The 288,071-nt window shown below is 39.2% G+C and overlaps 8 protein-coding genes and 1 long non-coding RNA gene across 27 annotated transcripts; 4 read left to right on the forward strand and 5 right to left on the reverse strand.

The window, feature by feature from the left end:
* Window positions 1-753: 753 nt before the first annotated feature.
* On the reverse strand, window positions 754-2,229 carry BFT (PEBP (phosphatidylethanolamine-binding protein) family protein). The gene is made up of 4 exons (XM_088951915.1): window positions 1,869-2,229; window positions 1,683-1,744; window positions 1,514-1,554; window positions 754-1,410 (listed from the first exon to the last, which is right to left on the reverse strand). Exons 1-4 carry the CDS (start codon window positions 2,067-2,069, stop codon window positions 1,193-1,195), a joined length of 522 nt encoding a protein of 173 aa, XP_088808041.1. The 5' UTR covers window positions 2,070-2,229; the 3' UTR covers window positions 754-1,192.
* Window positions 2,230-12,436: 10,207 nt separating this feature from the next.
* On the reverse strand, window positions 12,437-37,043 carry RFC2 (replication factor C 2). Its single transcript, XM_088951013.1, has 7 exons — window positions 36,676-37,043; window positions 35,947-36,053; window positions 35,756-35,857; window positions 35,333-35,528; window positions 13,153-13,281; window positions 12,866-13,060; window positions 12,437-12,758 (listed from the first exon to the last, which is right to left on the reverse strand). The coding sequence occupies exons 1-7, from the start codon at window positions 36,841-36,843 to the stop codon at window positions 12,648-12,650; spliced, it is 1,008 nt and encodes a 335-aa protein (XP_088807139.1). The 5' UTR covers window positions 36,844-37,043; the 3' UTR covers window positions 12,437-12,647.
* A 10,122-nt stretch (window positions 37,044-47,165) lies between these two features.
* LOC148848012 (E3 ubiquitin-protein ligase At4g11680-like) lies at window positions 47,166-60,987 on the forward strand. Of its 2 annotated transcripts, none has more exons than XM_088950206.1 (5): window positions 47,166-48,094; window positions 48,323-48,442; window positions 48,546-48,678; window positions 59,010-59,180; window positions 60,409-60,987. In XM_088950206.1, exons 1-5 carry the CDS (start codon window positions 47,532-47,534, stop codon window positions 60,580-60,582), a joined length of 1,161 nt encoding a protein of 386 aa, XP_088806332.1. In that variant the 5' UTR covers window positions 47,166-47,531; the 3' UTR covers window positions 60,583-60,987. The 2 variants fall into 2 exon arrangements, with proteins under 2 accessions (XP_088806332.1, XP_088806331.1); XM_088950205.1 differs by having other exon boundaries at window positions 47,223-48,094; window positions 48,320-48,442.
* A 5,141-nt stretch (window positions 60,988-66,128) lies between these two features.
* On the reverse strand, window positions 66,129-66,689 carry LOC148848013 (uncharacterized). The gene has a single exon (XM_088951299.1). It carries the CDS (start codon window positions 66,687-66,689, stop codon window positions 66,129-66,131), a length of 561 nt encoding a protein of 186 aa, XP_088807425.1.
* Window positions 66,690-84,086: 17,397 nt separating this feature from the next.
* Window positions 84,087-207,846, forward strand: LOC148848014 (DNA topoisomerase 4 subunit B (DUF810)). Of its 18 annotated transcripts, XR_016101428.1 has the most exons (28): window positions 84,148-84,561; window positions 84,646-84,764; window positions 86,659-86,929; window positions 87,152-87,218; window positions 87,297-87,447; window positions 96,977-97,138; window positions 97,222-97,320; window positions 97,588-97,794; window positions 97,887-97,988; window positions 118,113-118,343; window positions 118,778-118,858; window positions 148,090-148,176; window positions 148,267-148,452; window positions 148,563-148,721; window positions 149,258-149,350; window positions 164,362-164,433; window positions 165,628-165,745; window positions 176,657-176,829; window positions 186,166-186,250; window positions 188,727-188,861; window positions 190,060-190,141; window positions 191,563-191,607; window positions 192,471-192,577; window positions 192,703-192,780; window positions 192,857-192,952; window positions 205,607-205,702; window positions 205,814-205,997; window positions 207,291-207,846. XR_016101428.1 is itself a non-coding variant. In XM_088952502.1 (27 exons), the coding sequence occupies exons 3-27, from the start codon at window positions 84,708-84,710 to the stop codon at window positions 207,455-207,457; spliced, it is 3,210 nt and encodes a 1,069-aa protein (XP_088808628.1). In that variant the 5' UTR covers window positions 84,142-84,289; window positions 84,409-84,561; window positions 84,646-84,707; the 3' UTR covers window positions 207,458-207,846. The 18 variants fall into 18 exon arrangements, 9 of the variants coding, with proteins under 9 accessions (XP_088808624.1, XP_088808627.1, XP_088808628.1 ...); XM_088952502.1 differs by lacking the exons at window positions 190,060-190,141; window positions 191,563-191,607 and having other exon boundaries at window positions 84,142-84,289; window positions 84,409-84,561; window positions 84,646-84,710; XR_016101426.1 differs by lacking the exon at window positions 191,563-191,607.
* A 22,874-nt stretch (window positions 207,847-230,720) lies between these two features.
* Window positions 230,721-231,242, forward strand: LOC148848015 (BON1-associated protein 2-like). The gene has a single exon (XM_088951300.1). The coding sequence runs from the start codon at window positions 230,721-230,723 to the stop codon at window positions 231,240-231,242; it is 522 nt and encodes a 173-aa protein (XP_088807426.1).
* Window positions 231,243-262,232: 30,990 nt separating this feature from the next.
* Window positions 262,233-264,224, reverse strand: LOC148848016 (heat stress transcription factor B-2b-like). The gene is made up of 2 exons (XM_088949020.1): window positions 263,463-264,224; window positions 262,233-263,293 (listed from the first exon to the last, which is right to left on the reverse strand). The coding sequence occupies exons 1-2, from the start codon at window positions 263,709-263,711 to the stop codon at window positions 262,589-262,591; spliced, it is 954 nt and encodes a 317-aa protein (XP_088805146.1). The 5' UTR covers window positions 263,712-264,224; the 3' UTR covers window positions 262,233-262,588.
* LOC148848017 (uncharacterized) lies at window positions 263,255-266,026 on the forward strand. The gene is made up of 2 exons (XR_016100581.1): window positions 263,255-263,382; window positions 265,392-266,026. It is a non-coding gene; the product is annotated as an uncharacterized LOC148848017 (long non-coding RNA).
* Window positions 266,027-266,621: 595 nt separating this feature from the next.
* On the reverse strand, window positions 266,622-267,221 carry LOC148848018 (uncharacterized). Its single transcript, XM_088951301.1, has one exon. The coding sequence runs from the start codon at window positions 267,219-267,221 to the stop codon at window positions 266,622-266,624; it is 600 nt and encodes a 199-aa protein (XP_088807427.1).
* Between the last annotated feature and the right edge of the window lie 20,850 nt (window positions 267,222-288,071).

Genomic DNA, 288,071 nt, shown 5'->3' on the forward strand with positions numbered 1-288,071 from the left:
GGAGCACATGAGGTCCACTGATCTTACCATAAAGAGTTTGCAGTTACATGGATTTGATCCCACACTTCCATTTCAGAAGGACAGAGTGACTAGGGTCATCAGCTTCGTATTTTTATTTTTATTTTTATTTTTTAATGACAAAACTGAACTTTGACCAACCAATCTATTTTATTAAACTAATTTTTACATGACAAAAATACCACCTTCTCCCTTTCCCTCATCTCACAATCCACCAACAATTCAATTTGATTGAATGTATGGGCCTGTTTTTTTTTTTTTTAATCTTGCAAAGACAGTAGGTAGCTTTTTTATGACAATTTTCTAACAGGGGGTTTTTAGGGAGGTGTATAAAGTGGAGGGGTGTTTTTCCAAAAGAAACGAAGAAAGAAAAAAGGAGGGGTGTTTTTTCAAAAAATGAAAGAAAAAATGGAGGAATGTTTCAAATAATAGCCAAAAAGAAAAAATATATATATAAAAAAAAAATCCACATTAATTGAGTTCAAATCTGCACAGAATGGGCCCCAAAAACGTTCAACGGCGCATCCCAATGTAAATTGGGAACATTTTTAGAACGCATGTGGAACATTTTTAGGACGCATTTTATAGAACGGAGAAGTTGAGATCTATTCTTTACACATGGCGCCTCACAACGATCTCACGAACACATCCCAAACATCTCCCGTAAACTGGGAGATCCTTTCTCGGGTGTGTGGGTGGGGGTGGGGGGGGGGGGGGGGGGGAGGAGGCAAGATGTGAACTCACATAATCACATTAATTATATATGGAAACAAAACCCAAGTACATAGTACACCAGCCAGTACAGTACAGTATACTTCAAGGGCTCAAACCAAACCGATACAGTGTTACCAGGCTTATGATGTATCCCTGGTTTTCCACGTGGCAGTACGTGGGAAGCTTTGATAGCATCGTATCTGATTACGACTGGTGGGAAACTGGGACCGATACCCATGACGTAAACAATTAAACAAAGTAGTGATTACTGATTACTATATATATATATATATATCAACCTACGTTACGACTTACGACCAAACACAAGCCAACAAACTCACAGAGAAGAGAAATAAAGTAGTAGTGCTGACTGCTGACACTAGTGAAGAAGAATCACTTTGTCCTAATAGACTCTCTCACACCAACTATACTCTCTTTAGGCTTAGGCATCTCTTCTTCTTCATCGTCGTCTAGCTGCAGTTTCTCTCTGTGCGTTGAAGTAAACCGCAGCTACCGGGAGCCCTAGACCGTTCTCTTCCGAGAACTTCCTTGTGTTGAAGTGGTCTCTTGAAGCCGGAGGCTTCACTGTTTGCCTTCCCCTCTGCTTGAATAGAATGAAGACAAACCTGTGGATGCCGATAACTGGCTTCGGGGTCTCATACTCCACGATTTCTCTGCCTGTGATCAAGACGGATTCCATATATATATATATATATATATATATATATGAAGAAGAAATAAATCAATAAAGAAGACTTTTCAGGGAGAGAGACCCACTCACCAAAGGATGAATCGGTTGTGCCAGGAATATCCGTAACAATCCTGAAAGTTAAAGAGTTGCATATATTATTTGTTCCATAATTAGAGATGCAGCCATTAAAAGAGGTTTCACCAAAAAAAAATTGAAAGGGGATCCGGAGTAGGATTTTCAGTGCAAAATATATACAAACCAGTGAAGGTGTTCTCTCAAGTATGGACCACTGGGGCTTGGAGCATCTGGGTCTGTCATGATCTTCATCCAAGTTAACAAAAGAGAAAATTCAAAGCTAGAGTTAATGAGAGTGGTTATAATAATATAGCCAGACAAGGCCAAAACAATATTGGTAGAGCTGTGGTGATCATCAGGTGAGACTTACAAGTGTGTAGGCAGCCCTCAGATCTTCACCACCAATCTCGACTCGAGGTCTGGAGATTATGACTGAAGGCATCAACTCATGCCCATTGCAGACTTGCTTATTGGAGTAGTAGGTCACAGTCATCTTCACGCTAGGAGTGAAGAAATCTACAACCTCACCTACAACTCTCCCTACAGTCAAGGGTTCCAAAATCCTTGCCATGACAGAAACAGTGGCTAACACAATGATGACGATGAGATGGAGAGCTCTAGCTAGCTAGAGGGATTGGCCGACTGGGTAGTGGGTAGTGGCTTGATGTTGATGGTGAATTGGATATGTGAGAAACACAAGCCTTTTTATAAGCAGAAAGGATGAAAGGAACGTGGAGCTTAGCTGTGAAGCTTATATTATATTATCTGTAAATTCCAAAATTCTGTACGTAGAATGGATGAAGGGGATGTCAACAACTTGTTACGAAAGAGCAGCATGTTTGAAAGCTTTCAGACTCATCAGCTGTGTCGGTGTCAAGCTAGATGGAATGAGCCACTACAGTGTATGGCTAATGGAGTAATGGAGTTTTCTTTTTCTTTTTTTAATTTTTAATTTTGTTAGAACTGTCTCGAAGTTCCAATTGTTAACCATAAAATAATGTTTGACTTCCGAGTTAGAGAGTATAATGCAATCATATCTGGGCTCGCTCAAAGACAGTGGAGAATACAACTTTTTGTTGTCATATGGGAATATATTAATATTGTTCCTTATGGGTTCGATAGTTAGAACCCAATACCAACCTAATTTATTAACCGATTAATAGATAAATACTGCCCCTATTATTCTTTTACTAATGTTAAGGCCAGTTCTCTTCAGGTAAATACAATTAATTGGATAAGTTTTTTTATGAATAAATATATTTATTTATGTTTTTTTATTTTTTATGTTAATAAGGCAATGATCATTTTAGTTATAAAAATTTATTATTAAAAAATAATATTTTTGTCTGATTTAAATGTTGGTAAATTTCTCCTTAGGTGGGAAAATTATTTACCCACCTAAGATATGGGTATCATTTACTCGAGTAAGTGATACTTAATAAAATAAAATTTTCCTAATCCCCATATAAATCTGAAAAAAGAATATGGAATTGTTAGTCAATAGGAACCAAAATCTCATTAACCAACTTTTCTCATCATCATCATCATCATCCATACCTTATCTCATCAACCAAAATCTCATTAGCCCACTATTGTTTCAGAAAAAAGAAAACTTTTTTCTTGGAAATTAAAAAAAAAAAAAGAATAAAAAACAAAATAAAACTAGCCTAATTCTCAAAGAATCAAAGGGGGGCCAATTGGACGCAACTGTTGGGCTGGTGATGAGCCCCCTTTTCGGTCTATTGCGACACGTGTTGATTTATATATGGCATCTGCCATTTCATGTTCCAAGTGTTTGCGACACGTACGTCTTTGTTAATTGGTCCTTCTTGAGAGTTGAGACCAATGAAAGACTAATAGAATTCAACAGCCAAAATCTCGATTCTTACTTTATTCCTTTTGTATCAATAGTTATATATTCTCCATCTCTATTCTCTAACGTTGCTCCCTCAACCATCAATTTATAAGATAAAATCGAAACCACCAGAAAATCAAATTTATAACAAGGACAAAGCTAAAAGAAGAGCCTTGAAATTCATTCGAGTCGATCATAAGGCATCTCTTGTGAAGGGCACGGGTTTGAACCAGGGAAAGGCAAATTCTATACTCTGTGTGCTGATGGGCTCCATCTCTACCTTGCATGCAAGGTGGTTCACTAATACACTGATGGGTCGGATGAATTTACACAAAAAACTCTAAATCTTAAACCCTGAACCACGTACCCTAAAGCCTTAAAATCTATAAACTTTAACTAAAAAATGCATTTCGTCATATACAAATTCTTCCTATTGGGTAGAGCCAATAATTTCTCCATTACTCTTACAATTGCTTTAATATAATTGTGCATTTGGTTTGGACTGCTGACCACTTAAGTTTGAATGTTTGTGCTAACTTGTTGGTTAGATATTAGGGTTAGTACATTATAGCATGAGATTCGGGTAGGTTTGACCAAGAGGGACCTAGTTTTTGAAAAGAATACAAATACAAATATATACCGTGGAAGTATATACAAAATACATAGATTTGTACTTTACATATTTATATTTATACTCCTCCCGAACTGAGTCTTTATTGTCATGAAAGTTTCCTCACCTTGTGATTGGTTAGCCCTAAATATGTTTCTAGAGGATTCGGATCGGATTTCAAGCCCATACAAATGTAACCTAGCAGTTGTGTTCATGGCCCCACCCAGCAGCCACCCTTCTTCTTTTTCCCCTCAGGCTCAGACCTCTCTCAACCCTGCTTAATTCTTGGTGGCCACCAATATTCTATCTGATCGAACCGATTGACACAGCCCACTTGCTAGGGCCTAAACCTATAACGTAGGTCATCTTTGCAGCACATGTGAAGCATCTTTGATGTTTCCCTTCAAAATATTTATTGGTTTTCTCAATGGATTGTTTCAAGCCCCTATCTATGATACAGTATTTTCTTGAATTGTAGGGGTTATGGGGAAACCCGAAACTCTAGGGATTGAGGACAGGTTAGGGATTGTATTTCTCCACCTTGCCCTAATATGAATCCGAATTCGTCTTGATTATATTACAATACATAATATAATATAGTTTTAGGTATATTTAAAAAAAATAAATGAATAAATAAATTTGTAAGTATGCAATTAGGAATGATTGCACAATTTCAAACTATACAAAATCATAAAAGTTTCCCTTAGGCTCAATTTGAAAAATACAAATATGTATAATATAAATACATAGAAAATAAAGCAAAATATAAAGTTTGACACTCTACATATTTGCATTTATAACTCTTTCCAAACTAAGCCTTAGACAGCATATGGTTGTACTGCAAATTTATTTACATTAATATAAAACTATGGTAGTACAAATGATTTGGATGCAAATTCTAATTTGTTTTTTTTTATTTTAAATTTTACCTTCTTTTTTATTTGATTATGGTATGAATGAATTAAAATAAGACTTGAAGAAAAATAAATAAAATCTAAAACAAAATTATTTTCATTTGCACTCCAATGCATTTGTATTAATACAAATATAATCGAATTGCATTCAAGGATTTTTGGTTTGCCAAATTGGAGAGAAGTCACTGGATCCTCAGTCTATATCCAGAAATGGTGAAGCTAAGATGGACCTGGGGCCCCAGCAGGAAGTACGAGATTCTGATAACTTTTGTCAGCTGAGATGATGATAATGATGATGGACGAATATTGGATTTACACGTATAAAATCAACCTTACATGGCTGTCCTCCTCAGCCTTGTTTGTTACATGCTTATTGGCTCCACGAAGAAATTCAATGTTGCCCCGTTCCAACTTCAAGCTTCAAATCGAATAAAAATAAAAAATCCAAATAGAAAGGAAAAAAAAAAAACTTCAAATCAAGGTTTTTAAAATCGATTCGGACAACGAATCGATCAGGGGTCTAGTTCTAAGGTCGAATAGTTTGATTGTTTAAATCGAAAAGATAATTCATTCTAACAAAAAAATAAAAAATAAATAAAAATGATCAAAATCAATGAACAGTTCGAACAGTTCAATCGCCCGAATCAACAGTTTATTGATTAAATCAATATTTTTTTGACAAAATTTTCAATTTAAAAAAAAAAACCGGAACTGATCGCTTGACTAATTCCTAATTTTTTCGATCCAACCATCCGATATGATCCGATTTTAAAAACCATGCTTCAAACTTCAAACTGAACGAACGCTCAACGCTAGCTTATGAACAGAAGCTTTATGCCTTGTTGCCTCCCTCTATGCGATATGCCCCAGAAAAGCTGGTAACTTGGTACCATAAAAGCATTATATTTGATATATCTGCAACCGACCAAAACCAATACATATTTCGGGTCGAAGCTGCATTGGATTGGAACATAATTGTAAGTTGCAAGTTGCAACCCTTGTCGAAAGCATCAAATCTGATGCATTTTGAGTGAGGCTGTCAATGGGTCGGTTTGTACTTCTCAAATCGAACCTAACCAATTATGTCGGTTCTGATTTTAAGTATTTGTCTCTCGGTTCTTGTTTTTTTTTTCAATTTGATTATTTTTATTAAATATATATAATATTTTCTTCATATTATTATAATTTTTATGTGTTTTTTTAACCACTGCTGACCTGAATGATCGAATTTTTCGGCCCAAGAAATCAGTTCCGTTTCACCCTTAATCTGATCCTTAGCCAAAAACCATTGATTTGGTTAGTGACCTGTGACTCAGGCGGTCAAACCATTGATATGTTCGACCCGCTCAACGGTTTTTGGCTGTTTTTCATTTTTATTAAATTAGAACAGGCCATCCATTCAAACCGAACAGTCAAACCATCAACTTGGAAACTAGTGGCCAAAACGGTTTTGGTTATGAATCGGTTTTTAAAACCTTGATTTTTATTATACTTCATGTCTAAAATGGTAAATTTGATAAATAATATATATAATAATATTTGTTAAAAATGTTTAGTAAATTAGCATATAAAAATTTAGCATTTTACTATCATTTTTATTGAGATTATATTATCAAATTTTACATTTTAAGTTAGTATTCAAATAAATAAATATTATTTTCAAAATAGTCAGGTCTATTGAGTAAGAGCCTATAGGACCCAATAACTATTAATCAAGACAGTTGTTCTAATTCTACCTAGAATTGCCCAAACCTAACCACCCATTGATAAAGAAGGTTTAGCAAAACGCTTTAGCTGCTCTTGTGGAAGTGAGTTAGGGGTAGCAACAAGCCAAGCTTTTTACGAGTTGCTCGAATCCAATTCATTGGCTCGATTATTAAACGAGTCGAGTTTGAGCCTACTAGAGCTCGGCTCGTGAAGCTCCTGAGCATATATATATAATAATAAAATTATATAAAATAATATATATAATAAAAATATTATAATTATTAATTATAATAATTATTAATTTTTTTAATATCAAATAAAAAATATTTTTATATATAATTTTTTATTTTTATAAAATATTTTTTCTCAAAATCAAGCTCGAACTAAGTCGAGTTCGAGCTTATAAATTTTTGACTCAAACCAAATTTGAGTTCAAGATTGTAGCTCGAACCAAGCTCAACCCTAATAGTATTCGGCTTGGCTCGGCTCTAATCCACCCTTATGTGGAAGCAAGAAGGTTTAACGCTTTAGCTAAACCAATAATAAAGTTTTAACATCAGTATTTAAATATAGGGCCCACATTTTTATACTGGGGCCATAAATTTATTATGGGCATGAAACCTCATCATTGGCTTTCAGCCCGAAAGCTAATCCAAATTCCCCATTGACAGCTAAAGCATTCATTGCATAAGAAATCATTGAACCATAATGATATATTTTCTTCCAGAACCCAGGTTTACAATCACTAAAGAGATTCTGATAACCACTACAATAGGGCTGGAGCTGTCAACGGGTCGGGTCGGGTTCAAGACAGCATGACCAGTCCTGAACCGATTATTACCGAAATAGTTTTTAATGACTCAATTTATCTTTGTAGACATAAAACATAACAAAAATTATAAAGAGAAGCGGGAGAACTTCGTATATCGTTAATTACACAATTGGTCTGGAACACCTGGATCCCTAATCAATTATAATCGGAAAACAAAACTTAGAATATCGGTTTTATTGGATAGGAACCGACCCATTAGTGTAAATCAAGATTCGCTTTTGTTGGCGTTTAGAGAGAATGTGTAATTATGATTGACGTAAAATTTCATTTCAGTTTATTTTGTGTGCATTTGGATAGAGTAAAGTTTTATGTCGTGAATCAATGTAAAACCTCATCAAATGTAAAGTTTTACATCAATTATCAATGTAAATACTACATTGATAAAACCGATATAAAACTTTACACCGATCACATCACGTTTTTCAAAAATGCAATGATCACTTCTTCACGGTTTAGTATAAAACATCATCAATGTGTTTTTACACCAATAATGCTTTACACCGATTCCAAACGCAGCCTTATGTCGGCTTGCATTGAGAAATTGTAAAATTTTCCACAAGTCACAACCCTAACCCAATTTGGGGCCTTACCCACAATCCGATTCCAATGGTTTGGACTAAAAGAATAATGAGAATCATGGTTTTCAAAACCGGTCCGGACCGAACGGTCGGACTGGAAAAACTAGGAACCGGTCACTTGACCGGATCCATTTTTTCCCAAATCTGCTTTTTTCCCCAAAACTGTTGATTTTGGTCAGCAAACCGCTGAACTGGCCAATTAATTGTTCAAACTGTTAGAACGGTTTTGATCATTTTTTAAATTTTTTAATTTTTTTATTTTTTTGTCAGAATGGACTGGCCGTTCAGGTCGAACGGTTGGACCGTTCAAACCGGTAAATGGACCCCTGACCAATTCGATTTTAAAAACCATGATGAGAATCTCAATCATCCACAATTCCAAATGATGCAAGATTCAACAAAGAATCCTATAAACCTATTTGTAGAATGGCCGCTTAGAGAATCCAAAGGCAAAATGACAACAGCTCCACTCAGAAAATGTAGAGATTCCAGCATAATCAAACCACATTCTGATCTCTCCTCCCTAGGGTTGTCCAACCAAACTTTGACAAGTTGCAAGAAGAAGAAGAAGCAGCAGCAGCAGAATCTCTCTGGCTCTCTGACTCTCACCAGAAGCAGAAGGGTTCAATTCAATCTGACCTCTTCCTGCCTGCCAACTCCCTCTCCCTAGTCCCTCCCCCAAAACTGATTCTTCCATGTATCATTTTTCTAACTGATATCATTGTTCTTCTGCCCCCATCAACCAGGGCTTCAACAGATTCAACTGTCCTTGTTTGTGTTCCTGACCTTACATTGGTAAGATAAGGTTAGAGCTAAGTACCCCCAATAACCGTATGACACGTAAGGGTGGACCCACAAATGAGCCAATCAGAATGTGACAGGAACCCCCCCCCCCCCCCAAAGAAAGTAGAGAATCTGCAAATGGGTATAAAGAAATATAGAGAGTGGAGGTCATAGTCCACCATGGCTGATGCAGATGCACGTGCAAGTTATGTACTAGGCTGCCATTGGCTGAACCATACATGGAACCAGACCAGTCCCACCAGGGCTGCAACTGGTAGGGTGGGAGCTTTGAACGCTTGTAGGATAGAATTACCTTGACCTTACAACATTTCAATTGACCAAGGTAAGACGAGAGCTATCTCTGTGTTGGTAGAGTCTAAGCCTTTCTATCTGTGCCAGAGATATATTGGCCGACAAGGTAGCAAACATACATACATCTGAATCTGATAAAGCAATGCAGGATTTTCTGGATAGATGTGTTGGTTCAATTCAAGACTTCAAGTAGTGGCTGAGCTGTTGTATCAAAAGTATGGCGTGCAGACGTGCATGTCGGAGTCGGACACGCCCGTCAAGTCTTTAGGTGGTCCGGTCATCGGTGAGTTAAACTTCAAATTTCAATAGTTGTGGACATTAAATTTGACCCGCCATGGCCCGTGGCTGATCATCTAGTTCAGCCTCCGGTGTATCAAGTTTGGGTTTAGGCATGGTAGTCATGGCTGTAAATTAATATCCATTTGTCCTATAATTCCAAGTCAAACCAATTGTAACCCACCCCTTTCCAATATGATATGATCCGAAAAAACAAAATCTGATTTTATTTAAATATGTGTGTTTGTATATGCTTAAGATTTATTTTCGTAAAATTGGGTTTGATGTGCTACTCATATTTTTACTAAAGAACCATATGTTTCAAGTTTCAAACAAGTTCAGGAGTATTGACCAATCAAAGCACTCCATGAATTTTGATGAATACCCCAGATTGGTCATCTTTTTTATGATACCAATTGATTGGCTCTAAGTTTTTCGGGTATCATAGTTGAATGCATAATATATTTTTCGATCATGTTAAGTTTATTCAATATCTCATTGCAACCTGAATTCAATTGGTATATGATATAAATCCAAAATAGATAAAGATTAGATTCAAATCCAAATATAAGCTAGTCAAATTTGAATATGCCCATATCCAATTCAATCCCCCCACCCAAACACCCCAAATTTCCTACATGGAATCAACATTTATGAAGCTCTTCATCAATCAATCTAATCTATCTTGAAGCTGTCGACCAAGCATGCATAACCATATTATTCCTAATCGATTACTGAAAAACCAGGCGGACGAGGCATCACATAGTTTGACTAGAGTTGAGACTTGAGATGAATAGCCAGTACTGCAATATTATTTCTGTCAATCACCCATACTCTCTCCAGGCTGCAGGCACAAGCACAACGTCTTGGTGTTCCATTGCAGTTCATGTCATCCACCATGCATGTAACATCATTTGCTTCCTGACACTCGTTCAAGTTTACCATTGCATTCGTCCTAGCCAAAGCTGGAGGCTGGAGGCTGGAGGCCTAGGTCACTGGTGTCAAACTTCTGTATATCTGATCTACCTGCCCAACACCCCCCCCCCCGGGTCCTAGTGCTGACTACCCACGTAATTAAATAAGCCACTCAACAACGTGTGTGGGACCATGCATCAAGGTTTTAAAAACCAGATCAGATACGGAACTGTTTTGAGACTGGTTTTTGGGTCAAACAATCCGATCGTCCAATTCAAATGAATGGTCCGTTCTGATTTTAAAAATTAAAAAAATTAACAAAATAATTATCAGGATCAACAGGTCGATGCTTCAATGGTTTGACCACCCAGGTCAGTAGGTTGCTGACCAAATCAACAGTCTCTAACATGGTAACATTTGACCATGATGGTCGCCCATGCTACAATGAATCAATTTTGGTGTTTTGGACACGATAAAGTATTGGTTTTTGACATAGCTGACGCACAAAATACAAGGAATTAGAGACCAGAAAATCCACATTTCCAAAGCGTAATATCCTTTCCCCCCAATGTTTCTTCTTGGAATAAGTTGACACAAGAAACATTAAGAATAAGGGTCCACCAATGATGCTTTGAATCGCTCAATGCAAGATTTGTCGGTATCAAGCGTGTTGATACTTTGACCTTTGTTTGTACATTGGGAGAAAGATGAATGATGATGTAGGGATAAATATATTAAGCCGTTCAATGAATACTTGATAAATATTCTGACAATTTTTAAAAATGGTTTTTAATTTTTTTTAAAGGTAAAGTGAGGGTATTTTAAGGGACACGTGTCAAAAAAATGTCCAAGTACTCATTGAACACATTTACAACTTTGTGCTTACTTGATCCGGATTGGAAAAACAGGTTTGTTTAGTTAGTGTGGACAAGGTGAGTTTAAGGACAAAATAAAAATTTGCAGGTGTTGCTTTTAGGCCCAACAAGGTTGAAAAATCCTTCTAGGGGCATACTATTATGAACTATTTGCCATTGATGAGAAAATATTGGAATCTAGCGGCTGTAAATAAACATAGCAGAAACATCATACCCACCAATAAGACAAGGTTTTATTCCATAAAACGCTGTTAGCAGTGAGAACTTTAAGCTCGTTCTCAATGTACACAACCCTAGATGATCAGGTTTGGTGCAATGCTAAAATGATGACGATATCTTCTATAATCAACTTTATTGAAAGACCTCTGAATATATACACTGGTAAGAGGTGCAAGAATCTATGATTCTAATAAGTAGAAAAATAACTAAGGCCATGTTTGGTTTGCGGGAATAGGGTCTGGAATTGAAATTGGAATGGACTATTCTGATTCCAACCATTTGGTCGAGTGGAATCGGAATTTCATTCTAGGAATGGTCATTCCCTACCCCTCCCTTGGGATGAAATTTCATTCCTGTTGGTTTCAATTCTCATTTCATTTTTGTCTAAACCAAACAGATTATGGGGATAAACCATTCCAATTCCCACTCCAAAAGATTTTGATTCCAATTTTGATTTCAATTCCAACTACAAACCAAACGGACCCTAAAACCAGTAAAAACTCCTTTTGGGTAGAAGATAAAACAGAAAGGTAAGTTTCCTTGTAGAATCATGTTTCATATGGTCTAAGTCATGATGAGACGACCTGTTCAATAAGAATGGCATTCATCCTTCTTCGATCTTGACATCTTTTGAGTTTTGATCGAAAAAGGGAACCACCACAACCAGAAATCCGAGGGGCTCCCATCAGGCGCGCCCCACAGCACTGATCTGGATTTCCTGCCCACAACTCTCTACCCACCTTAAATTGAAACCATACCCCCCTAAAAGGTGACAAAATTTAATTCCATCCCCATACAGGTGTTAAAATCATTTTCCTTTGCCATCTTAAGACCTACGTGTGTTCTTGTCATGCGGCATGCTATTATCAATGTCATACATGTAGCTACTTATGCATGCACTCACACAAAATGATTGGTGGGATTCTTCCTTAATCCTTAATGGGCCATGACCATAACCGAGTATTCTTATGTCGTATATATCCAATTATCAAGGTTATATGAATTACTTGGCCATTAGTCGCCATCCTTCCCATTGTGGAGGTGTGGGTTCAAACCCGCAAATGTCTAATTCTTTGCATGCTTAGATATAATATTATACTTTGGAAAAGGTTTTCTGTCTTAACTTGGCTGCCTATAAACCACCTCCCTTCAAACAGTATGTTCAAATTTGCCCAAGAGCCAACCATGTTTAATCATAAACATACAGAAACCAAGTAATCCTTAGGATAACAAATATGCCTGGAAACAAGTCCAAACTGTAGTTAACACCTACTTATATGGCTTTAGCTGTTTCCCGAACCAGAGAAAGCTTAGCCAAGAGACCAGAGAGCTGAAGGAGTGAGCCAACTCCATCGCAGATTCTCATGTGAGCAAACCCAGTTTCCTGCAAGTACAAGCAGAAGAGGTATTGTTTGAAACAATGGCAGAACCGCAGAATGTTGCGGAGAAATTTACGACAAAATAAACATTTGACCGGCGATATATACAAACCTTCAAAAATTCCAATTTTAGATACTCAGCCATGTCGTAATTTTTTATTATCCGGAAAAGAGTTGTAATTATGTCAGTCGGGGAATAACCCAAATCATATAGTTGCTTCAGACCAGAACAGGCATCATCAAATTTCCCTTCAAGTATATTGCGCACCATATTCTTCACATGCAAAGGGTGAGGCTGGTCACAGACCTGCAAACCAATAAAATGTTAATTGGGAAGTTCCCCACGGTGCAAGTGTTGTCATCCAACAATGAGAGGTTAAAGATATTTCTAGTTCTTACCTTGAACACATTTTCTTGATTAACAAACCGGAAGCCACTATATGTAGCTTGCAAGTTGTTTAATGCTTGCCTCATGTCACCATCAGCCGTGAAAATGATGGCTTCAAGACCTTCAGGCACATAGGGAACCTTCAGTTGACACAAGAGCAGATGAAATTAATCATTTCACCATTTTGCTCAGACTAATATATCTGCTGAGTACATGAAGAAAATAAGATCATAGAAATTTAATAAAAGAAACTGCACCGGCAATTTCCTTATAGACAACATGATAAGGTCCAGGTACAAAAACTCCTTTGTTAAAAGTCCATGCTCGATTTCAAAGGAAAGAAAAGGAGAAGAGAGATTTCAACAGCACCTCACATGGTAGGAATTAAAAAAGAAAAGAAATTCATTTAGTAGTTAAACCATCAATTCATAAACCAAAAAGGAGAAAATATAAATAGGTCACATGCAATTAATTTATTTTTAAGGAACCAAAACATAGGAGACAAAGGGCCCAATTGAGGAGGTGAGCATGCAAGAACTGCATTAAACCCAGACCATGAGGTGGAGAAAGATTCACAAGTCTGATACGTGCATGCATGCAGCAGCCGAAGACCCGGTCAAAGTGGATAGCAGCAGAAGACCCGGTCATGTTAGCTCTTAGTTGGGATAAGCCTTATCCATTCAGTTTTAATTCTGTTAGAATAGATAAGTCTTCAATTCTGCTCCTAGATAAGTGCATTCTGTTTCCTAGATAAATGCATTAGATAAGTCTTCAATTTCTGTTCCTAGATAAGTGCATTCTGTTTCCTAGATAAGTGCATTCTGTTTTTTTGTTGATAAGCTCCTAAGATTAAGGGGCAGTAGTTCCTATTTCTACTCCCAGTTTGTAGCACCATAAGGCTATAAATATAGCCTGAATGAATGGAGTTGGCATTGGCTTTTCTACAAACAAACTCTCTCTCTCTCTTCTCCTTATTCTAGATCCTTCTCCCTCTTGTTAGATAACTTGAGCGTATCATTGGTATCAGAGCCGGTTCGACCATGGACACCCGTGGAAAGACGAACGCGGAGTTCCGCAATGAGGTCAATGAAACCTTAGCACGACATGAGTCGAGCTTCGACCAAATGAACACTATCTTGCAAGCAGTGTTAACTGAACTCCAAGCCCTTCGAGCCTCACGAACCACTCCCAATACCACTCCCGAGACCAACCCCTTCGCCCATGAAGAATCCTCACAGCCCCATACTTCCCGTTCAAGCTCCACCCATGACCACCCTCATCAACACGTCAAGCTGTCATTCCCAAAATTTAATGGGGATGATCCGAGCGGTTGGATTTACAAGGCGGAGCAGTATTTTGAATTTCAAAATATTGTTCCGGACCAACAGGTGCAGCTAGCTTCCTTCCATTTGGAAGGCATCGCCTTACAGTGGCACAGGTGGTTGACCAAGCATCGCGGACCGCTCACATGGGAAGAACTCTCCAAAGCGGTGTTACAACGGTTCGGCCCCACCGACTACGAGGACCCATCAGAGGCATTAACCCGCCTAAAGCAAACCACCACTGTGACGGCTTATCAAGAAGCCTTCGAGAGGCTCTCTCACCAAGTTGACGGCCTGCCCGAGAGCTTTCTCATTGGCTGTTTCATTGCAGGACTTCGTGATGACGTTCATTTAGATGTGAAGATCAAGCAGCCTCGAACTTTGATAGAGGCGATTGGAGTGGCCCGGTTAATTGAGGAACGAAATCACTTACAGCGGAGAGCTAGCCAACCGATTCGATCCCCATCAGCCATGACAACCCAGAAGGCGTCGCCCAACCCCATGGCCGGTGTACTTGGGCCTCCACCAAGCTCACGCGCGAACCAGGTTTCCAGTGCTCCTTCCTCAACATTCCGGCGACTCACCAACCAGAAGGCGCGAGAACGTCGTGAGAAGGGGCTGTGTTACTACTGTGATGAGAAGTTCACCTCCGGCCACCGTTGTGCACGTCCACAACTGTTCATGATTGAGGATCCGGAACCGGCGGACGCGAAGACTGTCGAATCAGAGGAGGAAAACCAAGAAGCCATCCCTGAAATCTCCTTCCAGTTGGTGTTGGGAGTACAGTGGCTAGAGACGCTTGGACCCGTCGAGATGGATTACAAACAACTAACCTTGACGTTCAAAAAGGAGGGACTCTCTTGCACCTTCCAAGGATTGGGACGAGCCAGCATCGAAGCCTTAACCAACAAGGAATGCAATGGGTTACAAGGTACGGGATTTTTTTTTCCAAATAGTTCCTTCACATAGCAGCGGCCAACCAGGTTTTCTTCCACCCGAGATGGACCACCTTCTCACCGAATTTTCCCATGTGTTTGAGCCGCCCACAAGCCTGCCTCCTAAACGACCACATGACCACCGGATTGCACTGCTTCCTGACAAAGGACCGGTGAGTGTGAGGCCATATCGATACCCGTATTACCAGAAGACCGAAATAGAGAAGATGGTGAAGGAGCTTTTGTAGACAGGGCTGATAAGACCAAGCAATAGCCCATTCTCATCGCCGGTTTTGCTAGTGAAGAAGGCTGATGGAGCTTGGCGGTTTTGCGTGGATTACCGAGCACTGAACGAAATCACTATTAAAAACAAGTATCCCATTCCCGTGATTGATGAATTATTAGATGAGCTCTACGGCACCAAATTTTACTCCAAACTAGATCTACGGTCGGGATACCATCAGATTCGAGTGCAAGAAGAAGACGTTCCTAAAACGGCTTTCCGAACACATGAAGGGCATTACGAGTTCTTAGTGATGCCGTTCGGCTTGACGAATGCACCTGCAACTTTTCAAAGCCTCATGAACGACCTCTTCCGCCCATACCTCCGGAAATTTATTTTGGTCTTCTTCGACGACATTCTGGTTTATTCTAAATCATGGGAAGACCACCTATCTCATTTGAGAGTTGTTCTAACTGTATTATCCTCTAACAAATTATTTGCAAAAATGTCAAAATGTCAATTTGGGGTTTCGCAGGTCGAGTACTTGGGTCATGTGATTTCAGAACAAGGCGTGTCCGTTGATCCAGCCAAAATACAAGCTGTTCTCGCATGGCCTACACCGACATCAGCAAAGGGGGTCCGTGGCTTCCTCGGGTTAGCAGGATATTACCGGAAGTTCATCCGCGACTTCGGAAGCATTGCAGCTCCCTTAACCCAACTGTTGACCAAAGGGGGATTTCAATGGAACGAGGCAGCAGAGCTGGCCTTTCAGCAATTGAAGAAGGCACTCACTTCACCGCCAATCCTACGTCTACCAGATTTCTCCCAACGGTTTGTGATTGAATGCGATGCGAGTGGAACCGGGATTGGCGCCATCCTCATCCAGCAAAACCGACCGGTGGCCTACTTCAGTGAAGCAATGAAAGGTTCAGCCTTGGCATTATCCACCTATGAGAAGGAGATGTTAGCTATTGTCAAAGCCGTTAAGAAATGGCGCCCATATCTGCTTGGGAAACCATTCACAGTCCGCACCGACCAAAAAAGTCTTAAATATTTACTCGAGCAGAGGATAACCACACCGGCACAAACGCGGTGGCTGCCAAAGATACTGGGCTACGACTATGAGATCGAGTATAAAAAAGGGGCTGAGAACCAAGGTGCGGATTCCTTGTCACGTATGGCTGAATTTCAGTTTCTTTCCATCTCTATACCACACGTAGACTGGTGGTCGACGCTACAAGAAGAGGTGAAACAAGACACCTTTTATGGGGAATTGATGAAAAAGCGACCCTCCCACAAGTTGCTTCAACGAGATGGGGTATGGTTCAAGGGGGACAAGATTTATTTGAGCCCCACCTCCACCTTGATTTCAAAGGTGGTGGCGGACTGCCACTCATCCCCTGTAGGGAGACACTTTGGGTTTCATAAGACCCTCTCTCGCATCAAGCACAGCTTCCTTTGGCCCCACATGCGTCGGACGGTGAAGGAGTTCTTGCAACAATGTGACGTATGTCAGCGCTTCAAAACAGATTGCATGAGACCAACGGGATTGCTTCAGCCATTACCAATTCCTACTCAAATGTGGACAGACATCTCCATGGACTTCATCGAAGGATTGCCTTCCTCCAATGGGTACACGGTTATCATGGTAATTGTGGATCGGTTGACAAAATATGCCCACTTCATTCCCTTAAAACACCCTGTTTTGGAGCAGCTACAGTAGTCCGAACCAGTGAAGGAAGAAGAAGATGAGGAAGAAGACAAGAGAAAGAGAGAACAGGAGGGTTTAGTCGAACTAATTAGTTTTTCATTCAGTCGACTCCCTTGTGTTTATTAGGTTCTAATTACACTTACAAAGACTAAACTGCCCTCACTTAATTGTGGGGCAAAGTACTCTAATAAAACAGCCACATAAGCAAAGTACTTAACTGACATAAGATTACTAAATTACCCTTATTCGGCTCACTCTAACACTCCCCCTCAAGCTGGAGAATATATGTCATATAATCCCAGCTTGTTACATAGATGATTCACTTTCCCTGAGTTTAGAGCTTTTGTAAACAAATCTGCCCATTGATCATTCGAGCCCACATGTTCTGTGTTTATCTCTCCAGCAAGGACCTTCTCCCTCACAAAGTGGCAATCAACCTTTATGTGCTTTGTTCTCTCATGAAATACAGGATTGGATGAGATATGGAGTGCAGCTTGGTTGTCACAATACAGTCTCATAGGTTTATCCATGTGAAACCCAATTTCTTGTAGAAGATTCCTCAACCACACTAACTCACAGGTAGTATGTGCCATGGCCCTATACTCAGCTTCAGCACTACTTCTGGCCACAACCGTCTGCTTTTTACTCTTCCACGTCACAAGATTTCCTCCAAGAAATGTGCAATAACCCGTAGTAGATCTTCTATCATTCACTGAGCCTGCCCAGTCTGCATCTGTATACCCCACTACTTCAAGTTTTCCTCCTGGTTTATACAATAGTCCACGGCCTGGAGCTCCTTTCAGATACCTCACAATTCTAAGAATTGCATCCCAGTGAGGTATACGAGGGTCCTGCATGAATTGGCTCACCACACTGACTGCAAAGGATATGTCGGGTCTCGTGATAGTTAGATAGTTCAGCTTCCCCACTAGTCGTCTATACCTTCCAGGATCTTCAAATACTTCTCCTGTATCACTGCTCAACTTAACATTTGGTTCCATAGGGGTCTCAGTCAGTTTTGCACCTAACAGTCTTGTTTCTTCCAATAGATCAAGAACATATTTTCTTTGGCACAGATTTACACCTTATTTTGACCTGGCAACCTCTATTCCCAAGAAATATTTCAATGTTCCAAGATCTTTTGTTTGGAAATGGTTTTGCAAAAATACCTTTAATTTACCAATCCCCAATTTATCACTGCCAGTAATGACAATATCATCCACATAGACCACTAATAGATAGCTGAACTTCCCAAACCAAGCACGCGGCGATTGTTTCAACCCATAAATTGCCTTTTTCAATCTGCATACCTTACCATCCTCCCCCTGAGCAACAAACCCAGGTGGTTGCTCCATATATACCTCCTCCACAAGATCACCATGGAGAAAGGCATTCTTGATATCAAGCTGAAACAGAGGCCAATCATACATAACTGCCAGGGAAATTAGTACACGAACAGAACCAATCTTAGCCACCGGAGAGAATGTCTCCATGTAGTCTACTCCATACAACTGGGAGTAACCTTTAGCAACAAGTCTGGCCTTCAGACGCTCTACACTACCATCTGGCAAGTATTTCACAGTATACACCCATTTACATCCCACAGCATGCTTACCAGGTGGGAGAGTAGTAAGTTCCCACGTTTGAGTATGTTGAAGAGCAGAAAGTTCCTCCTCCATTGCCTGCCGCCAATCAGGTGAACTGAGAGCTTCTTGGACATTGTTAGGTATGGAAATAGAGGATAAAAGGGAAACAAACTGGCGATGTGATGTAGAAAGACGAGATAATGAAACGAAATTAGAAATGGGATGGAGGGTAGAACTGCGTTTACCTTTCCGTAAGGCAATGGGTAGATCAAGGTTTGAGGGTTCAACAATAGGAGCCATGAGAGGATCCGCAGATGAGGTAGAAGCTGGAGGAGGGGCCGGTGCTGTTCGACGTGTATACACTTGCCGGATTGGTGGACGTTCGGTGGTGATCTGCATGGGATGAGGTGATGAGTCTACTCCAACAACAACATCTGGAACTGGATCACTGACAGGAAGAGGAAGAGGAAGTGCGGGTGGAGACGAGGGTGTTTCAGGACTTGAGAAGAAGGAGACTGACTCAAAAAAGGTGACATCAGGACAGACATAGCACTTCCGGGTAATGGGATTATAACACTTGTACCCTTTCTGAGTCCGTGAGTAGCCAAGGAAGACACATTTAATTGAGCGTGCATCTAGCTTGTCTATTCCAGGGCTCAGATTGTGGACAAAGCACACACAACCAAAGACACGAGGAATTAATGGGAATGGAGATAAAGTGGGAAACAAGATAGAGAAGGGGGACCGACCATGAAGAATGAAGGAGGGCATCCGATTAATGAGAAAACATGCAGTGAGTACAGCATCACTCCAAAAACGTTTAGGAACATTCATGTGGTGAAGAATAGACCGAGCAGTTTCAAGAAGCTGACGGTTCTTCCGTTCAGCTACCCCATTTTGTTGACGGGTGTATGCACATGATGTCTGATGAATAATGCCATGCTGTTCTAAATACTATTGAAATGAAGTAAGAAAGTATTCACGACCATTATCTGAACGGAGAATTTTGATTGGAACACCAAATTGTGTGTGTATTTCAGCATGGAATTTTTGAAAAATAGAAAACAATTCACTTCTTTCTTTCATTAAGTAAATCCATGTCATTCTTGAACAATCATCAATAAAGGAGACAAAATACTTGTACCCATTATAAGACTCTATTTTGATTGGACCCCAAACATCTGAATGAACCAAAGAAAAAGGACTCAACATACGACTCTCAACTCTTGGACTGAAGGACACACGATGATGTTTCCCAAACTGACATGACTCACATTGCAAAACTGACAAATGGCTCAATGACGGGACCAAAATCTTAAGAGCCTTGAGAGATGGATGTCCCAGTCGGCAATGCCATTGTAGAGGAGTAAGCGAAGTCTGAAGAGCAATTGAAGATCCACCACCGTCAAGATAGTACAGTCCACCAGCTTCATGCCCCCCACCAATCTTCTTCCCCGTCTTGAGATCCTGAAAAACACAGGTGGAAGGAAAGAAGGTAACGGAACAGTTAAGAGGTTTGGTTATTTTACTAACAGACATAAGATTGAATGGAAACTTAGGGACATATAAAACAGATGATAAGGGCACAGGAGCCATGTCAATATTACCAACACCACATATGGGAGATGAGGACCCATTGGCAAGTGTAACAGTTTGTGATGTGGAGGTTTCAGAGAGAGAAGAGAACACACCTGGAGTCCCGGTCATATGATCTGAGGCTCCAGAGTCAATAATCCAGGGAGAGGTTTTAGATGACATGCAAGCAATACCTGATTGGGCAAGTGTGGCAGTGGTATGCTGTGATGTAGTTTGAAGGAACCGTTCATACTCATCATGCGGTACGCTCACCATTTCCCTCCCAGAGGTAGATGTAGATGTGGGATGAGTTCGGTCTGCCGGTTTACTGTCACTGATATCAACCTCACCCGCTACAGCATGATTAGCCCATTTAGAGGGAGGGCCATGTAGATCATAACAGAAATTCACTGTGTGTCCCTCTCTACCACAATGAGTGCATTTCCTTGTAGAGTTATTCTTCCCTCTGCCACGGCCTCCCCCTGAGTCACGACCACCCCGACTAATCATGGAACTGCCACGGCCTCCTCGGGGAGCATGACCTCCCCCTCTTGTACTATATCCAACCCCTCGAGCTGTCACAAGTGTTGATCTATCAGACTGTGTGGAGTTCTCTGTCTGTCCCAAAGAGATTCTACGAAGCCTTGAGAATACTTCCTCAAGTGTAGGAAGAGTAGAGCCCCCCAATATTTGGGCTCTAACTGGTTCATATTCCGACTTCAGCCCCACTAAAAATCTTGTAACATCTAGTTGCTCCCTTTGCTGTTGCTGAACTTTAATATCTGGAGTAAGGGGGTGATAGACATTGAGTTCATTCCTTATATTCTTCATGTTGGCATAGTACTCTTCTAGTGTTTTGGTTCCTTGTTGTAAATCAAAATACTCCTGATAAAGTTGATACACTCTTGTTGTGTTATCTTGTCCAGAATATAGCTTCTTAGCATGCTCCCATATATCCTTAGCCGTATCAAGAAACATGAAGTTGGCACTAATTTTAGGTTCCATACTATTCCACAGCCAAGTCATGATTTGATCATCTTCTTGCTCCCAATCATCAAACCCTGGAGAGTCCTCTGATGGCTTTTCATCTCTTACATGCTTTACTTTCTTCTTTGCCTTGAGAAACACTTCCACTGATTTGGCCCATGGAACATAGTTCTCCCCATTCAGCTTAATTGAGGTCATTTGTACCCCTAGGTAGTCGGAGGAAATTACCACATTAGGTTTCTGATCATTGTAGCCATCTCCTATTGCTGCCATTGTACTCTTTCACAGTTGCCTCTAACCTTACTTCTCAGCTACAAGCTGATTGATGTTGTTCACAGTTTGATACTTCAGCACCTATTGCAGCCCCCTAAACACAACAGTGGGAGCACACACTTGTTCTTCTTTACACTACTGCTGACTTCACACACCTATGACCCACATAAGCATCACAAGCACCACAACACAACAGTAGGCCCTCTTACAACCACTCAATAAAAAAAATTGCGCATCACAAGCACCAAAACACAGTCAAACTGCTACACCTAGTTCAGATTTGTTTAACACACTTAAGAGGGCATTACACGACCACAAGGAGCTTGGCAAGGTCACTGCATTCCACCTTACACCACTCGGCCACCTACAGCAGCCCTAACACCACTCAACAACTCACAACAGCCCTACATCATTCGGCTACTGCACACACAGCCCTTTTTAGGGCAACAATGAACCTAGTTCTCTAGGTTCTAATCAGTACTAACTGATTCTTGAAGGGTTCCTACCCAGAAGTACCAGCAACACAAGAGGACTAAATAACCAACCTTCCTTTGAGAGTATCAGCCAACCATTCACTGCTGAAATCACCTTCCTTGATGAAGAAAACTGTGCGCAGCAGAGAGCAACGAACTGTGATGTCTCAAACCTAGGGCGAACCAGCTCTCTCCATTAACCAACTAGAAACGAAGAGGAGGGTGTCACGAACACAGCTAAGATGCTTTGCAAGCGGAAGCAGGTCAAAAACCTTGCTCTGATACCATGTTTTGGAGCAGCTACAGTAGTCCGAACCAGTGAAGAAGGAAGAAGAAGATGAGGAAGAAGACAAGAGAAAGAGAGAACATGAGGGTTTAGTCGAACTGATTAGTTTTTCATTCAGTCGACTCCCTTGTGTTTATTATGTTCTAATTACACTTACAAAGACTAAACTGCCCTCACTTAATTGTGGGGCAGAGTACTCTAATAAAACAGCCACATAAGCAAAGTACTTAACTGACATAAGATTACTAAATTACCCTTATTCGGCTCACTCTAACACACCCATTCACTGCCACCACAGTCGCGAAGGCATTTGTTGCCAACGTTGTCCGCCTACACGGAGTACCAACATCCATTGTTAGCGACCGTGACAAGGTATTCATCAGCTCATTCTGGCAGACACTTTTTCAGATGCATGGGACGAAATTGTGTATGAGCTCCAGTTACCACCCCCAAACCGATGGGCAAACCGAAGTTGTTAACCGGACGTTGGAGCAATACCTACGGTGCTTTGCAGGTGACCGGCCGCGAAAATGGGTAGAGTGGGTTCCTTGGGCAGAATACAGCTACAACACCTCCACTCACTCTTCCACCAAAATGACACCCTTCGAAGCAGTCTACGGAATCCCACCCCCTAGTCTCCTGACCTATGTACCGGGTACAGCTCGAGTAGGGGCAGTTGACGAATACTTGCGTGACCGGGACATCATCCTACCCGAGCTACAACATAACCTCCAGGTAGCCCGGAACCGGATGAAATGTCAAGCAGACCAGCACCGACGAGAAGTCTCGTTCGTAGCAGGTGACTTCGTGTATGTGAAGCTACAGCCTTACCGGCAGACCTCGGTGGCGTTTCGGCGTTCCATGAAGCTCGCCCCACGTTATTTTGGGCCATACTCAATCATTGAGAAGATTGGTCCAGTAGCCTACCGCTTAGCCTTGCCCCCCGGCTCTCAAATCCACAATGTGTTTCATGTCAGTTTGCTGCGGAAGCACTTGGGACCCATCACCCCTACTTCCACTCAGCTTCCTCCAATCTCGAATACTTCGACCATCCTACCCCAACCGGAAGCAATCCTGGATCGCCGTATTATTCACAAGGGCAAATACCGCCCAAAATCCGAAGTCTTGGTCAAATGGATTGGGGCGCCAGCTGAGGATGCAACCTGGGAGAATGAATGGCGCTTCAGAAAAGCTTATCCCGACTTCCTTGCGGACAAGGGTCCTTCAGGGGGGGAGGAGAATGATACGTGCATGCATGCAGCAGCCGAAGACCCGATCAAAGTGGATAGCAGCAGAAGACCCGGTCATGTTAGCTCTTAGTTGGGATAAGCCTTATCCATTCAGTTTTAATTCTGTTAGAATAGATAAGTCTTCAATTCTGCTCCTAGATAAGTGCATTCTGTTTCCTAGATAAATGCATTAGATAAGTCTTCAATTTCTGTTCCTAGATAAGTGCATTCTGTTTCCTAGATAAGTGCATTCTGTTTTTTTGTTGATAAGCTCCTAAGATTAAGGGGCAGTAGTTCCTATTTCTACTCCCAGTTTGTAGCACCATAAGGCTATAAATATAGCCTGAATGAATGGAGTTGGCATTGGCTTTTCTACAAACAAACTCTCTCTCTCTCTCTCTTCTCCTTATTCTAGATCCTTCTCCCTCTTGTTAGATAACTTGAGCGTATCAAAGTCACAAGTTGTAATTGGGTGAACGATAAACAGGATTTTGGGTCCTCCGCAGCATCACCATACCATGAGAGGAGCAAGATCCTTAGCTAGAGGCCTGAATGCCTCATTCAGTTGGTGCTAAGGTTTGCAAATTCCATAACAGCTTCACTTTCTAGAGATGTAAACAAACAGGAATTGTATTGGGGACCATATCTCCAGGGGTATTATAATTCTGTATGGCAAGGGACCAAGCTTCAATTTGAGTTCAGCAGCCAAGTGACTGGCTCTATTTAGTATTTATCTGCTTCTTTGGGATGGGTGGAAGCCTATTTTATTGCCTGTACTTTATCCTCATTTTCATTTTTTAATAAAACTCTGATTAGTTGCTAATCAAAACACTACTGATTATATTGAGGATAGGAGCTAGGCCAGCCCTAGGAATACAGAAGCATTTTATGCCATTGAATGATTGAACTAAAGAAAACCAGCCAAGAAAAACTGACATTCAACTGGACTAACAGCCAGCAGTTCTCGACATGGATTAAGATTTTCGCACATGCATCCTCCTGCCTTTGGTTAGTGTCTCCAACTTTCATGCGAATCCTTCATCAGTACCCTAATACGATTCAATAGCTTGGAGGTGAACTTTCTGGTGAAAGATATTTGGAGCAAACCTATCCCACCTAAAGTTCAAGCTTTCTATTGGGAAGTGTTCCTTGGAAAGATCAATACCTACTGCATGCTCCAAAAAAGAAGGCCCAATAAATGCCTGTCTTTTCATGTGTGCATATTATGCAAAGAAAGCGGTGAGACCATTCCCCTTTGTGTTTTTTTTTTATGAATTACCATTCCCCTTTGTGTTTGGGAGTACCTCTGCTCTCTCTTTGGTTGCAAGTTGGCTCCTCCTCGAAATGTGGTAAGTCTCTCTAGTCTAAGCTTCCTAAAGCAGCCTAAGAGAGGGAGAATTATGTGGAAGGCAGTTAAAGCAGCGGTGGCAAGGACTGTATAAGAAGAAAGGAATGAGAGAATATTTAATGAGAAAAGCATATGCAAGTAAGAGATATTGGAGAATATAAAGATTAAAATTGTGCATTGGATAAAAACGTTGGAGTTCTTTCATATATTTTTAGTTGATGATATAATAAATGGGCTCAAGAGGCACACTCATCCAAAGCAATAGACAGGGTGATCACGGAATGGAAATCTCCAGAAAACAGCAGAATAAAGCTGAATTTTGATGGAAGTTTTATGGGTAATCCAGGTTCAGCAGGCATAGGAGTCTAGGGGGTGTGTTCAGATATTCTTTAGGCAAGGTGGTGGCTACATGCTTAGGACCAGTTGGAATTGGGGACTTGATGAGAGCTGAAGATTTGGCTCTGATGCAAGGATTAAGTTCAGATGGACATGGAAGAAGATTCTAAGCTAGTTATTTTATGAACAAGATGTAGTACTTCAGTTTCCTGAGTTTACAGGCATATATTTAGGAAGATAGAAAGCCTACCAAGGAAGACGGATGTCACATTCAATTGGGTTAGAAGGACAGAAAATGGGATGGCAGACTCATTAGCTAAATAGGGGGTTCACAGACAGCAATTGTTTTCGGCCAAAGTGCAATCCAATTTATGCCATGAAACATGGGTTGTTGGAATCTTCTAACATGCGTGTATTAAGTTTTGAACTAAATCAATTAAGAAAGTTTCTTCTTTACTGATCAAGAAAAGGAAATATGATGAAGCTGGGATTTAATAAGGGTATGTTATTATACCCCAAGTTAGCAAACGGAATAGAGATAGGAATAGATTTTCTTGGTAAACAATATAGGAATAGCTTTTCTTGGTAAACAATATAGGAATAGCTTTAAGTGAATTCAATTTCTAGAATTTTAACTTAAAAATGACTGGACAAACAAGTATAGTTATGGAAAACAGCGCATTCTGGACTTCTTGCATCAGTGGCAAGGCATAGGCTTAAGTAAAAGGGGTAAAGATTATTGGTAACCTGTGCTACATGCAGTAATGTGGGGAGTTTGGGATAAAAGAAATAAACGCCCCTTTGACAATAAATTCAGGCCCCTTGAAGAGTTAATTTCAGACATTACTTACCTTTGCAACCTCTGGGCTGTCAATTCAAATCTGTTCAAAGGACTCTCAGTCAATGACCTCAATAGAGATGCTCACCCCTTTCAGTTTCTCCCTAGACAACCAGATTTTCTCAAGGATGGAGTGGTGACCCTAAACTTCGATGGAAGTGCTTTTGGAAACCCCGGCTTAGCTGGAATTGGAGGCATAGTAAGGTGTTAAAAGCTGTTATTTGTCTAAGTATAGTACCGCAGGGGTACTATTGTAATTCTACCCTTTTATTTTTTAGTTGCTGTCGCCCTAGTATATATAACAAAAAGCTGGTGCCGCCAGCAACCTTTTGAGCTCTCACATCTTTCTCCTTTCTTCTCCTCTCTCTCTTCTTTCTTCCTCTCTTCTTCTCTCCTGCATCACAGCACTGATAACATGGTATCAGAGCGGGACCATCAGATCTGAAAAGGAGAGATCGCACCAGACTTCCAGAGCTGCCGCCATCATCTACAGATCGAGTGATTGAAGATCAAGTCTCCTCACGCCTGAAATAATCTCTCTCCTTCCCTCTTTTTTTCTGGTCTTTCCTTTTCTGTGGGGTCGGCTGACCCCTGTAAAAATCTGTAGGTCGGTGAAGACCTTTTATGTGCTGCAATAGCAGTTTTATGCTGAACCAGTTTTTTATGCTGAATCTGAAGGTCAGAGTGACCTGTACTTGCTATAACAGCATCTATGCTTGATGTGTAGATCAAGAATTGACCTGTCCGCCCTGTAACAGCACCTGTATTTATCAAAAAAGGGGCCTGTCAGTACTGTAACAGCACCTGTGTTTTTCAAAAAGGGGGGTAACAGCACCTGGTGTTATCAAAAGGGGTTGTGTTTCTGAAGAAAAAAAGGGGGCTTCCTTTCTCCCTTGGTGTTAGCCTTTTTTTAAAGGTTTTGCTCCCACCTTACGGTTTTTTTGAATCTGTAACCATGAGCGGTGAAGATTCTGCTACGTCCGGTGTTTCCTCAATGCAGAATGGAATGAGTGGAGATGCGGACCTATCATTTCCCATGGCTGTTATTCCTCCCGATGGTTTAAATTATTTGGAATGGTCAAGACGGATCAAGTTGTATATAACTGCAAGGGGAAAGTTAGGTTATATAAATGGGAGAATCAAAAAACCCAATTCTGGGAGTGTTGAATATGACAGATGGAACCAGGAAAACAGCATGGTCATGTCCTAGCTTTTAGTGTCTATGCAACCCCAAATAAGAAGGAACTTTATGTGGGCTGAAACGGCAACTGAAATTTAGGAACAGGCAAAATCAACATATTCTGAGCTGTGTCACTATGCAAGGATCTATCAGTTATAGGCAAAACCATCCACTTGTAAACAAGGGGAGAAGTGTCTTTCTGTGTACTACTCAGACTTGACCTCTGTCTAGAAGGAGTTAGATCATTATCAGAGTGTGGACTAGAAGTGTGATGAAGATGCAAAGTAATACAAGAAACTTGTTTCTCAGCAGAGAGTGTTTGTTTTCCTACATGGCTTGAATCCTACATATGAATCTATCAGAGTTCAGATCCTAGGTAACAAGGATCTTCCCTCCGTCTAGGAAGTTTATGCTCTTGTACATTCAGAAGAGAAGAAGAAATTTGATGAACAGTTCTAGAAGGGATGAGTTGGGTTGATAGAAAAAGGGAGTGTGATTACAGGTGGTGGAAATACCATTAAGAGGGGGGACTCTCAAAAAAGGGCGGATGACAAAGACAAACTATGCTGTACTCATTGCTAGAAACCCCAACACACCCGAAATACATGTTGGGATCTTCATGGGGAACCGAAATGGGCTCAAGATTTGAGTAAGAAGCAAGGTTCAAATCTGAATAAAAAGTAAGGACAGCAAAGTACAAAAAAGAACACAGATGCAAATATGGCTTCTCAAGAAAATCAGCCCCCCATTACTACTATGACTCCGACTCATGCCTCTAGATTTGACCCAAGGGAGGATATTATTAATTCCTTCCGTGACCATTTAGAGCTCTATGGTAGAGTAATTCATCAAATGAATGCCCCTCCCTCAACTTCATTTGCGTCTACATCAAGTAACTTTGCCATAGTTTTCCATGTAGCATCTCAAACCCCTGACACCCCTTGGATCATGATTTTGGAGTGTCTAAACACATGATTGCTACGTCCTCTTACTTTCAAACCTACCACCTCCTTTTTGGAAGAGACAAGGTGAGACTAGCTAATGGATCATACACTACCATAGCTGGTCAAGGAACCATTTCTCTTCCTTTTAGCCTTACCTTGTCTAATGTTTTACATGTCCCGAAATTTCCCATTAATTTGTTCTCTGTTAGTAGTATTACTAATTCCTTAAACTGCTTAGTGACATTTTTCCCTTCTTACTGTGTAATCCAAGATTTGGCCTCGGGGAAGACGATTGGTAGAGGATGTATGGTGAATGGACTTTACATGCTAGAGAATAAGGCTGGTCTTCAAATCATAGAGTCTAAGAGTCAGTCTTGTAAGAGTTAGGTCTATTTATGGCATTGTCGTCTTGGTCATTTATCTTTTGAATCTTTAAAAGTGGTATTTCTAGAGTTGTTTAAGTCAGTGTCAGTTTTAGATTTTTCTTGTCAAACTTGTCAATTAAGCAGTGTAGAACTCATTTTCCTTCAAAGAATAATAAATCTGAATTTCTTTTCCACATTGTTCATTCTGATGTTTGGGGCCCTGTTACTTTACCTTCTGAGAATGGCTACAAGTATTTTATTACCATTATCGATGATTATTCTAGATATACATGGGTATATCCCATGCGAACCAAGGACAAAGTACCAAAAATTATCCAAGACTTTCAACGGATGATCTTCACCCAATTTCAAACTGAAATCTAAATCTTATAATCAAATAATGCCAAAGAATATTTTCATAGTGATCTCACGGAATTTTTTGCTTCACGTGGTTCACTTCACCGTAGTTCTAGTGCCCGAACACCACAACAAAATGGTGTGGCTAAAAGAAAGAACTGACACCTCCTTGAAGTGGCTTGGGGTTTACTAATTCATATGAATGTCCCGAAATGATTTTGGCTTGAGGATGTCCTTTGTGCTACCTATCTCATCAATCATATGCCCTATCGTTGGTAAGAGTGCAAAGCCCCACATCAACTTATTTTTCCTAAGGCTCCCCTTCTTTCCATTCCTCCTCATGTGTTTGATTGTCGTTGTTTTGTTCAAAACCTATCACCCACTCGTGGAAAATTAGATCCTCGTGCTATTCCTTGCATCTTCTTGGGGTATTCTTTCACTCAAAAGGAATACCGTTGGTTTGATCCTGTTTCTCGGAAGTCGGAAGTTTTATGTTTCCATGGACGTCTCTTTCTTTGAAAATGAGCCTTTTTTTCCCTGTTTCTCCTAAGGGGGGGTGTAGGAATGAAGAGAAACCGGTTCAGCTCCCTCCTCTTCCCGATCCTCCTCCTTTTTGTGTCTTCTTTCATCATCACAAAGGCCAACCATGTTCAAGAGCTGTGGAGAACCTAGAAATTGTACCTTCAATGCCATCAAACTCTTCGGGGGCGGATCATACTCACATAGGTATCTTGGTTCCTATCGATGTTCCCGACCCTACTGTTATTGATACTTCTGTTGCAAATGACCTTGACCTTCCAATTGCTCACCGGAAAGATGTTAGATCTTGCACCACTAAACACCCCATTTCCCACTTTGTTTCTTATGAAAACATTTCACCCCCTTTTCGGGCCTTTCACACTTCCATTGATAGTGTGCCTATCACTAAGAATGTGGCAGAAGCTCTTTCAGTACCTGAATGGACAGAAGCTATGAAGGAAGAAATTAATGCTCTACATAAAAATGGCACATGAGAACTAGTAGATCTTCCTAAGGGAAAGGATCCAATTGGATGTAAATGGGTTTTCACAGTCAAACATAGAGTTGATGGCACGGTGGAGCGGTATAAAGCTCGTTTAGTGGAAAAGAGGTTTACAAGTATATGGAGCTGATCATGTAGAAACATTTGCACCCGTTGCCAAGATGAACTCCATTAGAATCCTTTTCTCCCTTGCTGTTAATCTTGACTAGGATCTGCATCAACTCAATATCAAGAATGCCTTCCTGAATGGTGACCTTGAAGAGGAAGTTTACATGGTACAACCCCCTGGTTTTCAAGCTCAAGGTAATGAATAGTAAGTGTGCAAGTTGAAGAAATCATTATATGGGCTTAAACAATCACTGGGAGTCTGGTTCAGCAGGTTTCATGTAGTGGTTCAGTAGAAAGGATACAAGCAGTGTCAATATGATCACACATTGTTTGTGAAAAGAGGGGAAGGAAAAATTGCAACACTAATAGTATATGTTGATGATATAATTATCACTAGCGATTGGAAGGATGAAATTCAAAAGTTGAAGATTTTTCTTGCTACACAGTTTAAAATAAAGGATCTAGGTCCTCTAAGGTACTTCCTTAGAATTGAAGTTGCCCGCTCACAAAAGGGTATCTTCATTTCCCAAAGAAAGCATGTCCTAGATCTACTCCAAGATACAAGAAAATTGGGAGTGAAGCCAGTTGATTCCCCTATTGATCCTAACCACAAATTAGGTGACTACCAAGGTGAACCTATCAAGGATGTGAAACAGTTTCAGAGACTTATAGGAAGATTGTTATATCTTTCTATGACCCATCCCGACATTGCTTATGCAGTGGGTGTTCTTAGCCAATTCATGCATGCTCCCAAGACCACTCATCTTGAAGCAGCAGAAAGAGTTCTCAAATATCTTAAGAAGTTCCCAAGTGCAGGCTTGTTGTTTCAAAAGCACGGGCATTTGAAAGTTGAAGTGTACACTGATGCAGATTGGGCAGGATCCCTGAATGACGAAAAGTCAACTAGTGGCTACTGTACCTTTATAGGAGGAAATCTAGTTACCTGGAGAAGCAAAAGGCAGAATGTGGTAGATAGATCTACTGCTGAAGATGAATATTGGGTAATGGCTCGTGGAGTGGCTGAAATTATGTGGCTAAAAAATTTGTTGAGTGAGTTGGGTTTTACAGTGGACAGACCTATGACCCTATTCTATGATAACAAAGCAGCCATAAACATTGCTGCTAATCCAGTGCTACATGATAGAACTAAACACATCGAAATCGACAAACACTTTATCAGAGAAAAGGTTGTCACGGAGGAAGTGTGTACTCCTTATGTTAGCTCTAAATATCAACTTGCAGACATCTTTACAAAAGGGCTACACCACTCAAGGCATCATGATTTATGTGACAAGTTGGGCATGATTGACATCTATGTCCCAACTTGAGGGGGAGTGTTAAAAGTTGTTATTTTTCTAAGTATAGTACTATAGGGGTACAATTGTAATTCTACCCTTTTTATTTTTTAGTTGTTGTTGCCCTAGTATATATAACAAAATGCTGGCGCCACCAACAACCTTTTGAGCTCTCACATCTTTCTCCTCTCTCTCTTCTTTCTTCCTCTCTTCTTCTCTCCTACATCACAGCACTGATAACATAAGGGATGAAAGGGGTAACATATGCTGGACTTTCAGTGGTTCAATTGGACTGGCTGATTCCACAAAGGCTGAAGTGATGGCTGCTCTCACAGGAATCAGAATAATAAAAATTTGGGATCCAAAACTTAATCATTGCAGGTGACTCAGCAAATACTATAAAATGGTTAAGGAATAAGGAAAGGGACCTTGGAGATTGAGCCACTACTTGGAAGAGGCTAGGGACTACTGTTTAAATGCAAAATTAGCTTGGATTCCTAGGGAACTAAATCATATAGCAGATGGCTTAGCCAAATGTGGTGTATTTTTGGATCATTTGTATAGTGACAAGCTTCCTCCTCTATAATCTTTTGAGGTTCTTCCCCTGTTTTGTACATCTTCTCATGTACCCCATACCCCTTCTTTCTTTAATGAAATCTGGTTAAATTCCTCTCAAAAAACAACTTGTACCAACACTTTAGATGACTCTTTGGTAGGGATACAACTTGGGAAGGCTCAGATTGGGAAATTGTTAAATTTCAATGTAAACTCTTCACTCAAAAAACAACTTGTACCAACAGATCAACCAACACTTTAGATGACTCTTTGGTAGGGATACAACTTGGGAAGGCTCAGATTGGGAAATTGTTAAATTTCAATGTAAACTCTTCAAGTTGGGTAGCCATCTTGCGTCCCTACTCTTTGGTGAGGCAAGTAGTTAATAGAACTGAATTAAAATGGGGGTGATCACCCAGGAAAGTAGTCTGTAACTTGTAAGCAAAATGGTGGAAAAGGAGGATTAGGTAGTAGGAGCTAGCCTAAACATGAACATTAATAGCATTCCATTTTAACATAAATAAAATATTGACTGGTTACTGATCAGGAAAAAAAATCTTTGATCAGTAAAAAGCATAGCATCTTTAATTGTTAATAGATTTTTTTGGTAAAATAATTGTTGATAGTTTTATGACATGCAATCGGTTCATCAAATACTTAAGATATTGCATTACTGCACCTGAAATATTGAAATTAATAGATCTAATATGCTATTGTCCCCTTGGATATGATGGTTTACCATGTTTTGATATAAATATTCACAAGAACATTGATATTTTCAATTTGTATAACTGCTTAACGGTATATAAAAGTAGGAATTTAACCTGAAACTTGGTTCTTTTTTTCCTTTGTCAAATTCCATCACCTAGGCAACTAGTAACACCAACGTTGTCTTACCTTGAGAACCATGCAAAGGATACAAACGGAAATAGATAACTCTAAGTGAGTTCAATGTTTTAATTGAAAAGGAGCTGGACAAACAGTTAGCGATTCAGTTACTGGATTAAATAAACTAAAACACAAAATGAACAAAAGAAAATAATAAGAGTAGATAAAATGTATAAATATGGAGCAGAAGTATGCTCCACAAGATTTGTAAGGATTTCCAGGAAATGACATCATACCACAGATATCATTTTTCTCCAATAGAACATCGCTATTTAGAGTAGAAGAACACTATAACTTTTCTTTTCAACAGAAAACAAAATATTATGCAAAACAAAAGAAGCATGTAAGTTTGTATATATGGGCTATCTAATCCAATTTGGAAAAAAACTACAACAGGCTGCTACCATTTTTTGCTGGTTTTTTGCACACCTTTCTACTCATCATATCTCCTTTCAGGAGCTGTTTTCTGATGACATGGATTTCGTGTTTTTTTTTTTTTTTAGGGGGTGGGAGGTCTTGGCTGTACAGTTTTAGTAAACTCTTTCAGTTTTATACTGCAATAAGGTTCACTTGTTCGAAAAATGGATAGGAATTAGAGACAATAGGAAATACAACCCTCAAAGTACTTCCCCTAAAACTAATGTCTTTACAAAATTATTTCCTTGAGTATTCCACCAAAAGAAAATGTTTCTGCATGTAGAATTTTGCATCTTCATTAAAGTTCTCTTAGTAATGAAACAAATAACAAGATTCTTATATTAGTGAAGTACAAAGTACACACCATAATAGCAATATATCTTCCATTTGGTCTTGCATTCAGTAAAAGATGTCTATCATTCTAAGTCCTATTTCAACTGCCTGATCTCAAATGCATGAACTCTTTTCCAGAAACCTAGTAACCAGGGCCATATATGTGAACCATTTTTTAGCCACTTAAATATCCTATTCACTCTTGTTCATTGTAGGAGTGCAACTTTCATTAGCCCGAGTAAGAATTTTACACTGCTTCAGGCTTGAGCCTTCAGACCATGCCCATTTAAATTTGGACAAAAGCCCAACCCAAGCCCACCCAAGTTGCACCCCGTAGTTCAATGGAGCTTTGAACTTTCTCCAAACCATTGCAATTGATCTTTGTTGCATATAACCAGAAGATTATACTTGAAAATAACCTACAACTGCATCATAGCTTGGCAATTTCTTACCTGGGGAGATATTGATGTATGGAAGAATACAACCCCTGGCCAGAGGATCTGGAAACTTAATCCTGCCGGCAAGTTCTCCACTAACTCCCTTTTCAAGGCTCTAGTATCGGAAGATCGGGGTTCTCCCTTTCCGGTTAAGAAGGTCTGGAGCTCATGTATCCCCCTTAGAGTTTCCTTCTTTATTTGGGAGGCTTGCTTAAAGAGAATCAACACTTGTGATCTGATCGAGAAAAAGTCTAGAGGCAGATTATGTATCTCCCCCCATATCTCTACTCTTTGCCTCTGTGATGGAGAGACAGCTGAACACATTCTTCTCCGCTGTCCTGTCACAAGGAAGCTCTGGTGCTATTTCCTGAACTTAGTGGGTTACAGGTGGGTGTTCCCAGAGAAGGTGGTGGACCTCCTACGGCAATGGCAAGGCAAAAGACTAGAAAAAAGACGAAAACTCTACTGGAGCACGGTGACTCATGCAGTCCTGCGGGGCATTTGGGAAGAAAGGAACAATAGAATTTTTGAAAAATATAGCTATAAATGTTGAAGACCTAGCTTCCTACATTACTTTTCTCTGTAACCTTTGGGTGGCTAATTCTGAAGTATTCAAAGGTCTCTCCTTAAATGATCTTCAGAGCAACCTTTTAGCAGTCCTGCACTATACATCGACTATGAGACTTTTTTCTAGAGAGGAAGGAGTGATGACTCTAAGCTTTGATGGTAGTGCCCAAGGCTCTACAAGTAAAGCAGGAATTGGAGGTGTTATCCATGGGGAAGGGGGAATATCTGCTGGGATTTTAGTGGTCCAATTGGGAGGGCAGATGTTACAAAGGCAGAGGCCTTGGCTGCACTCACAGCCAAGATTTAGGAGAGTAGCATCAAACTGGCAGTTTGCATAGAACTTGGCAGAGGCCATTGTGAAACTCTTACAAACATGAAGATCAATGTAAATCACACAAATACAATTCCATGATTTGCTATTGTTAGTAGAAATCATCCCCATTGCAAATTATAATTTATAATTATTTCATAATTAATTTATCAAAAAAAATATTTCATAATTATAATTTATCAAAAAATCATTTCATAATTATATGAGCTTTTCTAGAAAGTGCTAATTCAGGAACTGTTAATAGAATAGGACAAAGGAGGAAAATTCTTACTTTCTCAGCCTCAACCACTACCATGAGACGACCAAGGATTTCTTGGTCTGATAGTCTTGAAAAACGAACAAGTGCACATCTACTCTGAATGGGCTCAATAATCTTAGAAGATGTATTGCATGCAAGTGCAAACCGTGTGGAATTTGAATATATTTCCATTGTCCGTCTCAAAGCCTGTTGTGCTCCAGATGTCATACTGAACTTGTTCAAGACAAATACAGCACCAGGGAAAAAATGTGATTAGACTGCAATAGAAGGCTGGCAAACAAAACCCAAGCATCTAATTCTGAAATAAATAGAATACATAGAAGCAGAGAATATCCAATTGTTTAGGAAAGTAAAGCAGAGCAAATATAAAACCTACATGAGAAACATGAAACATTTTGAATTTTCTCAAAACAAGTCATTATCATCAGCAATTACCTGTCAGCTTCATCCAAAATTATTATTTTGTGTCGCCCCGGGGGCAGTGTTACTTTCTTCTGGGCAAACATTTTAATTTTGTTTCTTACAACATCAATTCCCCTGAAATAAGAAATAATCAGTAATAAAATAATTGAGAAAAGGGATAAAACAGAATGGCTAAAAGCACCTATAGAAACAATTCATGTTACCTGTCATCTGATGCATTTAGCTCTAAAACAGCCTCCTTGCAATTTGCTCCTAATAGCTCATGTGCAAGGGCCAGTATACTTGTTGTTTTTCCAGTTCCTGGAGGACCCTGAACATTGCACAAGAAAAGGAAAAACCAAAATAAGCAAAGTTCTTTATGTTTGCATATGTACATTGAGAGAGAAACGGGGGGAGAGATTCTTTATTGTGTTTTTGGATGTTTATGGAGCTTGGATACATTAACTTAAATATTGGTGGATGTTCCCTAGGTAACTCTAGCTTATTTTGAACTGATCGGTGCCGAGGAATGGAGATTGGCGATAACTGAATTTATCCCCCCATCGGATGGTTTCATATTAACAGCTTCTTTGTACTCCAGGAAGAATCATATCCATTATTTCTTAATAACTTGAATGACCCAACTATAAATTATGAAAATGTGGGTTTAACTGCTATCAGAAACTACGATAAAGTGAGTTCGTTCACGGCGTGAAACCCAAGTCCTTCTCTATTGAGGTTGTGCAGTGTATATACAAGAAGAATTTAAACGAATGACTGGTGGGTCTACCAATTTATGGAATAAATTTATATACACATGAGAGAGAGAGAGAGAGAGAGTAAAATACATAAGAAAGGGGGGTGGGTTGAGGGAAAGTGAAGCAGGGCCACTCGCTAAGCTCCAGTGTCAATGTGGAAGTAATAGACGAATCAGAAATGGAAGATTTTCTTACAGATAAGATGAGATTAGGCATGTTCCCGTCTTTTGCAATGACTTGGAGCCTTGAGACGGCATCTTCGTTGCCAACCACGTCGGCTACTTTGGTGGGTCTATATTTCTCCACCCATGGAATCTCGTAGCTGCCATTTGATGACGAAGAAGAAGCAGCAGCAGCAGCCATTGACGAGTACCGAACAGAAACAGCTGCCAATCAATGCTAATAGAGATCAGTTCCTCTTACTCTATAGCTCTCCCGCGGAAATAAACTGCAAACCCTTGAAAATGGAGGGAAACGCAATAATGGGCAAGGCTTTCCTTTCGCTACGCTTTTTTCAGATTTACCCCTCTATGTTTATCTATTCTATTTGTGCCCCCTCTCCTGTCCAACCATAGACTGACTAGACCCTTTATGTAGATGTGGTGTCACGGGATGTCAACTGGTCGAGTTTGGCACGGATTTGCCTCAACCCTAACTTGACCATCCAGCACTCCGATTCGAACCCGACCCGATTCGATTGTACTTTCTTTTTAAACCCGAACCTGTGGGCTTTATCCGATCCCGACCCATCTTGACTCGTATAATTTTATATATATTTTTTAACATATTTTGGATACCTAAAATATATTAATTTAAGTAAGAAAATTGTTCTATAAATTCTAATATATTATTTTTTTCATTTAAAAATAAATCAAAATCAACATATAAATAAATTATAAACTTTAAACTTATAAAATTAAAAATAAAAAATCTACAAGAATACTTGGTATATATACAAAATATCATTGACCCAGTGAGTAATTCAACCAAAACCTGAACCTAATTCGAATCAAAAATCAAAACCCTAACCCAATCCTAACCCGACCCTATAGGATCAAATCAAGCCGAATTTACCATTTAATTCGATCCATTGATACTTACGTGGTAACACTAAAGCCCCCAAACTTGTGGATTGCACCGCTAGTCTGCTAGCTGCCTAGCATCCTACGCACATGCCAAACAAAACATGATTGGTAATCGGGTCGGATCTATCCAATAAAACCGAACCAATCCAACCGATTATGTCGGTTCTAATTCTATGGTTTTGTCCCTATTAATAAGTGGGTTGAACTGGTTCTTGCAGAATTAGAACTCTAAACAGATAGGTTCTGGGTTGGGATAGAGTGGCCCCAATCCTAATCCGATTATTAATTGAGACAAAATCAGACCCAAAATCGTTCTCATAGGAACCATACTGTGTTAATAGTCCGGTAGACTAAGTCCAAATTCGATATACCTGATTAATTATATTAAAAATTACATTCATATATTTATTTAATAATTTAAAATTAAAATTTTGATGATATAATCTAAATAAAATGATATTAAAATGCTAAAGTATTTATATGTTAATAAATTAAATATTTTTAACTAATATTATGTTAAATATTATCTATCATATTTACCATTTAAACATAAAATATGATAAAAATTATAAAAAAAAGAAATTTGTTTATATATATAATAAATAATTGGTTCTAGATCTGAATTGGGTCAAGACAGAAAATATCAATAAATGACCCAATTATTAATCAGAACAAAATCACATAAACATAAACAGATTTAATCGGTTCAATTTGGTTTGGTTCGGGCTGTTGGGTAGAACTGACCCATTGATAGCCATATTCTAAACCAATCTATATCCAAAATGATTATATGGTCAATAATATACAAAGATTTTTTTTTTCACAAAATAGGTTACATTTTATGGAAAAGCACAAACAGGCCCATTGCAAATTTATGGATTCCACTGCATATCTATAAACATTCAAAATGTCAAACACCCCCACTCTATGCACTTGTAAATAGGCATCAATTATGAGCTAACACTTACCCCAACTATACTTTGGGCTTAAAAATTGTGATGGGCTGAATCATCATTCTTCCTATATTTTATGTCTAAAAAGTAAGTTTATAAGAGCATATAAGATAATTATGGCTAAAAACACATTTTATGATTAAAATATCGATATTGTATGCCCGATACGGGGTGTATTGTATCGATATCAGACCTGACAGGCACAAGAACTGAATACATACTTTGCTAGTCATACGTATCAGTCCGATACCGCCATTATACCGACTCATATCATATAGAATCAATGCGTCCATACCATCGTATAAATCGCGTCTCACTTAAAAATGTTGAGGCCCGCATGATTTGAACATAGAACTAACCTTACAAAACGAACCAGGAGCATGCCTCTTCAACCACCAAACCACTTAAAACATTTTGATAAAAGGAGAAACACACTAATATTTATTACATGTCTACTAGTTTACATATAACCCAAATAAATAATATATATCAACAATTCCAACTATAAATTAAAAAGAATAATTTTTAAACTTAGTATTTTAAGAACAATGGAATAAATAATTTATCAAATTTACATATATACCAAATTTTGATTTTTTTATTTCAAGAAATTTATACAAATAAAATTATTATTAGTAGAATAATTATTTTAATACTTTAAATTTATAAATTTGCACATTATATATATGTATATTCAATTTTTTATAAATTATTAATTAATATTTTAATTTGTACTAAATAATAATGTCCTTACTATTTAAAAAATAAAAATATTATTTACAAAATATTTGAGAATATAACATAAATTGAATTGTTCAATTCCACTAGTCTACATTTATATAAAAATAAAATAATTTTATATTTTAGAAATTTTATAAAATAAAATATTAATAATGGAATAATTATTTTAGTAATTAAAGTTTATGAATTTTAATATGATATATATCTTTCAAATTTTAATAGATTTGGTATATTTTAAGTTAAGATTATATATTTTTATAAATTATTAATTAATACTTTACTTTATATTTTATAATAACATATTTATTTTTTAAAATGAAAATAACATATTTATTTTTTATAATAACATATTTACTTGAGAACTTTTTTTGTTGATTTTTTGTTAATATTAAAAAATAAAAGTAATAAAATAGAAATATTGATAAAGTAATTCAAATATAATAGTTGCATATGTTTTATGCACTGGACTTTAATAGAAAATAAAATAATAATGACTTTGTGCATGTATTAATTTCTAAGCATATATATAATATGTTTTATATTCTTGATTGATGCACTATCAATAAAATTGCATAATATCTATGCATCTCTCTACATTAGTGGTAATATATCTCTTCATATATACCATTAAAATATAAAGCTCCTATGTATTTATATATTATTTATAATTATTTTGATATTAAACTTAATATTATTAATATATTTATAGAATTTCTGTGCATTTTCCTAGTATATCCAAGCGTTTCTATATTTTTCATTTGTATCCATGCGTTTCCTAAACATATCCATATCAAATTGTCCGATACTAATACTTTGATCATTGATTTTATAAGCATATTTAGCAAGGCTTTTAAAACCATACCGGACATGGAATCATTATGGGGATCAGTTTTCGGGCCAACCGGTCCAATCGTCTGATCTGAATGGATGACCTGCTTTGACAAAAATTAAAAATAAAAAACAGCCAAAAAACATTGTTTAGGTTGACAGTTTTACGGCTCGACCGCCCAATTCACTAACCAAATCAACTGATTTTGGCAAAAAAAAACTGTCTTTGAAATAATCAAAATGAAATTATAAATTATTATTATCATTGGTAATTATAGTCATTAAATATAATTTGGTCCAATCAGATCAAATCCAATTGTCCAAATTAATAATTGGTTCAATTTTGAAGCATATTGAACAGGGGACGTGGTACGTAGAGACTCTGTTATTGCAATAGGATGCACAAGGGATGGGGACCTGAAGGAAGGTGGTGCCAACAGCCCAAAACATTTGGTTGTTAACCTGCTCATCGACAACAGAAGAGGAGAGAGAGGGCAGGGTTCAGAGGTCTGTTCACCGACAATAAAGGAGGAGAGAGAGGGCGCAGTCATGTAAAAATGGAAAAAGAAGAAGAGAGAGAGGGGGCACCCACAACAGCTGAGTGTTATTTAATAATTTAAGTGACAATTTGAGGGATAAATTTGTAAAATGCACATTTTTTAGATGTTAAATCATTTACATTGCCTGATAACTTCCTCACATTCAGAAATCTACAAAAGTAGAAAAGCAAATTTTCTTCAAAATGCTTTCAGAACTTTTTTGGAGATTTTTTTTTTGCTTTTTAGATTTATGACTTCAGATTTATTGAACACCACCTTAGCTTCACATTTGTGCGAGGGGGGCAATTCAGCTTGTCTCGAATTAGTATTTTACATTGATTTAAGTTCAGGCATCAAGCTGGGCCCATTAAAATTTTTGGCAAAAAGCCTAAACTGAACCCGCCCAAGTTGCACCCCTAAATTATGTATAAATATCATGTTAACATTTGTTTATGTATATATGTATGTATGCATATAGTTACAACAATTTTATTTTTGAAGAGCAAAAAAAATCTCAACATGATAAGTATGTCCTTTTACATTTAATAATGGTAAAACTAAATTGGCCTCAACAACTAAATGAAAAAATATATATAGAGAAGTTGTGACAACTCGAGCCCAACAAAACCCCAAGAACTTTGGATTTGGTTAAGTTTACATTTGAGGGCCCCATAGCTTGGGTTGGGTTAGGGTGTTGACCTGAAACCCGACTTGCATCCTTGTTATCTATATGCAAAATATGGATACTAAAGTTATTTTGGAGGCAAATAACAATAAAAAAAGAAACATTTAGGCATGTTTTACACTTGTTTTCATCAAATCCATGTTAAGGGTTTTATCATCCTATATATGTTACCATCAAAACCATGTTTATGGTTTCATTCCTATGAGTTATTGTTGTTTATATCCATTTATATATAACATTTAGGCACATGCCTCACATTTCTAATATCATATATTATCATATTAAATAAAAAATATGTATGATAAATAAGAAATATTTTATTCACGTCAAAAATGTAAAAAAAAAATTGAAACATATAATAATAATAACAATAATTATTGTTGTTGTTGTTGTAGGTTGGGTAGTAAGGCTATAGAGAGGGCTTTCCTTAAAAGACAGAGGATGACCGGATAGGTAATACAAGGAAAGGGTGCTTAGTGTGGGAAAAGTAAGGGAATTAGTAAAAACAGTAGGGGAGCAAAAGGTTGGGATGTAAGGATTCTCTTAGTACTCTTGAGATAATCTCATGTGGAGGGTTTCATGCCTCCCTTATTTATAGAGGAAGGGATAAGGCTATAAAGGGAGACAAGAAAATGGCAGGAAGGAATTTTCCTATCCCCCCAAAAGCGGCTGTGATTCATTAAGCATATAACGAGTAAGTAGGGTTGTTCACGGGTCGGGTTTGGGTCAGTTTATTGAGGTTTTTCCAACTGACCCGACCTGATCGGGTTACATGAGATGGAAACCGAAACCGACCCAGTGTTAAGCAAAACCGACCTGGTCAGTTTGAATCGGATTGGGTTGGTTTGGCTTCTAAGTTCATCCATGCCTCTCATGGCCCATGTGCCTGTGTGGTGCAAGTTTGGGTTGTCAAATATTTCAGTTTTTATGTAAAACTGAAATATATTTGTTTAACAGTTTTAAATATAAAATATATTTAAATAGATTAGGTTGATTTAATTTAAAATCAAAATATATTTAAATAGTTAAGTATGAACTAAGTCGGTTCAGTTCGGATCAGTTTCAGTTTTCACACAAAAAAACTAAACCCGACCCGAACCATTGGTTTATAAATTTGTACAACCCGAAATCGAACGATGCTGATAAAAACCCGACTGACTTGGATTGGATTCGTCTGGGTTAATCGGTTTGGTCGGGTTAGGCCTTCTTATGAACAGCCCTACGAGTAAGCTCACTCGTAATCATGTGGTTTAAGTGATGCTCCTTTGTTGAACATGTAACATGGTGAGTACAATGTTGTCGTCACTATTAGAGTGTCAATCTGTGCTGCCAACCTAACATGAGAGCATTAATGGGTGTGACCCTTGCTTATTAATGACATCATATATTGCATTCTTTTGCATTTGTTTGTTTGAAATAACATATTTGTAAGTTTATGCAATTTTCGATTGTAATGCCTCAGGTGATGGATATAGTGTTCATCATGTTGTGGTTGCTTTTGTATTATCATGATCCTCATTGCAAATTCTATAAGAGTGATCTACATGTACTTGTAATCACCACCATCGTCTCTCCAACACCCAATCACCTTCAACCATTTTTAACCCTTTCCAATGAGCCCTAAATTTGATTTCATTCAACAATTCAGTCATAATTATAAGTCATTCTCTAAGGTTATGTTTGGTTTGAAGGAAAAGGCAGGGAAAAGAAGGGAAAAAAAGAGAAAATTATACAAACATAGCCTAAGGAATAAACATGAAAGAGGAAACATAATCCCAATTGAAATAACTACTTTTTTTGTATTTAAATGCAACGATGTGCAACTAGATGAATTGTAAGTTTTAGGGGTACAACCATACAAGGGATTGAGCAAGGAGGCTGATTGAGTAACATTATGTGGCTTTTAAGCATTTACTCACGGGTAAAAACTTGGGCTGTGCTTGGTTTGAAAGATAAAGTAGAGAATCCTACCTTTTTCCCTTCAAACCAAACACTTTGAGTGATAGAATGATAATAAAAAGGGTCTTTGACGGGATCCAAAAGTTCAAGGGGTTTTATCACAAATGAAAGTTCAGGGATAATTGTCACTGCACCCAAAGTATATGGTAGTAATATGTAATTTACCCTATATAAGATAAAGATGATATGACATTCAAAGAATGGTGAAATATGGTTGTAAGTTTCCAATCATTCAAAGAATTATATGACATAAAAAATATATTGATAGTGTTGCTCTTTCCAATAATGTTATAAAGGCTTTATTACTCCCTAAATGGACAAATGCAATGAAAAAAGAGATAAATGTCTTACATAAAAATGATGCATGAGAGTTAGTAGGTGAATGAAATGAACCAATTTGATGTAAATGAGTGTTATTTTCAAGTAAAATATGGTTCACAAGTTTGTTTTTTTCAAGGAAACCCCTCTTTATAGCCTTACCACCCAACCCATAACAACAACAACAACAACAAACAATAATAATAATAAGGAGAAAATGACGCCCTTATGGTTCTTTTGAGAAGCTAGGATCTAGAAGATTGTGAGGTGGTGGATGATGGATGTAGCACCGATGAAGGCAATGGTGGTAAATGGTAATAAGATACACAAATTCTAGAAGACTCTTAATCAGTTGAGTTATATTTTGAATATTTGTGGATAAATTCAATATTTCGTTTTTTCCGTTAGTACTTAACTAATGATAATGGATAGTTTAAGATAATATATAAACAATTAAGGTAAAATTAAGGGTAAAATACAAAAACCTCCCTTTAGTTTTTTGACAATCATAAAAACCTCCTCTACATTTTTACTTTAACAAAAACCTCCCCTATACTTTTTAGAAAATATATAACCACCTCCGATCCTAGACAGAAAAGCCAACCTAATGTATTTGTTTTTCCAAAATGCCTATTTTTCCCTCACATCTATTTATTAAAATGTCATAAAAAACATTGTTCATTTTCTTAATTAAGAACTAGAGTCACCAACCTTTCTCGTCCATCTGGGAAGGTCAATTCACGACACATCACTCCTGGAGTAGTGGAAGCAGGGAATCATCCCATGAGCTTGCATCCTCTCTATGGGTTGGCTAGTGAGGGCCTCACCGCCAAACTGCAAGCTCTCCCTAGGATGGCTATTGGCTAGTCAACCTCACGTCTACCTTGCTCTGTCTCCACTCCAACAATTGAACAAAGTGCAAAGTAGGGCCATTGGTACTCGCAGGTTGCAACAAAAGAAAAAGGGCGGGAAAAGATCACTACAAGGAAGGCCATTGCCCATTGGAGTTAAATATATATTCCAATCTAATGGCATGAGAGTGTGTAGTTCCTCCTCTCACCAAAAAGGAAGGCGGCTCCTCCCAATCTAATTTCTCAAATCGTTCATGAAAAAGGTTGGAGTCAAAAGAAAAATGGTAAAAAAATTGGAACTATACCTGCCTAAAAAAGGTTTAAGCAAGGAAGGAATTGGGAGCAGGGATGTCTAAAACCATAAACGATGGAAAGAGAAGTAGAAGGATGAAGAATCGGAAGGTGGATTTCAAAAACGTGCGGGAGGAAATCATCTTCCTAATCCTTGTGTAGTAAAGAAAATGACTTAGAATTGAGTTCTAAATGGTTAAATCAATCTATTGCTTAACCAATCCTTCAAGCTTTGGCTACAAAAAATCTTCATCTTCTTCAACGTTGAAGGATATCCGATGATGAGTTTCTTGTGGAACCCAGGACCAATGGAGTACACATGTGGAACCCAAGATTGGAAATCTCTTCTTCTCTTAACGCCTTTCCTTGGTCCTCATTTGCATCCAAATGCTAAAACCGATAAAATTTAGAGAACAAAATGTTTGAGAGATGGAAAATCTTACTTGGTGCTTGTTCAAACCTGATGAGGGCAGATTTGACCCTCCACTGACATCATGACACATGGTATAATAGAACAGTTGGACTACATCCCAATATCACTTAGGCAATAACTTGCCTTAGCCAAAATGGGGTCCCAACTGGCGACCTGCCTCTGCTGCCGACCTATCGACCTACTTCTGCTGCCATCCTGGCAACCTGCTTCTACTGCCAACCGGGAGACCTACTTCTGCTGTTGACATGGCAACCTGCCTCTTTGCCGCTGACCTGGCGACCTACTTCTGCTGCCGACCTGGCGATCTGCCTCTGCTGCCGACTTGGCGACCTAGTGACCTGGCAATCTACTTCTCTAGAAGCTTGACAGTTGTCTCCAGACCTTTCGGGATCATGTCGTGTAACCATAGGCCTTATCCACATCCCGTCTGAATTGGAGGGAAATGGTAAGCCTTATTAACTGGCATGTTATCCTCCTTCCAAAGTGGAACAAACCCCTACATCGTGGGCCGAGGATTTTGGGAGCATTTCGCGAGACTCACAGCAGCCCAACTATATAAGGACGTCAGCCCCTAAGGCCTAGGTAGATGCGTAATTTAGTTTTCGCAGCTCTCCAGCTCTCTCACATTTAGCTATCTTAAAATCTCTAATTCGCTAACTTAAGCATCAAAGTGCCCACCCCGGGTAAAGCAACCCGGGCACTCTAACACTATTTTCTTGCAGGTCGTATCAGAGCCACCTCTCCAGCTCGTCACCACTCAGCTAGGCATCAGAGCCACCTCTCCAGCTCGTCACCATTCAGTTAGGCATCAGAGCCACCTCTCCAGCTCATCACCATTCAGTTAGGCATCAGAGCCACCTCTCCAGCTCATCACCACTTAGTTAGGCATCATAGCCACCTCTCCAACTCATCACCACTTGGTTAGGCATCATAGCCACCTCTCCAGCTCATCACCACTTAGTTAGGCATCATAGCCACCTCTCCAGCTCATCACCACTTAGTTAGGCATCAGAGCCACATCTCCAGCTCGTCACCATTCAGCTAGGCATCAGAGCCACATCTTCAGCTTGTCACCACTCAGCTAAGCATCAGAGCCACCTCTCTAGTTCGTCACCATTCAGTTATGCATTAGAGTCACCTCTCCAGCTCGTCACCACTCAATTAGGCATCACAGCCACCTCTCCAGCTCGTCACCACTCAGTTAGGCATCAAAGCCACTTCTCTAGTTTGTCACTATTTAGTTAGGCATCAGAGCCACATCTCAAACTCGTCACCACTCAGTTAGGCATCAAAGCCACTTCTCAAACTCATCATCACTCTAGCATTAAAGCCACATATCCAGCTCGTCATCATTTAGCTAGGCATCAGAGCCACCTTCCAGGTAGGAACCATTCAGCTAGGTGTCCAAGCCACATTCCAGGCAGGGATTATTCAACCAGGCATCCGAGTCACCTGTCAGTCGGGAGCTGCCAAAATGCGCATCATCAAAACCTTTGTTCCATTGTTTGCATATCGGGGGAAGAAGATGACAATAAAAAATATATTTTTTTCTACAAGTTTTAGTCACATTTTAAGATGACGTGGTGAATTGTTGTTGGAGGTTGCATGTAGGTGGACTGAAGGGTATAATGTGTCGGAGAGAGAGAGAGAGAGACGATGGCTCTAATTCTTAGTTTCTTGGAAGAAAATGAACAATATTTTAGAGAGTATTTAAATAGATAGGTATAAGGGCAAAATAGGCATTTAGAAAAACAAACACATTAGATTGGCTTTTTTGTCTAGGAATGGAGGTACTAGAATATTTTTTAAAAAGTAAAGGGGAGATTTTTGTTAAAAGTAAAATACAGAGGAGATTTTATGATTGTCAGAAAACTCAGGGGAGCTTTTTGTATTTTACCCTAAAATTAATCGATTAGCTAAACCATAAAATTATGTTTGGTTTGAAGGAAAAAATTTAAGACACTATTTCGTTTTTTCCCTTCCTTTTCCTACTTTTTCCTTCAAACCAAACACAGCCTAAGCGTACAACAAATTTGCCAAAAAAAAAATTTTGATTCACATCATATCCGGTTCAATTCGATAAGATTCGATTGCAATTCCATACATGTCCTCAAATGAAGACGTTCATCTGTCCGGAAGTGCCCATTTGATTTTGTCGTTGTTTCCACCGATCGTGAATTAACAATCGTGTTTACCTATCTTTAATTGCAGAAAGTGTATTGACTGAAATTCGGGAGAAAGGAAATTCTTATTTTACTTGCTTTATTTTTTTTGGCTTCACTTGATGAAGTCGACTCGAATCGGGCAGCAGGAGCTGTGGGATTGATTAGAGTTAGGGTTTCTGTCATCCGAAGGGAAGAGTTCGAGGATGGCAACAACGAGGTATCCGAATTCAAATCCCGATGATATTGTTGATTCGACACCGTTGCTCGGAAATTCGGACAGAAGTGGAGATGAAGATCGAAGTCGTAGGATTGGCCGGAGGCCGAGTTTACGCGGAGCTGCTCGGTTTCTCCGAAGAGCGAGCAGCCGTCGGATGTTGAGGGAGCCATCGATGCTGGTCCGAGAGACGGCGGCAGAGCAATTGGAAGAGCGACAGAGCGATTGGGCTTATTCAGGACCAGTTGTTGTTCTGGACATGGTTTGGAATATGGCTTTTGTGATTGTGGCGGTTGCGTTTCTGATCTTGAGCAGAAATGAATCCCCGTCAATGCCTTTGAGGTTGTGGATTATGGGGTATGCTGTGCAATGTATCCTGCACATGGTATGCGTCTATGCTGAGTATAGACGCCGGCACCCATCACATCGATCGACATCATTGGAGCAAGGTGGAGACGGGAGTAGTGGGAATTTGAGTACAAGCTATCGAGATGATGCAGGGGATGCTGGCGATTATACGACGGCGATGCTGCAGGATGAGGAGGGAACCGGGTATTGTCACTAACAATATTATTAGTAAGAGGAAAATCTTGCATTTCCATCCTTTGATTACAAGTTTACAACCAATTATTTTTTCTGGTAACCACTCAGACGTTGTTGGTACTGATGTGGAAGTTGGGTTGGGTAGACATCCCTAACTCAATGCAATCAAGGAATCATCACATACTATACCTTATGCAACACCATTCACTTGTTCACAGTTCACTTCCTTTGCAGCAGTGTGGCAAAACATCTGGAATCCGCAAATACAATGTTTTCATTTATATGGTGGATCATTGGGTTCTACTGGGTATCCGCTGGTGGCCAAGCCTTGACACGTGATTCTCCTCAGCTTTACTGGTTGGCATACCTCTCTATTTATGCTGTTTGAACTCGTGAAGCTTAGTTTAACTTTGACAAATGTTTCTCAATCGACCTTTTTTTTTTTGTTTTTTATTGGCAGGCTTTGTATAATTTTTCTAGCATTTGATGTCTTCTTTGTGATTTTCTGCGTTGCCTTGGCATGTGTGATTGGTATTGCTGTTTGCTGCTGTCTTCCATGTATAATTGCAGTCTTGTATGCTGTAGCAGACCAGGTATCTTACCCGATTCTTGTTCCTAGTTAGTTCCACAGATAATGCTAATATGTTGATTGTGATTTTACGTGTTCCTTATTAACTTGAAGTTTGCTTCCCCCCTGATTTGGCTAGAGTACACAAAGAAAATTGGGCAACACGATTTTGGAGTATTTAACTCAGGAAATCAATTTTCAATTATTGTGCATCTAATGAAGCCATGCAGTATGTTTAAATGGGTCATTATAACTTATGATTCGTTTCATTTCCATGAATCTTATTACCTCTGGATGTATTCAACAAGCATCTTAATTCTACAATTTTCAATAAAAATCTTGAGTGGTTTGAGGAAATTTCAGGGCATATTTGTTTATGGGGTAACGATTTGTTTTCTTGATATCCATCCCTACTTCACCACCATGAAACTTTGCAGGTTTTATCCGTGTCACATTTGATACCACCTAAGTCCTAACAAACACAAGGTGATCACTTAATCTATTTATTAGAGTGATATAGGACCATCAACTGAGAAACCCAATTTTCCTATTAGGTTTTTAATCCCATAGAACTTCAGCAACACCATGGGACATAGCCTTGTATTTTGCCTCCATACTAGACCTTGCCACAACACTGTTTCTTACTCTGCCAAGTAACAAGATTTTCTCCCACAAAGGTACAATAGCCACTAGTAGATTTTCTGTCATCCATTGAACTAGCCCAATTTGCATCAGTACAGACGTCATTGTCATATGCCCATGCTTCTTAAAAAGAAGCCCTGTTCCTAGGACTTGCTTTAAATATCTGAGCACTCTCTCCGCTACCTCTAGGTGAGCGGCCTTAAGAGCATTCATAAACTGACTGAGAACACTCACTGCATAAGCTATGCTAGCCCGAATCATGGACAAGTATAAGAGCCTCACCACAAGTCTTTGATATTGTATATCATCTTTTATTGGTTCCCCTTGACAATCACCTAGTTTGTGATTCATATCCATAGGGGTGTCATATGGTTCTGCCTCTAACTTGCCTGTATCCTTCAATAGATCTAGGATGTATTTCCTTTGGGAAATGAAGATCCCTTGTGAGCGGACAACTTTAAATCCAAGAAAGTAACGTAATGGATCCAGATCCTTCACCTCAAATTGTGTGGCTAGGAACCTTTTTAGTTTCTGTATATACGTGGCTAGGAACCTTTTGTTTGAATCCCATATTTCCATTTGTTGCGTAGCCTGATGAAATCTGCTAAACCAAGCCCTTGGAGATTGTTTAGGCCATACAAAGACTTCTTCAATTTGCACACCTTTTGTTCACTACCTCTAGCATAAAAACCAGGCGGTTGGACCATGTACACCTCTTCCTCTAAATCCCCATTTAAAAAGGCATTATTAATATCTAATTGATGAAGTTCCTAGTCCAGATTTGCAGCCAAGGAGAGTAGAACTCTAATGGAGTCCATCTTTGCAGTTGGAGCAAAGGTCTCTATATAATCTATTCCATACACTTGTGTAAATCCCTTTGCAACTAATTGGGCTTTATACATCTCTACTGTACTATCTGCCTTATGTTTTACAGAGAACATATCCATTTACATCCAATTGGTTCTTTTCCTTCATCCACTAACTCCCGTGCATCATCTTTATGTAAGGCATTTATCTCTTCTTTCATTGCATTTGTCCATTTAGGGAGCAATAAAGCCTCTATAACATTCTTGGGAAGGGCGACACTGTCAATGGCTGAAAGGAAAGGACGAAATGAGGGTGGGGTGTTTTCATAAGACAAGAAATGGGCCATGGATGGTGAATGGTATATGATCTGACACCTTTCCTCTTTGTTGTAGGAGGGTCCAAATCATTGATAGAGGTATCAATGTGAATAGGTTTAGGAATATTAATCAGAATATCAATGAGTACAACTACTCATTGTACACAAAACCTTTTATTAATACAAATATACTTTACCTTTTCTAAAAAAAAAAGAATTTTAATAGGAATAATAATACCTAGATGGGAGGGATTTGTCCCCTAAGAGTATGATGGCATTGTTGCAAAGTTGTAGGGTGTTCCACGACTTTTAAATTCATTGGCTTTGGCCTTTTTGACGTTGAAGAAAGACACATAATGGAGGAGGGTTAGGAACAAGAGATAAGAGAATCTATTTCTCCTCAAACTTACTCTCCCCCCGAGGAGGAATTGGAAAGAAAGGCTCATTCCCAAAGAAGGATACATCCATAGAAGTGAAGTATTTCTGGGACATTGGGTCAAAACATCGATATCCCTTTTGAGATGAGGGGTAACCAAGAAAAACACAACTTATAGCTTTGGGATTGAATTTACCACGATTAGGAGACAAGTAATGGACACAACATTGATAACCAAAGACAGGCATGGGTATGGGAAACAATGGTGCTTTAGGGAGGAGAAGTTGATGTGGAGCCTTATATTCCAATACCCAAGAAGGCATATAATTTATAATGTAGGCATCAACCATAACAACATCCATCCAAAACCTCTTTGCTACATGCATATGTAAAAGCATCCCTCTAGCAACTTCAAGGAGATGGCAATTCATCCCGTTTGCAGCCCTGTTCTACTGGGGGGTTTTGGCACTAGTGGTGAGAACCACAAGAAGAAAAAATTTTAGTAAGATCACCATGGAAATACTCCTTCACATTATCAGATTGGAAAATTTGGATATTGATTTGGAACTGCATAAAAACCATGTGCAGTTTGAAATTGGATATCAGGCGTATAGTTTGGTGGCGCCAGCTATATTATTTATATGTATGGCAACCTGAGGCATATAAACTGAAGAGAGAGAGAGAGAGAAGGAGGGAGATCAAAAGAAGACCAAAAGAATAGGCTGGTGGCGCCAGCTATATTATTTATATGTAGGGCAACCTGAGGCACATAAATCAGAGAGAGAGAGAGAATAGTCTGGTGGTGTCAGCTATATATGTAGGGCAACCTATGGAAGATTACATCAGTACGAAAGACACATGGACTGATCTTGGTGAAAGAATGTCATGGATAAACTACTGATAAAATAAGAAAGATGTCGTGAATGAACTGTAAAAAGGTGCCTCATCTAATGTGTATACAGTGTTTCGAAAACGCATAGTCAATGGAGCAGCCTAGGCATGCAGGTGACGTTGTAATAGGTACATCATATCTGATATTTCTTATGATATTTAACAGTGTTTAGGAAACCGGATCGGACCATCCGGTCATTCTGGCTGAACTGTGACCCAGGCATATATCTGGTTTGGTCATACCCTAGAAACTGGAATAGGTAGAAAACCGCCTAAAACCGGCTGACTGGATGGTTTAACTGGGAAATCAGCGAACCAGTCGCAGTTTTGTAAAACTGCCCAGGTCTCAAATGTGTGGAATTTTTAAAATGCAAGTGGCACGATTTGAACCCATAAGCTTTTTCCCATGCATATGGTCTTGTCACCATTAGTCCACTTCATTATTTGTGTTGGTTATGAATTTTTAATGTGCATATTGCATCAATGCACATGTATTTTAAAATGTGATTTAAGAGGTTTGAACCCTGGTCAATTACTTTAAAAATCAAATAATTAGCCATCTATCCACCACATTCAAGTATAACATTAGTTTTATAATATATTATTTATAGTATTTATGTGATCTGTGGTATATATATGTATATTTCACATCATCACATTCGACCGTCGTTGAACCTTTGACCTGTGAACCTCTCCCTATTTAATTTAGGAGATTGTCTTTATGCATGCTCACTTGCTCACTCCATCTGTAAACTGTAATAGGGACCGGGTTTCAGTTGGACCCTGACTGAATCAGACTTAATTGTCCAAAGTATTTATCGGATTGGATTGGACCTGGTCCATCTGTAATGGATTCATGTTGGGCCAATATCTGGTCCATTGACAACCCCAGTGCCCTACGTGCATGCACACGTGCGAATTGGTTACTTTGTCATCAAGTACCAGGTGTTCCGTTCCGGTAAAGTGGACACCAACAAATGTGCACCAAATTGAACTAGACTTTGATGGCTTCCAACAACTATAATGGAAGCAAGTGTATGTGTGTGTGTGTGTGTGTGTGTGTGTGTGTGTGTGTGTTGCAATCATAGACCAGCAAATGGAGTATCTGGTGCATTGACCATGCAAGGGGTGAATGGGGGTCATCTGTTTTAGGGAAATTTGTAACATAACATGGTAAGGACGGGCTAGGTGGCTTTGTGCCAACCTAATACAATGGTTTTGCTAGGCATCTTTTAAGAACAATATTCTTTTTCATTAATTAATAATAAATAAATTTCAGTCTGAAGGACCTTGCCGGTTTCCATGTTTTCATAATGAACCTTTTCTTTATGGAAGTTTAATGTTAAAAATTTGATGTCTCATTGAGTCTCTTAAGAATATTTTTTGGATCCTCTCAAGATTGTGGAATCTGGTGTACTTGCCCCATGGGGATTTTTTACTTGTGCCTCTTCAAATCTCTTAACCATCAGAAATGTTCTCCCATGCCTTGGCTTTTGTTCTTTTTAATCGAAATGTCTTGTACTGATAAAAAATGGCTATTTATTTATTTATTTATTTTTTGTGGGATACTAAAGACAAAAGTTTCTATTGATCATGAAACCAGAGGGCCAATGGCCAATACATCAACTGTTGGCACAAACCTTTCCAGCCATAGAGGCGGACTACCTTGCCATTCACCTTTGGGGCAATTTCTACTATCTAGGTAATGAGCTATCTTGACAACAGATCTGGGAATATAAACAAAAAAGACATGGTCAAACCACAATCTCTCTTCAAGTATATCACAAAAATTAGGGCAGACATCACTTGGTAAACTCAGGGAGTTATCATTCAGAGGCTTCAGTAGAATATGAGTATCTGAGCTGATTGAAATAGCTCTCTTCCCCAGATTTTAGCAAAACACAAACCCAAGAGTAAAGCATGAGCCTTCAAGAACAGAGCATTTCTAGGAATAACTTCCAAAGACGTGGCAGCCAAAAATTTCTGAGATTCGTCAAAAAGAGCAATTCCACAACCTACATACACCGTCCACTAGAAGTGAAGCAAAATATGTGTGGGGAATTCTTCTTCGGCATCAACTGGTGGCTAGATTGAGATTGACCCAGCTGAGTTGAGATCTGCTGCAATAATCTGTTTATATTTTCAATGGTATGCACAGGATTAGGAGTCTGATCATGATGGACAATTTTTTTTGGAAAGGTAAGGTAAAAATTTATTAATTATAGAAAAGAAAAGATTCCAACAACTTCCCAGTACACCTCATCGGACAGAGAGGGGAACCTCATTACCGGCTCCAAATAGACTGAGAATAAAGTGTCAAATACATTTTGATGCTTATACTCAGATCTTACAGACATCCAAGAAGCAAGTTTGCACACAGAAATCTGTACCAAATCTTCTGTGTTTTTTGCTTTGTTACAGAAAATTCAACTGTTTCTCTCAGACCAAATGGACACCAGAACAGCCATAGGTATGGTTCTCCAGATCAGCTTCCCCTTTTTCTTCAGGCCAGGCAGCTTCCAGCAACATAACAGGTCTTTGACAGAGCTGGGCATGACCCAGTCAACCCCTGCAGCTTTGAGAATGTGGTCCCAAATCTTAGCAGAAATGTGGCAGTGGATACTGAGGTGATCTATTGTCTCTGGTACAAGTCCACACAGCCCACAGTTCAGATCAGGGATCTGCAGCCCTCTCCTATCCAAATTGACTTTTGAGAGACACTTGTTTAGGGTCAAATCCCAGACAAGTTTGTCTTGGAAGGGCTGATTGAGTTCCACACCTGTTTTCTTGGGAAGCCAGCAACCCCTGTCTTACTATGCTTAGACACCATAAACTTGACTGAAAACATACCATCTGCACTCCACTTCCAACTCCAATCATCATCCAAATTTACTGAAATGCTTTGCCTCTGTAAAAATTGCATGAACTCCATAAGATGATCCAACTTCCCATCAAAAAGATTTCTCCTAAAGAGAGGACTCCAGGAGATGGAGCCACCATTCGTGTCATAAGATTCAGCAACTGAGATTTCTGGGTTTGCAGCACACTAATAGAGCAGGGGGAAAGCTTCTGCAAGAGGAGTGTCCATGCACCAGGGATCCTTCCAGAATTTTATTCTGTTTCCTCTACCAATCTTAAAGCCTAACCCAGCTGAGAAAGCAGGGAGGGACTTCAGAATTCCTTTCCAAAGAGAACAACCCCGATTTTGCAGAGGGTCCAAAGAAGTCCAATTACCACAGTCCACATCAAATTATTTGCAATTAAAATCCTCCACCAAGCATTCCTTTCAGCTCCAAATCTCCATATCCACTTACTCAGGAGGGCAGTATTAAAAGTTTTTAATTTCCTTAAACCCAGACCTCCTCTCTCTAAAGGCAAGCACACCTGATCCCACATAACAAGATGATTTTTCTTTTCATCTTCCCACCCTCTCCAAAGGAAGTTCCACTGAAGGGATTCCAATTTTTTTGCCACCTTGGATGGGATATTGGGGGGTGGGGAGAGAGAGAGAGAGAGAATAGGTGGGGAGATTAGAGAGAGTACTCTTCAAAAGTGCTACTCTACCTCCAGCAGAGAGGGATTCTGCCTTCTAAGAGACCAACTTTCTTTCCATCCGCTCGATTACAAGGGAGCCCCAGGTATTCCTGTGGAAGGTAATTAACATGACAGGCCAGCACTTCAGCTAAAGCTTCAGAGTTGTCAACCTGGTCCACAAGAAAGACTACACCGTTCCCCAGATTTACTTTCAGTCCAGTAACCACTTCAAACCAGCATAGAATACCAAGCATCAATTCCAACTGATCAGGAGCAGCATCAATAAAACAAAGAGTATCATCAGCAAATTGGAGCATGTGCACTCCCCGCCCCCCCACGGACAGATTTCAAAGCCATCCAAAATTCATCTTTGCCAGTACAAAATCAAGATATCTCCAATTGACATTGTAGAGAACAGTAATGTGGACCCCACTAAGGTGGTCCCCACTGTTCATATGTCAGCAATAAGTTATGATTAGGATTAGTTCTTTATGATAAGACTAATCCTAATCTTATAAAAGACTAGGCCTAATCTTATCATAAAGAACTAATCCTAATCATAACTTATTGCTGACATACGAACAGTGGGGGCCACCTTAGTGGGGTCCACATTACTGTTCTCTACAGACATGATCATAGGCCTTTTAAATATCCAATTTACAAATCAGACCAGGTTTTCCATCCCTTCTTCTAGAGTCAATTAGTTCATTTGCAATCAGGACACTGTCCAACATTTGTCTACCAGGAACAAATGGACAATGATTGTCAGAAATTACATTGGATAGAACCTTCTTCATCCTCTCAGCCAGCACCTTTGCCAGAATCTTATAATAGCTATTTAGGAGACTAATGGGTCTGAATCCTTTAAGTTTGTAGCTCCAACAACCTTAGGAATGAGAGAGATAAAGGTGTTATTCAGACTTCTCTGTAAGGATGCCGAGCTGTGAAAGTTCTGAAAACATTTAGTAGATCTTGCTTGATAATGTCTTAACATTTTATATAAAAGAGATTAGTCAAACCATCTGGTCCAGGGATTTCTCTGTCTCTAGATTTCTGATTGTATCCTTAGTCTCCTCCTCAGTGAAAGGCCTTTCTAAGAGAGACTCTGCTCATCTGACAGTCTCTTAAAAGGCGCATTAATTGGAAGAGGTCTGGAAGTACAAGGCTCTTTATATAAGTTTTTGTAGAAAGATGTAGCAATGGCCTTGATTTCTTCATTTGTTTCTCCTAGTCTTCCTTCACATTCCTTATTTGCTGATTTCCTTGAATCTGTTTCGGGCATTTGCGATTTTATGAAGGAAGTTTGTGTTCCTGCCCCCAACCTTCAGCCAAGTTGTTTTTCTCTCTGCTTCCATCTGATCTCATATCAAAGACTGCCTTAGCATGATTTCTCTTCAACCTTTTATATTGAGAAATAGGACCTACCTCTGCTGCTCTGTTATTCCAGATATGCCATGTAATAATAGAGAAATGCAAACATAATTTGTTTTTTTCCCCCTGTTTTGACAGAGAATTATTCCCTAACAGCTGTACCAATAAGCTTCTAAGAGAGGCATTTAGTTCATAAGAAAAACAGAAGCCCGGTTATGAACCAAACCAGATAGGGATTGCCACTGGGCAGAAAAGAATAGCATGTTCTGTGGTTTCTATGTTTTCATGGCAGAAAGACAGGAGGAGATGGTGCCAATACCACACTTGATCAGATTACCCCTTACCAGAAGACTGTTATGGATGGCTATCCACATAAAGTTCTTTGTTCTAGGTCCAGATATGTTTCCATATAGTAGCTTTACCATTAGGAATACCGACCTGTACTACACCCTGTTCTTGAGAGTTTGCAAGAAAAAATCTGACCCGACTGAGAACATGCTGTTTCTTTCACAGCTCCATACGAGTTTATCCTCAACTTCCTGATGCGGGATGTTGATTCTAGTGATTTCCATTGGAAAATAGAATTAATCTTTCCAACATCCGATATTCTATTCTGCTGTCAATGAGATTCCTTACTACGTGCACCTCAACATTAGCAGGTTGGTCCATGGGAATTTTAAACATGGGAAGAAGGACCCAAGGTTCATGTTTTAATTGCCTCATCAGTACCAACTTGCCAAAACAGACCTTTAGTGAGAAGCTCACAGCCTTTAATCAAGTTTCTCCATTCCCAAGAAATGGACTAAGGACATTGGGCATGCAAGAAGGAAGAGTTTGCATGGTATTTGGCCTTAAAAAATCTTGCTATCAGAGATTGAGAAATCTCTAAGGTTATGTTTGGTTTGAAGGAAAAAGTAGGGAAAGGTAGGTAACCTTTACAGACCTTGTATAGGTTTTCCTACTTTTCCCTTCCTTTCCCTACCTTTTCCTTCAAACCAAACATAACTTAAGAGACTATAACCTTGCTTAGATAGGAGAGCCAAATTCATATTTCTTAAATCTCTTAAGACCCAGCCCCTCCTTTTTTGATTTACATAGAGTCTTCTAACTAAATTATAACTTTTGGATCTTGAGGGAGCTTCCCCACCAAAACCTTCTTTGGGCTTTCATGATATCATCACACAGAGAGCTAGGCAAAAGGAAACATGACATGATATAGTTGGTAAGGGCACTGAGTACAGATTTTATAAGAACTTCCTTGCCTGCATAGAAAAGGAATTTATCTTCCCATCCTTGGGTCCTCTTGATAATTATCTCGAAAATAAAATTAAAGGCTTCTCTCTTGGATCTACCAATGTCTGAGGGAAGGCCGAGATACACTCCGGGAATCAATGCTCTTCTAATTTTCAAAGATTTGGAAAGCACTCGTTGAATTCCGGGAAGAGTATTGACACTAAAAGACATTTCAGTTTTGGAGAGGTTAACTTTTTGTCCTGAAGCTCTCCCATACAATTTCAAAATTGAGAGAAGAGTCTCATCCTCACTAAAGTTAGCTTTGCAAAAAATATGGCTATCATCAGCAAAGAGCAGATGCAATCATGGGGGAGCCAGCCTACAAATTTTCACCCCGTTAATCTTTTTTCTGATTCATTATGTCTCAAAACTGCAGAGAGCTTCTGAAACTAGCAGAAATAGAAAAAGAGATAGTGGGTTACCTTGTCTGATATTTTCTCTTGAAAGCACATATTCATTTGTTTTCCTGTGTGTGCGTGGCTCTCTTTCTTACCCTCCTTAGGAAAGGAAATGACAAATACAATGATGAAGCTAAATTCATTCAAGGGGATCACATTAGAATAAAAGGAAGAACAAAGCAATTGATGATTTAGTTTCCATCTTACATTATCTAATTTAGAAAGGGCTGAAATGATTAGTGAGAATTGTAATTAGATTCTCCAGTTTTGTCATTAAAGCTAGTTTCATTTGCAGTGACAGTCTTGTGATAATTATCGCTTTTTTTTAATCTTAACCATAATATGAGGAATGCTTGATTATTTATTCTTGTACATAGAAAGTTGATGTATTCCTTTTTGTGTTTTTCTTTTCTTACTAGCATATTGGGCAATGCTAGTTAAACCAATTTGGGGTTGAATTTCTATCAGTTAGTTCCAGTCTCTATTTCTGGATGCTGTGCAATGGTAAATTCACAGACCATTGCTTGGTGTAATGGTAAAATCTCAGGCTGGAAGTGTGAAAACTTTGGTTTCAATCTGAGAGTGGTCACTTGGTGCAAAAAATGCTAAAAGTTAGGACTGTATCCAGTCTACCCCTCCCAAGACCCCACATAGCTAGGACAACATTGGGTGATGGTCCTTTTTTTTTTCTTTCTAAATGCTGTGTATAATCTTATTTTTGAAAGCAGGAAGGTGCTTCCAAGGAGGATATTGACCAACTACCAAAATATAAATTCCAGAGGATTGGTAATTTTGAGAAAATTACCGGTGAGATACAAGGCCTTTTTGGAGGAATAATGACCAAGTGTGTGTCTGACACTGAAACACCAATTGAACATGTTCTCTCACTGGAAGATGCTGTAAGTTGTTTGGTTCTTATTTTGGTTATCATTGATTAAAAATCTGACTTTCACATATTGAATTATATTGGCACTTCAACATGTTAATTTGTTCTCTTGTACTAGCATCTCACTGTTCTTATATGGAAGTACTACAGCTTGTACTACAAAAATATTACAAATATTACTCATGAAAGATTCATTATAGAAGTACTTCAGAGAAGAAGATACATAGGGTTTTGGATAGCAACCCCTGCCCACATGACTTACTCACCAATTGGTATGCAGTTGCAAGTTGCAACTTGGGTCAGGCTCAAACCCAGACCCAGTTAACCATGTTGGAATTTATCTGACAGTTTTAGACCCTGGATTAAACTTGGATTGATTCTGTTGGTAAACCTGACGCAACCTGGACCTGGTAATGAATATTAATGTTTTACTTCATAATTATTCTCTTTGTATGTTTAGAACTTACATTGGACTGGTTTTGCCTACCTGACATATCTGGGCAATCAGAATTCCAAAGACAGATAAGGTGGCTGCTTCTTTCTTGGGCTTAAGTTCAGACCATTTTTTTCTCCTTCCAATTGGATTGGTTCTGCTATTTCAGTGCCATGGAAGCATGACTGGTTTTGCCTACCTGACACCAAGTGCTTCTGTCTGATGTCATGTAGAATGCCCCATATCATGCTCCCATGGCACTGAAATAGCAGGTCATTAGAAATGGAGTCTCAGTGACCCATTTAGAGTCCTTTTTTTTTTACGTTTTGATTATGATGGGTAAATACCACTTCAGAAATATCTATTCCTAGATTTAAATATCTGTATTATTTTGTTTTTTGCAACAGCTTATTTGCCTCTTTATGAATGAAATCTTAACCATTTCTTCTCAACAAAATTTAAATGACAAAGTTGCATGGTTTTAGTAGTGGCAGGTGTCAAACTGTGAGGATGTGATCTTATAATCACATGTATTTTCTTTTATTCCTTTTAGCAGTAAGGATATTCTTTTCCAAGCCTAGCACAATCCACCCCACTTATCCGGTTATGCCAACCCAGACCAACCCAACCTTATCCAACCTGGATTATCCTTTATGTGATTTATCTTATGGTCAAGAACCCTGCACTGGGTCAAGCAACATGTTCAATTTCTATATTGGGCTTTGATAGGCTCCAACCTGGATTAGCAGTAAGGACTTGCCCTAAGTTGCATTTGTAATCTAATTATGGTACATGTGGTATTCTATAGGAGTGTTGTATCTGCCTTTCGACCTATGATGATGGAGCTGAACTGCGCAAACTTCCCTGCAGTCATCATTTTCACTGTTCCTGCATAGACAAGTGGTTGTACATTAATGCTACTTGCCCCCTCTGCAAGTACAACATCATAAGGAGTGGCAATCAAGGTAGGGAAGAAGTATAGAAGGTGGGCTCTTAAGCAATTGTAGTGACATTTCCTCTTCCTATCCTCTGGTACATGTGCTTGTAGGCTGACACAAGTTCAAGTTGTGTATAATATTTTGTTCTGTAGCCTGTCTTTCTGTCTTGCATAGTTGGCATAGGGCTGGCACTTGAAATATTGATGCTGGCAGCTGCTTCAGCATAAAGGGTGTTGGTACAGGTACTATTATAGTTGTGGGTGTCTTCATTATTCATTGCTTTTGTGTTTTTAGTTTTGTGTTCTAATCCTATACCAGCTTGTGTATATGTCTTGTAACTTACAAAGGAACCAACCGGCTGGGTTAATGTGGAGGCTATTTGTTCTCTCTTTTGTTCACGGAAACGGAAATAGTCTAGTTCTTTAAATGAAAATTTATTGTTTGCACAAGTTGGAAAAGCAGATTCAAGATACATGGGAAAGAATGGGAAAGGGTAGTGATTCAGAAAACTCTTATTGAAATGATTCGTGTTTTAGTCTGTGTTTGGAAACGATGCATTTAAGTGTGAATGCAAATATGTAGTGTGTAAAATGGTCCATATAAATTGCAAAGTTGGGTTAGTTTTGCATTGACAAATTTAACTTCTTACCAAATAGACTTTTAGTTGTAATAGATGCAAACACAAATTCCAATAAAGCATATCTATTTCTTTTTCTTTTATGTTTTTTATCAAAAGCCCACTTGAATGCAAATTTACTTCTTTTTTATTGATGTACTTTTACATCTTATTATCAATGTAAATATGCATTGGAAAATGTGTTTTCTATCATTTGTCAATGCATAAATGTAATGTTGCTAAATACAGGCAAAAGTGAACCAGAGTGCAAATTTACCCTGAATCTGGATTTACACTCCATTTGCATCGTTTCCAAACGCAGCCTTAGAAGCAAGATGTGAGCACGATACATTTCTTAGAGCCTAATGCTGCGCTTCGTTGCAGTACAATTTTATTTGTACTGGTACAAATGCATGGGAGTATAAATGAAAAAAAAAATGCAAATTCTCGATTGATTTTGTTTTGGGTATTATTTTATTTTGCTTTATGTCTCAATTAACTTAACTTGCACTGCAACCAAACAAAATAAGCTAAAATTTGAAATAAAAATTGGTCAGAATTTACACTTGAATCATTTGCATCGCCATAGTTTTACATTTGTGCAAATTTATTTGCATTGCAACCAAATGCAACCTAAGAACTGTGCAATATCGGGAATTCAGGACTGGAGGTGCAAATTGGGTGGGCTAAGTCACACAAATGTGCATCTAAACAAAGTGAGATGCCACTTTTGGAGAAAAGGAATTAATAAAGCAAGGCTTAGGCCCCGTTTGGCATTGTTCTGTGGGAACACTCTTTTTGTTCCCAATGTTCTTGCAGTACAGAAGTATGTTTGGTACGCAAAAAAATGAAGAAAGAACTTATTCTAGAACAAGAACAAGGCCTGAAGAACTTAGAACACGAAGTGAGAAATGTGGTATTAAGATGTGTGGTTGGGTTTCTTATGTTAATAGGGGTATTGGTGTAATTTCAAACAATAAAAGAAAATTGTTTTATTGACCCCCCCTTCTTCTCCAGTAACAATATCCATTTACTATAACACATCACTATGTTCTTGTTTTTTTTTTCCCCTTTTTTGTGTTGTATCTTCTCTCGCAATAATGCCCTTTAAGGCATCGCAAACCCGTAACCTTATTGTAAACATGGGGTGAGCACTCAGATGCTTAAACTAGTCGAGTTAGTAGAGTAGGAGAGCAAGAGAATAAGATCTATGTTTGCATTAGATTGCACATACTTTGTAAAGGAGGGTAGAGTCCCTTTTATAGGCGTTGGGGGTCCAAATTCCGTGTTCGAGATATTTGGGGACGTCAAACCTTATCGGCTTGTTATCTTCAAGGCATGTCTCTCCCACGTTGGTCGGGATCTTCATCCAATATCTCTGAATCGTATGGAGACCGAGGTTATCCATGTTGAGTGAGCAATGTGCTACTGCCCAACTCGGAAGCAATAGGCGTGTTACTCCGGGTAAAGGTCAATCTGCCACATAGGTTGGTACTCCAGAGGCGGTTGCTTGAATCATTCGTTGCCCAGGTCAAAGGAGTGCAAGTTGGTCTTCAAGGTCCTTGACATTGACTCCCAAGGTGGAAATGTTGTTCTATTGCAGAGTGTCTGGTTGGTCTCCCTAGGTCGAGATGCGCACCCATGTGGCGTTGAGGTGTCATCAGATGGTTCGGTGTGCCACGTGCCTCTTCGTGACTAGCTAGCCAAGTTTCCCTCCATCAATTGCCCCCACTCCCGAGGTTGAGGTCGACGAGCTCGGAGAGAGAGTAGTTTGATCAGGGGCAAGTCCGGCTAGAGTTTTGACATAGGATCTTCAGTGGACCATCGGTTCAAGGTCGGATTGATCCAGTTTGTGTTGGGCCATCTAATAGATTGCGTCCTAGGCACAAGCAGACGCTACGCGAAAATTAAGCTCCGTAGACGTAAAAAATGTGCTCAACTGATTTAGCCTCTGAATACGTGCCATTGCAGTCTCTTGGCCGTTGGATCGTTCCAATCTCAAACATTTGTAGGTCGAGTTCCCCACCTATAAACAGGGCCCCTTGGGGGTCCATTTGCACCTGTTGAGAACTTTGAGCAAAGTCGGAGTGTTTGAAACCTCATGTAGATCGGTATTCTCATCGAGTCAGGTTGGTTTTAGTCACCCTTTCCTCAGTTCAGTGAGTCTTCTACCCTTCCTTTTTCTTTCTTTTAATTTTATCATGTCGGGTGGTTCGTTTGAGGGAGAGGACCGGAGGGGTGCACGTGCCAAGGTAGGGTCTTCGGCATAGAAGCGACAAGGTTCCCACAAAGAAGTCCCTGATCAATGAATTTCTAGCTGAGGAGATGCTGATCCACTTCGGACTTAGTCCTCTAGGTAGGTTTTTGTCACAACACCTAGGTCATTTTTGTTATTGTACATCATTTATGTTGATGCTTTTGCTGACCACGTGTTATACTTGCAAGAGAAGATATGGCAGATATGGACGTCGTTGAGCTCTTCACTAGGATGAAGAGCAAGAAGAAAAAGACTTCCAAAAAAGGATGCTCCCCAAGCAAGGGCCTCAAAAGTGACGTAGTCGACGGACGAGGAGGGGATCCCGTTGGTCGTCATCAAGAACAAGCCATAGGTCAAGTCTAGAAGGGAGCCTGTAGAGGGCCAAACACTCGAGGACCATTGTACCGCTCCATCGAGTAGGGAGCCTACCATCCTAGGGACCGGGACCTTAGGGAGACATTCTATCCTCGACCTAGCAATGGTGCTAGAACTAAGCAAGGTAGTCTTGATCCCTAAGGATGCCATCGAGTACCATAAGAAGTGCCCTATCGTCACTGGTAGCATCACCTTGCACCATCTCAATGTGGCAAGTACCCGAGCTCTTCCTCATGCAATGCAGTTGTTTCCTCCGGTTTGCCCTATGTTGTCATCCCTTCTCTTTTCTTTTCGTTTAGTCCAACACTTAAACACATGCCCTAATGGATTGGGCTGAGGTGAGCTTCCGCCAATGCGAGGTCTTAGAGAAGGAGGTTGAGGAGTCTGCTACTGAGATTGGGGATTTGAGGGCTGAGGTGGCTCGAGGGATGGTTGAGCAAGCGAGGTAAATGAAGAGGGTCAAGGATTTTATGGGTGAGCTGGAGCAAGTGAAGACTGAGCTCGAGGATTGTAGGTCCAAATTCTCTAATGAGCTCTACTAAGCAAAGGAGAAGGTCGTCCAGGAGTACATCACCTTGCTCGCATGCCAAGAGGCCAATGATGATTATGCTCTCTTGGCCTTTCGGTAGGGCTTCAAAGTCTGCCACATATTGGCCAAGTTCCTCTTCCCAGAGACCGGATTCAGTAGCTGGAACAGCTACAATGTCCTCGATGCTATGTTTGTTGGCAAGGAGTCAGACTCTAAACCCAAAGGGAGCAACGACGATGAGGAGGGCCATGGCAGCAGCGACAACGAGTTGGTTGAGGGGGAGGAGGCATCAAAGGTCAACGACGACCAACCTCCCACTAAAGAATGAAACTTTTACATCTTTTCTTTAGACCCCCCATGTAAATACTATGTATTCTGATCCTCCAAGCTCGATCCTTCATGCTTTTGCTTTTTTTTTGTTTGAAGTATCGATGTACTTATCTTCATTTTGCTAAGTAATGGAAATTTCTTTTGCCGACATTAATACCTCTTTGCACCCTTTTATTTTCTAAGTCCTTAGACTTTTGGGAAATATGCTAAGTTAAAAAACGTTTGTCGATGTGCTTTTATGTTGACGTGCCCCCGAGAGGTCAGCTTTTGAATTAATGAGTAGAAGTGCATAAAGAGGGTTGACCTTTGCTTCTAATTGGACCGAAGTGCTCATAGTGGGTTGGTTAGACCAAATTGCATAGTGGGTTGTCGCATGGGCCAGCTCGAAATTTTGAGTTGGTTGTTGCTAACACAGAATTTTTTTTTTGATCCTATGGGCTTGGAACCACCTCAAACTTAATACATCTTTATGCTGTTAGCATTCCACATCTAGGGGACTTGACACCCCTCCAAGGTTTCAAGTTCATAGGTCCTGACCTAATTACTCCAGTCACCTTATAGAGACCTTCCTAGTTTGGGCCAAGCTTTTTGGCTTCTAGTTTAGGCACCATGACTTTTCACAAATTGGAAATGTCTCTTGACCTTAGCGTTGTAGTACCGAGCTACCCTCTTTTGGTAGGCAGTAGTTCTAATTTGCGTTAGGTCACGAACTTCTTCTACTAAGTCCATATTAGTGTGTAGGTCACCATCGTTCTCTTCGTCATTATAGGTTTCCGACTTGAGGGTCGGTACCTCGATTTCAGTTGGGATAATGACTTCTGTCTCATACGTCAGGTTGAAGGGTGTTTTGCTAGTTGGTATCCTACTCATTGTACGATACACCCAAACACTAGGGAGCTCATCTACCCACAAGCCCTTAGCTCGGGCAAGTCAGGCTTTTAGACCTTAGAGGATTGCTTTGTTGGTCACCTCGGTTTGTTGATTTTCTTGCAGATGTGCGATCAACATGAAATTTTGCTTAATCCCCATATCACCACACCAATCTTGAAACTTGATGTCCTTGAACTGCTTCTTGTTATCTGAGATCAAGACCCGAGGCAGTCCGTATTAGCATATGATACTCTTCTAAAAGTAGGTTTGTACATTCCGACCTGTAATGGTCGCCAACAACTCATTCTCCACTGATTTGGTAAAGTATTCCACTACCACGACCAAGAACCTTCTTCGCCCGGTTGCCGGTGGGAAATGATCGAGAATGTCTATCCTCTAATGTGTAAATGGTCATGGGTTGGTGAGGTACTGTAGGTATGGTGGTGTGCCTCTAGCACCAATCATAATGTTGTACAAACTGGATTGCATCGATCTTCATGGTGGGCCAATAGTAGCCTTGTCTAAGGTTTTTCTGGGCCAGCACCTTATCCCCTATGTATTCGCCACAAAGACCTTCATGGATCTTGTGGAGAACATATTTGGCTTCATTGGATCAGAGATAGTGCAAGTACAGAAGGGTGAATGACTTCTTGTACAATTGTTCGTTGATGATAACGTAGCGAGTTGCCTTGCGATAAAGTTTTTGAGTCGCGTTCCGATCTGATGGCAATGCTCCACTCTTTAGATACTCGAAAATGGGGTCCATCCAGGATGGTTCAGCGATTTGCATAGGAGTGACTTCCTCTTCTATTGTCCTCTTTATGCTAGGACGTGGTGGATCTTCTATGTGGACTGTCCTCTTCATGTTGCCCATGGCACCGACCAACTTTGAAAGTGCATCGGTCTGGTCGTTCTTCGTCCTCAAAATCTGGTGGATGGATAATGAATTAAATTGACGTATAAGCTCTCGAACCTTTTCTAAGTACTTTGCCATCGTTGGCTCCCAAGCCTCACAATGGTCGTTCCCCTGGTTCACCACAAGCTGGGAGTTGTTGCATGCTTCCATATTCCTCATGCTAAGATCTTTAGATAATGATAGGCCGGTTATCAAAGCCTCATACTCAACTTCATTACTTGACACTTGAAATTTGAACCAAAGGGCATACTCTAACATTACCTCATTGGGCCCCAGCAGGATCAATCTAGCTTTACTACCTCCCTAGTTTGACGACTTGTCCACATGGAGGACCCAAGGTTCCTCTTCCCAATTTGGGGAAGAGCCCGTGTTGGTAGATGCTTCTGAATTGGGTTCAAGCTTGTCAAGTTCCGAGGTCAGTGAGCTGAATGTGAACTCTACCATGAAGTTTGACAGTATTTGTGTCTTGATCGTCAGTCATGGTTCAAACCGTATGTCATACTTGTTGAGCTCTATGGCCCACTTTGTTAGTCAACCCAAGACCTCAGGCTTCTGAAAAACTTGTCGAAGGGGTTGATTGGTGAGGATGACAATGGTATGAGATTGGAAATAGGGTCTCAACTTCCGAGCCGAGATGATTAGTGCGAAGGCGAGCTTTTTAATGTTCGGATATTTGGTCTCAACCGCGTGCAAGACTTTGCTTACGTAGTAGACTGGTCACTACACTTGTCAACAACCAAGAAATTTACGTGATGTGATATCGAAGGCACACTTGTTTGAGTTGAACTTTAGGTTGTATTTTCTTAAGATGGTAAAAACCTTGATTAAATCATAAATAAGAGAATTAGTTGACCTACTTTTTGCAACCATATCATCAACATAAACTTCTATTTTATTTTCAATTAAATAAAAAATTATTTTGTTTACAAGATGCTAGTAGGTCGCCTTGGCATTTTTCAAGCCAAAGGGCATAGCTTTATAACAGTATAGGTCAGTCTCGGTTACAAAGGAGGTTTTTTCTTCATCTTCAAGATCCATTTGGATTTGGTTGTAGCTGGAGTATGTTGACTCTTCCCAATGGCCTGATGACATCCCTGTAGAGAACACTGATGTGGGCCCCACTGCAGTGGTCCCCACTGTGTTCGTAGGACAATAGTATTTGTTTCAGTTATAGTAGTGTTAGTTTGAGTCAGTTCGCTAATTTGACTGTTATTTATTTCAGTTTTATTTACTTTATTTGTATGTAAGTACCAAGGGCAGATGTGTCCTTTCTTCATGTACTAAACATAAACTTATAAATATTAAGAGTGTGGCGGTGACATATCAGTTAGAATTTGTCCCTCCTTTCAACAACTTGTGTTCTATTCTATTCTCTCCCTTTTCTCTCACCTTCTCTTCTGTTTTACAAATCTAAAACCTTTTAGGATTCAAGATTGATTACAGTCTTGACCTTCTACTTGGTATCAGAGCCTATCTAGGGCTTCTCATGTGTATCTAGTCCAGTCGACCACATGAGGACTATCAAGGGCTGGAAGCCTTGAAGGAGTTTTTCGGCGGCTGAATCTTGGAGATTACCAGGAGAGGTTCGTAGCAGTAGAAGACTTGCCACAGCCTGCAGAGAGTTGGTAATCAGGAAGAGGCATCGAGAGTTAGGGTTCAGGTAACCCTAGAAGACAGTACACCGAAGACAGTAAATCAGTAAGTAAGTTTGTTTCTTTACTAATTTTTAGAGATTGCAATCAGCCGAGATAGGTTGAACCCTATCTAGAAAGAGGGGGCGAACTGTGTTCAAGTTTGCTCTAGGGTTTGGCTTGCCGAACTGTGAGTAAGTTCATGTCTAGGGTTTGATTGTTGGGCCGAACCCTTCTCTTCAAAGGTGATTAGTCTTTAGGGTTTCATAGTGCCCTACGACAAGTCCCACTTGTGCTGCCTGCTTGGAGAGTGCAGCGGAGCACCTTAGTGATTTCAGATCACTAGTTTTCTTCAAACCTACAGTTGAAACCCTAGTTTTGCTCTCATAGTACTGGGCCCTATAGTAGTGATTTCAGAAAATAGCATCTCAGATTGATTGGCGATTGGATCAAATCGGATCAAATCAGTTTTGTGTTGATATTTCTGATCGGATCAAATCATATTCAGATCGAATCAGTTTTGTGTTGGTATTTCTGATCGGATCATATTAGTTTCAGATCAGGTCAGTTTCGGATCAACTTTCAGACTTACTTCTTTGACTCTGTTTTCTGGTATAATTGTTCTAACAGTTTGTAGCCACTGAATATTGATTAAAGATGGAGTTCAAGGATCAGGAAGATAGTAGTTTTGGAAACCACAGTTATGGTAATGTATCTGAAACCGGGTTTCATATTACAACTATGAGATTTGATGGGTCAAATTATTTGGAGTGGGCACAAGCAGCCATGATGGCAATTGGAGGAGGGGGAAAATTGGGTTACCTCTTGGGAGCTGTGAAAGAACCTTCAGGAAGGACCCAACATACACCAAGTGGGTTCAAGAGAACTATTTAGTTATGGCATGGCTGTGTAATTCCATGCAGCCACATATCAGCCGAAATTACTTGTGGGCAAAGACAGTCAAAGAGATATGGGATGTTGTAAAAGAAACCTATTCCCAACCCCTTAATGTCGCCAGAGCCTATGAACTAAAGTGTGAAGTGAACAGCCTTAAACAATGAGAGAAGCCAATTTCTGTCTACTTCTTTACCTTGAAATCCTTGTGGCATGAGATTGACCATTTGGAGACCCTTGAGTGGGAGAGTCCCAAAGATGCACACTCACAGAAAACAAGTTGAGACGAATAAGGTATTTGAGTTTCTGGCTGGTTTGAATTCAGAATATGACATTGTGCGACAACAGATATTGACAAGAGATAGTGTGACCCTTTCTCAAGCATACTCCTTGATGCATAGTGAAGAAACCAGGAGGAAAGTTATGATGCAACCTCAGCCTTCTTTCCCAGCCTTGACAACTATTAAACCCAAGCCAGGGGGTGACTCAGAAAGGGATCGGAAGAAGGAAGATAAACGGGATCTGGTATGTGAACATTGTAAGAAACCCAAACACACAAAAGATACTTGTTGGAAACTACATCCTCATTTGGTCACAGCAAAACTAAGAAATAAGAAGGGTAATGCTCATATGGCAGTAAACACTGATTCAACATCCCCATCAGGTACATCCCTGGAGACTTTAGCTGCTGTTCGGGCTACCCTCATACAGTTGGAAAAGGAAGTTGGAAGTTCAGCTCAGCCATCCCAATCCCAATCATCTCCTACTACATCTGCCTTTTCACATTCAGGTACTCGAGCCTCAGCTTACCATACTTCAGCTCCAGGTAATACTGATCACTGCTAGGTAATAGATTTAGGTGCATCTGACCATATGACTAGCTTGCCATCTTTGTTTTACTTCTTATCACTTGTCCTCTAGCCGAGATAGAGTATCCATTGCTGATGGCTTTCTTGTTCCCATTTCGGGCAAGGGGGACATCAGTTATCATACACTATCTCTTTATCTTTTGTCTTGCATGTTCCTAAGCTTGATACCAACCTGCTTTCATTTAATAGTATTACCAAACACATGAACTGTTCAGTAACCTTTTTCCTTGACCGATGTGTTTTTCAGGATTTGGAGACGATGAAGGTGATTGGAACTGGCCATGAGACGAACGGGATCTATCTGCTTGGAGAGAGTCCCCGACGGGAGGAGTCAGTGGATAAAAAATCTTTTGTTTCCTAGTTTGTGAGTTCGGTTATGCCAAAGCATAACCGATTAGGTCATTTGTCTTTTAAGTCTTTGAAGAGTCTATTTCTGCATTATTTGAGTCTGTTGAATTATCAGAGTTGAGGTGTGAGAGTTGTGAGCTTGCCAAACATTGTAGAACCTCTTATTCTTTAAGTAATAAAAGGAGTAATTCCTCTTTTGATATTGTGCATACTGATGTTTGGGGGCCATATCGTATCTCTTCTATGGGTGGGTACAGATATTTTCTATTGTTTGTTGATGACCATACCCGGTTTTCTTGGGTCTATCTTATGCGTTATCGGGATGAGATTCCTGCTCTGACCCAAAACTTCCATCAGATGGTTCTCACTCAGTTTGGAACTAAAATCAAAGTCCTCAGATCTGATAATGCAAATGAATACTTTGCTCAACCATTGACCTCCTACCTTCGTAGCCATGGAGTTATTCACCAGAGCTGTTGCCCTTATACACCACAGCAGAACGGCGTTGCCGAAAGGAAAAATAGGCATATCTTAGAGGTGGCTAGAAGCATTATGTTTACCTCCAATGTACATATTCGCTTATGGGGTGATGCTATCCTCATGGCAGTTTATCTCATTAATTGACTTCCTTCTCGGGTCTTTGATATGAGAACCCCCTTTTCCCTTCTTTACCCAGACAAGGAGTTGTTCATTGTTCCCTTTAAAACCTTTGGTTGTACCTGTTTCATCCAGCTTCTCAGGCCTCATCATTCCAAGCGGTTTCAGGGAAACAGCTTGTCTCCATGGATGTCACATTCTTTGAGGAGACACCCTATTATCCTAGGGTTTCTCCTCAGGGGGAGAGCAGTAAAAGTGGGGCTGTTGGGGCTGTTTTGAGTTTCTTTCCTCAGGGGGAGAGCAGTGAGAGTGGAAGTAGGGCTGTTCCTTTACCTATTCCACCGGGTAATGAAGGTTGTAGTGGTGAGGGTGGTCAGAGGGAGCCGGAGTTGAGAGTCTATCACAGGCGATGTAGGTAGATTGATCCTAGTCTTCAGCAGTCCCGACCAACTTCAGTTCCTTCTGCGCCACCAAATCCAGAGCCTACTGAGAGACCCCTCATGGTTGTCACTTCCCCTCCCGTGGATGGCCTTGATCTCCCTATTGCCATTCGCAAAGGGAAACCACATTACACCATTTCTACAGCTCACAGCTTCTCACAGTTCCTATCTTATGATCGTCTATCACCATCTTACCGGTCCTATCTCACTTCCATTGCTGATGTCCCTATTCCAATAATAGTGCAAGAAGCCTTATCGGTTCCAGAATGGAAAGATGCAATGCAAGTCGAAATGGATGCCCTATTGAAGAATAATACTTGGACACTGGTTGACCCACCAAAAGGAAAGAAACCGGTGGGATGCAGATGGGTATTCACTGTGAAGCATAATGTTGATGGCTCTATTGAATGGTACAAAGCCCGGTTGGTTGCAAAGGGATTCACTCAGACTTATGGTATAGATTATTTGGAGACATTTGCCCCAGTAGCCAAGATGACCACCATTCGAGTTTTGTTATTTCTTGCAGCAAATTATTCTTGGCCCTTATTTCAGATGGATGTTAAAAATGCCTTTCTGAATGGAGAATTACAAGAAGAGGTTTACATGCAGTTGTCTCCTGGATTCTATGATACAGAGACAAGTAGGAAGGTTTTCCGACTGAACAAGGCATTGTATGGTTTGAAGCAGTCACCTAGAGCTTGGTTTTATAGGTTCAGATTAGCCCTTGGAAGGTTTGGTTATGTACAGGCCCAGACAGATCATACACTGTTCATCAAAAGGATGGAGTTATCTCTGACACTACTAGCAGTATACGTAGATCTTGGTGCACTACGGTACTTTTTGGGTATTGAGGTTGCTAGATCCAAGCAAGGGATCTGCTGGAGGAAATTGGAAAGTTGGGTGTTAAGTCGGCCGATACACCCATCGAACAAAATCACAAGATTAGTGCAGAGGGTGGGGACCCTCTTGAAGACAAAGTTATGTTCCAACAGTTGGTTGGAAAGCTTCTATATCTCTGCCTCACTCGGCCAGATATCAGCTATGCAGTTAGTGTTATCAGCTAGTACATGCACTCCCCTTGAACTTCTCATCTTCTTGCGGCAAAACGAATATTAGCATATTTGAAGAGATGCACGGGCAGAGGTATATTACTCAAGATCAATAATCACATGAGGGTGGAAGTCTATACAGATGCCGATTGGGCTGGAAGTGTTGATGACAGAAGATCTACCTCTAGATATTATGCCCTGGTGGGAGGTAACCTTGTCTCTTGGAGGAATAAAAAGCAGAGTGTTGTTTCCCGCTCCAGTGCTGAAGCGGAATACAAGTCAATGGCTAATGGAGTGGCTGAGATTTTATAGTTGAGGTCACTACTTGAAGAGTTGGGTATTGACTATGAAAAGCCCTTAATGCTGTATTGTGATAATCAGGCAGCTATTAATATAGCCCACAATCCAGTGCAGCATGACAGAACTAAACATATCGAAGTTGATCGACATTTTGTGCGAGAAAGGGTTATATCACAATAAGTGTGTCTTCCGTACATCACATCCAATATGCAGCTCGCGGATATCCTCACCAAGGCTATACCAAGGAAGAAGTTAGAGACAGACCTATCCAAGTTGGGCATGATAGATATCTACTCCCAACTTGAGGGGGAGTGTAGAGAACACTGATGTGGGCTCCACTGCAGTGGTCCCCACTGTGTTCATAGGACAACAGTATTTGTTTCAGTTATAGTAGTGTCAGTTTGCTAATTCAGCTGTTATTTATTTCAGTTTTATTTACTTTATTTGTTATGTAAGTACCAAGGGCAAATGTGTCCTTTCATCATGTACTAAACATAAACTTATAAATATTAAGAGAGTGCCGGCGGCAGATCAGTTAGAATCTGTCCCTCCTTTCAACAACTTGTGTTCTCTTTTATTCTCTCCCTTTTCTCTCACATTCTCTTCTGTTTTACAAACCTAAAATCTTTTAGGATTCAAGACTAATTACAGTCTTGACCTTCTACTATCCCCACTAAAATCGACCATATGCATGTTGGTAGGGACGAGATCCTCTTTCCAAAGGTCCATCTTCTCGAAGGCTTCTAAGAATAGAATATCAAGTGAGCTACCACTGTCCACTAGGATTCTCTTTACCTCAAAATCGTTAATAACCAACTTGACAACAAGGGCGTCATCATGCAGGTATTGCACTCCATGTGCGTTGTCATTAGTAAAGGAAATCACTGATTCGATGTTTGGCCTCTTCGGCGGGTTCTCCTCTTCATTGACGAGGTCTTGAACAACGGCCTTGCCAGATGACAAGCTATAATTGGCCACAATGAAGCCATCAGTAATGATGCTAGTGATCCCTTTGATCGGTTGATTGGCTTCTTGGTTCCTTGGGGGGTCTTCGGGTGGCTGGTCACTGGGTTGCTCTCTTTGCTAATCAGCAAATTAGTCTTCTCTCTTGATGAATTACCTTAGGTACCCTCCGCAAATTAACTCTTCACTCTTCAATTTTGTCCTTGAGGTTACAAAAATTCTCCATGTCGTGACCTCGCTTTCTATGGAAATGGCAATGCTGGTCCTGATTCCATTTGGATGGGTTGCTTTTCAGGTAGTCAACCGACTTGATCTCCATTAAGACCTCCCCTCTCCTCGCGTCTCAACAACGTGTAGTTCTGGTATTTCATCGGGGGAGTCTGAGATTGTCGGGACGATGACCCAGAATGCCGAGTAGGTGATTGGGAACGTTGGGTAGGGGAGTTGGAACGCCTAGATGACCTACAATCCTGCTTGCCTCGCTTCCTACCTCCTTTAGTGTGATCCTCATCCTAGTCATCTTTCTCTCTACGTCTTTTGTTGTTGCTTTCTGCTAGGTATTTTCGGGATCCGGATGCCTCTTCGACCTTGATGTACTTGCTAGCCTAATCAAGGAATTCCTCCATGGTAGGTGGGGGATTCAACTCGATCATCTAGCGCAGGTTGGAGTGTGGACGTCGTTGATCGCTGCGGTGAGTTGAACAGTAGGGTCAAGGTTCGAGACTTGAAACCTCTCTAGGTTGAACTATTTGATGTAGTCTTTGAGCGGCTGGTCTTAGTGTTGGATTACATTCATTAAACTAGAGGTGAACTTGGCAAAATGTGTGATGAACGGGTCGACAAACTGTCTCCACGTCTAAATGAAGCCTATGACCAACCTGTAGTACCACATTCGAGTTGTACCTTGGAATGTAGTCGAAAAGGTCATGCATAGGCTGGCCTCAATTGCTCTATGCAACTGCATTAGAGCCTAAAAGATCTCCACATGGTCGATAGGGTTCGTGGAACTGTCGTGGGACTCCAGTGTTGGGGCCTTGAGGTCTTTGGGTCGAGAGGCTGCTAGGATCTTGGCCATGAGGGGCGAGGCCCGAGAGAATGGGGCCACAGTCGAGTGCTAGACCTCGTTACCTCTTGGTCTCTCTCCAGGCTCATCTGAGGGTTTTCCACTCGCGGGATGAGCCGTCTCCTTACAGGCTCATGTCTAGGGCGTCTCTTGTGCTTGTTTCTGTTGGACTCAGGTGTCAATGCGGCATTGTCGATCCCAGTTGTGGTAGTCACTTTGCTAGTTTCCTCGTCGAGGATGTAGATTGTGTCTTGCACTTCAAAGGTCCAGGTCCTTGCTACAGTCACCGAAAGGTCCTCTGGACGGCATTGGTCCTCTGGGGGTTAGCCGACATGTTCATGTTTCGGCTGGTGCCAAGTTCTCCGTTCGGTGTTGCGTTTAGTGTTGTGTCGGAAATTGCTAGTTCTGAAGGGGAGCCTACGACGGCATTTGCTCGACAGTAGTGATATGTTGCTCCCAAGACTGCATGCACAAGTCCATATTCCTGATGTATCGCATGAGTTCCTGAAACTGGGCTTGGTCAACCTCGGTGGGAACTGAAGATGACTTGACCATTGGAAGTTTCCCTCAGTGGAGGTTCCTTCATTCTATAGTTTTTTGGAGATGGTGTAGACATGATCGTCGAAGTGCTTGGTTTGGTGAGAAGCTGAACTAGCTTTTCATTTAGATTTTCCTAGACGACGCCAATTGATGACGCGCAAAATCGCATGCTTCCCTATTAGAGGACAGCTTGGACAATGTGGGTTGAGGTTGGCATACCAATCTTCAAGAGTGAGAGAGAATCAAAGTGTCTGGAGGTTTCAACCTGAGGTGAGCACTCCGATGCTTAAGTCAATCGAGCTAGTAGAGCAAGAGAATGAGAGCTATGTTTGCACTAGATTGTGCGTACCTAATAAAGGAGGGTCAAGTCTCTTTCATAGGCGTTGGGGTCTAAATTCCGTGTCTGAGATATCTGAGGATGATGGACCTTATCGGCCCGTTATCTTCGGGGCACGTCTCTCCCACGTTAATGGGGATCCTCATCTAGTCTATCCGAGTCGTATGGAGTTCGGGGTTGTCCACGTTATGTGGGCGACGTCAGTCTTCAAGGTCCTCGACTTTCACTCCCGATGTGGAAAATGCTTCCCTATTGTGGGGTTTTCGGTTGGTCTCCCTAGGTCGGTGTGCCATGTAGACCTGTTCATGGGTCGGGCCGAGTTGGGCTCGGGTTGGGCTTTCACTTTGCATTAACAGATTTTTCTAAGGCTCGAGCCTGAGCTCGGCTCGACCATCGGGCCTACAACTTGGGCCCGAGCTCGAAGTCTAGCTCATGCAGCTACTATTGCTGAAGCGACTGGAGAGAGAGTAAAAAATGTATATATTAAATTATTAATATATATATATTCTATAAATATTATATATTTTATATAATATATAAAATACATATTATATATTTGATAAAATATATAATGCTGAGTTGGGTCAGGCCGGGCTTTTTTGACAAATCCCGAGCCCAGCCTGAAACAAAATCGGGCTTGCTGTTTTGGGCCCAAGGTCAGGCCCACAAGCCTAATTACATGTCCAAGCCCAACCGGAGTGCGGGCCGGGCTGGGCCAGGCCGTCGGACTACCCGGCCCATGAACAGGTCTAATGCCATGTGTCGCTTCGTTACTGACCGGCCAAATCACCCTCCCTCAGATATTGATGTAATTTCAAACAATAAAAGAAAATTGTCTTTCTCTAGAGCCCATCTCTGATCTCTCCTTCAACAACCCTCTCTCGTGGCAGAGAGATTTGACTCCCCCTTCTTCGGTAACAATCTCAATGTACCACAGCCCATCACCACGTTCCTTGTTTTTTTCCCTTTTTTGTGTGTATCTTCTCCCGCAGTAGCTCTGGCCGGTTCGTTCTTTCTTTCTTCCAATTCTGTGTTTTTGAGATGCATCGAAAATGAAATTTGCAGTTCACGTTTGCACATCTAAAATGTGAAGGTTAGAAGCATGTCAACTATAGACTGGAGTTAAGCTCTGTTTTCAATTAATTTTTCACTCAACTATAACTAGTTTTCAGACTGTCATTAATTCATTTGTAGCTTTGTTTGATATTTCGGATCAAGTACAACGGTCATTGACAGGTTTGAAATAATCAATCAACACTTGCATTCTTCACCAAAATACAATTTGAGACTTGAGTCCAGGGTAAGTGAATGCTGTGAGCCCTGTTCTCTTTGAAAACTTTTGAATGTGTATTGAGCGATGACTAGTTTATTTCAAATCCAAAGTTCTGCACCTCGAGAAGCAAATGCCTATTTTTAAGTAGTTGATCCATACAAGTGTCTCAACAAAATTTCTATCTTGACTGACAGATTCTAAGAATTCGTTAACAAATAATTCAGAGGTTGCCTTTAATTAATACACGTTTTTGTGAAACAATTTCTCAACCTCAATTGCATTATTTTGACCTCTCTAGACTCTAATTCATGTAATTGGTTTTCAGTAACTATTCCTCTCTTTTTTGATAATGTCTATTTATAATCTTTGTCACAACTAAATTAACAAACGAAGAGTTTGGGTCAGGAGAACTCTGCTACAAGACTGGTATTGTAAACCAATTAACAGACTAGCGAGCTAAAACTAGCTAACCTGGAACTACAAACTGGTACTGTGAACCAATTAGGCTATGTTTGGTTTGAAGGAAAAGGTATGGAAAGGAAGGGAAAGACAGGGAACCAATGCAAGGGTTAAAAAGATTTTCTTACCTCCCCCTTTCTTTCCTTACATTTTTCTTCAAACCAAACATAGCCTTAAGGAAAGGCTCCTTGCTCCTCTGAGATAATTTTAAGTAGCACCATTGCTAACCAAATAGGAAATTTTTGCATATACACAAGCTTGTTTTAATCTCGTCCAATTTTTGTTTTCATAGATTTTATACTCATTTATTATAAGGGATGCTAGTTAGGATTCTTTTGTAATTTTAATTGATAGTCATTTCCTCATTTTGATATGCCATACTGCAAAGATCACTTAGAGCATGTTCTTAAAAGTTAAAATGGGTTGGGGCAACCCATATACTAAAAAATAACGATTTTTGAGGAATAATCTCCTTCAAGGATGTCACGTGAAAGAACCAGGCCGGGTTGACCCGTATACCTAAAAAAACAATTTTGAGAAAATCATCTCTTTTAAGATTGTCGTGTGATAGAGACAGGTTGGGTTGTCCCGTATATTCAAAAAAACATTTTTGAGAGAATCATCTCTCTCAAGACCTGCATGTGACAAAACGGGTCAAGTCAACCCGTATACCTGAAAATGCAAAAAATATAGATAAATATAGACAATAGCAGAAAATGCAAACAATACAAAAAAAAAAAAAAAAACATAAACTACTAGAAAATGCAGAACTTTTGTAGAAAAAATCAGAAAAAATGCACAAAAATACCTGAATTTTCAGGAAATATAGAAAAATACCAAAAAATTACAAAAATGTAGAAAAATACAAAAAAAATATAGAAATTGTAGAAAATAGCAGAAAAACTATAGAAAATGTAAAAAAAATGCATAACTTTCATAAAAGCACTTATGCAAAAGTACTTTCATAAAAGTGCTTTCATGTAAAAGTACTTTTGTAAAAGTGCTTTTGTAAAATTACTTTTATAAAAGCGCTTTTATGCTTTCATAAAAGTACTTTCATAAAGTGTTTTCGTGTAAATGTGCTTTTGTAAAAGTTCTTTCGTAAAAGTACTTTTCATAAAATTACTTTATAAAATTGCTTTTGTGTAAAATTGCATGTGAACATGAAGTTGATAAAATCCATTTTATTTCATTTTTAATTACAAAATGAAATGTGGAATGATGGTTTGGAATTGTAATGAGATGTGAACACACTAGGAGGCTTGAGTTTGAGTCACTTTCACAAAAGCACTTTTATAAAGTAATTTTTTGAAAAGTACTTTTACATGAAAGCATTTTTATAAAAGTACTTTTATGAAAGTACTTTTATAAAAGTATTTTTACGAAAGTACTTTTATAAAAATACTTTTACAAAAGCACTTTTACATGAAAACACTTTTTGAAAAAACTTTTATGAAAGCATAAAAGCACTTTTATGAAAGCAAATTTACAATAGCACGCTTACAAAAGTACTTTTACACAAAAACACTTTCATAAAGGTACTTTTATGAAAGCATAAAAGTACTTTTTACGAAAGTACTTTTATGAAAGCACTTTTGAGGAAGTACTTTCATAGAAGTACTTTTATAATTTATGAGAGCACTTTTATAAAAAAATATGCATTTTTTTTGCGTTTTTTGCTATTTTCTACATTTCCTGTAATTTTTTGGTAATTTCTATGTTTTTTTTTTTAATTTATGGTTTTTTCGCATTTTTTACAACTTTTTTTGTGCTTTTTTCTACACAATTTTGCATTTTTCTGGTGTTTTCATGCATTTCCTGCAAATTTTTGGGTTTTTTTTTTGCATTTTCTGAATTTTTGCTTTTTTTTGCATTAATCTACAATTTTTTCATTTTTAGGTATATGGGTTGACTTGACTTGTTTTTGTCACGTGGTAGTCTTGAGAGAGATGATTCTCTCAAAAGTGTTTTTTTTTTTTTTTTTTCTGGGTATACGGGTTAACCCAACCTTATTCCTTCATGTGGCATCCTTGAGAGAGATTATTCTCTCAAAAGTTGTTATTTTCGGGTATATGAGTTGCCCCAACCCATTTCTGCCATGTGGTAGTCTTGAGAGATGTTCCTCTAAAAAATTTGTTATTTTTCGGCTATACAGGTTGACCTGACCCATTTCTGCTAGGTGACAACCTTGAGAGAGAGATGTTCCTCTTAAAAATTATTATTTCGAGCATACAGGCTGTCCTGACCCATTTTTTGTATTTATAGGTGAAGGTAGATGGGTTAGTATGTCTGAGGGTGGTTAAGGGTCAATATGGGTTGGTCAGGGTGGGTCAAGGTTATGGTGAGTTGTGACCTTTTAACGAGGATTGATGATGGGTCATGATGGGTTGGTGGGCCAATATGGGCGGGTTGGTATTCAATAATTACTCAATCCAACCCAACCCACCCATTTGCCACCCCTAAACACAACTCATTATGATCTTAATGGGTACCCTCGACCCAACTCACCTTGACCCTTTTCCACTAATCCTAATGGGTTACTTGACCCATATTAACCTGCCAATAGAATGGGTGGGTTCCAATGTGGTTTGGGTGGGCCAAATGGGTTGGGGTTAAGATTGGCAGTCCTAAGTGTGAAGACACCAATATATGGGTGTTGATCGACATTTTCCTAACTTCTACAGAATGAAGTTTTAAATCATGTGAGCATTCTATGTTCTTTTCCTTAATATGGGTGATTAAATTCTTATTATTGTTGTAGATTTGCTTTCAAACACTGGGAATTCAAGACCGTGGTCATGTATATAACTTTATTTTTTGCAATTCTGTTGTCATATATATTTCTCTTCTCCTGGTTTACCTATAACAATGTGAGGATGGTTTCCTTTGTCCCCCACCCATTCTCAATCTTGTGTGTTTATTTTTTATTTTTAAAATTGAACAAAACCTAATTGTCCCATTCTACATGTCAATACTGACAACAATGAAATTTATAGTAAGAGGAAAATCCGTCGACTTTAGAAATCGTGAGGGTTCAAGTCCCTCTATCCCCAATCTATCCCCCAAAAGGCCCGTTTTATTCCCTAACTATTTATCTTATCCTCTTTTTTCGGCAACGGTTAATAAAAAAATAGTTATGCTTCTTATTCACTCTACTCTTTCACATTCACAAATGGATCCGAGCAGAAATGTTTATCTCTTAGATTGTTGAATTTTTTTTGACTAAAACACCCTTATTAATGAATCTAATCCCTCTGTAATTGTGAAGCTAAAAAATGTAATTTGAACTACTATTTTTCACCTCATTTAATTCAATCTCATAAAATCTTTCATTTAAAGTAGAGAGTGCAGAAGTTTTATTTGACTAACATATCCCTATTTTGAATTTGATCCCTTTTGAATTGTGAGGGAGAAAAATGAAAATGGAATTACTACTTTTCACATCATTCAATTCCCTCTTATTAAATCATTTATTTTAGGAGTTTTTTTTTCTCACTAATAGATACTACTAATTATATTTATATTCAATACTTCAATACATACTTTTTTAATTGACCTAAAAATGAAACTATTTTCTTATTTGGTGATGGGTTAGTAGTTTTACCTTTTGGGACAAATGTGTTAACCCTTGATGTTAGAACTAAATGATAAAAATAAAAAAAAAGCACAAATACTAAAACATAGAAAATCCCTAATATCGTATATCAATCATATTAAGGAAAAATAAGTAGAAAGAAACAAGAATCATTTTTTTTGATGAAAAATAATTAATTACAAAATTCAAAACTGATTTAAAAGTTAAATTGTTCTCCTATTTGGTGGTGGGTCAAAAGTTGAACCTTTGGGGTCAAATGTGTTAACCCTTGACATCATAATTAAATAGGGGCGAGAACTATATAAGTGGAGTTCAAATCTCTTAGTAGATGCCAAGAAGAAAAATTCTTCACTACCTTAGATACATCTTTCCTGCCTAATAATGTCCTATAAATGTTGGAAAAAGAAGTTTGACATTCCATTTGGGTCAGGATCTTTCCTCATGGCCATCTTAAAACAAGGCCTCATCCATTTTCATCTCCATGACTTCTTTCTCTAATCAATCATTCATCTTCGATGACACTCGAGTTGTTAGGCAGTCTATAAGATCATCCATTATTGAAGGTTTTTTTTTTTTATACAGTTTTTACATTTTCTCCACAAATAATTTTATTTCCATGTCCCTTAAGCCGATCACCTTTGTTGTTTTTTTTGCTTACTCCATTTTTATCTCTTCTCCTAAAAAAAATTAGATTAAGCAAATTGACTATTGATTTCTGAACCCATAAAATTTCATGTTCCTACTAAATGTCTTTGACTTTTAGCTAACATCAAAATACCTTTGAGATAATTCACTTATTTATATATCCTAAAAAAACATTCTTATTCGACTTGTTAAAAGAGTTTTAAAGGAAGCCATACTTTCTACCCAATTAATACTGGTTTGATCCTCCACTCTCTGTACCAAACATCCTGGACCACCCTCCTACTATCTTCATGATCAGAGCACATCGCTTTGAAGCGGAAAGTTCTTCTAAACTTCTAGATTTGGTTGAGTAACCAGCAAAAATTGAACATGATTAAAATCCATTATAACAACTACTTGAGTAATGGCCATTTCAAACCTTATCTTCCACTCCATTGTGGCTAAGGCCCGATCTTGTTCTTCTTCTATGTTTTCTAAATGATCCCTTCCATTGGTCTAGGTGAATCTTGGGCCATTACTTTCTATATTTGTTAAACCTCATAGATTACTATTTTTTTTTAATCACTTCTCTTTGGACATCTGCCTCCCTCCTTTTCTTCCCTTCTCAAACCAAAATTAAAATCCCCTCTAGTCACAATCAGGGAATCTCACTTTTTGAGATACATCTCCCCATTAATCAATAGGGATATCCTTTTTAGACTCATTATTAGGTTCACCATATATGAAAGTACAACACCAGTCACCTTATCATAAAATAATAAGGAGAAGTACACTATAGCCCATTTTACAGTCCTCATAATTTACTAGTAAACCCCTATAAACCACATCCTGTCCATGGATTTGGCATCAATCCACGGTCAGGATTCGTCCTACCTCTACAGAAAAAAATACAAGTGTGAATATACCTAGGGCGGACACCAAGGATTTTTAGTTTTATGGTGGGCTTCCAAAAAGAGTTAGATCCCATGGCCTACCAATAGAACCCACCCCACCCTTCCTAGTTCCAAAGAAAATTAAGATGTTTCTTACAAATTAAAAAACTTACTTTCATTTCCATGGGAAAAAGGATATCAATTTTTTTTTTTCCTTCTCTAGAGTCTCCTTTGCTACTTAAACTGTTAAGTAGGGGCCCTAACTCAATTTATATGGCATAGTACCACATTTTTTTATCTAGCAATATTATACTCTTCTCAAACGTGGATTTGGAGTCGTTAGTAACGGTACTCAAAACCACATATCGTCTAGGGCTTACCCAGTTACGGATAGTTCTAGCTTAGAATCTCCATTTCACCCTTGGTGGTTATTCCGGGACAACCACCTTAACCTAATTATTGATCCTTCTGTTTTTAAGGTTAGTGTTGCACTTACGTCCCTTTTCATTTTTACATTTAAGTCCATCGCAAAAACATTATCATCCTTGACAACCGCTTTTAAGATTCCTAAATTATTTTCTTTTTCTTAAAATTTGGTTCCATTATCCATGGGAGCCATACAACGACTAAAACAACACCTAGTCCTGCCATTGTTAGTTTCTTTTACGATATCATTTTCCAATGTCTTGGTCCAACTAAAATCTTCCGACTTAGTATATTTGCATGACCAACGCACAGTGTGGTGGATTTTGTTCTCACTCCCCAAGTGGGTATGCCCATAAAAAAGATCTCTATTTGAATTGGACAAGATAGATAAATTTTTACACCCTAGAAATAAAAAAAAAAAAAATACAACACTTAAAACATACACAAGCCATTCAGCAGTTAACAATAAAACCTAATGAAACTTACACCTAAATTTGCTAAAGCTAACAAAGTAATCGCATCATTCAATGAAAGGACTACCACACTTCCATCCTTTTGGTCATTTTTGAGTCGCTTGATTTAATAAAATTGTTTTTTAAATTGGATTTGATTTTCTTAGATGGTGTTTGGTTTCATTGTCATTTATCTGAAAAATAAAAACAGTGTTAACCACATACGTATTTCTCTAGTGGAATTCGAAATGTTATTTGGTTAAGCCATTTATTAAATGATTTTTTTTTTCAAGTTGTGTGAGAGCTTTCTAATGGAGAAACATATTTTTGAGGTTTCCCCTAAAAGACGTTTCTCCTGACACTAAGTTATCTTTTTCAATATTCAGCTTATGTGATGCCTAATGTCATCTAATACTTGTCAAAAACATTTTTGAACAGATTCAGCTTGTGATGCCTAATGTCGTCTAATAATAATTGTCAAATACATTTTTAGGATCCTTCCAGGTCTAAACTTTAAGTATATTATATTAAAAAGATATAATATCTTATATTATTATATATGTTATAGGTTATATAATGAAACAAAAATATATGTTGCATTTTATGAGCCAATCTGAGCTAGAAATGATCACCTACAGAGAAAATTTTCAATCTTGAACAACCTCCTGCCCAAGACCAGTTAAAGCTACCTGAGCCCATCCTATATTTCATTGGGCCCAAGGTCCATGTGCAGGGATGGGCTTTGGTTGATCTTTTAACTCAATCAACCCATCCAATTTACGCCCGTTATCATATACTTGCCTTGGTCTCACATTCTCACTCACGCCCGTTAGGCCGTTATTCCCCTCTCTGGACTCTACCTTGTTTCTTTTGTCTTGCACGTGCCAGGTTCACAGGAGGGTGGAGTGGAGTTCCATACTTCCCATCGTGCATTTCACCGTTTCGCGCTTTTTTTTCGGAATTGTCGCATGGTTTCCAGCGTGGAGCGCAAGATGAGAATCCAACAGACTGATGTCCTCTCCTTTACTAATACTAAGAACGAGGAAACAGCACTAGCGATGGATTCCTGTGGAGATGAGTGAATTTTCAGTGTTTTAGGCTTGGAGTAGGTTTATTTATTCTGTTTAACTTGTTCTTCTTTCACTCAGCTAGTACTTTTCCAAGTAATCTTCATTTTTGTCGGTTGCTGCTTCCCCGTCTCGATGGAAACCTTTCTGCTACAAGAAAAATACCGCTGTGACCGGAGAAAACTCCTCGATTTCATTTTGTCTGCGGGATTAATCAAAGAATTTCGAACTCCTAGCGGTCCTGTCGGGTTGTCGGACGTTGATTTGGATAAAATTAGCGTTGATTACGTGCTCGAGTGCATCAGATCAGGTCCTTTTCTTCGTATTTTACTTTACTTGATTTATTACTCGATGGGTGGGCTTAGAATAGCTAACGCATTATTATTGCTTGCAGGTGGGGTACTGGATCTTTCTGAAGCGACTAAGAAGTACAACGATGAATTTCGTTATCCAGCTATGGTAGTTATTCATTTTTGTTGGTCCAATTGCCATTTACTCAAGCTCAAAAATGTCGTGAGAAAACTTCTTCTATTGATAACTCTGGTCTCTCTGAGTCGATAGAATTGGTAACTCTGAAATGTACGGTGTGTTTTGTATACTTTATATGATGATGAGATTTGTATCCTGTTGTTTGTGATAAATTGGTGTATGTAAACATTTTAAGGAAATTGCATTATGTCAATTAGTTGTAAGAAAGGCAGCTAAATGGGAAAGAAGAATAACTACATTGAGTCCACACTGAACTATAGTTGTCGAGGATGATTGAGGAATGATAACACAGACAACAGAATGCACATGCAGATGCTTGTTTCTGATTGGACCCTTGTCACTCTCAGAGTACGTTGAAGCCTATGCTTCTATATGGTTAGGTTGTATGAACTCTTGGAATCTCTTATTATCGAGGGGCAATGTCTCTAAAGTTTCTTCTTTTTCTGTTGATCATTGGCAATGTCTGTAATGTTTTGACCCTGTGACCTCAGAAACGTCCATGTCTTCAGCATAAGAATGGAAGAAAAAAAGAGAAAGAGATGGTGGTTTAGCTTTAGAGCTTCAAGCAGTTCAAGAAAAGAAAGCATGAACATTTGAAATCTATCATCACTTTATTTGTGCATATGAAGAAATCTTCGTTCCAGTTGTGAAATCAGAGCTTAAACTAGCTAACATATTAACCAAGGTTGCCTAAAAAAGTCTTATTAAATGCCACTATTAACAGGCTAGGCATGATTGATATCTTTGCAACAGTTTGAGGGGGGGGGGGAGGGGGGTGATAGGGTCAGGTCGATCCATCTGGGCTTATCCATTACCCTTCTTTCAATTTAATTTAGAGCTACTGTAACCTAATCTATATAAGGTTAGTTTTTTCAAATCAATTGCATTGCTAACACAGTAATGAGGGCTGGGTAATAATGATTTTTTCTAGATTCCGTTTCTTCTTTTAATTGAACCCTAATAGTCCAATTTTCCATATTTGTGTTCCTTTTTTCCTTCAAAAAAGATAATAACCTATCCAAGAAAGTAAAGAAATAGATTTTTTTTTTATTGATAAAAAAAAATGTATCTTCTCTCATTTACTTTGAGGTAGCCCCTCTTTATTTATGCCTTTCTTATTGAATTTGACTTATAAGTTTATATTTTCTGATCTTTGCCTATATATTTTTTCTATGGTTCCTTTCATGTATCTATTTGCTCTTTATCAATATTTGATTTATGTGCCCATAATTTAACAATGGATATGGCACCAAACAGAACAGATTGGTGGAACGGGATTCATATAGCCGACCCCGTATAATTGGATAAAGACTTAGATGATGGTGATTTTATATTTGTTATGGTTCCATTCACACATCAATATGTTCTTTTTCTCTTATTTATTCTTATTATTTGCTTCACTTGAATCTTCTGTTTTGTCACTTTCACTTGGTTGTCATACGAAATGATAAAGATAAATAACCTGTCCAAGAAAGTTAAAGAAATATAAAAGTTATCCTGATGGATTTTCTGATTCTTGTCTTGCATTTTTATTTTTTGTTTTTATTTATCCTTTTCTCTCATTTACTTTGAGGTAGTCCCTCTTTATTTTTGTCTTTCTTATTAAATTTGAATTACAAGTTTATATTTCTGCACTTCATCTATGTTTGTTATGGTTCCTTTCATGCATCTATTTGTTCTTTCCTCTTATTTATTCTTATTATTTGCTTCACTTGAATCTTCTGTTTTATAACATTCATTTAGTTGCCATTATTTCTTTTAAAATGATTTTTAGCCTCATTTTGGGAGAAAATTTGTGTTTGAACTCTAACGTTTTTTTAATAATTGTAAAAAAAGATCTGCTAATTGACTGTCTAGTATATCGTACTTTTAAATGATGAATCTGCAGTTTAAAGAAACAAACTATTTCATTTTGCAGATCAAATCTCCATCAAAAAGCTACTACTTTCTTATTTCAGATCCAGAGATGTCTGGATCTCCTCCTCGGAATGCACCTCCTCAAGTTGAGCTTAAAATGAACCTTAATTATTCCTCATGCTCATTGAATCAACTGGATCCTTTAGTTGTTGAGGAAACTCAAATTTCTGGAGATGAAGACGGTGCCAAATACAAAGTTACAACTTTTACACCTTGTGAACATATTAATGATGCAAATGTACTCTCATTAGGATTGCCAATGTTGAGTACAGGTATTGGTTTGTTGACATTTATCCATATTGCCATATATTTTTCTAGAATATAATAAGAATTTCACTAACTAATTGCAATAGAATTGCTAATAATCGACTGGTGCCTTTTCTTTTTCTTTTCATCTTTGTTAATTGACTTCCCCTTAATTATTCCATTTGTTTATGGAGCCACATAGTTTCATCTTTCCGTCAGACTAATATATTGTTTTAGAACCTTTGAAGGATTATCTGATGATGATTTGCGGGAAACAGCCTATGAAATATTGGTTGCTTCAGTGATCTTTTCTGGGTCTCTCTCTCTCTCTCTCTCTCTGGATTGAATTTTCACTGATTTTATACACCCTAAAACTCTCTTTTGCATACCTAGGGGTCAAGTATGTTCTTTTGAAGAAAAAAAGAAGGAAAAGAAGTCTCACATGTTGTCAAGGCTGAGGAGCAAAAGAGATAAATTAAATTCACAATCTCAGACAGCAAAATTCCATTTTGAATGGCCTGACATCATCCGTGTTCAAATGCAGGCAAGGCATGATATCCATTATTTATTTTTGAAGTCTTAGCAATAATTTATATTATTTGAACAGATATTTAAATTTAGAACCTTGCAAAAGTTTTGGAGAAGCTCTACAACCTGAGATTGGTGAGCTTAACTTTGTTCAAAAACGCAATGCAATTTTTTTGAACTTGATCTTGAGCAGACTATCCTTATGTATAATTACATTATCTCCTTTTATTACTACATCTTGTACTCCTGTCAAACATGCAATAAATGAGAAGATTCAGTCCAATAGGGAGATAACAATCACAGAATTATAGTTTTCTGAAGTAGGAAAAATATGGCTCAAGCAGAACTGATGTTACTCATAGTTTGTATGTATGATTTTGTTATCGGGGAAGGTGTTGCGTAGTTTAACATGCTTCATCTACTCATGTTTTTAAATACAAGTATGCCACTACTTTCAACGAATTCTTTTTTCCATATTGAGGTTTTCTATAATTCCGAAAATAGGACTAAGTTGATCAGTTGGTTGTTGTTGCTTAAATAGATCTGAATGTGTTCTGCACGTTCCCAAGGTCATTCTTGGTTGTGAATGGTCTTGCTGACTCACTAGCAAGGAGAGGAGTAATGAAGGAGGAATTGGTATTGGAATTGGGGGCATCTGGCCTCGGGATAAGTATGTAGCTCACTTTAAATGCTTCCAGAATTTGAGGGAATTTCAAAAGAAGGTTTTGTGAGTAATTTTTTGTTATCTCCAGAGCTGAATTTGTGAGATGAATATGTTGTATCTTTTGGTCTTTTTACTCTTTTCTGTTGTATGGTGATTTCTCACCACCTCTTGGTTGTACTCTTTTATTACTATTAATATATATTTTTTATTACTCAGGCATGTATTCCATGAGATTGTAGCTATCGGCCTTGGGCTGTTTGCTTGATCCCTTTCATTTCAAACACTTTGGAGTGATTGAGTTTTTCCCTTTCTATGCCAATAAAGCTTTTGTTTAGTGTTTTTGATAGAACAAAGCTTCCAAGGTCATAGTTTACTTCTTATGTGATAAGATTGATTTACCTTGTTTACTTGGGAATGGCATGGGATGCTTTTTTGGCTTCTTCAGGTTCTTAAGCCTCCTCCTAATCACATCTTCATGGAAGGCAAATGGGTGACATTTGTCCAAGAGGTAAAAGAGTGGAAACTAGAGAAAATAATGAGATGTCTAAGAGTATAAATCTGGATTAGTGGTTTCCATGGTTGTTGCCACTACTGTCTCTTTTCCTGACCCCATGTGACAGAGGCCTGGATTTTCTGCCACCACCAACAACAGGCCCTCTACTTTCTTACCTGCCTTGCTATCCTCTGTAGTCATACCCTGGTGGATTCTTTTGTTCCCAGATGATCAGGATGTTCATATCTGCTATGCGTATAGAAAACTTCAACCTCCCAAATGGGTTCTTTGGAGAGGATTTTTTATACACACACTTTCCCACAACAATTGCATTTGCTACTTGGGCTTCAATTACATTTTTCTTATTGAGCTTCACAAGTTGATTTCTGATCAATCCCATTAACATCCATCAATGTTTTGAACTGTTGTTGACTCGACCTGTTGAACCATTTGAACAGTTACTTGGCCTTGATTCTGTGTTTGGTTCTTCTAAAACCTGGTATTTGGTCAAAAACCTTCCGACTTGGGTGATAAAATTGTTGGAAGAGAGGGCGTTTTGGTAACACACTTACAGTTTGCAGATGACACTATCCTCTTTTGTGAGATTGGGGACCCTCAGATAGCAGGGAATTTGAAAGGGGTGATAAAACTGTTTGAGGTTGTGTCAAAGCTAAAAATCAATTTTCAAAAGAGTTGTGTAGTGGGGCTGAATTTAGAGGAGGAGGAATTCGGTGAGGTAGCTGAGGAGTTAGGTCGTCTGATTTCTAGTTGGCCTTTGAGATATTTGGGTTTACCATTAGGAGCCAACCCTAGAGAGGGAAGCTTTTGGAATCCTCTGGTGGAAAGGTGTGCTAAGAAATTGGCAGCCTAGAAGAGAAATTGTGTCCCTTGGGGGTTGAATCACTCTAATTCAATCCACCCTAGAAAATCTCCCAATTTACTTCCTCTTCGTATTTAGGATGCCACAAAGGGAAGTGAAGAAAGTAGAGAAGATGATGGGGGACTTTCTGTGGGAGCCTAGAGAGGAAAGGAAGGGCCATTTGGTTAAATGGGATTTAGTGTGCAAGAAAAAGGAGCAAGGGGGCTTGGGATTGAGTAACCTAGGAAAGAAAAACTCAGTTTTCTTGGGTAAGTGGCTTTGGAGATGGCCTTTGGAGAGGGAAAGACTTTGGCACAAAATTGTAGGGAGTATTCATGGAGCAGCGGGCAATGGTTGGGATGTTGGCGTTTCTCGAAGGGCTACATTGAACTCTCCTTGGAAGGTGATATATGGCGTTCTTCCCCAGTTCTTAAACTTAATCAGGTATGATGCATGCACTAGGGATAGGGTTCTTTTTTTGGGAGGATTTATGGATTGGAACTTTAACCCTCGAGGACCTTTTTCCGTCCTTGTATTCCCTCTCTCGCTTTAAAAATGAACCAGTTCAAAGATCTCTCTCTATTATAAACCTAATCTGCACTAGAATGCTGTTAGAATTAAAGTTGAAGAGATACTAGAGAGAAAAGAAGAAGAGAGAAGAATAGAGATGAAGAAATTCTGGTTCGAACTGGAGAACTCAATCTCTCTAGTCAGCCAGATTTAATTTATATGTTTCTACTCAAGAACAAAAAGACACCTTTGCCCCTACTTAAGTATGGGACACACCAACTAACAGAACATTACACATCAGCTTTAAAACAAAACTATAAAGACTAAAATACCCCTACACAGTCGATACTAACACTCCTCAAGCTGGTGAGTATATATCATATTAGTCCCAGCTTGTTACATATGTAGTCCACTCTCCCCCGACTCAACCCTTTGGTGAACAGATTTGCCCATTGATTTCCTGTGTTAACATATGCAATATCTATCACTCCACTCAACACCTTCTCTCGTGAAACATTGGATTAGAAGAGATGTGGATTGCAGCTTGGTTGTCACAATAGAGCTTCATTGGAGTGTCAATCAAATATCCCATCTCCTGAAGAAGATTTCTCAGCCACACTAATTCACAAGTGGTATGTGCCATAGCTCTATATTCTGCTTCTGCACTGCTTCTTGCCACAATTGTCTGTTTCTTGCTTTTCCATGTCACCAAATTACCCCCAAGGAAAGTACAATAACATGTGGTGGGTCTTCTGTCAGATATAGAGCCAGCCCAATCAACATCAGTATATCCCTCTATTTCAAGTTTTCCTCCACTCTTATATATCAAGCTACGACTAGGAGCTCCCTTCAAATACCTTACAATCCTTAGAACTACATCCCAATGTGGAACCCAAGGTTTCTGCATGAATTGACTCACCACACTAATTGTAGATGAAATATCTGGTCGGGTAATGGTTAGGTAGTTTAGTTTACCCACCAACCGCTTATACCTTCCAGGATCTTCAACCTCTTCACCCATATCACTGCTTAGCTTAGTATTTGATTCCATAGGTGTTTTAGTTGGTTTGACACCTAATAATCTTGTTTCTTCCAACAAATCAAGAACATATTTCCTTTGACACAAATTAATACCATGCTTAGACCTTGCTACTTCTGTTCCCAAGAAATATTTTAGTTTACCAAGATCCTTTGTTTGAAAATGTTCTTGTAGAAAGATCTTCAACCTATCAATTCCCAATCTATCACTCCCGATAATGACAATATCATCTACATATACCACCGATAAGATCTTTCCAGCCTGCGAGTCATAACTGATGATTGAGTGATCAACCTGACACAGTTTCATACCAAACTTCTTTACCACTTCACTAAACCTAACAAACCACGCACGAGGAGATTGTTTATTTCCATAAATGGCCTTCTTTAGTCTGCACACCTTACCTTCCTCCCCTTGAGCAACAAACCCCGGTGGTTGCTCCATGTAGACTTCCTTAAGTAGATCAAAATGTAAGAATGCATTCTTGATGTCAAGCTGAAAGAGAGGCTAATCATACATAGCAACTAGAGATATCACAACACGAATTGAACCAATTTTAACAACAGGAGAGAAGGTCTCTGTGTAGTCAATACCATATGTTTGGGAATACCCTTTGGCAACCAGTCTAGCTTTTAATCGCTCTACACTACCATCAGGTAGATACTTAACAGTGTACACCCACTTACAACCGACAACCTGCTTACCAGGAGGAAGTGTGGTGAGATCCCATGTATGATTATGAGTTAAGGCAGAGAGGTCTTCTTCCATTGCATGGCGCCACCTTGGAGAGGCAAGGGCTGCCTGGACATCCGTAGGAACAGTAATACAAGATAACAAGGAGATAAACTGGCGATGGGAAGCAGAAAGGTGAGTGATAGAAACATAATTAGAAATAGGATGAAGAGTGCAACTGCGTTTACCTTTCCGCAAGGCAATCGGAAGATCAAGATCAGAAACGGGGGTTGGGGTTGGTGTGGGAACAACTACTGGATCTATCAACGGTGGTGGAGCTAGAGGAGGAGCCGGTACATGTTGTTGATGTGTATACACTTGATGAATAGGTGGCCGTTCAACAGGAGGTTGCACTGGAGGCAAAGACTTGGTCATAGTCGGATTAAGTGGAACAGGGTCCTCAACTGGAACTGGAACTGGAAGAGGAGGAGGTGGTGAGGACGAAGAAACCTCACCTAACCCCGAGAAAAACAGAGTGGACTCAAAGAAAGTAACATCAACGCACACAAAGGAACGTCGGGAACTAGAGTTATAACACTTATACCCTTTTCTGGGTTCGGGAATAGCCGAGGAAGATACACTTAATGAATCGTGCATCTAACTTGTCCCTTCCCGATCCTAGATTATGAACAAAACAGACACACCCAAAAACCCGAGGAATAAGGGGAAACAAAGTGGTGAAGGGAGAATGAGCTTCAAGGACGGATGTGGAAAAAGAGACTGCAAAACTTTAAGTGATGGATGACCAAATCGACAGTGCCACTGAAGAGGAGAAAGAGATGCCTGAAGAGCTGTTGATGCACTGGCACCACCATCAAGATAATACAGTCCACTAGCTTCATGCCCTCCACCAATCTTCATCACTGCCTTGAGATCTTGAAAAACACAAGAGGGTGTTGAAGATTAATCAATTTTATGATGTTTTTCTGAGTAGATGTTTTATGTCAGTTGTTATATAGGAAGTGGGGACCACAGTAATTATGTGAGTCCAAATTTTATTATGTTTTTGAGTGTTGTATATGCCGTTTTATGTTTTTCTGCCTTATAAGGGCATAGTTGTCTTTGTACTATTCTATTATTTTTAGTATAAATAATAAGTGAAGGGGGTGACCAGATTTTTGCTCTCTCTTTCTTTTCAACTTCTTTTCTTCTCCTTTTCTCTTCCCTCTCTCTTCAAGAAACTACTTTTCTTTCATATTTTTTAATTCAGCAGATTTCTACTTGGTATCAGAGCATCAACTGAGGTTTCTTGAAGCATTCTCATGCAGCCCTAGATCAGCCGACTGCATGAAGTAGCAAAGGGCTGATCGATCTACTATAGATTGCCCAGTTCTTGGACTTTTTGGTGGGATCTAGTCATCAGGAAGATGATCTGCTGTTTGTTTTTGATCTGATCTTGGGCGCCCAGGTATTGTTAGTTTTCTTTTGATTTTTTGAAGAGGGCGGTTTGGTTTCTGGAATTTTCTGAGCCTCCTGGGGTGACTGATTCACTCTTCTCTTTGTTGGGAGGCGTGAGGAGGAGAGAGGTTTCTCTCCAGCTAGGGTTTTCTTCTTCCGGAAGGGTTGGTTTCTGTGTGTGTGATATTAAATTATTTTTTGAAGGTCTCCAATCTATTTTTTTCTTACTGTTGAACTGTTTGAAGTAAGATGGAGAGTTGGAATACTGAGATGAAATCTACTGGTACTATGGGACTGGGTGTTGGAGGTAGTATTGATATTTTTGGGTTTGAGATCATTACTAAAGCAAAACTTGGTGGTACAAATTATTTGGAGTGGGCACGATCAACTAAGATGGCTATTGGTGCCCATGGAAAATTAGGGTATCTCATTGGGGAGGAGAAAAAACTTGATACAGACTCTTTCCGATGGGTGCAGGAGAATTACATGGTAATGTCTTGGTTGTGTAATTCTATGTTACCTCATATTGCAAAAAATTTCCTATGGGCTAATATTGCTAAGGAGATTTGGGATGGAGTGACTGAAACCTACTCTTAGAAGCAAAATGAAGCTAGAGCCTATCGGTTAAGAAATCAGGTGATAAGTATGAAACAGGGAGAAAAACCTCTTGCTATGTGTTTCTCCATGCAGGAAACAGATCACTTAGAAACTATGGTATGGGAAAGTGTAAATGATACAACAACTTATCACATACTGGTAGAGAGGAATGGGGTTTTTGAGTTCTTGGCAGGGTTGAACCCTGAATTTGACATTGCTAGGTAGCATATTCTTTCTAGGGAGGGTGTGACACTCTCTCAGGCCTATGGCTTTGTCTCTGGAGAGGAGAGCAGGAGGAATGTAATGCTGAGACAGCTTGGGATTGACCAGTCGGCTATGGTTGGTACAACAAAACCTAAGCCGAATGGAGACAAGGGGAGTAGTGAGACCAGAAGGGAAGATAAGAAGGACTTGGTGTGTGATTATTGTAAGAAGCCTAAGCATACCAGGGACACTTGTTGGAAGCTTCATCCAAATCTTATGCCTGCTCGGATAAGAAACAAGAATTGGAACTGATTGGGAATCCATTGCAATAGCAGCAATGAGAACGGAATTGGAGAGGTTTGGACAGCTTATGAATAAGAAAGATTCACCTAGCTTTAGCCTTCCAGATGGACAGCAGGATGCAGGAGCCAACTACACCACTTCCTTTGCACATATAGGTAGTTCATATGCGACTGCAAATTTTGCATCCACTTCAGTTAAGGAGGGACCTTCCTGGATTATAGACTCAGGTGCATCTGAGCATATGACTAATGCCCCTACCCTTTTCAATTCCTATCAGTTGTGCTCTGGTAGAGGCAGGGTTTCTACAGCAGATGGTTCACATATGCCCATTGCTGGGAAGGGGACAGTTAGAGTGACCAATGATATAACTCTGCCTTTTGTTTTACATGTCTCTAGACTTCATACCAACCTATTGTCTGTTAGTTCATTGACAAAAAAATTGAATTGTTCTGTGACTTTTCTTCCTAGTAATTGTGTTTTGCAGGATTGGGAGTCAAAGAAGATGATTGGGAGTGCTCGTGAGGTGAATAAAGTCTACCTTCTGGATGAGATTTTGAGACATCAGGGCTGTCATGTTAGCAACAACAGTAGTAGTGGGTCAGAGTCAGTGGACCAGATTATGCTTTGGCACAATCGCTTGGGACATCTTTCTTTTAGTTCTTTGAAATGTCTTTTCCCAAAGTTGTTGGAGTCTGTTCAGTTATCTATTTTGGAGTGTGAGAGTTGTCAGTTAGGAAAGCATTGTAGAGAGTCTTTTATACCAAGTAATAAAAGAAGTACCGTTTTTAATATTGATCACACAGATGTATGGGGGCCATATCATATCCCTTCCATGGGAGGATTCCGTTACTTTCTCTTGTTTGTGGATGATTATACACGATATTCTTAGATATATTTGATGAGATCATGTGATGAGGTTCCTAACTTGGTACGACAGTTCCACCAGATAATTCTCACACAATTTGGAGTGAGAACTAAGGCTTTTAGATCAGATAATGCCAGAGAGTACTTTGAGAAGGACCTGATTTGGGCGATCTTTTTTATTTATTTTTGGTTAACTTTTTGAGATCTGTGTCCCAAGGCGGCCATGCCTAAAGGTGCCTTGCCCCACTATTTTCACCAAAAAATCCCTTTTTGGCCTTAAATCACAATTTTAGCATTTTTTCAAATAAAACATTAAAAACTAAATTCAAAAATATAAAATAATGCATATATTACATGTATAATATAATTATACAATATTTATTGATAAAATATGTGTTGATGTGGCACGGTTTGACTTGTTTGACCTAGACGATCAAACTAGTGACCTGTAACTTGGAGGCAAAAAAGGTTTGGCCTCTGGGTTGTTTTTAAAACACTGACATCCATAATGCTTCAAAATACGAAAAACGCCAAGAGATAACAATATAAAACTTCCTAGGCCCAATCAATTTGGTCCAAAGTCAAAAATTGGTAAGCCAAGACCAACGCAGGAACCCTATGAAGGGGAGATTAGCCAAGTGATCTCTCCAGAAACAGCATTAGATAAATCGATGTTCTTTAGAAGTGTAAACACACTATCTGAAAAAAAACTGACCTTGACAATTCTAGATTCTTTCGGGTGTGATAGAAATTGTAGGCTAGGGTTTCAATCTCACCAAATGCACAAGAAATTGCTTCAGGATGAATCACCCTAGTAAAACTTCCAGGAATTGGAAAAACCTCAACTGCTGCATTCGTAGGTTGAAAAACCCTAGCCAAAACCTTGTAGGGCACCTTCTCTCTCCAGTTCTTTTTGGTTTTGGTCTGTCGTTCAACAACCAGCACTAGACATCCACCCTCTAAAAAATCCAAGAATTGGGCTTTCTAGACTAAATTGATCAACCTTCTAAGCTTCCCTGCAGTTGGATGATCTCAAAACTGCATGGAATCTCCCTTAGGAAGCCCTAAAAGAGGCTCTGATACCATGTAGAAAATAGAAATAACGAAAAATAAGAGAAGAAAGTGAAAAAAGAAGCAGAAAGTTATTGAAGAAGAGAAAGGGGTGCCAAAAGTGTTCTGGCCACCCCACTCATTAGTATTTATGTAAAAAATACAAAGCTGTGTACAAGGACAATAATGCCCCCACTTAGGCGGCTATAACTAGAACCGCTATAAACAATAAAGATAATGGTTCACAGCCCAGGCCTAACAATAAATAATAATAATAAAAAATATAAAAATAAAGATAAACTGTCAACAACAAGATGAATCTCCCTCAACTCTCTCTCTCTCTCTCTCTTTCTCTCTCTTCTGTCAGGAGGTTAAGTCCCCTCAAAGAAACTTCTGTGTTGAGCACTAGCTCAGTAGTTCATTACCCAAAAAATAGCAAAAATTCTGAATGGATAAGTTGGTGCTGGCAATCATTTAGTTTCTCACTAATAGTAAAATATTGCCACTGGAGATCTTTGAATCTAAAATGTAAAAGCATTCTGTGGAAGTACAGTTGTACTTGAGCTTCATTGAAGATATTTGAAGCTAATTTTTATCTTAACTTCTATTTCCTCTTGTTCTTGTGGTCCTTTGTCTTCCTTTTGTGTAATTTCTTCCATGCAGTTTACTTTGACAGGTCCACCCATGGATTCTTGTTGCAAAGAATTGATAAACTTACAGCAAATGATTTATCTCTCTCTATTTCTTGTTTTTTATTTGCCTTGTACTGCTTTATGAGTGTGACTATATTTTTCTGTTCTTTCTTTCAATTATATTTGTTTTTCCTTCCTAGGTTTCTGAAGCTATGGACACTTGCATTAAGCAAAGGTTGTTGGTCTTCACTTCAAGAACAAGACCAATTGATGTCCCTCAAATATCATTGGAGCTTTTAAATGGAATTTTTAAGAATGACTTTCTTATTGAAAAGTCATACAAGCAGTGGAGGAAGAGACAGGTGATCAACACTAAACATTACTTTTCTTGTAACTCATCCCAGGCTCTTAAATCTACAGATCTGTTATTACTATTTTCTCACAGGCAAATATTCTTGAAGAAATTCTATATTATTCTGCTACCCATACAGCAGCTGAACATATGACCATTAGAAGTTTTCTTGCAAAAGTCAGAAATACTGAGGTATATCATTTTGTGTATGTTGATTTTGTAAATTGTCATGGAAGGGAACTTTTTTGTGTAGATTTGTTTCTATGTTAAGGATCATTAATAATAGTACAAGTTTGGATCTTCATTGAAGTAAATTGGGTTGGATTTTTAGCTTATGTCCTCTTGGCTGCAATATTGTCATAGGGAGGAACTATATCATAAAATCATGTTTGGTTACTTGCTTTCTCTTAGTTCATTCTTTCCGCAAATAACGAATTTTCTTCTCATTCTATGCTAAAGGAGTGGAATGTAAAAATGTCCTCTGAATTTTCTGAAGCACTACTAGCTATTCATAAGTTCGCATCAAAGTTGTCATTAGTCCCTGGGAAGTTTGGTATTACGGGTGAAACCTATTATTGGACAGCTGACTATCATTTGAACCTTAAGCTATATGAAAAATTACTCTGTAGTGTTTTTGATATTCTTGAGGATGGTCAACTTGTAGAGGTATATCTTATTTTCCTTATTCTTCAGTTGAAGACTTTGCTATCCTATTTGTTTATATGACCAACTCCTAATAATGTTGGAATCTATATTAGGAGGCGGATGAAATCCTTAGGTTTATCAGATTGACCTGGTCTACTTTTGGCATCACTGAGAGGATTCATGATGCACTATACGGGTGGGTGCTTTTTCAAAAGGTATTATTCCTCTTCTTGGTGGCTCTTTGTCTAAAATTCATACATCATCATCCTCATCATCATCATCATCATCATCATCATAGTCATTATTATTATTATTTTTATTATTATTTTGATAGGTAAAGGACTGCAAATAAAGGAGACTTGAACTTTCATCAACAGGTTGCAAGACAACACACACACACCAATAGGCCATGTCTATTCGGTTTGTTGAGTCAAATTATCTCCCTATAACATGGTTGTAGTCAATCGAACCAATAGATGCTTATTGAACTGTAATGTTCTTAATTCAGCCAAAAATTCTATAGATAAAACCTATTTGGGTAGACAAACTAAGTCAAAGGTCTGGTGGCTATGGCTGAAAAGATTGCGAAAGTCCAAAGAGATTCTCTTTGGTTGGAGGTGGTGAAGGAAGAAAATTTTACCTTAGAAACTTCCAACTAGATCTTAGACTCTAACTCCTATTCATACTTTGAAAAAATAGAAACTTTTTTTTTTAAAGGTTACTTTCATTCAAAAGGGGGGGGGGGGTGTACAAGAAGGATGAACAAAAACGAAAGCTTCCCAACCTAATTACAAAAGCAATGAGTTAACACTAAACAGTAGTTTTCACTGTAAATAGAAATTATGATAACTACTATAAATAGTAATCATGGGAATTACCATAAATGCCAGTGGAGTCCACTGGTCAACTTGTCAGTTTTCACTTTGACCATTACTTACAGAACTGGAAAATCACTAAATCAGTCATCTTGAAGCCTTTAGTTGGGGCTCTTCCACAGTTTGATTTAGCTGTAAATCTTAAGTACTTCAGTACTATGAGTGTACTTTAGTGCCACCAAAATTCAGCCAAATTGAACAAGGTTTGACTAGTCAATCAGTCAATTCTTTTCCAGTTTTCCAGTTGATGATGCATTTTGTGGGTCTACCATCTGATCATTTTTTTTTTCAATTTCTTTCTTTGTTTCCATATTTGCATCATATAGCGATTAGAAGAAAAAAGAGCTATATATAAATTTCACTTAGGGAAATGAGTTCGGAAGTTTGAGATAGAGAGAGAAACTTTGTAGAGGACTTCAATTTGACTTATACTAAAGGTTGTATAGGGTGAGTGATAAAAAACTGAAATCAATACTTTTAAGTAAGGAATGAACACGTTGTTTGTTTTCCAACTTTCAAAAGACCTTTGTTTGATAGAGAAGTGGAGTCTATCAATTTATTCAACAGATTGAAGCTTCAAAGACTTGTCCTTCTTCTCTGCATGTTAGATGGTTGATAGAATGTATAAATGGCTGCTCTATGAAAAAGTCCTTTTATGATTCTATCATAAGACATCAGGAGGAATATTCTCATGTCATGGAGTTTGGGGGAAATCCAATCCCACCTAGGGTGGAGCAACTTGCTCAGTCAGCATGTTTGGACAACATTTCAACTATTTATCATTTGAAATCAACCAGTCGAGGGAGAGGTCCTCTCTTATCAGGCAGTGTTTGATCTTTATGGGCTGAGAGGTTAAGTGTAAGACCATTTAGGGTTTATAAACCCGATGGGCTAATCTCACTTAAGTCCATAGTCCTTGGGCCTTCATAAGGTGGCTGGACCCAAAGACCATTTAGTGTAAATGTTTCGCCTGCTAAGACCATTTAGTCTTGTAACAGAGGCTAAGTTGAACCCATATGACTTTTGTGGAGATCAATGTTAGGGTCCCACGCTATACAAAGAGAGCCAAGTTAGCTAGCAAATTAAAAGGGAAGTGAACCTGATAACTTAATGGGCCTAAAACCCAACTCAAACTGGGTTAATGAGATTAATTAAAAGTGGGCGAATTTGAGTTTAGATATGCTTCTGGATCAGCAAGAGGATAAGATATGTCTTATCCACTTAAGAGTTCAGATCCAAATAAAGATTTGGATCAAAGAACGCTTTCTTGATAGGATTAGGAAGCTGATCCAGAGAAGTTATAAATAGAGGGAGAAATCCTTTTATTAAACACCTGCTGAATCCAGATCTTCTCTCTATTCTTGCCGCCCTACCCAGTTCGATCACCATATTCTTGGATTGATCAAGAATAGTTCTTGATAGTTCTTGATTCAGATTCTTGCCAGAAGAATCAGATCTGAAGTTGTGCTCACATCCTTTACGTGATCTTTGCTGAAGGATTGCAATTCTTGCTGAAGAATTGCTTTGTTGATCCTACCTTATCCTAAGCTGTCATATTTAGTGGATGTGGGATTTGGTGACCTCTTTGGGCGTGAACATCTACGTTGGGAGCTACTTTTGTGGATTCTGTATCAGGTATATCCCTCCCTTAATCTTGGTTACAGATCTGGTCCGGTTTGTTTCGAGAACGAACATTGAAAAATGCAGTTTTTCTAAATCTGGGAATAGGATTCCCGGAAGGGAGAAAGAAAAATTTGGAAAATTTCCCCAACCACCCTGCATGGTTCGGCCATCCATATGATGGATCTCATTTCCCTTCATCAGCATGTTCTTTTCTTGTTTTAATTATTTTATTATTAGGGTGTGCCGCTAGGGACATGTTTGTAATTTTATTTTCTTTTAATTACTCCATGCTATTATAAATAAGAAGCTGGGCACCGCCAGCCAAGACTTTTGACTCTCAAACAGATTTCTTTCTCTTTCTTCTCTTCTCTTCCGTCTTCTCTCCTCTCCTCTCTCTTCTCTTTCTCTCCTAGAAAGAAAACATGGTATCGGAGCTCAATTCTGGCCTATAGGAATCCTTTCTCTCCTCTGAATCACACATTCCCAGTTTTTCCTGATTTCTTGGACAGTGAAGGCAAGAAACCCTAACCGGATTGGTCAGACCACCCTGTTACTGGTTTTTCTGGGTTCTTCCTTGGTCATAGCACCAAGGTAACCCTAGTAGGAGAGGGCTGATGCTGTGAAGGCTTCCTTTTCCTTTGGCCGATGCTGTGAAGGCCTTTTCTCTCGGTTTGCACCTTAGTACAGGTGCTGTATAGGGGTGTGTGATCCCCTTTATCATAGGTATGTGCTGTAATTGGTTGGTATGTGGTTCTTTTAATTGTTGCACTGTTGCTGGACTGTTTCTGTGGTCTCTTTAATTGCTGGACTGATTTCAGCAGTGCATTTCTCATTTCAGAAGTAGAAGTTTTTGGTGTTTAGTGCCCTGATTGTGACAGTGAGAGGTAGTAGTTGGGTGGGGACTGGTCTTGTGCACCTGTGGTTCTGTTTTTTGTAGTGTAGATTTTTCCCTCAATGGTAAATGATGATTCTGCTTCATCCGAGGTTACATCAACCCGTAGTATAGCTGGTATGGGAGTTGAGAACATGGTGTTTCCTATGCCAATTATCCCATTAAATGGCATGAACTACCTGGAGTGGGCTAAAGGGGTAAAACTTTATGTAACAGCATGGGGAAAAGCTGATTATATAAATGGAAGAGTGAAACAGCTGAACATGATAGGTGGGACCAAGAGAACAGTATGGTGCTTTCCTGGCTTCTTGCAGCCATGGAACTGATGTGAAGAAGAACTTTATGTGGGCAGGTATTGCTAGTGAAAAATGGAAACAAGCCAAAACCACTTATTTTGAGCAAAGGCACTATGCCAATATTTACTAGTTACAAGCTGAATCCTTAACCTGTAAACAAAGGAACCATAGTTTGTCAACCTATTATTCAGCCCTTTTTCAGTATGGAAGGAGTTGGGTCACTATCGGGCTCTAGAATAGAAACATGCTGATGATACTAAGGCCTATAAGAAGCTGGTTTCTTAGCAGCGGGTTTTTGCCTTCTTGTTGGGACTAAACCCCATATAGGAACCTCTTAGCGTTCAGATTTTAGGAAGTAAAGAGTTGCCTTCAGTTCAAGAGGTGCATGCCCTTGTTTAGTCTGAGGAAAGTAGGTGGAGTGTGATGGTTACGATTGAGGGGGAGCAACATATGGTATTAGTTGCAATGGGTGGTAATAATATGGGAAAGAAAAGTGATTCCAAGAAAGTTGATGAGAAGGACAAGTTGTTCTATACCCACTGCCGGCGTTCAAGACATACATGTGACACATGTTGGGAGCTCTATGGGAGGCCAAAGTCAGCTATAAAGAACCAAGAATAGGGTAAGGTGCAGGGTCAGAAGAAGCCTAATACAACACATAATGCAGCAAATGTGGCAACTCAAGATACTTAGTCTGCTAGGGTGTATTGGGTGTTTACAATGAAAGTGTGAAACACAAGGCGGATGGGACAATTGAAAGGTACAAAGCAAGGGTGATAGCAAAAGGGTACACTCAAGTCTATGGTGTTGGCTATGATGAGATGTTTGCTCCAGTAGCTAAGATGAACTCAATTCAGGTTCTTCTTTCATTAGCTGCAAACATTGATTGGGAATTGCATCAATTGGATATAAAGAACGCCTTTTTAAATGGTGACCTGGTGGAGGTGTACACGGTTCAGTCCCCAAGTTTCTGTGCCAAAGGAAGTGAAAATAAGGTGTGCAAGCTAAGAAAGTCCCTTTGTGGTTTAAAACAGAGCATGGTTCAGTAAGTTTCATATGGCGGTCCAGCAAGTAGGATTCAAACAATGTAAGTCTGATCACACTCTCGTTGTGAAGAGATGTCAGGAATAGGTTGTTGTGTTGATAATGTATGTGGATGATATCATCATTACAAGAAACTGGACCTCAGAAATTCAAAGTTGAAGGCGTTTCTAGCCTCTCAATTCGAAGTAAAAGATTTGGGTTCACTAAAGTACTTTCTTGGAATTCAATTTGCTCACTTAAAAAGGGGCATCTTCATTTCTCAGAGGAAGTGCATCCTTGATCTATTACAACTTACAAGTTAGGTGCAAAGCCAGCAGATACTCCTATGGATGTTGACCATAAACTGGGTGATTGTGATGGTGAACTTCTAAAAGATGTTAAACAATTTCAATAGGGATGCAAATGGATCGAATCGGATTCAAATTTGGGTATATTCGAATCTGATCCGACATTGTTCATGACAGATCCGATCCGATCGGATATGATAGGACTTGATTTGAATTCGAATCCTGTCGGGAAGTCGGATCTTCAGATTTGATCCGATCTGATCCAACTTATTTTCTTTAAAAACTAATAATTTAATAAAAGAAAAATAAAATATACTAATTTAAATAAAGTAACAACAAAAAATACAAGTATTTTTTAATTATTTTCATCATATATATACATGTTTTTTATAAAAAAATAAATAATCTAACAAATTTATAAAAATATAATATAAAAAGTATATTTATAAATAAATAAATAACATGTATATGTATTATATATATTTATATTTATAAATATATAATATATATTGGATCGGATAAGGGGGTGATCCAAATCTGATCTGAAGATCCGAACAGGGGTGATATGAATTCGATCAAATAGGATCGAGTGTCGGATCGGATTGAATCATGACCCGACCCATTTGCACCCCTAAATTTCAAAGGTTAGTGGAATGGTTGCTTTATTTGTCTATGACATGTCTAGACATTGCTTATTCAGTTGGGGTTCTGAGCTAATTCCTGCATTCCCTTGAGCGACCACACATGGAAGTAGGGGTGTCCAAGAAAAATTGAAAAACCAAACCGAGAAAACCGAACCGACTGATTCAATTTCGGTTTGGTACTTTTGAAAAACCAAAGGACTGGTTTGGTTTTCAGTTAACCTACAAAAAAACCGACGTTTAACTGAACTAACCGGTATATATATTTATATGTATATTATATATATTTTTAATATATGTCACATATTTTCTATATATTGTATATAAATATATATTCATTATATATATATACATATATTATATTTATAATAATCTATTTATTAATATATTATATGTTATATATTTTTGTAATATTTATAATATATTATATATCATTTATTATTTATAATATAATGCTATACATATAATTATATAATATATATTATAAACAAAAAAAACCAAAGAACCGAATTGGTAAAAAACCAAAACCAACAGACTGGTTAACCGGTGGTACCGGTTCGGTTTGCAAAAATTGCCCATGGTTCGGTTAACCGAACTGTGGACACCCCTACATGGAAGCAACAAAGAGGATTCTTAGGTATGTGAAGAAGTATCCATGATTAGGTTTGCTATTCAGTAAATATAATCATTTTAAGATGGAAGTCTATATAGATGCTGATTGGGCAGGTGTTGTGGATGATGGAATGTCCACAAGTGGGTACTGCACATTTGTGGGAGGAAACCTAGTGACATGGAGAAATAAATAACAAAGTGTAGTTGCGAGGTCAAGTGCTGAAGCGGAATATAGGGTGATGGCACATGGGGTGGATGAAGTACTTTGGTTGAAGAATCTTCTAGGGGAGCTTGGGGTTACTGTCCTACACGATAGGACCAAGTACATTGAAGTGGACAAACACTTCATAAGGGAAAAATCGAAAAAGGGAGAAATCTGTACTCCTTATGCCAACTCCAAGGAGCAACGAGCTGATGTTCTCACAAAAGGGCTTCCATACTCGTAGCACAATGAGTCGTGACAAGTTGGGCATGATAGATATATTCAGCCCAACTAGAGAGGGGAGTGTTGTTAGAGTCCTTTGTTTCTGATGTTAGGGTGCTGTCTGCATGTTCTTTTCTTGTTTTAATTATTTTATTATTAGGGTGTGCCGCTATTGGCATGTTTGTAATTTTCTTTTCTTTTAATTACTTCATGCTATTATAAATAAGAAGCTGGGTGCCGCCAGCCAAGACTTTTGACTCTCAAACAGATTTCTTGCTCTTTTCTTCTCTTCTCTTCCCTCTTCTCTCCTCTCCTCTTTCTTCCCTTTCTCTCCTAGAAAGAAAACAGGGATGACAGGTGGTTGTTAGTCATACACTAGAAGGCAAGTAGCAGCAAGGATTTTGCTTCCTCCGTCTTAATGATTCATCAAATTAAAATTTTGATGGCTGTTACATTTAAACTTTAATTGCTTTTCAGTTGTTCCACTGGATAGTGAGGCCTTTGTGGGGTTGGTAGTGTCTAAAGTTGCAAAAATAGGAAGTTATTCTTATTATTGTTGTTGGCTTTCTTTCTCCCCTTAAATCCATTGATCTTGAAGAGGGACTCTGTCAGAGCTGAGGAATCAGCAATACTGCAGGGGTCGAGGTTGGTTGTTGATATTTGCTTTGAGGTATGAGGCTATGACCAGGTTAAGGTGGAGAGAGACTTGCAGGTATTGATTGAGTGGATATGTAGGGAACATCAGGTTGAGGACTTTTATTCAGGAGCAATGATCATATGAAAGTTGAGGTTTATATAGATGCGGATTGGGCTGGATCTATTGTTGATAGAAGGTCCACATCATGATACTGTTCATTCCATTGATCAAAAGACAAAATGATACTGCTCTTTTGTTAGTGGAACGTAGTTACATGGAGTATGTTGAAGTTTGACCTGCCCTAGAATTGTCTTGTTCGTTGACTGTAAAGTAAAGTAAACAGCAAGAAGTAGGAGAGGAAAGAAGAAAGAAAAGAGAGGACTGGTACGAATTAGAGAAAAAAGTCATCCCTAGATTCAGCCAGACCTGTTATTATATTATTAACTTATTGGAAAAGACTTAAGTGCCATTCTTTAAGTAAGAGGCACTCGATCTAACATAACAGTACTCATCAACATTCTCAACAAGTACAAAGACCGAAATACCCCTTCACTAACACCACTAACACTCCCCCTCAAGCTGATGAGTATATATCATATAATCCCAGCTTGTTACATATGTAGTCCGTAGAGAACACTGATTTGGGCCCCACAGCTACAGTCCCACTGTGTTCGTAGGGTAGAAGATGTTCTAGTCTGCCTAGGGTTAGCTATTGGTCGTTTAGTTGTTTCAGTTGTTATTTATTTCAGTCTTATTTTTGCTCTATTTGTTATGTAAAGACTAAGGGCAGATCTGTCCTTTCCATGTAATGAGCATAACCTATAAATATTAATTAAAGTGGTGGCGGCAGAACATTAAGCTTCTGCTCCTCCTTTCAACCCTTGTGTTCGACTGCTTCTCCTCCCTCTTCCTCTTCTTTCCTCTTACCTTTCTTCTTATCTTCGATCCTAAAATCCATTAGAGTTCAAGACTGATAACAGTCCTGAACTTCTACTTGGTATCAGAGCTAGGGCTTCTCATGTGAGTCTAGTCCAGCCGACCACATGAGAACCATCTAAGGCTGGAAGCTGAGAAAGCAGAGTTTGTAGACTGATTCTTGGAGATCTCCAGAGGATTAGCAGCTGTTTGAAGAAGTGCCACAGTTGCAGCGAGTTGGTGATCAGGAAGAATCAGAGAAGGCTAGGGTTCGGGTAACCTTGGTAGGCAATGAACTACATCCTATTGTAAGTCTTTTATTTTCTGAGAGAAGTAACATCAGAGAAGATAGGTTGGACCTATCCAGCAAGGGTGGCCGAACCACTCTAGGGTTTTATCTCTCTATTCTCTAGGGTTTTGTCTTATCCCTGTGGCAAACCCTAGTATTAGGCCGAACCATGTGATCTTGTCCCTGCGGCAAACCCTAATAGTTCTCCTCAACATTGATCAGTTTTAGGGTTTCATATTAACCCTAATACAAACCTTATCCGTACGACTCTTAGGACTGATTAGAACCTCATATTGGCTTCAGCATATCAGATTGCTCTTCAAACTGTTTTTCAGTTTTCTTTTGGGGTTTTGAACACTTCTAAAGGGGTGAAAACAGTTCGGACTGTTGCTGTTGTGTGTGGTTATTGATTTTAGATCAGTCTTATACATGTTTCATGCACATCTACCATGAGTACAGATTGGTTCTATACTGGTTTTGTGACTTTGGTTGGGAATCCTAGTGCTGGTTTTGACTGTAGTAACCATAATTTTGAGAATTCTGGTTCTTGACCGAAATGGAGCTTAAGAATCAGGTAGAAGGCAGTTTTGGGAACAACAGTTATGGTGGTGGTTCTGAGACAGGTTTTCAGATTACAACCATAAAGTTTGATGGATCAAACTATTTGGAATGGGCCCAATCATCCATGATGGATATTGGGGGAAGGGGCAAAGTAGGGTATCTCTTGGGAGATGTGGCAGAACCTTCCAAGGGAGACCCTATGTATACCAAGTGGGTCCAAGAAAACTACTTGGTTATGACATGGTTCTGTAATTCTATGCAGCCTCATATAAGCCGAAATTACTTATGGGCAAAGACAACCAAGGAGATATGGAATGTGATGAAAGAGACTTACTCCCAACCCCTTAATGTTGCCAGAGCATATGAGTTGAAATGTGAGGTGAATTCCCTTAAACAAGGAGAGAAACCGGTGTCGGTCTACTTCTCTACCTTGAAGTCCCTATGGCATGAGATTGATCACTTAGAGACTCATGAGTGGGAGAGTCCCAAAGATGCTTAGATACATAGAAAGCACATCAAGACAAACAGAGTGTTTGAGTTCCTGGTAGGACTGAATTCAGAATATGATATTGTGAGGCAACAGATTTTGACCAGAGATAGTGTGACCCTCTCTCGGGCATACTCCTTAGTGCACAGTGAAGAGACCAGGAGGAAAGTCATGATGCAACCTCAGCCGCTTACACCTGCCTTGGTAGCTGTCAAACCCAAAACAGAGGGTGATTCAGAGAGGGACATAAAGAAGGAAGGTAAAAGGGATGTGGTGTGTGAGCATTGCAAGAAACCTAAACACACAAAAGAAACATGTTGGAAGCTGCATCCACATTTGGTCCCGACAAAGTTGAGAAATAAAAGGGGTAATGCTCATGTGACCATGACTACTGATTCAACATCCTCATCTGGCACGAGAGGCACACCATTAGAGACCTTAGCTGCAGTTCGGGCTGCTCTAATACAATTGGAGAAGGAAGTTGGTAGTTCAACTCAGTTACCGCAGTCATCATTAACTCCGACCACATCGGCCTTTGCACACTCAGGTACTCGAGCCTCAGCCTACCATGCCTCTGCTCCAGGTACTACTGAACCATGTTGGGTAATAGATTCAGGTGCATCCGACCATATGACTAGCTTGCTCTGTTTGTTTACTACTTATCACTTATCTTCTGGTAGGGATAAAGTATCTATAGCTGATGGCTCTCTTGTCCCTATTTCTGGCAAGGGTGACATCAAACTGTCGGATACCATATCCTTGTCCTCTGTCTTGCATGTTCCTAAACTGGATACTAACCTCCTTTCCGTTAGTAGTATTACCAAACATTTGAATTGCTCAGTAACTTTCTTTCCTGACCGATGTGTTTTTCAGGACCTGGAGACGAAGAAGGTGATTGGGACTGGCTGTGAGACGAATGTGATCTATCTGCTTGGGGAGAGTTCTCGTCGGGAAGAGTCAGTGGATAAGAAGTTACTTGTTTCTCAGGTTGTGAGTCCGGTTATGCTTTGGCATAACCGATTGGGTCATTTATCTTTTTGGTCCTTGAAGAGTCTGTTTCCTACTTTGTTTGAGTCTGTTAAGTCATCTCAGTTGAAGTGTGAAAGTTGTGAGTTTGCTAAACATTGTAGAAACTCTTATTCATTGAGTAATAAAAGGGGTAATAGTTTTTTTGATATTGTGCATACTAATGTTTGGGGGCCATATCACATTCCTTCTATGGGTGGGTACAGGTATTTTTTGTTATTTGTTGATGACCACACCCGGTTTTCTTGGGTTTATCTTATGCGATCACGAGATGAGGTGCCTGCCCTGACCCAAAATTTCCACCAAATGATCCTAACCCAGTTTGATGCCAGGATAAAAGTGCTTAGATCTGATAATGCAAAGTAATACTTTGCTAAGCCATTGGCATCGTACCTCCTTAATCATGGGGTTATCCACCAGAGCAGTTGCCCTCATACACCTCAGCAGAATGGGGTTGCAGAGAGGAAGAATAGGCACATCTTGCAGGTGGCTAGAAGTATTATGTTTACCTCCAATTTCCCTATTCGCTTCTGGGGTGATGCTATCCTTACGGCGGTATATCTTATTAATCGGATTCTTTCTCGGGTTCTTGATATGAAACCTCCTTTTTCCCTTCTATACCCCAATGAGGAGTTGTGCACTATTCCCCTCAAGACATTTGGTTGTACCTGTTTTGTTTAGCTTCTCGGTCCCTATCACTCCAAGTTTGAACCCAAGGCCTCCAAATGCATCTTTCTTGGTTATGCACAAACTCAAAGGGTTATTGTTGTTATGATCCTGTCTCAGGGAAGAAGTTTGTATCCATGGATGTCCCTTTCTTTGATGAGACACCCTACTATTCTCGGGTCTCTCCTCAGGGGGAGAGTAGTGAGCATGGAGATTTGGGTCATTTTCTTCGGGGGGAGTGCAGTGAGGACAGGGTTAATACCTTTGGGGCTGTTCCCTTACCTATTCCAGTTGGTGATGAGGGTTGTAGTAGCAAGGGTGGTCAAAGTGATCGGGAGTTGAGAGTCTATCACAGGCGATGCAGGCAAGTTGATCCCGGTCATCAGCAGTCCCAGCCAGTTCCAATCTCTTCTGCGGCTCAAAGTCCAGATATTACAGTCCCAGGGCCCACAAAGACTTCTTCCATTGTTGCTACCTTACCCTCTGTAGATGACCTTGACCTTCCCATTGCCCTCTGTAAAGGAAAATGACATTGCACCACATCTACAACCCACTGCATCTCCCAGTTTTTGTCCTATGATCGCCTATCTCCCTCCTACAGGTCCTATTTCACCTCCGTTGCTGATGTTCCTATTCCGAGAACAGTGCAAGAAGCCTATCAGTCCCGGAGTGGAGAAGTGCAATGCAAGTTAAAATGGATGCCCTATTGAAAAATAATACCTGGGAGTTAGTTGACTTGCCCAAAGGAAAGAAACCAGTTGGATGCAGGTGGGTATTTACTGTGAAGCACAATGCGGGTGGTTCCATTGAGAGGTACAAAGCTCGGCTAGTTGCAAAAGGGTTCACTCAAACTTATGGTATAGATTACTTGGAGACATTTGCCCCGGTGGCGAAGATGACCACCGTTCGGGTTCTATTATCTCTTGCAGCAAGTTACACTTGGCCTTTGTACCAAATGGATGTTAAGAATGTCTTCTTGAATGGGGACTTGCTGGAAGAGGTTTATATGCAGTTGCCTCCTGGATTCTATGATACAGAGGCAGGTAAGAAGGTCTATCGGTTCAATAAGGCGTTGTATGGTTTGAAGCAGTCACCTAGAGCTTGGTTTGACAGATTCAGACTAGCCCTTGGGAAGTTCCGTTATATACAGGCCCAGTTAGATCATACACTGTTCATCAAGAGGGTGGAGTTGTCACTGACACTACTTGCAGTTTATGTTGATGATATTGTGGTGATAGGAAATGACAACCATGAGATTGATTCCCTCAAACAACTCCTTCATCAAGGGTTTGAGGTGAAAGATCTGGGTACACTATGGTATTTTTTGGGTATTGAGGTTGCTAGATCTAAACAGGGGATCTTTGTCTCTCAGAGGAAATATGTTTTAGATCTATTGGCTGAAACTGGAAAGCTAGGTGTCAAACCTGCAGATACACCCATTGAACAGAACCACCGGATTAGTGCAGAGAGTGGGGAGCTGCTTGAAGACAAAGTTATGTTCCAACGGTTAGTGGGAAAGTTCCTATATCTATGCCTCACCCGACCAGACATCAGTTATGCCGTTAGTGTTATCAGTCAGTACATGCATTCTCCTAGAACCACGCACCTTCTAGCAGCAGAAAGAATACTAGCATACTTGAAGAGATGCCCGGGTAGAGGTATACTGTTCAAGAACAATGACCACATGAAGGTGGAAGTCTACCTCTGGATATTGTGCTCTTGTGGGAGGTAACCTGGTTTCTTGGAGGAGTAAGAAACAGAGTGTTGTCTCTCGATCCAGTGCTGATGCTGAAGCTGAGTACAGGTCAATGGCTAATGGAGTGGCTGAAATTCTTTGGTTGAGATCACTACTTGAGGAGTTGGGTATTGAGTATGAGAAGCCCCTGATGCTATATTGTGATAATCAAGCGGCTATTAATATAGCACACAACCCAGTGCAGCATGAAAGGACTAAACATATTGAAGTTGATCGACACTTTGTACGAGAGAGGGTCTCATCACAAGAAGTGTGTCTCCCAAAGCTGTACCATAGAAGAAGCTAGAGGCAGAACTATCCAAGTTGGGAATGATAAACATTTATTCCCAACTTGAGGGGGAGTGTAGAGAACACTGATGTGGGCCCCACAACTACGGTCCCATTGCGTTCGTAGGGTAGAAGATGTTCTAGTCTGCCTAGGGTTAGCTATTGGCCATTTAGTTGTTTTAGTTATTTATTTCAGTCTTATTTTTGCTAAATTTGTTATGTAAAGACTAAGGGCAGATCTGCCCTTTCCATGTAATGAGCATAACCTATAAATATTAATTAAAGTGGCGGCGACAGAACATTAATCTTTTGCTCCTCCTTTCAACCCTTGTGTTCGATTGCTTCTCCTCCCTCTTCCTTTTCTTTCCTCTTACCTTTCTTCTTATCTTCGATCCTGAAATCCATTAGAGTTCAAGACTGATAACAGTCCTGAACTTCTACTTAGTCCACTCTCCCCCGACTCAAACCTTTTGTAAACAAATCTGCCCACTGGTTTCCCGTACTAACATATGCAGTTTCTATCATTCCATTCAGCACCTTCTCTCTCACAAAATGACAGTCAACTTTGATGTGCTTGGTTCTTTCATGAAACACCGGATTGGAAGAGATATAAACTGCTGCCTGATTGTCACAATAGAGTTTCATTGGATTACTGATGCCATATCCTATCTCCTGTAGAAGGTTCCTTAGACACACTAATTCACAAGCAATATGTGCCATGGCCCTATATTCTGCTTTTGCACTGCTTTTTGCCACAATTGTTTGCTTCTTATTTTTTCACGTTACCAGGTTACCCCCAGAAAGGTGCAATAGCCTGTGGTAGATCGTCTATCAGACATAGAACCTGCCCAATCAGCATCGGTGTACCCTTCTACTACCAGTTTTCCACCACTCTTGTACAACAAACCACGAACAGGAGCTCCTTTCAGATACCTCACAATCCTTAGCACTGCATTCCAATGTGGGACCAAAGGTTTCTAAATGAACTGACTCACCACAATAGCCGCAAATGAAATATCTGGCCGAGTAATGGTTAGATAGTTTAGTTTGCCTACAAGTCGGCGATATCTGCCAGGGTCTTCAAATACTTCACCTATATCACTGCTCAGCCTCGTATTTGTTTCCATAGGTGTCTCAGTCGGTTTAGTACCCAACAACCCTGTTTCTTCCAGTAAATCAAACACATATTTTCTCTGACACAAATTAATGCCATGCTTAGATCTTGCTACCTCTATGCCCAAAAAGTATTTCAACTTGCCAAGATCTTTTGTCTGAAAGTGTTCCTGTAGGAATGCCTTCAATCTGTCAATGCCCATTTTATCATTCCCAGTCACAACGATATCATCCACATACACCACCAATATTATCTTGCCTGCTGAACAGTCAAAACTGAAGAAAGAGTGGTCAATTTGGCACTGTTTCATACCAAACTTCTAGACCACCTCACTGAACCTACCAAACCATGCTCGAGGGGATTGTTTAAGTACATGTATAGCCTTTTAAGTCTGCATACCTTACCATCCTCCCCCTGAGCAACAAACCCTGCTGGTTGCTCCATGTAGACCTCCTCGAGCAAATCACCATGCAAAAAGGCATTTTTGATATCTAGCTGATGTAGAGGCCAATCATACATAGCTGCAAGGGAGATGACGACATGAACCGACCCTATCTTAGCAACTAGGGAGAATGTCTCTGTGTAGTCAATGCCATAGGTTTGGGAGTACCCTTTGGCAACCAGCCACGCCTTTAGGCGTTCAACACGACCATCTGGCAAGTACTTAACACTATACACCCACTTACAACCGACAACCTGCTTCCCAGGAGGAAGAGCGGTGAGGTCCCAAGTGTGATTATGATGCAGAGCAGAGAGCTCTTCTTCCATAGCACGACACCACTCTGGAGAGGTAAGGGCTTCCTGGACATCCTTAGGAACAACCACGGAGGATAGCAAGAAGATGAATTGGCGATGGGAGGCGGAGAGGTGGGTAAGTGAAACAAAATTGGAAATAGGGTGAAGGGTGCAAGTACATTTAACTTTCCGGAAGGCAATAGGAAGATCTAGGTCGAAGGCTGGTGTCGGAGCTGGAGTTGGATCTGTTGACGGTGCTGAAGCTGGAGGAGCTGTAGCCGATACACGTGGGCGATGTGTATACACGTGACAGATGGGTGGACGGTGAACAGACGGTGGCACCGGAGGCAAGGACGTAGGCATGACTGGAATCAGAGGAGGTGGATCAGCCACAGGAAGAGGAAGAGGAGGTGGTGATGTGGAGGAAGCAGTAGCACTGGACCCGGCGAAGAACGGAGTAGACTCGAAGAATGTAACATCAGCACATACCAAGGAACGACGAGAACTGGGATGATAATACTTGTACCCTTTCTGAGTTCGGGAATAGCCAAGGAAGACACACTTCAGGGAACGTGCATCTAACTTGTCAGTCCCAGGACCCAGATTATGAATGAAGCAGACACACCCAAATACCCGAGGAGGAAGCGGAAACGGAGACATGTTGGGGAATAAGACACTAAAAGGAGAACGATCATCAAGGATAAATGTGGGCATCCGATTAATTAAGAAACAAGAGGTGAGCATTGCATCGCTCCAAAAGGTTTTGGTAAGATTCATGTGGTGCATGAGGGAGCGTGCTGTTTCTACAAGATGGCGGTTCTTTCTCTCAGCCACCCCATTTTGTTGCGGAGTGTAAGTACATGAAGTTTGGTGTATAATGCCATGTTGGTCCAAGTATTTTTGAAAAGATGAAGACAAGTATTCACGTCCATTATCAGAACGGAAAATTTTGATGTGAACGCCAAATTTATTGCGGATCTCAGCATAAAATTTCTGGAAGATAGCAAATAATTCACTTATTTCTTTCATTAAATAGAGCCACGTCATTCTTGAATAGTCATCAACAAAAATAACAAAATATCGGTGTCCATTATATGATATCACTTTATAAGGACCCCAAACATCTGAATGAATTAAAGAAAAAAGACTTGACACACGGTTATCGACCCTAGAACGAAAGGGAACATGATGGTGTTTCCCAAATTGACACGACTCACAATCTAGAATAGAAAGTTGACTCAATGAAGGGATTAAGGACTACAACACTCTCAACGAAGGGTGACCAAATCTACAATGCCACTGGAGAGGAGAAATGGATGACTGAAGGGCCGTCGACATTCGTCCACCACCATCAAGATAATATAGTCCATTGGCTTCATGCCCTCCACCAATCTTCATCCCCGTCTTGAGATCCTGAAAAACACACATAGAGGAGTAAAATGTGATGAAGCGCTTAAGGGACTTGGTCAGCTTACTAACAGACATAAGATTAAGTGGAAGCTTAGGTACATATAAAACAGAGGATAGGGATACATGGTATAGGTCAACATTACCAACACCACAGATAGATGATGTGGAGCCATTAGCAAGGGTAACAGATTGGGATGTTTAGCAATGAGTGAGAGATGAAAACACACCTGGAGTTCCCGTCATGTGATCAGAGGCTCCAGAGTCAATAATCCGGGGGTTGGGTGTGGATGCCAAACAAGCCATACCTGAGTGTGCAAAGGTAGCTGTGTTCTGTTGCGACTTGGATTGAACAAACCTTTCATACTCATCCCAAGGAACACTCACCATCTCCTTGCTTGGACCATCTGAGGGAGTAGAAGGCATCGGGTCAGCTGACCGGTTCTCCTGTGTAGAGCTGAAACTGGTGTCTCTAGTCATGGCATGGTTGGCCCATGTCGAGGGAGGACCATGTAAGTCATAGCAGTAGTTAATAGTATGTCCATCCAAGCCACAATGAGTACACTTCCGTGGACCCGAGCCATGTCCTCTACCACGAGCTCCCCCTTAATCTCTGCCTCCAGTACGACCACGACCACGGATATGTGCAGATCCACCACTACCACTCCTGCCAGGCTGGGCTCCTCGAGCCCCACTTCTGCCACCTCGACCTCTCGACACTGCAAATGCTGATTTATTTTAGACATTAGAATCCATAGATCCAATGGAAGCCCTCCGAAGACGAGCAGACACCTCCTCTAAAGATGGAAAAGTAGACCCCCCTAGTATCTGGGCTCGTACTGGTTCATACTCAGACTTCAGCCCCACCAGAAACCGTGTCACATCAAGCTGCTTTCGCTATTGCTGTTGAACTTTGACATCAGAAGTGAGAGGATGATAGACATTTAACTCATTACGAATATTCCTCACACTGGCATAGTACTCCTCAAGGCTATGATTTCCTTGTTGCAGATTGAAGTATTCGTGATATAGTTGATATACCCTAGTGGTATTATCCTGACCTGATTACAGTTTCTTAGCATGATCCCACACCTGTTTGGCTGTGTCAAGAAACATGAAGTTCACACTGATTCTGGGTTCCATACTGTTGCACAACCATGTGATGATCTGTGCATCTTTCTGTTCCCAATCTTCATACTCCTGAGAATTAGCGGGGGGTTTCTCCTCTCTTATGTGCTTCACTTTCTTCTTCGCCTTCAGAAAAACCTCTACAGACTTGGCCCAAGGGACATAATTCTCTCCATTCAGTTTAATGGAGGTCATTTGGACATTCAGGTAGTCAGTAGATATCATGACACTTGGTTTGCTATCACTGTTATTTGCCATTGCCGAACTCCCTTATCACTGAATTCTGAGCACTACACACTGCACACTACACACAGACATTCACCGAAATCTGCACACTGATTTCAACAGTAATAAATGCTGAGAACTGCAACACCACAAACCCTAATCACTGAAATCTGCACACTGATTTCAACAGTATTAAATGCTGAAAACTACAACACAACAAACCCTACTCACCGAAGTCTGCACACTGATTTCATGAATATTAAATGCTGAAAACCACACTTGTAACACCACAAACCCTAATCCATAGCTACCGGAAGTTTCACCATTAAGTAGACACTATTGCCCTTAGAATCACACACAAACCAGAATAAACCCTAGCATACTGCGATCTGAAAACCCATCATACGAACTGTATTAAACCTCTCATGTATTCCATAGCTGAAAAATATGCATAAAAAAACTTTACCTCATCGCCTGAAGGTCAACCACACGAGGACCGAGACTGCACTACACGTACCAGCCCTAATTAGGGCTTAGAAACCACAACAACCAATCTCCAACGACACAATCAGAGGCATAGGAACCTCCAAGGGAAGAGGGCGATCACTCCTTTTTACCCCTTTTCTCAGTCTCCAACTCACAGCTGAGAAACCCAAGAGAAACCCTAGTTCGAGTGCGCAGAAGACAGAATTCTAGCAAGTTTGTTTTGTTTAATGTTGCTCTGATACCATATTGAAGTTCGACCTGCCCTAGAATTCTTTCTTGTTCGTTGACTGTAAAGAAAAGTAAACAGCAAGAAGTAGGAGAGGAAAGAAGAAAGAAAAGAGAGGACTGGTACGAATTAGAGAAAAAGTTGTCCCTAGATTCGGCCAGACCTGTAATTATATTATTATCTTATTGGAAAAAACTTAAAGTGCATTTCTTTAAGTAAGAGGCACTCGATCTAACATAACAGTACACATCAACATTTTCAACAAGTACAGAGACCGAAATACCCCTTCACTAACACCACTAACAGAGTATAAGGCTGTGGTCCTAGGTACTTGTGAATTAATCCCTTTGATGGTAATTTGAAAATTGTATTAATTTGTGAACTAAAAAATAGAGAATGTATGAAGATAGTTGCTCCAAAATGCGCCCTACAGAAACAATATACAACATTTTCCTCTAGTGGTCCTCCAAAATGGGTTGAACGGGTCAACCCATGATGTCATTATATTCTGCATATATATAATTGAGATTTGAGGCCAAAAAGATGTATTTTTGGCAAAATTACTGGGCCAAGGTGCCTTGAATTGCACAGATCACGAAAAATTACCCAAAATAAAAAAACCTTGATCTGATCACTGAGCAAAAAGTTGTCCTTCAGAAGTTTCTGCACCTCTTCCTTTTTTTTTTTCTTTCTTTTTTTTCATGTTTGTGTGTGTGGATTGGCTAGGCATCCATTTTTTTTTTCATTTTCACCATCTATAATGCAAAAAGGAACCCCAAAACCAGTGGTCATAATAAAAAATTTAAACCTAAAAGGCTAAAAATAAAAAAATATAATGTAATTTGTAACTTGTTACCTGTTGTCAAGTGGGTTGATGGTTCAAACCCGACCTGAGTCAATGGTTTTTGACTGATTACTGGGTTTGTGGTTAACCTGACCCAGATTTATTGCTGCATGACGGTTTGAAGGGTTTAACTGCCCAGGTCAATGAGGGGTTGGAAACACTGATCATTAGTAGACCTAGTCAATTCAACTGAGTGGTCAGTTGACTAATTGATGCTTTGATGATAGTGACTTAAGCATACATAAAATATGTATAGTTTGATTATTTGTTACTTTGATTGTTACTAATTCTGAGCTTCATAGAAAAGATAACCTAATTGGTGTTGTACTGATGATTAACTTCATTTGCTCGTGTTTCCACTTCATTCTTTTATAATTCTATAGATTTGATCTGTTTTTTATCAGGAGCTTAAACTTTTATTGTTTGTAATGATATGTTATAAAAGAAGTAGAATGATTTATTATATGAATTTATACAATGAAATGCCTCCTAACTTGGTAGATCAAAACTATCTAGCATGCCCAACAACCACCACACACACGTATTCCCCCAAGAGGGCAGAACCCCAAAATAGTTGCTTTCTGTGAACACCTTGTCCGGACAGAGCATCTGCTAGGCTGTTTTAAGACCACTTCACCCCCTTAAAGTTTCCTGTCAAATTCCTTATCAATTGTTTAACTATTATCAAAGTTCAGATCTGAGCTATTGAAGTATTAGATTGTAAGTAACTGTTTGACCTTTGTACTGTGGTTCTTCTATACTTGTTTATTTCATATAATTGTAAAACTATATTAGATTAAGAAAAAGAATTTTTCAGATTTTAGGGAAATTTTGGACTGGAAAATTTCATATTTTAAACAGCATTTCCCCCTGAAGTTTGTTGAAACAGGTGAGTCCATTCTGTTGGAATATGCAATTCTAGAGATGCAGAAAGTTCTATCAATTCAGGATGATAATGCAATGGAAGGGGCATATATGAATAGCCTGATCTGCTCAATTGGAATCACTGGCTGTAAAATGAATATAAGTTTGGTCGATGCTGTTTTTATGTCAACGAGCATTTGGTGTGACAGTAAACTGCAAGATTATCATTTGCATTTTGCTCAGGTCAGTTCTTCTTCTTCATCCATCTTGCTTTAATATTTTCCCACTATTAACCCCATTTTGTCTTATGGTTCATCTTTTTTTTCCCAATTTATATCCTTTATTCTTTAAGTCTATTGGTTAATACATCCTGGGAGCCTTAATACCTTGAGATGAGATCATTGCCTTGGGTGCTCAAAGAAACTTCCATCACATATGTTATGCAAATACTTGTTGTATACTTGTATGTTATCTACTAAGTTTATAGGTTAATAAATCTTGTTAATCTTGCTTCACTGCCCTATGGTGAGATAGTAACTTTGGTTCTTAAAGAAACCTCACATTGCTATTTAGGCAATTCATTTAAAATTATTTGGTTTTCTTGTACAATTTGCTTCAGTCTGTTAAATTTCTTTGTTAAATTCTTTTGCTCTTTAACTTGTACATTTTTTTCCCAGAATCCCACTCTCTTTGGAAGTGTTGTGACCTTAGTAACAGTAGTTGGGATCCTCAGTGCTGATGAATATGGTGAATTCAAGGTTAGTAGGATATCTACCATAGGTAATGGATACTCAACTCAGAAAAACTTTGTCCTAACTATATGGATTTGGAAGGTATTGTGATACTGTAACATAAATAATCTATGTCCTTGTTTCAATTTTTTTTTTCATTGTAACTTCAGTGCTTGTTTTTTGAAACTTCAATGTCTTATTCCTTAGTAGACTTCTTTTCTTAATACTCCATTTGGTTGCACTTGAAATGAATAAAAAAAAACCATTTCTGGAATTGCTATTTAATGCATTTGGTTGCAATGTGAAATGGCTCTGAGGAAGATGTACATTATTTAAATAGTGAATGAAAGTTGGCCTTCTGGACTCAAAACTTGTGGTGACGGTATATATCTCAACCATTCAGTTTTTTCCCTAAGTCGAGATAAAAACCAAGAAAATCAAGAAAATGATTCATTTTCCTATTGAATATCATTTATGAAGAAAATCATTTGTTTTTTAATTCATTTTACATGCAACCAGATTTTAGTCTTAGTGGAGTTTATATTTCTTATTCTTGCCAATCTTATAGACAGAGTTCATTAAGACACTGAAGCTTAGTGAAGTTGTTTATTAAGTGTAAATAGTTTTTATATAGTGATAGTGTACAGGCATAGATTCTGCTGAAATCAGGCCTCTGGTCATATCCATTACGAAATAAGGTTATACTGATGGGAAGTGAAAATAGAGCTTAATGGTTGGACAGTATATTTGTAGCTAACCTCAAATGGTTTGAATTAAGGCTGAGTTGAGTTGAGAGTATGAGAAGCGAAAAAAGAAAATGGAAGAGTTTCAGATTTGAAGCACTTAGAAGAAGTTAGTAATTTAGAGTTTCATTGCTGAAATGTCTAAACAGCAATTGGAAAAGAGATGCAATTGCATGTGTACATGCAATGGAGAATAATTTCATCTTGGAGGAGAAATTTATGATATTGGGTAATTTTGTAGCTTTTTACAATAGGGTTATTTTTTGTCTTTTGTTCACCTCATTAGGAGTAGTTTAGTCTTTTGAGTTGATTGGGTATCCCAACAAATAAAATAAAGAAGAGAAGTTGATGGCTATTCAGTTTCTGCTATTCTCTTCACATCATGAACTGTTTTCTCTTGTCTTTATCTGTTATTCCTTCTATGTTCTCTTTTAATTTTTTGATCAGCAAAAAAGATTTCATTAAATATTAATGATTAAAATTTAATACAACTGTCGGACCTGGTAACAAGAGTTTACAAGTTTGCCCAGAATAGATTAGGTCTGTCAACTCCTTGTTTACCTAGAACATCTTCCCCCTCATTTGCTACTCTTCTCACCCAGATGAAACTTGAATTCAATTGCTTTGCAATGACATCAATTTCCCTAAAAGTATGCCTATATTTCCAAGGTGCTGATTGAGTTGCTTTGCCCATTGAATTACTAGTTGTGAGTCACCTTCAAGTCCCTTGTCTTTGAGGCCAAGCTGTCATGCTAATCTCAATCATTCTAAAAGTGTCAAGATTTCTTCCTTTATTGAGTCTCCTAAGCCAATTGGACTTGAATACATCACTACCACAAATCCTTGATGATCTCTAGTCACTCCCCCAATTCTCTTCCCGGGTTGCCCATAGAACTACCATCAAAGTTCAGTTTCAGCTTATTTACAGTTGGGGGCTTCCAGTCCATTCTCACTTCTTCAATGTACCTACCTTCTTGCACTACTTCAGACCAAGTTCTAACGATATCATTGACTGAAAAAATCTGAATAGCTCCAATGTTTTCACCCAATGTGCAACTCTCACTAAGATAGCTTCCATTAACTCCTCTTTAGACCTGCTCTTCTCATTGAAAATTCTATTCTTTCTTTCTTCCCAGATCGTCCATACCAATGCTGCTCCTACTGTCCTCACATGATCTTCTTCACTCTCTCTTCCTTGAGCCTCTGGAAGTTGATATCGGCTTCAGTGCTCACAAGACCGTGCTGACACCATTCACACAACCTTTTACACCATGCATTGGGAATGTCTCCATACTTGTATGTTTTCTTTTCATGGGGAGATATTCCCAATGCAAGGCTGTAAGGGACTATGAGAACTGTGTGAGCACGGTCTTGTGAGCACTGAAGCTGATTTCCAGGAAGTTAGGTTGAATAAAATTACCAATTCTTGTGGGGGACCCATCTACATCCAAAGAGAGAACATAAATATTCTAAAATACAAAACACAAGAGGAGGACAAGAGATTAATAAATGAGTGGTTTAACCATTAGCCTTACAAAGAAAACACACATGAGGAGAGAGGCAAGAATTGGGCCTCCTTTGTCGATTGTCCCGAAGTGGAGAGGTTGCACCAAACTTTTTTTATGAAGGATAAAATGAAAATTCGTTAAAATAAAAGATAAAATACAGTAGAAGGTGATAAGAAATCACCAAAAGCAAGAGACACCCTCATAACCGAACCCCCCCTCCCCCCCCCCCCTCCCCCCCCCCCGCAAAAAAAAAAAGAAAAGAAAAAAAGAAAAAACCCCAAATATGCCACACCTTGCAAACATAAAGACTACCCAAACAATTCCGAGAAAAGATCACGAGACAGACCCAATACAAAGTCCCCCAGAAAAACTAGGACCACCACCCATCTTTAAACAAAAGTAGGAACCCTTCCATAAACCCACATTAGTCTTCATTTGTGTATACATCCTCTTGGTTTGGTTATTCCTCATCCCATTCCTTGCTCCCTTTCAGATGCGCTTTGTTCTTCAATTTCTCTTCCTCTTTTTTTTTTCCTTTCTTTCAAATTCTTCAAAAACCCTCCTTGCAAATTCCTCTCCACCCCAGAAAAACAGACCCAAGCTCTTCCCAATTTTGACCTCTCTATTCACTATTTTTTGGATAGTCACCTCACCTGAAACTTCATCAACAACATCCTTTTCTTGCCTTAGATGTATCACACCAGACTCAGAACTGACATCATTCACCTTGTCTTCTTGTTGTTCCTTCATTGGAAGGGGGGCCTGTGACTGAGCTTGCATTGTTACCTCCCTATGATCAATACCAGTTGTCCCATTACCTCTCACCTTCTTCCTTTTGTACACCCATTTATATATATTTTTTTGTAGGTCCTGTCCTTGCCAAGCCAAGTTTTAGCCTTGAAAAGTTCTTTGTCACATGAATGATATTGTGAGTTCTCGTATTCCACAATTTCTATCTGATTATCCCACTAGACTAACCCTCCTCTTCCATTTTACTCCCTTGACCCAAGTCAATACCCTGCCTTCCAATCTCAACCTCCTTAAAAAGCATGCAATCTTTGTCCTGAATTTCAGTCACCAGAAGACTCACCATCACCTGTGTCATCCTTTCCTCCGGCCTTTCCTCCATCATTGTCTTCAATTTCTGGCTCAGCACTGATGCTAAAATTCTTTGCCCGAACTGTCGCCTTCCCCGCTTCCAGTTTCTCAATTTCAGCAGAGTCTAGCTCTTCTGAATTCGGTGAGACTGGAAATCCCAAATCGCAACTATCCTGCCATACTCATAATCCTGGGTTCAGAGTGAAAACAAAACCTGCTGGATCCCCTACTAACTTTAGAATTACATCCAATATCACCAGTCATGGGAGAAAATTGATAGTTGTTGAGAGTCTCTATTGTACTGTCAGTAAACCTCTTCTTGCCGCATTTGTCAAACCTGGCGATCACTCCATACCCACCTCTCTTCCTCTCTGTTTTCTAATCTTAGCCGAGACATTCCTTATCGCTCCCTTTCTTTTCAAATTTGATTTTTTAGGCTTTAGAAACTTCCTCTTGTCTTCTTTTCTATTCTTGGACTGAAATCCCTTCCTGTCATTTTGCAGATTGTTATTAACATCTTGAGTACCAAACAAATTTCCTTTTGATTGAGATGAGAACTTTAGGTCATAATCCTTATCTACACAAGTTGATGGAAGATTTGCACCACCAAACTTCTTGCCACCCTCGAGCCCTTGTACAAAAACCTCTTTAGCCGTTATCTTCGAGTTACTGGAGATCCTACCTTGATATATTGCTCATTATTCTTGGCTTCCTCCCTCCCTCCTCTGAGACAGTTGTCAAGGTGATGCCTAGGCGACAAGGCACCCTTGGAGGCTCACCTCGCCCAGTCGCCAAGCAATTTTGTATACTGTCTTATAAAATACTTTTATATTGTTATTTTTTCGAGATTATAATTATATAATAGACATTATTAAACAAAAATATTCATTTTTTTGTGTTTATAATCTATTTTCTTTTTATTATTTTCTTATTTTTTAGGGTTTAATCAACACAAACATTGCTAACTGCTATATTGATTCCTCAAAGACACCAAAATCTGAACCAGTAAGGGAAGAACTTAAAATTTTGTCTAATCAACACATTTCTTGTTCTTCTTCCACCTTTTCTTTTCTTCTTTTCCTATAACAAAAATAGTGGTTCAACCCCTATATTTTTTGAATTTTCTTTTCTTTCTTCTTTTTCTTGCTCATAAATATGTTAATTTTCAAGACTTAAACATTGTGAATAAACCCTAGTTGATTCTAGGTCAAAGTAGAGAAGAAGGAAGAAGAAAGAAAAGAGAAAGAAGAAGAAGAGTGTTCTGTCAGACTAGAAGAGAGAATGTGAAAAATCACTCTCCTAGCTGACCCACTTGAATTTTATTCATAAAACTTAGAGTTACAAGAAAGATAGTTTTGTCCCTCATATAAGATGGGACACATAACTTAAACTCAGATACAATAGACCTTTCACTTTCAAGAAGATAAACCAGAATGACCAAAATACCCCTGACTCGAGCATTCTAACACTCCCCCTCAAGTTGGAGAGTATATATCATATAGTCCCAACTTGTTACAAATGTAATCTATTCTTCCCCGAGACAATCTCTTTGTGAAGAGATCTGCCCACTGGTTTCCTGAGCTCACATGAGATGTAGTTATTACCCCACTTATCACTTTCTCTCTCACAAAGTGACAATCCACCTCAATATGCTTAGTTCTTTCATGGAAGATGGGATTGGATGAGATGTGAACAGCAGCTTGGTTATCACAGTATAGTTTCATGGGTTTGTCAATTGAGAACCCCACCTCCTATAGTAAGTTCTTCAGCCATACTAATTCACATGTAGTATGGGCCATAGCCCTGTACTTTGCTTTTGCACTACTTCTTGCCAACTATTTGCTTCTTGCTCTTCCAAGTTACGAGATTGCCGCCCAGGAAGGTTCAATACCCTGTGGTTGACCTCCTGTCTGATATAGAGCCAGCCCAGTCAGCATCTATGTACCCTACTATCTCAAGAGTTCTCCCCTTTTGGTAACAAACCACAACCTGGAGCACCCTTTAGGTACCTAACAATTCTCAGAACAACTTCACAATGAGGAACCCGAGGATGTTGCATAATGGTCAGATAGTTCAACTTTTCCACCAACCTTCTGTATCTTCCAGGATCATCAAACTCTTCACCTGCATCCACACTTAACTTGGCATTGTGTTCCATAGGAGTCTCTGCTGGTTTAGCACCTAACAACCCGGTTTCTTTAAGTAGATCAAGAACATATTTTCTCTTACATAGGTTGATCCCCTGTTTTGACCTCGCAACCTCATTTCCTAGGAAATACTTTAGCTTCCCCAGATCTTTCGTATCGAAGTAGTCTTGTAAGAATTTTTTCAGCCTGTCAATGCCATTGCTGTCACTTCCAGTTATGACAATATCATCCACATACACGACTAGCAAGATTGTCCCATCCTTTGAGTTATAGCTGAACACAGAATGATCAACCTAACACTGTTTCATCCCAAAGGCCTTCACCACTTCACTGAACCTGCCAAACCATGCACGTGGAGATTGTTTCAGTATATAGATTGCCTTTTTGAGCCTGCACACCTTACCAGCCTCCCTCTGAGCAACAAACCCTGGTGGTTGCTCCATATACGCCTCCTTAACAAGATCACCGTGTAGGAAGGCATTTTTGATGTCAAGTTGCACGAGAGGCCAATCATACATAGTAGCTAATGATATCAACACCCGAACTGAGTCGATTTTAGCCACAGGAGAGAATGCCTCCATTATAGTCAACACCATATAACTGAGAATAGCCCTTGGCCACTAACCGTGCCTTCAATCGTTCCACACTGCCATTAGGAAGATGCTTCACTGTATAGACCCATTTACACCCAACAATGTGCTTACCAGGAGGAAGGGTGGTGAGTTTCCACGTGTGATTATGTTGTAGAGCAGAGAGTTCTTCTTCCATGGCTGCTGCCACCCTGGGGAGGTAAGGGCTTTCTGTACAGTCTTGGGAATGGGAACCGATGAGAGTAATGATTTAAACTTGCAACGAGAAGCAGAAAGGTGAGTAGTGGAAACATAGTCTGAAATGGGATGAGAAGTACAAGTACGTTTACCTTTCCGCGAAGCAATAGGAAGATCAAGATCTGAGGGAGAAGGAGCAGTAGCAAGATCTGTCGACAAGTGCTGAAGTGGAGGGGCCGAAGCACTTCTACGGGTATACACTTGAGTAATTGGCGGCCTCTCTGTAGTAATAGGCATATGATGTGCATCTGTAGTAGGAATGGGAGCTACGGGGAGGGGGTCCATAACCGGTACAGGAAGAGGAACCACAGAGGGAGAAGAAGAGACATTGACATCTGAGAAAAATGGAACTGATTCAAAGAAGGTGACATCAGAGCACACAAACGATTTATGAAATTTTGGGTTATAACACTTATACCCTTTCTAAGTCCTTGAGTAGCCAAGAAAAATACATTTCGTAGCTCGAGCATCTAGCTTGTCTACTCCAGGCCCCAAGTGTTGAACAAAACAAACACAGGCAAAGACTCTTGGGGTGAGAGGAAATGGAGACAAAGTGGGAAACAACACGGAGAAAGGGGATTGGCTTCCAAGGATTGACATGGGCATCCGATTTATCAAAAAACAGGATGTAAGAACAGCATCACTCCAAAAATGCTTTGGGACATGCATATTGATCATCAAGGACCAAGCAGTTTCAAGAAGATGTCTATTTTTCCGTTCAGCTACACTGTTTTGTTGCAGGGTGTAGGCACAAGAAGTTTGATGAATTATTCCATGATGTTCTAGGTATTGTTGAAATGGTGAAGAGATGTATTCTTTGGCATTATCAGAGCGAAGTATTTTCATATGAACACCAAATTGAGTGCGTATTTCAGCTTGAAATTTCTAAAAAATAGAGAATAATTCACTACAGTCTTTCATAAGATAGATCCATGTCATCTTTGAAAAGTCATCAACAAAGATTACAAAGTACTTAAACCCATTGTATGACACAACTTTAATTGGACCCCATACATCAGAATGAACTAAAGCAAAAGGACTTGAGACACGACTATCAATTCTTGGACTAAATGAGACTCGATGATGTTTTCCCAACTGACATGACTCACAATCTAATGATGAAGAAGGAACTAGCAGCTTCAAAGCATTGAGAGAGGGATGACCGAGTCTGCAGTGCCATTGGAGAGGAGTAAGAGACGACTGAAAAGTCAGTGGGGGCCACCACCATCAAGGTAATACAAACCACCTGCTTCATGCCCTCCGCCAATCTTCTTCCCCGTCTTGAGATCCTAAAACACACAAGAAAAAGGATAGAAGGTTACAGAACAATTAAGAGACTTGGTTAATCTGCTAATAGACATAAGGTGAAACGGGAACTTAGGAACATATAAAACAAATGCTAAAGACAAGGAGGAGAAATCAACATCACCAACACCACAAATAGGAGATGCAGAGCCATTAGCAAGAGTAACTGACTGAGATGTGGAGGAGCAAGAAAGGGAAGAAAATACATCAAGAGTCCCAGACATATGGTCCGAGGCTCCGGAATCAATGATCTAGGGTGAAGCTTTGGAAGCTAAGCAAGCCATACCTGAATGGGCAAGTGTAGTTGTATTCTGTTGAGATGTTTGAAGGAATTGCTCATATGCTGCCTGTGGTACACACCATTTCCTACCCGAAAGCACAAGCGGGTGTGGAGGGGGTTGAGGCAATTTGCTGGTTTTCAGTAATTGTGATACTACTCTTAGATGTAGCATGGTTAGCCCAAGTATTGGGTGGACCACGCAAATCATAGCAGAAATTAACTGTGTGCCCCTCTAAGCTACAATGTGTACATTTTCTCTGAGCATTATTCCTTCCTCTTCCACGGCCTCCCCTTGACTCTCGGCCTCCAATCCGGCCACTAGCCCTGTTAAACATGTGTCCACCACGGTTGCTTGGAGGGCCACTGCTACCACCGCCACTTTTACTTCCACGGCCACTCCCTTTGGTCACTACCAAACTAGATCTAGAGAAGGAAGAATGTTCCACCGGTTCAATGGATGTCCTTTTAAGACGGACAAAAACTTCTTCAAGTGAAGGGAGAGCTGATCCCCCCAATATTTGTGCTCTGACAGGTTCATACTTAGCCTTCAAGCCCACAAGAAGCCTAGTCACATCAAGTTGTTCACATTGCTTTTGTTGGATCTGGACATCTGATGTTAGAGGGCGATACACATTTAGCTCATTGCGGATGTTCCTCAAACTTGCATAATACTCCTCTATGCTTTGACTTCCTTGCTTCAAATTGAAGTACTCTTGGTATAACTGATATACCCTAGTTGTGTTGTTTTGTCCAGAGTACAACTTTTTAGCATGATCCCAGATCTCTTTGGCTGTATTTAGGAACATGAAGTTCACACTAATCTTTGGTTCCATGCTGTTCCAAAGCCATGTCATTATCTGTGCATCATCTTGTTCCCAATCACTGAACCCAGGGGAATTAGAGGAAGGTTTCTCCTCCCTCACATGTTTTACTTTCCTCGTGGCCTTCAAGAACACCTCCACGGATTTTGCCCATGGTACATAGTTCTCACCATTCAACTTGATGGATGTCATTTGAACACTTATATAATCTGAAGAAAGCATGATGCTAGTTTTGTTGTCATTCCCATCTACGGAAGAAGCCATCTCAATTATTTCACCTTCAAATATACAACACAACTTCACACTCTTTCACAAGGCTTATCTCACTTATAACACCACCAACCCTAGCTTCTTTAAATACACATTACACACCACACACTAAGGCTGAAATCACTCAGTCTTCACATCAAACACCTGGGCTGCACACTGCAGAACCATTCACCATTAACACACTAAGACTGAAATCACTCAGTCTTCACATCAAACACTTGGGCTGCACCCTGCTGAGCTGATTACACACAAGGTCTAGGACACAACCACCACCACCACCAATCACCACGACACAACCTCCACCAATCTACTGCTGTTGTGAACTTCAGCAGTCGACAGCTCTTCTTTCAGCATACATATGAAGAGAAATGCAGAGAAACATGACTGAAATGCATATCAGTCACACCGAGCATCATCACAACCAACTTTTAAAGCAAAAAGAAAACATTCACAGTCCCTTATTTGGACAAACAACAATAGTGTTCATACCTGTCCACATTCAGCCCTTTTCGATACTGAATAGAGGGTTTAGTATACCACTTCAACGACCACCACAGCAACGACCGGAGGCATTCTCACCTCCAGGCCCACAAAACGACAGATCCTTTTCAACCCCTTATCGAACCTCCACTCAGGTTAGTCGAGAAAGAAGAAGATGACTGTGAAAGTTGGCGATGAACCCAGAAAGAGAACAGCAACAAGAAAGAAATAAAGATACGACCTTACAGCTCTGATACCATGTGAATAAACCCTAGTTGATTCTAGGTCAAAGTAGAGAAGGAAGAAGAAAGAAAAGAGAAAGAAGAAGAAGAGTGTTCAGCCAGACTAGAAGAGAGAATGTGAAAAATCACTCTCCTAGTCGACCCACTTGAATTTTATTCATAAAACTTAGAGTTACAAGAAAGACAGTTTTGTCCCTCATATAAGATGGGACACATAACTTAAACTCAGATACAATAGACCTTTCACTTTCAAGAAGATAAACCAGAATGACCAAAATACCCCTGACTCGAGCATTCTAACAAACATGAAGTTTATAATTTTCTTATGAAAATTATGGATAGTTACTAAGGAAGGATGGTTATGGAACCAAGGGAACTACCTTAGAATTTGTGGTTTTTACTTAAAAAAAATCCATCTCCTAGGCAATTCCTAGGCACCTCTTGTTGCCTAGCCTTGCCTTGGCGCCTTGAAAACTATGCTCTGAGATCTCCTGTTGCTTCTCCTCTGTCTTCTATGATCCCATCTGAGGAAAACACAGCATGAATGGCAACTGTATTTGAAATGACTCAATTGCTTGGATTTCTTAAAGGCCCAAGCATCATGTGCTTACTAAAGCACTCACATGAGTTTATAATCCCCTAAGGTCTAATCTTTTGAACCGTTGTTGGACTAGCTGGTTCACATCCTAGAGTTCCTACCAATAACTGAATGCTTCCCTCTTCCATATTGATTCCTGCCACACAACTCTTACCCCAATTCACTTTCAGATTTGATATCCTTTAGAATTCATTGGGTCCCTTAAATTTTCTATTCTATACTCATTACAGTCTTGACAGAAAATTATTATCTCATCTACAAATTGTTAAATGAGAGAATACATTATTCCTCCCTACCCTTCAACCCTTGATCAGATTGTCCAAACCAGCCTTGATGATCATTCTACTTAGGACTTCTGCAATTAGAGTGAACAAAAAGGGGGATAAAGTGTCTCCTTGTTTCATACCTCTTTTTATTGGGAAAAGTCTCTAGGAACCCCATTTAGCAAGATTGAGAAATGTACTGAGCTAATACAACCTTTGATCCATTTCCTCCATTTTTCCCCCAACCCTATCTTCTCTAACAAACTAAGAAGGAAATCCCAATCCATCATGTCATAAGATTTTTCTAGGTCTAAGTTACAAATCAATCCCTTTCCCCCTTTCTTTCTCTTTTCCTCCACATGGTCACACACTCATTTGCCATCAGGATTTGATCCACTATTTGCCTCCCATCAGCAAAAGCTCCTTGAAATTGGGAGGTCACCAAGCATAGACAGGTCTTTAGTCTTCCTCCAAGACTTTGTAAACAATTTTGTACAAGCTTCCTACATGACTAATGGGCCTAAAGTCCTTTGTGGTTTTTGCTTCTTTCCTTTAAGTACCAGAGCTGTGAAAGCTGCATTTGCTCTAGGTGTGATCTCTCCATGAAATTATTCAAAGACATCCATCAAATCACCCTTTATAATTTCCCAACAATCCTTGTAAAAATCCATCGAAAAGTCATTAGGACCTGAAGCTTTTGATTTTTCCATTGAAAACACTGCTTCATTGACTTCTTCTAGACTAAAACTTCGTTCTAAAAGAATTGAGTGAACTTTATGTATCCTTTCCCACTTAGGATCCCAACTTTCCAAAATTCTCCGACCTAAGGTAGCAAAGATTGCTTTAAAGTTATCCACAAAAACCTTAACAATTTCCTCCTCTCTACTAAAAAAGTGTCCTTCAACGTCAATACTAGAGATCAAATTCTTCCTTCTCCAATTTGCTAAGGAGTGGAAAAAATTTGTATTGCCATCCCCTTCCAAAAACCATTTATACTGTTTTGAAATGGTAAAAAACTGATCTTATCATTCCATTGCCAACCGACATATTTATACAGTAAGCTGCTGCAATAAATAGAAAACATCTTCCTAAATCAATCCCTATAATTAAGGGACTAACTATTTTAATCCCCATATTTAAGGGATTATACTCTTCCACAATCCTAGGAATACATATTCACACATTCCTTTTTTTACACAACTACCAAATATAGATGCTAATTACCAAATATGCATCTACACCAGTAACCCCACGTTTTCCAGCACTCCCCCTCAAGCTGGTGAATAGAGATCCTCCATTCCCAGCTTGGCTACAATTCTTCGAAAGTCTGTACTATTGAGCCCTTTAGTAAGTACATCGGCCAGTTGTCCTTTTGTAGATACATAGGGAGTGCAAATCAACTTGCTGTCCAGTTTCTCTTTTATAAAGTGTTGATCAATTTCAATGTGCTTCGTCCTGTCATGTTGAATAGGATTGTGAGCGATATTGATGGCTGGCTTGTTGTCACAATATAGTTTCGTAGGCTCTTCTTGTGGAATCTTCAAGTCTTCTAAAGTTATCTTCAACCAGAGTAATTCACACACTCCTTGTGCCATAGCCTTGAACTCTGTCCCTGCACTTGACCGAGCCACTACATTTTGCTTCTTACTCCTCCAAGTGACCGAGTTTTGCTCCCAAGAAGGTACAGTAACCAGAAGTGGACTGTCTATCTACTAGAGATACTGCATAATCGGCATCTATATATGCTTCAAGAGCCAGTCCCCCATTCCTTCTGAATAAAATTCCTTTCCCTGGATTGGCTTTTAAATAGTGCAGAATTTGATGAGTAGCTTGTAGATGGACTTCTTTAGGATTATGCATAAACTAACTTATTACACTTACAGCATATGCAATATTCGGCTGTGTATGTGTAAGATAAATGAGTTTTCCAACCAGTCTTTGGAACATCTCCTTGTTTGCACTTGCATTCTCACTGGATTCTCCAAGTTTATGATTGGGATCTATAGGCGTGGAAGCTGGTTTACATGCCATATTTCCTGCTTCTCTCAAAAGATCAACAACATACTTTTGTTGAGAGATAAAGATGCCTTGTTTAGAATGTTCAACTTCCATTCCGAGAAAATACTTTAGTCTCCCCAAGTCTTTTATCTCAAATTCTCTGGCAAGGTAGTTTTTCAATGCTTACTTCTCCTTTTTATCATTCCCAGTAATGATTATATCATCCACATAGACTAATAGAGCAGTAACTCCCCCTGAGGCTGTGTGTTTGATAAACAATGTGTGGTCACCTTGACTTTGCTTGTAACCTGTACTAAGCATCACCTTTGTAAACCTTCCAAACCATGCTCTCGGAGTGTTTGAGACCGAATAGTGCTTTCTTCAACCTACAAACTTTGTTCCCCTTAATGCCTTCTCCAAAACCCGGTGGAATGTCCATGTATATCTCCTCTTCTAGATCACCATGGAGAAAGACATTCTTTACATCAAACTATTGCAAATCCTAATTATATTTAGCAGCTAAAGACAACATCACCTTTACTGTATTCATTTTAGCTATTGGGGCAAAAGTCTCTTGATAATCTACCCCATAAGTCTGTGTATATCCCTTGGCTACCAATCGTGCTTTGTACCTTTCTAATGACCCATCAGATTTGTACTTAATTGCGAACACCCATTTACATCCTACAACCTTCTTGTTTCTCGGTAGATCCACAATTTCCCACGTGTTGTTCTTTTCTAGTGCCTCCATTTCCACTTTCATGGCTTTTCTCCACTCCTTATTAGAAAGTGCCTCGGCTAGAGTATTAGGAATTGGAATGGTGTTAAGGCTGGCTAGAAAACTTTTATGGGGTTCAGAGAATCCTTGGAACGACACAGATTTGGCTAAAGGGTACAATGGGCGTTTGGTACATTCTCTGGTTCCTTTTCTCAAGGCAATAGGTAGGTCATGCTCATACTCTGACTGTGAAGGTACAGGTTCAGGTTCTGAACATCCTTCAGTTCTAGGATTAGGAGTTGAATCTTGGACTTGCACAAGTTGAGGATCTGGATTTCTTCTCCTAGAGTAAGCCTGCATATATCTCACATCATCATGCACATCATTGGTGGGGTTAACAGTGTCTGGATTTGGTTCAATGGTCAGGTTGTTTGACTCTTGTTGAGGCTTGGAAATGTGGGGCTTAGAGGAGTGTGACTCAGAAGGATGTGATTCTTGATGGTTGGATGACTGTGAGGAGGTTAATACATCTAGGGAGAGTAGATCCGTGGCCTTATCTTCCATTAATGAGGGATCCCCCTGAAGATAAGGTTGAGTGAAAAAGGATTGTCTCTCCTCAAATGCGACACCGATGGAGGTGTAGAATTTTCCGGTGGCTAGATGATAACATTTATAACCTTTACGAGTTGGGGAATATCCCAAGAAGACATACCTGATTGCTCGTCGATCTAATTTTCCCTTATTATGGACATGAACAAAGGCAGTGCAACCAAAAATTCTTGGTGTGAGATTATTTGAGGTTCGAATATCAGGGTAGAATTGAGAGAGGACTTGTATTGGGCTTCGGTTGTCAAGAACTTTAGATGGTAGTCTATTTATGGTGTATGTAGCGGTAAGGACAACTTTCCCCCCAATATTGTTTTGGGACCCGATTTCGAAAGAGAAAGGCTCGGGTGGTTTGCAATAGATGGCCATTTTTCCTCTCAGCTACCCCATTCTGTTGGGGAGTGTTAACACAGGAGGATTCATGCACAATGCCTTCTTTCTCAAAAAATGGGGACAAATTCTGATTAAAATAATCAGTAGCATTATCAGATCAAAACCTTTTAACTTTCACACCAAACTAAGTTTGGACCATGTTATGAAAGTTGGGAAGAATGGTGCCCACATCAGATTTAGACTTAAGAAGAAAAATCCATGTGACCCTAGTGCAATCGTCAATAAAGGTGACGAACCATCTAGAACCAGTAACGTTGGGAATTCGAGAAGGGCCCCATATATCCGAATGAATCAAATAAAAAGGTATTGAAGATCTTTTATTGCTGATTGGGAAAAAATCCCTTTTGTGTTTAGAAAATTCACAAACTTCACAATGAAAGGTTTCAACATCAATCCCTTTAAACAAGGAAGGAAACATTGTTTTTAAAACAGAAAATGAAGGATGACCGAAATGAAAGTGATGACGCCAAATTAAATCTTTATTGGAGGTAGATAAGAATGACTCGTGTGTGACATGCATAACAGTGTGAGATGGTTTGCTGGTTGCTTCAAGGTAGTAGAGTCCATCCCTTTCCTTAGAAAGTCCAATCTTCTTCCCCGAAACCTGGTCCTGAAATACACAATAAGAAGGAAAGAACACAACATTGCAGTTAGTAGATGTTCAAGACTGCTATCAACCTTGAACCCTAATAGATTTCGGGTTCGAAAAAAGAGAAAAAGGTATAGAGGAGAGAGGAGAAAGAGTAGAGAGAGAGCAGTAGAACACAAGAATTGAAAGGAAGGACAGAATCTGAATGTTCTGCCGCTGCCACTTCTATTTTGTATTTATAGGTTATGCTAGTTACATGAAAGGACAAATCTGCCCTTGGTATTTACATAACACATAAAACAATATAAAACTGAAATATAAATAACAACTGGAATAACAGATTGACCATCAGCTAACCCTAGGATGACTAGGTCACATTCTACCCTACGGACAGAGTGGGACCACAGCTGTGGGGCCCACATTAGTGTTCTCTACACTTCCCCTCAAGTTGGGAATAAATGTTTATCATTCCCAACTTGGATAGATCCGCATCTAGCTTCTTTCTTGATACGGCTTTAGTGAGGATATCTGCTAGTTGCATACTGGATGTGATGTAAGGGAGGCATACTTCTTGAGATGAGACCCTCTCTCGTACAAAATGTCGGTCAACTTCAATGTGTTTGGTTCTGGCATGTTGCACTGGATTATGTGCTATATTAATAGTTGCTTGATTATCACAATACATCATCAAGGGCTTCTCATACTCAATACCCAGCTCCTCGAGTAGAGATCTCAGCCATAGGATTTCAGCCACTCCGTTAGCCATTGGCCTGTATTCTGCTTCAGCACTAGATCGGGAGACAACACTTTGTTTCTTACTTCTCCAAGAGACAAGATTACCTCCCACAAGAGGACAATATCCTGAGGTAGACCTTTTGTCATCAACACTCCCAGCCCAATCGGCATCCATATAGACCTCCAGCTTCATGTGGTTATTGTTCTTGAACAGTATACCCCTACCCGGGCATCTCTTCAAGTATGCTAATATCCTTTCTGCCGCAAGAAGATGTGTAGTTGTAGGAGAATGCATGTATTGACTGACAATACTTACAACATAAGTAATATCTGGCCGAGTGAGGTAGAGATATAGAAGCTTTCCTACCAATCGTTGGAACATAACCTTGTCTTCAAGAGGCTCCCCACTCTCTGCGCTAATCTAGTGGTTCTGTTCAATGGGTGTATCCGTAGGCTTGACACCTAACTTGCAACCTCAATACCCAAAAAATACCGAAGTACACCAAGGTCTTTCACCTTAAATTCTTGATGAAGGAGCTGTTTAAGGGACTCAACCTCATGGCTGTCATTCCCTGTCACCACAATATCATCAACATATACTGCAAGTAGTGTCAAGGTGGACTCTACCCTCTTGATGAATAGAGTATGATCTGATTGGGCCTGTACGTAACCGAACTTCACAAGGGCTAGTCTGAATCTATCGAACCAAGCCCTAGGTGACTGCTTCAAACCATACAAAGCCTTGTTGAGCCGGCAGACCTTCTTACCTGTTTCTGCATCATAGAATCTCGGAGGCAAACACATGTAAACCTCTTCCTGCAGGTCTCCATTCAGAAAAGCATTTTTCACGTCCATTTGGTATAAAGTCCAAGTGTGACTTGCTGCAAGGGATAATAGGACTCGAATGGTGGTCATCTTGGCTACCGGGGCAAAGGTCTCCAAGTAATCTATACCATAAGTCTGAGTGAACCCTTTTGCAACTAACCGAGCTTTATACCTCTCAATGAATCCATTTGTATTGTGCTTCACAGTAAATACCCATCTGCAGCCAACTGGTTTCTTTCCTTTGGGCAGATCAACTAGCTCCCAGCTGTTATTTTTCAACAGGGCATCCATCTCAACCTGCATTGCATCTTTCTATTCCGGGACGGATAGGGCTTCTTGCACTGTTCTTGGAATAGGGACATTGGCAACGGAACTCAGGTAGGACATGTAGGTAGGAGATAAGCGATCATAGGATAAAAACTGGGAAATACAGTGGGCTGTAGATGTGGTACAATGTCGTTTTCCTTTACGGATGACAATCGGAAGATCAAGGTCATCTGCAGGAGGTGAAATGGCAACCATAGAGGAAGTCTCTGTGGCCCTTGGGGCTGTAATACCTGGACTTGGAGCTGCAGATAAGATTGGAGCTGGCCTGGACTGCTGATGACCGGGATCAACCTGCCTGCATCGCTTGTGATAGACCCTCAACTCCTGATCCCTTTAACCACCCTCACCATTGCAGCTCTCATCGCCCAATGGAACAGGTAAAGGAACTACCCCACTTTCACTGCTCTCCCCCTGAAGAAAAGGACTCAAACCTCCACTCTTACTGCTCTCCTCCTGAGGAAAGAAAGTGACATCCATGGAGACAAACTTCCTCCTTGAGACAGGATCATGGCAGCAATAACCCTTTTGAGTTTGTGCATAACCAAGGAAAATGCATTTGGAGGCCTTGGGTTCGAACTTGGAGTGATGGGGTCCGAGAAGCTGAACAAAGCAGGTACAACCGAATGTTTTAAGGGGAATAGAAAACAACTCCTCACTTGGGTATAGAAGGGAAAAACGAGATCTCATATCAAGGACCCTGGAAGGAACTCGATTAATAAGATATACCGCCGTGAGGATAGCATCACCCCAGAAGCGAATAGGAACACTGGAGGTAAACATAAGACTTCTAGCCACCTCCAAGATGTGCCTATTCTTCCTTTCTGCAACTCTATTCTGCTGAGGTGTATGAGGGCAAGAGCTCTGGTGTATAACCACATGATTAAGAAGGTAAGATGCCAATGGTTTAGCAAAGTGTTCCTTTGCGTTATCGGATCTAAGAACTTTGATCTTGGCATCAAATTGGGTTAGGATCATTTGATGAAAGTTTTGGGTCAGGCAGGAACCTCATCTCGTGAACACATGAGATAAACCCAAGAAAAACGGGTATGGTCATCAACAAATAACAAGAAATATCTGTACCCACCCATGGAAGGGATGTGATAAGGCCCCCAAACATCAGTATGCACAATATCAAAATAATTATTACTCCTTTTATTACTCAATAAATAAGACTTTCTACAATGTTTAGCAAACTCACAACTTTCACACTGCAACTGAGACAACTCAATAGACTCAAATAAAGCAGGAAACATACTCTTTAGAGACCGAAAGGACAAATGACCCAATCGGTTATGCCAAAGCATAACCGAACTCACACTCTGAGAAACAAAAGACATCTTCTCTACAGACTCTTCCTGACAAGACCTCTCCCCGAGCAGATAGATCCCATTCGTCTCATGGCCAGTCCCAATCACCTTCTTCGTCTCCAAGTCCTGAAAAACACATCGGTCAGGAAGAAGGTTACTGAGCAGTTCATATGCTTGGTAATACTACTGATTGAAAGAAGATTAGTATCAAGCTTAGGAACATGCAAAACAGATGACAGGGAGATAGTACCTGATAACTTGATGTCATCGTTCCCAGAAATAGGGACCAGGGAGCCATCAGCAATAGATACTTTATCCCTACCCGAAGACAACTGGTAAGTGGTAAACAGTGAAGGCTAGTCATGTGGTCAGATGCACCTGAATCTATTACCCAACAAGGTTCAGTAGTACTTGGAGCTGAGTCATGGTAGGCTGAAGCTTGAGTACTTGAATGTGCGAAGGCAAATGTGGCAGGAGCTGATGGTGACTGCGGTGGCTGAGCTGAACTTCCAACTTCCTTTTCTAACTGTATTAGGGCAGCCCGAACTGCAACTAAGGTCTCTAAAGGTTGTGCCAGATGAGGATGCTGAATCAGTGTTCACGACCATATGAGCATTGCCCTTCTTACTTCTCAACTTTGCTGGAACCAAGTGAGGATGCAGTTTCCAACAAGTTTCTTTTGTATGTTTGGGTTTCTTACAATGTTCACATACCACATCCTTTTTGTCTTCCTCCTATCCTTCTCTGAATCACCCCCTGATTTGGGTCTGACAGCTACAAAGGCTGGTGTGAGAGGCTGAGGTTGCATCATAACTTTCCTTCTGGTCTCTTCACAATGTACTAAGGAGTATGCCTGAGAGAGAGTCACACTGTCTCTAGTCAAAATCTGTTGCCGCACAATATCATACTCTGAATTTAGGTCCGCCAGAAATTCAAACACCCGGTTTGTCTCGACTTGCTTTTTATATATCTGTGCATCTTTGGGACTCTCCCACTCAAGAGTTTCTAAGTGATCAATCTCACGCCATAGAGACTACAAGGTAGAGAAGTATACTAAAATCGGTTTCTCTCATTGTTTAAGGTTTTTCACTTCACATTTCAATTCATATGCTTTGGCAACATCAAGGGGTTGGGAATAAGTTTCTTTCATAACATCCCATTATCTCCTTAGCTGTCTTTGCCCACAAGTAATTTCGGCTAATATGAGGCTGCATAGAATTGCACAGCCATGTCATAACCAAGTAGTTTTCTTGGATCCACTTGGTAAACGTAGGGTCTCCCTTGGGGGGTTCTTTCATATCTCCCAAGAGGTACCCTAATTTACCTCTTCCCCCAATAGCCATCACGGTTGATTGGGCCCATTCCAAATAGTTTGATCCATCAAACTTTACGGTTGTAATCTGACCACCTGTCTCAGAAACACTACCATAACTGTTGTTCCCAAAACTGCCTTTTGCCTGATTTTTATACTCCATCTTGGTCAAGTCTTAAAAACAGCACTTGGACTACCAATCACAATCAAAACAGTGTAGGACCAATCTGTATTCACAGTGTATGTGCACAAAATAGGTATAAATCTGATCTGAAACCAACTAGCAAACACAACAGCAGCAGTGCGTACAGTTTTCACCCCTTAAGAGAGTTTGAAAACCCCAAAAGGATCTGAAAATCAGCGTAGAAGCAGGTCTGATATGCTAGGCAGAATTAGGGTTTTAATCAGTCCTTAAAGAAAAACATTTCAGTTGTACATTCCAATCAGTACCATACAGATAGACTTGTAGTAGGGTTAATATGAAACCCTAAACGCTGATCAATGCTAACAAAACTTGAGGACAGCTCCAGGTAAATCACAAGGTTCAGTCTAACATTAGGTCTTACCGCAGGCTTATTAGGGTTTGCCGCAGGTTCACTTTCAAATCCTAGAGTAGAAGAAAAGAACCCTAAGGCAGTTCGGCCCAACAGTAGGGTTTGCTGTAAAACCCTAGAGAATAGAAGGGAGAAAACCCTAGAATGGTTCGGCCGTCCTTTCCAGATAGGTCCAACCTATCCTCTCTGATAGTACTTCTCTTAGAAAATAGATAGCTTACAAGAAAAAAACTGTTCGCTGCCTTCCAAGGTTACCCGAACCCTAGTCTTCTCTGATTCTTCCTGATCACCAACACTCTGCAACCGTGACAAGTCTTCAACAGCTGCTAAACCCTCTGGCGATCTCCAAGAATCAGTCCACGAACTCCACTTTCTCAGCTTCCAGCCCTAGATTCTCATGTGGTCGGCTGGACTAGACTCACATGAGAAACCCTAACCTTGTTCTGATACCAAGTAGATGTTCAAGACTGCTATCAACCTTGAACCCTAATAGATTTCAGGTTCGAAAAAGGAGAAAAAGGTATAGAGGAGAGAGGAGAAAGAGTAGAGAGAGAGCAGTAGAACACAAGAATTGAAAGGAAGGACAGAACCTGAATGTTCTGCCGCCGCCACTTCTATTTAGTATTTATAGGTTATGCTAGTTACATGAAAGGACAAATCTACCCTTGGTATTTACATAACACATAAAACAATATAAAACAGAAATATAAATAACAACTGGAATAACAGATTGACCATCAGCTAACCCTAGGATGACTACGGCACATTCTACCCTACGGATAGAGTGGTACCACAGCTGTGGGGCCCACATCAGTGTTCTCTACACAGATCACATCCTGGGTGAGTTTATGTATAGAGATAAGGCTAGTGGATAACTTAGGAACATGAAGCACATTTTTAAGTAATAGGGATGGAGTAATCTGAATATTCCCAATTTCTGCCACTGGTGAAAGAACCATCAGCAACAGAAATTTTCTTACTACTAGGACAGGGTGTATAGGTGAGAAAATGTAGTGAAGAGGGTGTCATGTGGTCAGTAGCTCCAGAATCAAGAATCCATGGAAAAACACTAGCCGAGACATGTAATCCTAGAGATAAAGACTCACCCGAGAGAGCAAGAGAGGTAGAACCACTTCCTGGTTTCAAGGATCCCAGGAAACCCCTTAGTCTTTCAATTTCTTCATCATTAAATGGCCCTTGACTTGAGTGTTCTTGCTACGGGATTGTGGAGACATTATGGGCCTGTTGAATTGCTTTCAAAACTCCTCGATTGCCCCATTCCTTGCTGGATGTGGGAGGTTTCCCATGAAGTTTCCAGCAGCAATCTTTTGTGTGTCTGGGCTTCTTGCAATAGGTGCACCAGAGGTTATCGTTAGAGTCACGGGTGGTTGTGTCACGAGTCAAGCATGATTCCACGACGACTTTCCTCAACTCTGACAAGGGCTATAACTTCATTTAATGGAGGCACTTCTTCTTTGTCGAGAATTTGTATTTGGACCTGATCAAATTCAGCATTCAGTCCGACCAAAAAATCATACACCATATCTCTTTCAATAAAATTCTTCAAGATCACAATGTCATCGGGGCACTTTGTCTCAAGAACCCGATAATGATCAAGCTCATGCCACAAATTTTGCAGCAGATTTGCATACTCTGTAATGCTTCTGCTCCCTTGTTTGGCCGCCACTGTCTTCACTTTGACCTCTTAGACACGAGCAGCGTCATGGGCTTTGGAATAGGTTTGTCGGACAGCGTCCCAAATAGCCCTTGCAGAGGGAAGTAACATATAAGTATCGCTAATCTCGGGTGTCATTGAACTCCACAACCATGACATAATGATGGTGTCCTCTTTGTCCCAAGCATCAAAATTTGCCTTGCCCAATTTTGGCCTTGTTCCAAGAAGGTGACTAATTTCTCCTTTTCCCTTCAAATAGGTACGCACTAGTTGTGACCACTTCAAATAGTTCTGGCCGTTCAATCTATATGTTGCCTGAATATTCTGCAAATCACCGGTATGAGGATGAGAATTTGTTGCTCCTTCATCGGTTTGGACGGGAGGACTTGTTGCAGTCACGTCGGACATTGTCAATGGAGGAAGAATAAGGCTAGCGGGAAAGGTGAATAAAGGAGGAAAAGAAACACTGCTGATTATAGATCAGCACTAAAGGCCAGAAAAACACGAAAAAAAAACTGGCAATGAAGGCCAGAAAACCAGGGGAAAGATTTGGCAATGAAGGCCGGAGAAAAAAAATCTCAAGGTTGGCAAACCTAGAGCTCTGATACCATGTTTTGAAATGGTAAAAAACTGATCTTATCATTCCATTGCCAACCAACATATTTATATAGTAAACTGCTGCAATAAATAGAAAATATCTTCCTAAATCAATCCCTATAATTAAGGGACTAACTATTTTAATCCCCATATTTAAGGGATTAAACTCTTCCACAATCCTAGGAATACATATTCACACATCCCTATTTTTACACAACTACCAAATATAGATGCTAACTACCAAATATGCATCTACACCAGTAACCCACGTTTTCCAACATATACCTTGATTTTTGTCCACAAGAAATTTCTTATTTTTTAAGAACCACTTTTAACTCTACTTTTAGTCTCCAACATTTTGATCTCTCTTCCACGGTGCACTCTCTCTGAGCCTCCTTAATGTCAATATCCTTATTCTTTTCGCAATTCTGTCCTTTGACACTTCTAATCTTCTGAATTCCTGTTTATTCCATTCTTTGATTTTTTTCTTTAAAAAATTTCAACTTTTTGGTGAATCTTACCCAGTGATTTAAAAGGCGTGCCTAGGTGCATTTTGGGGTATGCGCCTCGCTCAGGTCCTAGGCACACCCCTTTCAAAAGGTGCGCCTAATGCGCCTTGTGCCTTAGCCCTTAGCTCAGCTCCAAGAACCCCCTATTTGCTAATGTTGTTCATTCATTCATTGCAATAAAATATCTTCTTAAAAGGCCATGATAGTTATAAAATCATTATTTTTTATGTGAGAAATAAGAATTTAAGACCCTAACATAGACTTGTTTGAGCTTGCCTCGAGGGGTGTGTTACAAAGGCGACTCAGAATCAAGAATGCAATATCTTTTACATCACATTAGCTACTTGAAGCAATGTAATTAAGGAAAAAAAGAGATTGTGGGTTTTACATGCTTGAAAGTGCTTTATATGTTTGCTTTTATTTTTAAATTTTCATTTGAATACGCTTTACATGTTATGTTTATGTATTTTAATTTTAGATAATAGGTTTTTTAAAACATTTATTTTAAAATTTAAGTTTATATTTTTATTAAAATTATGCTTCATATTTTTTGAATTTTCTGACTTTTTAGCTTTTTTTTTTTTTTGTAATTTTGCACCTTGCTTAAAAAGGCGTGTGCGTTGCCTTGTGCCTTAGGTGCAAATTGGCCCTTGCGCTTTTTTTTTGCGCCTTGTGCTTTTAAAACACTGATCTTACCCCCTTTTAGTGATATTGATTCCACTATCCATCCACTATCCTTTAATTTTTTCAAGAAAACTTGAGTCCTCCAACCACATATTTTCAAATCTAAATTGGGTGGGTTAATTGGATGATGGATTATTTGAGGAATACACACTTCTTAATTATCATCAATGGTTCCCCTAGAGGTTTCTTCTAGGCTTCCAAGGGTTTATGAGAAAGAAACCCTTTGTCTCCCATATTGTTCACCTTGGTGGTTGAGATTTTTAGTAAACTTCTAAAGAGGGCGATGGAAATATTTTTAGAGGTTTAAGAGTGGGGGAGGAGAACCAAGTGGTTTCCTATTTGCTTGTAGATGATACTTTGATTTTTGGGGAATTTAAGGGTATTCAGGATGTGAGAGTGTTGAGACAAATTTTGGAGATAGTTGAAAGGGTAATGGGGTGAAGGCAAATTTAGGGAAATGTAGGTTGGCGCATATATGGTTGGAGAGGGGAGTGATGGAAGAGGCAACTACTGTCTTAGGTTGTGAAATTTGAGATTGACCAATTAAGTACTTGGGGATTCCTGGCTGGGGGACGACCCAAGAGGGGTGATTTTTTGGGATGGTGTCATTGAATGTTTTGTCAAAAGATTAGCTTCATTGAAAAAGAATTATATTTCCAAAGGAGGGAGACTCACTTTAATAAAGTCAACCTCGTCCAACCTTCCGGTGTATTTCTTGTCAATTTTTAAAGCCCTAGTAGGGTTGGCAATCTTGACCGCAACCCATTTGATCCAACCAATCTATTGGTGGGTCAATATGGGTCGAGTAACCCATTAGGGTCAATGGAAAAGGGTCAGGGTGGGTTGGATCGAGGGTACCCATTAAGGTCAGGATGGGTTGGGTCGCATGGGTCAAAGTCAACTCTATCTATACTCGCCAAATCTCAAAAAATAGAAGTTGCAGTGATTCGAACTTAGGCCTCCTAGTGTGCCCACATCTCATTACAGTTCTAAACCACCATGCCACATTTCATTCGTATCCACATGCAATTTTATACAAAAGCAATTTAGTGAAAATGACTTTTACGAAAGCACTTTTACAAAAGTACTTTTACACAAAAGCACTTTTATACGAAAGCACTCCATGAAAGTACTTTTATGAAAACACTTCTATGAAAGCATAAAAGCACTTTTATAAAGGTACTTTTATGAAAGCACTTTTACAAAAGTACTTTTACACGAAAGCCACTTTTACGAAAACACTTTTATGAAAGCATAAAGGCACTTTTTATAAAAGTACTTTTATGAAAGCATAAAAGCACTTTTATAAAAGTGGTTTTATGAAAGCACTTTTACAGAAGTACTTTCACAAAAGCACTTTTTCGAAAGCACTTTTATAAAAGTTGTGCATTTTTTTTTTTGCATTTTCTGCATTTTTTCTGTTATTTTCTGCATTTTTTTGTAATTTTTTGGTATTTTCTGCATTTTTTGCAAATTTTGATATTTTTCTACATTTTCTAAAATTTTCTGGTTTTTTCTGCATTTTCTACAATTTTTTGGTGCTTTTCTGCATAATTTTTACATTTTTTTGGTGTTTTTCATGCATTTCCTACAATTTTCTGGTATTTTTTTGCATATTTTCTGATTTTTTTCTTTAAAAGTTCTGAAATTTCTGTAATGTTTTAATACTTTTGTTGTACTTTTCGTAATTTTCTACAAATTTTTGACTTTTTTTTTGCATCTTTGCAATTTTCTACTATTTTCTGCATTTTTCTACAATTTTTTGCATTTTTAGGTATACGGGTTGACCCGACTTGTTTTTTTCACGTGGCAGTCTTGAGAGATTATTCTCTCAGAATTTATTATTTTGGGTATATGGGCCATCTCGACCCATTTTTTTATTTATAAGTGAGGGTAGGTGGGTTAGTATGGGTGAGGGTGGTTAAGGGTCAATATGGATGGGTCAAGTGGGTCAGGGTGGGTTAGGGTTAGGGTAGGTTATGACCCTTTAACAAGGATTGGTGATCGGCCATGGTGGGTTGGTGGGTCAATATGGGTGGGTTGGTATTCAACCCTTACCCAACCCAACCCAACCCACCCATTTGCCACCCCTAAGCCCTAGTGAGAGTTGTAAGGAGAGTTGAAGTGGCTTTGGAGAGTGGCTACCTTTTGAGGTGGGAAGAAGTGTGCAAATCAAAGGTTTTGGGTGGGTTAGAGTTGGAAGGATCCAGGATAGGAATGTGTTTTTGTTATGGAAGTGACTTTGGAGATTCCCAAGGAAAAAAGAGGCTTAATAGCATTTGGTAATTTGGAGCATTTATGGGCTGCATCCAAATGGTTGGGACTCTGGTTCAGCTAGATGTGCAACTTTAAGAAGTCCTTAGTGAAGTCAATTGTGGCATTACTCCCTACCTATATGCAGCACGTTAGATTTGATGTATTATCTGGACAAGAGGTGAAGTTTTGTGAAGATATTTAGTGGGGAAATAGTGCTTTGTGTTAGTCCTTTCCCAGAATTTATAACCTTTCAACCCTGGAAAAGAAGACAATTGCTGAATTGGTCACTCTGGGGGAAAATGGTGGAGTGTGGAATTTGGGTTTAAGAAGGCTGTTGAGGGATTCTGAAGCAACCAAGTTGATTTCCCTGTTGGATATACTTCAGGAAGTCAACCTTTCTTTGGATGGAAATTGTTTCAGTTTCTGCTACAGTAGCCCGAACCAGCAAGAGGAAGAAGAAGAAGAGGAAGAAGAGAAGAAGAAGAAGGAAAAGAAGGGACTGTCGAATCTGATAGGTAAGCCCTATCAGTCGACCCCTTAATAGTAATTAGTCTCTAATTAATTTCTACAAAGACTAAACTGCCCTTACTTAAGTGTGGGGCAGAGTGTCTCTAATAAAACTGCCACATAACTGATGAACTTACAATTTATCTATATTTTATGAGGTTTTTGCATGAAATTTTATAATGGTTTAATTAAATTTTTGCCGTATTTTAGCTTGATTGCAAGAAAGATTTCAGGGGGAGCCAAATCAACAAAAAGAAGGCAAAAGCAAGAAAAGAAAACCCAAAAATTTATCAAGTTCAGCCCGGCCCAGCCATGAGAGCAAGAGAATTTCATTCGGCCCAAGAAGAGCAAGTGAAACTCTTTGGAAAATCCAAGGGAAGAAGCCTAGCTATGAGGAGAATTCGGCCCAGCAAGGAAGGCCCATTTTTAGCCCAAATAACAGCCTAGAGTGTAGCCCACATGAGCTCAAAAGCAAGCTAAGTTGTAGCCCAAATAGCAGCCCAAAGGGAGCTAGGGGCGGCAACTTCTAGGAGTTTCTTGAAGAGAAGGAGGGAGCACTCTAGAAGGTTCATGAGGGGTGTAATACACCCCATTCTAGAGGCTTCAAGAAGGGGCAAGAGCCCCCTTGAAAAACTATATAAGGAGGCCTCTAGGAGGGGAGAAAGTTGTTCAATTGCTTGAGAGGAAAGCTCTCCCACTCTTAGAGGTTCGGCCACCTTGAGAGAAGAGAAGAGAAGAAGGCTAGGCGCAAGGAAGAAGAAGAAGAAGGGCTGAAGGAAGTTCAAGACAAGCAAGCTAGAAGAAGAAGGTGAGTTCGAATTGAGAGTTTGTGATTCAAAGATCTTCTGTAATAAATCATTTGTAGTTTCATTCTCTTTTGATTTGAATTCAGTTTCTTAGTTATATGTTCTTTCTTCTTTCTCCTTGTTTCCATTCTTCCTTGATGTATTTCAGCTTGTAAAATTTCAGTTCAGCAATCTAATTCTTTTTGATTCATTCAAATGGTCATGCATTGTATTTGAAGTTTCTTGAATAAGGGTGTGATTGTAGATTAATTCGGCCAACTAACCTTCAAAACTCAGATCTGAATTCTCAGATCTGAGATTGCAAGATCTGAATTGCTTGAAAGAGAATTCAGATCTGCAATTTTCAGATTGGGCGAATTAATCTACAGCTTGGAATTCCTAGAGTGCTTGAGAGAGACTCTAGGAATTCAGATCTACTATTCAAGAACTGAATTGAGTGCAAGGTTAGAGATAACTTGCACAATTCAGTTGGTGATCAATTCAGATTTGAATTGATGCCTTAGAAGTGTTTGAAGAAATGCATGCATGAGGATTAGATTCTTGTTAGAGATAGAAGAACCGTCACTCATGCATAGGATGAACATGCACTTGAGAGAGGCTGTTCATGACCTTGGGGTTTCACCAAACCAAGGCTCAATCATGATTCATTCGAATGATCCAAATTGATAGATTGCTGAATTCTGAGATTGACATTTACTGCTTACTCTTCTAACCTGAATTGAAGGCAATTGGACCAATGATTTAGATAGATTTTAATTTAGGATTTCTTAGCTTTCATTAGAGTTTTGATTTATTTGTTGATCAGATAAGAAATGTTCAATTTAGTATTGGTAATTGTTTCCTAAATCCTCGTGGGAACGATACTTCACTCACTACTTTATTACTTGAACGGCTAGTGCACTTGCTAGTGTCACAATGAGCCACACATCAATAACCATACAACTTAACAAAGATAAGATGACTAAACTACCCTTATTCGGCTCACTTTAACAGAAATGATGAAAGGTTTTGGGCACCAACCACAGTGGACAACTTTACCTGTGCTTCTTTCTTTAGGACTTTTGAGCCACCTCCTGAAAACAAACCTTTTCCCTTCAAAGGGGCTTGGTATGGTCCTATCCCTCCTAAAACCAAGATGTTTTGTTGGGAGGCTGTCAACCAAGTTATAAACACCTGTGATAAACTTCAAAGAAGGTGGAAGTTCTGGGATCCTTCTCCTCGTGTGTGTGCGTTCTTTGTTGGAAGAGTGGGGAAAGTACTAATCACCTTATGTTGCATTGTTCCTACACCTCTAGGTTGTGGCAGCTTGCTCTTGGACTGTTTGTAAAAACTTGGAGGGCACTTGCATTGTTCCTACTGGTTGTTCTTTTAGGTTAACCGAAACCGAATTGGTACCTTTGGTTTTTGAAAAATACTGAAATTTGAACCAAATCGATTAGTTGGGTTAACTGGATTTTTTTGGTTTAATTTCCTTCAGTTTCGGGTTTTCATTTTTTGATGAGCACCCCTAACTGACATTTACTTGTATTTTTTATAAGCAACAGTTGAACAGTTTATTAGGAAGTATATTGCCAAAAAATGTATGGTAGTGTGCTAGAAATCCCTTTAGAGTAGCTAAGCCTTGGCTAACCAACCTTACTTTGTTAGGAGTACAACCCTGGGGGATTATGCTCATATTCCTACATGTTGCAATGCAGCTACTTTCTGTGATCAATTTATTTTGAAAGTTTATATAAAATGGATTTCAATTTCATCAAGGGTTACAAAGAAGAAATCATGTTGCATTCCTAAAACACTCCTCTCATTATTACAGAAGCTCATAGTGTAAAATGGAAATTCAAAAGGGTTTTAGGAGTTGGTAAATATGTGAAAAAAGTAAATAGCATTTTAATTGAATTAATGAGAAGAAAAAAATTGATCTTTTGCTTGATATAGCCACTAGTTATGGATGAATTAGCCGCTGGTATACAAAGATGGGATTATGTGGATATACCATAGACATTTGCTAAGAAAGGGTCATAGGGGGGTTGCAACTGCAAATGTTTCAAGTATAACCTTGTATGCAAAGAACACCTTGCTACCAAAATTTTTGTTGAATAGAGCAATTAAACCATGCAGGAAAAGATATGTATATTTTGTTGAATTAATTCACAATGAGTGATGTTCTCATTGTTCTTAAAACCTTACACATGTTGATCTTTACTGTCATGTTGATCACTAGAAATATTCATCTGAGCTGTCCTTATATAGCTTGACGCCCATGTTGTCATACTTGCAGTTAATTAAACCTAGTCGCAGGAGTGAGATGGCTTCTAGGTACTTCAAAGAGTATGTTGAAAAGTCAATTCAAGCTGCATATAAGCGGGTTAGTCATGTCATCTACTGCTATTTTACTCTTCAAATACCTTACTGAGAACTGTTAAATAAATTAATTTAAGTTTTTTTTTTTTCTTAGGTTGTTGATACCTTGGATGCCAAATCTAAGGTACAGAGGCAGCATCCTCTTGCTGTGCTTGCTGATGAAGTAAAGATTATTGTTGAGAGAGAATCTTCTGTGTTTAGCCCTGTCTTGTGTCAGTGGTTTCCTGAAGCTGGGATCATCTCCTCTATGATGCTGCATGAACTTTATGGGGAAAGAGTGGTTTGTTTATAATTACTATCTCTATCTTTTATTGGCCAGGCTATTACTTTTTAGAGGCCAATTCCATATAAATCTTATTGTAATTGGGATTTGCTTTTGTTGATTTGTAGAAGCCATTCCTTGACGGAGTATCACTTCTTACAGAAGATGTTAGATCGGTGCTCCCTGCAGCTAATATGTTAGATAACCTCCTAACTCAGCTGTGTCATGTGGTATCTGGAGAAGATAAATTTAATTCCCCTTTCACCAAGGACATGAAGCATTATCAGGTTGGAGACCTTTTGCCAAGAACATATCGGCCAAAACACATCTTTACACATTTCTTAGTGCTTGAAATGAATCTCTCTTTATCTCATTTTTATCCAAGCTCCAGCATCTTCTTATGCCTAATTTCCTAAACCAACGTTCCAAAGCTCCACCATATGACATTTAGGAACATATATACAAAGGGGTTCCATTCCATGTTCATACTCTTTTGATCTTTTTGAGTTTCATGCAAAAGACAAAGAGGAGAACCAAAAACAAAACATGCAACACAGTCATCCACTGCCAATTTGTAAATCCCTTACATTTTCCTTCTGTAACTTGAGAGAGTTTTAATTGATTTAGCTTTCTACCAAGCACTCACCAAATTTGTCTATGTTGGAATTTCTGTGCAGTTAATTCCTTTTCCATTTTTCAAATGTCCAGTATCTGGTTTACTTGTATTGGTTGGAATATCATTGTTTTGTCTATTCGGACATCTTATAGATATAGTCAAAGACTGAATCAGGATTAGTTGCTTGACTTTATCATTTGTGCACAGATAGATGAAATTTCTGGTCCAATTATTCTTGATTGGCTGAGTGTTCAATATGGGCATATCTTGGAATGGACAGAACGTGCTTTCTCTCTTGAGGTTGGTTTTCTGTTGCTCTGATGTTTTTGCTTTCTAAGGAGTGTTGTCTAATCTTCATTTGCCATAACTGCCTGATGAAATGGGGTTTGAACCTTATAAATGTTAATAAAGTAACCTTTAGAAGTTAACCCTCACCCCCTCAAAGTTTGCTGTATGAGTCTTGAAATGCAATCATGTTTACTCAGGTTCAAGCATTGTTGCTACAAGGTTGTCATTTCTATGATGCAGGATAGATTTTAAATTAGAATTTCTATATTAGTTGAGACTCCAGATGTTAGCTCATTGGTTGAACTACTAGATGTGCAACTATTGAACTTGTAATGTTTTGCAACCTCTTGAATTTTACTTTGAACTTTTTCCTCAAGCTATAACCCTTCATTTCTTATTAGCCAATCACTGGGCAATCCAGTAAGATGTTGCACCAAAATGATCAATTGTCATTTTTCTGAGAAGAGGAAAATGTTGTGAATCAAACTAGCATCATTTATCAGCTATGATATCTCATTATCTGGATACATGTATATCTTTGTGACTGGCTTTTACTGCTACTGTGAGACCAAGGCAGAGTGATCTATTGTGGAAGTCTGAAGCACAGTACTCATATTTTTTTTTCTCTCCCCCTCTTTCCCACTTATACAAGAGCATTAACCTGAGAAAGTGACAAAACATTCTAAGAATTTGCTGTGTAGTAATATCAAAGTTCATGTTAAGTCCAGCTAGGAATTCAGTGGCATGGTTCTTCTCAACAAGTTTATGGCAGTGGCACTGCTTGGCATCATCAAGATCTTTCCATACCACTACTCATATTGATCAATTTCCTCCCTAAGAACTCGTAGAGAGGAAAAATATTCCGAAACTTGTGAAGAGTCCTAATGATGTATTATATTACTGTAGTCCTTGTTGTATCGTATCTCTTATTTTCTTGTTATTTTCTTCTTTAGCCCTGTAAGGGCTTTTTTGTAAATATTCATATTTCACACACATATTCTGGCTCTTGGGGTGGGGTTGATTGATTCTGTTTTCACCCCAGACCTCTGTCCTCTCTTCTCTTGTATGCACTGCTTGTGTGACATGGTATCAAAGCGGGTTGCTCTATAACCTGTGTTTGCTCCATGCTCACTCATTAGTCTCTCAAGGGTTGTTGATTTCTGGGTGAATTGACTGAAGATAGGTCTGTTTTGATCAACCCTAACCTTAGGTCACTCTGTTCTGCGATTTCATCAAGAGAAATATTCTTAGAACTCTCTTGGAAGGCATCTGCTTGAAGTGAAACTTGATTGGCTGTGTCGCCTAGGCCAGTTTTACTCACTTAGAAAATTTCTTTGAGATTTGACAAGCTTTGGAGGAGTTCTGATCTTCTCTCCAGGTTGGCAACAGGTTTCTTCTTCACTCTTTGCCTCTTTGGACTGGTTCATTCCCATGTATTCATGCAAGCTTCGAGCACTCCATTTCTGGCTGCAATTACTTCTGATTAAGGAGTTTCTCTAGACATACATCGCTCTTCTTTAATCTGCTCGTCTAAAATCACTTGGTGGCTGATTTGAACTGCATAGAGTAATCCCCTTTCTGGAAAACTTCCATATCTGGTTGGTGAATCCCTCTGTTTTCTCAATCGGTTGTTGATTATCCTTGGAACCCTAGATTTGGTGCTGTCCTAGGGTATTCTCACTTTTCAGTTGCTTGGTAGAAGTTTATAATCAGTTTTGGAGGGTATTTAATCCTCTCCTCAGCTCAACAGTCCTGAAGCACTTGGGTTTGGATTGTCAACATTGTATACTGCCCGGTTGGTGTTGTTCTGGGTTATTTCTTAGAGGATATCATTTTCTCTATAGGGTGGCTCATCTCTGCTACTTGTCCGACTGAAGTTGTTTGATCATATATATCTTCTGGACCTGATTTTGCTGCTGTTTGTCTGCAATGTTTACTTCAGCCTTGTTGTCAAGTGCTTTTTTCGGAGAAAATCTTGTGTTTGATTGCTGTGATACTACTTTTAGTATTTAAATTGTTGCTGAATCAAGTAAAGTGGTTAACAACCTTGAAATATAAATATCAATGCTACTACTTTACTCTCTGGATTGTTTTTTATTTATTTGCGATGGTCGAAAAGATAGATATTATTTCAGTGAAATTTGATGGAACCAACTACAGTATGAAGTTCCATTTCGATTTCTTTGTTGAGGGAAAGGGACTGGAAGGCTATTTGAATGGGACTGCTTATAAATATGATGAAACAGACACTAAAGCCGTTTTTTTTTTTTTTTTTTTTTTTCGTTTTGATGAATTCAGACACTAAAGCCTTTACACAATGGAAGTTGAACAATGGGAAATTAGTCTCCTGGATTCTAAGCTCCATTGTACCACACATTGTTGTTCCCATGAGAAGACCGCAAACAACCTATGAAATGCATTCCTATTTGAAAAAGGAGTATCACCAATCCAACTTATCAAGACAATATCAGATTGAGTCTGAAATATTTGCTTGCTTCCAAGGTGATAAAAGGATATAGGAATACTATGCGGATTTCATTGATTTATGGGCAGAATATGAACTGGTTTACATTGACCCGTCAGATTCATTTGAATGTGTTAAGTATCTGCAGCAACATTTTGAGAAGAGGAAGGTGAACCAATTCCTTACGAGACTGAGACCTGGATATGAGTTTAGGTCTAATATTTTGAGTAGAGGCACCCTTTGGGATATTGATTCTATGATGGGAGAGTAGTTGAGGGAAGAAGCTAGACTCATCATTGTTGCAAACATGGAGGGGAAGCAACTTGATTCAGGGGCTGATACCTTTTTTTTTTTTTTTGCACAAGGGAGTAAGAAATTTGGTGGAAAGGATCTTTCTAAAACCCAATGTTATGAATGTAAAGGGTTTGGACACAGCTTCACACTGTAAGAAGAATGTTTGCACTTAATATAAACAGCATGGTCATATCATTTTGGATTGCCCAGTTCATCCCTCCAAGGGTACTATGAAGAAGAATTAACCACAGACTTATTTGGTGTCTAAGGGACAGATGATCGATGCTTCTACTGCCAAAGGTGAATCTTCTGCACCCATAAATAAGGAAGAGCTATGACAATTGGTATCCTTTGCTATCTAATCTACCTTTTCTGCTATTGGCCTATTTGGTGAGTTGTCTAGTTACTGCACTTCTCCCTCTCAAGTTTACATAATTGATTCTAGTGCTATGAATCATATGGCTGGAGCCTACCCTGGACCAGCAAACAAATTTTCTGAGACCCAGTGACCCACCATAAACATGTTGTCATTGTTAATGTTGAGAAATTGGATATCATTGGGAGTGATGATTTGTGTCTCAAACTCTCACCTTCAAATTCCTTTTCCCTCACCAAGACCTTTGTTCTTAAACTTACTGTTAACCTTATTTCAGTTGGTCAACTGGTCGATGAAGGTCATATTCTAACTTTTTCCTTTGATGGTTGGTTGATTAAGGACCAATGCACTGGGAAGGTGAAAGAGAAGGGGCATAGGTTGGGCCGTTGTTTGCATTGGAGTTTGAGAAATCTCAATCAGTGCCATCCTTTGCTTATTTAAGCTCTTCTTCACTGAGTCTTGATTTGGGTTAAAGAAATAATGTTTGGGATTTATGGCATAAATGTTTGGGTCACCCAAACTTTGAAAGTTAAACTTTTGTTTAAGTCTGGTTTCATTAGAACTAAAATTCCCTCTGTGAAAACTTTTGATACATCTTGTGTTTCTTGTTGTTTGAGTAAGAGTCATATTTTTCCATTTACTCATAAAGCTGAACATGTTACTTCACCTTTTGAAATCATACATAGTGATGTATGGACTTCATTTATTGTTTCACGATTGGGATACAAATATTTTGTATTGTTCATTAACGATTATAATATTTTGTATGGTTCAATTCGGTTTCAATCAAGTGTACAAATTTTACGTTCTAACTTAGGGGGAGAATATAGTGATGGAGAATTTTTGGTTTATTTGAAACATCATGGCATGCAATTTCAACGGTGTTGTCCAAGCACTCCTTAGCAAAATGATGTGGCAGAAAAGAAGAATGATTGTTCTAAGTGTTGTGAGGACTCTTTCGCAAGTCACATGCGCCTCAGTCATGCTGGTAGTATGGATGTGTATCTAATTAATTATATTCCTTCATCGGTTCTTGCTAACATGTTTCCTCATCACAAAATGTTTGGCTGCCCTCTAGATCTTTTCCATTTTCACGTTTTTGGATATCTATGTTTTGTACATCTTCCCTCTCGTGAACATTCCAAGCTTTCAACTCAATCTGTCATGTGTGCCTTTGTGGGATACAATCATAACCACAAAGGATTTCTTTGTTATGATCTCTCTGCACGTCATATTCATATTTCTTGAAATGTGGTTTTTCTTGAGCATATCTCTTTCTTCTTGAGAGTAGCCATGTTATCAGCACCTTCTATTTTTGTTTTGTATGACTTTGACTCACAGGATGCTTCGTTTTTAACTGCTGTAAAGGATCTTCTCGTCTTTTCTCGCAAGTGAGTTCATAGTCTAGTGCTTGCTATGCCTACGACCCCCATGCTCCCGGTCTAGATCATTCGTCAATCTCAGACAACCTTGTAACTGACACTCTTGTTTGTGATCCCTTCGTTTCTCTTTCTATTCCTTTGCATCATTCTTCCCGTATCTCTAGACCACTTGATTGCTATGGTTTCCTTAAGACCATAGCTCATTTTCTATTGTTTTGTCTTCTACAGATATTCCTCGCTCTTACCAGTAAGCCATTAGCAGTCCTTAGTGAAGAGGTGCTGTGGATGCAGAGATTCAAGCTTTGCACGAGAACGACACTTGTGACCTTGTCCTAGCTCCTTAGCCTCCTTTAGATGGCTCTATTATTGGGAGCAAGTGGGTCTACTTCATTAGGTTGAAATCTGATGGCTCTCTAGATCGACACAAAGCTCAGCTTGTGGCTTAGGGCTATACACAAGAGTATGGCATTGATTATGAGGAGACATTTGCTCCCATGGCCAAGATCACTACAGTTCGTGTTCTTTTATCCCTCTCGGCAATACACTCTTGGACTATCTCTCAATTAGATGTGAAAAATGCTTTTCTATATGGGCATCTAAAGGAGACAGTATATTTGAGACCCCCTCCTGGGTACTGTAATGATCCTTACCTTGTTTGTCGGTCAAGGAAATCTCTCTATGGGCTGAAGGAAGCTCCTCCGGCATGGTTTGAAAAATACAGGGATGTTGTTATGAACATTGGGTATAGCCAGTGTGCTTTTGACCACTCTCTCTTTGTCCGGAAAAGGCCTCAGAGTATTACGATTCTTCTCTTGTATGTGGATGACATGTTGACTAGAGATGATATAGAGGGAATTTAGGACCTTAAGTATCTTCTTCACAGTTCCTTTCACATGAAGGATTTGGGTCTTCTCACCTATTTCTTAGGACTTGAAGTACAAAGGAGCCACTGGGGATATTTCATTTGCCGGTATAAATATGCCACTGGTCTTGTCAATTTGGCCAACCTCACTGATGGTAAACAGGTCAATTGTCCCTTGGAGTTGAATGTCAAATTGTCCAAGTCAAATGGTTCTTTACTGCCTGATGCCTCCCTCTATCGACAACTTGTGGGGTCTCTCATCTATCTCACTATTACTTGTCCTAACATCTTGCATGCATTTCAGGTTGTGAGTTAGTTTGTCTCTGCTCCTTATCAACTCCATTTGACTATTGTACATCAGATTATTCTCTATGTTCGGGGCACCTTATCACAAGGACTGTTCTTCTCTTCATCCTCTCCCCTCCACTTGAGGGCCTATGCTAATTTTAATTGGGTGGGCTGTCTTGACACCTGTCGTTCCACAATTGGTTGGTGTGTCTTCATGTGATTCTTTGATCTCATGGAAATACAAGAAACAACAAACAATTTTTAAGTCATCTAAGAAGGCAGAGTACAGGGCAATGTCATTTGTATGTAGTGAAGTTGTTTGGCTTCAGTCTCTATAAAGATTGCTTCTAGTAGAAAGCTAGTTGAATTAAAAAAAAATATGAAATGAAAGGAGTTTCTTGAAGAAAGAAGGAAGAGAGAAGGAGAAGAAGAGAAGAAGAGAAGTTGAAAAAAAAAGGAGAGCAATAATCTGGCCGCCCCCTTCACTTATTATTTATACTAAAAATAATAGAGCAGTACAAAGACAACTATGCCCTTATAGGGCAGCAAGACATAAAACAGCATATATAAGACACAAAAACATAATAAAATTTGGACTCACATAACTACTGTGGTCCCCACCTCCTATCTAACAACTAACATAAAACATCTACTCATAAAAAACATCATAAAACTGCTTAGTCTTCAACTAATCCTATCTTTCATGAAAGGGCGAAGCATATTGAGGTGGATTATCACTTTACTCGAGACTTGTTCCTTGATGGCTCTATCTCTCACCTTTATGCCACCTCATATATGCAGGTTGCTGACATCTTCACAAAGGCCATGATGAGATCCAAACATTTATTTCTTATGAGAAAACTAATGCTAATGCTTTCGCATTAGTTTGAGAGGGAGTGTGGTGAGATAGCAGAGAATACTAGTTGTCGTATCTCTTCCTTATTCAAGGGACCAGAAGATTCACCTTTGGCAATAGAGGCATCGGACATTTGTCCCTCAGACACCTGATAAGATTGTGGCTAGTTCTTCTTCACAGTACCCTTGGAGGGACAAACTAGGCAGTATGGAATGATATGACCTTGCTATTTACAATAAGTGCAGACATTCTTCTTCTTGTAGTGTGAAGCTATGTGTCCAAACCCTTTACATTCATAACATTGGGTTTTAGAAAAATACTTTCCACAAGATTTCTTACTCCTTTGTGCAATAAAAACTGTATCAGCCCCTAAATCAAGTTGCTTCCCCTCCATGTTTGCAACTAGACTTGTTCATGGGCCAGGTAGCTCGATGGGCCAGCCCAACCCGATCTAAGTTGGATAGGTTTCAGGCCTCCGGGCTTATGCCTAAAATATCGGGCCAAACCTTTTTCCGGGTCGGGCTCAGGCTTTCTCAGAAAAGCCTATCCCTAGCCCGAGCCAGCTTGATAATGTATTATATAATAAAAAGCATATATATATAACATATTTTTTCTTTATTTTTCTTTTGTTTTTTAAAGTAATAATGAGCTTTCATTATTTTTTTAGGTTTTAATGTCTTTTGTTGAAGTTTGACCTGCCCTAGAATTCTGTCTTGTTTGTTGACTGTAAAGTAAAGTAAACAACAAGTAGGAGAAGAAAGAAGAAAAGAGAAAGGAGAGGAAAGAGAGAAAGGCTGGTTCGAATTACAGAAAGATAATCTCCCTAGATTCGGCCAGACCTGTTATTATATTATTAACTTGAGGGAAAAGACTTAAGTGCCCCTCTTTGAGTAAGAAGCACTCGAACTAACATAACAGTACACATCAACCTTCTCAGCAAGTACAAAGACCGAAATACCCCTTCACTAACACCACTTACACTCCCCCTCAAGTTGGTGAGTATATATCATATAATCCCAGCTTGTTACATATGTAGTCCACTCTCCCCCGACTCAAACCTTTTGTAAACAAGTCTGCCCACTGGTTTCCCGTACTAACATATGCAGTTTCTATCACCCCATTCTGCACCTCTCTCACAAAATGATAGTCAACTTCAATGTGTTTGGTTCTTTCATGGAACACTGGATTGGAAGAGATATGAATTGCTGCCTGATTGTCATAATAGAGCTTCATTGGAGTACTGATGTCATATCCTATCTCCTGTAGAAGGTTCCTCAGCCACATTAATTCACAAGCAGTATGTGCCATGGCCCTATATTATGCTTCTGCACTGCTTCTTGCCACAACTGTTTGCTTCTTACTTTTCCACGTTACCAGGTTACCCCCCAGAAAAGTGCAATAGCCTGTGGTGGATCGTCTATCAGACATAGAACCTGCCCAATCAGCATCGGTGTATCCTTCTACTACCAATTTTCCACCACTCCTGTACAGCAAACCACGACTAGGAGCTCCTTTCAGATACCTTACAATCCTTAGCATTGCATTCCAATGTGGGACCAAAGGTTTCTGCATGAATTGACTCACCACACTAACCGCAAATGAAATATCTGGCCGAGTAATGGTTAGATAGTTTAGTTTGCCTACAAGCCGTCGATATCTGTTAGGGTCTTCAAATACTTCACCTTTATGACTGCTCAGCCTCGTATTTGTTTCCATAGGTGTCTCATCCGGTTAAGTACCCAACAACCCTGTTTCTTCCAATAAATCGAGCACATATTTCCTCTGACACAAATTAATGCCATGCTTAGATCTTGCTACCTCTATGCCCAAAAAGTATTTCAACTTGCCAAGGTCTTTTGTCTGAAAGTGTTCCTGTAGGAATGCCTTCAATCTGTCAATGCCCATTTTATGATTTCCAGTCACAACGATATCATCCACATACACCACCAATATTATCTTGCCTGCTGAACAGTCAAAACTGAAGACAGAGTGGTCAACTTGGCACTGTTTCATACCAAACTTCTAGACCACCTCACTGAACCTACCAAACCATGCTCAAGGGGACTATTTATGTCCATAAATAGCCTTCTTAAGTCTGCATACCTTACCATCCTCCCCCTGAGCAACAAACCCTGGTGGTTGCTCCATGTAGACCTCGAGCAAATCACCATGCAAAAAGGCATTTTTGATGTCTAGCTGATGGAGAGGCCAATCATACATAGATGCAAGGGAGATGACGACACGAACTGACCCTATCTTAGCAACCGGGGAGAATGTCTCTGTGTAGTCAATGCCATAGGTTTGGGAGTACCCTTTGGCAACCAGCCGCGCCTTCAGGCGCTCAACACGACCATCTGGTAAGTACTTAACACTATACACCCACTTACAACCGACAACCTGTTTCCCAGGAGGAAGAGCGATGAGATCCCAAGTGTGATTATGATGCAGAGCAGAGAGCTCTTCTTCCATAGCACGGCACCACTCTAGAGAGGTAAGGGCTTCTTGGACATCCTTAGGAACAACCACGAAGGATAACAAAGAGATGAACTGGCGATGGGAGGTGGAGAGGTGGGTAAGTGAAACAAAATTGGAAATAGGGTGAAGGGTGCATGTACGCTTACCTTTCCGGAAGGCAATAGGAAAATCTAGGTCAGAGGCTGGTGTCGGAGCTGGAGATGGATCTGTCGACGGTGATGAAGCGGGAGGAGCTGCAGCCAGTACACGCGGGCGATGTGTTTACACGTGACGGATCGGTCAATCGACGGTGGCACCGGAGGCAAGGACGTAGGCATGACTAGAACCGGAGGAGGTGGATCAGCCACAGGAAGAGGAAGAGGAGGTGGTGGTGAGGAGGAAGCAGTAGCACCGGACCTGATGAAGAACGGAGTAGACTCGAAGAATGTAACATCAGCACATACCAAGGAACGACGAGAACTGGGATGATAATACTTGTACCCTTTCTGAGTTCGGGAATAGCCAAGGAAGACACACTTCAGGGAACGTGCATCTAACTTCAGGGAATAGCCAAGGAACACCCAAATACCTGAGGAGGAAGCGGAAACGGAGACATGTTGGGGAATAAGACACTAAAAGGAGAACGATCATCAAGGATAGACGTGGACATCCGATTAATTAAGAAATAAGAGGTGAGCATTGCATCGCTCCAAAAGGTTTTGGTAAGATTCATGTGGTGCATGAGGGAGCGTGCTGTTTCTACAAGATGGCGGTTCTTTCTCTCAGCCACCCCATTTTGTTGCGGAGTGTAAGTACATGAAGTTTGGTGTATAATGCCATGTTGGTCCAAGTATTTTTGAAAAGATGAAGACAAGTATTCACGTCCATTATCAGAACGGAAAATTTTGATGTGAACGCCAAATTTATTGCGGATCTCAGCATAAAATTTCTGGAAGATGGCAAATAATTCACTTATTTCTTTCATTAAATAGAGCCACGTCATTCTTGAACAGTCATCAACAAAAATAACAAAATATCGGTGTCCATTATATGATATCACTTTATAAGGACCCCAAACATCTGAATGAATTAAAGAAAAAAGACTCGACACACGGTTATCGACCCTAGAACGAAAGGGAACACGATGGTGTTTCCCAAATTGACACGACTCACAATCTAGAATAGAAAGTTGACTCAATGAAGGGATTAAGGACTACAACACTCTCAACGAAGGGTGACCAAATCTACAATGCCACTGGAGAGGAGAAATGGATGACTGAAGGGCCGTCGACATTCGTCCACCACCATCAAGATAATATAGTCCATTGGCTTCATGCCCTCCACCAATCTTCATCCCCGTCTTGAGATCCTGAAAAACACACATAGAGGGGTAAAATGTGATGAAGCGCTTAAGGGACTTGGTCAGCTTACTAACAGACATAAGATTAAGTGGAAGCTTAGGTACATATAAAACAGAGGATAGGGATACAGGGTCTAGGTCAACATTACCAACACCACAGATAGATGATGTGGAGCCATTAGCAAGGGTAACAGATTGGGATGTTTAGCAATGAGTGAGAGATGAAAACACACCTGGAGTTCCCGTCATGTGATCAGAGGCTCCAGAGTCAATAATCCGGGGGTTGGGTGTGGATGCCAAACAAGCCATACCTGAGTGTGCAAAGGTAGCTGTGTTCTGCTGCGACTTGGATTGAACAAACCTTTCATACTCATCCCAAGGAACACTCACCATCTCCTTGCTTGGACCATCTGAGGGAGTAGAAGGCATCGGGTCAGCTGACCGGTTCTCCTGTGTAGAGCTGAAACTGATGTCACTAGTCATGGCATGGTTGGCCCATGTCGCGGGAGGACCATGTAAGTCATAGCAGTAGTTAATAGTATGTCCATCCAGGCCACAATGATTACACTTCCGTGGACCCAAGCCATGTCCTCTACCACGAGCTCCCCCTTAATCTCTGCCTCCAGTACGACCACGATCACGGATATGTGCAGATCCACCACTACCACTCCTGCCAGGCTGGGCTCCTCGAGCCCCACTTCTGCCACCTCGACCTCTCGACACTGCAAATGCTGATTTATCTGAGACATTAGAATCCATAGATCCAATGGAAGCCATCCGAAGACGAGTAGACACCTCCTCTAAAGATGGAAAAGCAGATCCCCCTAGTATCTGGGCTCGTACTGGTTCATACTCGGACTTCAGCCCCACCAGAAACCGTGTCTCATCAAGCTGCTCTCGCTGTTGCTGTTGAACTTTGACATCAGAAGTGAGAGGATGATAGACATTTAACTCATTACGAATATTCCTCACACTGGCATAGTACTCCTCAAGGCTCTGATTTCCTTGTTGCAGATTGAAGTATTCCTGATACAGTTGATATACCCTAGTTGTATTATCCTGACCTGAATACAGTTTCTTAGCATGATCCCACACCTCTTTGGCTGTGTCAAGAAACATGAAGTTCACACTTATTCTGGGTTCCATACTGTTGAACAGCCATGTGATGATCTGTGCATCTTTCTGTTCCCAATCTTCATACTCCTGAGAATTAGCGGGGGGTTTCTCCTCTCTTATGTGCTTCACTTTCTTCTTCGCCTTCAGAAAAACCTCTACAGACTTGGCCCAAGGGACATAATTCTGTCCATTCAGTTTAATGGAGGTCATTTGGACATTCAGGTAGTCAGTAGATATCATGACACTTGGTTTGCTATCACTGTTATTTGCTATTGCCGACTCCCTTATCACTGAATTCTGAGCACTACACACTGCACACTACACACAGACACTTCACTGAAATCTGCACACTGATTTCAACAGTAGTAAATGCTGAGAACTGCAACACCACAAACCCTAATCACCGAAATCTGCATACTGATTTTAGCAGTATTAAATGCTGAAATACTGCAACACCACAGCCCCTATTCACCGAAGTCTACAACCTTATTTCAGCGATATCAAGTGCTGAAAACCACACTTGTAACACCACAAACCGTAATCCACACAATTGCCCTTAGAATCACACACAAACCAGAATAAACCCTAGCACACTACAATCGAAACCCATCATGCGAACTGTACTACACCTCTCATGTATTCCATAACAGAAAATATGCATAAAAAAAAACTTTTCCTCATCGCCTAAAGGCCAACCACACGAAGGGCTGAGACATCACTGCACCACACGTACCAGCCCTAACTAGGGCTTTGAAACCACAACAACCAATCACCAATGACACAATTGGAGGCATAGGAGCCTCTTAGGGAAGAGGGCGATCACTCCTTTTCAGCCCTTTTCTAAGTCTCCAACTCACAACTGAGAAACCCACGAGAAATCCTAATTCGAATGCGCAAAAGACAGAATTCTAGCAAGTCTGATTTGTTGAACCTCGCTCTAATACCATGTTGAAGTTTGACCTGCTCCAGAATTCTGTCTTGTTCGTTGACTGTAAAGTAAAGTTAACAGCATGTAGGAGAAGAAAGAAGAAGAGAGAAAGGAGAGGAAAAATAGAAAGGCTGGTTCGAATTAGAGAAAGATAATCCCGCTAGATTCGGCCAGACCTGTTATTATATTATTAACTTGAGGGAAAAGACTTAAGTGCCCCTCTTTGAGTAAGAAGCACTCAAACTAACATAACAGTACACATCAACCTTCTTAGCAAGTACAAAGACCGAAATACCCTTCACTAACACCACTAACATCTTGTAATATAAATAAAATAGTTTTTAATGGAACTAATAAGGAAAAAATATTTTTCCAAATTTCTGGCCGGGCTCGGGCTCAAGACCCTGCCTGATGGTCAGGCCGGGCTCGAGCTCAGGCCTGAGCATATTATGTTAATGTAGAGGCAATGCCCGACCTGTGAACATGCCTATTTGCAACAGTGATGAGTCTAGTCTTTTCCCTCAACAACTCTCCCATCACAGAAGCTAAATCTAGAAGTTTGTTTCTACTCAAAATATTAGACATGATTATCTCATTTTCAGGTCTCAGTCTCATAAGGAACTGGTTCACCTTCCTCTTCTCAAAATGCTGTTGTAGATACTTAACACACTCTAAATCTGATGGGTCAGTGTGAAATAGATCATATTCAGCCAATAAATCAATGAAGCCCGTATAGTATTCCTGTATCTTTTTATCACCTTGGTAGTAAGCAAATATTTCAGACTTAATCTGATATTGTTTTGATAAGTTGGACTGGTGATACTTCTTTTTCAAATAGGAATGCGTCTCATAGGCTGTTTGCAATCTTCTCATGGGAACAACAATATGAGGTATAATGGATCTTAGAATCCAGGAGATTAGTTTCCCATTATCAAGCTTCCATTGATTAAAAGCCTTAGTGTCCATTTCATTAGGTTTACGAACTGACCCATTTAAATAGCCTTCAAGCTCCTTTCCTTCAACAAAGAAATTGAAATGAAACTTCCACATACTGTAGTTGGTTTCATCAAACTTCACTGGAATAATGTCCATCTTTTCAGCGAGTACAAATAAAAATAAACAGTCCAGAACAATGTAGAGAAACAACAGAGAAACCAGGTGCAGATGATATGTATAATCAAACAACTTCAGTTGTACAGTTAACAGAAATATGCCACCCTATAGAGGAATCAAAGTTCCCCATAAGTTTGCCAAGACAGATCCAACTTGGTAGTTCTTATTGTTAACAGTCCAAACCAGCAGTGTTCCAGGACTGTTGAACTGAAAGGAGAGTGAAATACCTTTAGAGCTGATAAAGAACTACAACTGAGTAGTTAGGGATAAGAATACCCTTGGGCGACCCGAAATCTAGGGTTCTAAGAGAAAGGAAGCAGCCAATTGAGCAGAAGAGGGAAATACACCAACCTGATATGTGTAGGTTTCCAGAAACTGCTGCCCTAGAGAGATCTGAACTTCATTGGGACTGTTCACATCTGCTAGATGCTTCAAAGCCTTAAAGGTATGATCTATCTTCTGAGTACACTCCAATACCAACTTGACGATAATTATCTGAACAGATGAAGAAAAATAAGTAGACGAGAGAATAAAAGGAGAAGGAAGAAAAATGGTTTATGGAGGAAGAAAAAAGTCAGTTAGGCTTTAGTGCTTTTAAATGTCCTAATCAACTAATCTATCCTTTTAATGTTAAGCAATAAAAGACCAATTTGCCCTTAGGCAAGTATACAACAAACCTTCTAATCTTCTATAACATGTATTAAGCAATTGTCAAAAATCTCTCTCTACTAATTAGCTCAACTGATCAGGATTGGTTAGACCTGTTCAATGGCATCCATAACCCTGATTTGCTTCTTATTAGACCTGTTCAATGACATCCATAACTCTAGATTTCACCAACTCAACCAATGACTTTTTCACCTAAATGACTCTAATTGCAGTGGTCCATCATCATTCTTCTTCATCGGTCTATACCTTGTTTGATTAATTAGGTGAAGGATGGAACTGAAGGATTAAACTTTGTGAGTTGGGGAGTCAAGAAAGTGGGAAGCTCTCAAAAATTTTGGAGATGGATGGATAATAGAAATCATCATTACCTTCATAGAATTTATCATTTCTGTTATGAACACAACCCTATCCTCAACAGAAAAGGTAGAGTTGGGCAAGAGAAATGGGTATTCTAGAATCTGGATACTGAACTCAATTTGAAATTGAATTTTGGAATAGTACTGAAAATCACCAAGCTATAAAGGGGATGATAAAAGTATTAGGGAGAAAAAAGGATCAGGTAGGGTCTGTTTTCTGTATAGAGTAATAGAAATTTCTGTTTTCTTCAGTTTTTATACCATTCTCATTACTATCGAAATTATAATCCCATTGAATGATGCCCTGGATTATTGTCTATACGGTTTCAGTTGCAAAACAGAGGCATACACTAATTGAATTGGTTGGGACCGCAAGAAGTTATATTTTGACCTGCTTATATTTGTGTTTCCTACATAATACAAGTGTTTACTAGTTCATTATATTACTTATTATTGTATTTTTAGATCCTATAATACATATTCTAGGACTTGTTTGCTTACACAGGATTGGCAACCTTTGTCATTCCAACAAAGGCAAGCTGCATCAATAATTGAAATCTTTCGAATCATAGAGGAGGTATGTTTCTTATTTAGATAGTTATATACTTTTATGTGGTCCTTTGTTGCTCTAATGTATCAAATATGTATTTTTCATTAGAGGGTCTGCATTTACATTTTATCAGAAGTAGTTGTGGTAGGTCATTGGTGAGTGGTTGATTCCTTGACTTGGTGACATTGTTTTTATCACTTGACCTTTTTGAGAAACATTTCTTTCTTATTGCCATTTTTTTCTTTCTCTAGCATTTATAGTTTTTTCCATTTAGTTGTGAAATGTTCTTTTTCCTTGTTAGTGGATGTTAATTTTTTTTTTCTTTTTTTGCAAGCTAACACAAGAAATATGCATTGCCTCATTATAACTGATGTTTTAAAGACCGGATGAGTATTGAGCCATTTACAAGGATGGCTTGCTTTAATCTGGCCAATTACCTGCAATCCATTAACTGATGATGCCACTTCCCTACTTAGTATGCAGTATAAGTTCAGTATACATGCATGAACGTGTACTTGCACAGGGTCACATTTTATTTTCGCATGTAGAATTTAGCCATCAACTAATTACTTACCCAGGGTATATTTTTCTGCTACTAGTAAAATTTTACTTACCCCAAAAGAAAATTAGCTATTAAAGAAACCATATCCCCCCCACCCCCCCAACACTCACACACACACAACAACAACAACAACAACAACAAAAAAAAAATGATTCATTGTAGCTGGAGACAACTCTTTTCTGTTTTGCCTCTCTACCTTTTATTAGTTATCAACAGATGCTGATATAGTCTCTCTCTCTCTCTCTCTCTCTCTCTCGATGGTTCAGAGGAAATAAAGTATCTCCTTGGATATAAAAATAATTGAGAAAAAAGTACGCAAATAAAAGAAAGAAAAATGAAAGGGAGATGTCTTTTTTTCCCCTTGATGTATATCAAACCAAGTGGTCTATATATTTTTAAAAAGACTTAACAGTTTGTACCAGCACAATTCTGTCAAGATTACATACTGAATCGGTTAATTAGTGAACTAAACCGTTAAGTTGTGTGGTCATGGGCTGAATGGTGCAATACTGCAATCCACTTTGGTGTTAAAACATAAATTGTCACCTTTTAGGACAACTTCTATGGGGAATTTTGTTGTTTACTGGTATTCTGGAGTAGCTGTTTGTGCTATTGGTTCATTTGTTGTCACTTACATTAAAATTTTCTTTTTCTTGTAGACTGTGCATCAATTCTTCAGCTTGAACATCCCGATGGACATCATACATTTGCAGTCTCTAGTTTATGTAATTTTTAAAAGTTTGGAACTCTATTTGCTGAACATGATCAATCAGTTAGGTACAGATGCAGTACTCATCAATATATTCTAGCATCTGTATGATTGACTTTTATTCTCTTTGAGGATTTGAAGATAGTATTCATTTCTTCTTTAATTTGTTTTAGAAAATAAAAGCATAAGTTATCTACAATGCTTCTTAGGAAACTTCTTCTTTCTTTGGGGGGGGGGTATCTATATAAATGAGGGTGTGATCAGACCTGAACCACTAGTTAAATAAATGGGATGTATCCCAAAAACTGTCCAGCCACACTCAGATTAGTAGAAGAAGAAGAAGAAGAAAATGGGCTGAAAGCAGTAGAGATCATAATTCAACTCTAACTGGCGGCCAAATCTCCTATACACAAACCTTAAAAATACATGAAAAGACAAAGTATACCCCTGGGTAGCCATAATAAGAAAAACACTGATAACAAATAAGTAAAAACAGAATCAATGAATGCAAAGAATACAAATATCGCAATAGTGCAATAGCTCCATTTTCCATAGGTGGCATATTAGAGGATTGTAGTGGGCGGACTCCTCATCAACAGCTAGATCTTGTTCTTTGGTGGAATGGTACCTACCAGCCCACAGACAGATTAAATTTTGATGGACACAGTTTTGGTAATCCGAGTCCTTCTGGCATGAGTGGTGTTTTCAGTGACTGCTATGGGTCTATGTTAGAAATCTACTTAGGCTCCACAGGGCTTGGAGATTTGACAAGAGCTGAATTGCTTGCAATTCTATAGAGGTTGAGGTTGGGAAGATCTCCCAGTTTTAGAAACATAATGGTGGAGGGTGATTCTTGGGTGGTTGTGGGCTAGTTGAAGAACAACAGGAAAGGTTTGCTGGTTGTGTCAATACTATCATATCATGATGGAAATAAATTATCTGGCTAGGGAGGTTGGAACTACATTTTCCTGGGCACAAAGGTCAACAAATAGTTTAGATGTTGCAATAGCCAAACAGAGGGTGAATAGGGCTTAAGTTATTTTGTGGACGGTTGTTTAATGAATGAGTGTAGTCACTAGGTGAAGGGTCTAGGTAGCAGATGCTAGCCTACACTTATGGGGTGCTTGGAGCTTATTATATGTAATCCATTCCTTTCTCATAATCAATAGAATTAAAAGTTTCCAATAAAAAAAATCTAATGCTAACATCATTTTAACTTTTTTTTTGAGAAAATGTTAACTTTATTCGAAATAAGAAAGGTACATGAGGAGATGTACACAGAAATCAGACACTCAAAGAGTTAAGTAGGCAAGAAGCAGAGGTGGCATCTTTGGCTGGATCTCTAGGTTGTGAGGTAAGTGATTGGCCTCTTAAGTATTTAGGCTTACCTTTGGGAGGAAACCCGTGGTCAGATAGCTTTTGGTACCCAGTTCTGGAAAGATTCTCAAAAAGACTAGCGGGTTGGAAAAGGAACTACATCTCTTTAGGGGGTAGAATCACTCTAATTAAGTCAACACTAGCAAAATTGCCAGTGTATTTTTTGTCTACCTTCAAATTTCTTGTAGGTTTAAAAAATAATGAGAGATTTTCTATGGGAACCTAGAGATACTAAAAAGGATCATAGGGTAGAATGGGAAGTGGTGTCTAGAAAGAAAAAGGGGGCTTAGGGATTGGAAATATTAGAATAAGAAACACAACTTTGTTAGGCAAATGGTTATGGAGGTTTCCTAAGGAGCAAGAGAGTTTAATCATAAGGTGATAAGAAATATTCATGGAATGGCAGCAAATGGATGGGACACTGGACTCGACCCAAGGGCTCTGCGCATTTCCTCGTGGAAAGATATTGTTGGTATCTTGTTTGTCTTCTCTTCTTTCATCAGGTATGATGCTTGCGTGGGTTATAAGATTCTTTTTTGGGAGGACTTGTGGATTGGGGAATCTCCCCTTAAGGATAGATTCCCGAACCTATATTCCCTTTCTTTCAAAAGTTTCAATTTATCTCTTTTTTTCGTGTTTCTGGGGATTCTTGGGATTTGGGACTAAGGAGAGGTTTGAGGGACTTAGAAGTGGGTTTGGCAAATGATATTTTTTCTCTTCTAAGCTCAGTTTTTCTAGACCACTCTACTCCTGACAGTAGAATTTGGACTGAAACTTCTATAGGTAGTTTTTCTTGTTCTTTGTTTTTCAATGCTATGGTCCTTCCTTTTAAACCGGTTACCTCCTTTCCTGTTAAAGAAGTATGGAGCGCTCCGGTACCCCCAAAAGTAAGGGCTTTTTGTTGGGAAGTGGTTCTTCAAAAAATCAATACCATGGGAGTGTTTCAAAGAAAGAGACCAAATTGGTGCTTGTCACCTCATGTTTGTAGCCTTTTCTTGTCCTTTTAGTGCTCTAATTTGGGATTGGTTCTCCTTTCTCTTTGATTGTAGGTGGACTCCTCCTAGAAGCGTAGTGGAATTATTTGACCCTAGCTTTTTCTGACAACTAAAAAAGAAAGGAAGGGTGATGTGGAGAACAACGAGGACAGCTATCTTGTGGGTAGTGTGGGAAGAGAGAAATAATAGGATTTTCCAAGGGAAAGAAAAATCAGCTCCTGAAGTTATTGAAGGGATCACCATCAAGGCAGTACATTGGCCGAAAACTCTTGACTTGTTCAAAGATGTCTCCATTAGATGAATTGACTAGAGGTTGGAGTATTTTAGCAAGGTCTTCTACTTTATCACCTACCGTACAAGCAGTTTGGTCCCCTCCTTTGCAGTGTGTAAAACAAGAGTAAACAGAGGAAGAAGAAGAATTTGTTATATTATTCATCAATCTCGTATGTATATATACAAGTTACATATTCTATGTTAGGAAAGAAGAATAATCAAATTCCTACAAATCAGCCCTACAATCAAGGTAAATCATATCTCCCTAGTATTTACTTCCTATTTTAATTATATAGTCTGTAACATCATACCTCCCTAGTATTTACTTCCTATTTTAATTATACAGTCTGTAACACTCCCCCTCAAGCTGGAACATAGATATTAATCATGCCCAAGTTGTTACAAAGATAATCAACCCTAACCCCATTAAGAGCCTTCGTGAAGATATCTCCCAGTTGTTCTATTTTCACATAACCTGTGGAAATCAAACCTTGCTGAATCTTTTCACGAACGAAATGGCAATCAATCTCGATATGCTTAGTTCGTTCATGAAAAACAGGATTAGATGCAATGTGAAGAGCAGCTTGGTTATCACACCACAACTTGGTTGGTATTGAAGTTTTAAGACCTACTTCAGTCAGAAGCTGATATATCCACATTATTTCACACACAGACTTGGCCATAGCTCTATATTCCAATTATGCACTCGAACGTGAGACAACATTCTGCTTCTTGCTTTTCCATGAAACTAGATTCCCTCCAACAAATACACAATAACCTGAAGTAGACCTTCGATCTTCCTTGGATCCTGCCCAGTCAGCATCTAAAAAACATTCAATTCTAGTATGACCATGATTGCCATACAAAATTCCTTGCCCAGGTGCTCCTTTTTAGTAGCACAAAATTTGTTCTATAGCTGTCTAGTGATTAACTGTTGGAGAGGACATGTACCGACTCACCACACTAACTGAATACGCAATATCTGGACGAGTTACAGTAAGATAATTCAACTTTTCAACCAATCTTCTATATCTCTCAGGATCTTCAAATAATTCACCGTCTTTTGTGAGCTGCAAGTTAGGAACCATTGGAGTGCTACATGGCTTAGCTCCCAACTTTCCCGTCTCAGACAACAAGTCAAGTACGTATTTCCTTTGAGATAAGAATATTCCCTTCTTGCTTCTTGTTACCTCAACACCCAAGAAGTATTTCAACATTCCCAAATCTTTGGTATGAAACTGAGTGTGGAGAAAGGATTTAAGGGATGAAATCCCTGTAGTATCACTCCTTGTAATGACAATATCATCCACATACACAACTAACAAAATGATGCTGGCAGCAGATTGCTTGAAGAAAATAGAATGATCAGACTTACTTTTCTTCATACCGAAATTCTCGACTGCTTGACTAAACTTTCCAAACCAGGCGCGAGGAATTTGCTTCAACCCATACAGAGACTTATGAAGATAGCAAACTTTCCCATATTCCCCCTGAGCAACAAAGCCAGGCGGTTGCTCCATATAAACTTCCTCTTGAAGATCCCCATGAAGAAAATCATTCTTGATGTCTAACTGATGAAGGGGCCAATTATAAGTAGCTGCCATAGAAATAAACAACCTGACAGAAGTAAGTTTAGCAACAGGAGAAAAGTATCAGAATAATCCACTCCATAAGTCTGTGCATATCCTTTAGCAACAAGACAGGCTTTCAATCGGGCAATGGACCCATTAGGATTGACTTTAACTGTAAACACCCATTTACACCCAATAGCCTTCTTATTTGCAAGTAAATTTACCAAGGTCCAAGTACCATTGTCCTCTAAAGCATTCATCTCCTCAATCATAGCATTACGCCATCCAGGGTGAGAAAGGGCTTCTTTAACAGTCTTAGGAACAAAGATAAAATCAAGAGATGCAATAAAAGAACAAGAAGAGGATGACAAATGATTATAAGACACAAATGAAGATACTGGATAAGTACACATGCACTTACCTTTACGAAGAGCAATAGGAAGATCATTATTAGAGATTGGTTCTGATGACGAAGGAACATGATTAGTTGAGATTGGATCTGCCGACGAAGGAGCTGGTGCAGGACATGGATCTAGAGGGGTTGGTCGTCGAGAATAAACTTGTACTGTAGGTGGCTTAGGCCTGGCAGGAGCAGATTCAATAGGATATGAAACAGATGATGTGACAGTATAGATTAACAAATCATCATCCTCCCCCTGACTTGAATGAGGAGTAGATGGAAAGAAAGGTGTATCTTGTAGGAAATTAACATCACCTGACACAAGATATCTGTGAAGAGTAGGACAATAACATCTATACCCTTTTTGAACACGAGAATACCCAAGAAAAACACACTTCAAAGATTTTGGATCTAGTTTGGTAACCTGAGGACAAACATCCCGAACAAAGCATGTACACCCAAATACCCTAGGCTCAATAGGAAACAATGTTTTATTTGGAAACATAACATGATAAGGAGTCTTACCCTGAAGGACAGATGAAGACATACGGTTAATCAAAAAACATGCTGTGGAAACTACATCAGCCTAGAAAGGTTTAAGAACCTTCATTTGAAATAACAAAGCTCTTGCAGTTTCAAGAAGGTGTCTATTTTTCCGTTCAGCAACCCCATTTTGAGATGGTGTATATACACAAGAAGTTTGATGAAGAATGCCATGCTGAAGCATGTAAGTTTGAAAGGATTTTGACAAGTACTCCTTAGCATTATCACTTCTCAATATTTGTACAGAAACATTAAATCGAGTTTTAACTTCAGCACAGAAAGCAGAAAAATGAGAAAACACCTCAAAACGGTTTTTCATTAAATATAACCATGTCATATGAGAGTAATCATCAACAAAAGTAACAAAATACTTAAACCTAGTTTTGGACTCAACTGGACACGAACCCCAAACATCTGAATGGACTAATTCAAAAGGAGCACTAGTTTGTTTATTGACTCTAGGACTCGAACTAATACGATGGTGTTTAGCAAACTGACAAGACTCACAATTTAATGACGACAAACTTTGAAATTGAGGACAAATTTGCTTTAACACATGGAGAGAGGGGTGGCCCAACCGACAATGTGCTTCAAAAGGGGTTACAACTCCAGAACAGGCTATGGATCTTGGAACTTGTGTATCAAGGATGTAGAGACCTCCAGACTCATGTCCCTTACCAATAATCTTCTTCGTCGTAAGATCCTGAAATAAACAATAATCAAGAAAAAATGAGACACAACAATTAAGGGTACGAGTGAGTTTGCTAACAGAAATTAAATTAAATGATAACTGAGGTAAACTAAGAACAAATGACAAAGGAAGTGATGGTGTTGGACTAATTGTGCCAGACCCAATAACACAAGATGTTGACCCATCTACTAAAGTAATAGGAGAGGTAGATTTATGTGACTGAAAGGTAGAAAACAGACTTGAATTACCTATCATATGATCTGTAGCTCCAGAATCAATGACCCATTTTGAAGAGGAGGAAACAAGACATGTATTGGGTTTACCTAACTCGATGGCAGTAACAGGAGTAGATTGAGGTTTCAATGATTATTGGTACTGAGCAAATTTGGCATATTCATTTGCAAATATCATAACAGACTTCTCAGAAGTATCTGGGGTGGATGCAATATGGGCTACTGAGTTTTCTTATTCTGCAACTTCTTGCAATCCCGCTTCATATTGTCCTGGCTTATGACAGTAATGACACACTATCTCTCCTGACTCCTGTCCACAAGTATTAGTATTCCTGTCATAGTTACTTGACCTGTCATAATTGTTGGATCCTCTACCACTACCACTCCTATATTGTTGTCTCCCTGATTCAGATGTATTATTGCGGCTGACGAGGGCACTACTAGGCTGAACAGGTGGAGAACTTTTTGTACGAAGGACCTTACTGAAAGCATCTTGTAGAGAAGAGATCTCTGAACTGGAAAGAATCTGAGATTTAGCAGTCTCAAATTTAGAAGGTAGGCCAGCTAAAAAACTCATAACCGCCATCTTTTCTCGCTGAGCTTGTTGAACAGTCACATCACTACTAAACGGAAGCAACATATTAAGTTCTTCATATGTTTTCTTGAAATCCATGAAATAGCTTGTAAGAGATCTATCGCCTTTGTCCGCCCTGTAAAAAGCTTTGCACACATCATAAATGTGGGAAATATTCCCCTTTCCGGAGTACAAGAACTCTAGATAGTTCATTAATTCCTTAACAAATCCAAAGTGAGTGACTAAACCAACCACCTTACTTTCAATGGAGTTGTGTATCTACAAGAACAAACGAGCATCCTCCCTCAACCAAGACTTTCTCGAGTCACCATTAGGAGGGTCATCAGTCAAATGGTTATCCATAGCAATACTCAGCAAATATAGTTGAACAGTTTTACTCCAATCCAGATAATTAGAGCCATTAAGCTTATGCTCAGTTATTTTTGACATCACTGGAACAACATCCAACATAACTACTGATTTCTTGTTTGCCATAATCTCAAAATTCAAATAAACAGAATATTTTGAACACCGAAAATCAACGGAGCACACCTGTTGAAAACACTGGAATGGATATGCACTTAACAAAGCACAAATATGTGCTATACAGGACGAGGCGAGCCAAAAGATGACTGAAAAAATTTCCGGCGACAGACGCGCCTCCACGTGCCGGTGCGTGTGATTGTGGCAGAATCTTCAGGTGGTGCGTGAGACACACGCATAGGGCTGCTGACTGCCGGACTTTGCAGAGACTAGATGCTCTGACTGCTCAAAGGAGGTGACCTGAAACACCCAAAAATTTTCCTCTACCTACTGTTTATTTAGAAAAAAAAAAAAAAACGAAAGGGCAGGCAGAGACTAGATGCTCTGATACCATGTAAAACAAGAGTAAACAGAGGAAGAAGAAGAATTTGTTATATTATTCATCAATCTCGTATGTATATATACAAGTTTCAAATTCTATGTTAGGAAAGAAGACTAATCAAACTGAACTTTGATGGCAGCTCTCTTGGGAATCCTGGACCTTTTGGAATAGGGGGTGCGTTTAGAGATGCAGAAGGAAAAATCCTAACTATGTATTCTGGTCCAATAGGTTTGGAGGACTCGCTTAGAGCTGAAGTGTTGGCTCTCCTCCAGGGGTTCAGATGGGCCAAGCAATTGGGCTTTCAACAGTTAGAAGGGGAGGGAGATTAAAAATTAGTAGTAGGTTGGCTGCAATCAAATAATTTGGGAACGTGGTCCCTAAGACAACCTGTAAGGGAATTATTGCGCCTCACAAGGGAGCTGGGTGCACAAGTTTATTGGTCTAGGAGGTCAGAAAATGCTTTAGCTGACAACCTAGCAAAACAAGGGGTGAATCGGGAGGTTTTGTTTTGGGCAGTGTTGTAAGTTATTTTTTGTTCAGGGGTCACCTTTCACTTTAGAAGGTGACAGTTGTTCTTCTGGTTTTATCTAATGAAAGTTACCGTTTCCTATATAAAAAAAAGAGTTACATAGTAATCCCTGTAAGCGCCAGATTTAGCTAAACTGTCAGCTTCAGAGTTTAGCTGCCTTGGAACCCAGTCCATGTGAGCATTCAAGGAAGGGAGGATGTCTCTCGCTTCAGCCAAGTAGAGAGCTAAGGCTCAAGGCCCACTGTCAGGATTAGTGAGCCAATTAGTGGTGTTGGCTGATTCTCCTTTAATGGTAAGATTTAATAAACCCAGGTCTCTTGCAGTCCTGATGCCGGTTTAATGCTGCCATGATTTCAGCCTTTGTTGAGGAAACTATCTCAATTGGCCTACTAAAATCCCAACTGATAGTACCATCTCTTCTTTGAATTACGCCTCCAATAGCTGCTGCACCTGGGTTTCCGAAAGCACTCCCATCAAAGTACAAAGTTGTCTTCCCTTCCTCAGAAAATCTGAAACTGCAGGAATTGTTGAGGTGTATGTGACTCGAGTGAAGAAAATTTATGGCATTTCTTTGGAGGTCAGCAAATGTGACACCTCTGAAATAATTTGAGTTGGAAGTCCACAGGAAGCATCTGTAACAGATTAGACAAATAAGCTCCTCACAGTTTTTTGTTCTGTTGGTAAACACCCGATTATTTCTCTCTTCCCAAATGCTCCAAAATATAGCATGTGCAGCAGATTGCCATAAAGTTTTCCCTCCTTTGCTTAAATCTCTTCCTGACCATTGTCCTAAGCATTCAACCACATGTTCTGGGAAAACCCAACTGTATTCTAATAATGTTAGGAAAACGTTCCAAAATTTTCTAGATTCCTCAAAGTGAATTGGGATGTGGTTGGCAGATTCCCCGGCTTTAAGACAGAAACAACAGACATGAGGGGATAGATAAGACCTTCCATGGTTCTTTTTCTGAAGGAGATCATAAGTGTTGATTTTCTTTAAGCTGGCCTGCCACACACACACAAAAAAAAAAGGACCTTGGAAGGGATATGGGCACACCAAATTCTCTTGTAGGGGTACCGTATTGATCAGTGGTTTGTTCTTCCCTAACAAAAGCCTTGAAGCAAGATTTGGTTGAAAACTTACCAGATGGGTGAAGGGTCCACACATGAAGGTCAGGGAAATTTTGGGAGAGGTATACCTCTCTCAGGGTGTGCAAGAAGTTAGTGATTTCACTAAGTTCCAGGTCCCTTAGTGGTCTCCTAAGAGTTAGGTTCCAATTGAGGGAAGGAGTTGGCCAAGGTTGAGTTACCCCACCAAAGATCAATCCAGAACTTAATTCTATCACCCTTGCCCACCTTATATCTAATAAAAGAGATGAAAAAAGTGTAAGTCGAGGTTATACCTTTCCAAGTGAAGCTTATACTCGATTCAAGTGAAGCTTGCTATCCCAACTGTTGGTGTGTTTCCCGTATTTGCTAGTGATTACGGCAGTCCATATTGCACGTGGTTCTAAGGGGAATCACCACAACCTTTTACTGAGAAGAGCTGTGTTTCTTTCTTTCAAGTGGCCTACTCTCAACCCACCACCCACCTTTGGTTTGCAGACCTGAGACCACCTCACAAGGTGAGAGCCCCTTTCCCCACCTTCCCAAATGAAATTTCTCTGAAGTTTTTCTAACTGAATATCTATCTTGTTGGCAAGCAGAAAATAGAAAGGTAGTAGGTTGGTAGGTTTGCCAGAGAGGCTCTAATGAGAGTGTCTCCCCCCTTTGGACAGGTAGTTCCTTTTCCATGAGGCTAGCTTCTTCTCACATTTTTCTAGTAGTGGTTCCCAAAAACTTTGATTTCTCGGATTCCCTCCAAGTGGCATCCCTAGATAGGAGAAAGGGAGATTCTCTGCTTTGCATTCCAAGATCTGTGAAAGTATTCAAGGAATGTGTGCCAACTAAATTTAGGCCAACGATACTGCTCTTAGAGAAGTTGACTTGCAGTCTAGAAATTCATTCAAAGTAGGTGATGACCCTTTTCAGATTTGAAACAATTTCTTCATCAGCCTCTAGGAAAAGGATAGTGTCGTCTGTGAACTGGAGATGTGAAAGACTATCAACTAAAGTTTGCCAAACAAGATATTGTGAAAGACTAAAACCTTCTAATAAAAATGGTGTTTTGACATTATGAGCTAATAATTCCAAAGCTTGTGACATGTACCTGACTATCAACTAAAGTTTGCCTTATGACAATAGTGAGATTATGAAACATCTCTATATCATGCACATAGAAAGTTGATCAAGGACACCTACTGTACTTCTCAAGTCACTTCTAATAATAGCAGAGGAGATATGCCTTAACTCTTCTAAGGTTCAGACAATCATGATTGACAGAAATTAATGTCCATTTTTTCCAGGAGCTTAGAAATTAGAAATACACCTTGAAGCCATTCTTCTGATATCAAGCAATATATTCCCCACTTTGGATTACCTTTGAAATCATCATCAACCTTGAAGATATGACTGCTGATATTGGGTTTCTTCCAGCTGAGTTAGATTTTTTTTTTAGCACAAACAAGTTTAAGCAGAAAGAATGGATGGAATAGGATTAGTAAATTACATTTTATATAGACAGACATGACAACATGATATTGTTTCAGTAACATTGCTGCATGCTTAGTGGTGTGATTGAAGGGGAAAACGTTCCTTTTGTTTTTTAATCAGAAAAGTCACAGATTTCCTCCTCACATACTTGTAGTTGATCTTTGTGTTTTGAATTGTTTCTTACATCTGTTTCTGCACTGATTTAATCTTTGATTGTTATGCAAAAGAAAGAATAGTTTATGGAAAAATGTTCTTTACCAACTTATAAGAATCTGTGTTTTCCTGTTTCATTCATCCTGTAGTCTGAAATAATGATTATGTTGTTTTAAACTGCAGTTGACAAGAACCACTTGTTTCCTGCTGTTCCTGCTTTGACACGTTATAAGGAGACTATGGTACCCATAATCAAGAAAAAGTTGATCCAGAGTAAATTTGTGGAAGAGGAAGTACTGGAAAAGTTGAATGAGTTGACAATACCTAAACTATGTGTTAGATTAAACACTCTTCAAGTAAGTGCCACTTAACCATTCAAACTCATAGTCTGTTTAGTATTCTGGTGGCAGGTATTTGCCAACATAAGAAATAAAAGAGGAATTGCATTCTTCTCTACATTAGAATTAGATGCTAGTAACTTGAGGAAAGCCATTGCTTTGATTCTTCATTATTAGTTATTTATATTAGTTTAATATCAACTCAACTTAGCCTTAATTCAAACTATTTAGGGTTGGTATACAAATCCTGTCCTGCCATTTTGCATTCAACTTAGAGACCCATGTGTTCTGATCCCCATGCTAAGCTTTCCCTTCCCTTGACTTGGCTAATGCATCTGCCTGTGCATTTGTAGATCTTGGAATCCATCTGAATGAGCTATTCAGATGGTTTTTCTGTACTTGTCTGATCATGGATCTATATCTCCAAGGAGTTTCCTCACCTCTAGTCCAGCTTAGTATGACTTTGCAATCATCTTGGTGTTCAAGGAGTTGTTGAATCCGATTGGCCCTGAATATCTGAGCAATATATTGCCAAGATGGTCTCTAACTAATCCACCAATATCTGCTGCACCTGGATTCCCAAGAGTACAGCCATCAAAGTTTAGTTTTAATTTCCCTTCTCCAGTAACCTCCCATTCCACCTGCCTAGTGGGAGATCTCCACTGAAACTCTGCTATTGTTTGCCAGCCCCTTATCATATCATCAGTGGATACCATAGTTGTCAAGGCAACACCTAGGTGATAAGGCATTCTTGGAGCCGCCTCGCCCAAATGCCTACATATTTATATGCAAGACACCAAGTAATATTTTTATATTTTTATTTTTATGTTATTAATAGTAGTAAAATAGATATTATTAGACTAAATTATTCTTATTATGGGTTTATAGTGTTAGTATTATTATTCTTATACTAATTTCTTTTTATTATTTTCTTATTTGTTTGGGTTCAATTGATACACAGATCAATTAATTAAACACTTAAAAGACTTTAAAACCTGAATTAATAAGTATGAAATAGCTTGAAGATTTTATCCAATTGACACACAAGAACAATCAATAGTACTTCTTCCTAGGACCAAAACAAGGGCTCAGCCCTTATGTTCTGTATGTTATCATTCCTTTCTTATTTTTTTCTCATAAATATGTTGGTTTTCTATCATTTGATATGGGGTTTATACTTATTTCATGAGGATTATGATAATTATTAGGTAAAGATTACTGCATGTTACTATGAAACCTAGGGAACTATCCTAGGATATATATATTAAAAAGCTCATTGCCTAGGTGACACCTAGGTGCCCGCCTAAGCGAGTAGGTGACAGGGTGCTCTCCTATTGCCTAGCTTTGCCATGGTGCCTTGAAAACTATGGTGGATACACCTTTGAATTCTTCACAATCCAGGCTATCAATGAAGGTATTGATGTCTTTTTCTATATACTCAACATCCTTGCATTTCTTTCTTCCCAAATTCCCCACAAGGCATTGATGTATCCTTAGGTCATTCCTTACCATTTTAGCTTTTCATTTACTTTAAGTCTTTGGCTTGCTTTGAGCCTTTTACTTGCACCTAGTTGTTACCTACAGTTGTAGTCATCGGTTCCCTATTGCACATGACCAAACATCTCAGTACAGTGGCAGTAACAAAAGACCTGTAAAAAACTAAAATAGGCCCATGGCCCATAAACTAAATATGAAACATAATAAAGAAAAAAACAACCATTAATTCCACTTTTATTACTTTCATTCTAGTCTCCCCCTCAAACTAGCACTAGCTAGCTTGCCTGAAGAGAAATAATATAATAATTGTTAACAAAAAAAGACCTATAACAAAGACTTAGACTCTTGCTTTCCCTCTAAAAATTGTATTCTCTAACAAATTTAATCAAATATGCGCAACACACAAAGGATTGTGGTGCTAGAAACAGTTGAACAAGTTACAAAATAGAAACATGCATTATCAGTTGTCTTCAACTGAAATAAATCAATTTATAACCAAAGAACCACTCTCCCTGCCTTATAATTGTCAAATCTATTGTTCCTTCAACCTTTAATTGGAGCATAGTTTCAAGACTTTTCTTTTGAGACCAATCAACCTTCAATTAGTTCTCCAAAAAATCATCTAAAACTAGGCAAGTCATCATCACCGTCCAAGTCTTGTCCCAACTATATGGGGTCAGCTACATGAATCCTGTTTTGTCATTCTGTTTGTTTAATGCCATATCCATTTTTGAATTATGGGCACTTAAATCACTTCTTACTACAACCCATGTCCTTTTTGGTCTACCCTAGCCCTTCCAGCCCTTTCTACTTCCAATAGATCACTTCTTCTTACAAGTGATGTTGGTGGTCTTCTATGGACGTGACCAAACCATCTTAGTGTACTTTTTCTCATTTTTATCACCTATTGGAGCTGCTCCAAAACTAAATCAATTCAAAAATGAATAATATCTCCACCAATTATGAACCAATAGACCAAGAAGAGGTGGGTGCTTGCTCCCTTCCTCAAAAAAAAAGTCTCTTTATCACTTCCTACCTTTGACAATTCCCATCTAGAGAAAAACCTCTAGTGACCAAGGTTTAAAATGTTGATGTTAGTGGAAGTGTTGGCCATCCAAATATAAGAAACATGTTGGAAATATCGTATGGAAATATTGTAGACATTATCATCATCATCCAAGCCTTATGGGGTCAGCAACATGAATCCCATTTCACCATTCTGTTCCGTTTAATGCCATATCCATTATTAACTTATGGGCACTTAAATAATTTCTAAGTACTTCGACCCTTGTCCTTTTTGGTCTACCCTAGCTCTTCTAGCTCCTTCAACTTGCAACAGATCAATTCTTCTTGCTGTGATACTATCTACTCCAATAATTTAGAAATAGTTGAAAAACAGTCCTAGAAGTATGGGACTATGCAAGAAAACCAGAAAAACTAACAAGAGAAGATTAGAGAAGATTAGAGAAGGAGAGAGAGAGAGAGAGCTGTGGCAAGGAGAGTTAGAGGATGAGGAGTTCGAACTAAATCCTCCCTCTAACACTCTAATACTCTTTTATTAAGTTAATCTTTGAGTAATTACAAGAGAGGTCCTTAGTTGGACAAGAAATTACAAAAAAGGAACATAGAAGAGTATGGGCCCAGAATAAGGCCCATTACAGAGAAGAACATAAAGCTAATATAAAGTAACAGCCTATGGGCCATTCGGCCCATCTTCTCTACACTCACCCTCAAGCTGAGCATAGATGTTAATCATGCTTAGCTTGCTAGTGTCATGCTGAAGCCTTGCCTTGGGAAGACCTTTGGTGAGGAAATCTGCCAATTGTCCTTCAGAGGTAATGAATGGAAGACACACTTCACCTGAAGAGACTCTTTCTCAAATAAAGTGTTTATCAACCTCAATATGTTTAGTTCTATCATGTTGTACGGGGTTGTGGGCAATGTTGATGGCAGCCTAATTATCACAGTACAACATCATTGGCTTGTCATAATCAATCCCGAGTTCTTCCATCAATGACCTTAGCCACAACAGTTCAGAGACTCCTTGTGCCATGTCCCTGTATTCTGCTTCTGTCGAGGATCGGGCCACAACTGATTGTTTCTTGCTCCTCCAAGAGACAACATTACCAGCCACCAGACTGCAATACCCTGAAGTGGATCTTCTGTCATCAATATTTCCAGCCCAGTTAGCATTAGTATAGGCTTCGAGTTTCAGATGTCCATGCTTGGTAAACAAAATCCCTTTTCCCGGAGAGCCTTTCAAATAGCACAGAACTCGTTTTGCAGCTGCCATATGAGTATCTCTAGGTGCATGCATGTACTGGCTAATACAGCTAACAGCATATGCAATATCTGGCCGAGTCATGCACAGGTACAGAAGCTTCCCAAGAAGTCTCTGAAAAACCCCTTTGTCTTCCAACAATGTCCCATTTGAAGCAGACAATTTGTGACTCATATCAATGGGAGTTGCAGTTGGTTTAGCACCCATCTTCCCAGTTTCAGAGAGCAAGTCAAGGACATACTTCCTTTGGGAGATAAGAATCCCATTCTTGGATCTAACAACTTCTATGCCAAGGAAGTATCTCAATTCCCCCAGATCCTTAATCTCAAATTCTGTATGAAGGAAAGACTTAAGAGCATGAATTCCCGAGGCATCATTACCAGTCACAACAATGTCATCAACATTCACAAAAAGAGTATGATCTGACTGTGTCTGAGTGTAGCCAAATTTAACAAGTGCTGTTCTAAATTTCTCAAACCATGCTCTAGGAGACTATTTGAGGCCATAAAGAGATTTCTTCAATTTGCATACCTTTCCTTGCATCTCATTTCCATACATTCTTGGAGGGAGAGACATATAGACTTCCTCATGTAAGTCACCATTTAGAAATGCATTCTTTACATCCAACTGATAAAGGGGCCAATCAAAGTGAGCTGCCAGAGATAAGAGAACTCTCACAGATGTCATCTTTGCAATAGGAGCAAAGGTCTCCAAGTAATCAATTCCATACGTCTGTGTGTACCCTTTGGCAACCAGTCTGGCCTTATACCTCTCAATAGTCCCATCAGCCCGGTATTTAATGGTAAAGTTCCACTTGCAATCAACCGGATCCTTCCTTTCAAGCAAATCCACCACTTCCCAAGTATCATTTTTGTGTAGGGCATCCATCTCAGATTGCGTGGCATCTCTCCACTCTGGAATCTCAAGAGCTTCTGACACAGATCTAGGAATAGGGTTAGAAGCAATTGAAGAGAGATAGGCAAAGTATGAAGGAGAAAGTAGGTCATATGAAAGGTGTTTGGAAATGCAGTGTGTAATGCACTTCCGTTTTCCTTTCCTAACAGCAATAGGAACATCAAGATCCGGGAAAGATGGTTCCAAAGAGGTTAAAACAACACCTGTTGTCTCATCTACGATTGGAAGTGTATGAGGCTCATCTGCTATAAGAGAAACAACCTGCTCATTCCTGGACCTTTGCCTTTGATACACCTTGGGATTGTGGTTAGGACGAGGAGGTAAAGAGATAGGAGTACTAGGATAAGAAGAATGAAGTGACTGATCCTCCCTTGATTCATTTTGTGAGGATGCAGGTCTATCAAGAAACTAAACTGGGACAGGGAGAGGAAGTGCAAACACTTGAGACAAACTCTCCCCCTATTGACAATGTCCTTCCTGAGAGGACCCATAAAAAGGAGAAAGTTCATTAAAGGTAACATCCATGGAGACATATCGAGTGCTAGTCTTTGGATCAAAACAACAGTAACCCTTTTGTGTGGGGGAATAACCAAGGAAGATGCATTTGTGGGCTTTTGGTTCAAACTTATGTCTCTGGACACTTGGAATGTGAACATAACAGGTGCATCCAAACACACAGAGAGGAATCAGGAAGAGATCCTTGTTTGGATGAAGAAGACTGGACACACCGACTCCCTTAAACAGTTCAGGAAATAGATGACTTAAAGCAGAAAAAGACAAATGACCCAAACGACAATGACTCAACATGATTCGACTGACAGACTTTGACAAGGTAGATCCAAAGGCAGCATTCTTAGGATGATCAATGCATTGTCCAGGAGTGTCAAGCAGGTATGTTCCATTTGCTTCATGGCCACTCCCAATCACCTTACGAGACTCTAGGTCCTGAAAAACACAATGAGAAGGAAAAAATGTTACACACCAATTTAATGATTTGGTTAAGCTACTTACAGACAACAAATTAGTATTCAATCTAGGTACATGAAGGGTGGAGGATAGGAGTAAGGAGTCTGTAGCCTTGATAGTTCCCTTGCCAGACATAGAGGCAAGAGAGCCATCAGCTAAGGTGATTTTGTCACGACCAGGAAGCAAATCATATGAAACAAACAAAGTGGAAATATTGGTCATGTGATCAGAAGCACCTGAGTCTATGATCCAAGATATCTTAGGATTACCTGAGGTGGTTGAATGGTTAGCAAAAGCCCTTATACCTGAGTGAGCAAATGTAGTGGTGCCTAAATTTTCTGAAGGGTTGGATGATGAGGTCACTCCTTCAAGATGGCTGATCATCTTTCCAAACTTTTCATTCTCAGCCTTCATGGCTGCCAATTGTGCACAGACAAACTCAAATTTCAGCATCTGTACCCATGGTTGCATTTGCACTCCCTGTCTTCCTACCATCATTTTTCTTCTGAAATCGAGCAGGAACAAGTCCAGGATGTAATTTCCAGCACTTGTCCTTGGTGTGCTTTGGCTTCTTGCAATATTCACAGACAACCTCTTTCTTTCCAGTGCCACTGGGAGCCCCTATAACTCCTTTGGGTTTAACCCTCATATTTGCAAATGCATTAGTACCAACTCCTTGTACCTGTACCTGTCTTCTGCTTTCTTCACTACTGACTAAAGCATATGCTTGTGATAGTGAGACACTTTCCTTGGACAGATTATTTTGTTTTGTGATGTCATATTCAGGGTTTAGCCCAGTTAGGAACTCAAAAACCCTGTTCTTTTCAACTAATTTCTGGTAGGTCTCTGCATCATTGGGAGTATCTCATGTCACTGCCTCTATTAGATCAATTTCTTGCCATGGAGATTTCAAGGTGGAGAAATATGCTGCAAGGGATTTCTCCCCCTGTCTCAGATTCTTCACATCACTCCTTAGTTTAAAGGCTCTAGCTACATTCAGTTTCTGGGAGTACGTTTCTGCAACACTATCCCTGATTTCCTTAGCCGAATTCATCCAGAGATAATGCTGACTAATCTGTGGCTGCATTGAATTCATAGGCCACCCAATCACTGTGTAATTCTCTTGCACCCATCTCTCATAAGAGGGATCATCCACTGGAGGAGCTTTCTTGCTCCTAGAGATAAACCCCCACTTTCCTCTACTGCAAATATGAATTTTTACGGATTGTGACCAGGCCAAATAATTGGTTCCATCTAGTTTAACTGTAGTTACAGCCAACAAGGAATCAGTTGTAGTTCCCGAAGTATGTCCATATTCAGTAGTACTCTTGTTCTCAATTTCTGAGAAGTCCATTATGTAACAACTTCAATTAGGGTTTCGGCAAGCCACCAATAGTATACTGATTTTAAAGAACTCAGTTTGAGTTGAATCAACAACAAACACAACAACTCACAAACTCAGTTCAGGCTTGACAGCCATGAGAACCAAGTTCGGTGGCAGCACTTTCAAGAAGAAGAAGGCCTGATTCAGCCTTCAAGGAACAATCAGCCGACCTCCAAACACTAAGTATTCTTGGTTCCCAACAATATTTTCCCAAAGAGAACAAAAAAGTAGCTGAACTAAAGTAGAGACTCATACCACTGAGCCCAAACAAGGTTTGGCCACTTGGCAGTCCAATAAGATAAGAAAATAACCCAGAAATCTCTAAGTAAAAACAGTCCAGCAACAGCCAAACAGTAGAGCAGATATAGAGGAGTTTCGAGTGCTTTAATAGCTCCCCAAATCAGAAAAATAACCCAGCAACAACTCAGCAATAACTGAAGCAACTTACAGTCGTATAAATCTCTGATTTGAGCTTCAAATCAGGCCAAACAATCTATCTCTCTGATTCTTCCTGGTCATCGAACTAATCTCCAAGTGAATAGAGTCTTGGGCACCCTTCAATGACCTCCAAGAGTCAGGCAAGTGAATCTAAACTTCCAGCCCTAAAACACCCTCATGCAGTTGGCTGGACTACAACCACATGAGAGCCACGCCAGGCTCAGTCCCGCTCTGATACCAAGTTGAAAAACAGTCCTAGAAGTATGGGACTGTGCAAGAAAACCAGAAAAACTAACAAGAGAAGATTAGAGTAGGAGAGAGAGAGAGAGAGAGAGGGAGAGAGAGAGAGAGAGAGCTGCGGCAAGGAGAGTTAGAGGATGAGGAGTTCGAACTAAATCCTCCCTCTAACACTCTAATACTCTTTTATTAAGTTAATCTTTGAGTAATTACAAGAGAGGTCCTTAGTTGGACAAGAAATTACAAAAAAGGAACATAAAAGAGTATGGGCCCAGAATAAGGCCCATTACAGAGAAGAACATAAAGGTAATATAAAGTAACAGCCTATGGGCCATTCGGCCCATCTTCTCTACAGAAATAATTAATTAAAGAAGTAATTTAAATCTGGTGTTAAAAGAAGAGAATAGCAAAGATAGAAGAATAAGAGAAAGAAGGGAACAAGAGTGGAGATAAAATCAGATTGTGGGAGTCATAAGTGACCCCCAAACTCTATTATATTTTTGCTAGAAATATGTAGAAAATTGCAGTAGTCCACCTAGTAAATTGGCAGCAAAATACTGTTAAAAAAAATAAAATAGGTCCATGGCTCAATGACAACAAGTTCATAAAGTAAATAAGAAACAGTAGGAATCTGCTGAATTAAAAAATATGAAAGAAAGTAGTTTCTTGAAGAGAGAAGGAAGAGAGAAGGAGAAGAAGAGAAGAAGAGAAGTTAAAAAGAAAAGAGAGCAATAATCTGGCCGCCCCCTTCATTTATTATTTATACTAAAATAATAGAACAGTACAAAGACAACTATGCCCTTATAGGGCGGCAAAACATAAAATAGCATATATAACACTCAGAAACATAATAAAATTTGGACTCATATAACTAGTGTAGTCCCCACCTCCTATCTAACAACTAACATAAAACATCTACTCAGAAAAACAGCATAAAACTAATTAATCTTCAACAGAAACATAAGAAATTACAGGATCAAATGCTATCATCATCATCATCATCATCATCCATGCCTTATTCTAACTATATGGAGTCAGCTAAAAGGCAGAACCATTTGCTCCCTGACTGTATCTTCTATGCTATGCAAAGTAAAAAGTTTAATCTCCAGCCTCATTTCTTTCTCAATGACTGTATCTTCTATGCTATGCAAAATAAAAAAGTTGCATCTCCAGCCTCATTTCTTTCTCCATGACTGTGTCTTCTATGCACCCCATCATATTCTACAGTTTCTTTCCCTTCATGATTATTTAAGTCTCCTCCGATAAATATCCTTTCCCCAATTGTAATTTCTTGAACTAGTTTATTGAAAATTTCTCAAAATTTCCTTTAATTTTTCATTTTATCCTACTCGAGGTGCATAAACACCAGTTATTTTAATTATCTCTTATCCTAGGATGAGTTAAATTAATATAATGAGTTAGTATTGGTGTGTCCATGCGTATCTGGATGCACCAATACGGATACGAATACGATTTGCCCAATACGGGGCCTATTGGTGTGTCCATACTTTGGCATCTAATGTTGATTAGAGTCAACATAGACAATGAAAGTCTGGATTTGCTTTGTGAAACAAAACTGTGCATGTGCAATATTTTTCTTAGTTACTTTTTTTCTTATTTTTTTATTCTTATGCAGTACATTCAACACCAAGTTGGCATGTTAGAAGATGGTATCAGAAAATCCTGGATGCTTGTTAAACCTTGTCTCTACCAAAGATGGAGTAAGTTCTATCTTGTTATCTATTGTTGAGCATGTTACCTATATGCACAAATTGTAAAGGATCCAGTGGAAATCACAGAGACATTTTGATTGTGTTTGGTACCATTTCTGTTTCTACCTGAAATGTTTTGGGTTGATGGTGAGAGATATGTCACTTCAGCAAGAATGATTAGACTTCACCCCCCTGGAGCAAGAAACGTCAATTTGACGTTTTTACAAACAGAGTCCCGCACATGCATCAAGGCATGCCTATTTCAACTATAAACAGCCTAAAATAACAGTTGTACAACAATTTGTATTGATCAGCCCAAAACATTTCAGATAGAAACAGCAATGGTACCAAACACAACCTTTGTTTCTAAAATGAAGGCTGCACCTACAAACAAATAACAGAAAGATAGCTTAACTGAATTCCAAAAAAAAAAACAAATCTTTATTCAACATTTCAGATAGAAACAGCAATGGTACCAAACACAACTTTGTTTTTAAAATGCAACCTTCAACTAAATTCCAAAAAACAAATCTGTACTCATAAATTCATTAAAGAAGTTGTCCTTTTGTTTCTAACATAGTCATCTAGAAAATGATAGAAACCATCTTCCTCAAGGAATTCTGTGCTGATGTCATCTAGATGCCATAATGACATTAGCAGAACACAGGATAATGTATTCTTCTCCATTTTCTCTCATATGAAGTAGAATTCTACCCTTGATCTTCAAGAGATAGGTGAAAAATCAAGAGAGGAAAGGAGAAGAAGAAAGAAGAGAAAATTTGGGAAAAGTTGTAATTGGTGTCACAATACTTATTGCCTTCTCTTTTTAATTCTTCTGTATAATTAAGTGTAAATTACAATAATGCGCTATTTATCAAAAAAAAAATTACAATAATGTGCTTGGTCCAGTGTGGCACATTATTTCATCCAAAGGTGATCCCAAAGACTCTTAACAATACAAGTAATTCTTTCCATCAAAGTTTACTGCAGTAATTTGTATTCCTGGCTGAATACCCATGCCAATTAATACACTGGTACCACTAGAACTAGTCTGATTATGGAAAATACCACTTGTAGAAGACAAAATTAATAATACCACCGGCCACTGTACTGATTAAACTAAGAATAGAAGAGAAATTTATCACTCCCAAGTTAACACCCAATTACACTTGATTAGAACTTCTAGGGGACTCAAACGCTTCCTGGGATTTAGCCTAAAGGAATCAATATAATTGTAAAACAGCAAGAGAATGATATTGGTTTCAAAAGCAGAAATCCGTATAGTCTAGCAACATCATCCAAGCTCCACATGTGATCTATGATGACTCAGATACAGATACAAGTACAATGGATAAAGGAAAGAGGGAACAGCTCTCCATTTCCTAAAATCTCCAGACATGGAAATGGGTACCAGTATCCCATAAAATATGCTTGTATCAAGCTTTTATATCGAGTTTTTGTAGCTAAGTGTTATTTCTTACAATTTATGTCTTGACAAAGCTACATTTCTAATATGTATATAATTTTTAGCATAATTTGTTAAAATATACCATTTTACATATTTTAAAAATATTAATGCTATAGAGTACATCTAGAAGTGCCCATGCAGTATCTGGTGACTATTGTGTTTGATACTGCTACACTAGGCATGTACAGGTATCTGGGATCATAGATTGTGACTGTGTGTAGTCTAGGAAGAACATTTCTTATGTTGGGTCTGGGAGGAGATAATATACTGCTGCTTCCTTGATACTAAACCAAATCCAACTAAGTCAGTTTGTTTAGATCAGGAAATATGATTAGGGTCAAACTGTTACAGGTCCAATCCCCAACAACTTCAAGATTATATCACAACTAGAAAACTCCATACTTGATTCTTTTGTATTCTCTTCAAAACAATTGCAAAAAGGTCATATATGCACACACCTTCAAAAACATTGAAAAAAATTACTTTGTCGAATCCAATAAAGATCTATCAAACTGCAAGATTCATCTGATTCATAGTTCTGTGTTCATAATGGTACTGATGTCACCTAACACCATGATGTCAGAAAGGTATCATGTTGCTGTCTTTGTTCCTCTGTCAATTGCTCTGTTACCAGGTTGTCCTCTTAGATAATTAGATTAGTTTGTAGAAGAGAAGACAGAGAAGATGAGAGTACTGAAGGAGAGAAAGAACTTTTTGGAGAAATTGTGGAAATAAGTTACATGCCTATCCTTCATTCTTTTTATTCATAAATTAACTTATATGAAGATTATATTAATACCCCTGATACGCGCTTCTCTTCTATGCTAATTGGTAGTCCCAACTCCCAATGATTCTTAACATGATAATATTCTTGAGGATTTAAGTTGTAATGTCTTCATTATGCAATTTTGTTCTCATGATAGGGCTGTTAAGCAATAATTTCCATGTGTTTCAATATTATGTCTTGATATACCATTTGAAAGATTACTGTTCAGATAAAGTACTTGTCTTCTACAGAGAAAGAACAGCTTCCCGGGCCCCTGAAGGATGGCATAACAAGATGCTTCAAGTCAGTTGATGAGATCTTTACTGCCTTTAATAGCATCAAGAAAACTACAGTTGGTGCAATTGACAAGATCTGTGACTTCATTGGTGAGCTAGAACTCTACTCTCTGCTTGACTTTACAAATTTTTAGTCAGGATTATAGCTGATTCAAAAAATAAAAATGAAAACCAAACTAGGAGTTTCTGCCTGATTGAATGAGGAGGGATGTTAGTGGTATGGGCTGTAAGAGATCAATATTTAGAAAAAAAATCAGGGGCTTTTTCTGGAAGTAAGCATCTCAAAACTCATGTATCATAGAAAAATGGGTGATTTTTTTTGCATTTCTTCTTTAAGTATTTGTTGCTTTTGTGGCCTTGTAGCAGAATTGCCCATCTTAATAAAATTTCTTTTTATGGATTTTTCCCAATAAAGAATGGTATGCATTTCTGGATGTTTGCCTGCGTATCAAGGTATGCTGCTAGATAGATTAACATATTCATCACTTGGTTTAACACTAACAGTGTAAAGTCCACTGATTAAAAACCTGGAGGCATGAAACAAAGTATCAGGACCTTTACATGATGCTTGAGAGCTCAAAGCTTAAGCTTCATGACTTAATATTTTTCTATAAAGAATGAAACTAAAATAAGAAAAGGCATAGAAATATGCACAAGGGTTATATTTTTTATGTAGAAATAGGATTGCTATATAAATGTGTGGTAAAATAAAGAGGAAGAGAAGAAGAAATAAAGAGGGAGAGAAGAAGAAAAACTTCTGTATTGATAATGTGCTGATAAAACATGTTGAGCATACAACTTAAATAAGAAAAGATAGGAGAGACAAATTCCTAGAATCTCTCTCAATTAGGGATTGATTAAATCTTTCCCTTAATCCTAGGATATGACTTTCCTAATTTTATTCAAATCTAATCTTTCCTAAATTTATTCAAATCTGTAATCAATCAAATCAAATCTTTCTAAATTTGCAGCAAATCATATCTTTCTTAATTTGCCGCAAATTGTATCTTGCCGACAAAATGAATTAATGATCACATAAACAAGGACCATAAGAATATTTGGAGCTTTAAAGATAATTTAAAGAAACCCATCACTTATTACAAGCCCTTTGATAAAACAGCATTGAAACTAAGTTTATAGTTTATACTTGAAAGTAGTTTTAGATATGTTAAATTATAGATACATTACCCAATGTAAACATAAATAACATATCTATATACAGATAAGTTATTTTTATGATGAGAAGCCTACTTTCATTAATGTATTTCACACATGTTCTTGGAACAAGACATCTTAAGGTGTAATGTGGCTACACATTCAGATCTGAGCCTCAAATTGATCCTCAAAGCATTTCCATCAAGCCTCAAGATGTAAGTATTAACAGTGTTCAATTTAAACCTATGATGTTTTTTGTGCAATGACTTCTTGTATGCAAATAGATTGATAGATATAGATCAAGATAGAAGCTGAGTAGGACACTGCACTGAATCTTGAATGATGATCAATTTACCAACAACTAATGTGCTTTTCTTATGCCTTTACTACAATGTGGCTTGCTATTGTTAGGAACTTAGGATCTATCCAAGATGCTTGAAGTTTTTGATGTTGGAAGAATCCAAAAATAAAATATATATTTGTATGGATAAAAACTCCAATTTCAATGGTGCTAACCCGTGAAAGTATGTTTAAAATCAAAGGAGAAGGCTTAGGTCTTTTCCTTTTCTTCCCCGAAAAAAAAAAGGCAAGGGAAATAGTCTAGACTTTATGAGAACCAGGTCTAGTAGATGGTTAGAGAATGCTGGTAATCTGGTAAGAAATTGCTTCCTTGAATCCTCGAATTAGCCCCTTCTTGGCCCTCTAAATGCTTTTCTTAATGCATCCCTTGTGCTGGCTGAAGTTAAAGTTTTCAAGAATGGACTTTGAGCCACCAACACCCCCAATACCTTGACCTCATATGAGTGTTCTAGAAAGGAGGCAGCAATTAAGGAAATTACCAAGAGAAGGCATTAGAAAGTGATGCTTCAAGTATGCTAATGCTTTACTAAAACAAGATAAAAATCTTGTTGAGAATGATATGATGATGAGGGTAGTCTTGTCTCTATAACTCTAATTTGTAATGAGGGATATATAAGTCATTTGATGTGTATTTTGTTTGACTTATATTTAAGTTAATGAATTGGGGCATGTACCCAAGAAGGCATTCCTTCTATTCTCTTGGTCTTTCTCTTCTCTTCTTTTTCTCTACTGTTTGCACCTATTTAAGTTAATAACCTGTGCTTTTACAAGCTTATGCTTTGAATAGTTTATTTATGGATTGGTTGTGGTTTTAATCCATCTAGTTATGTTCCCTAAGCACAGACAAGCTACAAAGTGATGTTTGACATCCTAACTATGAAATCCAAGGTGATGCTTCATCTTCCAGTGAACAAGTTCTGGGGTAATGTTTTTGGAATTTGCAATATTAATTTTCTGCTTGGTTGGATGTTGTTGTGGAATGGGCTTGGAATTGTGAATCAACATTGGCACTGCTGATTTGAATTAGGTGCTCCATCAATTCTTGTGGTTGACGAAAACTTATCCTTGAATTTGCCATTGCCTTTTTGGAGTTCTTTAATGCTTGTGCATAAGTATTCTGTAACTCAGATTCTAATATTCCACCGGTGGCCAATTCTCTCTACTGAATTAGATAAAGGGTATTAGAATGATTTTCAGTGGTAATAATCCCACTCAAGGATCTCAAATGCTTTTTAATTTTCTTTTGAAACCTGATATTTCTGGGAAATTTCCACAGGGTGAACATATCGATAAGGAAATGCATCTCAAATATTTGAAATAGGTGGGATATCAAGCTTGCATGGAAGATTATTCCTCTGCATTTTTACTGGCTTGTTTTGACACATCAGAAGTTCCAAAATTTCTGTATGTTACCTTTATATACTGACCTGCTGGGTATCTCCTTAGGTAGACCATCACTTGTCTTCGTAGAATTTAGCTTGTCACCAATGGGAGTCAGATCTCTTTATGTATTTATCATAGGATTATTGACTCTTCTAAACAATTATGCCTCTCCTTCAAAAGGGAGTGCTAATGATGTCATTAGTGGAGCTGTTGGAGCTAATAGAAGTGATCAGCATGTGGTGACACATCGACCCAATGGCTTTGGCTTGTAGCTTGCTAGACAATACGTCAAGTTTCTAGGCTTTGGGTGACTAAAGGTGACCCACAGTTAGAAATTGTTCATACAATGGAAAGGGGTACTATGGTATTCCATGTACCATCTATATACACATATACATATTGCATATATGTTCTCTATTGGGATCACATTAGGGTTAATGGAGATATTCTATGTTCTTCTGGTGCTAAAGAAGCTAGGTTTGTAAATTCCATTTGAGAATATAGAGAAGTTCCACAGGATTTCATCTGTTTAAGTAGGCAAATCACTCGACCACATTAAGTATTAGGTTCTCTGTGTATCTGTTTTTTTACTTCATTTTTTTGTGGTTTGCTTGCTTTTCATACAATGCTCCTGCTCTTTCAATATATTCAATTTTTTAACTGTCTGAACTGAACTGAGTAAACATGTAGGGAGAGCCTCATCAGCATTATTCATTGATTTTCTATTAAATTGTAATTCCTCAAGTTATTAGAGTTTTGATGATGGAAGAGGGTGTTAACCAGTGTCCAATAATTTTCTAGGGGCAAGGGTTGTCTTTTGGGACCTGAGAGATTCATTCCTGCTTCTTTTGTATCGAGGTGATGTTGAAAGTGCTTGCTTAGATGGCATTCTCCCACAACTTGATTCTGTAAGCTAGTTATCTAGTGAAGTTAAAAATAATCTCTTTGACACTATTACACTTCATAGAGTTATCTCTTTTTTAAACTTCTCTCCTAGTGAACTCATTATAACCCTTGGATTGTGTTGATATAGATCCTTGACTACATATGTGATTTGATCATTGATATTCTCAGAGATGTGGTTATTTTAAGTGTTTGTCGAGCATCACTGGTACTGCCTGACCCTCATAATCTAGCTGATCAGTCTCAGCTTTTTCTGTGTTTAAATTTGAATATTCCTTATTCAGGAAGGCTTTGTTTGGGTGTTGTTGGATGGAGGACCTTCCCGTGCCTTTTCTGAGACAGATTTCCAATTTATGCAGGAAGACCTTGATATATTGAAGGTATGATGCTCACCAGAAAATTACCATATCATATATACCATGTTTTACAGATTTAAAACTGGTGAAGGAAATGGACTTTGAATTTCCAAAGGATGTTGAAAGGGCTATACTTTAAATCCTTATTTTATACTACCATATATGAAAAAAAACTCTACAATTATAATGAATACACATGCTTAATAAAAGAGACTCATCAAAAGATTTTAGGGTCCGTTTGGTTTCCTAGAATAGGTGCCTGGAAGTGGAATTGGAATGGCAACTATTTGTTAGGTAGGAACGGGATTCCGATTCCCATTCTTGGGGGAATGGCCATTCCAGAGACTGTCAAGAAGAACTTATGATAAAACCCCCCTAATATTAATAAAATGATAAAATATTATTAAATTTTAAGATAATAATAATAAATAATACTAATATATTATTAATAAAATAATAAAATATTACTAAATGAATAATTACAAACAAAGATATTAACTATTAAATATAATAATAAGTATAAACAACATATAAATAATAGTTAAAGTAATGGTAAAATAATAATAAAATATTAATAAAATAATAGTACTCTACTAAAATATTAATAAAAAGCAAAGATATTATTTATTAAATGATAATCATGGCAGTAATTAAGTACAAATAAAATATTAATATATTATAATTAAAGTAATAATAAAATACTAGCGTATTATTTTTTAAATATTAATAAATTAATTTTAAAATAATAAACAAAAATAGTAGAAAATAATAATAAGATATAATAAAGTAATAATTATTAATAAAATATAATAAAAATATTATTGAAGTAATAATAATATAATGATGCATCAATAAAATATTTATAAATCAATGATAAATACTAAGATATTAATTGCTAAATACTAATAAAATAATAATCATAAAGTAATAAAAAGAAAAAATATTATTTATTAAATAATAATTAAGTACAAATAAATTTAAAGTTTTATAATTAAAATAATAATAAAATACTAACATATTAATTATTCAATAATAATAAATTCATTTTAAAATAATAAAGAAAATAATAGAATATTAGTAAACTAATAAGAAAATAATGATAAAATATAATAAAATGGTAAATTATTAATAAAGTATTCATAAATTATTGGTAAATACTAAGATATTATTTATTAAAGAACTAATAAAATAATAATAACAAGGTACTAATAAAGTAATGATTATATATTCGTAAAATATTAATAAAGTAATAATAAAATAATAAATAGACTAATACAAAATTGAAAATTTTCTGTTGATTGTGATTCGAACTCCAACTGAGCCAAATAGCAACAATCGGAATCCAATTCCGATTCCTAATTGAACAAAACATGCGTTAGGAATAGGTGATTCCGATTTCGATTCTGATTTCGGTCCTGTCCGCAAACCAAACATACCCTTAGTAAAAAATAATGACTTCCTAGTGGTTTTTAAAATGATTATGGGAGAGACCTTAAAACAAGGTCTAGTACTAGAAGAAAAATAGTCCTAAGGAATGAAATGATTGATTTAAAAGTTGTGAAAAGATGTTAGATATCAATAGAAAAGAGAAAAGGAGAGAGAAGAAGTTGGCAGCAAATATGTCGAATGTTTTCTCTCTTCCCTAATCCTTTTCATTAAAACATAATTTACAAGTTTTGATATTTATAGAGAGGCCCTTAATTGGGTGATTAACTTAATTAAGCATAACATAAAAAAAAGGCCCATAAGTTAGAAGGTCCATTAACAACAGAAAAGAGAAAAGGAGAGAGAAGAAGAAGTTGGCGGCAAATATGTCGAATGTTTTCTCTCTTCCCTAATCCTTTTCATTAAAACATAATTTACAAGTTTTGATATTTATAGAGAGGCCCTTAATTGGGTGATTAACTTAATTAAGCATAACATAAAAAAAGGCCCATAAGTTAGAAGGTCCATTAACAACATAAACAAATAAAAGCATCGTATGGGCCATTTGGCCCATTCTCTCTACACTCCCCCTCAAGCTAAGCATAGATGTCAATCATGCCCAGCTTGCTAGTGTCATGTTATAGTTTGGCCTTGGAGATTCCCTTGGTAAGAATATCAGCTAAATGTTCTTTAGATGAAATGAATGGTAGACAAACTTCTCCAGAAACCACTCTTTCTTTGATAAAATGCCTGTCAACTTCAATGTGTTTAGTCCTATCATGTTGCACCGGATTGTGAGCAATGTTGATGGCGGCCTAATTATCACAATATAGCATTAATGGCTTATCATACTCAACACCTAGTTCCTCCATCAAGGATCGAAGCCAAAGTAACTCGGAAACTCCATGAGCCATAGCTCTGTACTCGGCCTCAACTGAAGATCTGGCAACAATTAATTGTTTCTTGCTTCTCCAAGAAACAATATTACCTGCCACCATGCTACAGTATCCAAAAGTCGACCTCCTATCATCAATCTTTCCTGCCCAGTCAGCATCTGTGTAAGCCTCCTGTTTCATATGACCATGCTTAGCAAAAAGAATTCCCTTCCCAGGAGTACTCTTCAAATAACATAAAATTTGTTATGCAACTGTCATATGAGTGTCCCTGGGAGCACGCATGAATTGGCTAATGCTGCTGACAGCATATGCAATGTTAGGCCGAGTCATGCAAAGATATAGCAGTTTCCCAAGTAACCTTTGAAACACTCCCTTATCCTTCAACAGTTCTCCATCAGAGGCAGAAAGTTTGTGACCCGTATCAATAGGTGTAGCCATTGGTCTTGCACCCATCTTGCCTGTTTCAGTGAGCAAGTCTAGCACATACTTTCGTTGAGAGATAAAAATTCCATCCTTAGACCGAGCCACTTCTATGCCAAGGAAATACCTCAACTCCGCAGATCTTTGATCTCAAACTCTATATGAAGGAAAGATTTAAGATCATCAATCCTTGTCACATCAGTACTAGTCACTACTATATCATCAACATAGACTATAAGATATACCACCAATGAATCTCTCCTCTTCACAAGGAGGGTATGATCGGACTGAGTCTGTATGTAACCAAATTTAACAAGGGTAGCCCTAAACCTTTCAAACCATGCCCTAGGTGACTGTTTAAGTCCATAGAGAGATTTCTTTAGCTTGCACACTTTTCCCTCCATACCTGTGCCATACATCCCCCGTGGGAGAAACATATAGACCTCCTCATGTAATTCTCCATTCAAGAATGCATTTTTCACATCAAACTGATAGAGTGGCCAATCTGAATGAGCAGCCAAAGATAATAGAACTTGCACAGATGTCATTTTTGCAACAGGAGCAAAGGTCTTCAGATAGTCAATCCCATAGGTTTGTGTATAGTCTTTTGCAACTAGCTTAGCTTTGTACCTCTCAATAGAGCCCTCAACATGGTATTTAATGGTGTAAACCCACTTACAGCCCACTGGCTCCTTCCCTTCAAGCAAATAAAGCACTTCCCATGTGCCATTCTTATGCAGAGCATCTATTTCAGTTTTCATAGCATCCCACCTCCATTCTAGAAAAGTAAGAGCTTCTGATACTACCTGGATATAGGGTTACAAGCAACAGAAGAAAGAATGGCATAATATGAAGGGAAAGTAGACCATGGGAAAGATGTTGGAAATGCAATGTGCAGTACACTTTCGTTTACCTTTCCTGATAGCAATAGGGACATCAAGATCTAGGAAGGATGGCTGCAAAGGGATAGTATCAGTACTTGTTGGTTCTTCAGTAACTGGAAGTATAGGAAGCTCATGTGATGTAGAGGAAATAATCTGCTCACTTTTGGTTCTTTGCCGCTAGTACCATCTGGGATTAAAGAGGGGGACGATGAGGTAATGGAGGAGGAATAGGAATATTGGAAATATGAGATGTTTGTTCCTCCCTTGATTCATTAAGAATAGAAGAAGTTTCAAGAGGAGGCTCAACAGGGACAGGAAGGGGGAGTGCAAACAACTGTGACAAATTCTCCCCTTTTGAACAATGCTTCCCCAGAGAAGAATCATAGAAAGGAGTGGGCTCATCAAAGGTAACATCCATTGAAACATAACGAGTTTTGGTGTTTGGGTCAAAACAGCAATAACCCTTCTGTGTAGAGGCATAACCAAGGAATATGCACTTGTGGACCTTTGGTTCAAATTTATGTCTTTGGGCACTTGGGATGTATATATAACAAGTATAGCCAAAGACACGAAGGGGGATAGGAAAAAGGCCCTTACCCGGATGAAGGAGGCTAAAGGGAGACTTAAAACCCAACACTTTGGATGACATACGGTTAATGAGGTAGGTTGCTGTGAGAACAACATCCCCCCAAAATCTTGTAGGGACATGTGAGGCAAACAGGATACTTCTTGCAACTTCAACTATGTGACGGTTCTTCCTCTCATCAACTCCATTTTGTTTTGAAGTATGAATGCAGGAACTCTGGTGAATAACCCCAAAATCAGTGAGATAAGAGGTTAGGTTTTTCTCAAAGTATTCATTTGCATTATCAGATCTGAATATTTTGATTCTAGTACCAAAGTGGGTAAGAACAAATTCATGGAACTGTTTCACAAGTTTGGGAACTTCATCTCGGGATATCATAAAAAATGACCAAATATATCGTGAGAAATCGCCAATGAACAAGATAAAATATCTATAGCCTCCCATAGAGGGTAAGTGGTATGGCCCCCACAATTAGAGTGCACAATATGGAATGGAGAAGATGATCTTTTATTACTCAAAGGATAATTGTTTCTACAAGGTTTTGACAACTCACATGACTCAATGAAAATTGGACAAGTTAATTCCCTTAAACAGTTATGGGAATAGATGACTCAAAGCAAAAAAAGATAAATGACCCAAACAAAAATGACATAACATGACACGACTAAAGGACTCTAAAGAGATAGATCCAAAAGCAACTTTCCCAGGTTGTCCTTATCTTTGTCCAGGAGCATCCAACAAGTTTATTCCATTCGCCTCATGGCCACTTCCAATCACTTTCTAAGAATTCAGGTCTTGAAAAACACAATAAGAAGGAAAGAAGGTTACACTGAAGTTCGAGGATTTAGTTAGGCTACTCACAAATAATAAATTAGTATTCAGTTTAGGAACATTAAGAACATATGGAAGAGAAAGGGAGTTTGTAGCCTTGATGGTTCCCTTGCCATAGATAGGAGCAAGTGAGCCATCAGCTAGGGTAATCTTTCCATGGTCAGGAAGCAAATCATAAGAAATAAATAAAGAGGGAAGGCTGGCCATATGATTAGAAGCACCAAAATCAATAATCCAAGGGATCCTACAATTACTTGAGATAGTTGCATGACAGTAGCACGTATACCTAAATGTGCAAATGCAGAAGTAGTTGAATTGCCCTAAGGGTTGGAGGAGGAGACTGCACTCTCTAGGTGACTGATCATCCTCCCATACTTGTCATATTCTTCCTTCATAACTGCTAATTGTTCACTAGCAGTCCTCTCATCAGTTAAGCACCTGTTATTATCTGGAACAGTGGCTATGTTGGCACTTTCTATCTTCACATTATCAGCCTTCTTTTGAAAACGAGGTGGAAGGAGTTCCAGATGCAGTTTCCAACATTTATCTTTTGTAGGTTTTGGTTGCTTGTAGTACTCACACACAACTTCCGTTTTTCCTAAACCACCTGAATTGCCTGTAGTCACCTTTGGTTTCAGCCCCATATTGGTAAAATGGTCACTTGGGATGGCCCCTTGAACCTGGACTAGCCTCTTGCTCTCTTCACTACTTACCATGGCATAGGCTTGAGACAATAATACATTATCCTTAGCTAAGATATTTTGTCTGGTGATGTCAAACTCGGGATTCATCCTTGTCAAGAATTCAAATACCCTGTTTCTCTCAACTAATTTCTTGTAAGTTTCAACATCATTAGTACTTTCCCAGACAACAATTTCCATTAGATCTATCTCTTGCCATAGAGATTTCAGCATTGAGAAGTAAATGGCTAAAGGTCTCTCCCCCTGCCTTAAATTATTCACATCACTCCTTAACTTATATGTCCTAGCCACATTCAGCTTTTGTGAATAAGTTTCAACCACACTATCCCATATTTCCTTGGTTGAATTCATCCATAAATAATGTTGATTGATTTGTGGTTGCATTGAGTTCACTAACCATCCAATGATGGTACAATTCTCTTGCATCTATTTTTCATGAGATGGGTCATCTTTCGGAGGAGCTTTCTTGCTCCCGGAGATATAACCCTACTTGCCTCAGCTGCAAACATGAATTTTTACTGACTGTGACCATGCTAGATAATTGGTTCCATCCAGCTTGACTGTGGTAACAGCCAACAGAGAGTCAACGGGTGTTCCCGGAACCTGTCCGGATTCAGCCCAGTAGAAATCACTATTTGCTGATTCAGTCAAGCTTCTTGTGAGAGAAAGAGGGGGAAGGTCAAGATTTCAGCAGTAGAGAAGGAAGAAGAAGAAGAAAAGAGTAAGAGGTCAACTAGGATTGTGAGAAAGTTAACCCTAGTTGCCTACCTCTCATTATATTTATAATTAACTTAAAGATGAGATATTACAAGGATGCCCTTAGTAGGGCGGCTACTAAAACTGAACAGTCAAAACATAAAAAAAATATAAACTAATGGGCATAGGCCCAACAACTTCCTAACTAAATAAAAACAAACTAAAATAAAACCGGGCCACTCAACACTCCCCCTCAAGTTGGGAGTAAATATCACACATTCCCAACTTGCATAGATCATGCTCCAGCTTGTTCTTTGCAACACCTTTTGTGAGAACATTGGTGAGCTGCAGATCAGAAGCAATGTATGAAGGCAAACTTCTCCAGAAGTTACCCTTTCTCTAATAAAATGTCTATCCACTTCAATGTGCTTAGTTCGGTCATGTTGGACTGGGTTATGGGCAATATTAATTGTTGCCTGGTTATCACAGTATAGCATCATGGGTTCTTCTGCCCGTACACCAATTTCTTCTAACAGAGAATGGATCCAGAGAAGTTCTGAAACTCAATGTGCCATGGCCTTGTATTCGGCTTCAACACTTGATCTTGCCACCACTGTTTGTTTCTTACTCTTCCATGAGACTAGGTTACCCCCAGGGTGCACACTCCTGAAGTTGATCTCTTGTCATCAAGGCATCCTGCCCAATCTGCACCTGTACAAGCCTCTAGTTTCAACTGTTCATGATTAGTGAACAATATGCCTTTGCCTGGGTGTCCCTTCAGATAAGCAAGAATCCTGTCAATTGCTTCTCAATGCTGGACTCGTGGAGCATGCATGTATTGAGTTATTGCACTCACTGCATAAGAGATGGTCTTGTCATTCACAAGTATAGCAGCCGACCCACAAGTCTCTAATGTCTCCCAATGTCCTTTATTGGTTCACCTTCTGATGCATTGATTTTATGGTTCTGATCAATAGGGGTGCTGATTGCCTTTGTTCCAAGCTTCCCTATCTCTTGAAGGAGGTCTAAGACATACTTCCTTTGAGAGATAAAAATTCCATGTTTCGATCTTGCAACTTCAATGCCTAAGAAGTCCTCAGTTCTCCAAGATCCTTAATTTCAAATTCCTTATGTAGGTTCCTTTTCAGACTATCAATCTCATTCGTATCATTCCCAGTGACAACAATATCATCCACATAAACAATTAGGACTGACACCAAAGATCCCCTATGCTTCACAAACAAAGTGTGATCGGATTGAGTCTGAGTGTATCCAAAAGCAATCAAGGCCCTTCTAAATCTATCAAACGATGCTCTGAGAGATTGTTTCAAGCCATAGAGTGACTTCTTAAGCTTGCATACCTTTCCCTTTTCAGTATCATTGTAAAAACCAGTAGGGAGATCCATATACACTTTTTGCAGGTCCCCATTTAGGAAAGCATTCTTCACATCCAATTGAAACAAGGGCCAAGAATATGAGGCAGCAAGAGAAAGAAGTATCCGAATAGAGGTCATCTTTAAAACTGGCACAAAGGTCTCTAAGTAATCAATGCCATAGGTCTATGTATACCCTTTTGCAACAAGTCTTGCCTTGTACCTTTCTATACTTTCATCTACCTTATATTTTACTGTGTAAACCCATCTGCATCCAACTGTTTCTTTGCCTTCTGGTAGGTCCACAATGTTCCATGTCTGATTCTTAATAAAAGCTTCCATCTCTTCTTGCGTAGCTGTCTTCCACTCAGGTTTGGAGAGAGCCTCACTAACACCCTTGGGTATAGAAACTGAATCAAGAGAGGAGAAAAAAGCACGGTAGGAAGGAGAAAGTCCACTGTAGGATAAATACTGTGAAATACAATGAACAGTACACTTTATCTTCCCTTTTTTGAGAGCAATAGGAAGATCAAGGTTATCTGTAACAGAGTTAGTAGGATCATTGGGAACTAAAATAGTAGCGGGACCAAGAGGAATACTTGAATCCATGTCAACCGAATCTGGAGTCTCCAAGGAATCGACAGGAAGTGGTGTGAGTTTTGCTATAATGGAATCAATCGCCTTGTGAAGTCTCTATCGTGAGTAATGCTGAGAAACAGAACGCAAAGGAGATGGCAAGGTAGGTGCCACAGGGTGGTGGTCAAGCACAAGAGTAGACACCGGGGCTGGAACTGGGAGAGGAATAGATTGCTAACTTACTTCCCTAAAACACTCCCCCTGAGAAGGATTCTTTGAGAAGAAGTACGTGGATTGAAAAAAGGTGACATCCATGGTAATATATCGGCTCCCAGAGATTGGATCATAGCAGCGGTACCCTTTCTAATTCTCTGCATATCCAAGGAAGACATGCTTCTTTGCCTTGGGATCAAGCTTCGAGCGGTGAGGATCAAGGATATGTGCAAAGCAGACACACCCAAACACCTTGAGAGGAATATGAAACATCTCCCCTTGAGGAAAAAGAAGACTGGATGGAGTGCTGAATCCAAGTATACGAGAGGGCACCTTGTTAATCAGATATACTGCTGTGAGAACTGCATCACCCCAAAAACAAACCGGAACTATAGATGTGATCATCATGCTTCTTGCAGTCTCAACAATGTGTTTGTTCTTCCTTTCTGCAACACCATTCTGTTGTGGACTGTAGGGGCAACTGCTCTGATGGACAGCACCATATTCTAACAGATATAAGGCAAGATGTTTTTCAAAATATTCCCTGGCATTGTCGGATCTGAACACCTTTATCCATGTTCCAAACTGTGTTAGTACCATCTGATGAAATTGCCTCACCAAGGATGGTACCTCATCGCGGGATTTCATCAAGTAAATCCAAGAGTATCGAGAGAAATCATCCACAAATAAGAGAAAATAGCAATAGCCTCCCATAAAAGGAACATGGTAAGGGCCCCATACATCCGAATGAATAACATCAAAAGAAGAAGAACATCTTTTATTACTAGGTTTAAATGAATGTCTACAATGCTTTCCAAGTTGACAACCTTTACACTCTAGACTTGACAGACTAACAGACTCAAAAAGTTTTGGGAACAAAGAACTCAAAGAAGAAAAAGGTAAATGACCCAAACGATTATGCCAAAGCATATTTGACTCACAGATCCTGACTCACTATCCCTGTTGACATGATGACTCTGATGAAAGTACATCCAGGGGGTAGATTCCATTCACTTCACGACCACTCCCAATCGTCGTCTTAGAATCCAGATCCTGCAAAATTCAATGTCCAAGAGAAAAAAATACTGAGCAGTTCAGGTTTTTAGTCAATAAATAACAGAAAACAAATTAGTACTCAATCTGGGAACATGAAGGATAGAGGGTAGACAAATAGAATCACTAATCTTGACAAATTCCTTCCTAGCAATACGAACATGGGATCCATCAGCTGTGGAGACCCTGTCTCTGCCAGAACAGAGCTGGTAAGAAGAAAAAATAGTGGAGCTATGGGTCATGTGCTCTGAGGCTCTAGAATCTATAATCCAAGGAGGTCCCTCCTTACCTGAAGTGGAAACATAATGTGCAGTGGCGTGTGAACTGCCTGTGTGAGCAAAGGAGGTAGAGTGGACTCCACCAATGCCACCTGTACCTTGCTCTCCGCTTATGGCTGAATTGAAACTGGCTATATCCCGCTGATTCAGAAGTAGCCCATACCTCTCAAGTCCGGCCCTTAGTGCAGTAGCTGCAACAGACTCCAGAGCAGCTATAGGATGGGCCGGAGTGTCACCAGTAACTGCCACGTGTGCATTCCCCTTCTTATTCTTCCATCTAGTCTGTACAAGATGTGGGTGAAACTTCCAGCAAGTATCTCTTGTATGTTTAGGCTTCTTACAGTAGTCACAGATCAGATCTCTTTTGTCTTCTTTCTTGATTTCACTGCCACTTTGTTTAGGTTTCACTGCACTTACCATGGTAGACTGATAAGAAACGAGGTTTTTCATCATCACATCCCTCCTACACTCCTCCCCTGACACAAAGGCATATGCTTGGGAGAGAGTGACACTGTCCCTGGAAAGAAGATGTTGTCGTGCAATATCATACTCAGGATTAAGGCCAGCAAGGAATTCAAACACCTTATACTTCTCTAGATGTTTCTGATAGGTAGTTGCATCCTTAGTGGTTTCCCAAGAAAATGTCTCTAAATGGTCAATCTCCTGCCACAGGGTTTTAAGGACCGAAAAATAGGATGCAATAGATCTATCTCCCTACCTTGTAGCAATAATCTGATTTCTTAGTTGATAAGCCCTAGCAACATTCTCCCTCTGTGAATAGGTTTCTGCAACCTCATTCCATATCTCCTTAGCCGTATTTGCCCATAAAAAATTTTTATTTATATGTGGCAACATGGAATTACACAACCAAGTCATTACCATATAATTCTCCTGCACCCACTGGGAGTTGCTAGTTTCGGGTTTCACCTCTTCACCAATGATGTACCCTAATTTCCCACGAGCACCAATGGCCATCTTTGCAGATTTTGACCATTCCAAGTAATTTGCATCATCCAACCTAACTGTAGTAATGGTCCCAGCCCCGAAGGGGTCTCCAGCACCTCCTCCCACTGGTTCCATTTCACTCCTGGGCTTATTTTCAACTCAATGGCCCTCCATACTTCTCAAAAACGGTAAAGAAAATAACTAAAACTTGCAGCAAGATCAAACAAAGCACCTTTTGGAACCAACAACACTTTCTTGGTGTCCTGGACTTTCTTCCTACAAAGATTCCTTTTCTGTGGGATGGGAGAAGGGAGAGAAAAGGCTGCCGCCCTCTCTAGAAGCCTCCAAACCAAACAAGACTTGAACCGCCCGCCTTACAAAAAACTCCAAGGAACCCTAAAAAATTAGGGTGCCACTTCCTAGGTCAAAAATGAAGAGTCCAACAAAAATAGGACTCTTTCCCTTTCTCCAGTTTTTCCTGATTCTGATGAGAAATCCTAGACCAGCTACAGGGCACACAGATCCATCAAGAAAATCCAAAAACTGGGCTTACCTGAGAGCTTCGATCAGCCTCTTAAATCACTATCCAGTCGGCCGATCTAGGGCTGCATGGGAGAACAACTTCAAGAACTTTCGGCCTGCTCTGATACCAAGTAGCAATCACTATTTCCTGATTCAGTCAAGCTTCTTGTGAGAGAAAGAGGGGGAAGGTCAAGATTTCAGCAGTAGAGAAGGAAGAAGAAGAAGATAAGAGTAGGAGGTCAACTAGGATTGTGAGAAAGTTAACCCTAGCTACCTACCTCTCAGTCACAACTTTAAAAAATATAAACTAATGGGCCTAGGCCCGACAAATTCCTAACTAAATAAAAACAAAATAAAATAAAACCGGGCCAGTCAACAAGCCCCACACTTGATTGTGGTAGATCCTATCACAATGATCACTTGCTACAATGCCATTCTAATATGCTCCAACTATCCACATTCTCCACTAATCATAAGTCCAAGAATTATCTGGAAGTCCAGTTCAGTGTTCCACAAATACCAATACTTTTTTTTTTATAGATATCCACAAATACCAATACTCATACCTCGGGTCTAACTCTAGTGGGTGAGACAAACTACTCCTTCCCTTAAGGCAAATAAGTGTGTCAACCTTGTTAGAATAGAGTGCCTGAGTCTTCTCACTGGTTGAGAATAATTAATCTACATATTGACAATGACTGTCTGTAATCACTATAATGATTATTGTAGTCCTAAAATGCAGATCTAGGGCTAATCCACACATGCACACCCAATAACACATGTAACTGAACTTTTATTCATAACAAAAGAAGTTTGCATCCCATATTGGATTCTGATGGCATACATTGTCCAACAAAAGTAATATTAGAAGTTATTTAATTTTAACACCTATCAAGCCACTTCTTGTGCATGTTATGATTTTCCCTTCTTTGAAAAATGGGGGAGTTTGTTTACTTACAGCCAACCAGCACAAAGCAAAAAACAAGAGGTTCCAAAGTGTACATTTTAGTATTTTAAGGAAAAAACAATATTTTGGAGGGTGTGGAGCATTGGTCAGCAGGCAGAGACCCCTTCCCATTGGCTCTATCCATGTGCATGTTGCTATTTTGTTTTATATTTTGTTCTATTGTGATTGGCTAAAATCTTGAACAACCATGGCTTGCTAAGTAAACAAAACAAAGGTTTTGGGATACACAGTTTATGTCACAGTAAATGCTCTGTGGTTGTGTGAGAATTTTTGAAATGTTGACGAACATAATTCTGGTTCCTTATTTTGTAGGATTTTTTTGTAGCAAATGGGGAAGGTCTTCCTCGCGCTGTTGTTGAGCAAGAAGCAAGATTGGCATCACAGATCATAAATTTGTTTTCCCTTCAGGTTTGGGAAGTAATAGTTTATTAGTAATTCCACTTGATTGAATAATCTATAAAAAACGATCCAGTTGATTGAATAAATGAAATTGAGGTTAAATTGCCTTTATTTGTGCAGACAGAAACTGTAATAGGAATGCTAATGACTGCAAGTGAACAAATTTCCACCAGAATGGATCAGTGGAGTCCTGGCAGCAGGTCTATTGAAGATGCTCACACTTTAATTCGAGTGTTATGCCATAAGAAGGACAGTGAAGCATCTAAGTTTCTCAAAAAACAATATCAGCTTCCTAAGTCTTCAGGTAACTATCATTCTTTGATTGGTTCCACTATTTCCATTATATTTCTGTTTTTCATTTCTAAAGCACTAGTTCATTTCTTTAGTTTCATGTACTTAATTTTATCTTTAGGGCCATCATAGGCATAGGCAGAGCTACATTATCATGAGGTTGAGCAATTGAACCAACATGGCATCTAAAGTCCTTAAGGAATTATTCACAATTTATGTTAGTTTTAAATTCTTTTTTCAAAGTTGACCCCACTCAAATAAAAGTTGTGGGGTCAATTTGAAATATATAAAAAGATTTGACTCACTAAAAGTGAAGCTACCAAACTCCATGCATGAGTTATCTCTTGTGATTTTTAAAAGTTGATAGACATTATAATAAAATAATCAATTTGATCAAAAGGTTAACAAAAGTTGGCTTAGTGTAAAAGCAATCCAAAGTCTGTGACCAACGCAACAAAGGGGAGAGAGAGAGAGAGAGAGAGAGAGAGAGAGAGAGAGAGAGAGAGAGAGAGAGAGAGAAGGAAAACAATAAAAAAAGCTTAAAGAAAAGTGAGAAAATGGGATGGTTAATAATAAATATTTATATATTGGTGTTTTTTTTTCCTTTTTTTTGAGTTTTTATTACTTTAGTTTTGGATGCACCCACTGACAAGTTACTGGGTTTGCCACTGATTATAGGTTAGGAATTTTTTGGGGTTGATAATATGGTTTAGTAGGGTTAGTATCTTCTGCAACCTGGGTGTATTTTCCCCTTCTTGGCTTCATGATCTTTCAAAGATGGATTGCCCTTCTGATGTGGATAGTAGGTGTGACCGTCCTCCTAGAGGGTTGGTTCATTTGTTCCACCTTTTCTTTTATTTTGGTTTCTGTAGGTTTATTTATCCTTTGGTGTTTGGTTTGTCCTGTGTTTAGTTCTATTTGTATTTGTTGCTTATTGTTTCTGTTTGGGACACGAGTCATTTTTCAGTCCCGTCGGGATGAATATAATTTGTTGCATGTCCTTAGTGGAGATGACTTGCGACCAGTGTTATCTGTAGGGAATGCAGATCAGACTTGAGAATTAGGTTTTTATTTGACAAAAGTGGGTGCATTAAACCCGGTCTGAACTATGAAACTGCACACACGGAAACCTTAACAGTGCTTAACATTTTGTGCCCAGAAGTGAAATGTACAAAGGGTTGGGAACCAACTGCCATTCTGCTTTTTTAGAGCCATAAAGAAATTTCAGAATTAATGACATTTTTTTGGTTGGTTATCACAACCAAGTTTTTCATTTCACCTTATTTTATTTCTCGCTTGTCTGTAGAATACGATGGTGCATCAAAGGATTCAATTTCAGTATCACCTCTTGTATCTGATTTACTTAAAAGAAGTGGGTCATTCCGCTGGACTGGAAAGGGCAAGAGAAGTTTCAAGTTTATTAAGAAGAAAATTCAAGCGTCCACCTCCGAAATTAGGCAAGTAGCTTGGTAGCGTAGATAATGGCCATTGGGAACTGTCGTCCTGTATTATTTTGTAAATCCAAAAGAGGTATTTTTATATCTATCAGAGAAATTTTTTAATGCTCTAAATCATTATTTTAGAGTGGAAATCCGTGTTGTGTCTAATAATCCCGTTATTTCCTTTTAAGTTTCTTAATTATGTCAAGTCTTAGCCACCAAACAAAAAGTACAGAATATCCCTGAGATCAGCCTTCCACTTAAAATACTTGTTCATGTAAGAATCGAGAGAGAGAGAGAGAGAGAGAGAGAGAGAGTCTATTATTTTTGTTTGGTTGTCTTTGACTTTTATTAATTAATTTGGTATAATCAGCATCAGTAAAGGTTTTTATGTGGAATATAGCATTTTGCATGGATTTACTATGAATTAACTAATAAGCCTAACATTGCATGTAAGATTTTATTTATTTATTTATTTTTGGTAAAAGGAAGATATCATGTTTGGTCAAACATAGCAAAATGAACTAAAAAAAATCTTTTTGTTTGTGGTGTTTGTTAGTGAAGGGGTATTTCAGTCTTTGTACTTGTTGAGAATGTTGATGTGTATTGTTATGTTAGTTCGAATGCCTCTTACTTAAAGAAGGGCACTTAAATCTTTTCCAATAAGTTAATAATGTAATAATAGGTCTGGCTGAATCTAGGAATAACTTTTTTCTCTAATTCGAACCAGCCCTTCTCTCTTTTCTTTTTTCTTCTTTCCTCTTGTACTTCTTGCTGTTTACTTTACTTTACAGTCAACGAACAAGATAGAATTCTAGGGCAGGTCAAACTTCAATATGGTATCAGATCAAGGTTAAACAAATTTGACTTGCTAAAATTCTGTCTTTTGCGCATTCGAATTAGGGTTTCTCTTGGGTTTCTCAGTTGTGAGTTGGAGACTGGGAAAAGGGCTGAAAAGGAGTGATCGCCCTCTTTCCTAGGAGGTTCCTATGCTTCCGATTGTGTCGTTGGTGATTGGTTGTTGTGGTTTTTAAGCCCTAGTTAGGGTTGGTACGTGTGGTGCAGTGGTGTCTCAGTTCTTCGTGTGGTTGGCCTTCAGGCGATGAGATAAACCTTTTTTATGCATATTTTCTGTTATGGAATACATGAAAGGTGTAGTACAGTTCGTATGATGGGTTTTCAGATTGTAGTATGCTAGGGTTTATGCTAGGGTTTATTCTGGTTTGTGTGTGATTCGAAGGGCAATAGTGTCTACTTAATGGTGAAACTTCCGATAGCTGTGGATTAGGGTTTGTGGTGTTACAAGTGTAGTTTTCAGCATTTGATATTGCTGAGAGAGAACCGCCATCTTGTAGAAACGACACGCTCTCTCATGCACCACATGAATGTTCCCAAAACCTTTTGGAGCGATGCAATGCTCACTCTTGTTTCTTAATTAATTGGATGCCCACGTCTATTCTTGATGGTCGTTCTCCTTTTAGTGTCTTATTCCCCAACGTGTCTCCATTTCTGCTTTCTCCTCGGGTATTTGGGTGTGTCTGCTTCGTTCATAATCTGGGTCCCGGGACTGACAAGTTAGATGCACGTTCCCTGAAGTGTATCTTTTTGGCTATTCCCGAACTCAGAAAGGGTACAAGTGTTATCATCCCAGTTCTCGTCATTTTTTGGTATGTGTTGATATTACACTCTTCGAGTCTACTCCGTTCTTCGTGGGGTCCGATGTTGCTATTTCCTCCACATCACCATATCCTCTTCCTCTTCCTCTTCTTGTGGCTGATCAACCTCCTTTGGTTCCAATCATGCCTACGTCCGTGCCTCCAGTGCAACCGTCTGTTGACCGTTCACCCATCCGTCATGTGTGTACACATTGCCCGCGTGTACCGACTACAGCTCCTCCAGTTTCATCATCGTCAACAGATCCAGCTCCAACTCCGACACTAGCCTTCGACCTAGATCTTCTTATTGCCTTCCGGAAAGGTAAACATACTTGCACCCTTCACCCTATTTCCAATTTTGTTTCATTTACTCACCTCTTCGCCTCCCATCGCCACTTCATCTCTTTGTTATCCTTCGTGGTTGTTCCTAAGGATGTCCAGGAAGCCTTTACCTCTCCAGAGTGGTGTCGTGCTATGGAAGAAGAACTCTCTGCTCTGCATCATAATCACACTTGGGACCTCACCGCTCTTCTTCCTGGGAAGCAGGCTGTCGGTTGTAAGTGGGTGTATAGTGTTAAGTACTTTCCAGATGGTCGTGTTGAGCGCCTGAAGGCGCGACTGGTTGCCAAAGGGTACTCCCAAACCTATGGCATTGACTACACAGAGATATTCTCCCCGGTTGCTAAGATACGGTCAGTTTATGTCGTTATCTCCCTTGCAGTTATTTATGATTGGCTTCTCCATCAGCTAGATATAAAAAATGCCTTTTTGCATGGTGATTTGCTCGAGGTCTACATGGAGCAACCATTAGGGTTTGTTTCTTAGGGCGAGGATGGTAAAGTATGCAGACTTAAGAAGGCTATTTATGGAATAATCCCCTCGAGCTTGGTTTGGTAGGTTCAGTGAGGTGGTCAAGAAGTTTGGTATGAAATAATGCCAAGTTGATCACTCTGTCTTCAGTTTTGACTCTTCGGCAAGCAAAATAATATTGGTGGTGTATGTGGATGATATCGTTGTGACTGGGAATGATAAAATGGGCATTGACAGATTGAAGACATTCCTACAGGAACACTTTCAGACAAAGGACCTTAGCAAGTTGAAATACTTTTTGGGCATAGAGGTAGTAAAATCTAAGCATGGCATTAATTTGTGTCAGAGGAAATATGTGCTTGATTTTTTGGAAGAAACAAGGTTGTTGGGTACTAAACCGGCTGAGACACCTATGGAAACAAATACGATGCTGAGCAGTGATATAGGTGAAGTATTTGAAGACCCTAGTAGATATCGCCGATTTGTAGGCAAACTAAACTATCTAACCATTACTCGGCCAGATATTTCATTTGCGGTTAGTGTGGTGAGTCAATTCATGCAGAAACCTTTGGTCCCACGTTAGAATGCAGTGTTAAGGATTGTGAGGTATCTGAAGGAGCTCCTGGTCGTGGTTTGCTGTACAGGAGTGGTGGAAAATTGGTAGTAGAAGGATACACTAGTGTTGATTGGGCAGGTTCTATGTTTGATAGACGATCTACCACTGGCTATTGCACCTTTCTGGGAGGTAACCTGGTAACGAGGAAAAGTAAGAAGCAAACAGTTGTGGCAAGAAGCAGTGCAGAGCAGAATATAGGGCCATGGCACATATTATTTGTGAATTAGTGTGGCTGAGGAACCTTCTACAGGAGATAGGATATGACATCAGTACTCCAATGAAGCTCTATTGTGACAATTAGGCAGTGGTTCACATATCTTTCAATCTGGTGTTTCATGAAAGAACCAAGCACATCGAAGTTGACTATCATTTTGTGAGAGAGAAGGTGCTGAATGGGGTGATAGAAACTGCATATGTTAGTATGGGAAACCAGTGGGCAGATTTGTTTACAAAAGGTTTGAATCGGGGGAGAGTGGACTACATATGTAACAAGCTAGGATTATACGATATATACTCACCAGCTTGAGGGGGAGTGTGTTAGTGGTGTTAGTGAAGGGGTATTTCGGTCTTTGTACTTGTTGAGAATGTTGATGTGTACTGTTATGTTAGTTCGAGTGCCTCTTACTTAAAGAAGGGCACTTAATATAATAACAGGTCTGGCCGAATCTAGGGATAGCTTTTTTTCTCTAATTCGAATCGGCCCTTCTCTCTTTTCTTTCTTCTTCTTTCCTCTCCTACTTGTTGTTTACTTTGCTTTACAGTCAACGAATAAGACAAAATTCTAGGGCAGGTCAAATTTCAACAGTGTTTTCTTTTTTGTTATTGTTATTGTTTTTTTTTTTTGATAAGTGTGGTGTAGTTGTTATCTCTTATAGACCATAATGAAAGCTGTCAATAGTGCACTTTCTCTCTTAATGAATAGTGTACGGTTAGATTGAGTCTCAAGAAACCCAATCCATTGCAAGGTGCCTCTAAAATGATTTAACGGGGCTTAAGGAACTTGTTTAAACCATAAAAATATTTTTTTTTTCCGTTTTAGTTTTGCCAACTTCTTCCATTTGTTTTTTTTTTTATCAATAACTTTTTCCATTTTAGTGTAAAATCTAAGTGGTAAAATCTGTAGACTTTCTTGCAAATAACCATTGAGGAATATATTCTCTACATCGAACCAGTAAAATGGCATGAGTAATGGTCAATAATGCAAAAGAAAATCCCTATTGACTTTATCTTGGCAATCAAAGAGAAATATCCTGATAACACTGTTTTCTGAGTACGTTCTTTCACAATAAGCCTAGTCTTGTACTTTTATCACTGTATATGCAGAGTTATTTGCATTGCCTATTTGCCTCTTTCCATGTGTAAAAAGGGGCATCTGTCATTATAACATACTGGAAAATACAATGTAATGTAGAAGAATGATGTTTACCTTACGCACTAAAATAAGATAAAAATCACAGGAAGCTTAGCACGTCAATAAAGAAGAAATAGGTTGAGAAATACCTATATTATCACTGCTTCCTGTGTAATCCCTTGGGGTTTTCCCGTGTCTTGTACATCTCCTGTACTTTCTCTCATTTAATGAAATTCTGTTACTCTTCCCTAAAATTAATTGAAAGTGTTTAAGATGCCTAAGGTTGAATAGCAGTAGGAAAAAGCTTCATCTCATAATTCTGCATCTCATTTTTGAGGATTGATACCAGGAGGAAGAGGGATATTAGATACCACCAGTCCACCAGAATCAAGTAAAGGAGGATAATTAGAAACATACACTACAAACATTTAATTTTACCACTTGTTTGTATCAGCTACATTTTTTATGGATATGCCTTTTGATTTACCAGCTCTTTGATCCATAAACATTGCCCTTTTTATATAGACGTCTTATGAAATTTTCTTTTTTATCTTTTTTGATTAAGTCTTATTACACAGCACATCAGATGCACCTCTCCACTTCAATCACCTTTATATGTGTGCACATTTCAGTCTGATCTTTGCTTCTCAGAAGTGTTATTGACAAATTGTCAATTAATCTGTTCTCTTTAGGATCTCTTCGCCTTCACCTTTGATCCTGCCAATCAGTGGCGAGACCATAGGAGAAGAAATTGTTGACTAAAATTTTGTGCCCGATTGAGAGGGCTTCCGTACAACGGCTTTTGGCTCTATAAGGTGGTCCTCATACTAAAAGCCTAGAAGCTATATTTGGTTAAAAACCCAGCAAACCAGAATATATTTTGTTTGTTATGTAGCTACAGTAGTTTGAACCAGGAGAAGAAGAAGAAGAAGAAGAAGATGATGATGATGATGAAGAGAACAGTCGAACTTGATAGATTAAACCCTATCAATCGACCTTAATATAGATTAACCTCTAATTACTAGTATAAAGACTAAACTGCCCCCACTTAAGTGTGGGACAGGAAGTCTATTAAGATTGTCACATAAGCACATAATTTAACAGAAATAAAATGACTAATCTGCCCTTATTCGGCCAGCTCTAATACTTCCCCTCAAGTTGGAGAATATGTCATATAATCCTAGGTTGTTATATATATAGTTCACTCTCCCTAAGCTTAAGCCTTTTGTAAACAAATTTGCCCACTGATCACTTGAGCCCACATGTTCTGTGCTTATCTCTCCAATAAAGACATTCTCCCTCACAAAGTGGCAATCAATCTCTATGTGCTTTGTTCTCTCATGAAAAACAAGGTTGGATAAGATGTAGAGTGTAGCTTGATTGTCACAGTACAATTTCATATGTCTATCCATGGAGAACCCGATTTCTTATAGGAGATTCCTCAGTCATGCTAATTCACATGTAGTGTGTCATGGCTCTGTATTCGGCTTCAGCATTGCTCCTTGCTACAACCGTCTACTTCTTACTCTTCCATGTCACAAGATTTTCTCTAAGAAATGTGCAGTAACCTGTAGTAGATCTTCTATTAGACACAGAGCCTGCCCAATCTGTATCTGTATACCTAATTACTTCAAGTTTTCCTCCTAGTTTGTACAATAACCCACGGCCTAGAGCTCCCTTCAGGTACTTTACAATTCTAAGAACTATATCCCAGTGAAGTATCCGAGAGTTCTGCATAAATTGGCTCACTACACTGACTGCAGAGGAGATGTCAGGTCTCGTGTTAGTCAAATAGTTCAGCTTCCCCACTAGTCGTGTATACCTTCCAGGATCATCAAATATTTCCCCTGTATCATTGCTCAACTTAGCATTTGGCTTCATGGGAGTTTCAACCGGTTTTGCACCTAACAGTCATGTTTCATCCAGCAGATCAAGAACATATTTTCTTTGGCACAGGTTTACACATTGTCTTGATCTAACAACTTCTATACCCAAGAAATACTTCAATGTCCCAAAGTTTTTTGTTTGAAAATGATTTTGCAAAAAGTCCTTTAGTTTATCGATCCCCAATTTGTCACTATCAATTATGACAATATCATCCACATAAACCACTAATAAAATCTTTTCGGCTTTTGAATCATAGTTGAACACCTAGTGGTTAACCTGACATTATTTCATTCCAAAATTCTTCACCACTTCACTAAACTTCTCAAACCAAGCACAAAGTGATTGGTTCAACCCATAAATTGCCTTTTTTTAGTCTGTATACCTTACCATCCTCCCCCTGAGCAACAAACCCAGGTGGTTGCTCCATATATACCTCCTCCATAAGGTCACCATGAAGGAGGACATTTTTAATGTCAAGTTGAAACAAGGGCCAATCATACATTATTGCTAGGGAAATTGAGACACGTACAGAGTCAATCTTAGCCACTGGAGAGGTCTCCATATAGTCCACTTCATACAACTGTGAATAACCTTTAGCAACAAGTCTGACCTTCAGACGCTCCACACTACCATCTGGCAAGTATTTAATAGTATACACCCATTTACAACTCACAACATGCTTACCAGGTGGAATAGTGAGCTCCCACGTGTGAGTATGCTGAAGGGCAGAGAGTTCCTCCTCCATTGCTTATCACCACCTAGGTGAGCAAAAAGCCTCTCGGACATTCTTAGGTATGGAAATAGATGATAATAGTGAAACAAACTGGCGATGTGAAGTGAAAATGCGAGCTACTGAAACAAAATTAGAAATGTGATGAATGGTACAATTACGTTTACCTTTTCGTAAAACAATGGGAAGATCAAGTCCTGAAGGTTCAGGGATAGGAGCAACAACAGAATCCGTACACAAGGCAGAAGCTAGAGGAGCTGGTGTTTGTCGATGAATATACACGTGCCAGATCGGTGGTCGTTCAGTAGGGATCTGCATTGGAGGAGGTGAATGATCAACCCCAACTAGAACACCCAGAACGGGATCACTGATTGGAAGAGGAAGAGGAAGCAAAGGTGGAGACACAGATACTTCAGGTCCCGAGAAGAAGGGGACTGACTCAAAAAAGGTGACATCAGGACAGACATAACACTTTTGAGTAATGGGATTGTAACACTTATGCCCTTTTTGAGTTTGAGAGTAGCCAATAAAGACACACTTAATAGAGCGTGCATCCAGCTTGTCTATTTTAAGAATCAGATTGTGAATAAAGCACACACAAAAATACGATGTGTTAATGAAAAGGGAGACAGACCATGAAGAATGGAGGGTATCCGATTAATAAGGAAACATGCAGTAAGTACAACATCACTCCAAAATCGTTTAGGAACACTCATATGATGAAGAATAGACCGAGCAGTTTCAAGGAGATGACGATTCTTTCGTCCAGCCACCCCATTTTGTTAAGGAGTGGATGCACATGAAGTTTGATGAATGATGCCATGTTGTTTTAAATACTGTTGAAAGGAAGTAAGAAAGTATTCATGACCGTTATCTGAACAAAGAACTTTGATTGGAACACCAAATTGTGTACATATTTCAGCATGGAATTTTTGAAAAATGAAAAATAATTCACCCATTTCTTTTATTAAATAAATCCATGTCATCATTGAACAATTATCAATAAAAGTGACAAAATACTTGTAACCATTATAAGACTATTTTAATCGGACCCCAAACATCTAAATGAACCAAAGCAAAATGACTCAACATACGACTTTCAACTCTAAGATTGAAGGGAATACGACGATGTTTTCCATACTAACACGGCTCACACTGTAAAGACAACAAATGACTCAAAGACGGAACCAGTATCTTGAGTGCCTTGAGAGATGGGTGTCCTAGTCGACAATGCCACTGTAGATGAGTGATTGAAGTCTGAAGTGCAACTAACAATCCACCATCGTCAAGGTAATACAATCCACTAGCCTCATGCCCCCCATCAATCGTCTTCATCGTTTTAAGATCCTGAAAAACACAAAAGGAAAGGAAAAAATGTAATAGAGCAATTAAGAGTCTTGATTAATTTACTAACAGACATAAGATTGAATGAAAACTTAGAGACATATGGAACAGATGATAAAGAAATAAAAGTCGTATCAACATTACCAACAACAAAGATGGGAGAAGAGGAACTGTTAACAAGGGTAACAGTTTGAGATGTGGAAGTTTCAGAGAGGGAAGATAACACTTGGAGTCCCGGTCATGTGATCAAAAGCTCCAGAGTCAATAATCTAGGGAGAGGGTTTGGATGACAGACAAGTTATACTTGAGTCGTTAAGGGTGGCAGTAGTATGCTGTGAAGTAGTCTGGAGGAACCTCTCATACTTATCACGCGGTACACTCACCATCTTCTTCTTAGAAACAGATGTAGATGTGGAAGGAGTTAGATTTGTCTATTGGTTATCGCTAACATCAACCCCACCAGCTACTGCATGATTGGTCCATGTAGAAGGCGGGTCATGGAGATCATAACAGAAATTCACCAAATGTTCGTCCCTGCCACAATGGGTATACTTCCTTGTAGAGTTACTTTTTCCTTTACCACGGCCTCCCCTTGAGTCATGACCACCATCACGGCCAAATACAGAACCACCACGACCTCCTCGGGAGGCATGTCCTCCCCCTTTAGTACCACGTCCACCTCCTCTGGCTATCACAAATGTTGATCTGTCAGATTGTGTGAGATTCTCTGTAGGTCCCAAAGAAATCCTACGAATCCGTGCAAACACTTCTTCAAATGTAGGGAGTAGAGCCCCCTAATATTTGGGCCCTAACTGGTTCAATTTCAACCCTACTAAGAACCTAGCGACATCTATTTGTTCCCATTGTTGTTGTTGAACCTTAACATCTGGAGTGAGGGGATGATAGAAATTGAGTTCATTTATAAGGTTCTTCATACTAGCATAGTACTCTTCTAGGGTTTTATTTCCTTGCTGCATATCAAAATACTCCTGATAGAGCTGATATACCCTTATAGTATTATCCTGCCCAGAATAAAGCTTCTTGGCATGTTCCCATATGTCCTTAGTTGTATCTAAGAACATAAAGTTGGCATTTATTTTGGGTTCCACATTATTCCATAACCATGTCATGATTTGAGCATCTTCCTGTTCCTAGTCATCAAACCCTGAAGAGTCAGCGAGTGGTTTATCTTCCTTCACATGCTTCACTTTCCTTTTTGCCTTGAGAAAAACTTCTACTGATTTGGCCCATGGTATATAGTCTCATCATTAAGTTTAATTGAAGTCATCTGCACACCCAGATAGTCAGAGGGAATCACCACACTAGGTTTCTAATCGCTACGACCATCTCTAGTTGTTGCCATGATGCTCTTCCAATGATACTTCTAATCTGAATTCTCGGTAGCCAACTAAGTACTGTTGTCAGGAGTTTGATGTTCCAGACACTACAGCAGTCCCCAAACACAGTTGATAGGTACACAAACTTTTGTTCTTGTTCACACCACTATTGATTTCACAAAATCATGAATCACACTGACATTAATTCAGCAACTCATTGACTGCATACAAGCCCTCTTGAAGCTGCTCAATAGAGATTGAACAACACAAGCACAACCACACAACCATAGTTGTCAAACATGGTACAGATCTATCTGACCTTTTTAGAGGGCACTACAAGTCTAAAGAAAACATCAACTATTGCCACTGCAATAATCTGTCATTCAATTCAGGTCACTTGTGACCAACAATGGCTTCAAAACAACTACAGACCAACATAAAAGGGTCAAATATACCCTTACACCATTCGGCCACTGTAAACACAGCCTATTCTTGGACCTTTTTCCAAGAACCAAGGCTACAAACAACCTAGTTCTCTAGGTTCTAATCAGTCCCCACAACTTTTGAAGGCTTTCAACCCAGAAATACCAACAACACAAAAAAAAAAGGGGTAACCAACCTTTGATGGAGAGCTTCAATCGACAATCCACTTCTGAACTTGTTTTCTTGAAAAAATAGTCAAGTTCTGCCCAAAGGAAGAAGGACTGAGGTGTTCTCAGACCTAGGTCGAATCTGTGTTCTCCATTTTTTAGCCCAGAAAGAAGAAAAAAAAATGAGGTCACGAACAAAAAGGAGCAGTCACGAATCTGTGAGGAGATTTAGAGAGCAACGTCCTGTTCTAATACCATGTTTGTTCTGTAGTTACAGTAGTTCGAACTAGGAGAAGAGAAGAAGAAGAAGAAGATGAAGATGAAGATGAAGATGAAGAGAATAGTCGAACTTGATAGATTAAACCCTATCAGTCGACCCTTAATATGGATTAGCCTCTAATTAGTAGTATAAAGACTAAACAACCCCCACTCAAGTATGGGACAGGAAGTCTCTATTAAGACTGCTACATAAGCACATAACTTAACAGAAATAAAATGATCTACCCTTATTCAGCTAGCTCTAACATATTTTAATTGAGCTGATAAATCGATTTTCCAATAAAGATAATTTTAGTTGTTTCTTCAACATAGATCAATCATAGTTGATGCCCTCCCAAACGGGCTCTTTATTTAAAATCTCGATTCAAATAATAAAGATGTGGTCACAGGACAAACCGAGACCCCCTTGTGATTTTTGAGCATGTTAGTGTCTTAATCAAGCACCAACTTGATGTAATATTTGTCTTTTTCACCAAATACTATGTGTTCAAAAATCACTTGGGGCCTCAGGTTTTTACTACCATGATGGTCACAAGAACATAGGAGATATTCTATAATGTGGATGAGAAATTGGTGGATATGGATTAACCTACATCAAACCAATTCATACCACATCATAGTTTATTTATCTCATATACAATTTATGAGGTGATCTATATAGTTTATCATAATTGTCTACTTTTTACAATTTATATGATAAATAAATTGGAAGAAGGCATTAATAAGTAAATATTAACCAATAAATATTAATTTTTACAAAATGGTAATAAAATAATTTTAAAAAATAAAAAATATTATTTTATTAATAAAAACATTAAAAAATTAAAATTTAAGAAAACAAAATAACAAATTATAGCAAGACAAGCATAGCATCAAATTATTTATGCAAACTAATCAAACGAAATAAAATGTTATAGGAGGATAATCGTCTTCTTCTCCTTGTAGTGGAAAAATGCTTCGAATGGTAGAGAAGAGCTTTAATTATAAAATGTTGTAGGATAAAATGAGGGGTGTGATGTATCTTATCAATAAGAAATTATATAATAGCTGGGAATTGAAGTAGGTGTTTGGCATTGGTGTTGGGAACATCACACTGTTTTTTGAGAAAAACGATGTTGGGCATGTGGAGTTGTAAACATCGTTTTTTGAGAAATGGTGCTTATTTTTCATTTGGAACTGGTGCTGTCACATAGGCTGTTTTTTGAGAAAATAACACTAGTTTTGTTTGGTATCAGTGCTGGCACCAACGTTTTCAACATGGTCTATGTTATCCAACGTCCAAGATGATGCCACATCATGGTAGCAATGCACAATTTTCTCAAGAAACATTGAATTTGGCATTGCTCTATATCATACTTTTCCAATTTTCAAGGTGTGGTCTGGAACAACTTTTTTTTTTTTGGAAAAACAATGCCAAACAAGAGGGTGTTGTTTGAAGCACCACTTTCTTTGATGTGGTGCCTATGTAGTGCCGATTTCTAAGAAAACGGCATTTAAGCCAAACCAAGAAATCCCACAAGAAAAAGGCATTGAGGAGATTTTGAGTAGTGGATGAGGCTGGTCCACAACATATTGTGGACTAATCCTGTCCACACCAAAACAAATGCCATGATCATCATGTGGCATGGATCGGAATGGTCCATCCACGAGATGGCCATGATTTCAAACACCATCGCAATCTCCTAGGTTTAGGTTCCGAATAATTGACATCTCCAATCTACTTTAGGTAATAGGATTTCATTACAACAAATGTTCGACCCTGGATGTGCTCAATTGTTACCAAATCAAACTAATAAAAAACTTTGCCATTTGGCAAGTATTTTTTGAAAGATCTAAAATATCTAATAACCAGAAGACGTAGTGGGTTTCTACATAAAGATTTTGACAGCCCATAGACCGTTTGGTTGGAAGCATGGCTTTCTATACGAAAACGAGATAAAAAAAAAAAAAGGCAAGCAACTTCATTTTTAGCTTCCCAAAATAAGTTCGAATCAAATTTCTCATTCTTTTCGGGATAGAATCTTTGGGTGGCTAAATCTTCTCCAAACCAAATAGGAAAAGACAAAAATACGGCCTATCGAACTTCTAAACAGTCGTTAGCCCATGCAGAAAGGCACACCATACAGGGCCTTGATTTCCCCATTTTTCCTTGACGAGTCAACTCACCAGTCATGTGGCAGACTGGGCTCGATGGACTTTTAACTTTAAGTAGAGCCGAGTTTTTAAAACATCTGTTTCAAAGATGTTTTAAGGCGAAATCATATTGGCGCCCCACAGGGCACGCCTCACATGCACATGTTTCCAATACACGGCTGAAATGGGCTTTGTGCATGTGTGGGGTGCACTTTGTGGGACACCAATGCCAATTCTTTTAAGACTAATTTCACCCAGATGATTTGAGTTGATCAAAACTCATCTAACCCGGACTGGACAGTTGAACCATTGAACTACAGTGCAGCTTCCAGATTGGCTTTCAAAACATTTGTTCCAAAGATGTCTTAAGCAAGCCCTGGACCGGAAAACTGAACTGTGAAAATTAAAAATTGGTGACCTTCAGAAGTCTCGCTTAAATGATGGTTTTGACGGGTTAGATGAACAAACTGCCCAATTAACCGATAACCCGGAGAGCACTCCGATATTTACTCCGATCCGAATCTTAAAACACTTCAATCAAAATCAATGGAGTCTGGAAATTAAAATGCATTATTAGTTGTGGACCTTCACCTTGTGGTTTTACTTTTTAATAATCGCTGCCTTTATTACGCTTGACGACAAATACGTTGCAGGAAGGAAGGAAGAGAGAGAAACAAAAAGAAAAGAGAAAATCGCGTGCATGCGCCGCTTTTCCGCCCTAGCACGCCGTGCGTGATGTTGACTTTGCTGCACCGGCCAATCTCTATTCTCACTCCACCGCTTTCCTTCCAACTTCTCCACAGCAATTGGGGTCACCGCCGGCATGCGACCTCTGAAACGTCGATGGATTCTCCCCAAGCGAGGAGAACATACTCACCGGAATGCCAATGGCCATCCCACACGCACCCGAACCTGGGAAGTAGGTTACATGACTCAGACCATTGATCGGTGCAGGTTTCTCGGGACAAACAGCTGGAATGGAACTGTAATCTGGGCCGACCCACCTTACTGCTACATTCACATATCCTCCCCCTCTTGATCCGTCTCTATCCCGCACACGGTAGCCGAGGTGCCGGACGGAGCCCGGTGGGCCGAACCCTTCGATTAAATCGCTGCCGGGAATCTGACACCAGCCCAGTTGAGTCTTTCTCAAGAGTGGGCACTTGGTAAAGATTTGGAGGTCGATGGAGCAGTACTTGCGGGAAAAGAAGGAGGGGTCAATGGGGAGTAGGAACTTATCGCCCCAAGTGGGGTCGCTGCCTCCTCCCTGAGCGACCCTCGTCTGAAAGTAGACATGGCGTCCTGTACCAGCGTAATCTGGCTTGCTTGGATTAGATAGGTCGGTGGTGAGGATGATGAAGGGTCGGAGGCGTTGTGAGAAGAGGGAAGAGGAGATGCTCTTAAGGCCTTGTGCTGAAAGCACTGTGATCTCCAACGTGAAGGGCTGGACATTCATGTTATTCGACATGATATCTGCTTCACTCACCATAAGGCAGAAACCTGATAGATAGATAGATAGATAGTGGAGGAGAGAGAAGAGGAGGACTATTGAGGGTTGTCATTTGTCAATTCTTGGGAGCTTCGAGTGCAGGTCGGGTGCAGTTTCCAGCTGGAAACTTTGGAATAAATATAAAGCCTAAAGGGAAAGGTCTTCGGGGGCCACGTTGCCTTACAGATTAGAGCCTGTTATCTTCTTCAGTGGGGAGGTCTTGAATCTTGACTGATGATTGATCCACTCAGTATATATACCACTTGTTGGGCTAGGCTGGGCTGGGCCCTAGACAGCCATACTAGTCATGTAGCCAGCTTCTAGCCTCACTCACCTCTTGCCCCCCAAGTTTTCAGTGAGCTAGCTAGAAAACTATAAAGTAGAAATCCTCCATGGGAGATGGAAGATCGATCCATATGTCTCTTCTCCCCATTATTGTGGTATGCATCCTTACGTATTCTAAGACTAACCATATGTCTCTTCTCCCCATTATTGTGGTATGCTCAACATAAAGACAATACAAAAGGGTTGGGCTAATAGATCCATAACCTGATCAGAGCTTGACCAATTAACCAAAAACCTGGTCCTATTTTAGTGATTCGTTCAGTAATTAGGACCACATAATTCAAAGGAATCATTCTTACAAAGGATCTTAATTCTTTTCCTCACCCTGTATTCATAGAAAAAATTTTGGAACCTGAAACAGCTTGCCATTTTATGGATAAATGACTGATAGTAAACAATCAATGCAAGGTGGGGTTAATATGGGAAACCCAGTGGGTCCCCCTATTTGATGAGCGGTCTGGATTAGCCACAGGCTCCCTCCATACCATATATAGGAGGGTTGGTGTGAAAAACTCCTAACCCCACTAATGAACCTTTTTGTCTTTTACATATAGAACACACAACACAGTAGAAGAATTGAAAGGTGTGGGAAATGAGGGAGTAACTCCAGTTGTTGACATTTTTAAACGAAAAGATTTTTAGGTAGCATTTGGTTCGTCATCATCCTAAATTAATTTATGGCAAAAGACTTAAAATATACCTGAATTTTCAGAAATTGACTTAAAACGTTAGCCTGAGATTTTAAAATGGACTTAAATATATCTTGTGGCTGACTCCAGGCCACTAGACTTAAATATGCTTTGTAAATTAATTTTAAAATTTTTAAATACTATTTTCTCCTTTTATGTCCTTTTGACAATGGATTACGACCTACGTTACCTTTGGCTACTTTGAATCTTTCATTGAGCTTTAGAAATTGTCTTCAGATTGGTGGCCACCCAGTTGGTTAAATGCATCTATGAATCTCTAGTTCAGCATAGTCCCTTTTAGACGAATTTTCAGATCTGCGGTAAGAGCCAAACAAGCATAACCAAAAAGATTAGTGCTTTCAAGGGATCCTACAAATGAATCCCATGATTCATTTTCCTGAAAATTAAACCAGAAAATAAAATTAATAAAACTAACATGTAATGATAAAAGGAAAAAAAATGGAAAATTTAAACGCTGAATATACCTTTCTGCTTTACTTGAGGAATGGGTGCCCCAAAAATCTTCCGGACCAAATAAGTAATCAGCACCCATAAAAGCTTTGCAATCCAAAAAGGGGGAGGACACGTCCATGGAGGGATAATAGCTGTACAAGAATATATATTTTTAATCCATTTTACTTTTAAATTGGGTTCTAAAGCCCAATAAATGATGGCTGTACAAGAATATAACTGTAAATTCTTTCAACCCTAACCAATCAGTCCGGTTCAGCTTGACTCAACCGAAACCAAAACCAATCTAATTTGTATTGGACAAGGTTTTAAAAACTGACCTGGAACTAGAACCATTTTGGCCACCAGTTTCTGGGTTGATGATTCTATCGTCCAGTTTGAATGGATGGTCCATTCCAACTTAAAAAAAAAAAAACGACAAAAAATCGTAGAATGAGTCAAATAGGTTGACAATTTAACTGCTCGGATCAAAGGGTTGTTGATCAAATAAATGGTTTTTGACCAAGAACCAAATTAATGGTGAAATAGAACCGATTGCTTGAACGATTCCTAGGCCAAACGGCCTAACCATCTAGGTCAGTCAAGCTTGGAAAACACTGGTATTGGATTAAACTCAGGCTTGATTAGTATACTCGACTTGACCTCAGATTGGGCAAGTCCCAAATCCAAAGCTTACATCTTAGTATTGGTCATGGGTTGACCGAAAAGTTACACATATTAGAGGTGGTCCTGAGCTGACCCTCAATCCGATCCAACCCGCGGAAGTTGCACCTTAATGCCTGCTTTGTTTGCTTTTCCGGTTTTCCCAAGGGAGAAGTGAGAAGTCTACCACGAAATTATGTTGTAGATTCTCACATGTTGTACACGTGAGTTACATGTTGGTGGGCCTGAGCGAAATTTTCTTTTTATCAAGCCCGGGAGATTGGAGCATATGTATTGGAGTAACACAAACATCATCATCATCATCTTCATCTTTTCATAGTGAATCTTTTTAGTGGGAGACAGAGACATCTTACCTAGCTTAAAAGGAAAAAAGGTAATAACACTTGCTTGGTTATGGTGTATATATGTAGCCAAGGTGAAACACATTGTATGAACAGTCTAGATCAGTTTTCGTGTCCTCTAGGTTATCAATAAGAAAAATAAAAAATATATATATTTTGCTGTATTATCTAAAATTCATCATAATTTTTTTACATCTTTCTTAAATTCCCTCACCCTAACTTTTCAAAAATTTTACGAGTCTGCACCACCTGCCAATAAAATATGTTCTAACACTCTACTAACATCATCTAACACGACACATCTGATACATGGTAAGTTCCACTTTCATAGTGATGTGTGGTGTCAGACCAAATTGGTAGGAGATCCCAACTCGAGTTTAAATTGTTTAATTGTCCAAAACTCACCTTCAGTTAAGATTTTCCTAAGATAATGGTATAAGAATTTAAATATCTTATATAATCAAATTACCCTGAATGGTCAATCTAACTTATTAAATATTTTTATAACAAAATTATCCCTTACTCGAATCCAAGCCCACACTAAGCCTGCAAAATTTAGAATCAAACTTGAGCCTAATACTTTTATATATGGTAAATGGACGATTTAACGAAAATCTAACATAAAAGATGAATTTTGGATAATAAAATAAGATCATTAATATGGGATTTTTATTTGGTTTTAAAAAAGTTATGATAAGTTTAAGAGAAATGAAAAAAAAAAAAAAAAATTCATCATGATGATGGTGCACCAAGAATTTCCAAGGACAGATCAATCGATGTTTCTGATAAAAATGAGGCGGAAAGACTAAACATACACCTCAACAACTTGACTTTTATTTGGCTGCCAACTCCTTCCCTTACACTTCAGTGGGAAAAAAATGGCTCCATCTTATATCTTTTAAATTTTTTTATTAGGGTCAGTATAGGGAGATGAGATGGCCAGGTGGATTGTTCACTTATTCTAATTTTCCAATCCTTAATGGCCGTTTCCTGTTGCTTGATTTCAGCGAGTTGCTTTCATTGAACAGTCATCTTCAAATCAATCCAAGTTAACCAATATTCTGGAACGAGCGTTGGAGCTTAGATTGGGCCAACCATCTCGATCCACCAACCCCAACTGAGTTTTAGGTCTTTTTATTTATTTATTTATTTATTTTGGGTTTGAGGTGAGTGGGTGGGGTGGGGGACTTTCTTATGAGTCAATGTTTTGATGGTTAGAGCTGATATTCAACCTGAAAGATGTCCAGTAACCAATTTCTCTCGGTTTTTAAATTGGGTGGCCTAACCTCTAAATCGGATTAAATCAAATAAATAGAAGGGTTGTCTGGTTCCCATTTTCCCAACTGCATGGTCCACTCTGGCTTTACAAAATTAAGTTATGAATTGTGACCTTGGAATGTTTTGAACTGAGCCCTTTGCAATTCTGCTCCAACCAATGCTGATAGTATTAGAACTAGGGGCTGTCAATGGGTTGGGTCTGACCTGACGACCCGAACTGATTGGGCTGGTTCTGGTTCCTATTTGGGTCTTAACATAGTGTCTCGATTATTATCAATTCAGAACCGATTTCACCCAGTCCCGAATTGATTCAGACCCGATTAAATGTATATATTTATTTATTTATTATAATTGGGTCCATAGGGTCAGACCCGATTTGTCTCAAGAACTGATCAATTCGTTTATGGGTTTAAAAATTACAGACATTATCGGTTTTGAGTCCTCAATATTCCATGTCAGATCAGTTCTGATTGACAGCCCAGACCCACTGAGACTGGATCTGCTCCTCGTATCTGGCGCCTCACTGGTGCTTCACATGCACATCCTACCATGCATGGGGAACATCTCCCGTACTTATTAATGAATATTCACGAGAGATGTTCCCAATCTATGGTGGATGTTTGTGAGGAGCAGATCCTGTCACAGACCGATTAACAGCCCTAATTAGAACTTTGTGTTATGATCAATGGTGAAGATAATTTTCTTGCAAGGGCTACAAATAAATCTAGGGATATGTGGGTCATTATGTGAGGGACAAGCCTCAAAAGGACACATTATTTCTGGATGGACTTGTATCCCTTGCCAAGGAAAACAAAAACATCCCAAGCATCGCAAAAGGGAATATATTCTATTTTCTCTAATTATAAGGGATCAATTTATGAGCCATCACTTAAGTATTGATTAAAATACGGGTGTTGGGTTAGCCAGCCATCCAGGCCCACCAGGAGAAATGCTGGGCCTTGTATTATTTTAGGACCAACCCGGTTATCTTGTAGAAAATACCAGTCCAATCTATGTAATTTGTAAAATCTTTGGCTGGGCTGGGTCATGTTTGATTTGGGCTAGTTGCATCCTAATCCCAAGAAGATGGGTATGACCAGTGGTTGAATTGACCAATTGAAACCATTAGCCTGTTATGTAATGAATGTACAATATTAGAGAAATGTTTAATTTTTTTGTATTTTTTGTATTTTTTTTATTTTCTTAAATTTATATCATTGGAGGTATCACCATTGACCCATTTGACCTATATATTTGAACCGCTGATGGTTTGTACTGATGCAAATGTATGGGAGTTAAAATGAGTTGAATAAGTTTTGGGTTATTTTTGTTTTAGGCTTTACTTTTTTGGATGCCGATAAAATAAAACAAAACCGGAAGCAAAAGTAAAAAATAGATCTGCGTTCTTCTCATTTGCAGTTACATGCAGTTGCACTAATGCAAATGAAATTGCATTGCAAACAAATGAAGCTTCGGATACAATTTTGGAGTAATATAGACATTTGGATCAGTTCAGTCATAAATTCATAATCCCAGATATTTGGGGTCAAGTACGTGAATGATGTTCATTGTGCTTTATTAGGAGCCATACTTTTCTTTTGCCAAATTGAAAAACCTTTAATCATTTATACCAATTCCGGTCACATGTAATTTTCAATTCCAATCTTCAAAAGTGGGCGAAGCATTATTTAGCTAGAAACAATTGAAAATAAAGCAAAACCAAATAGTTGAATTAGATGCCAATAATTAATGGAAAGCTTAAGATGGAGCTTATGGGACTATATATCTCCATAAACATATCACCATCTGTCCGAATTTGTATTCAAAACCGGTATGATTGCAATTCAAATGCAACTCATTTATAATTGGTTCAAATTTTGGATCTAATTACCCCAATAAAATTCGATATGATCTGATTAGACCTGTAATATTTAAAATTTTACATACAACTGATTGATATAAATCTATTAGTAGAGTTGGTAATGATGTTATATGTCTATTAAAGAGTGGTAGGTTTAACTGTCCAAGTCTCATAATGGTTATTTGAAAGTCATTTTAGGGTTCGACAAGAAAAACTTATCAATTAGGTGTAATTCATAAAAAGTCATAAGGGGTTGATTTGTTAAAGTTTTTATGGTATTATACCTTTGTGGCATCATAATCTTATCCGTCATTTTATTAGTGAGAACTTCAACATTATATCAACACTAAGGGGCCATTTGGCAAGTATTTTTTGAAAGATTTTTGGGAAGCTTGGATAATCGAAAGATGTAGTGAGTTTTTGTATTAAGATCTTGACAAATTAAAGACCGTTTGGTTAAGGTGTCTCTTTTCATGCAAAGACAAATTGAAAAAAAAAAAAAGCTTTATTTGGAGCTTCTCGAAAATTGCCTAAAATAGGATTTGCACGTCTTTTCGATGCAACATTTTTTTGTGGCTAGATTTTTTCCCAATCAAACAGAAAAAAATGAAAACATGGGCTTCCGGGCTTCTAAAACACCAACAACCCGGATGATGCACCCAACGGGGTCTAAGTATGTCAAAAATGAGAAGTGTAGAAATTATTTTTCTTGTATACATTTAAGTAGGTTTTTGGTACCATTGTCAATTATTTTTATAAACATGTCACATTATTACCATTACCATGTTACTTTAACCATCTACTTTTCTTGTTTGATTGAGGCACTTCAAGTTAGGTAAAATTACCATTAATTACAAAAACATCAAAATGAAGTTTCTTGTAATGACATCCTACCCCCAACAGTACAGTGGAGCTAAGATTTCTGAGGTGGACTGAACAGTAAAAACCCCTTTTACTTTTTGGTCTATGTCACACCTAATGGCACCTAATAAACAATGTTCAAATCCTGTTAGGGTGGGGTTGTCAATGGACTGGATATTGGTTTAGTTAAACCCGGTTCAGTATGAATCCATTACAAATGGACTAGGTCCTATTCAATCTGATTTATACTTTGGACCATTCTGAACTAGTCCAGTTCAATGTTTGGATTGCCTAAATTGTTCAAATTGGTTTCAATTTAGATTGGATCCAACTCAAAACTCGTCCATTGACACACGTACCCCTATCTTATGTCAATGGACTGGATATTAGTTCAATCCAATACAATCAAATATAAATCCATTGCAAATGGATCAAGCCCAATGAGGTCCAATCCAAACCCGGCCCATTGGCATTCCCTAGTTAAGATGATGGGGGATGGGCTGCCTAGGGGTGTTCATGAAAAATTGGAAAACTGAATTGCATTGAGGAAATCAAACCAATCAGTTAAATATTTATATATTGCCTACATATTATATATAAATATATATTATTTATAATATATAATATTATCTATATATTATGTATAAATATATATTAAACCCGGTCACCTGTTACGCAACATATATATACAAACTTCTGAAGTCCATAACTTTATGCTTGGTTGTCTAATTGGGGCGACCTTTATATCGCTTTTAGATGATTTTTTGGGATCTATACATTCAAAAGGGTTAAAGGCGCCTTACCCCCATTATTTTTTTTTTTTTGCAAACCCCCCATTTTTTGCCTCAAATCCTAATTTTATTTTTTTTACAAGTAAAAATAATTAAAATCTGAAAGAAAAATATAATCTAAACATACATACATACATTTATATCCCATGTAAAATGTACTTATACATTTCATTCAGTCTTTAAAACACTAATTTTTATTATATATATTTATAACATATTATAAATACAGAAAACCAAAAAACTAAAAAATTGAACAGATTGATCAGTTAGCAGACTGTGATGGGCTAAGGCTAAATTTGGGAGTGCAAATTGAATAACTGCTTAAAAAATAAGTGCTTATTCTGGTAAAAAAGCACTTCAAATATGGATAATATAGGCATTTTTAAAATAGCATGGTGGGCCAAAACATGTCAGAAAGAAAATAAACCTAAAATTTGGAGTTATTGAATAAATGCTTATCCCAGAGAATAAGTATTTATTGGGAGGGTCCCTGCTTAAAATAAATGCTTATTTGGAGCACTCCCAAACTTAGCCAAAGTTGCCACTTGCCAATCAAGATGTGGACCATATGTATATGGAACATTAATTTGTCACGCGTTCCGTATCTAAATCAATTTATCAATAATCACCTTCTAAGTTTCCGACCGGATTTTATATTCATTGTGCAATGTTTGTTTTCACCTTTTCATTATATATTTATATTATAGTGGAAATCCGTGTTTCTATTAAAAAAAAAAAAGAGAGAAAAATAAATCCGTGTGAAAATATGTGGAAAGGAGGATCAACTAATTAATGGATACAGTATAATTTTAAGTACATTCTTTAGCAAACACGGATTTATTTACAATAGTTTTTCTTTAAAAAATAGAAAAATAACATTAAAACTTCAATAGTTTTTCCAAAAAAATCATATAAAAATTCTATCTCAAAAAATAAAAATATTTTTAGTAAGTTCCTTACTATAATATTAAAAATATAGAAAAAATTAAAAAGAACAAGAATTAGGTTATTAGAAAATAATTAACAAGAACAAGAATTAGGTTATTAGAAAATAATTAAAAAGAATATTTCTAACTAATTAACTAATATTTGAAAGAATATTAAAAATATTGGAAACAATGAAATTTTGTGAGATTTAGGAGAGAAGCTTCAAGAGGTTTAAACACTAGAAGGTAAAATAAAAACATAAAAAAGAAACGACTCTAATAAAATAAAAAGTTCAAGTAGTAAAGGAAGGAGGTAAAACAATTAAATAAATGGAATGTTGGGAATTCAAAATAATATTTAGTGGGTAAATATATTAGATTTCCATTGCATATTCGTTACTCAAATCTCATGGTTCAATCAATCAATCATTTCAACAATATCCTTTTCCGCACGTTGGAAGTTTCTCTTGTAAACATCGATGGTTGACTGAGTCTCGTTTATATAAAAGTATTAAGGTCTACGTGGCAAGCATCCTCGATCATTCCTCTCCCTTTCGTCGAAGTCGAAGCCATCTTCTTTCTCGCCGTTTCCAACCAAAACTGCCAACCAAAGCTTACCCCTCTTCTCCGTATAACACAACACAGAAACAGCGCCTCTCTTTCTCTCCCCTTTCTTCACACGTTCTCTTCTCCAACACTATTAATATATATATATATATATATATATATATATATATCAACTCTCAACACAATCTCATTCAAGATCCTAACTTGAGATCTCAACTGAAGAAGAAAGAAAACTCAGACTCCCCAAAAAGGGTTTCAAAATCTAGACTCAGGAGATTAATTAATGGAGAAGACATCTCTGGTTTCCTTAGAGATCAACGTGATCTCCGCCCAAGACTTGCGCCTCCATCACCGTTCTATCAAGAAGAACGCCTTCGTCGTCGTCCGGACGGGCTCCCAGAACTCGTGCTCCACCAGCGTGGACACACGGGGCGGGAGTTGCCCCTCCTGGAACGAGAAGCTCAGCCTCCCGTTGCCCAACTCCGCCAAGTTTATTACGGTCGAGGTGCAATGCAAGACTCATTCCAGAATCAGAATGGTAGGAACCGCCAACATTCCGGTCTCGGATTTCATCGGAGATTACACGCCCTCTTTCTACCAGCACTTTCTCAGCTATCGATTGAGAGAGCCCGACGGTGAACGTAACGGTATCGTCAATTTATCCATCAGGGCGGTGGTACCACAGCAATACAACCTTCGTCCCTCTCCGATGCCACCATTATTCGGAGCAGGACTACTTGAGGCCGCTGAGAAGAGGTCCGGTGGGATTGCTATCGGAATTCCGGTGGCCTATGGGCGGGTATAGAACATGATTGTTAGTTCTTTCATCTTTGGACGGAGTACGGTTCAGGCTGCTATGAAAACTGTACATATACCAAACTGCTAAAATTAGGAATTGGACAACCAAAATGGCCCAAACACCAGGATTCAATTGAACAAGGATCAATTTCTTTCTGTATACTACAATCCCCTTGAGTAATTATATCATTTATTCAGTTGCACTGGAAACTAATCAAAATTTATATAGAATTCATAAGCACCTAATTCAATAAGAAACTTGATATAATTGAATAAAATGCTGTGTAGAAAGTAGAAACTGAACTGCAGTAGTATTCTAATAAGCTATAGTGCTACTATGATAGCGCCGCATGATACATCGAAAAACTGAGAAATATTCAATAAAATTCACGTTGTTTTTTTTGTTTTTTTTTTTATCAATAACATCAATTTCATTAAATTAAGAGAATAGAGGGAAAGGAATACAAAGGGAGATAAAATAAATTAGCTCCCCAAAAATCAGAAAACTCGGGGAAAGCAAAGAAATTTAAAAACTAGCCCAGAAAACACCTCCCTATTCACTCCTTGCTTGGCCAACCCATCCGCAAATGAGTTGGTACTCCTCTTCACCTAGCTGTATTGAATCTCTATGACCCTACCCAACCATAAAAACTGTTTTTTCTCATTGTTAAAGTTCCACAAACCATTGTCCTCTGTCTTCAACCAATTAACCACCACCTTCGAGTCACTTTCCAGAATCAAACGGCTAATATTTAGATCTTTTGCTCTTCGAATTCCTTCAAGCGCTGCAAGAATATCAGCCCTAAGAGAGTCACCTTCTCCAATAGGGCCAGAGAATATAGTAACAATCCCTTCCTCATTCCTAAAGACTCTTCCAATCCCAGAGGGCCCTGGATTCCTTACACTGCTGCCATCAAAATTCAGCTTTAAAAAGCCCGAGGGGGGAGGGGACCAGAATGGACAAAGAGTCCTCTTGCATCTTGCAGTAAAAACAATCTCTTTCCAGTTTCTTAGCAAGTCATCCATAGGACAATATGAAAATAACTCCAAAGATTTTAGCCAGTGGACCGCTCTTATAAGGATTCGATCTAACAAATCTTCCAAAGTTTTTTCCTTGTCGGAAAATATGCGTGAGTTTCTTTCTTCCCACAAAGAACAACAAACCGCTGCCCTAATACACCTGCACATAGTCTTCCCTCCCTCTTAGGCAAGCTGAAAAAAGACAGAGAAAACAAACACTGGACAGTCTCCAAAGGATACCAAGGACACCCAAAACTGGGAAAACCCACTCCCAAACAGATTTAACAACCTTACAAGAGACCATGAGGTGGTAGCCAGATTCCCCATCAGCTTTACAAAGATCACATCTATTAGGAAGTAGACAATAGTTGGGTCTCTTTCTTTGGAGTAAGTTTAAGGTGTTGATTCTTTTCAGGAAAATTTCCCAACAAAAAAAAACCACCCGAAGAGGAATAGGTCTGCTCCAAATTTCCTTAACTGGAAAGGACAACCACAGGGGGGTAGGAGGCTGAGTTAAAGTTTCAAAGAAAGAAGCACAAGAAAATGTACCAGAGCTAGAAAGGGTCCAAAATCTGGTGTCTTCCTTAGTAGGGTTTAGGAAGACACCCTCAAGGGAGGCTAGCAGAGCTACTAGGCTATCCAAGTTCGTATCCCTAATTGCCCTACGCAGGCCAAGCTTCCAACCAAAGCCCGAAGTGGAAGCTGAAGGGACTAAGAAAGAAGAAATTGGTTCATTTTTCAAATCTAAAAGAGCAGACAAGGAAGGAGACTTGTCTTTCAGAGGAGAATCCCCGACTCAAAGATGTTCCCAGAAAAATATTTGGTTACCAGAGTTTAATCCATACCTAATCAAAGGGGAGAAAACTGGAAGCAGATTGTGGATGGATTTCCAAGGAGAAGCAGCTGAAGCCCTTGCCAAAATTCCAGGATCCCAGCCATTGTCTTCTAGCCCATGAATGTTAGCCACAATCTTAGTCCACAATTTATCCCTTTCCAAAGAGAACCTCCACAACCACTTCCCCAGAAGAGCCATATTCCTTTTCTTGAAATTACCAATCCCTAGACCTCCTAATGTTTTACACCTAGAGACCACCTCCCAACTCACCCTATGATCTCTTTTCTCCTCTCCAGGCTCCCATAGAAAGTTCCTTACTAATTTGTTCAAAAGATTTGAAACCTTTGAGGGGATCTTAAACACTAACAGAAAGTAAACAGGAAGGTTAGTTAGGGTAGATCTAATGAGAAAGACTCTTCCACCTAAAGAAAGATAACTCCTCTTCCAGGCCGCTAGCCTCTTCTCAAACCACTCCACTATCGGAGCCCAAAATCTGACACTCTTAGGATTATCTCCTAAAGGGAGGCCCAAGTAAGTCAGGGGCCAATCTATAATAGCACAACCTAGCTCATCTACAGATTCCCTTAGGTCTCTTTTGTTTACATTCACTCCCGCCACACAACTCTTGTCGAAGTTTACTTTGAGGTTAGATAACTTCTCAAAAAGTTGTATTGTCAACTTTAGATTCCGGATCCAACTGAGGTTCCCTCCTTCACAGAAAAGGATAGTATCATTTGCAAACTGCAAAAGAGTTAAGGGAACCTCCTCCCTCCCTACTCTCCACTCTCTTATCAGATTCCTCGAGTCTGCTCTATGGATCAATCGCCCAAATACATCAATAATAAGGGTGAAAAGAAAAGGGGAAAGAGGATCTCCTTGTCTTAGACCTTTCAACACCGGAAAGAAGTCAACCATAGTCCCGTTCACCAGGATAGAATAATGGCAAGTCCTAACACAACCCCAAATCCACTTGCACCACCTATCACCAAAACCAAAACTCCTCAACACCTCCATCAAGAATGACTAATCAACCAAGTTGAGAGTCTTCTCCACATCCAATTTGCAGACCACTCCCTTCTTCTTTGACTTTCTAAAGCTCTCAAAGCTCTCATTTGCAATAAGGATTTGATTGGTGATCTGTCTTCCCTCCACAAAAGCACTTTGGTTGGGTGCAATAATAGAGGGGAGCACCTTCTTTATCCTGAGAGACAGCACCTTAGCAATGATTTTGTACAAGTTAGTCATCAGACTAATAGGTCTAAAATCTTTTGGTTGGGAGGCATATTTCTTCTTTGGGACTAAGGCAATGAAAGTTGAGTTCAATCATGGATTTACTACACCCCTCTTATGGAACTCCTCAAAGACCGAAGCAAGATCATTCTCCAAGATATCCCAGCAATCCTGGTAAAAGGCCATTGTGAACCCATCTGGACCCGAAGCTTTTGTCCTATCCATAGAGAAAACCACTTCCTTTACCTCCTCCATATCGAATATTTTTTCTAACCACTCTTTCTTCTCTGCACTTAGAGTCGGCCAATCCAAACCCTCCAACAACACTCTCTCATTCATAGGCCTTCTAAAAATAGATTTGAAGTGATTTACTAGGGCCTCTGCAATTTCAGCCGGGTGAGGCAAAACTGCTCCATCAACTTCCAAGTTAGAGATGTAATTCTTCTTTCTCCTTCCATTTGCCACTGAATGTAAAAACCTTGTATTTATGTCTCCCTCCCTTAGCCACTTACACCTAGATTTTTACCTCCAACTGATTTCCTCCTTGATCAGGATGTCCTCCAACTTCCTCCTTAAAACCCATCTCAACTTCCTTTCTTCCTCTCCAAAGGGGCCTCTCTCTTCCTTCAGGTCCAAATCCTCAATTTGCTCCACCAGAACTTGCTTTGTCTCTTCTAATCTTCCAAATTCCAGCCTATTCCACTCCTTTAATTGAGATTTTAGGTATTGGAGTTTCTTGTGGAACCTCATTTCCTCCCAATCAACTACCGGATTTGCTTGCTCCCACCACTCTCTGATTTTCTCAATGAAACCCGGATGAGACAACCACATATTTTCAAACTTGAAAGGTGTAGGCCCTATTACTCTTAATTCCTCCTTGACCAAAACTATTGGCCAGTGGTCTGAAGTGAGTCTAGGGAGAGCCCTAGAAGTAATGTTGCCCCAATGATCCTCCCAATTTGTTGAGAACAAAAATTTGTCCAACTTAGAGCAAATTGGCTGGGATTGAAGGTTGAACCAAGTGAAGTTATTATTTAGGAAAGGAAGTTCTTTGAGATTAAAAGAGTCCACAAATTTGTTGAACTTCCTCATACTTGTCACTCTCTGTCTGGGGTTGTTGGTTCCTTCATAAATCTCACTACATTAAAGTCCCCACCCACACACCAGGGTCCATCACAAAGGCCTCTATTGTCACTCAATTCTTCCCATAATTTCTCCCTTTGCCTATAGTCATTGGGGCCATACACATTTGTTAGTACCCAATCATACCCATCGACCACCTGTTTGAACTTCAGGAAGACAGAGTGATCTCCAATTAGCTCCTCCACACCTAAGAGAATCTCTTCTTTCCATAGGGTCACAATCCCTCCCGAGGAACCCCACGAAGGAGCAGCCACCCACTTAATACGTCTAGAACTCCACACACTCATTTCTCAGCTGCAATCAAAATCCATGCTTTTGGACTCCTGAAGCATAACCACATCTGGATTGAACTTCTTAATTACCTCTTTGATTGTTGCTCTCTTCCTAAAGCTATTCAACCCCCTCACATTCCAACTTAGGATTCTCATTGAAAACTAAAGGCTTTAACCCTAAGTCCTCCAAGAACTATTTAGACCATTTTCTTCTAATCCCTTTCACTTCGAACTTCTTGTCCCCCTTAATATCTTTTTTTAATCTCTCCACTTCACTCAGCCTTCTAAATTTCATCTTGCTGTCCTCTTTATTTTGCATGTAGGCTTTTAGGTCATTCGGGTTCTTCAGCTTACACCCCAACTTTTTCACAAACTCTGCAACTGACTCTTCCCAAAAGTTTGCTCTTTTCCTAAAGAAACACTTTCCTCACTCCTAGGAAGCTTCTTGTTCCTTCTCACTTTACCTCCAACCACAACCCTGTCTGTCCCCTCCAGGCTCCCTCTCTGCAAATCCTTCATTTCCACTTCACCCGAGATGCTTTCTAAGATTTCTCTAATTAATGTCTCTCTGCGAGATTCCTCACCCACTTCCCCCCTCCCCTTGTAGACTCATTGTGGCTTTCAGACCAACGGCTTCCGACTCATGGTTGGGAAGAGAATTTGGAACAAGAGAAACAGAGCGCTCATTAATATCCAAAACTGGTTGGGAAGAGAATCCTTATTAATTTGTTCAAAAGATTTGAAACCTTTGAGGGGATCTTAAACACTAACAGAAAGTAAACGGGAATGTTAGTTAGGGTAGATCTAATGAGAAAGACTCTTCCACCTAAAGAAAGATAACTCCTCTTCCAGGCCGCTAGCCTCTTCTCAAACCTCTCCACTACCGGAGCCCAAAATCTAACACTCTTAGGATTATCTCCTAAAGGGAGGCCCAAGTAAGTCAGGGGCCAATCTATAATAGCACAACCTAGCTCATCTACAGATTCCCTTAGGTCTCTTTTGTTCACATTCACTCCCGCCACACAATTCTTGTCGAAGTTTACCAAAACTTCAGGGTAAAGCTTTGGGCGGAGCACAGAACAAACCTTCGAGCCAAGGGCTTCTTCTACTCTACATTCAACCTCCAAGAGAAAAGCCTGAAGATTAGATGCGAAAGAAGCCCACCCTCTTTGCTTCAGACCTTCTAGAATACACATCACTTGCTTTTTGTTAAAACCAAAGAGTTTGGTGACCATAATGAACCACCCTTTTCCATTCCTTTTTAGCATAGTTTTGAACCTCTTGTTCTCACAGGTCAACGAGTTTCTCCAACCTTCTTCTCGAAAGGAATTTACAGCTCCATCTACAAAACCTTTCAGCCACACACAGGCCTCCTCTGGTAGGAGAATCAATGCCCTACTCCTTTCTTTGATTTTCAATAGAGCCTTCCCCTTTGTCATTCCCTGCTCAAAGAGGAAAGATTTTTTTTCAATGGACAAATCCAGTCTCCATTTCCCCACCAGCTTGAACTTCCTCTCCTCTCCCATAGCTGAACTAGTAGTACTTCAATGGACTCCTATGGAGCTTACAGATTACAGTCCACAGAACTTCCTATAAAATTCACGTTGTTTATATATAAATTAATTATAAACTAGCTTATATGACCAAGGGGGATCAACTATCAAGTTCCTTGGACAAAAGAATGGAAGGGAAAACAAACACAGATCAAAATTGGAGATTGTAAGTCCATGGACTATGGGGAGACCTTCTCTCTAACTACATTCTACTGGCGAATGGAGTAATATCTATGTGATGAAGCTGTTGTCTCCTCAGATGAGAGGATGCATTAACAGAAGTGATACTTCCACATTCAAGAGCTAGCAAAAACTATGGGTGTTTATGTACTGAGCAACTTCCATTAACTGGTGGAAGCATCAGAACCCTTGGATTGAAATTTGTCAATTGGGTTTTGGGATGAGAGAGAGAGAGAGAGAGAGAGAGAGGATTAATATTTCCCAAGTAGCTTTGCGGACCGCAATGCTGCAACTGGGTGGGCTTCAGATTCGAAAGCACATCTGCTGCGACTGTGGTCACAGCAATCCTTTGTGATCACCCCATGAGCTTGGATTTGCTGCTCACACTGCTATGTAGCCAATCACAAATGAACACTCCATTATTTAATATATTGGTATGTAGCCAATCACAGCAATCCCGATCGAGTAGTATTTCAATGGGGTCACAAGGGAATAAGTAGTTGGTCACCACAATCCACATGGATTGAATAAAACTGGGTATGTTTAGATTCAAAATTGTTTTTATTAGCATTCTGCTTTGAATTGCATCCCATACATCAGATTTGGTATGAATTCGGAATGCAATTAGATATTAAATAAAAATAATCTACATAGGACTTTGTATTGTATGTGATGAACAAAATGAATTATAAAACTTGAATCTGACCGTTTTAGTAAACATACTAGATTCAAAACACTTTTAATGAATAGAGTATAAATTTAAGCGCAAGCATGTAGTGTTACATCGATCAATTTGAATTGGATAGTAATGGACTCAATTCAATTATTAGAGGATCAAGTTGGATCACCCATTGGGCACCACAACCCACATATATTACTGCAAATGGATTTAAGAAAATTGCATGTTCTTATATTCAATTTTGATGTCAGAATAATACGTATTGACTGATACGAACCAATACGTATCGATACTTTGAATCTTACTTTTTTTGGATTAGGTTAGATTGCAATAACCCATGCATACATCGATTACTAACGGATGTGAATGGTTGGTTGATGTATTAATCATAAACCCACGTCAAATAAAATCAAATATAACCCAACTCATTTAGTTGTCACCTCAACAATGCCTGATAAAACAGAAAATGAGGCTCAGTTTTGAAAGTATATAAATACGAATATGTATACTAGTGCAAATACAGGTTTAGTAATACAAAATACAAAGCTTTCCACGTACATATTTGTATTTACTATTTCCAAAACTAAGCCTGAAGCACAATACATCATCACTTATCAGTATTACCGGATTTTCTCTGTCAATGAACTTTTTGGATTTATTAAATGGTCTTAGACTGGACAAATCATCACGAAATGATGATTTTCTCTAGAGGTGTGATCATTATACAGTTCAAACTGTAAAACCAAACCAAAAATTTGATTCGGTTTGTAATAAAAAATAGTTTGATTCGGTTTCAAAGTTTTGAAATATGGTTTACAGTTTCAGTTTGATTTATTAAATAATAATAATAGTATTTATTTTATAAAATGATAATAAAGATTAAAGACTAAAGACTTCTAATTTTAATTTTGACTTGTAATTAATATTTGGTTTTTAGTTAATTAATTTTTTTTTTTATCTATGTCACTCCAAAGTCTTCAAACCGTATTAGAAACTGCACCAAATCCTAATAAAATATACAGTTTGGTTTCTATGCCAACACGGTTTGGTTTGTTGTAAGAATTTTTCAAAACGTAATTTACTAGTTTCGTCTGATATAATCTCTAAACCGCATCAAACTAGACCATAAACACCCCTAATTTTTTCACCAATAGAATTGGGATTTTCTCCCACAAAGCATAACCTCACACCGATCTCAAAACCTTATCCCTATGTGTATTGGGAACATCTCCCTATGAATAACAATACAAAGTACATGGGATGTTCCCGATGTATGACTGGGAGGCAATGTGAAGAGCGCTATATGACGAGTAGATTCAAACTCTACTATTTGATACAATCCAGATTTCCCACCCACAACTCCCACACTCTATTGGTCTTGATTTTCAGCCACACATCACCATCTTATATTATGAGATGTGCGGCTGCAGTGTATCGTGGGTAGGGGGCACTGGTAAAAAAAGTGAGTAAGAAATCTTGGTTCTATTTGATAAGAGTTGGAAAAGAAAAAAAAAAGGAAAAAAGAAAATAATATCGATCAACGTTTTCAACCCACCATTGACCCGATCAGTCAAACCGTTTGAACTATCACCTGACCAAGAACCGTTTGACCCAACTGGTTCAACCATTGACCCATTAGACCTGATACCGGGTCCCGGGTTGCACAATCAATGTATGCAAACTTTCGGAGGCCATAACTTTGCACTTCGCTATTTTTACAAAAAAAAAAAACCCTTTTATGGCCTAAAATTGCAAATTTTAACATTTTTTATAAATAAAAAATAAAAAATTGAGTTAAAAAATATAAATTAAACATAAAAATATATATAACATATCTAAAACATATATATATATATATATATATATATATATATATATGTTAATACAATAGGGCAGCTCTCTCCGTGCAAGAAATGGAATCTACTTGTGCGAGTAGATTCCCACGTGAGAGCAACCCTATAATTAATTACAGTAATTAATAGATCTACTGATTATTACAATAATTAATTACTATAATTTAATTAATGGAATCTACTTATCATTACAATAATTAATTGCTATAATTTAATAATTACTGATTATTATAGTAATTTAATAAATATATAATTAGTGATTATAATTAATAAATACTGTTATTATAAATATTGTTATTAATAAACTTAGTAATTATTGTTATATTAAAAACATATAAAAATGTTATTAAAAGTATTGTTATTGATTATTTAATAAAATATTATAATTACTAACTATTATTGATAAATACTGTTAATTTAATTTAATTTTGGTAATTATTAATTTAATGAATATTTATTGTTATATTAAAAATAACTAAATAATATTATTAAAACTATCATTAATGTTTATTTAATTAAATACTATAATTACTTACTATTATTGATAATTGTTGCTTATAACGTTTTGACAACCGATGGTTCGATTGTCCGGTTCGAATGGATGGCTCGTTTTGACAACAAAAATTACAAGCAAAAAAATTATAAACCGTTCTGGCCATCGGTTTTCAGGTTGACGGTTTGATCATTCGGTTCAAATGGACGATCTGTTTTGACAACAAAAATTATAGGCAAAAAAATGAGTTTGTGAGGTCCATTAAGTAGTATCATACGTGTTATGCCATTCGAATGTGTGAATCATACGACCTGAAGATAGAACCGTTCTGGCCACCGGTTTTTGGGTTGACGATTCGACCATTCATTTTGAATGGATAGCCCGTTATGGAAACAAAAGATTACAAGTAAAAAATTATGGAACCATTTTGGCCACTGGTTTTCGGGTCGACGGTTCGATTGTCCAATTCGAACAGACAACCCATTATAAAAACAAAAATTATAAGCAAAAAATTGAGTGTGTGAGGTCCATTAAGTAGATACGTGTTATGTCATTCGAGCGTGTGACTCATACGACCCGAAAATGGAATTGTTCTAGCCACTGGTTTTCGGGTTGATGGTTCGACCGTTCGTTTTGAATGGACAGCCTGTTCTGACAACAAAAATAAAAAAATAAAAAATAGCCAAAAACCATTGAACGGGTCAACAGGTTAATGGTTTGACCACTCAGGTCAATGGGTCGTTGACCGATTCAACGGTTTTTTGTCAGGGACTGGGATTGGGGTAAAACAGAACTGCTTGCATAGACGGTTCCCAATTAAAAAAAAATTAAAAAAACGGACAACCCGTTCTAACAAAAAAAAGTACAGGCAAAAAATTGAGTGTGTGAGGTCCATTAAACAATACCATACATGTTATGCCATTCGAGCATGTGACTCATATGACCTGAAAACGGAATTGTTCTAGCCACCAGTTTTTGGGTCAATGGTTTGACTATTCAATTCAAATGGATGGCCCGTTCTGACAACAAAAATAAAAAAAAAAGACAAAAAAACATTGAATGGGTCAAATGTTCAACCGCCTAGGTCAATAGGTTATTGACCGATTCAACGATTTTTTGCCATGAACTGAGATTAGGAAAAAAATGAAGCTGATTGCTTGGATGATTTTCAATTAAAAAAAATAAAAAAATGACCAAAAACCATTAAACGGATAAACAGGTCAGACAAAATGTTGCTCAATTTACTTTTCCAAAGTAGAAACACTTAGTCAAAACATAAAGTGGAACCACTACATAACATGGATGTCCAAACTTGTTATATTACGAGGAAAACGATAAGGATGAAACTACTCCAATCCAAATATTGGCATGACTCATCTGTACGTAACTGCTGCTGCATATTCCCATGGCCCGGCGTAGACTGTAATGGATGCTTCATCTCCCTCTTAAATGGAGTTGGATCACCTTTTTCTGTTTTTTTTTCCTGTTTTTTATTTTTTGTTTATTTAATTGTATTTTTAGTCATTTATATATCGTTGATAATAAATGATTTTCATTTTTTATAATTACTTTTTATTTAATATGATGAATATATGATATTCGTGTCATATTTATATTTTATATAAAATTTTTGTTATTTTTTATTTTTTCTATAACTTTATCTGTTTTTATATTTAATTTATGGCATCACAGGTTGATTCATTTGACTAAAATGATTGAATAACCCGGATGAAAATTTATTGGATTCGATTATAATTAAAAAAATATATGATATCCAAAAAAACAACTGACCAATAAATTAGAATCATAAGAGGTTCTGTTTCCATACCAGCTTTGAAAATATTGGTTTCAACTTTCAAGTATAAGTGTTTAATTACAAGATCGGCAGGGGTTTTCTTTGAAAATATTGGTTTCAACTTTCAATCCATTGGAATCAGAGGAGGAAATAATTTAGAAATGACGAAAGGTATTTGGACTTAAAAATAATTTTGATTTTCTTTAATTTATATTGGAACATTTGCACATGGGTTTCCCTGTCGTAACATCTAATAATCTATTGTTGTATATTTATTCGTATCTATTAGGACAGCTTATGTTAGAAGTTTTCCCTCTTTAGTATTTGGTGATTTGGTCTTTAGTCTTCATTTTTTTACTCTTTGAATTTTTGAACTTTCAAGTAGTTTTTTCTTTAAGTCTGGAATTTTCAGGTCAATTCCATTAATTTTGGTATTTTCTTATTTTCTGGTTTTTCTTCAGTTTTTGAAATTTCAATTATTTTTATGGTTGACCCATGACCTAAATATTTAAAGTTAGGGTTTAGCCTTTTTTTTGTCAACCTGGCCCAAAGATGTATTGACTATTTTCACCCACCCAACCCGATTGTCAGGTCTAATTATGAATATGGGGACAGGCTACGGGCTACCGAAAAAATAAGAATTGCCTGAAGTGGTAAAATCACCAAACTCAAGAATACCCTCCAATAAGATAATTATGCTATCAAAGGTAAGGAATGAATTTTATTATTCTCCAAGGGCACTTAGGTCTACGTCTAACTTCTGATTCAATCCAACGGTGTCAAAAGTCTTATTTTCATATTTGGGTTTGGGTAGGCTGGAAACAGTGGTATCTATTTGTCTGAATTTGAATTTGATCTGATTAAGGGTGTCCCGAATTTGATATTTTAATAATTCCATCGCTATCCAATTCAATATGAGCCTACTCATTTTGATTTAAGTATACATTCTTGAATGTACTGATTTTTTTTTTGGTAAAGAACTGTATCCATTGATAAAATTGATTCGAATCTTGTATTTTTATTAAAAGAGTCATAAATTCAAGTTATATGATCATTCTTAATTCATTTTGTTCATTAGGCTCTATTTGAAAAGAGTATTGCTTTATGTGTATTTGTATTGTACATATTTATATTTATATTATTTTGGAAGAAGTATAGATACAAAAATGTAGAATGCAAAACCTTGTATTTTATATTATTTTATATGTATTTATATTATACATATTTGTATTTATACTCTTTTCAAACTGAGACTTAAGTGAGTTCAAATCTGTAATTTGCCATTGGGAGATGCTCTCAATACACGGTTGGGATGTAATATCTGAATGCATTTGGAATTCAAACCAAATCTCATGTGGGATTTAATTCAAATCTGAATACCCACCGATATGTTCCTACAGTGGATGTATCGGTGGTCTGACTGGTTCAGGGTGTGGTGAAGACCTAAACCGGCTCTCTTGAAACAGTTGGCAAAAAAAAAAAAACCACTAAAAGAAATATAGATTCATCCGATACACCGGACGTATGATATTTTGAACCTTGGGAAAAAGTTAAATAGAGAGAGAAAAGAGAGTGGAGAAACCAAGAGGAAGGAGAGAAAAGGAGAGAAAATAGGAAGAGGAGAGAAATGGAAATTGGGACCCACTATAAGATTGGAATCCGCTTTGTATGGATTGCGTGGGCATAAATGATGTTGGAATGGTTTTTGTTGGGAGGAAATCCAGACTCAAGAAATAAGAGAGAGGAAAAGAGGGGAAAGAGAGAAAAGAGGGGAGGAAATCGAGAAAAGTGAGTGTGTGAGAGAGAATTGGGGGAAGAGGAAAGAGAGAGGAAAGCTGAATTGAACACTCTTATTTGTATTAAGCTCTGATTTCAATACGAATTTTTATTTCTGTTTGTGAGAAGAAAATAAAAAAGAGAAGAGAATTAATACTATTTCTTGACCCAAATGGTTATTCATTAATGCTGCAACTTGGGTGGGATTATTTTGAAGCTATCTTAACTAGAATGGATTGACAGGTTGTGTTAGGATTGAGGCTTTAACTTACCTAACCCGAAACTCAACTTAATTTTAACCTGGGCTGGGTTAGGGTTGACCTGAACCAGACCTAACCTGGCCCTACTTGCACCCTTAGCACCTAGAACTCAAAGTATAACCTATTTCTGAGTTGATGCGATAGATACGAGTAAATGACTCAAATCATATCCATATTCTACCTTATTTATTAAAGAAACAGCATTTTGGTATTTTCTACCCTGACCTTAAATTAGTGGTTTGAGTGGATAATGTGTGCATGGGTAAATTAGTAGTTTGGTAGGATTTTTTTGGGTGACTTACAGATTACTAGTACTTTAGGGGCTGGTAACGGCAATTACTCCTAGAATTTTTATTTGTGACAAAGATTCCTTTGAATTTTTAGATTTTGAGTGAGTTTTATTTTTTTATTTTTATTGTATTTTCATCATTCATAAAAATAACTCTTATTTATCACATTTATCATTATTGAATATAATGAATGCACAATATTAGTATTCAAATGTTTTCTACAAAAATTATGTATTCTTTAATAATTTTTGGTGTTTCTATCATTTTAAAAATTTTTATTATTTAATTATAACATCATTTGTTGACACATTTGTCCTAAAAAGTTGACTAGTAGACCCACAACTTGAATAGGAAAATATTTTTTATTTTATGTTGTTTTAAAATATGTATCTCATTTTCATCATGAATAGAAATATTTCTTGTTTATCATACTTAGTTTTGTTTAATACAATGACTATACAATATTAGAGATGTGCCAAAATTTCTCATATAATTTTTGTATTTTTATTTATTTTTAAACTTTCATGATTTAATTATGACATCATGGATTGACCCATTTTTCCCAAATGGTTGAATTACCTACTGTCACTTATGTGAAAGAATGGTTTCATTTTCAGGCCGATTTTAAATACTCAGGTATTGTATTGTTCAAATTATTGAATATAGATTTAATTAGTAAAATTTATTGGTGAGAAAGAATAACACCTCAAATGTAGGATTTAATGAGAAAGAATATAGAAAACCCCTTAAATATAGGATTTGGTGAGAGGGAATTGAATGAAAAAAAGAGTGTTTCAGATTACATTTTATTCCCTAAGCTAGAGAGGGAGCAAATTCAAAACTATGGTTAGTCAAGGAAAATTCCACAAAGCTCATTTATTTAATATACCATGAATATAATATTTAATGAGAGAGAATGAAAATTAATACCTTAAATATAAAACTTAACGAAAAGGAATACGATAAAATTAAAAATAGTGGTTCAAATTATATTTTTTACCTTCAAGGACCAAATTAAATAATAGGGGCATTTTAGTTAAAAATTCAAAATCTAAACCTCATTCCCATTTTGATAGTAATATAATATAATATAAATATAAATAGTGATAAAGGACAATACCCAATGCTGGTCGCATAGAATATTTTTCGTCATCCAGAGGGTTATGTTAGACATTTTAGTCCTTTGGCTAAATTAACCAGGTATTAAGGTAGGTTGTCGGTTCATTATGATATAGAGAACCCTTACGAGCCAAATCAACTAACTGATCAAAGAACTTGATGGAGGTAAATTTGACCCGACCTCTTGACCACCTAGCATGTGGAAGCAGCCAAGGGTGACCTGGCAAGAACGACAGTTCGGCACGGCAGTGCCCAAGGCACGAGCTCCAAGAAGAGGAACCCCGAGCTCCCCCAACAGGGACCTGTGACCCGAGCTCCCCAAAAGAAGCCCGAACTTTCCCCTTGGCCCCAAACCTTACGAAAGAGCACAAAGGGCCACAACCCGAACTGGCCCACCCCAGGGCAGTTCAGGCCATACTTCTATCTGAACTCAAGACTACCTCGCGCACCACTCTGGCACTGTCTCTTGGCCACCGAATTGAACCACCGTACCTGACACCAGAGCCCGTATCTTGAGGCGGTGCACCAGATTGACTTGGGATCTGACGCTTGACAGCCGCACTTCAACGACCACCTGCCACCACCACCTCCAGTTATAGAGATGGCTCTGACAAAGAGAGTAGTGGTGGTTGCCTGCCCCGACAGAGGTGATGACACCCGAACTGGCAGGAGTGCAGAGGTAATGATACATGACTGATAGGAGCTTGGGAGTGAGTGCATGAAGTGGTTATAAAAGGCCCTCTTCCCCTCGAGAATGGAGGTACATGATAATTTTGCGCTATCTGGTTTTGATTTTGCCTTTGAGGAAATACTAACTTGAGCTTCGAAGCACTCTCACTGGGTTCCTCCCCGGAGATTTCTCGCCTTCTTCTCCGTTTCAGGCACCTATTGCTTCAGTTAGAGGCAAGGTCGTTGACAACTAGGACCGACCAGATTGCGCTACATCATTTGGCGGCGTCTGTGGGAAAACGCTTCTGAAAGCCTCCCTCTAAAACTTTCATAGCACCTTTTGACCAAGAAACCCCAACACCTATGGCTTCTTCCAGCAATGCCGGACATAGCACGGAGATGAATGCCACTGGGGAACAACTTCAAGTCCCCATGGTATGTATCGGATAGTTCACCATCCCCCTTTCGGTGGATGGGACCCCTAGCCTGAGTACGCTGCGAACAGTGGCGCCTATGAATCTTCCCTCCATGAACGTCCCCCTTCCTCCTTCTATTGGAACCACCTTTGCTGAACCTACCAGTGTTCCCCCGACAACTAGCCAGAACCAATTCGATGACCTGATGCATGGCATGCGGGCCATCCAAGCCTAGATGCAGCAGCTTCAACAACAGCAAATCCACCAGTAGCAAATGCTGCACCATGTCTCCCAGTACCACTATCAGCAGCAGTTCCCCCAACTACTTCATAGTTAGCTTCAAAGTCAACCGCAGCTCCCACCTCGGCACCCCACCGTTAGGCGAGCCAAGCCCTCCCCTCAAGGCGGGCAGCCCCACCAGGAGGCTTCCCAAGCTCGGCCTCCCCAAGGTCGGGCCTCCCAGCCTCGGAGCCCCTCCAAGAGCCAAGCCTCATCCCCTGGCAGGAGAGAGTGAGCTGCGGCCCCCACCTCGCCATTCTCCGACGGATCAGGAACCCAATCTGTCAAAACAGCATCACCTCGACACCCTCAGGACGGGCTCCTGCACATCGAGAACAGGTTTAGCGTCTTAGCCGCGGACTACCCCCAACAGTCCAGGCCCATCAAGCTTGGGAACACCGAGGCAAGCAGTGCCAGCACTGGGCCTTCCAAGCAATAGAGGTGCCGCCAGCGAAGTAGCCGAACTGCAAACCGCGTCCTACCCGGGCTCTAAGGCAAAGAATAAGCGAGCTCCGACGAGGTAAAAGCTACCCCTGTCCTCTCAGTCCCTTCCCCCCTGTCATCAGGACTCCTTGCAGTCCCCATGCCTAGAGACTTCAAACTCCCCCCACTTGACAAGTATGACAAGTCCTTTGATCCCAGCGACCATGTCGATGCCTTCTAGTCCCAGATGCACCTGGCGAGAGCCAGCGAGTCCTGTATATGCGTAGCCTTCACCACCACCTTCAGAGGAGTGACTCGCACCTGGTACAGGAACCTGGCCCCCGGGTCAATAAGGAGCTGGGCCCAGTTCGTACAAGTCTTCACCGCGCACTTCGTAACCAACAAGCGGTGCCCCCGAACCGAGGAGATCCTCTTCGGCGTGCTCCAGAAGGAAGGGGAGCCCATCCGCAGCTACATCAAGCGGTTTAACGATGCATGCCTACAGATCCCACGCCTGGACCCCGCAGTTTAGCTCACGGCAGCCAAGATGGTAGTGACGCACAAGGAGTTCAAATGGCACATAGTGGCCAAACAGCCCACGACCACTGCCAAATTCCTTGATCTCACAGACAAGTTCATGCGAACGGAGGAGGAGATCCATCAAAGGACTGGGGGTGGGTTTGAAAAAAGAAAGAGAGAAGAACTCCCTAGCCAAGGAGACAGCCGGAAGGATCCAGCTCGGGCACTGAAACCGAGCCAATTGTTCTGAGCTCCCGTGGTAGGTCAAACAGACTATACGCCCTTGAACACAAAGCGGACTGAGATCTTAATGATGATCAAGCATGCCTCGTACGTAAAGTGGCCACCTCGCCTAAAAGAGAATCCAAACGAGAGGAACAAAAACCTGTATTGTAGCTTCCATACAGATCACGGTCATAGTACCGAAAATTGTAATAATCTCTACGACGAGATAGAGGAACTCATCCGTCGCGGGTACTTAAGAAATTTTGTACAGCATAGTAGTAATAATAATAATTATAATAGTAAGACAGGTCGGCAAGGGGAGCACGGCAAGGATGCTCCTGAATCTAGCAACAGGCTGGTCGAACAGCCACAGAAGCAGCCTTCGGAAGAGAGGCCAGTTCGAGGGACCATCCACGTGATAGTGGGAGGTTCGGTTGTAGCAGGGTGCACTTCGGCAGCGGCCTGGATGTCAGTTCGCGAAGCTGCCTGAGAAGACCAAAATCCTCCAAAGAGGCCGAAGACGGAAGAACCAATTCTTTTCACAGAAGACAATGCACGAGGGGTCCACTACCCTCACGACGATGCACTTGTGATAAAGCTGAGGATCAACGACTTTGAAGTTCAGCGCTTGCTTGTTGACTCGGGCAACTCGGCAAACATTCTATTCAAATCGGTGTTTGACCAGCTCTAGTTTCGGGGAAGTGACCTGAAGCCTACGAACTCTCCCTTGGTGGGCTTCAGTGAGGAAGATGTCAGGCCCCTTGGGAAAGTAACAATACCCGTCGAGGTCAGCACATGGCCCTGTTCGGTCAAACTCAACCACGACTTCCTGCTGGTCGCAACCCCCTCCCCGTACAATGCCATAGTAGGGTGGCCAATCACTGATGTCTTACGGGCGGTGGTCTCCACCTACTATTTGGCGATGAATTTCCCCACGGACTTCGGTGTGGGAGTAGCGCGAGGCGACCAACTCGAGTCCCGCAAATGCTATGTGGCCGCTTTAAAAGGAAAAACCAAGGTGGCCGGCGAACTCGAACTGGAATGCCCTACGGAGCAAGGCGAAGAGCGAGCTGCGCCCACGGAAGAAACGGTCACGGTCCCGACTTCGACGACAGACCCAGCTTGGATGCTACAGATTGGTGCTTCCATCCAAGAACCTCTACAATCTGAATTGGTAAGTTTCTTACTTCAAAATTTAGATATTTTTGCTTGGTCTGCGAAAGAAATGCCCGGCATAGACCCTATGCTCATAACTCACAAGCTCAATACTGACCCCGTAGTCAGACCCATTAGATAGAAGAAACGAAACCTAGCCCCAGAACGCTGGAGGGCGGTCGATGAGGAGGTCGAGAAGCTCCTCGAAGCAGACTTCATCAGGGAAACTCATTAGCCGAGCTAGGTAGCCAACCCATTACTGGTAAAAAAAGGCAAACGACAAATGGCGCATGTGCGTCGACTACACCGACCTGAACCGAGCTTGCCCGAAAGATTGCTTCCCCCCTCCCCAGGATTGACCGCCTAGTAGATGCGACCTCGGGACACGAGTTGCTAAGCTTCCTAGACAGCTACTCGGGCTACAACCAAATCAGGATGGACCCAACCGACGAGGAAAAAACAACATTCAACCAGTGCGGTATTGAGGCCAACCCGAACAAAATAAAGGTCATCTTAGATATGAGACCACCATGAAAAGTAAAAGAGGTTCAGAGGCTAAACAACAGGATAGCCGCTCTGAGTCGTTTCATGTCTAAATCAGCAGACCGCTGCCTGCCCTTCTTCAAGGCAATAAAAGGCAAATGGTTCGAGTGGAACCCGAACTTTCAGCTCGCATTTGACGAGCTCAAGAAATACCTCGCCAGCATCCTAGTGTTGACCCGGCCCAAAGAGGGCGACATTTTAGAACTTTACCTCTCGGAAAGCGACGAAGTGGTCAGTTCGGTACTAATAAAGGAAGCAGGTCGGGTCCAACGACCCATCTACTATGTTAGTAAGATATTGTAGGGAGCAAAAACAAGATATCCAGAGATAGAAAAGCTAGCCTATGCACTGGTCATCGCGGCCCACAAACTCCGCCCGTATTTCCAAGCCCATACCATCGTCGTCCTCACCAACAAACCCCTAAGGCAAGTATTACTTAGACCCTAGGTCTCTGGACGATTGATGAAGTGGGCCATCAAACTCAGTGAATACGACCTCCAGTACAAAGCTCGAACTGCCATCAAAGCCCAAGCCTTGGTAGACTTCGTTGTAGAATGCACGTTTCACTCCGAGACCCCTGGCCCGGACGAGCATGAGGCTCCCAGTTCGGGTGAGCTCGGTGCTTCCAGGAAATTCGAGTCCGAGCACTGTGAGGTCATACCTAGATCGGCATCTCTCTTGGTTAGGCCAAGTGAGAACTGGGATGAGGAGCCTTGGATCCTTCAAGTGGATGGCTCCTCGAATCAGCAGGGCAGCGGAGCCGGTGTAGTTCTTCGTGGCCCGAGTGGCATAAAACTAGAGTACGAGCAACACTTTGAGTTTGCGGCATCCAACATTGAGGTGGAATATGAAGCGTTGATAGTTGGGCTAGCCGTAGCACAAGAAGTAAGAGCGAAGCACATAATTGTTTGCAGTGATTCTCAGCTCGTGGTCAACCAGGTCACCGACGAATATGAAGCTCGTGAGTCAACCATGATCACCTACTTAGCAAAGGTAAAGGAGGCTCTCCTCAACTTCCAATCACACTTCATCAGACAAATCCCGATGTAAGAGAACACTGAGACTGATGCCCTATCCCGGTTAGCTAGCACCAATGACAACACCATGACAACGGTGTATATAGAGGACTTACCTCAGCCTAGTATTCTCAGGAGGCAAAGGAGGTTGCTCCCGTCCTTAAGGAAGAGCCGAGCTGGATTGACCCACTCGCGAGCTTCCTGCTACACGGAACCCTCCCTCCAGATCGCAACACACCCAGAAGGGTGCAGCGCCAAGCAGCCAAGTATGTCATAATAGACGGACCATTGTACCGATGATCCTACACGCTCCCCTATCTGCGTTGCTTGCGACCTACTAAGGCCGAGCTCATACTACGCGACACCCATGAGGGTCTGTGTGGTGGACACTTGGGGGGCAGGGCTCTCGCCTAGAAGGCACTTCAACAAGGGTACTACTGGACAACAATGAAGGCCGAGGCCACCGAGCTCGTCAGAAAATGCGACAAGTGCCAAAGGCTTGCCAACATCCACCATCAGCCTGCCGCCGACCTCAAGTACCTCACTAGTCTGTGGCCCTTTGCACAGTGGGGCATCGACCTACTAGGACCATTACCGCCAGCAACAGGTGGGAGGAAATTCCTAGTAGTGGCGGTGGATTACTTCACGAAGTGGGTAGAAGCCGAACCTCTCGTAACAATCACAGCCTGAAACGTCCAGAATTTCTTTTGGAAGAGCATAGTATGTCGCTTCGGGTTACTCGGGTACTGATCTTCGACAATGGCAAGCAGTTTGAAGACATCAAATTTCAGGAATGGTGCCAAGATATGGGGATTCGGCACAACTTCACATCGGTCACACACCCGCTGGCAAACAGTCAAACAAAAGTTATGAACAGAGCTATCCTCCGTGGACTGAAAGCGCGACTAGACCAAGCTAAAGGGTTGTGGGCGGATGAGTTACCAAGTGTTCTATGGGCTCACCGAACTACCGAAAAAACCGCCATGGGAGAAACCCCCTTTAACCTCACCTACGGCACTGAAGCAGTAATACCAGTGGAGACCGAAGTACCCACACTACGACTAGAAGCATACGATAAGTAGACGAACGGAGAAGAACTACGTACCAAACTCGATCTACTCGACGAGGTAAGAGATCTTGCATACATCCGGACTGCAGCTTACCAGCAAAGAGTAGCTTGGTACTACAATGCCAGAGTAAAAAAGCGGAACTTCCGCGTTGGTGACTTGGTTCTCCGTAAGATCATGGCACCCGAGCCCGGTGTCGGCAAACTTGGACCGAACTGGGAAGGGCCCTACCGAGTAAAGAGAGCGCTCGGAGGAGCATACGAAACTTTAGAGGGCAAACAAGTACCTTGAGCATGGAACATCGTTAACTTGAGACGATACTACCTATAGATCACCAAGCAAAGTGGACTAAATCGCCACCAGAGCCAAAGGGCTAGAATACCAAGCTAACAAGGACCTCGGCATGGGCAAGCAAAGATAAAAAAAAAATGCTAACCAAAAGCTCAGGCAAAGTGCTAACAGCGAACTAATAAGGACATCGACATCTCAGAGGCCAAGTGTTGACACCAAAACAGGCCGCACAAGTGCAGTAACCCGGCCAAAAAATGGATTGGGCATATGGTTAGTTCGGAAGAAAGAGTGACAACAACACTTAACCAAAAGAAGAACATTCCATTGCAAGATACTTTGTTTACATTCCAAAAAAAAAATGAACGCAAGCTCGTAGGCCCAGAGGTACTTCTTCACCATCGGAAGGCACTTCAACGATGCCCGAAGGTCCTGCCTCGTCCTCAGAGTCCGGTTCACCATCAGCAGTGTTGGCCATCTCCTGAGTAATGCGCGAAGTGGTTATGGTGCTAATATCGAGCTCGGGGTACATATTCCGGATCATCCACCGGCTCAGTTTAAAACCCCTTCTGTACGAGCCCACCATCAGGTCGTCAAAGCGCGACGAGGCAATATAGTCTTCAACGGCCTTCTTCTTGGCAACCTCGGTGCCCTGAGAAAAGATCTTGGTCCTCTCCCAAATGTCTTCCTAAAGGTATTCAACCTGACACTACAAGTCCAGCCTCAGGTCCGTCATGTGCTTCACCACCACTCTCATGGACTCGGTGTCTCTCTAAGACCTCGCCAACCAGGCCTATGCAGTGTGAGAAGTCGCTTCGGCAGCTCGGGAAGCCTCTTCGGTAGCTCGCGCCTACCTTGAGCTCCTTTCCGCCTGGGCCGCTAAGGCATGGATGGAGGAGTTCACCTACCAAAAGGAAAAATAACGAGAATGTTAAATAAGTAGTAGCGAAAAGGGAAATGACAAGGAGCCCAACAAGAAGTCACTAACTTATCACCATAGCATAAGAAGTAGCGCGCCTGGCCACATGCTTCAAAGGAAGCCCGGCCCAAGCCGCGGCCTCCTTACTTTTTTGGAGAGCTTGGTTTGGCGACAGCACGCTCCTGAGCACACCTCGACCTTCTGAGCTTGAAGGCCTAGCCCAGGTATTAGCGACCTTGGTGTAAGGTGCCCCTGTATAAGCAGCCTCGGCATAAGGGGCCCCTGTCGCTTCTTGTACTGGAGGGGCCATCTCGGGCTCCTTGGGCGGATCCATTGGCGGAGAGCTCGGTACCTCGGGCTCCACATCTCGGGGCAGTTCGGCACGAGTCCACTTGGCAACTCGCTTCCTCCTCTTAATAGCATGAAACAGGTTTCCACAATGAGTCTTTTTTTAGTCCATCGCAAAAAGCAAGAGAGAGCTCGACATAAAAAAAAAAAAAAACAACATAGGTAGTATGCTCGAGGAACCTACCCGAACTCAGGACGGCCTGGATGAGCTTGGCCTCCATCAAATAGTGGTGGCATTTTAGCCCGAGTCGGGCCCACTCCCGGAGGCCCTTTGCCGTCTCAGGGGCAGCCAACCCCCACCCTGTTTGAAACGGCCACCCCGATACACTTCGTGCCATGAAGTAGTCCCGTTTCCACGCTGGGACCTTGTTGGGAAGGTAAGGTAAAAGCTTGAACCCCGGGCGAGGAGACAGGTAGTATGCCTGCCTACTCCCGGGAAGGGAAGGGAACCCGTTTGCTTCTTATCACTTGAGGGTATAGAATAAGTGTACTCCCCGGGCAAGTTGAACTGGGTGATAAGGGAGTGCAGTCCCTCGGGCATCATGGTTGAAAGCCCGAACTTGTCTAACGTCCAACCTCGACGGGAGCAGGACGCCAAACTACCCGAGGCAACTCGGCCTACGGGTTCCAACTCTTCCTCGAGCTCTTCCTCGAGCTCTACTTCAGGTTCCGCCTCGAACTCACTAAGGCTGTCGGGGGCCGCAGCTTGGTTCGAAGAACCTGCGTATGACCCCCTCGAGAAGCTGTTTGAGCTGTCCGAGCTAGACATGGCGAGGAAAGGAAAACCAAAAAGAAAAATAGACTCACCCAGAAAAAGCTAAACCGACCACGGAAGGTTGACGCGAGCTAAAAATCTGGACGTGAGCTCAAGAAGCAAACGCAGGAGAGTGGCAGAAGAAAACGACTGGGGGGCCCTACTATTTATACCCACAATGACCAAAAACCAACAGCTCTGATCAAAACAAATCCAACGGCTCGTGACCAGGCTGACCGCACGCCTCCTAAGACTAAGACGTGACTGGCTGCATGTCTCCCAGCATTAAAAGAGGCGGTGGCGCATTTTTTGAATTTAAATAACACCCGCCGCCACGTCTCCCATGTCTCCCAGCATTGAAGGATGCAATGGCAGGATTTTTTGAATTTTAAACGCCCGTCGTCGCGTGTTCGTTGAAAGGCGGACTGGCGCATTTTTTTAACCTTTTTGGCGCTCGAGGAAACTTCTGACGTCCGCGCACTTCACGCCGTCAGTCAAATGGTTTGAAAGAATGTGTCAAATCCACCTGTCACCTCGCGAACTCCCCGCGCTAGCACAGAGACCCTTAGCATGAGGAGTGGGGGGCAATTGATGGAGGTAAATTTGACCCGACCTCTTGACCACCCGGAACGTGGAAGCAGCCAAGGGTGACCTGGTAGGAATGACAACTCGGCATGGCAGTGCCCAAGGCGCAAGCTCCAAGAAGAGGAACCCCGAGCTCCCCCAAGAGGGACCTGTGACCCGAGCTCCCCAAATGAAGCCCGAACTCTCCCCTTGGCCCCAAACCTTGCGAAAGAGCACAAAGGGCCATAACCCGAATTGGCCCACCCCAGGGCAGTTCGGGCCACACTTCTATCCGAACTCAAGACTACCTCGCGCACCACTCCGGCACTATCTCCTGGCCACCGAACTGAACCATCGTACCTGACACCAAAGCCCGTATCCTGAGGCAATGCACCAGACTGACTGGGAATCTGACGCTTGACAGCCACACTTCAACGACCACTTGCCACCGCCACCTCCAGTTACAGAGATGGCTCCGACAAAGAGAGCAGTGGCGGTTGCCTGCCAAGACAGAGATGACGACACCCGAACTGGCAGGAGTGAAGAGGTAATGATACCCGACCTGACAGGAGCTTGGGAGTGAGTGCGCGAAGTGGTTATAAAAGGCCCACTTCCCCCCGAGAATGGAGGTACGTGATAATTTTGCGCTATCTGGTTTTGATCTTGCCTTTGAGGAAATACTAACTTGAGCTTCGAAGCACTCTCACCGGGTTCCTCCCCAGAGATTCCTCGCTTCTCCATTATAGGCACCTGTTGCTCTAGTCAAAGGCAAGGTCATTGATAGCTAGGACCGATGGGATTGCACTACATCAGAACTGAACAACGAATAGTTGGGCGTTCAATTCCAGACTGATGGGTGCTTTTGCCTAGCTAAACTTGTTGTTGATGATGACTGTTTATCCACTCACCTATCAATTAGTTGTGTATCTAAAATTGTTTATCTTTATTTCGATTAAGGTTCTTCTCTATATTTTAGGTAAATAGGGGAGGATGATAGTGAGCCCACTCAAGGCCCATGCATCGGCCCATACATCAGCTAACCCAGATAAATTTGTGCAGCACTTTAAAGCCCGTTTGGTCACTAAAGGTTTCCATCAACAACCGGGCATCGATTTTATTTAAACCTTCAGCCCCGTAGTGAAGCACACCACTATTCACATTGTACTCTCATTGGTAGTTACCCTAGGTTGGTCACTCCACCAACTGGATGTTGAATGTGCATTCTTGCACAGTGACCTTCACAAAGAGGTGCATATGGCCCAACCGCCTAGCTATGTGGACCCTACTCATCCAGATCATGTTTGTCGTATGCACAAATCAATTTATGGACTCCGCCAAGCCCCCGAGGCCTGGTATGACAAATTCAGGTCTATCATAGTAGAATTGGGATTACACCTCTTCATTTGACCCGTCTTTATTCATTTATCATCAGGATGGCACACATGTTTTACTCCTGCTATATGTTGACAATATAATCTTAACAGGCAACAACCCATCTTTCATTTCTTCTCTCATCAAACAGTTCAGCTCATTTGTTAAGATGAAGGACCTCGACCCGTTATCATATTTTCTTGGCATTCAGGTCGACTGCAACAGTGATGGATTATCACTTCACCAGTCCAAGTACATCTTAGACTTGCTTGATCGTGCAGATATGGGTGGTTGTAAACCAACTCGTACACCGACATCATCTACAAAAATTTATGCCTCCTCAAGCCCACCAGTAAAGGATCCAACCACTTACAAGAGTCTAGTTGGTGCGCTCCAATATGTAACTCTCACCCGGCTTGACATTCCCAGTCAATCAAGCCTGCCAACATCTCCAGCATCCCACTGAAGCACACCTAACCGTTGTGAAATGGATTTTGAGATATCTTAATGGCACCATCCCCTCCAAGCACTTCTTCACACCAGGCCATATTTAGCTAAGTGCCTACCGTGACGCTAATCAGGCTGGCAGTCCACTGGATCGCAGGTCCACTAATGGTTTTTGTGTGTTTCTTGGGCCCAATCCTATCTCCTGGTGTGCCAGGAAGCAACCCATAGTTGCCCACTCATCCACAAAAGCTGAATATCGCTGCCTTGCTCACACTGCTGTGGAAATCTCTTGGTTGTGCTCCCTATTCAAAGAACTTCATATTCCCATTCTCTCCACTCTGGTCGTCTGGTGTGACAACATGTTAGCTATTGCATTCGCCTCAAATCCAGTTTTTCATGCTTGCTCGATACACATCGAAGTTGACTACCACTTCGTCCGAGAGCAAGTCGTTCGCAATTTTTTGGATGTCCATCACGTACCATCTAATGCTCAACTAGTAGATCTCTTCACCAAAAGCTTGCCAGCTACTCGTCTCCTTCATCTTCTTCGCAAGCTACATGTTTATGAACCCCCGTCTAGCTTGAGGGGGGATGATAGTGAGCCCACTCATCAGGCCCATGCATCGACCCATACACCAGCTAACCCAGATAAACCTCATCCATATGCCAGCTTAACCAGATAAACCTCATCCGTACACCAGCTTACCCAAATAAACCTCATCCATTATAACTGATCAAGATAAACCCAACCTCTAACAGATCTGATCTCTATTTGTATATATATATATCCTTGTATAGATAATCCTATCACTAAACAACTATAAATACTATACTAGTAGGGATCCGTGCGATGCACAGGAAAATTTGAAAGATTTAATAATTTTATTTTTCATTTAATGTTGACTTATAAAAATAATTATTGTTAATTGAATATGAACAAATATTTTTTAATAAATTTAGTTTTATTAATAATTTGTAGTAATTTTTATTCTTTTTATTATTTTTAAATAAAATTTTGATTAACTTTAAATAAATAAAAATAATTATAAAAGCTAACATTTTTATTAATTCCACTAATAATTAACAATTATATAGGAATGACAACAGGGTGGGTTTAGGGCAGGGCACCCCATCCCTTTTCCTACCCAATAGTCAAGACACTTTACCCCATCCCCGCCTTGTCCCCAGTGTCACGCAGGTTCAGGGCAAGGTAGCCACTCCTCAATGTCGGGCTAGTTTAGCGGCAAGACACCCCACTCCTCATCAAGGATGGAGAATCCTTGAATTTCCTTGCCCCACCCCTAGTAATGGGCGAGTTCAAGTTGAGATGTAATTGGGTTGTGTTGGGTTGGCACGATACGACCCGCATGTGCCCCGTACAAAGTGCGAGTCGTGCCATGCTGGCCCACGAGGTGGCTCAAGCCATGCCTCCCTCCTCTAGGATAATTTGGGGGTCAGTTTGGCACGGCCTACGGCCCAAGTCCATAGGGGCCTGTGCCGTGACGTGGGTTGGGCTAGTCCATGGGTTGAGCCTTGGGCGAAGCCATGCCGTACACCAAGCCAAGCTCAAGGCAAGGCACCTGCTCCCCATCCAAGGTTTTTAAAATTGGACCGGATAAGGAACCATTCTGAGGTTGAACGGTCCAACTGTTTGGTCCGAACGGATGGCTCACTTTGACAAAAAAATTAGAAAAACAAGAAAATGACAAAAATTGTTGTCTAGGTTTACGGTTCGATCGCCCAAGTCAACAGTTTGCTAACCAAATAAATAGTTTTTGGACAAAAAGCGGTTTTGAGGAGAAATGTTGTCTGGTTCCCAATTTTTTCGCTCTAACCATCTGGTTGATCTAGTTTTGAAAATACTATCCCTATCAACCCAATATTCAATTTGATGATAGAAATGATCAAAATGATATATTGAGTATCAACTACATGGTAAATTTCTATTATTGTTAATTGAAAGATTTAATAAATTTCCATTCAGTCGGACCTCAATCCCCATCTCCTACCCCGACCTCGACTGGGGATTCCTATTAATCCTCGTCCCTGCACCCCCACCCCCTGAAACAATCCCCATCCCCTACCCCGACCTCGACTAGGGATTCCTATTAATCATCGTCCCTACACCCCCCTCGAAACAATCCCCATCCCCTACCTCGATCTCGACTGGGGATTCCTATTAATCCTCGCCCCCCCCCGAAACAATCCCCATCCCCAGCCCCATTGGGTCGGGGATGGGGAAATTGCCATCCCTAAAGTGTGTTCTAATAAATGACCCTAATAGAAACACATAAGAGTATACAATTGTTTTATATTTTTAACTTTTTAAATAATTAATAATTATTCATATTTTATATACTACTTTTAATAAATTTTTTATAAGACAAAAATAACAATAATTAATTTCAAATAGGTTTATTTATCAAACTGGTTAAACCAACCAACATAATTAACTCGACCCGAGTTGGTCGGTTTTCTAGTATTTTAGGTTGGATTTGGTTAAAAAATTTCCCAATTCGATCAAGTTGGAGTAGTTCCACTTTAGCCATTTGTAAACTGACCAAAATTGAACAACCTAACCATGGATATATATTAATATTTTATATTTTAAATATAATTTTTAATATGAAAAAGTAGGGATTTTCCCATGTTTCTTAGTCTAAAATGTTTTATATCATAAATCAAAATTTTAAATTTATTATTTAATAATCTCACTATAGTTTTTAAAATAAATTAAATTTTTAAGTTTAAATCTTTTGAACAGACTAACCAAACCAAAAAATCGACACAAACCAATACAACTTAAGTGGGTCTATTTTCACAAAAGGTTAGTCAGTTTCAACTAACCAACTCCCTAACCTGACCAGGTCGATTTGGTTGACCAAATAGCCTAGGGCCTCACTGAACCAACTCATGAACACTCATAGTTTCAGCTAAATTAATAGTCTTACCTCTAATAATTAACAATAGTTTAATCTCCAATAAATATTTAATCTCTTCTAAATATTAATCAATAACTTATAACATAAACGCAATAAATACAATAAGTATAACAAATTAAATTTAAAAATTTCAACAATAGTAGTTTAATCTCCAATAGTTATTGAAAATTTTCTATTGAATAACTAAAAAAAATAAATTTATACATACTTATTGAAAATACATTTATCACAAAAGACAATAAATATTAATTTTAGTATATATAATTATATAATAAATATAGATTAAGAGTTGAAAATTATTATTAATAAATATTACTTTGTTCAAAGTTATTTTCTCAAATTATTACTTGATATAAGTGAAATTAATTATTTACAATTTTATGTAAAAATATTAAATTATTATTAATTTCAATATTATGTTATAATTATTTTTCTACTTTTTAGATTTTTTTAAATTTATTTACTTTAACTATTTAAAATCTAGTTATGTTAAAATATAGTTATGATAAATATTTTTTCTATTTATAATTTCAATATTTTTTCTACTTTGAAGAAATTTTTTAAATTTATTACATAATTTCGTTATTTTAACTATTTAAAATCTAGCTATGATAAATATTTAGTTATTTAAATATTTAAATAATCTATAAAATATTTAAACTTTTTTTTGTTATTTGAATTTTATTTATTTAAACTATTACATATTATTAAATATTTAAAAAAAGTTTAATTGATAATTTATAAAAACATAATTTAAATTGTCATTACATAATGTAGTGATATATTTTGTAAAAATATAAAATTATTTTTTGTGTTTTTAATAAATATTTTAAAGTTATTTTATAGTTTTGTTAGAATATTGAAATAATTTTTTATTTTTTTAATCCAAACTTTCTTTAGATAGATATACATAAAAAGTAGGGGAGAGGATAAATATGAATTAGAGATAATTTAGGAGAGAAGAGATAATTTTGAAGATAAATAGGAATTAGAGATAATTTAGAAGATAAATAGGAATTAGAGATAATTTTGGAGAAAGTGGGGGAGGTAGTTTAGGAGAAGAGATTATTTAGGTTATTGAAAAAGTGTTTCTCATTGTTTGTTTCAAAAATGACATGGAATTAAAAAATAAAAAATTCAAAAACGTAAGAAATAGATAAATAGCTTCTCTCAAAGGAGAGACACGCTAACATGGCAGGACCAGTTTTAATATATATAGAAACGATCACCCCAAGAGGCGTGATCTTTCTGTTCAAATCAATTCTGTATTTACTTCTTTAGAGGATTGAAGCCTTTGCCACAAGATTCAACAGAAAATAATCGTATGGCCCTTTTTGCATTAAGACAAATCAATACTAAAAAAACGGAAAGAAGGGAAACGAATACTTATGCAATACACCATTTGGTGAAGGATGGAGGCTGAATTCAGTGTAATTGACCATTTGACTTACAGTTTTCCCTATGCTCTAAGGTTGTATTTGGTTTGAAGGAAAAAAAAAATGTAAGAAAATTTTTATAAATCTTGTATAGATTTTTCTATGTTTTCCTTTCTTTCTCTACATTTTCCTTACCGAGGTGGAATTCATATATTTGGTTCTTTGAGTTCAAGGCTCAAACAAATGTTCAATGTGATAAATTTGATTTGCATCGGAATGATGATATTTTGTTGAAATTCTTATGCTGTTATGCGGGAGACCGGATCTGCTCCTCACACCTGGCGCCTTACAGTATTTGCGGGAGATATTTTTAATGCATGATGTATGTGCATGTCAGGCGCCCATTTGTGAGGAGCAGATCCCGTCGCGTTTATCGGGAAGATGTACAAGGTGATTACTGAGGTGGGGCAGTGGGGAGCCGGAGAGCCAAATTCGGCCTGCTGGTATGGGGGATTGGGATTGGGTCCCCATTCCCCAACAACCAATAATATTGGTAGATAGAAACACGTGGCATTTGAATTGGTGCATTAATCATCTACCACATGTTTGTATTTAAAATTACAATAAAAAAGCACGCAGTTCTAGGCATTGCAGGCAGGGGACATTGAAAAGAGAAAATGGTTCAGCGTCAACTCTCACTAACCACCAAGCCAATACAACTTCTGCTTTTGGCTTTTCGGTTCGATAGGAAGAATATATAGGGATTGCCTCATCTGCCACCACGGCGGAGCTCGGAGTGGAGAATAATGCCAATAGACCGCTGGACTACGATGGATCATGGATGTATAGACAGACCACCTAAAGATAAGCAGAAGGTGAAGATGTACACTGTCACATAATCAATGGAAGTACATGGTGAAAAACTAAAGATATGCTGAAGGATCAGAAATTCAGAACCCAGAGTGGCGAGCAGCTGATCCGGGCACCGGGCTCACCCACACCCGACCGAAAAGAAAATCAGAGTCCTACTTTCCCACTTCCTACTTCGTACACTAGATAATGCAATATCAATAAATTGCTACTGTTCCTTTATATTTCTTTCCTGCTTCATATTTCACCGCCGATATTTACCACCACAAAGGATCCAAGTCATCCAACCAACCAACCCAGACGACTAATGAGCTAGAGTCTACAGATGATTATATAACAGGGAGCAAATTTTCCCCTCTGGGACTAATTGACAATTTCACATCATCATCATAGCCATCATTATCATGGCCATTCTACATAAATGTAATGCTAATAAATAAATGAAGAAACAGAAAGAAGCTTCTTCATTGATTCTTATACCTACCAGAAAGATGAATAGAAAAGAAAACGGAGGCCGAGGAACCAAGAAATTGGTTCAGCTGACACGTGCCTCCAAGCATCATGCATCCTCCTATTGTCTCCCTTACGGGGCAATCGAATCTGTACCCTACTCCAGTACCGGTAGTACTCTCTAATTTTCTGGATTCCCTACAGTAACACGCGCTCAATTGCATACCCTCTGGTTAGGTTGAGGGCTGCATTTTAACCACGGATGCTCCTGCTGATCCGGCGGTTCTGATTTCACTTCGGATCTGGGAGGATCCTCCTCCTCCTCTTGCTGCTGATGTTCCTGCTCCTCGTCACTTCCTTTCGCGCGTTTCACGCCAATAGAGACACCAAACAACCTTGGACTGCCTTCCTCCTCCGTCTTCACTCGGCTCTGGCCCACGCCGGTATCGGCATCGTTATCCTCCGCAAACCGCTTCACTGGCAATAGATCCAGCGGCGACGATGGCTTTTCCGCTAGGAAGCTAGCGTTTTCTTGCTGGCTATTCGCATACTTGGTCATCAAAGCAAGGATACTGTTGCAAAGGTTCTTCATCTGTGTTAATTCGTGCGTCAGATGCATATTCTCTTTCCTAAGCCGTTCGTTCTCATCGAGAAGCTCTGCCGTGCTGCTGCAGCTTGTCGTTCTACACACCGTAGCGGCAGCGGCCGATGGGGATGAAGTCGAGGATACCACTTGGTCATCACCGGAATTCGTCGGAGACCCTGTCCGAACGGCCGGAGCCGTGGCTGTCGTAACAGTAGATACAGCTGCAGCCGGTGATATTTTCCGGCGATGAATGTCGCAGAGAAGTTTTTTTTCTCCTCTACGGAAGCAGTCGTTTGCGAATTCCCATCGATCAGGAACAATCTTTCGGAAGCCCTGCACGATTGGGAGATATAAAGAATTAGATTTCTATAGACATTGAAAATAAAGAAAGATCGTATCTTGGAGCTAAAGAGAAAAGAAAGGTAATACATTTTTTATGCATTGAAAAGCATAAAGCAAACAAAAAATAGATTCTTGTGTGGTAACAAGAAAAGATACTAACATATGTGTTAAGTTGTCGAACGAAGCTTGAAAAATTGTTGTGCTTGAAATATTTGGGAAGCAGATCTCTGGCGAATTCGGCCGGTCTCCAGACTATGAACGTGGAACCGTCCTCGTTCCACGAAATCACATCGTCTATCGAAGGATCATCCACAAGCTGGTACGTTTTGGTGAGAAAAGGTGTCGGCAGAGATCTCTGCCCATCGCCAGTCGTTGATTCGCCGATCTGTTCCACCGGCGCTAGAGCCATGAGCTCTAGCAGTCCCTATCCCTATCTCCAGAAACGAATCTAGAAAGAAAGGAGAGGTATTAGAGCGTAAGATCTAAGATTAGAGATGAGAAATCTACGCGAAGAAAAATCTATCGACGAGAATTTTCGATTAGGAGGAGGGATCAATTCATCGGGAAGCTTGAATAAGATTGGGATCTGGGAGGTGTGTAAACCAGGGGAGAGACGAATCGGCGAGATGTTTCTCTCTTGGGAGGTGGTGGTGGTGTTTCTAGAAACTTCCGTTGTGAGAAGGTAGGATTAGCAATTTAGCAGCACAAAGAAAAGGAAGGCAACGGGGTGGGAGAAGAGAGAACAGGACAGAAGAGAAGAGAAAGGAAAGGAAGGCCCAAGAAGTTCCCTCCCGTCTTACGTCTTTTCCAGAAGCTTCTCCCCAGTACTCCTCCCCTTATCCGGTTCTTTATTCCACGTGTCGGTGAATATCGTGGAGTCATTCACCATAAAAATTCCCATATGGAGATAAGGTTACCGCATCTACAGGAGAAACCGGTGGGGATGGGTTAATAAACCGCAGGGCTAATAAACAGTAACTAGAATGCTTGCCAGCTGGCGCTTGCATGTAATAAGGAAAAAACTTAAATTTTAATTGAATGAAGATTGAGGATTTGAAGAATAAATTAACACGCGTTGACAGTAGCGTGCATGCGTGGAGGTGGAGTAAAAGATGCATTACTCGTTTAAATGCAGACCGGCAATGGCAATCGCAATTTTCACCCTACTCAGTTGGTTGGACAGATTTTTTTTGGGTAAATTACAAATACCCCGACTATGGGGTCTGTGAGAAAGACCCTGTACTTTATTTTGCGAAAAAATCCCTTTTACTATGGCCATGAGATAAAAGACCCTGTTCACCATTAAGTCAGATGCTGGAATGTATTAGATTATCAAAATATCCTACTAAATTTTTTCTTTTTTTTTTTCCTTTTCTTCTTAAAACTTACTTTTTTCTTTCTTCTCTTCTTTTCCCTTCCCTCACTGTTCTCTCTCATTTTCTCTCTCCCAATTCTCCGAAAAAACGAAGGAAACTCATTTCTCATCTTCCCTTTCTTCTCTTTTCTTGTCTTGAACTTTGACCCCTCCAAAATCCTCCTTCCACGTTATAGATAAATTATTGAGATTTAACCCTTTTTTCGTTAGTTTGAATAGGTAAAACAGCCCAATGCACGAGGCTTGCTCAATGGGAAGGGATAAATGTATGCAGCCTTACCCATAATGCAAATGCATACAGATTTTCTTTCTCTTTAGTTCGTCCACACTTCACGGGAATTTTTCTTTTTCTCTCCAACCAATGGTTGATTTCTGTTGTTAAGCATTGTTTGTCATTTTCAACTTTTCCTTACTTGGTACTCTTTTCGATATACGGGTTTTCTGTTTTGCCCTTGAGATGATATGTGGAGTTCTGTTTTCTGTTTATTCATGGAGAGAATGAGATGTTTTTCTTAGGATAAATTTGCATAGATAATGAGCCCCTTCTTCTATTAATTGTATCTTTTGTTAATAAGCGTTCTTTAAATCAACAAATTGAAAGGAGAGCGTTCAGTGTCTTGCATAGTGGAGTCATAGATTTAATTTCTTCTATTTTTCTAATTTGATGCTTGTAAATATACAAAGGGATATGATCATGATCACATTTTGTTGCAGAAATTGGAAAAATCCTCTCAAGGAGCAAGCCTGGTATTAATCAGGACAAACTTGCAGAAACTCTACAATTTCAAGGAGCAGAAAAATCCCAAGACATTTTGAAATCATAAGTTTGACAAGGGAAGAAATAATGACGGCCACTGTGGAGGTTGCAACAGAGAACAAGGATGAAGACAAGAAAAACATTTTGGTAGGCATTCGAATGGATAGATATGGTCAAGACTTGATTAATTGGGCCCTTATTAAAGTTTCTGAACAAGGGGATCGCTTAGTTGCAGTCAATATTTGTTGATAATCTGGTAATGGTAGTTGTCTTCTTTTTTTTTTAATGAAGAAAGCAGTAATGGAGAGAGAGATCGGGATTGAATTAAATAGGTTCAATACAGACACTGTTAAGGGGAAGGTTAAGAAGAGACATTGGGGGAGAGAGAGGGAGAGAGAGAAATGTGAAGGAATATAAGGGTAATATCGGAAGGTCAGGAAAAATGAGCAGTATTTTTCTCGTCAAGTTATTATAAGGGTAATATGAGGATTAAAAAATATTGTAATGGCCTTTTTGGACGAAAGGCTAATGGAAGGAGGTCTTTGTCTCACGGTCATAGTACAAAAGGAGGTCTTTGTCGCAAAACAAAGTACAGGAGAGCCTTTGTAATTTACCTTTCTTTTTTTAATTTTCCCTATAAAATTTGGGCCTAGTGTCATTACTTTAAAATGCAATGATTTAATATTCGAACTTTTAAAATATAACAATGGTTACAATCCAATACTCACCGTCAATCACCAGATAAATGACTATCTTTTCAGGTTTCATTTAAGGGATTATAACCGATAAGGGCAATTTTTTCATCTTATTATCAATAAAAATAATATTTTCAAAATAATTTATAAAATAAAATAACTTAAGAAAAAGTAAAAATAGTGTTCTTCTTCTTTCTCCTTAAATAATTACTGCATACTCTTGCATTGGTGAACACAGGAACAAGATACACACCAATCTCAGAAACATAGACGTCACAATCAATATATTGAAGAAAAGGAAGACCAAATTCATTGACCAAATAATTCGAATATATAAAATAAAGAACCGGACTATATATTTACAGGAAGATATGCAGGGGAAACAATAGGAACTACAGTATTTGAAACATATATACATATATACATCGATTCAAGAATTTCCATTATCCTCGATACCTAATTAGCAATATGCGAAGCGAAACCTTGACCGCTTCAGCAGACCGAAACTAGTCTCATCGAGATCTTCTCCCTAGAAGGATCTCCAATGCCACCCGCCAGAGTCCGAACCATCCTCTTGAAGGCAAAATGCATGCAATTAGAAAGAACGAACCAACAAAGTACCTCGTATACGAAATCGAACGCAGGATCAGAAGATGATGACGATGATGACTCCTCCCAATCGGATCCTCCGAATCTGTCGAAATTCAACCCTCTACCACCATTGCCGCCGCCACTGCCTCCGCCAAACGGACCATCACCGCCGTCACCGAAGAACCCATCCTTCTCGCCGATGTCAAAATCCCCCGTCAGAGATCTCCTCCTCGTACGTCTCTTTTGCCTAGTGAGTGTCCGGGGAGCGGCTCTGTAAGAATTCGATCTGACTGTCGGCGGAGCCATGACATCCACAGGAGAAAATCTAGCAGAGATTGACAGAATACTAGCGAGGGAGGAAGCATCATAAGTGGAAATGTTGCATAGTGCAGAGAGATTGTTGTTGGAAGTACAGTCATAGCGACGCAAATGAAATTTGGCAACCCCTAGACCTTGCGTTGCGATTACTGTAACAGCGTCTGCAATGGCGGAGATCTCCATGATTTCGAATGGATATTGCAGAAATTCGACTGACTTCAGATATTTTAGAAGAATAAGAAGCAACTCTGCTCCAAATTCAGATGCAAAGTAGAAAAGAAAGGAGGAGGAGGAAAGAGAAAACAGAGACTAGAGAGATTTATTCGATGAATGAGGAGTAAGAAGATGAGCATTGTTTTTACCCTTTTTTTTTATATTTTTAAAAGAAGTTACCTTATTTTAGACATTATTTAAAAAAAAATTAATTTATTGATAATAAGAACCAAAAGTTGCCGTTATTTTATTGAGCTTTCGGTCAATTCGTCTTCCCTGAGTATGGCCGTCTAAATCCCAACCCACTTTATCACATTACTTGTACTTACAACACGAGTTCTTAGGTCCTCCCTTGCCTCTCATATAAGCCTTTAGCGGGGGCTTTTTGATTCATTTTTGCTTCATCACTAGCGGAGAATTCGTTTTATAAATATTAATACGATACATCTATTATGGGGCGTACTATATTGGTATCCATTACAGGGGATATCAGATATGTTACCATTAAATCCTTATCTCTTGAATCACACGTATCAGAGTGATACACATTCGTATTGATTCGTATTGTATTGTATTGGCCGGTACACATCAATTCAGGATGATACGGATTGACATGTTTTTGCATGTTTATTTGTAAAAAATGCGACTAAAATGTTTCGAATGCAAATCACTCAATGTTAAAGCCTTATCTGCATCTTCAATCCACTAGGTCACCTTTCACCTTATGAAAATAAATGAAATAAATTAATATTTTCTCAATTCTAGTGTCCACATATAATGCGGACGGATAACATACATTTCTGTTTAACAATTCCATCAAAATAAAAATAATAATATTCAAAATAATAGAATAAATAATTTCTTAAATCCACATTTATATTAATTTTTTTTAATCTCAAGAAATTTATATGAATAAAGATATTTATAATAGAATAATTATTTTAGTACTTAATATTTAAAAATTTGAACATGATATGTATCTTAAAATTTTATAAATTATTAATTACTATTTTAATTTGAACTAAATAAAAGTATGTATATATATATATATATATATATTATTTATAAAAAAATATTATTTACAAAAACCTCGAGAATATAGTATCAATTGAATTTTTCAAATCCATTAATCAGCATTTATATCAAAAAAAGGAAAATTCTAGATTAGTTGGGTCTAGTGCCACTTTGGTCCCCGAACTTAAAACGTGACAATTTAGTACCCAAACTTTCAAAAAGTGTCAATTTAGTCCTGTCATTAACAAGTTGTTAAGTGCCATTTGAAAAGACATAAATACCCTTTAAGTGTCATCTAATTCTCTTTATCAACCATCCAAGCCTTGATAGAAAATAATAGTCCCAAATCCTTGCTTTTCCGTTCAAGAAAGTTGGGGGTCACCAAAATATCCATTAAGATGTAACCCCAACTTTCTTGAATAGAAGAAGCAAGGATTTGGGACTATTATTTTTTGTCAACGTTTGGATGGTTGACAAAGAGAATTAGATGACACTTGAAGGGTATTTGTGTCTTTTCAAATGGCACTTAATGGGTTGGTTAATGGCAAGTACTAGATTGGCACGTATTGAAAGTTTGGGTACTAAATTGTCACGTTTTAAAATTCAGGGACCAAAGTGGCACTAGATCCAAAGTACAAGGTACTAATATGGAATTTTCTCATCAAAAAATGATTTTTTATCTCAAAATGTATGGAAATAAAAATATTAATAATGGAATAATTATTTTAGTAGTTAAAAATTATAAATTTGCATATGTTGTGTATCCATGTATCTTAGAAAGTTTAATATATTTGATATAATTTAAATTAATGTTATATATTTTTATAAATTTTTAATTGATATATTAATTACATTTTATAATAACGTGTTTATTGTTAAAAATTTTAGAATTAATTTTCAGTTGACTTTTGGTTAATATTAAAAATTAAAAATAGTAAAATAGAAAATAGTAGATATAATAATTCACATATAATAGTTGCATATGTTTTGTGCCTTTAAATTTAATAGAAAATGACACAATAATAGCTTTATGCATGTATTATTTTGTAAAGAAAAATATAATATGTTCCACGATTCTTGATTGATACATTATCAATAAAGTTTTATGATTTCTATGAATCCCGCTAGAAAATAATCAATATAATAATTCACATATAATAGTTGCATATGTTTTGTGCTTTGAAATTCAATAGAAAATAACATAATAATAGCTTTGTGCATGTATTAATTTGTTTTTTTTTAATAGTATTAATTTGTAAAGTGTGTGTGTGTGTGTGTATATATATTAATGTTCCAGGGTTCTTGATTGATACATTATGAATAAAATTTTATGATTTATATGTACCTCACGATATTAATTATAGTATATTCCTTCATATGTACCTTTAGAATATACATTTTCTATGTATTTATACATTAATTATAATTTTTTAATCCTTGTTTACAACACGAATTCTTATACGATACCCGATGCCAATATTTTAATCCTTGTTTACAACACGAATTCTTATATATTATGATCCTCGGTGTAGTACCTCAATTCGAATTCAGTGCATTTGGATTTGAAGGGATTTTTTCTTCGAGTCCATCAATATTTTGACACATCATTCAGTGTTTAGTTGACCATCACTTACAACCAATTGAAAACTTATTACTAATAAAAATATTTTTAAATAAAAATTGATAAGTTAAGCTAATGCTGAGAGAAAATTCCAATGCCCTCATTTTCAAACAGAAACAGAGGTTAAGATGCCTATCATGGTGGAAAATAGAGTGATCGATGTAGGCGAAGTAATCAGGATTAACACAGTCGGCACATACAAGGTCATAGAGGATGATGCGGTAGTGCTGAGAAAAATAGGGTAGTATGCATTGTTAAGCTGATTGATCGATGCCAAAGCCGTCTTGTTGCCGGTACCTGCGACCCTGACATTGAGGGCTTCTAAGAGAGTGTTTTTGTTGAACAGGACCCTCTATGACTACAATTCTACGAGAAGCACTCCAGAGTTAGCCTCTTCTTCTTCCCCATCTCCCTCTGTACGGCGCTCATCCTCTTCCGAGTTAGGGTTCTTCCCCTTCCATCACGACCAGTTACAGTTAGGGAGCCTAGGTACAGGGTATCGAGTTATGGAAGAGGGAATTCACCATGCCAACCGGTTCCCCTTCTCTTACTTTTGATATGTCATGAAATGGTTGGAATCGAAGGGAAAATCCCTTCGAGTCCAAACGCACCGAATCGGAACTGGTTGTACCTCTTTCTATGTACACCTCCATGTTACCTCCACCATATGTGGGCGTCACGTCAAAGTTGCCGCTGGGAAGCTTCATCATGGGTGTCGCCATCCTAGCTCATCACAGGCATTATTCTTGGTCACCTAAGGCTGAATGCTTTGAATTTACCAGCCCCGTGAATTTAGCAAATGATGTACACTAAAACTTACACCTCTATTTCATTTGAAGATGATGATGAGAAGTGGTTTACAATCAAGTCTCGAATACAACTAGTTATAGTCAATTATTTCCCCTGGCATATTGGAATCTACCTACTGTTGGATTTTAATCTCATAATGGGTTTGATTGGTCAATTACATGAGAAATTGCACCTATATACTTGTTTGAAAAAATCAGTTTTTTCTTATAAAAACCCAGTTTTGAACTTGTCCTACATTGGAAAATTAAAAGTTTTATTTTCAATATTTCAATAGGAGCTGATTTACACTCCTTAGAATTAATAGAGGAGAGTATGGGGATTTGATACCGCGCAATGCGCGCGCACGCGTGTGTGCGTGTGTGTGGCGCAATGAGGCGCTTTAGAGGCGCACTTTGCTCGCACTTTGCTCGCACCCGCGTGGCTTGCGATGGGCGGCTCTGGTTTTGGTACATTGATGACCGTTGATCACCATTGATGAGATCAACGGTCACAATTCGATCGGGTGTGATCAAGAGGCACAATTCAAAGTTAACAGTCACCAACTGTTAACAACTTTTTAAACAATCACAATGGTTGAAATTGTGACTGTTCAAGGTGCCTTCTCTAAACCAGCACCTACCTTTTCCTCATACCTCTTCACAAGTTATTTAAGGAGCATGAATCAGACTCTAAATACACAATTTCGAAATTCACTATCTCTCTCTCTCAGTCCGGTCTGCTACAGTCTCATAGAAGGTTTCTTTGGAGACTCTTCAACTTTGCTGGTTGCAGATTCTCGCCCAAGGCTCTGTTGTATCCTAGGAACGAATTTGCCTGTAACCCAACAGCAAACTCAGTAAAACTGAGTGGGGGCAAATAACGTTATAAAGACAGTGTCTTCAGACGCGCTTCAGAGCTTCTCCTCCTAAGTTACAGTGACTCCATATTCCCCAACAATTTTAGAACGCTATTCTGCAATGGAGGCGGAAGCAAGCATGGCTTTAATCAAAATGATGAACCAAGATCTTGTTCGACTAGACCAGTTCGATAGAGCAAATTTCAGCCGATGGCAAGACAAGATGATCTTCTTTCTGACCACACTAAAGCTATACTATCTGTTGGACTCGAATATGCAATCACTTCCTGAACCCACTGATAAAGATTCTGAAAAACTAAAGAAGGAAAGAGCAAAACGGGAAGATGACTCATTTCTGTGCCGAGGACACATATTGAATGCCTTATCAGACCGGCTCTACAACTTCTACAAGAAACTTGCATCTCCAAAAGAAATCTAGAAGGCCCTAGAATTCAAATACAAGGTGCAAGAAGCAGGTACGAATAAGTATCTTATTGCAGAATACTTTGACTTCACCATGAACGACCATAAACCTATACTGGAGCAAGTTCATGAACTACAGGTGATAGTCAATAAAATTCGATCCCTTAACATCATCATTCCTGAATCTTTCCAAGTGGGAGCAATCATTGTCAAACTTCCACCCTCTTGGAAGGATTACAGGAAGAAGCTTCTGCACAAGGCTGAAGAACTTACCTTGGAGAAAATTCAGCAACACCTTCATATTGAAGAAGAGTCTCGAATTAGAGACAGTAGGGATAAGACCCTGATCGGTATGCTGAATTCTAAGGTAAATTTTGTGGAAAACAGATCGAAGAAGACTAACCCTACATTACAAGTAAAGAAGAAGGATGGGAACTTCAAAAAGAGCAACAATAAGAAATGATCCTGCTATATTTGTGGAAAGAAGGGGCATTATGCTCGAGTCTGCCGATATCGGAAAGGCGGAACCAAGTCTGCAAACATGGTAGAAGACAATCTCGTGGCTATGATTACTGAAGTCAACATGGCAAAATCGTCTTCTGGGTGGTGGTTTGATTCAGGCGCCATAGTCCATATTTGTAAGGACAAGTTCTTATTTAAGACATATGAAGAACTGACTGATGGCCAGGAGGTACAGATGGGAAACCAAACATGTGCCAAAGTTGCTAGAAGAGGCAACGTAGAGTTGATCTTCACCTTCGGAAAGACACTAACTCTCCTAAATGTTCTCCATGTTCCTGACATTAGAAAGAACCTGGTCTCAGTAAATCTTGTTTGTAAGAGCGGATTCAAAGTTGTCTTTGAATCCGACAAACTAATCATATCCAAGAATGGGATGTTTGTTGGAAAGGGATATGGTTGTAATGGGATGTTCAAATTAAGTATTAATGAAGGAAAATTTTCTGCTTATATTGTTGATTCTTTCTCTTTATGGCATAAAGGATTAGCGCACTTGAATTTTAAATCCATAAAGAACATGAGCAAACTAGGTATAATTGCTTACAGTAATGAATCAACTGGAAAATGTGAAATATGTGTAAAATCTAAAATGGCTAAGAAACCTTTCCCTAGTGTTGAGAGAAATTTTCAACTTCTAGAACTAATCCATTCTGACGTCTGTGAATTCAATGGTGTATTAACTAGAGGAGGCAAGAGATATTTCATAACATTTATAGATGACTTTTCTAGATACACCTATGTCTACTTTATGAGAACTAAGGATGAAGCCTTTGACATGTTTAAACTATATAAGACTGAAGTTGAAAATCAACTAGAAAAGAAAATTAAAATCCTTAGAAGTGATAGAGGTGCTGAATACTTTAAAAATGAGTTTAATTCTTTCTGTGAAGAATTTGGAATAATACATCAGTGTTCTGCTCCCTATACCCCTCAGTAGAATGGCCTGGCTGAAAGGAAAAATAGAACACTTACAGAAATGATAAACTGCATGTTGTTAAAAGCTAATGCACCCTTAAACCTGTGGGGGGAAACACTCTTAACAGCCTGTCATTTACATAACAGAATTGTTTCTAGAGTTAATGACAAATGCCCATATGAATTATGGACAAGAAGAAAACCTAATTTAGCATATCTAAAAGTGTGGGGGTGCTTAGCATATTATAGAGTTCCAGATCCTAAAAGAACCAAATTAGGACTCAGAGCTAAGAAAAGTATGTTTGTTGGATATGTAGAACATAGCAAGGCCTATAGGCTTCCAGATTTAGAGTCCAACATAATAATTGAAACTAGAGATGTTAAATTCTTTGAAAATAAACTGTGTTCTGAACCTGTAGAAAATGAATCCATAGGAAATGACAGAGAAACTCAGATCTCAATACCTATTGATAATAATGAGACTGAAAGAAGAAATGACACAACTATAACACCTACAATAGGACTTAGAAGAAGTCAAAGACAAAGAACAGAGAAACACTTAGGTTCAAATTTTATCTCTACTCAGTTAATTATATTTTTGGTTGAGGCTGATAGAGAGAAGATTTTAAATAAAATACCCATTGTCCTAAACATTGAAAATGATGCAAAAACCTATAGTGAGGCCATGACCTCTAGAGATGCTGCCTTTTGGAAGGAAGCTATAAATGATGAAATTGATTCAATAATGTCAAATAACACATGGGTACTAGTAGATCTGCCTCCAGTATCAAAACCAATAAAATGTAAATGGGCGTTTAGAAGAAAATACAACATTGATGGAACTGTGCAAACTTTTAAAGCTAGATTGGTAGCCAAAGGATTTAGTCAAAAGGAAGGGATTGATTACTTTGACACTTATGCACCAGTGGCTAGAACAACTTCTATTAGAACACTTATAGCATTAGCATCAATTTATCACATATCTGTTCACCAAATGGATGTTAAAACTACTTTCTTAAATGGTAATTTAAATGAAGAGGTTTACATGGAACAACCAGAATGATTTGTTCTTCCTGGAAACGAGAAGAAAGTCCGTAAATTGGTTAAATCACTATATGGATTAAAACAAGCACCTAAACAGTGGCATGAGAAATTTGATTCTTGCATTCTAGCTTTTGGTTTTAAACATAATAGTGCTAATAGATGCATATACTCAAAATTCACTGAAAATTATGGAGTAATTGTGTGTCTTTATGTAGATGATATGCTTATTGTGGGTACAAATATGGTTGGCATAAATAAAACTAAAAACTACTTATCCTTTGTTTTTAAGATAAAAGATTTGGGAGAAGTAGATACCATATTGGGAATAAAAGTTAAAAAGCATAGTAGGGGCTATGCATTAAGCCAATCACATTATACTGAGAAAGTACTTGAGAAATTTAAGCATTTAGGGTTTAAAGAATATAGCACACCATATGATTCTAGTATAAAACTAGTAGAAAATAATGGCAGAGCAATTGCACAACTTGAGTATGCTAGTGCATTAGGAAGCTTGATGTATGCTGTGCTATGTACTAGACCTGATATTGCATTTGCAGTAAGTAAACTCAGTCGGTTTACAAGTAATCCCGGTGCAGAGCACTGGAAGGCAATTGGGAGAGTTCTTGGGTATCTTAAGAGAACCTTGGAACTTGGCTTGTTTTATTGTGATTATGCAGCTGTACTAGAAGGGTACACTGATGCAAGTTGGATTACTGGTAATGGAGATAACAAGTCCACATCTGGATGGATTTTTGTCCTTGGTGGGGGTGCGATCTCTTGAGCATCCAAGAGACAAACTTGTATATCTCACTCGACCATGGAATCCGAATTCATAGCCTTAGCGGCTGTTGGAAAAGAAGCTGAATGGATTAGGAATTTATTATTGGATATAAAACTTTGGCCTAGTCCTATGCCTCCAATTTCCATTTACTGTGATAGTGAGGCAACTCTGTCAAGGGCCTACAGTGGTACCTACAATGGTAAGTCTAGACATAGTCTGAGACATGAATTTGTTAGGCAACTGCTTCAAGATGGAGTCATCACTATAACTTATGTGAGGTCAAGTAAAAACTTGGCTGATCCTCTTACCAATGGTTTAGCCAAAGAATTGGTAAGAATGACAACTAAAGAGATGAGATTAAAACCCTTTACTTAGTCACCTGTAATGGTAACCCAACATGAACTGAAAAGCCATCAGTATTGGGTTTAATGGGTAATAACAAGTTACAGCAATGTGACTGTTGGCACTGACATTGAGAAATTTCCCATCACAACATAAACAGTGCTGTCCGTTATGATGAGAGGTTGAAATAAACTCTTAATGAAGTTCTGAAATGTGTCAAATAATGGAGCACATAGTGGAACTTCACCTATGTGAACATAGAAGTGGTGCTGCTTCTCATGAGGGTTTGGGTTTGCTCTCGGGATTGTTCATGAAACCAGGAAAGAAGCACATGGCCATAACAGTGCTGAGCAAAATTTGAAACTCTTGCAGAGACTGAACATTTTTATGTGTATAGGTGTCTCTGGTCTGTCTTGAGAGTAGTTGGTTTAAGGTATTATCACCAATAACTTTGACAAGGCTCTGAGATAACTGTACTAACAAGAGGTTTAAGTTGATAAACACCTTTTGTATGCATAACTGTGTCATAGTAGATTGGATTGAGAGAGAACTATGTAATTGATCAATCAATGTGGGCGATTGTTTGATTTTAATCTCATAAGAGATTAAATCCAATGGGTTTGATTGGTCAATTACATGAGAAATTGCACCTGTACACTTGTTTGAAAAAATCAGTTTTCTCTTACAAAAACCCAGTTTTGAACTTGTCCCACATTGGAAAATTATAAGTTTTGTTTTCAATATTTCAATAGGAGCTGATTTACACTCCTTAGAATTAGTAGAGGAGAGTATGGGGATTTGATACCGCGCAACACGCGCGCATACGAATTATAAGTTTTGTTTTCAATATTTCAATAGGAGCTGATTTACACTCCTTAGAATTAGTAGAGGAGAGTATGGGGATTTGATACCGCGCAACACGCGCGCACGCGTGTGCGCGCGTGTGTGGTGCAATGAGGCGCTTTAGAGGCGCACTTTGCTCACACTTTGCTCGCACCCGCGTGGCTTGCGATGGGCGGCTCTGGTTTTGGTACATTGATGACCGTTGATCACCATTGATGAGATCAACGGTCACAATTCGATCGGGTGTGATCAAGAGGCACAATTCAAAGTTAACAGTCACCAACTGTTAACAACTTTTTAAACAGTCACAATGGTTGAAACTGTGACTGTTCAAGGTGCCTTCTCTAAACCAGCACATACCTTTTCCTCATACCTCTTCACAAGTTATTTAAGGAGCATGAATCATACTCCAAATACACAATTTTGAAATTCACTATCTCTCTCTCTCTCAGTCCGGTCTGCTACAGTCTCACAGAAGGTTTCTTTGGAGACTCTTCAACTTTGCTGGTTGCAGATTCTCGCCCAAGGCTCTGTTGTATCCTAGGAACGAATTTGCCTGTAACCCAATAGCAAACTCAATAAAACTGAGTGGGGGCAAATAACATTATAAAAACAGTGTCTTCAGACGCGCTTCAGAGCTTCTCCTCCTAAGTTACAATGACCCCATCTTCCCCAACACCTACCACTGTAACTCACCTAAAGTTCAGTTTGCTACTTACTCGGATTTGACCTTTTAGAGTAACACCTTGCGACAGGTGTTAGTAAGACCAGTTTTCCCGTGCATTTATGTGCTAACGTCGAGATTGTCGACTTTCTATAAAACAAACCCATGATAGATTTTCATCTCCCAGGACCCTCAGAAGATGATCATCAACGGTGATGGAGTGGTTTGGGTGTAATGGTGTAATACAACAGCAAAAGAAGGAGAGGTTGACATTCGGGTTTCTTCTTCTTCTTTCCCCAAGTTCTGTAATTTACTGGGTCTTCCGTATTCTATGACTCTTTGAACTTAAAGAATCCCCACTCACCTTTAAGTTCTCATCCCTGGGAGGTAGTTCAACTTCTTCATGATTTTTTTTTTCTTAACTCACCACGTTTACATGCTATTTGTCTCTGATTCATTGTTTATAGATCACACACCTTTCGATTCTTTGTCATATGTTCTTCAATTCTCCTCTCCTTTCCTTTATAAGCACAGCCACTCCAACAAAAGCACTCTATTGCTTCCTGGTTTCTATATAGTTTTCTTATTAGTAAGGAGTGAACAGATTACACTGCTCAAGAGTTCTATTCCAGCAAAAGAGGAAAGAAGAAAGGGAAACGTATTCTGGAGAGATAGTAACGGCTTTAACGCTTTCCCTTCTATTCTTCCTCTGTTGTGTCCTAGTTTCCACTATAGTGAAAAAACTTGCTAGTAATTTTAATGATGAATTTTAATGATAATGATAATGATAGTGATAGTGAAAAAACTTGCTAGTAATTTATACTGGATTTGTCCATATATGAAATTATGAGTTATAAAACCTGGGTGCCTTTCCTCCAGTGGACTGGCGAGCAGAGCCATCTCTCTGTCTTTGGAAACACCAGCTGCAGGCCCTCTCACCACAGATCCTACGAGTCAACTAGATGTCCTTGGGCATGATCGTGACTCGCTTGGCATGGATGACACAGAGGTTAGTGTCTTCAAACAATCCCACTAGATATGCCTCGGCCGCCTCCTGCAAAGCCAACACGGCGTGGCCTTGGAAACAAAGATCCATCTTGAGGTCCTGAGCGATTTCACGAACAAGTCTCTGGAACGGAAGTTTCCTGATGAGGAGCTTCGTAGTCTTCTGGTACTTACGAATTTCACGGAGGGCAACAGTTCCTGGACGGTATCTATGAGGTTTCTTCACACCTCCAGTGGTCGGTGCAGATTTATGAGTTGCCTTGGTAGCGAGCGGCTTCCTGCGTGCAGCAGGATCCACTGGCTCCAACTCTTAACGAGGGCGACAGTGGGGGCGATCTTGAAGATCACCGCCGACCGCAGTAGCACACTACACAGAGGTGCGGCTCAGTCTGCACTCTGCAATCCTTCAGTTCAGTCTTCGTCTTCAAGATTTCTTACCTTCTCAGTCTGCATCTGCAATCTTCGTTCGATCGACAATAGGTGTGATCTTCAAGCCAGGGGCTACGGTGTAGAACCCCGACATATTGCTTCCGCTCCCGCCACCGCCGATTGCCGTAGCACACTACACAGAGGTGCGGCTCAGTCTGCACTCTGCAATCCTTCAGTTCAATCTTCGTCTTCAAGATTTCTTACCTTCTTAGCCTACGTCTGCAATCTTCATTCGATTGACAGTAGGGGTGATCTTCAAGCCAGGGGCTTCGACGGTGTAGAACCCCAACATATTCCTTCCGCTCTTGCCAAACCCGAACTGATCCCTTTTGGCTTCCGATGTAGATCCGCACGACGCTATGCCGACGACACTCGGCCCACCAGACATTGAAGATGAAGCCTGAGACTGTGACGCACCTCTAGCCATTACTATTTGTTGTAGCGGACAGGCTGATAGAGACGTATTTCCTAAAGTTGAGCAGTTGAGTAGTTGCTGACGAGTCTTGCTGATCATCGGTCACCATGGTTGTCAACAACGAAAGGAACGGTGACCCCGCGTTACGTCAACCAGGGATGGAGCAGGTTGAGGAAAATGAGGTGGACCCTCTAGTGGACGTGACCGAGGTTCAGCAAAAACTTATGTTGTTCAACCATCATGAGGGCGTGAGGTGGGTGCTAATGTAGCTGTGACGGACAAAGATAGGACCGGACTAAACATGCTTAATAACGAGTAGTGGCAGTCTCTCATAAGCATGCTTGATGCTTACAAAACCAGGACTAATGAAAAATTCTATGGTAAGAAAAATTCTACTGATTGGATAATTGATTTCGGGGCGTCGCACCATATGACTGGAGAAATTAACTTATTGATGGATGCACGAAATATTACACCGTGTCCGGTGGGACTTCCCAATGGGAAGCAAACCACTGAAGTGAAGGAAGGGACTTTACATTTGGGTGGAAATATTAATCTGCATCATGTGCTTTTTATACCAAGAATGACCTGCACCCTTATTTCCGTAGCAAAATTATTGCAAGAGATAAAATGTATTATCACTTTTACTGACAAGCTGTGTGATACATGACCAAACCTCGAGGATTCTGATTGGCTTGGGTGAGCAGTGTGATGGGGTCTATCATTTTAAAGGAGCAGTACCGGTTCGAGCGAATAGAACAAGAGGTATGGGTGAATGGGAGTTATGGCATCGCAGATTAGGGCATTCGTCTAAACAGATATTATCTTTTCTCCCTAAAGTAGATAAATTAAATAGTAGAACTGAAGGAGATAAGCCATGTGATGTTTGTTATAGAGCAAAACAAACACGGGAAATTTTTCCTGAAAGTAAACATAAAGTTAATGATTGTTCCTCTCTAATTCATTGTGATACATGGGGCGCCTATAAAGTACCTGCCTCTTGTGGTGCAATTTACTTTCTAACCATTGTTGGTGATTATTCTCGTGCTGTGTGGGTTTACTTGTTACTGGAAAAAAGTGAAGTAGCACATATTATTGAGAAATTTTGTGCCATGGCAGAACGTCAGTTTGGCAAGCAAGTCAGGACTGTTCAAAGTGATAATGGAACAGAATTTAAAAGCTTGAAATCATACTTTGAGACTCATGGCATTCTGCATCAAACTTCGTGTGTTGGGACGCCGCAACAAAACGGTCGGGTGGAGAGAAAACATAGGCATATCTTGAATGTTGCAAGAGCATTGAGATTTCAAGTAGGCTTGTCCATTGGTTTTTGGGGGGAGTGTGCCTTAACCGCCAGATACTTGATAAATAGGACACATTCTTCTCTACTTGGCGGGAAGACTCGGTATGTGGTACTGTTCGGGATGCCACCTCAATACGAGCACATGAGAGTATTTGGCTGTCCCTTCTATGCTCATTGGAGTCCTCGAGACAAGGATAAGTTTGGAGAAAGGAGTAGGAAGCGTGTTTTTGTGGGTTATCCCTACGGAAAGAAAGGTTGGCAGGTATATGACGTTGAAAGAGGTGAATATTTTGTCTTCCGTGATGTAGTCTTCCATGAGAATATATTTCCATATGTCACTGGTTCAGAAGCCACTATGGGAGACAAAATTGGCCCAGCCATTGCACCAGTTGATGCCGGAGTTGATGATGATGTTGTACACAGCCATAGAGGGAATAAAGACATGGGGAGTGATGCAGCCGACATCTGTGATAGGGGGAGCCTTGAGAATAATGATGATGGAAGAGAGGAGGAGCATAGAGAAGAAGAGAGTGTGCAGGAAGTGGGAATTGATGGCAGTGAGGACAAAATTAATGTGGATCCAACACCACAAACGGTACTAGAAGAGCAACTTGGTAGGGGACATCGGCATCGCACGCCGTCTGTTTTGTTGAAGCCTTACGTGACCTACACTGCTTAACGCTTGAAAGGCCCCATTCACACTCAAGCCAACTCTGAATCAGAGTCCTCAGGTACGACTCCCTATCCCATAGCGAATTATGTAACATGTACTAATTTCTCTGCTAGACATCAAGCTTTCTTAGCTGCAGTCACTGTAGGAGCTGAGCCCACCAGCTTTTCAGAGGCAATGAAAAGTGAGAAATGGAGGGAAGCTATGAGGAAGGAAATCCAGGCTCTAGAGGATAATGGTACTTGGACATTGGAAACTCTACCTCGTAGGAAAAAGGCAATAGGGAGTAAATGGGTTTATAAGATCAAATATAATTCAGACGGGACGGTTGAATGACATAAGGCTCGGCTAGTTATTCTCAAGAATAGACAGGTTGAGGGGTTAGATTATAATGAAACTTTCGCTCCTGTGGCCAAAATGACGACAATCCGCACTTTCCTAGCTGTGGCGGCCGCTAAGAACTGGGAGTTGCATCAGATGGATGCACATAATGCATTCTTACATGGGGATTTGGATGAGGAGGTATACATGCAGTTACCGCTAGGTTTCACATCTAAGGATCGAACAAAAGTGTGCAAACTGAAGAAATCTCTTTATGGATTACGTCAGGCTCCCAGATGCTGGTTCTCGAAATTAACAACGACCTTGATACAGTTCGGGTTTGTTCAATCGTATCCGGATTACTCTTTGTTCACTTGTTTCAAGCACAATGTTCGTCTACACGTGTTGATATATGTTGATGATTTGATTGTTAGAGGAAATGATACTGTAGCCTTTATGAAATTCAAAGAGTATCCAGTCGATGCTTCCATATGAAATATCTGAGACCACTCAAATATTTCCTAGGTATTGAAGTAGCTCGTGATCCTGAGGGAATATATTTATCTCAACGAAAGTATGCCTAGACATTATCTCGGAATGTGGACTATTGGGAGCCAAACCAGCGTCAGTGCCCATTGAACAGAATCATCATCTTGTGCTAGCCAAGGGCGCTCTAATGGACAATCCGAATCAATACCGAAGACTAGTAGGGCGGTTGATATACTTAACCATCACACGACCTAAGCTGTCCTATTGTGTTCATATTCTATCCCAGTTCATGCCAAGCCCACAGCAAGAACATTGGGAGGCAGTTCTGCGTGTAGTGCGATATATGAAAGGATATCTCGAACAAGGTATAGTATTGCGTTCTGATAGTGATCTGCGTTTGCATGCTTATTGTGACTCTGATTGGGCAAACTGCCTGTTGTCACAACGATCGTTGATTGGCTATTACGTTCTGCTGGGGCAGTCATCGGTTTCCTAGAAAACGAAAAAACAACACACTGTGTTGCACTCCTTGGCAAAAGCAGAATATCGTTCGATGGCTGCGACATGCTATGAATTGAAGTGGGTGGTGCATGACGAACCTGCACACTTATATTATGATAGCCAGGCAACTTTGCATATAGCCACGAATCCAGTATTTCACGAGAGGACAAAGCATATTGAAGTCGACTGTCATTTTGTTCACGATGAACTATGGTATGAGAACATTGTTACTCGGCATGTTAAAACCACAGAGCAATTGACTGACATTTTGACGAAAGCTCTTGGGAAAGAGAAATTCACCTATTTCCTTGGCAAATTGAGCATTTGGAATATTCATGTGCCAATTTGAGAGAAAGTTTTGGAATTCATCATGGAATAGAAAATTTGTATGCATTAAGAGCTCCTCTCATGCATACATGTATCTTATCTTCAATGACTCTTAAATTGCAGGCGTAGATTATATATATGGTTGTGGCTTCCATAATGGGCAGGAACGAGACACAAAGATTTTCACAGGATCCATATATCCAACCTTAACTGGATGATACCATTTGCTTCACAGGTGCTTTAATAGGGGTATTTTTGTCTTTTAATAAGGGATGTAACCTATTCATCAAAATTCGGATGTACCCACACCAGCTCTAGGTCTAGCCTTTATTAAATTTTGCTTTAGCTTGTGTGCCTTAAATACTAAAATGTAAAATGTGGAATCAGCTCTTGTTTGATTCCCAAAAGACTACAGGACATGAGTTCACGCGTCGGTAATGTTTTGTTCTGCCGACATGAGGTTCATGACTAAATTACTTTTAAAAAACAAAAAAGATACACAGAATATGCCTAATTTTTTATTTTATTTCAATATTAATGCCTAAATTTACTTGCCCTAGAGGCTAGAGGCTAGAGCCCATAACCCTATGTGGTAATAAAAAATTTGCTTTGATTAAATATAGATAAAAATGAAAAAAGAGGCAATCTAGCAAAATTTTGCAATATATCAATATGAACAAATAATTGTTTTATACAATTAAATAATTAATAACCGTTGACTTTGGTTGAATCCAAGGTTGGATTTAGGCGATCCCCACTTTTGAAAAAGGAAAATTTCTGGTGAGTACCCTATATTTTGGTTTCAGTGATAATTTGGTATAGAACTTTAAAATGTGACAATTTAATATTCAAACTTTTAAAATGTGACAATCTAGTATTTGCCGTTAAACAGTCCTTTAATCATCTGTTAAGTGACATTTGAAAATTTAAAAATGCTCTAAGAATGTCATCTAATTCTCTTTATCAACCATCCAAATATTGACAATAAAATGAATAGTCCCAACTTTTAGATTCTTCTAAACAGTTATCAACTTTTTTGAATAGAAGAGGCTAAGATTTGGGATTGTTGAGTTTTTTGTCAACGTTTGAATGGTTGATAAAGAGAATTAGATGACATTTGAAGGGCATTTTTGACTTTTCAAATGTCACTTAATGACTGATTAATGGATTGGTTAACGACATGTACTGGATTACCACATTTTGAAAGTTTGGATACTGTTGTACCCACGTCTCTTGTCAAGCGACGTCGTGCCTGCCACTTCTACCAGATGTGGCGCACCTGACAGGTTCGTACCCTGCAACGGCTGCCCACATCCGCCACCTCGACTCTGGCAATAACGGCTGCGACAGAGGCGGTTACGCCAGATTTGACAGAGCTCCGGTATAAGAGAACCCCAACCCTCGCGAAGCAAAGGTATTGAAGCTAGCGCAACCAACACTCTTAGTTTTCTCTATGCATTTTCCTTGAGTCTTCTCAGAATTCTAACTTAAGCATCGGAGTGTTTCTGCCGGGAGGGCTACCCGGGAATTCTTCATGTTCCTCTTCATCTCAAGTGTCATCGGTCACAGCTAAGAGCCAGGTTCCAGCCAGCTAGGAGTGCCCGGATCGCGCAATATCAGAGACCATAATCTACTATCAGGTTCCTAAAGGTCCAAACAAACCCCTTCTAGAATCTATAGCAAATTTAGGACACTAGGATATTTAGAATCCTTGGTTCCTTTTGAAGGTGGAAATTGAATACAAGGGAATTGATCCTTGAGAGGGACATTCCCCACCAATAAATATTTTTCCAAAAGAGAACTTTATTGCCATAGCCCACATCACACTTGATAGAATTCAAGAACAAGGGGAGAAAATTGTGGATAACCTTCCAAGGAGAAGCTAAAGTAGACCTTGAAGATGAGCTAGCCATTAGCCCATGAATACTGACCACGACTTTGTGCCACAATTTCTCTCTTTCCATAGTCAACCTCAAGAACCACTTCCTCAACAAGGCTTTATTCTTCTCACTCAATCTTTCTATAACCAACCCACCTTATTCTTTTCTTTTACCCACCATTTTCCATTTGACCAAATAAAAAGTCTCTCAAAATTTGTTGCTATTTCTCATGGCACCTAACACCAAGTATCAAAATTTTTGTTAGTTCATATTGGATTTTGGGAAAGCATCAACATTTTGCAACAAGTGTCATGTCAAATGCAATGTGTCCAGCATTTGAAACAATTAAACCTAGTAAAGATGAGAAGGAACTTACTTTCACTAGGTAACTCTGTATTCCACAAAACAAAACACACATACACCTGGAAAAGTTCACTGTTTTTGTGCTGCAGAAATTATTTACCATTTTGCCATTCTCAAGAAAATCTTTTGGGTATAATAAAAATCCTAGCAGACGGCTTACTTATTGTCTGCAAAAAATAAATGTTTTAAAGAGAAACAAAGTTATCCAGTTAAAAAATGACCAAAATTTCTCTCTCTCTATCAGCAACACAAAAGTCAGAATTTCATTAAAAATTAAAAAGAACAGAGTACAACAAGAAGTTGTGAGAAACTAGCAAACCCATTGCAGGATTAGCCCCCAACTATATTACAATTGTACCTAGTATATATGTTGTCTTTGAACCCCTTGCTTAGCTAAACTATCTGCCAAACTGTTAACAGATCTTCTAACTGATCTTATTTAAACATTCATATCTTTTGAAAACCATTTGAACTTTTGAAGCGCCTTAGCTCATTTATAAACTGCCAAATCACCCCCTCACCTTCGTGGTCTTGACCCTAGGGCTTCTTGGTCTTCTCCTTGGAAAGCTATCCACAATATTTTGCCTTCTCTCCTTCCGTACTAAAGATGAGTCCTGTGTATGTAATAAAGTTCGGTTTTGGGAAGATATTTGGTTTGGGAATACCTCTCTAAACTCTAAAGGATAGATTACCATCTCTTTACTCCCTTTCCATCAACAAAGGCAAAGTGATTTTTTTCTATCTTTAAAGTTGATAATTCCTGGAATTTAGGGTTGAGAAGAGGGTTAAAGGAATCTGAAATGAGGATGGTAGATGAACTTATTTTTCTTCTAAGTTCGGTGTTTCTAGATCAATCTTGCTTAGACAATAGAATATTGCCTTCCCCTTGTGGTTTCTTCACTTGTTCTTCCTTTTACAATACTCTTCTTCAGTCTTCTAACTTGGCAGGAAATTTCCCAACAAAGTCTGGTGTAGTCCTGTGCCTCCAAAAGTAAGAGCTTTTTGCTGGGAGGTGGTGCTCCAAAAAAATCAACACCTTGGATGTGCTTCAAAGAAGGCGGCCAAACTGTTGCCTTTCACCCCATGTTTGCAGCCTTTTCTTGGGTCGTGGTGAGACAACTACACACCTATTAATCTCTTGTTCCTTGTGTCTTTTATTTGAAATTGGTTCTCTTCTCTCTTTGGCTGCAGGATGTGGTGGGCCTCTTTGATCCAAGTTTCTTTATGCAACCGAAGAAGAGGGTAGAGAAACATTGAAAGCCACTAGAGCAGCTGTCCTTTGGTCAATTTGAGAAGAGAGGAACAACAAGATCTTTAAAGATTTTGGAAAATCAAAGGAAGAAGTCATTGATGGATTGGCTGAAATCATTAGAGCTTTTTAGCGACTTTCTCAGTCGATGACATACTAAAGGGCTGGAGTGTAGTGGCAACTTCTGTTTCCTTGAAGATTGGAACCCACGATTTTTGGTCTCCTACACTTCGAAGGGTGAAGCTGAATTTTCATGGGAGCGCTTTAGGCAATTCAGGCCCTTCTGGAATAGGTGGAGCTCTCAGAGATGAAGAGGGCAGATTGGTTGCTTTGTTTTCAAGACCAACAGGAGTGGGTGATTCACTGAGAGTGGAGGTGATGGCTTTACTTGAAGGTTAAGGTTGGTTAAGCAAGTGAGTCTTCATGACTTCATCAAATTGAGGTAGAAGGGGATTCTAATCTAGTAGTTGGTTGGATGCAGTCACAAAGTTTAGGGGTCTGGATTTATAGACAACTAGTGAGGGAAATAAATTGGTTAGCAAGGGAGATAGGGGTTTCTTTCAATTGGGTTCGAAGGTCAACTAATGGACTAGCTGATATGTTGGCAAAGCAAGGGATTTTCAGGGAGAACTTGTTTTGGGCAGTGCTGTAACTTAAGACTGTTTTTTGGGGTCAGCACCCTTGTGTTTGCAAGGTTGACAGTTGTATTATCCTTTTTAAATTAACTTCAATGAAAGCCACCGTTTCCTATCCAAAAGAAAAAAGAAAGAAACACCTATTACCATTTTTCAGCTATCCCACTACCATCTTTCAAATCACCTTCAATGATGACACCACCAACTCTCAACCCCAAAAACTTCTGCTAGGAATTCTGCTCTTACTGAATCACCTTGCTCAGTTGGGCCTGAAAACAAGGCATAAATAGCCCCACCTTCATCCCTAATCACCCCTCCAAATCCCGAGGGACCTGGATTGCCCACACTGCTTCCATCAAAATCACCAATCAGGGGTGACCAAACCTCTAGATTTTTTTGTTTCCTAGAGGAAGAGTCAGCTAAATACCCCAAAAATCTCTTCCTTGATGAATAACTAAGAAAAAAAATACTTAAGAACAAAGCAAGAATTCAATTGTGCAGTTAGTCATCAACAAAACTTGTATGTTAATAACTAATAACTAGGGCCAATAAGCTGGCTATTGTTTTTCTTATGAGAAAGTCAAACTTCCAAGAAAAAGTCAGAAGTATAGATATGTGATTTAACCTTCCTGAAAACATAGTTCAAAGTATTAATACACCTCTGTGTAACGGCAGAGGTGTATCAGTGCTTTATACAATGTGCTTTTTATTTTTTTCAATTTCATTTTAATAAATATTTTTATATTATTTAATAAATAAAATGAATGGTTTCCTCAAAACATCTTTAAATAGGTGTATCATTCAGCCACCGGTACAATACAATACGCCTGATAAGGGGTGTATCATATCGAAATTTTGAACCTTGCCTGAAAATCCATGTCAAGTCATATTAAATGGTACACCTATTGGTATGCTCAAATGGCATAGTCCCTCCACAAATGAAAAATGTGTATATGTGTGAGTATTTCTTGTTACTTTCTTTGATGTTGTATTTTCAGTCACCTCTTCCTTAATCAGTTATTCTCTCAAAAAGATTCGATGTGTTAAATTTCAGAGTTGTAGATGAAGCTGAAATGGCAATCCAACACTTCAAATAAATCCCATAGTCAAATTTGGGGTGAGACCTTGGAAATTCTAATGGGGAGCATATAATAGTAATTACACTTTTATGTGTTTACTTTATTAAATCCACTGCGATATACATAAAATGTTGAATGAGGAATAAAGGTTCTTTAAGGTTAAAATGATAAATGGAATTTAAATTGATGATATACAAGAACTTGCATATCAAAATTTTGACTTTTCAATCAAATGTTAGACATCCAGGTAGAAGGGGGAAATGGCATTTGAAAAAGTGTGGTCTCAATGTTAATCCAACTTACATTCTTAAAGAACAAAGAAGAATATTAAATAAAAGCCGTA

The sequence above is a fragment of the Nelumbo lutea genome, chromosome 6 (genome assembly GCF_056320005.1).
Source record: "Nelumbo lutea isolate HS-2025 chromosome 6, American lotus-T2T, whole genome shotgun sequence".
NCBI classification, from domain to species: Eukaryota; Viridiplantae; Streptophyta; class Magnoliopsida; order Proteales; family Nelumbonaceae; genus Nelumbo; species Nelumbo lutea.

What these genes read in the sequence shown, in the direction of transcription:
- BFT (XM_088951915.1), bottom strand. Translation starts at nt 2,069, where the DNA reads ATGGCAAGGATTTTGGAACCCTTGACTGTAGGGAGAGTTGTAGGTGAG. An exon ending in TGAGGGCTGCCTACACACTT is followed by an intron (nt 1,745 to 1,868) that starts GTAAGTCTCACC and finishes ACTTGGATGAAG; the next exon opens with ATCATGACAGACCCAGATGC. An exon ending in TTGAGAGAACACCTTCACTG is followed by an intron (nt 1,555 to 1,682) that starts GTTTGTATATAT and finishes TTTAACTTTCAG; the next exon opens with GATTGTTACGGATATTCCTG.
- RFC2 (XM_088951013.1), bottom strand. Translation starts at nt 36,843, where the DNA reads ATGGCTGCTGCTGCTGCTTCTTCTTCGTCATCAAATGGCAGCTACGAG. An exon ending in TGCCTAATCTCATCTTATCT is followed by an intron (nt 36,054 to 36,675) that starts GTAAGAAAATCT and finishes TGCAATGTTCAG; the next exon opens with GGTCCTCCAGGAACTGGAAA. An exon ending in ATCAAGAAAATGTGTTCAAG is followed by an intron (nt 13,061 to 13,152) that starts GTAAGAACTAGA and finishes ATTGGTTTGCAG; the next exon opens with GTCTGTGACCAGCCTCACCC.
- LOC148848012 (XM_088950205.1), top strand. Translation starts at nt 47,532, where the DNA reads ATGGCAACAACGAGGTATCCGAATTCAAATCCCGATGATATTGTTGAT. An exon ending in CAGGATGAGGAGGGAACCGG is followed by an intron (nt 48,095 to 48,319) that starts GTATTGTCACTA and finishes CTTCCTTTGCAG; the next exon opens with CAGTGTGGCAAAACATCTGG. An exon ending in TGTATGCTGTAGCAGACCAG is followed by an intron (nt 48,679 to 59,009) that starts GTATCTTACCCG and finishes TTTTGAAAGCAG; the next exon opens with GAAGGTGCTTCCAAGGAGGA.
- LOC148848013 (XM_088951299.1), bottom strand. Translation starts at nt 66,689, where the DNA reads ATGTTAGAGTATGCCCTTTGGTTCAAATTTCAAGTGTCAAGTAATGAA.
- LOC148848014 (XM_088952497.1), top strand. Translation starts at nt 84,387, where the DNA reads ATGGAAACCTTTCTGCTACAAGAAAAATACCGCTGTGACCGGAGAAAA. An exon ending in ATTGCCAATGTTGAGTACAG is followed by an intron (nt 86,930 to 87,151) that starts GTATTGGTTTGT and finishes GAACCTTTGAAG; the next exon opens with GATTATCTGATGATGATTTG. An exon ending in AACTTTATGGGGAAAGAGTG is followed by an intron (nt 148,453 to 148,562) that starts GTTTGTTTATAA and finishes GTTGATTTGTAG; the next exon opens with AAGCCATTCCTTGACGGAGT.
- LOC148848015 (XM_088951300.1), top strand. Translation starts at nt 230,721, where the DNA reads ATGGAGAAGACATCTCTGGTTTCCTTAGAGATCAACGTGATCTCCGCC.
- LOC148848016 (XM_088949020.1), bottom strand. Translation starts at nt 263,711, where the DNA reads ATGGCTCTAGCGCCGGTGGAACAGATCGGCGAATCAACGACTGGCGAT. An exon ending in TTCGACAACTTAACACATAT is followed by an intron (nt 263,294 to 263,462) that starts GTTAGTATCTTT and finishes CCAATCGTGCAG; the next exon opens with GGCTTCCGAAAGATTGTTCC.
- LOC148848018 (XM_088951301.1), bottom strand. Translation starts at nt 267,221, where the DNA reads ATGGAGATCTCCGCCATTGCAGACGCTGTTACAGTAATCGCAACGCAA.